The sequence below is a fragment of the Pseudorca crassidens genome, chromosome 9 (genome assembly GCF_039906515.1).
Source record: "Pseudorca crassidens isolate mPseCra1 chromosome 9, mPseCra1.hap1, whole genome shotgun sequence".
NCBI classification, from domain to species: Eukaryota; Metazoa; Chordata; class Mammalia; order Artiodactyla; family Delphinidae; genus Pseudorca; species Pseudorca crassidens.
The window spans coordinates 104,917,995-105,163,466 of record NC_090304.1 but is presented as its reverse complement, the minus strand read 5'-3'; the positions used below and the strand labels follow the sequence as shown (position 1 = coordinate 105,163,466).

The window sequence follows — 245,472 nt, the reverse complement described above, 5'->3', positions numbered from 1 at the left end:
CCCCCCTTTAAAGATAAGGAAAACTGAAGCTCAGAGACGTTAAGTTACTTTCCCAAGTTCACAGGGCTAATGGAGATTTGATCTCAGTTGTATGACTCCAAAATTCATGCTTTTTTCACTGTAAGGTGCTGCCTTATGTTCACACCTCAGGACGATGGGCAGCACATACTATGGAAATAATTGCTGCCCCATTTTCCTTGATTCCCATTGTTCCAGTAAGCAAACTATGTTGTATTTTCACTTTCTTTTTAGATTTCACCAGTACATGCCCAATAGGCCCAATACTGCCTCATTTAAGCCAGCAAATTCAAAGTACCTGCAGAAAACTGAGTTGGCAAGTCAGCATGCTGCCGAGTGCTCAGCAGGTGGCGCTGTTTCCATGCTATTGCGATGACGTGCACACCCATCCTGCCACCAGGGGGTGCTGTGCTACACGGAGAAGCGTCACTGCTCAAAGCGCGGTCCATTCTTCCTCCCTGCAACTGGGACCAGAGCCCTGGAGCGATCTCAGTGTATTCTCTTCTCCAGCGTGGGACCCCACAGTCCCATCTCCCCGTGTCTCCAGCCAGCCAGAGCTCTTATGTTAATAGGCTTCTTGACCAAGTTTAACCCACGAGACAGGCTTATGTTCAACTCTCCTAGAAAAGTATGAAACCGTGCAGAACTCCCTGCGCCAGCCACTGGGTCCATCTCCTCTTTTCTTATCCTGTTATCTTCCAAGATATAGTTTTCTTTAAATCAATTTTTAATTGAGGTATAGTTGATTTCAGCAAAGTGACTCAGTTATACATATACATACCTTCTTTTTTTTAAATATTCTTTTCCATTATGGTTTATCATAGGATTTTGAATATAATTCTCTCTGCTATACAGTAGGACCTTGTTGTTTATCCATTCCATATATAATAGTTTACATCTGCTGATCCCACCCTCCCACTCCATCCCTCCCCCAACTCCCTCCCCCTCGGCAACCAGTCTGTTCTCTATGTCTGTGATTCTGTTTCTGTTTCATAGCTAGGTTCATTCATGTCATATTTTAGATTCCACATATACATGACATCGTATGGCGTTTGTCTTTCTCTATCTGACTTACTTCACTTAGTGTGGTAATCTCTAGTTGCCAAGATATAGTTTTGATCCTACACATCCCAGGTCCAAGACAGTTTCACAACAGGATTCTATCCTGGCTTCTTAGGCTTGTATCACTGTGAAAGGTGAGAGGCATGAATGGGTGTTCTGAACAAGCAGACACAGTGATGGATAGAGGTGTCCCAGCTCCGCCTTGGCGTTTGTCCGTCAGCAGAAGCCTGCCGTTGAGACACAAACCTGGATTCTGTTAACACACTGTCACTTAAGGCAAATAGAAATTTCTGTGGCAAGTCTTTGTTTTCCAGGGTGAAAGGAGCACATCTCCTTGTCCTGTTCTTGCCATGTTAGCACCTGGAGTTTCATCAGAGCGAGTGGGAACATGAGACCGGGGAGGCTGCGTGACCTCAGTCAGAGGTGAATGCTGCAAGCCTGCCTCATCCTCCCCAAAGCCTCTTCTCCACTGGCCCTGGGCAGAGGGCAGAAGACTGCAGGCTTTGAGGCCTCTAGCGTCCTCAAGTTATCCCAGCTGTGCTGTGCAGTCAGCAATTTCCTGGGGTCCAGAAGCCTTTCATTTACCTGCACATGAGTTGACTTCTAGGAGGTTCCTCTCTCTCAGGCAGGGGCAGGAGGGACGAGGGAAAATCCAATACGGGAAATGGAAGGGTGTGAATCTGGTAGGAATTGGGCCAGTCAGAATGTTAGAGGAGGGACTTCCCTGGTGGCCCAGTGGTTAAGACTCGGCGCTTCCACTGCAGGGGGTGCGGGTTCGATCCCTGGTTGGGGAACTAAGATCCTGCAGGCCAACAGTGGTGTCTTTCCTAGACCTTTGCTCTGTTTCCAGGAGTGAGGTAAGAAGGCCAAGAAGGGGAAGAATGCAATATTCACTGAACTCATGTCTTAGACCCTTGGCTAAAAGCTTGTGGGCCCTGTGTGAGCCCCACGGCCAGCCCAGGGTGTAGGTAATGGAGAGGACAGAGCCCAGGCCAAGCAGACCTGAGTTTGAATCCCTGACCTGCCTCTTACGGGACTTTGACTACAGACCGAGCTGGCTTTCTTGGTGTGTAGAATATGGGTAGAATGTATTATATAAATTATATATTATATGTGAATATATATAAGTTATACATAGATATAAAGTATAATTTATATATAGTATAAATATTATATAGATATAAATATAATATATATTATATAATATATATCTCAATGTATAATATATATATATAAATGTACAGGGCCTGGCAGGTGGCTGACAGCAAATAGTGGTGACCAGTGTATTTCTCTGCCCTCAGTCAGTACTTTTGCTCAACCATATAGAACTAATACAGAGAAAACATGGCCTACTGTCCACAAGCGATCACATAAAAAAAAAACCACAAAACTTTTGGCCAGTTAATATTTATGGTGTGAAAAGTATTGGAAATCCTCGAACTTTAGGCAAAATCAAGTGTGTGAAGCAGTCAGAACTGCAAGGCACGCCTACTTCCCCGGGCATAGTGAGGGCACCAGCCCCTGGATCCTTCATGCCACACCCTGGCCAGTCCCCTGGGGCCCGTCCACCGTGGACAGGCCTCCCTCTGTGAGAGTGGAAGGTTGTTCCCTCCCTTGAAGATGTCCAGGGACTTCCCTGGCGGTCCAGAGGTTAAGACTCTGTGCTTTCATTGCAGGGGGTGCAGGGGGCACGGGTTCGATCCCCAGTGGGGGAACGAAGGTCCCGCATGCCCCGCAGCACAGCCAAAAAGAAAAAAAAAAAAGTCCAGATAATTTACAGAGAAGGACTTCGAATCAGGTCCCTGGCTACTTCAGATGGACGTGCTTACAGGAACTGAATTAATGGAATTAATCCTGTAAGTCCGTGACCTGCCTCCCGCCCACCTCTCCAGTCCCCGTGCTCCCCCGTCTTTACCCCTGCTGCCCGCCTTGCAGTCCCCTGACCTGTGCCAGGTGGGTGCCTGCATCTCCTGCAATTTCCAGCAGCACCTTCTCCATAGCACCCCTCCCGAGCCCCTTTGCAGCTCTAACTGTCCCCGCCTTGAGGCCTTCAGGATCAGGTCCCTTTGTAGACATCCACCCCAGAAACCCGAGCCTTCACTTCTCCATTCATGTCTTCTGGGCTGTCAGCTCCTTGAGGGCGTAGCCCGTCCCCAGCTGCGTCAGACAGCCTGGGAAGAGCCCAGCCTGCTAGACGCCAGTAGGGGTTTGCTGAGTGAATGAATGAAGGAATAAAAGCACACTTCACTTTGTATTTAGAAAGAATTTACACACAGAGATTTCCATAAAAACCAAACCAAGCCAGTGTCTCTTTGAACTGTACTGATATATTGTGCCTTGGACAGTTGGTCTGATGCTTTGTCCATTGTTGATAAATCTATTCAGGAAGATGTTTAAATTGCTACCAGAGCCAGAAGTTCACTTTTACTTCATATATTCATATATTAAATCCTTCATATATTAAATCCTTCAAATAGTCACTACCTTCAAAGCAAAGGCTTCCCCACCTCAGTCTCTTCTCTGGCTCCACGCGGCAAGGTCCTTTCTCGGGAGGCGGTAGATGCCACCTTGTCCCCTGGTGGGGAGTGGCCCTGGTGGGTTGGGACGTGGCCAGCTGAGGTGGGCGGTAGGGGTGGGATGCAGGGGTATCCCACTACTCAGCGTTAGAGGGTTTGAAAGAAAGTCTGTGGCAAGAGGTGGGTGAGGGATTGTTTTAAATTGGGGCTGCTTTTCTAGGGCGCTGAGGGGTCTCCTGGTGCAGCCCGGTTGGGGATTGTCCCCACCAGGTGACTCCAAGGCGCCAGCTGGGGCTCTGACCTGGAGCCACTCTCCACTGACAGATGCCACCCTCTCCCCTGACCACCCCCCATCCATGCAGAGGCAGGAGGACCTCTGGGAGGTGGGGAGTGTGGGAGGCTGCCACCCATGGGCAGAGGGAAGAGCCGCCCTCTGGGTAGACTTGTCAGGAGCTGGAGGCAGAGCTGAGTCACTGGAAAAAGGCTCGTTGCCGTTTTGCTGCTGGTTGTTACAGGTTGAGTTGGGGTCAAGGTGCTGGGGTCTGGTTTCTTTTTTCTAGAAAGCGTGTACCTTCTCCATTTCTCTGACCTCATCTATTGTGCTTCTCACGAGTCCGTAGGGGTTCACTCTCCTTCTGCATTATTGGGGTGTGTATGAGAGCGTGGGCTCTGGAACTAGGCTTCCTGCCTTCAAATCCTGGCCTTTCTTCTTAGTAGCTGTGTGCCCTTGGGCCATTCACTTAACTTCTCTGTAATGATGATGCTTTATCATCTCGTCTGTAATGTGGGGTTCACCTCAAAAGGGTGTTGTGAAAATTAAGTAGATTAATATGTGTTAAGTCCATACAGCAGTGCGGGCACATCAGTAAATGATGGGTACTCAGTAAACACTGGCTGTCACTGTTATTTCCCCTTTGCTGTGGTCTCTCTATTCAGCAGGGACTCTGACACTGTCTCAGGCAGAGGGAGGTGCTGAGGTCAGATGTGGTCTCTGCGCTCAGGCCTTACCACGTGGAGAGGTGGAGACAAAAGCAAATACTGAACATGATGAATTAGTTTGTGCTAAAATGTGTGCTGCTGATACACACATGTGAGGAGTTCAGGAGAGAGTGGTGTGAGCTGAAGGCTTCGTGGAAGAAGCAGAACTGGATTTGGGTCTAAAGAAGGGCAGAATATGGAGAATTGGTTTTATGACTTTACACGCTGCCACTCACAGCTCTCTGAATGGTCCTTGCTTCCGAGTCAGCACTGCAAAACTGCTTCACTCAGGGAAATTCCCATGATGCCACTTTACCAGGTAGCTTAGTCATGGCCTTAGGCCACTGCTGTCTTTCTTTTTTTCTTTTTGGCTGCTTTGGGTCTTCGTTGCTGCGCGCAGGCTTTCTCCAGTTGCAGCGAGCGGGGGCTACTCTTTGTTGCGGTGCGTGGGCTTCTCATCGTGGTGGCTTCTCTTGTTGCGGAGCACGGGCTCTAGGCGCGCGGGCTTCAGTAGTTGTGGCACACGGGCTTAGCTGCTCCACGACATGTGGGATCTTCCCAGACCAGAGATCAAACCCGTGTCCCCTGCATTGGCAGGCGGATTCTTAACCACTGCCCCACCAGGGAAGCCCACTGCTGTCTTTTTAACTGTGGGGAAAATGCAAAGGTTCAGGACCTCTGCCATCCCACTGAGTCACAGCTGCAGGTGACTGACCTCCTGGAGGGTAAATCCCAGGCCTCTGAGCTGCCCTGGGTCCCTGCAGAAGCCTGCAGGGCATTATACACTATATTTAAAGGAAAATGCCTGCCACTGTGTGTCCAGAGTGGAGAAAGAGTGTTGTCACCTCAGAGGACACTCAGCTCTTGTTCCCCTGGAGCCACAGACACCCGGGCCTGAGGTTTTCATCTCCTCCTGGCTCTATCTTTAGCTGTCGGGTGGGCTCAGGTGACGCTGAGTGCTTTTGGTGAGAGTTCTGGCGAGAGCCCTGTGGTAGATCCCAAACTCAAGGGTGCGTGAGCAGTGTGTGAAGAGCTGGTGGACGTTGCACAGGATGGGACGTCATGCCCAGTGGTTCTGAGTCAGTAGGCCTGGGGTGATGGCCAGGAATCTGCATCTTTAACAAGCAAACCAGTAATTCTGAGGAGGGTAGGTCATGCACCATCCTCCAGCTGCAGCCAATGGGGACGCTGTCAATGGAAACAAAGGAAGTAAAGTAGCCAAAGGTGAACCCTGTAGCAAAGGAGTGATTCTGAACAGAGTGAAGAGCATATTTATTAAGGAAAACTGTCAGCTCACAGGCTCAAGAGTGCCAAGTACAGGGGTTTCCAGCTGTATTTGAAGGAGACCCCCAGTCCTCTGGACTCACCAATGTGGGGATGGTGAGGTTGGGGATGGTGAGGGATGGTGGTCTGGGATCAACCCTACTTCACCCAGAGCACCTTCACTCTGATCTACTTTTATATATGTGGCTTCCATGTCAGACTTCGTTTAGTGGGCACTGCTAAAAGAAATGAAAAAATCTCTAACCTGGAGACAAAGTTTCAGTCCTTGGAAACAACACAATCTCCTCAGGTAACTTTTGGAGCAGGATGCCATCAGGTCTAGCTTGTTCTATCTGCAAAAGCAAGACAACTTTGGACAGGATGCTTCCGTCTTCCCTTGTTTCCTTTCTCCCCGTAAGCCACTTGTTCTGTAATTTTTGTGTCTTCCAGATCCATTTGGGAATCATAGGAAAGCTTTGGATCTTTTCTTAGAAAAATGTGCACCTGTGCACACACCTGTAAACTCTGGCATTCAATTTTAGTGGGGTTCTTGGGCTCCATGAAGGCCATCCATGAGTTCGGCGATCACTCCCCCCTCTAAACTTTCCTTTTATTTTATATTTTTTCCAGAAGTTCTAGTGTTTTTTTTTTTCAAGTCTTCTCAACTAGACCATAAGTCTGTTGAATGTAGGAACTGTATGTCCTCTACAATGGTGGTCTCTAAAGTGGAAAAACAGGAAGATCCATTGTAGTATAAGAAGAACATATTAGAACTTCTACTTATTTTTAATCTTTACCCCTTTCAAGTTTCTACTTCTCTGTATGTTCCGTAATGCTCATTTTATCATGAGAATAGGTCGTATTCTTTAAATAAACACATCTATATTGGGGATTCCTGTTAAAAACGTACTGATAAGGGCACATGATTTCAAAAGTTTGGAACATCCTGCCTAATAGAACTTTTACGTTTTGTTGATGCTTGCACTGGCATTCTGCTAGCATTGGAGACACACCGAAAATCTGTGTGATTCCTACTCTCCGGGAGCTTATGGTTCACAGTTGTACACAGTAGGTGGAGCTGAGATTGTGTCTGGTTTATTTGACTCCAAGTCAGTAACGTCATTTTTTTAAAGCAGGGTCTCTCGGTGAGTATTTAGAAAGTGCCTCTCCATACCCTGGGCTCACATCGCTGAGATGCCTGGTTTCTAGGGAAGGGATCCCGTAGGGAAGCCTGAGTTGGTATGAGATGCGAAGGAGGGTGTCTGAGTTTATAATCATCTTAGGTAGAGAGGCACTATTGGTAGTAATTCTAGAATTTTTTTTTTAAAGATTTTTTGATGTGGACCATTTTTAAAGTCTTCTTATTGAATTTGTTACAATACTGCTTCTGTTTTATGTTTTGGTTTTTTGGCCCTGAGGCATGTGGGATTTTAGCTCCCCAACCAGGGATCAAACCCACACCCCCTGAATTGGAAGGTGAAGTCTTAACCACTGGACTGCCAGGGAAGTCTCTATAATTCTGGAATTTTTATAGACAAAGTGCTGAGGAGTAGCAATCCTTTTGGAAGGGCGAAGCTTGGGGGCTCATACAGCGATTCCATTCCCATTACTTAGATTTTGTTAGACTGTGGCTCAGGGAGGTGATGGAGATTATGGGGTGGAGATGTGTACAGCTATCCCAAGCCACTTCTCAGTGCTGCCTCGGGATGTCCTGAGTAACCGAAATAAAGACCGGGCAGAGGGGTGGAGATGAGAACTCAGCTGAGGAGCCAGCATACCAGCAGCAAGGACCCTGCAGCAGCCTGGAGGATCCAACCCAAAAAGAGAATGTTTCTTCTCATAGCAACCGCCAGACTGGACCCATCTCCCAACAGCTGTCAACCATTTATTAGTGGGTATCTACTGAAGCCAAGGGAAGGCGGAGGGAGAGCAGACAAATGGAGAAAATAAAATTGTGTTAATTACCAGTCCATTTCCATGATGGAAAGGTGACCCGGTCTGTCATCTCCCTCCCCGGGGCTGGGGTTTTGTTGGGTCTGACATTTGCGGCCAGCACTCCCAGCCGGGCATCTGTTGCCCCCATTGCCATGGAGACAGCAGCTGCAGCAGCGCCTCCTTTGAGAATGTGCCGCCTGAGATTTCAGGGACCATTCTGGAAGCAGTTGTCCCGACAGTGCCAGCTAATCCTTCTTTTCGTTTGTAATTATTTTATCGCCTGGATTCTCTGCTTTGGCATCGTTCCCAAAGCGAACTCTGCTCCCCGACACTGGGGTCCGTGGGGAGGTGTCAGCGCCCCAGCCCCGTCTGGGTGGAGATGAAAGGCCCGTGGAAGCAGAGGCTACGGGGACCACTGCCGTCTTCAAACAGGCCCTGTCTCCTGTCCGCAGCCCTGGGAGGGCCCCAGGCTGATTGAAGTGGCCCGAATTATGAAGCCCAAAGCCTTTGAGGCAAGCCGCCCCGTCGAGGCCAAGAATAATTGAACCAATAGTTTATCTGGCTGACCAACAGCTGTAGAGCCCGGGCGATTTGGACAGGATTAGGGGCGAGCCGCGAGAGGATACTCCCACAGGGCCCTTCAAATCCTCATCCTGAATCCTGCCAGCGAAGAACACACGTCGAGACCCTGGAATGGCTTTTAAGTCCGTTTCTCTCCCTTTCCAAGTGACGCTGTTCAGTGCTTCCAAGAATTTTAAGTGACTGAGGCAGCTAACTTTGGGGTCCCTGCTATTGGGTTCCTTCAATCCCCCCAAACCTTGTTTGATCCCAGACAGCTTGGATTCATGTGGAAATTCTGATCCCTCTGGGAGGGGCCTGAGGGCGGCCGCCTTGCCCTGAAGTCTGCATCGCTGGCAGCTGCTGTAATGTCTAAAGGTGGTGCCAGGGCCAAGTTCAGGTGAGGATAGAAGAGGAGTCTAGGGGGGGCTGCATGGAGAGAGAGGACACAAGCAATCCTCTTCCCTGTGCGCACGAGAAGTTGGAAAAAAAAAAACTTCAAGCAGACCAAAGATTTAAATATTTTTCTAAAAAAAAAATCCTAGTAAGTACAAACAAGAACCTGGGAGAATTTCTGGGTTAAAACCTTTATAACCTTGAGGTGAGTAATATGTTTCTGACTCTGACTCAAAATCCAGAAATCACAAGATCATAGAAATCATAGAAGATTGATGAATTTAACAATATAAAAAATTCTACCTGGCAAAACATCACTTTTTAAAGTATGATAAACTAGGAAAAAGATTTGCAACTCATATCTCAGAAAAAGGCTAGTCTTCCTAATGGATAAAGAATTCATAGCTACCAATCAGCAAAAGACCAGAAACCCCAAAGGAAACTGGGTGAAGGATATGAACAGATAGTTCATAGGGTGGAAAACAGAAATGACCCCTAAGTATATGAAAATGATGTTCAACCTCACTCATAACATGAGCAATGCAAATTAAAACTACACAAAGAGGACACAAGGAATCCTCTTCCTTGTGCAAGAAGAAGTTGAAAAAAAAAAAAAGAAAAAGAAAGCTCCAAATGGACCAAAGATTTAAATGTTAAAAAAAAAAAAGAAACTCGTGTAAGTACAAATGAGAACTTGGGAGAAGTTCTGTGTTAAAACCTTTATAACCTAGCAGATTGGAAAAAATCCAAAAATTTGACAATGTGCTGTGTTGGTGTATCTGAGAGGAAATAGAACTTTCTTACATTAATGCTGGCAAGTAAAATGGAGAGTACTTTGGCAATATCTATCAAAATTACAAATGCATGTAACCTCTGACCCAACAATAACACTCTTGGGGATTTACCTAATAGATTATCGCATGGTGACGTGCAAAATGTATTAATTGCCACTGGTTTTCAACAGCAAAAAATTGGAAGGGAATTTGGTTAAAAATAAATTCCTCAAGAGGGGAGCGTTTAAGTAACTTATGGTACCTCCCTACAATGGAATGCTATGCGGCTGTAAAAAAGAATGAGGGAGCGATCCAGGAGCTGATTTCTAAGGAATGTTAAGTGAAAAAGATCCAAATGCAGTGGGGTACATACAATAGCTACCTTTCCTATAAATAAGAGTGAAAATCAGAAAAACATCTGTATTTGTATTACCTTAAAGAGAAGCAGGGAAGGACACACAAGATACTAGTGAAATGGTTTAGGCTGTGGACAGGGAGGGGGTGATAACTGGGGTGGGCGTGAGACTTCACTGTGCACCTTTTTGTATGAATTGATTTGGGACCAGTGGAATACCTGTGCTGAAGCAAAATAAGACCCCTTCATATAAAAGACAGAGACAGAACATAATGAAAACAGGACCCCAAACCCAGCCATGCGGCTGTCGTTCTGCTTCCTGAGTTGGGCTGGGGGGCAGCAAGAACACTCCCCGCCGCCCTTCCTCTTCACAGGTGCCGGCCCTCCTGCTGGGTGCTGGGGTGACCGGTGCCCCAGCACAGTGTGGCCGCCGCACCGCCTCCCATCCCAGTGGCCCGGGAAGGGGGCCGGAACCGGTGAACTCAAGCTCCTCATGGAAGGTGGCCTCTAGTCTGCTTGTGCGGCTTCTTCAGAGCACCCCCAATCTCCTTTTCTTCACAGGAATCTCACAAGTCCTTACAAACAGGGCTCAGCCCACAGAGAGTCCCGTACCCTAAGGCATTTGAGAACTTGGGTCCGGATTGGAAAGCTCTTGTTCATTTCCATTGCGTGAGAACCTCTGAAAGGGGAGCAGTCACCTGGCTGAGCTGATCAGCCTCTGCCTAGCGCCGGGCTCCCCAAGCCACAGACCTGGAGGCCAGGACCCCAGGTCTGAGCGGCCCGCGCGGGGTGGGCTGTGGGGCTCAGGGATCTACTTAAAAAACCTTTACCTGGCTCTTAGCATGTGAAACATGGCTCTATAGGTGCTTTACAAATGTAAACTCATTTATTCCTTATAATAACTCTGTAAGCAAAGTGTTTTGGGTACCCCCAATTTAAGATGAGGAAACCGAGGCACAGAGAGCTTAAGCAACTTGCCTGAAGTCACACAGCTGGCATATGGCAGCGTCAGGATTCCAACCCAGGCCGTCAGTTCTTAACCAACACACTGTGCTGACTTTTATATTTTAAATTGAGGTAAAATTCACATAATATAAAACTAACCACTTAAAATGTACAGTTCAGTGGCAGTAAGCACATTCCCAATGCTGTACAACCACACATCTATCTAGTTCCAAAATATTTCATCTCCCCAAAAGGAAACCTTGTACCCTAGCAGTCACTCCCCATTCTCCCCCCTCCCCTGCCCCTGGCAACCTCTAATTACTTCCTGACTCTTGGGTTTGCCTATTCCAGATATTTTATATACATGGAATCATAGAGTATGTGACTTCTGTGTCTGACTGTTTTACTTAGCAAAAGGTTTTCGAGGTTCATCACATTTGGAGCCTGTATATTTCATTCCTGCTTATGGCTGAAGAATACTCCACTGTGTGGATACGCCACATTTTGTTTACGGTTCATCAATGGTAACATTTGGGTTGTTTGCACCTTTTGGTGAGATTGAATAGTGTAGCGGAGATTTCTTGAGCGCTTCTTTTCAGTTCTTTGGGGTATTAACGCTGCCTTTTTTTTTTTTTTTTGCGGTATGCCGGCCTCCCACCGCTGTGGCCTCTCCCGTTGCGGAGCACAGGCTCCGGACGCGCAGGCTCAGCGGCCGTGGCTCACGGGCCCAGCCGCTCCGCGGCATGTGGGATCTTCCCAGACCGGGGCACGAACCTGTGTCCCCTGCATAGGCAGGCGGACCCTCAACCACTGCGCCACCAGGGAAGCCCCATATGCTGCCTTTTTGATGGAAGTAAGGAGCAAATGCTCCTACCTTCCCGAGCCTTTGCTCTTGGGGCTCTCACCTCCGCAGGACTACTCATCCTCTCTCCTGGAGAAAAACAAGACAAGGATGACTGAGTAGGGAAAAGCCTGCTCTGGGGGAGGAGAGTAGGAAGGAAGAGGTGATGGTGGAGACCCACACTCACCCCAAAGCCAAGGCGTTTCTCAGCTGCCATTCATGCGCCTATTGCCACGGGGCCGAGGGGCGGAGGAATGAAGAGCTTGCTGAGGCTAAATTCTGTCGCCAGGGGCCTCCTGGGGCCACACTGGGCCCCCTCTTGCCCTGGAGATTCGGAGGTGAAGCTGTGTTGGAAGACTGATAGCGGAGAGCTAGCCTCCAGGCCCCTCCTGCCCCTAACCCCACTCACAGTCTTGGGAGTCAGGACATCCATTCCTTCCATGTTCTGCAAAGTTCCACGGGTGTTCTTTCTGCACTTCCAGCGTTGTGAAGTTTGTCATGAAATTATCTTTCAGTGTTTTTCTCCGCTGTCGCTCTGGGGCTGACCCAGTCCAGGCCCTGGCTGGTCCACGTGGGCCTCATCTTCTAACCTCAAGTCCTTTGCGTCCCTTTATCACCAGGCAGCCCCGAGAAGACCTGGTTGGAGTTTGATTGGATGGAGATTAAGTCAGGGGCGCTCACAGCGTTCCAGAGCCCAGGACCTCTCTGCACGCTTAACATTTAGTTTTTCTCCCTTTTTTTTCTTTGCCCCCTCCCCCCACCACGGTTTTCGTCCTCTTTCTTTTTTCTTTGAACTTCTAGAACAAAAGTCACCAACTGGTGACTTTCAGGTTGAATCTGACCTACAGACCTGTTTTTAAACATGTTTTAAAAAGTGCTCTTGGGACTTCCTTGGTGGTACAGTGGTTAAGAATCCGCCTGCCAATGCAGGGGACACAGGTTCGAGCCCTGGTCCGGGAAGATCCCACATGCCGTGGAGCAGCTAAGCCTGTGCGCCACAACTACTGAAGCCCGCGTGCTGCAAATACTGAAGCCCATGTGCCGCAACTACTGAAGCACACATGCCTGGAGTCCGTGCTCTGCACCAAGAGAAGCCACCACAATGAGAAGCCTGCGCGCCGCAATGAAGACTAGCCCCCACTCGCGGCAACTAGAGAAAGCCCGCACTCAGCAAACCCAACACAGACAAAAAAAAAAAAAAAGTGCTCTTAAAGAATATGAGCTGCCTGTAGCACAGGAAACTACATTCAATAAACTGTGATAAACCATAATGGAAAAGAATCTGAAAAAGAATGTATATATAATATATGAGTCACTGCTGTACGGCAGTAATTAACACTACATTGTGATTCAACTACAATAAAAAATAAATTTAAAAAAAGAATATGAGCTGCCATTGAAAAATTGGTGAATTTTGCGTAAAAATCAGGTTATCTAGCTTCTCCTAAAAATGTGGCAGGTCTGGCCACGCAGGGCCTGTATTCCACCGTGGAGCAGTCCACTGCCCCGGCATGGTCCCCAGTTCACCAGAGACTTCTACTCACACAACGTGAGCTCGAGGCCCTGACCTGGTCCAGGGACCTTCATTTATGTCACCTTCCTGACCCCTCATCTACAGTTATATGCAGAACAGAATCACGTTATGTTAAAGGTTTTGGGTAAAGAACTGCAATTTATTTTGGACAAATGCCCTTGCGTTTTGGCGACTTCCTAAACCCGGCCACGGCTACAATGATCACTTGCCTCAGAGGCTTGTAGTAAGGGCTTCTCCGATGCAAGGACAGTGAACCCCAAGGAAACCCTGTGATTTCAGTCACTTCTGCTTTAGTTTTGTATCTTTTGTTAACTTTGCAAGATATTCAGGAACAAGTTGCATTGGTATGTAAAATTCTTTATAAAATCAAGCCAATTATGATTGTTTTGGGAGGGAAGACATCTTTTCTGCAGACACTGGAATGCTCACAGAAGAGAAGGGAGCATGAAATTGTGAGTTTATTCTACCTTGAATTTGACACCTGAAACACCCAAGGAATTTAAAAAGAAGGAGCAGAAAGGATGGGAATGACAACATTTCAGGAAAGGATGAGGGGAGAATTTTAAAAGGAAAAATGTTTACGAATATGTGTACACGTTTGTGTTTGTGTATGTGCCTGGATATGTATGGGAAAGTGATTGTATGCTCATGTGTCATAGTGAAGTCATTTCTCTTGACTTCCCCTTTTAAGAAGTTTACAGAGGCTGAGCAATTTATGAGGCACTTCTGTAATGGAGCAGGACCGTATGGGGCCCCCATGTCCTCCGCCTGCCCTTATCTGTAGAAAAACTTTAGTCAAAGAATAAATTTAGGCACTTCCCTTGTGGTCCAGTGGCTAAGACTCCAAGCTCCCAATAATGCAGGGGGCCTGGGTTCGATCCCTGGTCAGGGAACTAGATCCCACATGCCGCAACTAAGAGTTCAAGTGCTGCAACTAAGAGTTCAAGTGCTGCAAATAAAGATCCCGCATGCTGCAAGGAAGATCCCGCATGCGACAAAGAAGATCCCGTGTGCCGCAACTAAGATCTGGTACAGGGATTTCCCTGGTGGTCCATGGTTAAGAATCCGAGCTCCCAATGCAGGGGGCCCGGGTTCGATCCCTGGTTGGGGAACTAAGATCCCACACACTGCAACTGAGCCCGCATGCCACAACTAGAGAAGACCGCGTGCTGCAACGAAGAGCCCGCACGCCGCAATGAAGACCCAGCACAGCCAAAATAAATTAATAAAAAAAGAATGAATTTAATCAGAGTAGTGAGAAAATGCAGAAACAAAGGAAAATAGTCAAGCAAGACAAGATAATAATAGTTTAGTTATTAAGCAAAGTCAAGGATCTTTAGTTCCTCCTCAAGGGCTATAGATAAAATTCTGAGCCGTGTCCTTTGAGCTGTTTTACAGATACTAAAACCTCCACCAGGTGGAGGAAGTTAACTGCATGACGACCAGACTGTAGCCATGACATAAGCTGCCACAATTTCAAGAATTGGCCTCACAGAAATGGGAACAAAGCGACACTGGAACTGAAGATTAACTGTACTTAAAACAATCAAGATAACGCTGATCAGACTACTGCATGACCAATTTCAAGATGACTGTCAGAGCTGACTGTGCTGTTTCTGCATGTAGCCCCCTCCCTCTACCAGTGCACCCCTGAAATTCCCCATTAAGAGCTTGTGCTCCTGATCAGCGGTGAGGAATTTGTTCTTTGGGGCATGAGTCCACCTTCTTCCCAGGACTGCTGGCTTCCTCAGTAAAGCCATCTTTCCTTTTACTCAATACTCATCTCTCAGTATTGGATTCTTTTTTAAAAAAGTATTTATTTATTTATTTGGTTGCATCAGGTTTTAGTTGTGGCAGGAGGGCTCCTTAGCTGCAGCTTGTGGGCTCCTTAGTTGCGGCATGAGAACTCTTAGTTGCGGCATGCATGTGGGATCTAGTTCCCACAGGCGCCCTGCATTGGGAATGTGGAGTCTTTACCACTGCACAACCAGGGAAGTCCCAGTATGGGATTCTTGAGCGATGAGCAGCCAGACCTGAGTTCGGTAACACCTCCATCACTGTTGTCAACTGACTTTTGATTCTTGGCTGATGTGTCCATCCAGAGACCTCTCACTCAGTCCTTCTTCATTCTTCCTCCCTTTTCCATGGTCTCTGCAGCACAGGAAAGAGTTATTAATTCAAAGCATTTATTTTGATCCTATGACATGCCTGGAATTGTTCCACATACTGGAGCTATAGGGATAAAAAAGGCAGACAAGGCCACTGCTCTCGTGGAGCATTTATTCTGGTGCAGGAAGACAGACAACAAACACCAACACTAAAAACACAAATAAGTGAGATGACTTCAAGGAGTACAAGTGCCACGCATAGATGCTGCTTTGGATGGAGGTTAGCGGAGGGTCCTGAGATAGTGGTGGTGGCCTGCACGGTGACCAGGCCACCATGCAAGGGTCTTGATGAGTAAGTGCAAAGACCTGCAGTGAGAGCAGCTTGATGTGGTCTGGAATAGGGAGCCAGGGGCTGTGCTGGAGCTCAGGCTGGGAGCCCCAGATGATGGCAGAGGCTGGCCCTGGGCCTTGCTTAGTGCATTGTTGGCTGCAGAGAATGGTTTGGATTTTATTCTAATTGCAATGGAATTAATTAAAGGATTTTTAAGTAGGGGAGTGATATAGCTTGATTTATTTACAGCTACTGGGGAGATAAGCATGAGAGAGAGAGAGAGTTTACAAAAGATGCAAACTGAGAAGTTTAAAAAAGTGTTAATTAAAAACAACATCGATAAACCCATCAAATGTTACCACACAATTTTTATTAAAAATATTTTCAAAGCAAGAAATTTTAATGAGAAGAGTGGCATTGTTTTACACGTTTATAACTCTAATGTCTGGTTTAAAAGAAGACAGTTGAACTCTCATGTTCGCTTCTGAAGAAAATGTGTTGTGATGTGTTGTTTCCATTGAAATATATTGAGAAAATCTGGCTTCACACAGATACCTAGTTGAAAAGAAAAGTACTTAATAGAAAATCAGGGATATTTTTCTACTCCCCAAATTGACAAGTGATTGTTTCTGAAAGGTTAGTTGCAATGTGGAATCTGAAACCACATGGGTGAATTTCATACTCTGTTAGATTAAAATCCACTGGTGAGTCACGCACTTGAGTGGATCTTCCCCCCCGCACCCCCGCCGTGAGATTTAGTGACATCATGCACCGGTCATCTGGAAAACAGTGACTCACTGAGTTATGCAGATCTTCCAAATGTTGACAACTTTCATTAAACAGGATAAACACCATCACATTTGTCAATGACACCACAGACTTCACTGGAAAAGTCTTTCAGGGTTGGGAAGCGGTCTACTTTACAGTGGCAGATACAAGTTTTCCAAAATTGTATTTTTGCTTGAAAAGTCAAGTTTTATCATTGGCAACAAATGTTGTCAACTGCTTTCATTGAAGTGACAGGTTTATTTTATTTATTTTTGAGAAGATGTCTCAATATCCATGTCTGAATAAGCACAGTTTGTCAGTCACTCTTTCAAGTAGCAATAGTGTTCCATGAAAAAGGCGACCAGTGTAGCTGGCAATTCAAATGACCCACGACTGCTTATTCTTGAGACAGGGTCATGCTTCAGTACAGAACAGAAGTGCTCAGAGTACCATGTTGAAAAAGCGTGTGCTCAAGGACTGAGACTTCATAAAATTCCTATTTTTTACTGTTTCATATAGGACATTTTTTTTTAATTGAAGTATAGTTGATTTACAATATTGTGTTAGTTTCAGGTATGCAGTACAGTGATTCAGTTATACACACATATATGTATATGTATGTAATTTTTTTCAGATTACTTTCCATTATAGGTTATTACAAGATATTGAATATTGTTCTCTGTGTTATATGGTAGACCCTTGTTGCTTATCTATTTTATATATAGTAGTGTAAATCTATTAATCCTATACTCCTTTATCCCATAAGCTTGTTTTCTCTGTCTGTGAGTCTATTTCGTTTTGTAAATAGATTCATTTGTATTATTTTTTAGATTCCACATGAGTGATATCATATAATATTTGTCTTTCTTTGTCTGAGTTACCTCTCTTAGTGTGATCATCTCTAGGTCCATCCATGTTGCTGCAAATGGCATTATTTCATTCTTTTTTATGGCTGAGTAATATTCCATTGTATATGTATATATCATGTCTTCTTCATCCATTCATCTGTCGATGGACATTTAGGTTGTTTCCATGTCTTAGCTTATTGTAAATCGTGCTGCTATGAACATTGGGATGCATGTATCTTTTCGAATTAGAGTTTTTGTCTTTTCCAGATATTTGTCCAGGAGTGGGATTGCAGGATCATATGGTAACTCTAGTTTTAGTTTTTCAAGGAACCTCCATACTGTTCTCCACAGTGGCTGTATCAACTTACATTCCCACCAGCAGTGCAGAAGGGTTCCTTTTCTCCCACACCCTCTCCAGCATTTGTTATTTGTAGACTTTGTGATGATGGCTGTTCTGACTGGTGTGAGGTGACACCTCGTTTTAGTTTTGATTTGCATTTCTCTAATAATTAGCGATGTTGAGCATCTTTTCATGTGCCTATTGGCTATCTATATGTCTTCTTTGGAGAAAGGTCTATTCAGATCTTCTGCCCATTTTTTGAATTGGGTTTTTTTTTTTTGATATTGAGTTATATGAGCTATTTGTATGTTTTGGAAATTAACCCCTTGTCGGCTGCATTGTTTGCATATATTTTCTCCCATTCCATAGGTTGATTTTTCATTTTGTTGATGGTTTCCTTTGCTATGCAAAGTTTTTAAGTTTGATTAGGTCCCATTTGTTTATTTTTGGTTTCAATTCTTTTACCTTGGGAGACTGATCTAAGAAAATGTTAATACAATTTATGGCACAGAATGTTTTGCCTAAGTTCTCTTCTAGGAGTTTTATGGTGTCATGTCGCATATTTATCTTTAAACCATTTAGAGTTTATTTTTGTATATGGTGTGAGGGAGTGTTCTAACTTCATTGATTTACATGAGGCTGTCGAGTTTTCCCAACAACACTTTCTGAAGAGACTGTCTTTTCTCCATTGTGTAGTCTTGCCTTCTTTGTCTTGGATTAATTGACCGTAGGTGTGTGAGTTTATTTCTGGACTCTCTATTCTGTTCCATTGATCTCTACGTCTGTTTTTATGCCAACACCATGCTGTTTTGATTACTGTAGCTTTATAGTATTGTCTGAAGTCTGGGAGGGTAATGCCTCAAGTTTTGTTCTTTTTATCATCAAGGACATTCTCAAGTGAAACTGACATTTTTTTTTTTTTTTCCTGTGAGTGCATGGCAAGGAATGCAGTGTCTACTGGTGAAGTTTGGTATCACCACCTTGATTCGTCCTAAGGCACCAGCAGTTTTACCCACCAGTGCAACTGTGATCACAGTGAAAAAGTCAAATAACATCTTAATATTATCTTGAAAATAGTCTTGACCTCGCAGACCCCCAGAACTGTTTGGGAGACCTCTTAGGGGTCTGTAGATCACACTTTGAGAAACACTGATATAGGTTACCGAGTGTTCAAAATATATAAGCATTTAATGTCTTGACTCACGGTTGCATTGTGATAGAAAAAGCAATCTGATAAATTTGGCATGTACCACATATGATAAAAAGAAAGTCTTTTTTTGTGTGTGGAAGTCTCTTGCCCATGAATACCATGCCTTCTCTTCTCCTTGTACAGTTACCTTTTTGCTACATATATATATAAAATACACAGCTCCCTCATTACCTTTCCCTAATATCCTCCCTGAGTACTGACACTGAAATAGGTTCCTCTCATTTCAGACTCAGCAGACATGGGGTAGAGCTGCACCTGACTTAAGAAAAAAAAAAATCTGAAAATATCACTCCTTTTATCATGTAGATCCCATAAAAAGTCTATAAGTAAATATTTCTCGTTTCATATGATTACTGAATTTGACCAGAGTGCTCCAGGTGTTTTATTACATGCGTGATGGAGGTCTGTTAGGCATGAAGTTTTGCAATGTGATCCCATCTTGCATAATTCTGGGAAAGGGATTCAGGGATTGAGTTCCTGGATGTTCCCCCACAAAAAGGACCTCGGCTCTTGCTTGGTACCTTAGACTCTGTTTCCTTGGCTGTAAAACAACTGTCAGTAAGGACCATAACAGTTCTTCACCCCTGTGAGAGAGCGAAGGAAAGCAGACTTGTGTCCATCCCAGGGGGATGTTTGTCTCGGCTGGTTCTTTGAATTTATAGTGGGTGGGTTTAAAATGCCAGGGGGGCTGGGAGGGACAAGGAGGGACATCATCTTTCCTCTTCAGGATCTCATGGGCCAAGTTTTTCATCTGTAAATGTGGACAGCTGGGCTAGAGGACACCTATCAGTCCTTCCAGATTTACACTTAGCGATTCTGGAATTGCGGACGGATCCAGAAGGAGGCCCAGGTGACGTTACAAAAGTTCTCACTGTCACCTCTAGGGGGCGCGCCAGCCCTCCCTACAGTCTTGAAAAGTTAAGTAGGCAGTTGTTCAGCATTTCTCAAAGTTTCTGGGAATTTCTGAGGTCTTTGGTGGGATGGGATTTCCTGACTAGGGGAGGAATATGAAGCTGGGCCAGTGACGGGGTAAGGAAAAGTGACGACAACAGTTACATTGCAAGGAAGTAGAACAGGTAAACTGGTCTCGAGTGATTGAACAAAAGGAGGATCCCAGCTCTGAATTGAACCTAGAACTAAAGGCTACCACCATTGGGCAGAGTTTTGGGAGGTAGCAGAGAGGTGAAGATTCATAGCTTTTCTGAAATGAACACACCTATTGATGCAGGACCGTGCTGGGCATTGCTAAAGCGATAAGTAGCAAACAAGCCAGACCAGGGCTGGTCCTCAGTCACTCGAAGCCTGACGACTAGGTTCAGACAGATGATAATACAGCAGGGGAGGTAACTGGTCTGGGGATCGGAAGATCTCCTGCAGGCAGCAGACTGGAGGGATGAGCAGACTTAGTAGGTGAAGAGGTGGGTGGTAAGCAGTGGGGAGGGAGGGAGGAAGATGAGTGCCGGGGGGTGCTGCCGTGAGGGACGTAGTGTTCTAGACAACCTGGAAGGGATGATGTTGATATGGCTCTTTCGTTGAGTAAGAGGTGGACAAGGGGGTTAGAAAAGAGGCTGGAGTAGTTGGGAGGGGTCAGGTTATGTTAAGGAGACTGAACTCAACCCTGAAGACAATGGAAACCATTGGAAGGCTTTAGGGAAGGGATTCAGGGGAGATCTTTCCAGCTGGAGAGGTGAACGGATGGGAAGGGGGCAAGATTTCAGGGACGCCAGCTCGGGCGGCTATGGTCACGCAGATGAGAGGAGGTGTGGATGGGAGTGGGATGGAGAGAAATGGAGGGAAGTGACACACGTTAGGAGGTAGTCACACTGGGTTTTAGCTGAAGAACTTAGGGGGATTGTTTTCCAACTTACAGCTTCCTTGACAAACAAGCACAATTACTAATGTTCTGTTCCCCTGAAGCAATACAGGTAATGTGCAGACATGCTTGCTTCCAGGGGACCTCCTCCCCGCAGAATCAAACCGCCGCCTCTGTGTGGACAGGTAACTGTAGAGACCTGCCACTCTTCCTAAGGGGTCCTCTTTGCCTCACCACTAAAATATTCTTGCACTTTCAGCCTCATTCAAGAAAGAGATGAAACTGGATTAATGCGACAGTGTCTGTGACCAGGGAATGGTTGCACACGGCCCTCAAGTCCGTTTAAGAAGCATTTTCTCCTTCTGTGATCTGTCAGTATTTTGCAGCCCAGCTCTCTCCATCAGAGAGTAGTGGCAGAGCACGTGTGCCCCGGAGCCCTGACTTGGGAGGAGAAGAGCTCGCTTCTCTCCCAATGGGAGACGCTGTCTTTGTTGCTTCTAGCCAGAAGGGCTGAGGGGCACGCGGAGGGCTGGGGACCGGGAATTGTGCTGTGTGTGAGGGGCAGTGGTTGGGATTCTAACAAAGGGTTTTCCGTCAGGCGCTGAACACGCTGCTCGCTGCATTTCTGCAGTGCAAGATTAGCCGGTCAGTGTTAGGAACGGCCAAGGCCTGGGCCAGAGCAAAGTTGAGTTTGCTAGAGATGTGGTCCCAGGACCCCCAGGGGAGGTGTGAGTGCATGTCCTGTAAGTCCCAGCTCCTCACAGGCACTGGCAAGTCCACAGGGTCCCCAAGCAACCGCACAGGTTAGGATTGTACAAAGGCTGCTGTGGTCTCCCCTGTCCTTTCCTTCTTCCCACAGATCTCACTGCAATAGGTAGACAGTGGTGCCGAGGGAGAACAAGTACCGTTGTGATCAGGTGCTGTTTCACCCTTAGAATCCTACAGAACTTGTACAATATACTCCTGAAGGGTTCTTACCATAATTTTCTTCGCTGTGTTATTCAACAAAGTATTTATTGAGTGTCTACTATGTGCCAGGCACCGTTCTAGGTTCATGGACCACATCTGTCCATAAACCAAAGCTCTCCTGCGGCCCTTTCTCTGTAGTGGGAAATAACAGGTAACAAACAGTAGATGCAATCTGTTCAGGAGGATGTGGGGTTCTCTCCTGACTCAGGAGTGGCGAGGGGTCCAGTGTCACCATGTTCTCAGTGCTGGTTTTGAACCTGACCTCCTGGTAGACATGCTATGTGGTTGCAGGGTGAGGAAGGTCAATTCTGATCATGACCTGGGGAGAGAGAGAGCAGGGCCAGTGGGTAGATAAGTGATTTATGTAGTATGTGAGCAAGTGGGTGGGCTGGGAAAAGAGAAAAGAATGGAACTGATTTAACACAAGTTAGATATAGTTCCCATTTCCAATCATCTATAAAATTGTATCCAGAAGCCCTTCACATTTAGTCCAGATGAAGGTGGGTGGATGGCAGAGAGTTGGGGTAGCGGCCCCAGAGCAAGGAGGTGCTGCTTGGAAGGTGGGGAATGCATCAGCTGAAGCATGGCCTGGTTATTACAGGATTGACAGCCCTTATTTCTGCTTTCCCCATCAAAATGTAAGGAGAGGGCTTCCCTGGTGGCGCAGTGGTTGAGAGTCCGCCTGCCGATGCAGGGGACATGGGTTCGTGCCCCGGTCCGGGAAGATCCCACATGCCGCGGAGCGGCTGGGCCCGTGAGCCATGGCTGCTGAGCCTGCGCGTCCGGAGCCTGTGCTCCGCAACGGGAGAGGCCACGGCAGTGAGAGGCCCGCGTACCGCAAAAAAAAAAAAAAAAAAAAAAAAAAAATGTAAGGAGACGCCTGTGGTTCTTCTACCGAAGGACAAATGTGCTTTAAAAATTCTCAAATGGATAAAATAATCAGGCAAAGGGGGCTGGGCTGCCGCCTCGAATGTTTCTGCCACGTGGGCTCCACTGTTTCCTTCTGACCTTAAGATGTGGGGGTTTCAGGGGTTATTTCATCGTCAGTGAAGTGGGGATCAGGTGCACTTACTAAACCTCTTCTGTGTTTGCTAATAATTATCACCCAGTTCATTATGGGCCCTGCAGTGCTCTCACTTCCTTTAATTAATTTGTCCTGTATTAATTATTGGAGTGTTTTATTTTATAAGGGTGATGACTAACCCAGCCGGCAGGTTCAGAACTGCCCTGTTGGCGTTTGACTGACAAGGGCTTGGTCTCCCAGTTCAGCCCAATCTGTTCGGGAGGAGGGCATCATTCTCTCCTGACATCAGGCGTGGCGAGGGGGCCAATGCCTGCCAGGGAACGGGGCCTCCTGGGGCAGAGATCTTGTCGGAGCTGCTGACTTGGGAAGCTCAGTTCTGTTCCTGACCACGGAGAGCCTGCCAAGCCAGCCAGAGAAACACGCCCCATGGGCTGGGGTCCTACGGAGGAGTGGCTTCAAGGCCACGTAGTAGATGACCTTCAGACTGGAGGCGCCTCCACCAGAGGCTCCTTGAAACTCAGACACTTGAGGAGCCTGGAGCGTTCTTTTGAAATTCAGCCCCGAGCTCTTCGCGGAATGCAAGGGTTGTTTCTGCCCAGCTTCTTGAATTCTTTAAGTTCCTTCCCAGAGCTGCTCTGAATCTGTCTTGCAGTAACTGCATTGCCTTTCTGGAGTTTCTGCCTTTTTATTGCAATCTTATGCTCAACTCCTACTTCACATCCACAAAGTTTAAGATCATTGGATTCACAGTTGTGATGGGCGAGGAGGACGTTGATCTCCAGTATGCAGTAGATTCCAACACACAGCCCTCTCCACCCAGACTGCGGCAGGAGTCTCCTAATGCCCCCGCCTTCTCCGTACACACTGCTCTCCCCCTCTGCAGGCCAGCCTTCCCAGGCAGATTTTTTTCCGGATCTCAAGCCGAGTGTGTCCCTCCTCTCCTTAAAGTTCCCCAGTGGATTCCTGTCGCCCCCATAACAAACCTGTACGTCTTCATCTTGAAGCTCAGGGCTCTCTGTGACCTTGGAGCTCTGGGCTCTCCGTGACCTTGGAGCTCAGGGCTCTCCGTGACCTTGACCCCACCCCTCCCCATCCCTGACTCAGCTCCTGTCACTCTCCCATGGTTATTCAGTCTTAGAGGTGAATTTTTGGAACACGTGATGATGGTTCAGCCTCCACACTTCTGTGCGTCGTTTTTGCCCCCAGGACTATCCGGTCCCAAACTCATCCTCTGCTTGAGCTCCCTGTGAACTTGATCAAGCGTTCCTGCATCCGTGAAAGCATCCCAACTCAAGCCAGGTCCAATGCTTCCCCTGGCATCTTCCCACAGCGCCCTGCATCCCAGAACCCGCCCGAGCAGTAGTTAGTCGCTCTCATGACTGCTCCACGTGTTTTGTGACGCCCTCCTCAGGGCCAGGGTCTGGATCTTATTTGGCTTGATAATTCCAGGCCTAGCTGAGTGCTTTGCCCGCAGTAGGAAATGAGTTTCTGTTTCTTGTAGGAATGAACGAATGAAGGAATGAATAAAGCAGGAATCTCAATCCATCCTTTGTTCCAATAAAGATGTGTCTCTTTTGAGAAACATAGCAGTCTTCTCGTGTCCATATTTATGAGGGAGGGATTGCAGGGAAGGAGGGAGAAGTGAGCTCTGAAAGCAAAGTTAATTAAGAGAGTTAAGGTAGTGTGATCTGGAATCAAAGCGGTTGCACAGGAACAGCTGGTGGAAGAAGGAGATGGGGGTGGAGGAGATGAGTGTGGAGTCCTGAGGAGGTAACAGGAGACGGTGGGAGTCAGCCAGCCTCCTACAATGGGGGGCCTTGTTAGAGGCAGCTAAGGTTGCCGCGTCTGAAGCAGACCCCGGGCTCTGGGACTTTGGGAGAAGAGGTAGCGATGAGTGGATATGGGCAAATGGGTGATGCCACCTGGCAGGAGTACCTCCTTGGACCCAGGAAGTTCTGCATCAGGCTGGGTTTAAAGGTGCGATTCCATCTCTTCCAGAATGGATCTCAGATCCTGTGCCAGAGCATTTCTAGAAAACCCTTTGGCCTGGGTCAGACATTTTGGGTCTTGTCCTCTGTCCATCCCTCCATCCCACACCTGCTGGCCTCTGAGGAGCCTTAGTCTCTAGACAATCCTGTACCCCCTTCTCCCCACTGTTCCCATCTGCCTGACTTTCTCCAGGAGGCTGCCCTGAGAGAATTGATTAGGGCTCAAAACAAAGTGGGAGCAGCCAGAGCCCCTGGGTCTGGTCACTAGGGCTGCCTTACCAACCCGCTGAGTTCCACTGAGTCTTGATTTTCCCCTTCTGTAATGTGGGCAGCATGCCGCTTCACCTCCCTTGAACTGCCCAGTTAATGATCACCCTGAGCTCCCAGGGAGTGCAGTGCCCTGCAGCTCCCCAGGATGCAAATTTGTAATTATTATTTTTTGCCAAGCCTCTCACATCATCCCCAGTTTCATAACCTCCGTCACCCTGCCCCATCCCCTCCCTTCCTGCACGTACAGAGCCCTCCCCTCTCGCCCAGATGCGCACCTGCAGGAAAAACTGGCAAGGACTCTTTTCTGTCTGTCACAGCTTCAGATAGCTTGAGTGTGCTGATGACAGGTAAAGTAACTGCAGAGCATATGAATGACAATATTTGATGTGTTAAAATAATTTTTTAATGCCAAGCATTTGTATAATTTATAGCTGGAATCCAAAGTTTTCTTCTGCTTCCCATTTCTCACCTGGTCACTCCACATTGGAGTGGCAGGCACATTGGCCCCATGGCTCTTGTTTTTGTATCGTGTGTTACAGGGAGAAGGCAGGATGGGCTGCAGCAACTCTGTACAGTTCTTACTGACTTCTGAATCCCTGGGCCTCGCTCAGATCTTAGCATGTTGAGGTGCTTACAGATATTTGATAAATGCATTTTTTTTTTTTTTTTTGCGGTACGCGGGCCTCTCACTGTTGTGGCCTCTCCCGTTGCAGAGCACAGGCTCCGGACGCGCAGGCTTAGTGGCCATGGCTCACGGGCCCAGCCGCTCCGCGACATGTGGGATCCTCCCGGACCGGGGTACGAACCCGTGTCCCCTGCATCGGCAGGCAGACTCTCAATCACTGCGCCACCAGGGAAGCCCTGCATTATTTTTTTTTAAAGAAATTTATTTATTTATTTATGGCTGTGTTGGGTCTTTGTTGCTGTGCGCGGGCTTCTCATTGCAGTGGCTTCTCTTGTTGTGGAGCATGGGCTCTAGGCGCGCAGGCTTCAGTAATTGTGGCACACGGGCTCAGTAGTTGTGGTGCACGGGCTTAGTTGCTCCGTGGCACGTGGGATCTTCCCGGACCAGGGCTTGAACCCATGGCCCCTGCACTGGCAGGTGGATTCTTAACCACTGTGCCACCAGGGAAGTCCCGATAAACGCATTATCAAATAGAAGTTGGGGAGTCATTTAACAACTATTCACTCAGTGCTTCTATGTGCCAAATACCAGTCTAAGAATTAGAACACAACAGTGACAAGACAGACGAGGTCCCTGCCTCCGAGGAGTTTCGAGTTTGGTGGGGAGTCATAGCATCAACGCATGCTGAGTCTACTGTGGAGGAAAGAGGGGATCCTGGTAACTTAGGTATCAAGGTATCAAGGGAAGTGAGTTAACTGGAAGACCTAGTGAGAGGTTTAGGGCGGTCAAGGAGGGAGGCAGAAGAGAGTCCCAGGTAGAAAAAAGAGCCTGCGGGAAAGTAGGGAGCTGAGACAGAGAATGGTTAGTTTGAGCAGCTGGAAGACATTCATTAGGACTAGAATTCAGGTCAGAAGAGAGAAGTGAGGCTGTAGTGGTGGGCGGGGGAGAGACCATGAGTGACCTTATCAACTGTGTTAAAGCAACAGGGTGGGATGGAAGCATTTTAAGGGAAGTGACATAGTTAGACTTTTCTACGAGAAAGATTCCTATGCTGAGACCATCAGAGAAGGGTGGTCTGGAAATGAAGCTGCTGTAGGAGGTGGAGGCGTCCATCAGTTCAGCTCTGAGAGCTCCGTCTGGCTCAGATTTGGGCTTGGGAGGTTAGGAAATACGATAAAAGACATCAACCACTCTCTTTAAAAAGGGCTTTCGAACAACAGAGGACATTCTCAGCGAGCACACTCTGGCCCTTCCACTCCTGACTTCTGTTATTTAAATGCCTCATCACCTACGGGTGTGTGTGAGATTCTGCTCATATAGTGAAGAAGGACAGATGAGAAACGTTATGTGTTCTGCTAGGTGCTAATTCCTCCTCTCTGCGGTGTCCCATTGGCTTCCCTGGTCCGAGGTCCTCCAAGGCTGGGCTGGAGCCAACTTGAGAGAGCCGGCAGTGGGGTATGTGCCTCTCTTCCCGCTCCACCATCAGTGACATCACATTTGAGTTTGAAATTGGCGAGGGGGGTCGTATTTACAGCATGGAAAGCAAGCAGATGCGGCTATAATTCAGGGTTTCTCTTTTTCCTAGAGAGTTGGTTGTCAGACGTTTACGAGCACACCACTGACTACCACTCACGTGTGAATCTGCAGGGCAGCAGCCTAACGCCCGGCCGGTGAGGGCTTCTGTTGTAGCACCGAGGTAGCTAATTCCTTTCTTACTGAGGTATGTGATTTCTCATCATCTCAGCCTGGCTGGTTTTGAACTTGTCTCTGAGTTTGAACTGGTTGCCCTTTCCCTACCCACCTCAGCTTGCTGATTCTAAAGGTGACACAGGCGAGGGCGCTGGAACGGGGGGAGGATGTGTCTGTTCAGGCTGCCTCCCTTCTGATCACCATCCCATTGTGAGCTGGCCTCCTGCACTTCCACTGGTGTGAATCCTACTCTGTGGGCCATTCTTCAGCCTGTTCACTGATTTCCCTGTCTTTCCTCTGAATTCTTCTCCATTGCCCATTGGAGATGCTCACTTATTGGACCAGAGAAATGGGGAAAGTAAACCAAATTAGTTTTGCTATGCAAAGTGCCCACCAACAGATGAAAATATGTCAACCGCACCCATCATCAAAGAATGCAAAATAAAATGGGATACCGAGAGTTCCTGGAAATGAACCTATGGAAAAGCAGAAGTACAAAAAGATGTGTGCACAAAGATTCTGTTGCAGTTTGGTTGGTAGAGGCGAATAATTGGAAACGACATAACTGTACATCAATAGGGGAATGATTAAACATATTGTGGAACATCTCTGTGTTGAATGCTGTGGCAGCTACTAGAGCAACGAGTTGGCTTTAAATGTCCTGCTGAGGAAAGTGTCCTTGCAACATTCAGAAAAGCAAAGTGCGGAACAGTTTGTATAAAATGTTCCTGTTTGTGTGAAAGAATTCTCTGTGGGGTGTGTGTGTGTAAAAGGGTGAAAGGATACATACCAAACTGTTAAGAGTGGACACTTCTGGGGATTGAGATTAAGGAGGAATAGTGTGGTGGGAGCTATTAATTTTTTAATTGACATACAATATTATATTAGTCTCAGGCGTACGAGATAATGATTCAATATTCATGTATATTATGAAAGGATCACCCCAGTAAGTCTAGGTAACATCCACCACCACACACAGTCACAGAATCTTTTTTCTTGTGATGCGAACTTCTAAGATCTACTCTCTTAGTGACTTTCAAATATACGATACAGTGTTGTTAACGACAGTCACCAAGCTGTACTTTATGTCCCCAGGACGGTTATAACTGGAAGTTTGTACTTCTTGACCCCCTTTACTCATTTCGGAGCTACTATTTTTTACTTTGTATACATTTTATTGTTTGCAGTTTTGTAATAAAAGCTAAAAAAGATATTTATCAAACAGGATCTATCACTCCACCTTCATCCTGCTCTGTTAGGGCTGGGAAGCCCAGCCCCTAACACGGTCAGCAGGGGCCGGCGTGGTACGATGCAGGTTGGGACCTAGTTCTGCTGGGAGGTGGGGGGGTGGGGACAGTGGGGTGAGGACAGTGTGCAGGTCCCGCAGTCCGGGGAGCTCCTGTCTGGCCGGGGGGCGTTGCGTGATGTCAGGCGTGTGGCCTCCACGGCGGTCGTGTGTGGGTGCCCTGCTATGGGACTCGCGAGTATGTCAGCAGGGCGCTGTTATTCCCTGGAAGACGGGCAGCACTGAAAGCTTGTGAAGATGTCACAAGCCTTGGACGCCAGCCATGAAGCTGACACCTGAACGAATGGGAGGGCAGTCTGGAAGCAGCAAGACCAGAGAAATCAAGATCCGTAGAGGGGCCAGCAGGAGCGAGGCGGCAGGTCCCTGGCGGGTGTCGGTGGTGCCTGGTGCCAGGGCAGTTGAGTACTTACTCCCAGAGCGTTGGGCTAACTCTGGGGACAGGGGCCCGGCCTGTGAGTGAGAGTCAGGTGGTCCGGCTGCGGGGAAGCAGGGCTGCGAGCCTTGGAAGGAGGCCCCACGTGGCTGGGGCCTGGGATGGAAGCTGCCCGCTACCTCCCGCCTCGGAGACTGGAGCTCTGGCCCAGAGGGGCCCCTTCCCCCTGGGCCGCGTGCATGGGGTCTGTTTGCAGACAGGCTGCTGCGCGGGGCTGACCTCCGGGCCCCGCCACCACTCCAGGAGACCCCAGGGGTCGGAGAAGGCGCGGCCTCGGGGGCTGTCCACGCTGCCTCTTTGCTGTCTTCTCTGTTCATTGTCTCCTAATCGCAGGCCTGGAGGAGTCGGCCAGGTGGAAAGTCAATAAAACAAGCTGGCGGTTCTCCCTGGCGCCCTGACAGCCTCTGTACCGTGGGAACCCTGGCCAGGAGGCTCTAGGACCTGGCCTCCCGGCCAGCCGGCGCTCAGGGCCAGGCTGCCTGCATGTCCTGCTCCGCAAGTTCTGGGCTCACCGGGCAGGCAGGGAGGTGTCAAAGCTGCGGTGACAGCAGCTGTTCTGCCCCTCCCACTAGAGAGAACATTTCACGAAGAGAAAGCTTTCGGCATAATTTGTTCCCTGTGCTTAGAACAGAGCTCGGCATATAGGACTTGCTCAAAACTGTTTGCTGAATGAATGGGTGGATGGGTGGGCGTCTCATTTGGTCCCCATACCGACACCCTGAAGGGAGTATGATTAGAATCTCCATCATACAAATAGGAAACCTGAGACGCAGGTTAGAAAACTGTCTTTGTAAAGTCACGGACAAGTACGTGGTGGGGCTCTGGTTTAACTCCAGAGCCTGGGCGATGATTCGGTTCTCTAAAGGAAATGAGGCACACGAAAGCGCTGGGGAAACTGTAAAGCGCTGTAGAAGCGGAAGGTGTTATAACGCGTCACTTTCCATTTACTTGATGATCTAAAACTAAACGGCACCTTTGTACTGTGTCTCCCACCTCCCCCCTCAGCCCTTACACCCCCTTGTTTGAGGTCGCACGGTGGGTTCTGACCTTCCGCTGGTCTTTATTTTGTAAATTATCCGTAGCCAATCCTTAATCCGACGCCGATTTCCCAGACCACCCAGCGCATTCTCTGCCACCTCCCGCCCTGTCAGCTGTTGGGGAGCGCCCCGGAGGTCACACTGCCTTGTGTCACCAGCCAGAACCCAACCTGGTTAGGCAGTCGGGTCCGATAAGAGACAAGCTTCGTTCCAGAGCCCAGTGGATCTTCGAGGTGTGTTTGGCTAAGACGTGTTCCCAGGTCTCATCTCCCTTGTTCCCGAGGACAGCTTGTCGGTCTTTCCAGCGACCTTAGGAACCTCAGGCACTTATGGGCACCGTCTCCTCTGTTACGCCCTCCACTGTGTCTTGCCCTCCGGGGTCTCGCAGCTTTGCGCGGACACCTTCCCCCTGAGTTTGCCCTGATGCTCCCCGCTCCCTGCCTCTCGCTTCCTTTCCGAGTCACCCACCAGCACTTGCTTTTCTCCAGCCGTCAGGATGTCCTGGATGGGAGTCACCTCAGGGGGGGCTGAAGGCTGAGGGACGTGGAAGAACAAACGCAGGAAGGAGGCGAGTCAGAGAGTGAGCCTCGTCCTGCCCCGAGTTCTCTGTGCGGCCTCTTTCCGGATGCTCCTTGTAGAGGCCTTTGGGAGACTGCGGCCGTTCCTTGGTGGTCCCGGAACCAGGCTTCCCCTGGGGAGGGGGTGATGTGGAAGCAGCTCCTTCGCCCTCCTGGCGGGGTGAGGGGGCTTGCCCACGTCCTCCTGGGAGCAGGTGGTCATCTGGGCCAGCCCCAGGGGGTCCCAAGCCTTGAGGACCAAGGAGCAGGTGGTGGAAGGAAAACACGGGCTTTGGAGTCAGCCTGGCTTTGAATTCAGGCGCCGCCCTCACCCAGGGGTGACGGGTGCTCACTTCGCACCTCCCAGCCTCCGCTTCCCCGTCTGTAAAGCCACACTTCTCAGGGTTGTCACGAGGGTGGCATGAGATGGCCTGTGAGGGGCCCGCGACAAAGCACACTGGTGAGTGTGTATAGTAAGTTACTGTAACTGTAATGAGAGGGAGGGAGCTTTATTCACCAGCGTCTCCCTTAGAAGGACAAAGTCGGATTGTTGGCGAAATATTTTGATCTGTGCTTTGTTACAGAAGCAGGAATTTAGGGGGACCTGGGACCGGTGGAGCGTGGGGTTGTGCATCCTACTAGGTAGGTTTGGGAGAGGTGAAGGCTGCAAGGTGACTGAAGTGACCCCACTCCATGGCCGCTTCCCCCGTATTCACTTTCTCTCATTTCACAAATTGCTTGTACATAAGTGCATTTTTCGTGGCAGTCGGGCTGGGCTGACATCGGGGTTGATGTGATGTGGGGCAGAGTGCAGCTAACACGCACAAATGAGGTACCAGGGGCAGGGGAAACATGAGGAGGTGAGCCCAGGAATTCACGGAAACCGTGGGGAGGATTTTGGACTTCTACAGGCCGAGGAATTGGGGTTTGGACCAGGTTTAAGACGACTTTTGTGGGCCAGGGAGTTACAGTGGATGTCCTGTAACTTCCCGGCCCAAACATCATCATCCTTATTTAGGAGAGAGAGAGAAACGGGTTCAAATTAAGTACTTTCTCAGTCAAGGTCACATAGCACCAAAGGTGACAAAACTGGTTTTAAATTCCCTGCCGCCTGCTTCCAGCCTGTGGCTGTAGCCTCTGAGCCAGACCACCTGTCCAACATGAAAGGCTGCGGTCTCAGGTAACAGACGAGGAAATTAACGTCAAGGGCTTGCCCAATCCGCCCAAGGTCAGACCTGGGCTTAATGCAGGGCTCTTACAACTGGCGGGAGAAGCCAGCAGGGATCAGGCCCCTGGCAGGGCCTCCAGGGCCATGGGGAGCTGTTTTCCTTTTGGGCAAATTACTTCATTTATCTGGGATGATCACCCCTCCTAATCCTGTCTGCTAATTGTACTAAAGTTTCCCCTCCATGCAAGTGGATTAGGGTTCATGTAACGGGACTGGGCACAGAACCCAGCAGCCCTGCTGGCACACCCTTGCTTTGACTTCACGGCTGCACCTGTTTCATTCTTGTGGAGTCCGCTTCCCTGTGGTCACACTTCAAAGCATCATCTCACATATAAAGCCTAAATTTAGCTTTAATCAAATAATTGCTGGACACTAAATCATCAAATGGTCATCACCAGCCCCGATTATTGGTGACTAAGAAAGAAAGCTCTAGGAAGAGAGGAGTTGGTTACATAATTGAATCCTCAGGGAGGTTAAAAACAGAATCCTGGGTGTGTACGATTGTCTTATTTCACAAAGCTTAACGTCCACAGCAGGTGCCCTCTGAGAGGCCGTGGAAACCCCACTGGCTATGGAGAGCAAGAGAGTGACCCCAGGAAGGTACTGAGGTGCTGAGTGGGGTGGGGGTCAAAATAAGAGAAGAGAGAGAAGGTTTGGGGGCAGGGATTTGGTCTTGTGGGAATAAACCATTTTAGATGACTTGGGGGATACGTTTCTAGAGATTGGAAAGTCTACTGTAGCAAGCATTGAAGAGAACGGCTTACTGATTGACGAATACCCACTTGCCACCATTAGCATCTTGGTCGTTCAGACAGAAATTAGCCTAGTTAAGCTTGGGCTCTGTAGACGCAGCTGCTTACGTGATTTCCCCACTCTGATCACCAGGACAGCAACTGTTAATGATCAGGCAGTGGCCGCCAGCCTAAGAAGATGACAGCAGGATTTGTCCAGAATGGCTAAGCCCACTCTCTGTGCTGAGTGTGTGTGTAGGCAGTGGTGCTGAAGACAGCACACACCCTGGCCCATCTCCTTCCGGCTCTGCGTTCAGTGACGTCACTTGGTGGCTTAAATTGGCCAGGCTGGGAGTATTTACACCGTGAAATTTGACAAGCAGTTTGGGGCTTTCCCTTACACTGGAGAGCTGGTTTACAAAAAGTCTACCAGCGAAACACCTGTGAGAATGGCTAAAAATCAAAAACACGGAGGGAATTCCCTGGCTGTCCAGTGGTTAGGGCTCTGTGCTTTCACTGCCGGGGTCCGGGTTCAATCCCTGTTCCAAGAACTCGGATCCTGCCATCTGTGTGGTGTGGCAAACAAAACAACACAAAACAGAACAGAACACTGACAACACCAAATGCTGGCGAGGATGTGGAGCAACAGGAACTCTCACTCATTGCTGGTGGGAACGCAAAACGGTGCAGCCACTTCGGAAGACAGTGTGGCGGTTTTTCACAAAGCTAGACACGGTCGTACCCTGTGATCCAGAAACTGAGTTCCTGGTTATTTACCCAAATGAGCTGAAAACTTCTGTCCACGTGAAAACTGCATGTAAATGTTTATAGCAGCTTTATTCATAACTGTCAAAACTTGCAAACAACTAGGATATCTTTCAGTGGGTGAAGGGGTAACAAACTGTGGAATACAATAAGCTTCTTTGCCATTAATATGGTTGCCACATTTCACAGTTTCACTGCGTAAGTAATTGGCCATAAGCAATTTTGCCATAAAAGATAAAATCACTGGTTGAGGGCTTCCCTGGTGGCGCAGTGGTTGAGAGTCCGCCTGCCGATGCAGGGGGACACGGGTTCGTGCCCCAGTCTGGGAAGATCCCACATGCTGTAGAGCGGCTGGGCCCGTGAGCCGTGGCCGCTGAGCCTGTGCGTCCGGATCCTGTGCTCCGCAACGGGAGAGACCACAACAGTGAGAGACCCGCGTACCGCAAAAAAAAAAAAAAAAATCACTGGTTGACAGTTTCTAGTTTGACAGTTTGGTTACAAATGGTTGCAATGAGTTATCGACCTTATTGATGACTTCATTGAGCTGACAGATGACGGTGATTTGCCCCAAGAGTTGGTTTCTTTGTTTGAAACACACTGCACCAGAGGAGAAAGAGGCTGAGGCCTCGGAGGCCCGGACTTGGACCCACATTTCCCATAGAACTTTGGAACGTCTACCAGTGGACATGCCAAGAGCGCACAGCAGATACAGATACAAACATGCGTCCTACCGTCAGGAAACTGATACCTCTCTTACTGAGGAAGAAATTTTAGTGAAAAAAATAACCAGTGCAATGCCAACGGAGGAGATGAATTAACAGCAAAAAAAAAAAAAAAGGTATAAAATACTGTGAATGAAAGCCTTGGAAGATAAGTACTTAGTGCTTAGACAAACACAGCCCACAAAATAAAATCAGTTATTTGCGAAGTATTGCCATGAATCTACACACATTTAAAATGTATTCAAATATTTTGTATTTAGCAATAAAAATTTTTAAATTCTGTTCTTCATGTCTCATGTTTCATTACATTCTGTTTAACGTCCCTCTTTTATTTTTTGTTATTTTATCTTTTACGGGAAAATCACCTTAAGGCCAATCAGCTATGTAGCGAAAATGTTTGTGGCAAAAATCCTGCAATCATGTTTATGGCAAAGACGTTTACAGCACAAAAACCTGGAACTGTGGAATACAAAATTTGGAAGACATACAATGGAATATTATTCAGGGATAAAAAAGAAACGAGCTATCAAGCCATGAAAGGACACGGAGGAACTGTAAATGCACATTACTGAGTCAGAGAAGCCGGTCTGAAAAGGCTATGTACTGTACGAATGCCACATGGCATTCTGGCAAAGGCACAACTATGGAGACAGTATAAACATCAGCTTCTTGGGGCTGGGGGGAGGTGGAGAGGGATGCATAGTTGGAGCACAGGGATCTTTAGGTCAGTGAAACTGTTCTGTATGATACAGTAATGGTGTCGAAGCATCATTAGATACTCGTCAAAACCCACAGAACTGTGCAACACAAAGAATGAACCCTCATGTAAACTCTGGATTTCGGTTAATGATAACATATCAGTGTTGGTTCATCAGTCTCACACTACTGTAAGCTCATCCCACGGGGCAACGGTGGGTGGTGGGATGGGGAGAGGGCTGATGTGGGAACTCTTTGTGCTTTCTGCTCAATTTTTCTGTAAACCTAAAACTGCTTTGAAAAAGTCTATTAATTTAAAAAATTCACCAGCATATCCCTGTGTCTGTGTGATGACTTATTGAACAAACCGTGCTGGGTGCCAGCAGAAAGCAACTTTATTGTGTCACACGACTGCTTTTGTCTGAACCTCTTCTTCTTCTCCCTGCTGATGTCATCGGTAGATGCCAACACTTTCCTGGTCCCTCTCAACTATTAAGAAATCTTGTTTCTGAGGTATTACAGTGTCAGATCCACTGACTTATTCCAGCTTCAGTCTCTGGCTTGCTCCGAGCTTGTCCCCTCCCCAGGGTGGGTCTGACTCAGGCTGGGAGACCAGAGGTGAGGAATGGGGCAGGCGGGGGTTTCCTCGATATTTATTTCCGTCCCTTCCTCTCTTCCTTCTCAACTCACAGGTTGCTTTTGCTCCTCTGCAGACAGAGGAGGGGAAGCAGGTCTTGGTGGCCTTGGGCGGACAGAGCTCCTGGGATTTCCTGGAGGCCTCTGTGCTGGGCTCCTGGGTCCAGGGTAGCCCACCTGCATCTGGTCCCTTTGACGCCCCTCAGCGTGCATCTCCACAGCAGAGTGTCTGTCAGGCCCCTTTGCCCTGAAGGTGGTTCTGCTCCAGGCTGGTCCCTTTCCTCGGGGTCACACTGGCTCTTCCCTATCTACCTGCTCCCCCTTCTCTGCAGCCAGGAAGCTGGGCCGCCTCTCCCTTTACGGGTGTCTGAGGTTCCCACCTTGGGACCCTGTCACGGTTTGTGGCTGAAGGTGAGGGAGAAGCACCTCCTCCTCCATGAGTGATGCTCTCTCTGAGCAAATCCTGACTCTGACCTGTGCCCATCCATCCTCCAGCTGCAGTGAGGGTTAAGGGTCGCTGGACTGGTCTTTGCATCATGCTTAGCAAGGTTTGTACCAAAGCTCTGCTGTTTGCATCATGCGTAGCAAGGCCTGCACTGAAGGCCTACTTTTTGGGTATTAAAGTGATACATACACTGGCTGTTATGTGACGCCTCCAAGAGTTCTGGAGAAGCATCATTTCTGCAGTGAAATATAAGCTTGTACACACTAAACGAGATAGATATAGACTCCGTAAAGACTAATAATTATAGACTATAGAGGCTTGTGGCTGTTTAGGTTAGGTTTTTGCTGCTAAACAAATTTGCACTAACTTTATGAAAAACTTTCATTTTGAAAGCTTTTTTTGATTTCTGAACTAAAGATAAGGCCTGATGGGCTTATGCAGATATACATATAGACATATAGACATATATATATATATGTCTATATATATATATATATATGTATGTATTTGGATAAAAGTTGGAAAATACAGAAAATCACCAAAAAAATATTCACAATCTTAACATTCAGAAGTAATAACCATCCATTGTGACTTTCTGTCACAATGGATTAAGAGTGTGTATATTTGTGCATCCTCTCCACTGAGAGGTCCTGGGAACAACTATCAACATTTTGCTATTTACATATATAAAAAATACACACTTATATTAAAAGCACACAGATATGCATATGTGTTTATTACCCCCGCCAGAGAAATGGGATTATATTTGTACTGTTTTTTTCACTTAAAACATATAATGAACACTTCTTCATGACATTAAATATTCTACAATAGTCTAATGTCTATTTCAAGTTTTATTGTATTGTTATACCATAATTTAGAGTAATTACAATTTTTCATATTATAAATAACATTGTAATGAGCATACGTATCCATATGTCTTTGGGTGTGTCTGTGATTTCACTCCCAGGATAAATTATTAGATGTGGAATTATTGGATCAAAGGGTGTATAAGATGTTTTAAAGAGTGTATTTGAAATATATTATTTTGGTCACAAAATTTACAAAAGAAATTACTAAATGTTTTTCCTGCATGCAAATGACTTTGCATAAAGTTATTATTAATTTTACTTGTTATCATTGTTTTAGAGAATTCACTTAGAATTAAAATTTGGATTCTGAATACATTCCCATTTTTAAACATTATAAAAAATTCCCGGGACTTTCCTGGTGGTGCAGTGGTTAAGAATCCGCCTGCCAATGCAGGGGACATGGGTTTGATCCCTGGCGTGTGTGTGCATCTTCTTCACTGAGAGGTCCTGGGAACAGTGACACCCCGATAGCAGGAAGCAGACTTAGTGCTCAGATCTCAGTTTCTACATATCATTCGCCACTAAACAGAGCCAGGGCTCCTTGGAGAAATGGCTGATTCCATGAAGGGTGGCGGGAAAAGGACATCACAATCCTGGAATATTTTGTTGTGCTGGGAACTAAGGAAGTGCTCAGAGAATGGTGGAAGCAGGTCTCAAGGACATAGAAGCCAGCCTGCAGGAGCTCCTGTGACCAAATCTGGTGTAATTTGAACATGACAATGATGTTAGTAACCATTTATATCCCATTGGATAAAATAGACTCCATGAGGCTGTACTGATATAAATATATAAGTGAATAAATAAATGGAGAGAAGAGACAGCTTTTCCTTGCAGTGGAATGCCAACTAATATACTGAGAAGGAATAATGAAATTAGAATATCACCATTTGGCAACCATCATAACAGTTAATTCAGCCAAGAAACACCAATGAGTTTTAGAACTAGTGGGTGAAAATTTGGTAGGATTGGTGTGTTTTCTTAGTCTCAAATAGTCTCATACCTACAAGGAGAAAAGGAGCAAGTTTATAGGGGAGAAACCCAGAAGATACTGCTTGAATGGATGACCAAAGTTAACATCTGCTGTAATCAGGCAAACCGTGATCACTCAAGGGGTTACAGCATCACTTCTGTGGCATTCCTGCCCCAAACACATCACCTGAATCAAAACGAAGAAACTTTAGACAAATCCAAATGGAGGGGCATTCTGCAAAATAATTGTCAAAGGTGCCCCAGCCACAAAAGTCAAGGACAGACTGAGGAACTATTCCAGATTAGAGAGAACTAAAAAAGACAAGACAACTAAAGCCATGTGGGATCTTGGGCATAATTGGGACAGTTAGCAACACTGGAACGGGTGTGGGATTTCATGATCGGAATAAGCACGTGAGTTAATTGCCTGGCTCTTAGATTGCATTGTTATTATGTAAGAACATGTCCTTGTTTGTAGAAAATGCACACTAAAATATCTGTGCTATCGTCGGAACTGAATTGAACATTGTTTGACTCAGTTGTCTCCTGGTTCTAGTGTTGCAGGATCTCCAGCCCCATTGAGGAGGCCTGATCCTTCCCTTCTGTATGAAAGCTTCTCTGAGGGTCCCTGGGAGCGAGCCCGGTTCTCAAGGCCTAGGTGCCAAGGACTATTTGAAGGATCGTATGAAAGTGGGAAGTAAAGCAATTGAACTTTGTTCTGTGCCTGGGACTTTCCCTACTCCTGCTGGAGAGTTGAAACCAGGAAGTTTCTTCATGGCATCTATATCATATCAACATAGCATTAATATTAATATCTTCTGCAAAGGCTGGATTGAGTTAATGCTGGGAATTCCCCATTGCCATAGACACGATCCCCAGAAGGACTTGGCCATGAGCTAGGAGGTTATTAAAGCTATAGGCTGCACAGGTATTTACCTGTGCAGCCATCAGATCCTTGCTTCTCAAAGCTGTACAAAATCTAGCTATATCTGTTTTGTATTTATAAATTTCTTCATATTGTTTTATAAAAATTAACCCAGCATCAAACTCCAGAAGCTGGAATTTGTTGAAACCCAGCAATCTTCACGTGGGTAAGGCACGGGACAGACAATTCTCCGCCCCTGCGCTGCTCCCGCGCTTGGGCTACCCTCTGCGCACATGGTGCCCTCAGAACCCTTTCTACTAGTGATCCCTCCTGTCACAGGTGAGTAGGCAGTGACCTCATTCTTCACAATCCACCCTGTCCCTTGATTTTCTTATTTGTTAACTGCAGGCCATTTGAACTGGTCCCTAACCTGGGTGGGCAGTCCCTGGACCTTATCTCTCAAACCATCTGCAGAAAATGACTATTTCCTGTCCTCTGCACCAGCCCCTCCCCGGACTACACCCACCCCTGCTTCACACTACCCTTCTGTCACATTCCTTTCCCCTCTCTAGGACCAGTCATGAAATTCCCGCTCCAAAAAACATTTTGGGTTCCGTCATGCTTATTTGTACTCTTTTCAGCCCAATCAGTGGCAAGACCCTGTCCTGTCAGAGGAACTTGTGTTTTTTTTTTTTTAATATTTATTTATTTGGTTGCACCGGATCTTAGTTGCGGCAGGCTGGCTCTGCAGTTGCAGCTCGTGGGCTCCTTAGTTGTGGCACGCGAACTCTTAGTTGTGGCATGTACGTGGAATCTAGTTCCCTGACCAGGGATCGAACCAGGTCCCCCTGCATTGGGAGCATGGAGTCCTATCCACTGCACCGCCAGGGAAGTCCCCAGAGGAATTTTTTAATTAGATGGAACTTGGGAGATAATTTTGGTGTGACATCCAGATCCTGGAAGTGAGTTGTTATTTCATGACAGCTGGAACCAGAGCTCCCAGACTAGTGTTCATTCCATGACATCACACCATCCTGTCCTGCTCGTTCACCCTTTCCTGGGGTGTCCAGCCTCTGGTTTATCCGATAGAGAGACACGATCGTTTTTATGCCCAACGTTAGAGGGCTTGCTCTATTCAAGGCTTTGTGAAATATGACAAAAGCAAATGCCAGCTTAGTAAATCTCATGTCCAAAGTCCCTCTAAATAAGTAAAAAAGGAAGGCAGAGGGACAGACAAGGGGAGAGCACAGTGTCTCGGGGCTGGGGAATAACTGTATTAACGGGAGAGGATCCAGAGCCAGAAGGGATGAATGGGGAGATTGTGCTTCTTCCCGGCTATGAAACACTCTCAAACCCACCTCCTCAGCCCATCTCCCCATAAAACGTGATTTGGGGTAAGTGCCGGAAAACGGCCTGTGTGTACTTGGGGAAGAAACTATTCATGACATAATGATTTTGGATACAATCCCATTAAGCTGTGCCCTGTGGCTGTTTTTTCCATTAAGCCATTTAAGCCATTTCACAATCCGTGATCTCCTCTTTGGGAGAAAGAGAGAAACTTGGTCATGGGGGCCTGAGTGGGGAGATGGGCAAGAACTGACTTGGTTCTGTTTCAGCATGAAGGTACCTCGAGGTTCTCCGGTAATGTGGGCTTTCCTTGAGCAAACACTAGGTGGTCCTTGGCTTGGCCCTGTGGGGTTAGCAGTCTTGGGCTCTGCACAAGTCAGTTCTGGATGGAATACAAGAAAAATGTCTTATGGAAAATAGAAACTTACTAGGCTGGATAAACAATAGCACAATGGTAGCCGTGGCACCAACCACTAACGAAAGAATGACAAAACCCCAATTCACCAAGAAGGACTTTATTCCTATCATAGTTTGGTTGGCTCTGTGGTTTTGGGCAAGAGGAAAATACTTCGGATATGATGACGGTGTTTCCCGAGTAATGTGTGGTGACCTAAGGGGTATGGGATTCAAGTGTTTGGGGCTGGGGGCCCCCCCGTGTGAGTCACAGATGCCTCTTCATGGTTGGCTCAGATAGACGAGGCCGTGAGCAGACATCACAGTGCAGAGAGACCGTCCCTGACTCACAGAGGGTCCCGTGGAGAGCAGGAGAGGTGGTTGGCCTGCAGAGGACAAGACATAGGAAGCAGAGGAGGGCCGTGTCTAACAGTAGCGCAGTGTGTGTCTCTAGTGCTTGACAGCTGACAAAGCACCGTGTGCATTGTCTCATCTACAGAAACCTGTGAGGTCAGCAGGACTGATACTCTATCTCCAGTTACAGACGGGGAAGGCGAGGTTCACAGAAGTGAAGGAGTCTGTCCACAAGCACACAGCAAACAGGAGGCAGAGCCAGGGCTGGAACTCAGAGCTCTTGACCTGAAAGCAAGTAGAATACGCTGGCACTTGAGGGGCGTTAATGAGCTTACCTTGTAATCTTTGCCTCTACTCCCCTGCTCTAGAGCCCAGTATTCCCTCCCTGGACTCGTCCTTTTCGGTTAAGGCGTGGTCTCCAGCAAAGTCCCAGTTAGAGGCAGAGTACAGGCATGAGAGGTCACACATTTCACAAGTCTTTTGCCCTGGTGATACTTTAAAGGATGTGTCTGCCGTGCCGAGCTGGCAGGGTCTCCCGGAGGCACAGACGTGTCTGTGGCCCCCAGCCCCTTGATTCCGCACTGTGCTCTCTCAAATCTGCACGGGAAGGTCTCGTGCGCTGCCCTGTAATTCGGCCCCTTCGGACTCCTTCTTTGTTACTTCGCGGGTACATCTTCCCGTCCTCGGCTTCGTGCCTTTGCTCAAGTACTTCTGTTTGCCTTCCTTGCAGGGTCCTCTCTATGTGGATTAGGATGAGAGCGCTCTGTAAGCCATGAAAGGCCGTCTCAAAATCCCGTCTTTGAATATTCTGAGTTCTTGGTGCGGTTCCCGATCAATGGTGGATGCCCAACAGGTGACTGTGGATGGAAGTTTGGGGGGCACTTGTCGGAGGCCATTTCGTGCTCTGTGCTGCAGCCAGTTAGACTTCGGTAGCCAGAGGTTGTTGGTGACTGTCTTAGGGATGGGCAAATGTTCTAGGCGACAGATAGATTTGAATTCTGCTACTGGCATGGAATGATTGTATCAGGCCTGCAAAGACCATGCAAGATTTTTGAATTGTTCACTCCACTTTTCCCACAGCTGAAAAAAGTGATTCTGTGGCCTGGGGTCAGCTTGCTGTTTGGGGGAACGCCCAACTCACAGTGAGATGGTTGATGGAAAAGGAATTTAGACAGAGGGAGTAGCTATAAGAAGATAGTATATAGAGGCAGCAGAGTGTGGTAAATGAGGTGCACAGACATTGGAATTGCTTAGAATCTGGCTTTGACGCTTTCACTTGGTGACCTTTAGTGCTTTAGTTATCTTGTCTGTACAGTGAGGATAATAATTATACCAACTCCACAGAGTTGCATGAGGATCGAATTAGAGAATTCTCGTAAGGTGCTTAGCAGAGAGCCTGGCACAAGGTGAGTACTCAGAAGAGATGCTCTTCCCAAGGAATCCCCTGTCGAGCAGCATGGAGCCGCAGCCGTGGAGTCCGGACAGGGCTGCACTGAGCAATGGGCAAGCCCACTTCAGGTGCATCAGCCCTTTGGACCTCAGTTTTCCTGCCTGTGAAATGACCTGAGGGGATTGTTCTAGCTCTGACATCATAGCATCCTATCACCAAACTACCTTAAGAAACCGAGGGTGGGATGGTACCAGCATGTTGGATTTCAGGTTGCTTCTAAGGTGGGCGCAGGATGGTGTCTCTGAACACAGTTCTAGGACAGGATATTGGAGTGAGAGGACCACACATGTGATGGTAAGAAGGAATCCTCCTACTTACTTAGTGCTCCATGGTTTGCAAACACTGTCCACGTTCGTCATCTCGTGTAATCCCTACAACAGCCTTATGAGGGAGGCATTTTTTCAGGTGAGTTGCTGGGGCTGGGAGAGGTGGAGTGACCTCACTCATAAGCAGCAGGGGCAGCAGGGCTGGGACTCGGAGTGAGCCCCTGGCGGTGCTTGTCCCTGGGACCCACATGCCAGCTGCGTGGCTTTTCCAAGAGGGACAATTCCAAGTGCTGACTCATGGTCAGCTTTTATTGACCTTCTTCTCGGCCACTCCAGCTGACTCCAGCTGACACCCCAGCTCTTCCGTAAGACTCTTTGTAGCCACACAAGTGCTTGATATATCTGATACAGAGCAAACAGGACTATTGCCCTACCAGGGCTTAAATCCTAATATGAGAAAACAAAAAAAACAAACTAGCCATCAATAGACTTTGTCATTAAGATAATCACCAAAGGGCACTGAGGGGGAAGGGCGAGTCAGGCATTGGATGGGGGTAGTCCAACTGGTTTAATCTAGGAGAACTTCCTAGAGGAGGTGGCACAGTTGATTTATGATTTAAAAGAGGGGAAAATGTAGTAGTTGAGACTGGGGGAACCAAGCCATCTAAGGAGTCTTCCCTTCCTTCTTCACCCCGCCATCTTGCCACCTATAGAGCTGACAGTACTGCTCAGTGGCAAAAGCCAGAAAGAGGTCCCAGGACATTTGATGTCCCTTGTCTGAGGCCTGGAGAGAGACTGTGCTGCTTCCCCACCCCATCGTTAATCTTGCTCAACCTCTTCTGCAAAACGGGACACTCAGCTCTTAGGGAGGAGGTGTGAGAAAGAGTGCCTGCAAACTCCCCAAGCTTTCTGGACGACAGAGGCAGTGTTCATGGAGGCTCAAGCACTCCCATCCATGCCCTGAACCTGGGGGCTGGGCACCACGCCGATGTCACTGCCACACACCAGAGAGCCTCAGGAGGAGCAAGTTTCAGAGGTGGCGGACGGGGGCCAAATACCTTTAGGTTACAGTGCAACAGATGATGGAAGACCAATTAATTTCTTTACAACAGAGAAATAGCTGAAAGGTTACCAAGCAGTAATTATTTATTGAACTGCTGCCTATGCAAAAATAGGGGGAAAATTGCTCTGTAGGGGGAAATTAATCTCTCCCATAACCTCAGCTTTTGGTTGCTCTCTGCCTGTGCTTGGAGGTCATGTAACGATCTCCAGGTCATTCAGGAAGCACGGAGTCACTGTAACAGGCTCTTTCAGGGTTGTCAGAAAAACTGTTTAGAAATCTAGGGGTTTTCACCTTTCTATCTTTCAATCTTTCCAGCCCCTGCACAGAAAGAGCAAGCTCTAGAACCCGACCTCCATCCCACATAGGCAGTTCTGACCCCCAAAAGAGGCAAGTTGAGACAAACACCTGCACATCACAGGTGCAACTGGGTAAACAGCAAGCCCAGGGCATGTGGGCTCAGAGCAGGGGCAGGGAGGAACTAAGGACAAACCTGTTGGTCAGAGGCTGTCTTAGGATAACCTGTGAAGAATTTGTTCATTCACTAGTTCATTCATTCATTCATTCATTCATTCAGTATATTTGGAGAGCCTCTGTTGTGCTCTCTATAATATTGCTACCAACGAGATGAGACGGTCTATAGCTTACACTAGGATTTCTGCACTATCCCTTTGTCAGAGGAGATCGCACACTGTCACTATGCTGTCTTGAAGTACAGAAGCCCCAACGTAGTCAAGCCAGAACGGCCTCCCAAGGGAGCGACATTAAGGTGACTTGGTGTCCTTTAAGGTCATGGGTTCAATTCCCCTATGGGGAGGAACTTCCTTCAGTTCTTGAACCCACCCATCCTGCAGATAACCCTCTGACCGCCAGGGGGCCTGGTTGAGACGCCTGGCGCAAGCGCAGCCCTCCCAGAAAAACCTTGCCCTTCTGTTGGCGCTTGCAGGTGTCAACATCTTCCTCCAGAGGTCAAGGCCACCTTTGAGGGTACACGGTGCCTGGTCCCTCCACACAGGGAGGCTGGGCGGGGAGTTCTTCCAGTTGGGCCAGTCCTGATGTCCTAGAGCTCTTAGTGGGTGATCCTGCCTGCCCTGGGACTTCTGCCTTTAACCCCATGGGTCACCGAGAAGCCCCTTTCACACAGTTTTCCCAGCATTTAGGCTGGGTCTGAAGGTGCGGAGTGAGATAGAGAATCCATAGCTGGAATAACTGATGCTGTTTGGGGCTCCGCTTCCAGCTTGCACCGCTGTGATAAAGTCCACCTTCCTCTCAGGCAGCTGCAGGCACCTCCTTCTCGCACCCGAGGAGGAAGACATCTGAGTCCACCTTAGGTCAGGAAGGGCCACTTGTCCGAGCCTCCTGGCTGGCCACTCCCAGGACCCGTGGCAGGTGGGAAAGAATGGAACAGGTTCCTTCCAAACCCATCTTTACGCCTTGGTGAGATGAGTGAACGTGTGATCTGGGAAACACCGAAGAGCTTCAACAGAACCAAAATCTCTTCCTCACCAAGATTCGATCACACCAAAAATGCCATAGCTGGAAATTAATTGATTCAGGCCAGGTGGTGCCTTCGCTTTAAGGCATCCTTTAAAAATCACTAATAATTGAGATTTCCCTGGCAGTCCAGTGGTTAGGACTCCGCGCTTCCAGTGCAGGGGGCACAGGTTCCATCCCTGATCGGGGCACTAAGATTCACACAATGTGGCACAGCCCGAAAAAACCCCACTACTAATAGCTAACCTTTCTTTGCTGTTCTTTAGTATGTAAAGTGCCCCAGCGCCCCACCAGTCCCAGATGCCCCAGCTCTCTCTTCTGCCTATAGAGAGTAACAAGAGCTATTTTCTTCATTTTTTAAAAAAATTGAGGTATAATTGGCATATAGCATTATATTAGTACCAGGTGTACAGCATAATGATTCTATATTTGTATATATTGTGAAATGATCACCACAGTAAGTCTTGTTAACATTTGTCACCACATGGAGCTGCAAAGAAATTTTTTTCTTGTGATGAGGACTTTTAAGATCTACTCTCTTAGCAACTTTCAACTATGCAATACAGTATAGTTGTCTATAGTCACCACGGTGTACATTACATTCTGATGAATACATTATTTTATAACTGGAAGTTTGTATCTTTTGACTCCCTTCATGCATTTCTCCTGCCCCACTCCACCCTCCACCTCTGGCAACCACCAATCTGTTTTCTGTGTCTATGAGCCTTAGGGTTTTGTTTTGTTTGTTTGTTTAGACTCCACATATAAGAAAGATCATATACTATTTGTCTTTCTCTGTCTGACTTATTTCACTTAATATAATGCCCTCAAGATCTCTCCATGTTGCTGCAAATGGCAAGATTTCATTATTTTTTATGGCTGAGTAATATTCCATTGTGTATATGTACCACATCTTCTTTTTCCATTCATCTGTCAATGGACACTTAGGTTGTTTTCATAACTTGGCTATTGTGAATAATGCTGCAATGAACATGGGGGTGCATGTATCTTTTTGAATTAGTGTTTTAGTTTTCTTCAGATAAATACTCAGAAGTGGAATTGCTGGATCATATGGTAGCTCTATTTTTAATTTTTTGAGGAACCTCCATACTGTTTTCTGTAGTGGCTGCATCAATTTACATTTCTACCAACAGTGTAGAAGGGCTCCCTTTTGTCCACATCCTCATCAACACATTACTTCTTGTCTTTTTTGATGATGGTCATTCTGACATGTATGAGGTGATATGTTATTGTGATTTTGACTTGCATTTTCCTGATGATTAGTGATGTTGAGTATCTTTTCATGTACCTTTTGGCCATTTGGATATCTTCTTTAGAAAAACATCTATTCAGATCCTCTGCCCATTTAAAAAAATCAGATTTTTTTTTTTTTTTTTTTTGGCTGTTAAGTTGTCTGGGTTCTTTATACATATTGGATATTAACATCTCACCAAATATATGATTTACAAATATTTTCTCCCATTTGGTAGTTTGCCTTTTCATTCTGTTGATGGTTTCCTTTTCTGTGTAGAAACTTTTTAATTTCATGTAGTCCCACTTGTTTATTTTTGCTTTTGTTGCCTTTGCTTTTGGAGTCAGATCCAAAAAGTCTTTACCAAGACCAATGTCAAGAAGCTTACAGCCTATGTATAGTTCCAGGAGTTTTATGGTTTTAGGTCTTACATTCAAGCCTTTAATCCATTTTAAGTTAATTTCTGTGTATGGTGTAAGATAGTGGTTTAGTTTCATTCTTTTCCTGTGGCTGTCCAGTTTTCCCAACACCATTTATTGAAGAGACTGTCCTTTCCCCATTGTATATTCTTGGCTCTTTTGCCATCAATTAATTGACCATATAAGTGTGGGTATATTTCTGGGCTCTCTATTTTTTTCCATTGATCTATGTGTCTGTTTTTATGCCGCTGACAAACTGTTTTGATTATTATAGCTTTGTAATATAGTTTGAAATCAGGGGGCACGAGGCCTCCACCTTTGTTCTTCTTTCTCAAGATTGCTTTGGCTGTTGGGGGTCTTTTTTAGTTTCAGACAATTTAGGATCGTTTCTTCTATTTCTTTGAAAAAATGCTATTGGAATTTTGACAGGGATTGCATTGAATCTCTAGATCACTTTGGGTGATATGGACATTTTGACAATATTAATTCTTCCTATCCATAAGCATGGCCTATCTTTCCATTTATTTGTGTCTCTTCAATTTCTTTCATCAATGTCTTATAGTTTTCAGTGTACAGGTCTCTCACCACCAGGTTTCTTTTCTCTTGGCACCCCTCTGAGCTGTGGCGCCAGCTCCTGGCAGGGACTGGTTCCCCACTGGGTTGTAAGGTGTTCCCACCACCTCCTAAGCAGGGAGTTGGGAATAGACATTGCCCTCAGCTCCCACCTGGACACTGGAGGGACAAGGCTCAGGGACAAGGACACAAGCCACCTGGCGGAGGCCATTTGGCACCAGTGCTCCACAGTATGGGCAGCTGAGCGGGGTGCTGTAAAATTCTGTACATAGTGCTAGGCCCTACCCTCCAGGAGTTTATATGTCAAAATGTCTTAGATATATTACTGTCCCTCCCTGGGCTCCTCTCCCTCTGAGTGTGGCTGCTACTTACTGTTACAATGGGATGCGATTCTCTTTATTTAGGAAAGGTAAGAACACTGGACTTTGGGGATCATAAGACTTGAACAGAGTTCCAGATCTGCCACTAAATTGGCCCTGTGGTCTTGAGCAAGTTATCTGGGCTGGCTGAGCCTCAGTTTTCTCATCTGTGAAATAAGAAAGATAATACCACCCCACAAGATTGTTCTGAGGCTGTAATGAGAAAACGCACTGAAAACATATGAGAGCCACAAAAGGCAGTGGGTGGGTGAGATGAGATGCTGCTATTCTTAGAGAAGAGGCAAGCAGAAGAGCCTAGTGGACAGATCGGCTATACCACACCTCCCCACTTTCCTTCCCCACCTGGTCCTGGTCAGCATCTCCTACCAGTTCCCTTGACATGTGCCCTCGACATGTCCCAAACAGTCCTGTTCTCGATGCTCTGGCCTTTCCTTTACCCCTCCTCTCTCTTCAAAGCTACCTAATCTCTGCTTCAGTCCTTTAGATTCTTGTGCCTTCAATTATTTATTCTTGTAATAAATGTTTATTGAGTGCCCTGTAGAAGAAAGCCTGGTGTATTAGATTAGAAAGAACAAGAATTGGCATCTTTTGCCTTCTCCCCAACTAGCCACGACTCTAGGCAAGTCCCTTGCCTTCTCTGAGCTTCAGCTTCCTAAAATAGAAGATGGAGATGACACCTACATTACAGGGTTGTTAGGAGGGTGACGGGTGATAAAGTGTGTGGAAACCAAGGCCAGGTGCTCAGTAAACGTTAACTCCCTCTGCAGCCTGCTTACCGTCAATCAGATAAACTTACCAAGTATCAAGCAGCAGTGGAATGACCGAGGACCTACTAGGCTGATCCTTTAGAAATCAAAGCAAAACAAAAGCCCGTGCATTTTAACGGGATCCCGGGACCCATCGCAAATTCTGGCCTGACAACAGCTGCTTGAATGTATGACTGCGCCCCCAGTGTCACCTCCAAAAGAAGTAAGTGTGGGAAGCATTCCAAGTCCCGTGGCAAGGCCACGGGAGCTCAGCTGCATGGGCACCTTGTTGCCCAATGAGGTGTTTCGTCCCGTGCCCACCAACACCACGGCTCTACAGTGCCAGCCCTTTCGAACTCAAAAATACAGCACCTCTTCATCCAACTGAGGTCCCGGATGGGTGGGGAATGTCTGGGCTTCAATCGTAGACAACCCTTTTGGGGGACTAAATTTAAAAAGCAGGTATATCATTTGGTAAGTTTGATATTAAGCCTCTGGGGGGGATTTAGAAAGACGAGTAAATATCTAGCACAGGGCACTTTAAACGGCTCATTTAATCATTCATTCAGCAAATACTGGCTGAGTTAGGCACCTCTGTAGATGCTGGGGTTCAGACCGGCTGGGACCTGGGACTTTTGCTGCAGGGCTGCAGTGCTTGCACCTGAACACATCTCTTCTCCAGCAACTAAATCTGAAGAAACTCTATGGGACTGAAAATAACTGCGTGCATGCACAGCTGGGGGCAAATTCTGGACAAAAGATACAAAGAGACCAAAAAACCCAACTGCCACTTTTGAAGAGCCTGGAGCAAAAACAGGCTGTTGGGAGCAAATGTGGGGTACTGCGCATGGCCCCTGCACACACCACCACCAGAGGGGTGGGCAAAACACCCAAGCCACCCCTCCGGCCCGACCCCTGGACACGCCCCTACCCTCACCCCACGTAAGGAACCAGCTCCCCTCCCCCACCCAGGGGGCGAGCAAGCGTGGGAACCTGTTGTATGATCTCGCTTCCCCCCCTGCTGCGGCAGCGGCCCCAGTAAAGCCTTGCTTGAATTTCTTGCCTGCCGTCTGATCAATTTTTATTGATTGGGGAAGGCCAAGAACCCTGGTCCGTATCAGCGTCACAGCAGTGAACAAAACAGACGGCCCCCTGCCTGTGGAGCTGGCACGCTGGTGCCAGAGGCAGACGGGAACGGGAAACATCATAAATAAGGACAGTGAAGGGTGTGTTAGGAGTGGGAAGTATTGAGAAAGAAGAAAAAGTAGAGCTGGGTGAGGGGATCAGAGCGCCAGAGGGGCGAGGGGATGGGCTGAACTGTGAAACGGGGTGGGGGTGTCGGGAGAAGGCTCACTGAAAAGGTGAGATTCAGCCAAGACCCGAAGGACGTGGAGGCAGGTGATGCCGATGTCGGGGGTGCAGCGTGGAGCTCGTCCGCCGTGCTCAGGACCGCTAGGGCAGAGGGCGGCGCGGTGCGGGGAGCAAGAGGATGGAGGCGGCAGAGGGGGCCGTGGAGACCACCTTAAGGACTGCAGCTTTTACTCTGGGAGAAAAGGGAGCCGCCAGCGTTTTGACGTGAGACAGGATCCACCAGGAGCATTCATTCCAGTCCTGGCTCTGCCAGGCACCCGCCATGACACTTTGAGCAAATCAGGTCACCCGCCACGGGCTGCACTTGCCACAGGAGTAAGATGCCACGGATGAGACGGTTGGCTTGGGTTATTTCCAAGCTCCCTTCTAAACCCAGTGGTGTCGGTTGCGGACCAAGTCACGCAAACTCTTCCACAGTGTCTCTGCTTACCACGGAAGGGCCGTGCTGCCTGCCACTCGCTCGTTTTCCTTCCTGTTCTTTCCCAGTCTGCCCCTGAGGCATCCCCGGGTCCCCAGGCACATCTGGAAGGGAGAGCCAGTGGTGCTGGGAGGGTCGGCTGCGTTTCCTGCCACGCCCACCTGGAGCTGAGTACAACTCTTCCAAGGCAGTTACCTTTCCTGGCTGGGACCAGCGAGAGGGCAGTTTCCCATGGTGAGGTAAGCCCGTGGCCTGCTCCCAGCAACCCCTGCTGGGCTGGCGGGATTAGGAGAGGAGAGGAAACAAGTGACAGGGCTGGACAGCCCCCCCGCCCCCGGCAGGGGAACAGGCAGTGACCGTTCCTGGGCAGTGTGGCAGGATTTGGGCGCTGCGTCAGTGATGGGCCTGCCACCATAAGTGCATCTGTTTCACTCCGAGGGTATCAGAGACACAAGCACCTCAGCCAGGAGGGACCGTGCTTCTTCGCCCGATTGAGGGGAAAAGCTGACAAAGACTCTTTTGACGCAGGATTGTCAGAAAGGAGGACTTTCCCCTTTTTTAGCAGAGGGACTATGAAAGGAAGAATGAGGAGTTCAGGGCCCCTTCTCCTCCTCTGTCACCCTGCCCTGCTCTGTCTTTGGGTCCATGGCCTCCAGCCTCCAACCAACCATCACCTCCCGGTCTCCTCCATCACCAGCCAGCAGGTTCTCATTCACCAAGTTTCCAGAGCTGGAAACTTCCCCAAACTAGAGACTTGCTGGGAATTTTAAAATGCCATCTAGGGCTTCCCTGGTGGCGCACTGGTTGAGAGTCCGCCTGCCGATGCAGGGGACACGGGTTCGTGCCCCGGTCCGGGAGGATCCCACATGCCGCGGAGCGGCTGGGCCCGTGAGCCATGGCCGCTGAGCCTGCGCGTCCGGAGCCTGTGCTCCGCAACGGGTGAGGCCACAACAGTGAGAGGCCCGCGTACTGCAAAAAAAAAAAAAAAAAAAAAAAGTGCCATCCAGCGAAGAGCTTTCAAACGCACAGCCATCAGTGGGCGTGGCTGCTGGGCTGCGTGAGAAGAGAATCAAATTACAAGAACAGGTTAACCGCTGAGACTGGACTAGTGCATTCGTGGCTTTCCACCAGCATAGGCCAGCATCTCTGCAAGGAGTATTTTAAAAATCAGGTTATTGAAGTGTAATTTACATAGAGCAAAACGAATGTTTTTTGGTGTACGGTTCAATGAGTTTTGACAAATGCAGATAGTCGTGCAACCCCTACCGTAAACAAAATGTAGAACATTTTCATCACTCCCCCCAAAACTCCCTCATGCCCCTTTGTATTCAATCCCTCCCCACCTGCAGCCTTTGCCAGGAGTATTCTTCCCGAATCATACTGAATCATATTCTCTCTTTTCTCTAGATGTCTTGATACCTGTCTCCTTTCAGTTAACATTATGTTTTTGAGATTCATTCAAGTTGTTTTGTGTATCAGTAATTCCTTCTTTTTTATTGCAGTGGAGGACGATCACTTTGGTTTTTTATTTTAATTTTTATTGTGGTAATATAACAAAATTTTCCTTTCAAACAATTTTTAAGGGTACAATTCAGTGGCATTAACTATATTCACGTGTGCAAACATCACCACTATCTATTTCTAAATATTTCTAAAACTCTTTTTATCATCGCAAACAGAAAGTCTGTATCCATTAAGCAATAACTCGCCCTTCCCCCTTCATAGCCCCTGGTCACCTATAATGTACTTTCTGTCTTTGTCAGTTTCCCTGTTCTTCATACTCATGTAAGTGAAATCATGTAATATTTGTCCTTTTGTGTCTCACTTATTTGGCTTAGCATAATGTCTTCGGGATTTATCCAAGTTGCAACATGTATCAGAATTTCATGCCTTTTTGTGGCTGAGTAATACTCTATTGTATGGGTATAGCACATTTTGCTCATCAGTTCATTAGTCAATGGACACTTTGATCATTTTCACCTTTTAGCTATTGTGAATAATCCTGCTATGAACATTGGCATACAAGTATCTGAGTCCCTCTTTTCCTTCATTTTTTTTTTTCAGTATATACCTAGGAGTGGAATTGCCAGGTCATATGGTAATTCTATGTTTTAACTTTTTGAGTAACCACCAAATTTTTTCCACAGTGGCTGCACCATTTAACATTCCCACCGGCAATGCACGATAGTTCTAATTTCTCTACATCCTTGCCAGCCCTTTTTATTTTCTGTTTTTTTAAAAAGTACGGCCATCCTAGTAGATGCAAAGTGGTATCTCATTGTGGTTTTGATTGCATCCTAATGACTATAATGTTGTGCATCTTTTCATGTGTTTATTTGAAATTTGCTTATCTTCTTTGGAGAAATGTTTACATCTTTTGTCCTTTTTTTTTTTTTTTGCGGTACGTGGACCTCTCACTGCTGTGGCCTCTCCCATTGCGGAGCACAGGCTCTGGACGCGCAGGCTCAGCGGCCATGGCTCACGGGCCCAGCCGCTCCGCGGCATGTGGGATCTTCCCGGACCGGGGCACGAACCCGCGTCCCCTGCATCGGCAGGTGGACTCTCAACCACTGCGCCACCAGGGAAGCCCTTTTGTCCATTTTTTAATTGAGTATGTCATTTTATTGTTCAGCTGTAGGAATTCTTTATATATTCTCGATAGGAAACTCTTATCAGATATATGATTTACAAATATTCTCTCCCTTTCCGCGGGTTGTCTTTTCATGCTCTTGATAGTATCCTTTGATGCACAAAATTGTTTTAAATTTTAATGAAGTCCAAATTGTGTTGTTCATGGTGAATTATCTTTTTAATATGCTGCTGAATTTGGTTTGATAGTATTTTGTGAAAAATGTTTGCATCTATGTTGTTAAGGAATATTGGTCTGCAGTGTTCTTTTCTTGTGATACCTTTATCTGCCTTGGTAATGCTGACCTCACAGAATGAGTTAGGAAGTGTCACTTCTTTTCAGTTTTGGGGGGAAGAATTTGAGAAGGATTGGTGTTAGTTCTTCTTTAAATATTTGATAGATTTCACCAGTGAAGCCATCTGGTCTAGGGCTTTTCTTTGTTTGGAGGTTTTTGATTACTGATTCAATCTTTGTACTAGTTATAGGTCTATTTAAATTTTCTTTCTCTTCATGACTCAGTCCTGGTAGTGTTTCTAAAACTTTGTCCATTTAATCTAGATTTTCCAATTTGTTGGTGTACAGCTGTTCTTAGTACTCTCTTGTAATCCTTTCTGAATAAAAATATACATACATACATACAAACAGGAGAGTTTAAAACAGTGTGTGTGTGAGTGTGTGTGTATGGGTGTGTGTTTGTAATAGCCTGACTGAAAGTTTAAGGAAAGAGAGAGGACGGTTTTACATTATAGCAATTTAAATAATTTCAAATGGAACGTTTGATATCCCTGTGTTCAAATCCTCATTTTGCTGACTAGCCACCAGAATTTATTTCATCCAAATAAATTCCCATCTTATAAGCACGTCACCAATGCTTTCATCTTCTTGTATTGGAATGAATGATGACCCCCAAAAGATATGTCTCAACCTCTGCAGAACCTGTGAATTTGACCTTACTTGGAAAAAAATCATGTTTAAGATGTAATTACGTTGCAGATGTAATTACGTTAAGGATCTTGGAACGAGGTCATTCTGGGCTTAAGGTGGGCCCCGATCCAATGACAAGTGTCCCTATAGGAGACACACAGAAGGGAGACCCATAGGAAGAAGGAAGAGAAGGTCACGTGAAGACAGAGGCAGGTATCAGAGTTGTGTGGTCACAAGATGAGGGACGCCTGGAGCCACCGGAAGTCGGAAGAGGCCAGGAAGGAATCTTCCTTAGAGACCTGGGAGGGGAGGTGATTCTACCAAGCCCTTGATTTTGGACTTCTGGCCTCCAGAACCGTAGGAGCACAAATTTCTGTTGTTCTAGCCAAGAAGTTTGTGGTAATTCGTTATGACTGTCCTAGGAGACTAATGCAACCATTCTTCTTTTCCTTTGTGTCTTCTCTTCTCTTTCTTAGGAGGAACAAAAATAGTTTCCTCTTACTGTCCCAAGCACGATGGTTTTCCATTTGCTGTGATCACAGAATCTCGTCCTCTTCTACCTGTGTTTCCCAAAGTGAGTGATGTAGGTGATATAAGGGCATAGCATTCAATTAAAGGGAATCACACGATGAGACGTGACACTCTGTTTATTACGAAGGCTCAATAGTCAGAGAGAAAGTCTCCGTATGGTGGGAATAGGCACGTAACATTTAACACCAATCTCCCTTTTTATCAAAGAGAAAGCAGGCTTCAGCTCAGCTCTTTGAAAGCTGGCAAGAGTATCTGGCTAGATATTAATAACATTGTTTTGGTTTCAGTGCATTTATTTTTATGCTTGGCTATCTTCTATTTATTGTAAGCGATGCCAATTTTTCTTTTAGGCTTATGATAGCAAGTTTCTTTTTTAAACAAATAAATCTAAATTAAAGCCTGAGTTATTTTAAAGAAACATATTAAGTAAAAAACAGGGATGTTATACAGATATGGAAAAGTCTGTGAAGGTGGGAAGTACTATACTACCCCCATAATCTTATCGAAGTATTTTTTTTCTAGGGAAAATTCCCTCTATAAGAAGAATTCTGATGCCAGAAATGGTCCATTTCTGAACTCTTTGGATTCATCTCTTGGTTGAGTGTGTTTCCTTTTTATTTACAAGAAGTGTTTATGGATATTGTGTTCCCTGAGTTTTTATATGCTTGACATTGTCTGTTGCCTCTGTGTTAACAATAACTTGTTTGGTGGAAAATTCTTGGGTCCCACTTTCTTTTCTTCAGAGCCTTAGGGACATTGTTTTACCATCTTCTTGCATTAAATGCTGCCTGATTCTCAGCGTCCCCGCCAACCCACCCCAGCCACGCGCACTGTAAGTGAATCACTTTTGTAAGACCTTTTTCTTTTATTCTGAAGTGCGGCAAATTCATTGAAATACACCTCAGGGTTAAGCACTTGGTATCACTTTTTCCCAGAACCCAAGGTGCCCTTTCAATTTCCTGATACAGTCCTTTCTTCCTTTTCTTTCATATTAGTAAATTTTTTTTCTGTTTCATGTGTTGTAGTATCTCCTTCGGGGACACGAGGACCCATATGTCAGATCATTTTCTATCTTCCGTATCTTTATCTTCCTTCTCATCATTTCAACTTTGTATTTTCCCTATGCGTTTTCTGTGAATTACCTCAAGTTTTCCTGAATATGATGAATTTAGTATTTAGGTATGTTAATTTTGTTTCTTGCTGTTTCAAAATTATTTAACTCTGGAATTGTTATTTTGCTCCTCAATTTTTTTTTTCTTAGCTCTTTAATGACCATTTTTCATCTCATTTTATTGTCTCACCTGATGACTTATATTCATTTCATTGAATTCGTGTTTTTCTTATTTTTTTCCCCTAAATCCAAAACACTTGGATTTTTTCCTGTTTCTTGGCGTTGTGTTATCTTCCAGAATGGATCCTTCGCTGGTGAATTCACACTATGTTTCTTCCTTTTTATTTTTGCTTTAACATCTTTGCATAGTCACCATGAATTTCATTCTTGAAAAAATGTAACATAAGCAGCTTTTTTTTTTTTAGCACATTCCATTTGCCTGCATATAGTATGAGTCAGTTTTACTGGGTCTTCATCTCAATATGTCTGAGTCCTGCTGTCTTCCCTTCAATATTGTTTGTTTCTAGTCTTACAATTTTTCTTGCCCTTAGCAAGTTACTTCAACTTTCTGTCTCAGTTTCATCAGTCTGCAGTATGAATAATAATAGTACTTAATGTACAGGTTGAGCATTAAATGAGCCATAAAGTTCCAAGTGCTTGTAACGGTGCCTGGCATACACTATGAGGCTAATATCCCAAGGGAGCGAGGCTCTCATCTCCCCAGCTTCTAAGTGTTGGGTGCCCAGGACTCGGTCCTTAGACCTCTTCTCTATCACCACTCACTCCCTTGGTGATCTCACCCACTACTGGGTGTTAATATCATTCATAAGCTGATGACTTTCAAATTTCTGTTTTCACCTTGGACTTCTTTCTACGGACTTGTCTTTCTACCTCCCTGCATAATATTTCCACGTAAGCCTCTGTTAGCCATCTCAGACTTAATATGCTCAGAATCAACCAACCTTCTGATCTCCAGTACCCTCCTGCCTGGAACCTGCTCCTCTTGCGGTCTTCATCATCATAGTGAGTGCTAACACCACCCCTTCATTTGCTCAGGACAGAAATGTGGGGATCATCTTTTTTTTAAATTAACCATTTTATGTATTTATTTTAAAAATATTTATTTATTTAATTATTTGGCTGCACCGGATCTTAGTTGAGGAACTCGGGGTCTTCGCTGCCACGTGCAGGATCTTCGTTGCCTCATGCGGGATCTTCAGTTGCGGCATGCGAACTCTTAGTTGCGGCACGCATTTGGGATCTAGTTCCCTGACCAGGGATTGAACCCAGGCCCCCTTCATTGGGAGCGCAGAGTCTCTTACCCACTGGACCACCAGGGTCATCTCTGACTCATCCCTTTATCCCTCACGTTCAACTCAGTCCTTCCAAAAAAAATCCAGAATCCGAATGCTTCTCATCACCCTCTCTACCACTGTCCTTGTCCAGACCACTGCCATCTATCACATACTGCAAATGCCCCACCCCCGCGCCCAATGGTGTCTCTGCTTCTGTCCCCAGCCCCTTCATCATGTCTGTTCTCAGTACAGCAGTAAGTGTGATCTGGTTAACACTTAAGTTGAAACAATGTTGCTCCTCTCCTCAGATCCCCCCAGTGGCATTTCATGTCACTGAGAGACAGACAATGCCAGAGACTTTACAAGATCCTATGTGACCTTCCCCTGCCCCCTCTCTGATCTTATCCTTGCCTACCCTCTCCCGCATTCTTTCCATACCAGCCCCACTGACTTTGCTGTTCCTTCAACACATCGGATAGACTCTCACCCATCAGAAATAGATGTTGGATTTCATCAAATTCTTCTCCTGCATATATTGAGATGATCATATGGTTGTTAAATATATCCATCAATATAGCAAATTACATTGATTGTTTGTTTTTAATTTTTGAATTTTATTTATTTTTTATACAGCAGGTTCTTATTAGTTGTCTGTTTTATACATATCAGTGTATACATGTCAATCCCAATCTCCCAATTCATCCCACCACCACCACCACCAGCCCCTGCCACTTTCCTCCCTTGGTGTCCATACGTTTGTTCTCTATGTCTGTGTCTCTATTCTGAAGTAAGTCAGAAAGAGAAAAACAAATGTCGTATATTAACGCATATATGTGGAACCTAGAAAAATGGTACAGATGAACCGGTTTGCAGGGCAGACATTGACTGATTTATGAATGTTAACCTAACTTTGCATCCCTGGGTTAAACTCCACCTAATCGTTATTTATTTTATATATTGTTGGATTCTATTTGCTAAATGTTGTTGAGAATTTTTGTTCTGTAGTCTTCTATTCTTTTAATATCTTAGGTTTTGTTATCTATCAGGGTTACTTTTATCTCCAGGAAGGAGTGAAGAAGTACTCCCTCTTCTTCAGATTTCTGGAAGAGTTTGTCTAGAATTTGTATTATTTCTTTTTAAAGAGTTTGATAGAATTCAACCAGTGAAGCCACCTGAGCCTGTAGTTTTCTTTGAGGTAAAGTTTTCAATTAAAAATTCAGTTTCTCGGGCTTCCCTGGTGGCGCAGTGGTTGAGAGTCTGCCTGCCGATGCAGGGGACACGGGTTTGTGCCCCGGTCCGGGAAGATCCCACATGCCGTGGAGCGGCTGGGCCCGTGAGTCATGGCCGCTGAGCCTGCGCATCCAGAGCCTGTGCTCCACAACGGGAGAGGCCACAACGGTGAGAGGCCCGCGTACCGAAAACAAACAAACAAACAAACAAAATTCAGTTTCTCCAGTAGATATATATGATTATTTAGGTAATCTATTTCTCCTTGAGTGAGTTTTGTTTCTTTCAAGGAATTTGCCCATTTCATTTAAATTGCAAGTGTATTGGCAAAAAGTTATTCATAATATTCTCTTACTATCTTTTTGAAATCTAAAGATTCTGTGGTGAAGTAACTGCTTTTAATCTGGATATTGGTAATTTGTGACTTTTTAGTTTTTTTCCGACCAGTCTAGCTAGTGGTTTATCAATTTTATTGATCTTCTCAAAGAACCAACTTTTGATCTCATTGATTTTTTCGATTGTTTTCTTTTTTTATTTTATTAATTTCTGCTCTGATACTATTTTTTCTTCTTCTGCTTACTTTGGATTTCATTTGCTTTTCTTTTTCGAGTTTTGTAAGGTAGCAGGTGAGATAATCGATTAGAAACTTTTCTCTTTTCTAATATAGGCATTTAGTATTATATATTTCCTTCTAAGTATTGCTTTAGCTCTATACCACTCTTTAGATACATTTTTTTTTTTACTTTCACTCCTTTTTGCTTTATTTTACCCCATAGGTTATGCAGGATTCCATTAGTTAGTTTCCAAATATTGGGGGATTTTCCAGAGAACTTTCTGTTACTGATTTCTAATTTAATTCCATTGTGGTCATACAACATACTTTTCACGATTTGAACACTTCTGAATTTATTGATGGCTCAGAATATGGTATAACATGGTCTATGTTGTTGAGAAGAGTGTGTGTCTTGCTGTTGTCGGATGGTGTGCTCTACAAATGTCACTTAGGTCTTAGCTACCTGAGAGTGTTGTTCAAATCTTCTATATTCTTACTGATTTTCTGTCTACTTGTTCTATCAATTATTGAGAGAGGGGTATTGAAATCTCCAAGAATAATTGTAGCTGTGTTTATTTCTCTTGCAATTGATCAGTTTTTTCTTCCTGTTTGAAGTTTTGTTATTAGGGGAATAAACATTTAGGATTTTATGTCGTCTTTATGAATTAACCCCTTTACTATTGTGAAATGACCCTCATTATCCCTGGTAATATTCTGTCCTCTAAAACCTATTTTGTCTGATATTAATATAGCCACTTCAACTTTATTTTGGTTAGTATTAGTATCTTTTGTTATAAATTTCCTTTTGACTTACTTGCGCTTTTATATTTAAAGTAAGTTTTTTGGGGCAGCATATAATCAGTGGTTCCCTTTTCATCCAATGTGACAATCTCTAATTGTTATAATTGACAATCTTCCAGTTGGGCTGTTTAGACTACTGACACTTAATATAGTTATTGATTTGGTTGGGTTTAAATCTGTCACATTGCTATTTGTCTTTTACTTACCCATCTGTTTCTTATTTCCTTCGCCCTTTACTTTCTGTCTTCTTATGGATCATTTTTTATGATCCCATGGTGTTTTCTTTGTTGGTTTATCAGCTATACTTTATTGTATAATTTAATTTCCAAATTCTCAGCAATTATATATTAAAAATTCTACCTCTTTTTCATTGTTTACTCTCTCCTTTGGGGGGTCCAGCAATCAACTGGTGGATGGCAAAGAGCCCACACCTGCTTTGTCTTGGACGTTTGTGATCCGGGTGTGAACAGCATCTCATGGGGGCATAGAGGAGGAGATGGAGCCAGCTAACTGTGCACTATTGTCATTCCCTGCTACTGGGAATCAGACATCTCCCCAGAGGGTTTATGTTCACCCAAGGCAGTGCTCCTGGGCGTAATGAAAGCCGGCCAACACTTCTCATTCTGAGAATTCTTTCTGGAAACAGAAGTCATGCTAGCCACAAACACTTCTTTATCAGAAAATTAGAAACTGCTTCCTACTCTCATCCTCTAGAGCCCTCCCCTTCACCTCCTAATTTTCCACACATTCAAGCTTCAAAACACTTCAAGACAAATCTAGATTGTAACTCCTTTCCTGCTATTTCTGAAGCAGCTGCTGTGAGAGAAACAAGTGTCTGGTTCACAGATTTGTAAGACACAGAAAGTGAAAGAGAAACAATACCAATGATTTCTAAAAATTCTATGAGAGAGAGGGGTGAAGAAAACTCGGTATAGTCACTGAAGTTACACAATGAGTAATGAGCGTCCAATTACAGATGTTCCCCTTTATAAATAGATTTATTATTCTCACCAAAAGGTATTAAATTTGATACTCTAGAGAGCAATACTGTCTAACAGAAATACAAAGTGAGCCATATTAATAAATTAAAATTTTCTAGTAGCCTCGTTAAAAAAGTAAAAAGAAACAGGAGAAGTTAATTTAAAATTTTTTTTTAAATTTAAGTATAGTTGATTTATAATGCTGAGTTAGTTTCAGGTGTAAAGTGATTCAGTTATACATATGTTCTTTTTCAGATTCTTTTCCATTATAGGTTATTATAAGATATTGAATATAGTTCCCTGTGCTATACAATAGGTCCTTGTTGTTTATCTATTTTATATATAGTAGTATGTATCTGTTAATCCCAAATTCCTAATTTATCTGTCCCCCACTTCCCCTTTGGTAACTATAAGATTGTTTATCATGTCTGTGAGTTTGTTTCTGTTTTGTAGATATGTTCATTTATATCATTGTTTTAGATTCCATAACTAAATGACATCATATGTTATTTGTCTTTCTCTGTCTGACTTATTTCACTTAGTATGACAATCTCTAGCTCTATCCATGTTGCTGAAAATTTCATTCTTTTTTATGGCTGAGTAATATTCCATTGTGTGTGTGTGCCCACGCGTGTGCGTGTGTGTATGTACTACATATTCTTTATCCATTCATCTGCCGATGGACACTTAGGTTGCTTCCATGTCTTGGCTATTGAAAATAGTGCTGCTGTTGACATTGGGGTGCATGTATCTTTTCTAATTAGAGTTTTCGTCTTTTCTGAATACATGCCCAGGAGTGGGATTGCTGGATCATACGGTAGCTCTATTTTTAGTTTTTAAAGGAACTTCAATACTGTTTTCCATAGTGGCTGCACCAATTTATATGCCAACCAACAGTGAGGAGAAATTAATTTTAATGTTAAATTTTAACCCAATATATAAAAGTATTATCACTTCAAGGTACTATTAATATAAAAATTATTAACAAGGTATTTTATATATTTTTTCATGCTAAGTCTTATATACTTAGTGCGTATTACATGCTTGTATTACACTTCAGTTAGGACTAGCCAGAATTCAGAGGCTCAGTAGACATATGACTAGTGGCTACCTTGTTAGAGAGGGCAGCTCGAAATCTCCTTGCGTATTTTGACTTCTCCAAGGGGTCTTAACTCAGGGCCTAAGGAACCTGCACTTGCTTTCCTAGGGCTTTTTTTTTCAACAAATGCATGCACAGTTCCAGTGGGGCAAGGGCAGGGAGAGTGAGAAGAAAAAAGGAGGAAGGAGATACTGAGCCCAGTCCATCCAATATCCAATGATGTACTGGTGTCAACCTCAAACTACCTTGGTGAGGACCTGTTGTCACAGATGTTATTGAGCCAAAATCAGTAGGAAAATGAAGCCTGTGTTGCATTGGGGCAGATGAGACCCAGCTCATCCTCCCACTCTGGTGGCCCGTAGCACTTTTTTATCTGGTTCTCAGAACATGTCTAGTTCATGTTCCCTGCTATCTACCTATAACGATCCTTCAGAAAAATCAATAGCCCCTAGAAGATTAGAGTTGGGAGGGACAGTAGAGGTCCTTTGGTGCAAACTCCCCATTTTACAGTCAAGGACAGTGAGCCCTGGAATGTCAGAAACCTGCAAAGGGTTTCATAGTTGGTTAGAAGCAGAACCTCTCTTAGTTTTGGGAAACCCAGGCCGATGTCTCATCCTCTGCACCATATAGATTCAAGAATGTGCCCAGCTGGAACAACCCACAGCTGTTGCCAGAGTACCCAGGAAAAAAACACATATTGTCATTACTGCAGGTTGGATGAATGCACCTGGACATAATAGCTGTTGAGAAACTCTCAGGATAAAAAGCAAGTGCCAGAAACGTTGACATACAGACCAGGAAAGAGGAGCAAGTGCAAAGGATAAAGAGCCTCTAACGCCTGCCCCTCCCAGTCACCCCACTGACCAAATAAAAGACAAGTTCTACAAAGGAAATGTACTCAAATATAAAGAAAAAAGTTTACTGAAATCAAGACCTTGAAGCAGTATCTGCACCCCCATATTCATTGCATTTATTTACAATAGCCAAGACATGGAAGCAACCTAAAAGTCCATCAGTGAAGCAGTGGATAAAGAAAATGAGGATATACATACAATGGGATATTGTTCAGCCTAGACTGGAAAAGAAGACAGAAGACAAAAATTGCCAATATTGGGAAAGATAGAAAGTCACTACAGAACTTAGAGACAGAAGGATAATAAGGATAATAAAAATAGTATGAATAATTTTATCAAAATAAATTTTATAACCTAAATAAAATGTACAAATTCCTTGAGACATAAATTACCAAAATTGACACAAAAAGAAATAGAAAATCTGAATTGCCCTATTATACGGTACCTATTATACTACAGTGACTATCCTATAAGTTGAATTTATAATTTAAAGTCTTCCCATAAAGAAAACTACAGGCCCAGATAGTTTTACATATAACTTCTAACCAAGGAGGAAAAAATAATATGAATTCAACAAAATTTTTCAGAAAATAGAGAAAGAAGAAACACTTTCCAACTCAATTTATGGGACCAGAATCACCCTTATACTGAAACTAGACAAAAACATTACAAGAAGAGAACACTAGAGCAATACTCCTCATGAATATAGACTCAGAAATCCTTAACAAAATATTAGCAAATGAAATCCAGAAACATATGGAAAGGAGCCTTGGTTTTTTGTTTTTTAACCTGTTAACTAAAAAGGTTGAACTAGAACTAGATAATTTCTGAAGTCCTATTCAGGTCTTAAACTTTATGGTTTTTTCATCTTGGCCTCTAGTCCAGACTCACCTCTTTTAAAGGGGTTTAGAGTTGTTAAAATTCCAGCTTCTGTTAGACCTAACTTGAAAAAAAGACAAGCTTAAATGGCATATAACAAGGTTTTAATAAAAATTACAAGGTGATTCCTCCTCCCTCGCCCACTGGCTTAAGTAGCAGGAATTTTAGGCCAGAAGAAGGGAAGGAAATGACATTGGGCAGAAGAGATCTGTTGGGGATGGGCCCTCACATCACACAGCGTAAGTAATTCCCTGCCCCATCTGGGGTTCCCTTGTGCTGCTTCAGTGCACATAGTAGTCAGAATGGCCAGTGACTCCTTCAGGGCACGCTACGCAACCTCAGGTGGGGCTCGAACTGAAAGTCAAGTTTATCCTGACAAAAACAAAGGACCCCCATAGAACCTCTTCTACCATCACTTAGAAAATCAGGGAAGGGAGAAGCCATTCCTGGGGTAACAACAGATGCTAAACTTCCTGTGTTCCAGCATTGCATGTAAGTGCACGTTTCCAAAAATAGGATAGCAAGAACTGGAACTATAAAAATATAACAGTTCTCTCTGTGTTTATTTAAATTGAGGACTTAAAAAGTTGCAGGTAGAAAAATGATAGTTGTTTGCAATTTTTCAACAACCTACTATATAAAAGGGCCAAGTCCAGTGTAGACTTGTGGAATAGCATCCTAGGACACAGAACAGGATTGGCAGGAAGAGCCAGGAGGAAGAAAGAAGAGCATCTTGACAAAGCTGAGAAAAACCAGGCAGAGTTTCACCAACTCCTTAATCGAGGAGGAATTGGAATTAATCATAAACCCACCTTGTATGTTGCTTCAAGTTTACTGTAGAAATAACTTTAACCATTTAAAGCATAGTATATATAATTCATTCAGTTGTGTGGATTCAGTCTTTTTCATCTAACCCTTTCTGTCATGTTTATATAGCCTCACATAAAAGAACCCCTTCAGGTATTTTGAATCTTGGTCAAGTGGAACCCCAATCATTTATTGCAGTCGAGATTTTAGTGCTCTGAAAGGGTGGCACAATAGAAACGCTTACAGATGGCACTGAGCAGGGCTTACTCCTGCCTGAGTGTGCCACATGCCACACTGGTGCACTTGATGAAAGACCGAAGGCTAAGGAGCACTGATGACTTCGGAATCAAGGGCATGAGCCTTTTTAATTTCATAATATCAGAATTGCTCCTAGCCTCCAGGGAAAGCTATACTTTGGAGGGTCTGAACAAACCACATACCTTTCTATGCCTCTGTTCATGCCATGACCTATGCACAAGATTCTTCCTCCCTCCTTCCACCTCCCCAAATCCTAGACATCTTTCCACGCTCAGCTCAAAATATATGCTCTCTGTTATGTTCTTTCTATTGGCAACTCTCTCCCTCAGTCATGGGAGTAATTGATCATTTAATTCTTTGGGCTCTTATAACTATTATGTTACTTTGTTGTCCTACTTGTCTTTTGGAGGGAAGAGTGTGTTATCTTTTCTTTGAGGATTTTTCTCTTCATCTTTGATGTCCTTTAGAATCACTCCTAAATGTCTAGGTTTGCACTGGTTTTTATTTACCCTGCTTGGAACTTGGTGTATTTCTTCAACCCAGGGTCTTATGTTTTTATTCAATTCTGGAAAATTCTCAGCCATAATCTCCTCGAATATTTCCTCTCTCCCTTTATTCTCTATTTTATGCTCTGGAATGCCTAATAGATGTATGATGCACCTACATACATCATTCTAGTCTCCATACGTCAACTGCCTTTTTGGTATTTCCACCTTTTTATTTCGCTCTTTATCCCCATTTCGCCTCTTTATCTCTATGTGTAATTTCAATGATCCTTCTTTAGTTGTGTCTAATTGACTACAGATTTTAGAAATCTCTGGTACAGAGAATTAGATTGATGTTAGTCCTGTAGGTTCATTATACTATCATCATTTGTTAATGCATAGTCCTTTTTTGTTTGTCTAGATATGTATCTCTTCATTAATAATATAAAAAATGAAGGGACTAGAATGTTAGCAATAACTTATAACTACCCATGTGCTTCCTCCCATCTTGTCCCAATCCTTCCTCTCATCTAAGGTAACCACTACCCTGATGCTTGTTCTTATTGTTGCTTTACTTTAAAAATTAACCTAATGAAACTTAAAAGCTTTTGCACAGCAAAGGAAACCATAAAAAAGACGAAAAGACAACCCTCAGAATGGGAGAAAATATTTGCAAATGAAGCAACGGACAAAGGATTAATCTCCAAAATATACAAGCAGCTCATGCAGCTCACTATCAAAAAAACAGACAACCCAATGCAAAAATGGGCAGAAGACCTGAATAGACATTTCTCCAAAGAAGATATACAGATTGCCAACAGACATATGAAAAGATGCTCAATGTCACTAATCATTAGAGAAATGCAAATCAAAACTACAATGAGGTATCACCTCACACCAGTCAGAATGGCCATCATCAAAAAATCTACAAACAATAAATGCTGGGGAGGGTGTGGAGAAAAGGGAACCCTCTTGCACTGTTGGTGGGAATGTAAATTGATACAGCCACTGTGGAGAACAGTATGGAGGTTCCTTAAAAAACTAAAAATAGAACTACCTTATGACCCAGCAATCCCACTACTGGGCATATACCTTGAGAAAACCATAATTCAAAAAGAGTTATGTACCACAATGTTCATTGCAGCTCTATTTATAATACCCAGGACATGGAAGCAACCTAAGTGTCCATTGACAGATGAATGGATAAAGAAGATGTGGCACATATATATAATGGAATATTACTCGCCATAAAAAGAAATGAAATTGAGTTATTTGTAGTGAGGTGGATGGACTGAGAGACTGTCATACAGAGTGAAGTAAGTCAGAAAGAGAAAAACAAATACTATGTGGTAACACATATATATGGAATCTAAAAAAAAAAAATGGCTCTGATGAACCTAGGGGCAGGACAGGAATAAAGACAGACATAGAGAATGGACTTGAGGACATGGGGAGGGGGAAGGGTAAACTGGGACGAAGTGAGAGAGTGGCATTGACATATACCCATTACCAAATGTAAAATAGATAGCTAATGGGAAGCAGCTGCATGGCCCAAGGATATCAGCTCGGTGCTTTGCGACCACCTAGAGGGGTGGGATAAGGAGGTTGGGAGGGAGATGCAAGGTGGAGGGGATATGGGGATATACGTATGTATATAGCTGATTCACTTTGTTATACAGCAGAAACTAACACAACACTGTAAAGCAATTATACTCCAATAAAGATTTTTTTAAAAAAATGTTTTGAGAATATATTTGTTCCTAAAAAGCACATTATTCAGTTTTTGGCTTTTAACTTAAAAAAAAAACTTTGTGACTTTATAAAAATGATTCTGCACTGAAATCATCTTCTAGGACATTATTATTTATTTTTATATAAATTTATTTATTTTAGGCTGCGTTGGGTCTCCGTTGCTGCGCATGGGCTTTCCCTAGTTGTGGTGAGCAGGCTTCTCATTGTGGTGGCTTCTCCTGTGGCAGAGCATGGGCTCTAGGTGCACAGGCTTCAGTAGTTATGGCATGCGGGCTCAGTAGTTGTGGCGCACGGGCTTAGTTGCTCCGTGGCATGTGGGATCTTCCCGGACCAGTGCTCAAACCCGAGTTCCCTGTGTTGGCAGGTGGATTCTTAACCACTGCGCCACCAGGGAAGCCATGGACTTATTTTTTCATTCCCAGTTATGTTGTTAAGATTCCTGCATATTGCAGCACGTAGCTGCAATTCATTTGTTTTGACTGCACTGTAATGTTCCATTGTGTCTTCATGTGACTATATCACAGTTTATTTATCCACTCTTGGTGTCAACAAGCATTTGGGTTGTTTCCAGGTCTTTGCTACTATGAGCCGCACTACTATAAACTTTGTTATTTACGGCTCTTGGGTTTCTCTTGGTTGTGTTCCAGGAAATGGAATTGCTGAGATACAGAGTATGTGATTGCTCAACTTTCAGAATAATGGTGCACTCTTCTCCTAGGTGACTGTACCAAACAAATCTGCTATTTATTACCTCTCTATTGTGTTTTGCATTTTCGGCGACCATATTTTTCACTTGTAAAAGTGTTATGTAGTTCTTCATCAAATTGGCTTTTACGTTTCTAAACTGTCTTCCACTGTCATTGTGGCTTCCATTCCTTCATTTATCTGTCTAATCAGCTTAAACATCCATATATTATAATCTTTTTCAAGTTGTGTCATCGTCTCCAGTTACTGATGTGCTGAGTCTGCTTGTTGCATCTGCTTTACATCTATGTACACTTCCCCACCCCATGGTTGTTTGTTTCTTTATATGGTTTATAAATTCTGGTTTTGAGCTTATCTTCAGCACAACATTTTCCCTCTGGGAAGATCCTATCTGTTCTGATGTAAGTGCCTCTACAAAGTTAGTTTCCAATTGCTTCTACTAAAGCCACGTGGATTTCAATGGGTTAAGATGTGTCTTTCTGTTGCGTTGATGCTTTGCTTTGGAGTTCCTGTCTGTATGTACAGGATGTATATATGTCTGTATATACATCTAGAACCCACACCCTCACAGGGCACAGGTCTGGAGTTTTACCTTCTCATAAATGACTTTTTAAAAAAACTCCATCAAAGCCTCAAATGGATGTCAAAATTCCTTGCCACTTCCACAGGTTGATGGATAAAGTTTTCCTAATTCCCTTTCCAGGGACTGGGAAACCCTTCAAGTCACTGGGCTTTATGAAGGGGATTCATTTACAGTTCCCAAATGTATGCATGCCCGAGAACAGTTACACCATGCCAGTGTAAACATGAAAATCAGTCTGCAGTCCCTGGGACCCATGCGCAGGCCTAATAACTGTTTGGCCATTATGATATTAGCTCCCACTTCCCATTCTCCCTAGGTTTGAGTTCTTTCCTTCGTTTTTTTTGTTTAGCTAGCGTATCTATGTGTAGATGAAATAAGGAAGAAAGCCCAAGTCAGTGCAGGCAGGCTTGCTGCTAGAAATTCTACTGAGATATATACATATCATATATAGAGAGATAGATAAATATATATCATATACATTTTTATATATAAATTTAATTTTTATTTTATTTTGGAATATAGTTGATTTACAATGTTGTGTTCTACTGATATATTTTTGTTAGAGCACTTATGTCATTCTTCCTTGAGTTTTTGTTAGTTGATTAACTCAGGTCTCTCATGCTGAGGGCAGGCTCCTTGAGGGCAAGCCCGTTTTATTCATCTTCATCTCCTGACCACATGACTTTTGCAGCAACACATTAACATGCAATACATATTCAAATATAATTGTGAAATGCCGACATAATGAATGAACACACGAGTGAATGACGTCACAAGCCAAATTCACTTTCCAATAAAACGCCATTTCTACATTTTATTCAAAGAACTCCCAAGGTATAAAAAGCCAGAGACTTGTTCAAGTTCGTAGATGGTCAGTCAAGGAGCAGGGCAGAGAATTTAGGAGTCCTGAGCCCTGGATAGCTGACAACCGGCCATCTCTACTCTCCAGGGAGAGCGAGAGGCCAGGACGGCTGCCGCATGGAGGCCTGAGCTGTGCGTTTTCTTGGATTTGTACACTCCCTTTTTTGTTTCAGACTGACTGAGCCAGGGCTTCTGAAATTTCAGGAGTGAGAGCACCTCTAAGAAAGAGGCAGAACACAGTCAGCACTGCTCCACCTGAAATACGCCCGCCGGTCCTGTTGTGACCGGGGACCTGTGATGACACAGAGCGTGTGTTCTGAGTGAGGATGCGTGTGCGCGTGCTCGGGCGATGTGCGTGTCACCGCCGGTTCCCACTCCACGCAGGAGCCTGCCTCAGCACTTCCCAAGCACATTGGAGCTCTTTACGTGCCCAGCTCTCCTACTAAACTGTGAGTTTCTCGAAGGTGGGTACTATGTCGTCGTCATCTTTGCACGCTCAGTGCCAACAGAGTAGATCAGATTATGAAAGATGAAGCCTGGGACAGGACCCGCCCAGATGGCCCAGCTGCTTTTCCGGGCCAGGGTCTGTGTCTCCCGGGCTAGCCCAAGTCTCTGAAGAGGCAGTGTCCCCCTTGCTCCTTGCTCAACAAGAAGGGCAGAGGTCAGACCAACCGCCTCCCTTCTTGCTTAGCTTAACTCTCTATCAGCTTCGTACTGGATCTTAAGCAGACCTATTCCCACCTGCTTATTTGAGAGCGAGAACCAGTTTGCGGCTTCTTCATGAGGTGTGTAGCAATGGTGTCCCCAGATAGCTTGGGGTGATGAAAGAAATCGGCTTGGGAGACACGCCTCCCTGTTTGTCTTCTCAGCCTTGGGAGTGGAGTGGGCCCCAGTGCAGCTCTGTCCCAACCCTGGCTTCCCTGTGCCCAGGGCTACAAGGGACTCAGAGGTGCTGCTTCTGAGTGTGTGAAAAAGAGCAAAGGGAATGTGAGTCAGAGAAATAATTCCCGGACCAACCTCACCCTAGAATTGTTTCATTAAAATGGGGAGCTGGAGGGGGAGAAAGTCTTTTGCCAAAGTCTCCACTCTGTTCCAACTTGCCTTTGACGTGAGGACTCAGCAGATCCAGGGCTGACGAACCGAGAAGGGCTTGATTTACAGAGCCCTCCTCCGTCCCGGGAGGGCATCAGCGCTGTAAGTGGAGGCTCTAAAGTGTTCGTGAACAGTGTAAGCCGGTCCTGCGCCTCCCTCTGCCCAGCACCCCAGAGTAAATTTCCAAAAGGTGGTAGGACAGAGAAAAAGTTCCTTCTGTTCGGATGCCATTGCGTCTGTTGGATGAAGAGCCGGACCAGTCGCTGGGTTCTTCAAGGCAGGCGTCTCGAGTTTCCTGCAGCTCTGCTCTCTGCCACCCAGCTTCAGGGGTCTTCCATCAGTCCCACGGGGGCGTGCTGTTTAATGATAGGAACGTTGAGAGACAGCTCCAGCTGTCACAGCATGGCCCTAACGGCACAAACATCTGAGTTCCTACAGCCTTTTTTCAGACAGTCTGCCCAGTGATACAAGCCCAGCTCGCTTCCCTGGACCACTGCAGTGTTCCACATGCTTCCCTTACAGTGGCGCCTCCAGAATTTCTATAGAAGAGGGTCTTACAGGCCCCAGTACTGCAAATGGAGGCCAGGGCATTTGTCTTAAAGCTGCGCTTTCATGAACCATCAGAAAGGAAACAAACCTAAAAGCATGATTGATGAAAAAATATATACTTTGTTTATATCAGTGAGATACTTCCTTGGGTTTTATGGACATGAAATTCGGGATTTATTTTTTCTTTCTTATAGTCAGTCAGTTATTCCAGTTGTATTTTATAGCATTTGCTTTTGCTTAGTTGCTTCCTTCTAGATTATTCTGTGACCTCATTGGCCTGAGAATTTAAAATACATACCTTGTGATTATTTAGCTGAAATTCACTTATTTATTTGCTGAATTAATTGGTTGGGACTTCAGGTAAAGGTAGGTAGTATTGGCCCTGCAAGTGTTCCTTGGCTCCCTGGGGTCCTGGAATGAATGCAGTTGTTTAGAATTAGCCCGACTTCATCTCTAGTAGAAGCACAAAGGATCAGATTGTATCCAAAAAAGGGAGGTTTTTCAGTAGTATAAGGGGGCAAGTCACCATTCCTCTCCAGATTTCAATTTTCTATAAAATGAAGAGGTTGGCTTAGATGACTAAGGTCTCTTTCTGCTAGCTCTATCTAGCTATCCACCCTTCCATCCTCAGCAGATTAGGTGATGGGGCCTATTACTCAGGTTATTTTCATCTCTCCCATCTATTGACTATAATCCTAGAGTGAGTTCTTTTGTGTCTCCCCAGCCTCATGTCCCCCAATTGCAAAGTAGGGACATTTACCTTGGTCTCTTTTCTACCCACAAGCATTGGCAGGGAACCTCAGCATCTCAGGCAGGAAAGGTGATTGGCCCATCCTTCCTGAAGAACCTCCAGAGCATAGCCAAATAGGGAGGAAGACCCACACCAGCACAGGTGGACATTTCCTTTCTGGGGAGAAGGAAAACAACAGAGAAGGAGAGTAGCTCAAAAAGGGGGCCACCCTCAACCACCCAGACCACAGCTCTGGCAGCAGGGCTCCACCCACCCGTCCCCATGGGGTCTTGGTCACTCTCAAGTTTACAGTATTGGAGCAGGAAGGTCTGCCAAGATCACCTCAATAACTATAATTGTGGAAGATGATATAAGCTGTGTTCAATCTTCATTAAGTTTGAGGCCATCTTTTTCCTTCAGTGGTTAATCCAAAGATTATCTGTTAAACGCACAGAGCCAAACCAGATGAAATAAACAGATGTGGCGCCTTCCCTCTAAGGGTTTATAATCTAAATTAAAGAGCATCCACTCACAAAGGGGAAATAAATCCTGGACAGCCTTAAAGAGCATTGAGTCCAAATTGATACTGATTATCTGGTTTTTGACGTACTCGGGATGGGGTGAGGACGGTGGGTTTCAATCCGGGGCAGTGCTCTCAGCACTTTTTGTGTGTTGGACCCAAGGATGTGACTCCCTTATCCACTTAGCAGTCATAAAAAGTACACAGACAACTCAGCTTCAGACGTAACACTCACTGTACGGGCCATGTTGAACGTGCATTGCCAGGTAGTTGTGATTTTTACAGGAACTTGGGCACTGGTGCCCCTTGAACAAGGAGGATATCTATCGAGCTCAATATCATCCATGTCATTAACGTAAGTGTTTTCAGTGGTCATAGGACAGATGTGCTGAACTGTGGGTTGTCAACTGGACATCACTGACATCCCCCTCTGAGGTCTTCCTGCCTGGAGAAGACAAGCTGATAGCTGCATTTCCCGGAACCTCTTCTCTGCCTGGTTCCAGGAGGACTCATCCAATGCAAAGCACTTACAGGAGGAAGCGGGAGGAGGAGGGATCATTATTCTCCCCGGGCAGATGGAGGCAGGTACAGAGAAATGCAGGGTTCAAACCGCTTTCAGATAGATTTTCAGAGAATCACCCGTGTTATGCTACAGGCTGAGATAGCTGGTGGAAGCATCTCAGAGATTCATAAGTTTTGTAGTTTCCCAGGGCAGCTCTTGGGGATCACATGCTTCATTGCTGCAGGCTGAGAGCATTTACAATGACTTTTTTGATCTTTGCTTCCCCAGTGGCTGCATAAACCTTACTTCCCCATCTTAAAACTCTTAATACGTGCAACATACACAGTGGCTTCTATTTTTCTGATAAAACCCTGACTAATAGAAAAAGTAATTATTTAAAAATTTAATGTAAAATTAGGAAAAACAGAATGCAGAATGGATGAGAGAAGTGTATTGTGTTATAGGAACACCCATAAAGGGAATCTAATCCAGAATTGGGGGATGGAGGAGAGAGACTTCCTGAGAAAGTGGCCTCCAAGCTGAGACCTGAAGGATAAAAATGGGTTAGCTAGTCAAAGTGCATGGGGTGGAGGAGATGGAGGTTGTCTTCAAATTGTGCAAAGACCCTGAGGCCCGAGGGGGCCCAGAGATAGACGCCCCATTTGTCGGGGTGATGGTAGGCGGTGATCGCTAAGAGCACAGGAGAGATATTACAGGGTTTTTAAATGTAGAGTTTATGTCTTCAAATGATCACTCTGGTTGTGGGACCGAGAATGGATTTCAAGAGAGCAAGATTAAATGTGGGGAGAGCAACAGCCAGCTGTCGTAAAGGTCCATACACGAGACGTCCATAGCTTGGACTTGGGTACTGGCAGTGTGGATAGAGAGACGATGACAGATGCAAGAAATGCTTAGTAGGTGCACGGGTTAGAGAATGGGAGAAGTCAAGGAGGACTCATTTTGCCTCTATGGAAACTGAAGCTTAGAGGGATTACACAGCTCACCTCAGGTCACATAGCTCGGAAGCAGTGGAATCAGGATTCAAACCTTAATTTGTGTAACTCTGCAGGCTTTGCTTAACTGAAAGCTCTATAGCATACACAGTCACAGATAGTCAATTTTTAAAAAAGTAATTAGAATGAGGTCCTCACGGCACTCGAGATTACCATTTTACATTAAGATAACACATGGGATAATGGTCTCTTCATCTCTTATTCTATTCTACATTACTTCCTAGTTGATTTAACTCATTTTCATAAGTTTTTCCTCTATATTTTAAAATGTTGTAATTAAAGGAAAAGGAAGAGGGAAAGAAGATTTCTTCTCACTAATATTTTGGTTTCAACTAAAGGAAAAGCAAAAGGCATTTGTTTCATCGTTTTGACGTACATAAACCTGTAACTTCAGAAGTTCTGAGAGGCTAAAAACCATAACCAGCTGTCGTATTTTGTTTGCCAAAATGACTAAGGTAGTGTGTAAGGTTGGGAAAGCAGTAAAATAATTATCCCATACTGCTCCCAAACACCCACCTCTTCTGCTTTATGGTAGATGGACTAAACATGTCTGAAATAGCTGGAAGCAAATGCTGACTTGCCCACGATTCTGACTCCTATCTATTTGCTACTGAGTCTTGAGCCTCCATCTCTAGAACAAACCTCTTTGCTGAGGACACTCTCCGGCGCATGACTCAGGCTCCTTCAGCTTTCTGTGTTCCAGCAATCTCACTGCCCCACACTGCTTTCCTTCCTGAAATCTTCATCATCCACACCTGCAAAACCAGACATTTAAAAAGTTATTCTAGAGTCATTTCTCCCCTATTTCTCACATCAAATCAGCCACTAAATCTGATGGTTTACCTCTTAAATACCTCTTTATTTTTTCCTTTCCTCTCTACTTTCACTATGGCTGCCTTAATACAGGCTACTGTTTCCAAATTCCTGACGGATAATAATTTCCGTGAGGCAGAAACAAGAAGTTGGAATTCCCAGGAATTCCCCAAATCACAATTTATTCTGTATTTTTTCCATAACACTTCACTTACGTGTTTTTAAATAATAAAGATTGGCCACAGTAATAGACAATGAATAGTTTTTCTGTGATAGGGTTATACTAAAAGTTTGAAAGGTTTTCTGTGGGGAAAAAAACGTGTAAGAATAAACGCTTGGCTATTACTATTGTGAACCAAAATATTGTGACAAAACCACATGTTTCCGTAACATGTAAAAATGACATCTACCTGATATAGGCATTTGATAGTAATTAGAAGGTACAATTAGAAGGAAACATTAACACAGAATAAATGCCAAGTAAAAATCGTTTTAAAAATCCAAAGATAATATCACACATATTTAATATTTAAACCTTACTCTTAAAATAAAATTGTAAATCTCACAAGCATGAATTTTACTATCCAGTAGTGAAATCTTAGTTTCAGGACAAGCATTCCAGATGTAGAAAAATGTCTTTCATCTCGTGTTAAGGTTCGCGGAGTTGGTTGGTTGAGGATGTGTTCAAAAGCATCTTCAAGTTGGGCGATTAGTGAACATGTTGCTTCAGATCAGGTCATTTCCTTTTTTAGTAACAAAAATATGTTGTCTGTTTGGCCTGGTTTTTGTTTTGCCATTGAAATAGACGTTGCTGGGCCTCCCTGGTGGCGCAGTGGTTGGGAGTCCGCCTGCCGATGCAGGGGACGCGGGTTCGTGTCCCGGTCCGGGAAGATCCCACGTGCCGCGGAGCGGCTGGGCCCGTAAGCCATGGCCGCTGAGCCTGTGCGTCCGGAGCCTGTGCTCCGCAACGGGAGAGGCCACAGCAGTGAGAGGCCCGCGTACCGCAAAAAAAAAAAAAAAAACCAACGTTTATTTCTTTTTCTTTTTTTTTTTTGCGGTACGCGGGCCTCTCATTGTTGCGGCCCCTACCGTTGCAGTAAAAAAAAATTCCTATTTTTACTGTGGTGATGGTTTCATGGGGTTATACACAGGTTAAAAGTCATCAAATCATACACTTTAAATATGTGTAATTTGTGCTATGGAAAGTTATATCTTAATAAAGTTGAAAGGAGAGAAGACAGAGTGAGAGTTTGAGAGAGAGAAAGATGGGGATGGGGGAAGAAAAATGTTTTCTTTACGGAAGGATGCCAGCTGATATATAAATATATTTTATATATATACATATATATATAGGATGCCAGCTGATATATAAATATATTTTATATATATATACATATATATATAGGATGCCAGCTGATATATAAATATATTTTATATATATATACATATATATAGGATGCCAGCTGATATATAAATATATTTTATATATATACATATATATATATAGGATGCCAGCTGATATATAAATATATTTTATATATATATACATATATATATAGGATGCCAGCTGATATATAAATATATTTTATATATATATACATATATATAGGATGCCAGCTGATATATAAATATATTTTTGATATATATACATATATATATAGGATGCCAGCTGATATATAAATATATTTTATATATATACATATATATATAGGATGCCAGCTGATATATAATTATATTTTATATATATATACATATATATAGGATGCCAGATGATATATAAATATATTTTATATATATACACATTTATATAATGATGGAATTACAACATAACTATTTTGTAACTCCTCAATGTAACCACTTATGCAAGGGAGGATTATCAATGAATGCTAAAACAATCAAGTGAAAGATATTTACTTGGTCTTAAGGAATCCCTCCATAGATAACTTTTTAGTTAGAAAGGAGAAAATGTGCCTTTACAATGGAGAAATCTGGCAATTACTAACTTAACCAAGGAGATGAGCTTGGCGTTACCCACAGTATACACCCATCTCCTACATGGTGTTCTTACCAGGAACGTTTAAGAGGAATCTAATGATGGAAAAACAGTCAGAGAAATCCAGAGTGTGGAGCTTATTGCAGGCAACAGGCCTGGGCTCTACAAAGGATTTAGTCAAATGGAGAACAGAAGGCAAGGGGAGGGAATATCTAGGTTGATGGAAATTATGGAGATATAGTGACCAGATGCCATATATATATATATATATATATATATATATATACACACACACACATATATATGTATATATATATATATATAGTTTTTATTGAAATATAGTTGATTTACAATGTTGTGTTAGTTTCAGGTGTACAGCAAAGTAATTCAGTTATACATATATATACATAATCTTTTTTAGATTCTTTTCCATTATAGGTTATTACAAGATACTGAGTATAGTTCCCTGTGTCATACAGTAGGTCCTTGTTGGTTATCTATTTTGTATACAGTACTGTGTATATTTTAATCCCAAACTCTTAATTTATCCCCCCTTCCCCTTTGGTAACCTAAGTTTGTTTTCTATGTCTGCTAGTCTATTTCTGTTTTGTAAATAAGTTCATTTGTATCATTTTTTTAGGTTCCACATATAAGCGATATCATATGATATTTGTCTTTCTCTATCTGACTTCACTTAGTATGATAACCTCTAGGTCCATCCATGTTGCTGCAAATGGCATTATTTCATTCTTTTTATGGCTGAGTAATATTCCATTGTATATATGTACCATATCTTCTTTATCCATTCATCAGTCGATGGACACTTATGTTGCTTCCATGTCCTGGCTATTGTAAATAGTGCTGCTATGAGCATTGGGGGTGCATGTATCTTTTCAAATTAGAGTTTTCTCCAGATATATGCCCAGGAGTGGGATTGCTGGATCATACAGTAACTCTATTTTTTGTTTTTAAAGGAACTTCCATACTGTTCTCCATAATGACTACACCAATTTACATTCCCACCAACAATGTAAGAGGGTTCCTTTTTCTCCACACCCTCTCCAGCATTTATTTGTAGACATTTTGATGATGGCCATTCTGACTGGTGTGAGGTGACACCTCATTGTAGTTTGACTTGCATTTCTCTAATAATTAGTGATGCTGAGCATCTTTTCATGTGCCTGTTGGCCATCTGTATGTCTTCTTTGGAGAAATATCTATTTAGATCTTCTGCTCATTTTTGGATGGGGTTGTTTGTTTCTTTGATATTGAGCTGTATGAGCTGTTGCAATATATATATTTTGAATAGTTCCTAAATCACAGGGGAAAACAGCTAGAAAACATATACTTGGCACAACTGGGAAAATTTGAGTATTACAAGATATTATTGAATTAATGTTGATTTTCTTAGGTGTGGTAATGGTGATGTAGTTGTATAAAAAATGTTATTGTTCTTTGGGAATGTGTTGAAATATTTGGGAGTGAAGTGTCCTGATATGTGTAGCCAATTTTCAGATATTTGTAAAAAAAATTATATATATATATATGTATATGTGGGTGGGGGAGAGAGGTGGGAGGAACAAACTTGGCAGGAATTTGACAGTTGGTGAATCTTAGTATAGGCTTAAACATTTTCAAAAGAAAAAGAAACAGGACTTCCCTGGCAGTCCAGTGGTTAAGACTCTGTGCTTCGATTACAGGGGGTGTGGGTTTGATCCCTGGTTGGGGAACTAAGATCCCATATGCTGCGTGGTGTAGCCAAAAAAGAAACAAACAAACAAACAGAATTAAAAAGTTCTAAAAAATAGAAGTAAATTTACTGAATAATCCCTACCGCCACCACCAAAATTTCAGCTGCACGCTATTTGCAAAGGACAGAACTAAAATGCAATGACACAGGTTAGAAGTAAAGGGCTGAATAAAGATAAACCAGCCATAAACGAATTTTTAAAAGTTGCTGTGTAGCTTCTTTAATGTCACACAAAATAGATTTTTAAAATCAAAAAGTAGTATTAGTCATAAAGTTAATACAGGATAAAAGGAAAAATAATTCGCCAGGAAGATGAAACAATTTAAAACTTGTAATGTGTAACTTGTAACGTTAAAGGGAGCGCCTTTTTGCCCCTGGCTTCCGTGAGGAGAGCTGTTCCTGAAGCGTGTTCTGAACCTCACTGTGTCTCCTGACTTGCTCGCCCTTGGGAGCAACGTGTCTGGCTGGTACACAGACGCCGATAAACCCATGTGGAGTCCAGCTTGGCCCGCACCTTCTCCCTCTTGGATGCAGCTGCCCTCAGGGAGCGTGGGTTCCGCTTTTCCTCAGGGGCTCTGCTCTTCTTGGGGGAGCATTGCCCTGATCTAGAGCTGCCTGCATCTGGGGCTGGGGCTGCCTGCCTTTTTGGGGTTCATCCACAAGCCCATCTTGTTCTCATACTAAGACGTCTTCCATCTTAGCCTCTATCAGCAACAAAGGTGATATTTCGACCTACATCTTCACTTTTTATTTCTCAGTGTATCCAGACCCAGAGACCCCAATAGCATGCAATCACATAGTGTTAAATATATGCAGAGAGAGCAAAAACTTACAGAACTATGAGGAAAAATTCAGAAATCCATAATCATGTTGGAAAATTTAGAACAGTACAGGTGATAAGTTTCATCTAAATGATAGAATAGAGAACTTTACTTCCAACAATTAGAGAATGCACATTTTTTCAAACATTCTGGAATATTTATAAAATTTTATCATGTCCTAGGTCACAAAGCAAGTTTCAATGAAAAAAAAAACTTATATAATTAGACCAGATTTTCCAAGCACAACATAATTAAATATGAAATTAATAACTAAAACATAGACAGACCTCACCATTCTCTTACATTTGGATAATTGAAGCACACTTCTAACTAATCCATAGTTCAAACAAGAAGTCCTAATGGGTGTTAGAAAGTATTTATAACAGCAAAAATGAAAACAATAACAGTTAAACCTGTCAGCCACAGATAAGGCAATAGCTAAAGGGAGATGTATAATAAGAAGGAAGATTTAAAAATTAAAGAGTTAACTGGCCAGTTCAAGAAGTTAGAAAAGTGAAATAGAAGAAACCCCTCCTCCCTTCAAATGAGGAATTTTGATGGAATTTCTAAGGTGAACCTATTTATATGGAAGGGAAAAGGGCCAAGGATAGCTTTGATAATTTTAAAGAAGAGCAAGGAGGGGAAATTGACTCTTCCAAACAGAGAGGTAAAAGATAAAGCTACACATAAGTGTACAGTGCCATATTGGTGCAAAAATAGATAAATAGACTAGGGGTTACCACTGGCCTGTGTGCCAAATCCAGCCCACCGCCTGTTTTGTAAATAAAGTTTTGTTGAGCACAGCCATACTCCTTAGTAGCTTTTGAGCTGAATAATTGTCACAGAGACTCTATGGCCCACAAACTATAAAATATTTACTATCTGTCCCTTTACAGAAAATTTTACTGATCCTTGAAAAAGACCAGTGGACCAATAGCAAATGGCATTTCAAATCAATTGGGAAAGAATGAAATATTCAATTAGTGGGTTTGGACTAATTGTTTATGCATATGGGAATAGATAAAAGTAGATCTCTGGGCTTCCCTGGTGGCGCAGTGGTTGGGAATCTGCCTGCCGATGCAGGGAACACGGGGTCGTGCCCCGGTCCGGGAGGATCTCACGGCTGGGCCCGTGAGCCACAACTACTGAGCCTGCGTGCCTGGAGCCTGTGCTCCGCAACGGGAGAGGCTGTGACAGTGAGAAGCCCGCGCACCGAGATGAAGAGTGGCCCCCGCTCGCCGCAACTGGAGAAAGCCCTCGCACAGAAACGAAAACCCAACACAGCAAAAAAAAATTAATTAATTAATTAATTAAAAGAAAAAGAAGTAGATCTCTTCTTTACACCTTACCAAAAAAAAAAATTCTGGAAGGATTAAAGACCTAAATGTGAAAAGTTTTAGACAAAAATACATGCAATATCATATGAACTTGGGATGGGGAAGAATCTTATAATGTATAAAAAGCTTAAACTATAAAGACTGATACATTTGATTATATTAAAAATTGAAACTTCTGTACAATAGAAGACTCCATAGATGGACTTAAAAGACCAGTTACTCACAGGGAGGTAAGATTTGCAACGCACATAGCAGAAAAAAAGGTGAGTATCCAGGATATATAAAGAATTTCAAATCAGTAAGAAAAAGACAAACAACCCAACAGAAGAACAGACAAAGGATATTTCTGAACAGGCAGTTCACAGAAGAGGAAACCTGGGTAGGTTATAGAAAGATTTTTTACTTCATTAGTAATGAGGAAAATGAAAATAACAATGAGATATAATTTCACAGGCATCAATTTAAAAAATTTAGTCTGATTACGTTAAGTGTTGATAAGAATGTGGGGAAATCAGAAGGTTTTATTTGTTGCTGGTGGTGGCATATATTGGTTGAACCAGTTTGCAGAACAACTTAGTAATACTTGGTAAAGGTGAAGAGGCCCAAACCCTGTGACCCAGTAATGCCCCTTCCAGGGATCTGCTCTTGAGAGCTGCTTGCCCAGGTGCCCAAGGAGACACATACAGCATGTAAAGTGGCTTTGTTAGGAAGAGAAAAAAATTGGAAACAATCCATTTGCCTAACATTAGGGAACTGTCCACGATTTTACCCAGGGTAAGGCCTGGAGGTTAAATTGGAGAACCAGCACTGAGGTGTTATGGGATCCCCGGTAGAAGTCCTTATGGGACACAAATCAGGGAGTGATCGAGTGTTCCTGCTGGAGCAGGGGGTTGGTCTCATTAAAGGAGATGACAAGAGTGTGTTTTGAAGTATGAATAGGTGTTTGAAAGTCAGAAGGAAGACAAGACAAAGCAGAATAAGAAAAGCGTGGTCCAGGGGTTCCCTGGTGGCACAGTGGTTAAGAATCCGCCTGCCAATGCAGGGGACACGGGTTTGAGCCCTGGTCCAGGAAGATCCCACATGCTGCGGAGCAACTAAGCCAGTGCGTCACAACTACTGAACCTGTGCTCTAGAGCCTGCGAGCCACAACTGTTGAAGCCCGTGCACCTAGAGCCTGTGCTCCACGACAAGAGAAGCCACCGCGATGAGAAGCCCGCACACCGCAACGAAGAGTAGCCCCTGCTCGCTGCAACTAGAGAAAGCCTGCATGCAGCAACAAAGACTCAATGCAGCCAAAAAATTAAAAAAAAAAAAAACCCACAAAACTTCATGACACTGATTTAGCAATGATTTCATGAATGTGACACCAAAGCATGGGCAATAAAGGGAAAATAATTGCTTAATTGAACTATATCAAAATCAAAATTTTTTTTTATAAGTAAGGCACATCATTTATTTTAAGGATGAACATTTCTCAGTTTTGGAGATTTAACTTTTCTGGTTGTAATCATTTCCCAAACTATTACTTATCAGCCATCAATATTTTAACCTTGAACATTAGGAGTCAAAGTAGTCTGTAGAATTAAAATAATCCTGAAAAATAAAATACCTAGAAAAAAATTGGGACCTTAATCCTGCAGATCAAATTCTCAAACTTTTTGGCTTTAACACTCCTTTACACGTTTAGAAATTATTGAGGATTCAAAGGGTTTTGTGTTTATGTGAATTACACATATTGATATTTATTATAGTCAAAATTGAAACTGAGGCTATTTAATATTTCATTAATCATTTAAAAAATAACAAATAACATATTTGTATTGTCTAAGACAAAAATTTGTAAGAAATGTCTGCTTTAATAAAAAGATAGCTGGATTTTCATATCTGCATCGAATTTTTTGCAATATATTGTTTCAGTTGAAATATGTGAAGAAAATCTTGCTTCACACAGATATGTAGTTAGAAAAAAAGAAGTATTTTAATAGCCCTTTTAGATAATTATGAATATTCTTTGATATGACCCTAAAATTTGATAAGTGGCAGTTTCTTAAAGGTGAGTTGCAATGTGGAATCTGAAGCCATATTAATGAACATTTCAAAATGTTACATTATTTGCACTTGAATAGATCTGTTTTTACTTATGCATGATTTTGTAACATCAACCATTGGCCATTTGGAAAACACTGATTCACTGAGTCATGTAATTCTTCTGAATGTTGACACATCTCACTCTACAAGAACCAAGACAAACCCCACATATTTATTAACATCACCATCAGTCTCATCAGAAAAGTCATTAAGTATTGGGAAGCTGTCACGCTCATAGTGGCAGATGTATGCTTTCCAAAATTCTGATTTTTGCTTGAAAGATCCAATTTTTTTTCACTTGGCAACAAACATTGTCAGATATTTTCCTTAAAGTGACAAGCTCACTTCTTTAATTTTAAAGAACATGCCTGCCAAATACCCAAGTCTGAATAACCACAGTTTGTTTGTCAGTCATGCTTTCAAATAAAAATGGTGTTAGTGTGTGTGTGGGAAAGGCTAGTTTAGCTTGCAACTCAACTTATCACACCAATGCTTTTCTCTGAGACAACCACCATACTTTGGTACATAGCAGAATTGCTTTATGTGTACTTTGCATGTTGACACAGAATATTAAAAAGATGCTCATTCCAGGGCTGAGATTAATAAAATTAATATTTTTATTGCTTCATCAGGAACATTAAATAAACTGGCTTTTCTCCTTTCTGGGAGTGCATAGTGTTAAGAATACAACTAATAGTACATAGTACCATTTAGCGCCGTGGCCTTAATCTGTGCTAAGCCACCTGCTGTTTTACTCACCATCACTTTTGCCCCATCAGTGCAAACGTCAACACAGTGAAAAGGGTAAATAATGTCTTACTATTAGGATGAAAATAGTTCTGACCTTGTGGACTTCCTGAAAGTGTCTTGGGGGTCTCATACTGAGAACTGCTGGTAGAGGGGATGGAGAATATTGGGGAGGAACATGGTCAGATCTGCAACTTGGGGAGATGGCTCTGCCGGAAGCGTGGAAGATGCGCTGGATGAGATAAGTGTGGAGGCAAGGAGACTATGGCAGTTTCCAGGAGAGATGATGAGGGTCCTGACCGAGGACAGAGGCTGTTGGCATATAGGGAGCACAGGAATAAGAAAAGTCACAGGTCCAGGGTGACTCTCAGCATCATGATTGCACAGCAGGATTCGCTGAGCTGGAAAACACAGGAGAAGTTGAGAGTGGGGACGCAGCAACTAGAGTCCAGCTTTGGTTAAGTGGACACTGAAGTGGTGTCCACAGAGAGTCGTCTGCAGGGAGCTGATTATACAGATATTGAGGTACATGTCTGACAACTAAAATCAGAGGAGAGGATAAAATCGTGGAGGATGAGTCTAGTGCCTAGAACACAACCTACCTAAAGTCAGGCTTTAATGAATAGGTAGAGAAGGAATAATACAAAAGATAGAAGAATCACAGGAGGTTGGTGTATGGAAAGCAAGAGAGTGTTTCCAGAAGGCAAAGCTCAGTGACCGCCAACGCTACAGAAACCTAAGAACTAGAAGGAGTCCGCCGAAACGTAAACTCTGTGAAAGCCTTTAGACCACTGTATCTGTGGGCCTGGAACAGTGCCTGGTTCAGAGTAGATACAAAACAAAGATTTGTTGACTGAATGAATGGCTGACTCCATTGGATGTGGCCGCTGAAGGCCAGTGATCACCTTTATCATAGTGGTTCTATGGGTGTAGAGACACAAGCCTGGCAGCTGTGGATGGAGAGTGAGTGGAAGGAGAGGGTAGTGTGCATTTTTTTGAGGAACTTGGTTATCAAAGGAAGTGAAGAGTTTAAGGGAGAGCTTGCACCTATCACAGGGTGAGGGAAGGCTTGTATTGAGTTAGGTCAATTTTTTTTTTTTTTAAGGATGAAAGAGACTTTTGAGTATGTTTTATCAGCTCTGGGGAAGGAGCCTTTAGGAAGGTATAAAGTCGGTGATCATGATGAATTCTGATCCTTTATTCACAACTCCCTGTCTTCTGCAACCTCCTTAGTCCCCAGAGCCACAAGTGGCTTGAAGAAATAGATGTTCTCCTTGATTCAAAGCAGATTTTGGGCTGCGCCCATCACCCACAAGGAAGGCACTGCTGAGAAATCATGCCATCTCCTACTATCTTCTTTTGTCCTAGCACCAGACTGTAACTGACCTCCATCCTTTGCAGTCTGGGCGTCTCGTGCGTCCCACCGAAGACGCAGACCAACGTCTAGTCTGAGTCCAGCCCTGGGGACTGCTTTCAGCCCTTGCCGAGTGCCTTCCTCTCTCCTACCCCCAGGCTCCTCCTCCCTCGCAGCTGCCTAAGTGCTACTGACTCTCCAGCTCTCCGTGTGGTAGCCTTCCCTCCCTGCACCTCTATCGTAAAGCCCATCACAGTAGATGGTGAATTCCTACTCACAACCCTGCTTCCCCCACTAGGCTAGGAGCTTTGTGAAGGTAAGTACCACATCTTGCTCCCTTGGGGTCCTCCACGCCTAACACGGAGTAAGTCTCACCAAATGTGTGCTGTGTGAGTGAATGAACAAACGGGTCTGTTCCTTATCCTTCTTCATCCTGACTGTCTTCACAGAGGAAGAAGACCCAGGCAAAGCAGCAGACTTAGAAACGGGACCCAAAGGGTTGCCTTAGGTTATATGCAGTTTCCCTCAAAAGTCTAACCTTCTCTAGCTGCAGTTTTAGGCTGTGAGCAGCCTGCAGATTTGGAGGCAGTAAAGACAACATCATAATAACCATCTATTAAACGTCAAAGGGAGCAAAAGTTAAAACACGAATGGATATAATTGCTGGCTGCCATAGATTGGTTCCTGGGCATTATAACTGGTTTAATTGTTGGTCTAGATACCCTTGTGATAGGCGCCATATATAAATACAGACACAGCGATGCAGAGATAACTGACAGAGGCTGTGACCTAGTGATGCCACAGCTCTGTAGCCTGAAGGGAAGAATTTTATCTGTTTGGTGTGTTTGGCATAATTATCTGTCACAAAGTAGCCAAAAATGACTCTCTTGTTTAACAATTACATTACCTAAAGCCCAGAGTCGAGAGAATTAGTATCCTGGGCTGTGTGTCAGGATGCCTGGGGGTCATACCAGGCTCTGGAGCAGCCAGCTGTGTGCCCCCAGGCCAGTCACCTGTCTCTATTAATCAGTACACTTGTCATAGTACTTGCGCTCATGCATTCACTTATTCCTTAATTCAATACATATTTATTAAGCACTTACCGTATTCCTGGCACAGTGCTAGGTACTGGGAGTACCGAGAGGGAATAAGACGAAGTTGCCGACCTTATTACAGTCCACCGTGAGGGTGATGCAGAGAAACTGAAGCCCCGGGCATGACAATGCTGTTGAGGTATGTCCCGGTGCTGTAGGGGGACAGGGAGAGGGGTAAGTGGGACTGCTGGAGAAGACGGTGAAATCTTGAGAGGGGGAGGTCTTTGAACTGGGCTTTAAATGATTAGCAGGAGTTTGCCAGGCAGAGAAAAAAAGAAATGCCATTCAAAATAACAGGAACATGGTATCAAAAATAAAAATGTTTCGGGAATGGTGAGTGTTAGGTGGGTGTAGTTAGACTATAAGGAACTGATCGGTGTCAGTTAGTCTTGGGCAGGTGTCTGGGTATTTTCTAGTAGGCTATAAGGCAGCAGTTCTCAAACGTGAGCGTGCACCAGCATGACCTGGAGGGCTTGTTAACACAGATTGCTGGCCCCTCCGCCAGACTGAGCAGGTCTGGGGTGGGGCCTGAGGACCGGCATCTCTAATAAGCTCTCAGGTATGGTAGATGACCTGGGAGGGAAGATGGGTTCAAATCAGGCTGTATCTTACCCTGATGGCGTGGTATTACCCAAGTCAGTTTACCTCCCTGAGTCTCAGTCTCAGTTACCTCCTTGGTGAAACGACACCTGCCGGGCAGCCTTTCTTCTGCCGACTGCATTAAGTGAGAGAATGTGTGTGTGAGCTCTTCAGATACATCAGGTGCTATCAGAAGTGCTAAAAAATGTGTATATGTACACACACACAGATACAGACATAGCTTTTAGTACCTCTTTTAGCACATCGAAAACTCCAAGAGACTTAATGAATCCAAGAGGTTTGTCAAGACTGTTGGATGGGGACTTCCCTGGTGGTACAGTGGTTAAGAATCTGCCTGCCAATGCAGGGGACACGGGTTCAAGCCCTGGTCTGGGAAGCTCCCACATGCCGCAGAGCAACTAAGCCTGGGCATCACAACTAGTGAGCCTGTGCTCTAGACCCCGCGAGCCACAACTACTGAGCCCATGTGCCACAACTACTGAAGCCGCACACCTAGAGCCCATGCTCCACCACAAGAGAAGCCACCGCAATAAGAAGCCTGCGCACCGCAATGAAGAGTAGCCCCTGCTCGCTGCAACTAGAGAATGCCTGCGTGCAGCAACGAAGACCCAAACACAGCCAAAAATAAATAAAATTAATTAATTAAAAAAAAAGACTGTTGGATGGTTGCTCTATGTGTGTGTGTGTGTGTGCGTGTGTGAGAGAGAGAGACAGAGAGAGAGACAGAGAGAGAGAGAGAGGGAGAAAAGGGGAATGAGATAGAATATGTCAGAGTGGAAAAAGGAGGCTGATGTTAATTCCATTTTTACCTTCGAGTTCTGGTCTCATTTCCAATAACATCTTAGAAGATTTCTTAATTAAAACAGATCAGCATTTAGAAATCTTCAGCTAGGAATTTCTCCTTGCTGTCAAATAAAAATCCTTTCTGGGTCCCTTAGGGACCTCGGGGGTTCTCTGGAATATTTGCACTGTTCTCCACAAGCCTGGAAACAGGCAGTACTGATCAGGCTCAGACTGAATGCACCCAGGCTCTTTAAACAAATGAACATCTAGCCAGTTCTAGAAAACCTTTGCTTAACCTTGGTGTAATTCTCCACCTCCACGGTATTGACAGGCCAGGTTTCAAGAGCTCCTTTAACTAAATACGACTGAAGTTTCCCTTTCATCAGGAAGAGCCACTCGGAGGCTGTAACATGTTATTCTGGAGTGCGTTGGCAGGCACACTCTGGAACGGCAGGCTATCAGTTTACCCACAAGTGAACAATTAGCCGGGTGGTGTGGTTAATCGCAGCAGCTTCACCATGGAAAAAGAAAAATAATACCCTTCCCATCTCATCCCAAGGAAAAGAAAGGAGACATCTACCAATTTGTAAGAGGATAATTTCCTAATTACCCCATGAAGGTTGTTATTTCTGGTGGGTCCTTAAATCAGGTTGAGAAGGGTGAAATCTGATCCTTTAGTGATGAAAAATGTTATTGTAGGATTAAGTTTTCACACAGTGTCTCCTACGGCTTAAGGAAGAAGTTGCTAATTTCCCCCAGTAGCTGTGGAGGCAGCCGGTGTGGGCAGAGGAAGGTCCACAAGTGGAGAGGCCTGAGCTGGGGCACTTCAGGTTGGCCCCAAGGTGATTGTTTAATTACTTGGGAAAGCTTCCTCCTGAGCCTGAGGAAGCCCCAGCACATTACATGACTCATAGCATATTAACTTCTAAATGTTTTAGAAATGAGGCTTGCCTTAGTTTTCAGCTACCATTAAATTCCCCTCGAGGCATCTTGTGCAAAAAGGAGGGGTGTTCTGGCACTGATTACCAAACCATAACCAATCGCGAGCCACACACGGGGCACTTCCAGAATGTTGCCTACTCCTCAGGAAGGAAACTAACATTTCTGGAGGCCCCACCAGGTGTTCTAGAATTTTTTCTTCCACTATCTATCTCCTTGACTCTTCTCAGCAACGCTGTGAGACAATGTAAAGGCTATTTTAAAGTGGGGAAAGTGAAGCTCAGAGGCTAATACCCCAGTGGAGGAGCTGACCATTTGCTTCCAGAAGGGGTAGGCCCCCGGGGCAGTGTTCTACCGGCAGAGCTCAGCTCCTTTGCTTTCCTGTCTGCCCCGTCTCTGACAGCGGTGGGCTAACAGGCCAGAGACTGGGAAACGGAGAGGTCAAGGGGAGAAGGTGGCAGAGTGGGAGCAGGGAAGTAAACCCGGCACCCCCTGGATGTGGAGAAGGTCTGGGCTGGAGGGAGAGCCAGGGCTGGTACTAGAAAAAATAGCCAAGCAGGTGAAATGCGGCTTTGTTCTCACTCTCTGCAGTTCCAGAAGGCCCTCCCTCCACCCCCAGGATCCAGCCATTAACTCAACAACTATTTATTAAGCGCCTCCTAACTACGGGGTACCGTAATGGGCACTAGGGATACGGTAGTGAACAAACGCAAATCCCCCCTCAAGGAGCCTACGTTCTAGGGGTTTCTCTCCAGTGGCTTCAAGCCGTCTTGGGCTGCTTAGAATTCCCTAGTAGGGTGTTCCCTTTCGGTTCCTCTTCACACGTACGCGCGCGCACACGCACACACGCGCGTGTCCGTGCCTCGCAACCCTCGCTCGTGCTCACGTGCACGCACGGCCACGCACATGCACCGACACACACGGGCCCACACGTGCGCGCTCGCGCAGACACGCACAGAAACGCGGACGCACACGGCCTGTCGTGCCGCCCCCTCCCACGCCGAGGGCGCAGCGCGGAGTTGCGGGCAGTGGACGCGCGCGTGCGCAGGAGCTGCGCGTCCCGCGGCCGCCCTGGAGGGTCCTAAGCAGTGCGGGCGTCGCCGCCGCCGCGCGCTCTCCGGCGCGGGAGGAAGGAGGCCGGCGCGGAGCCCTGGGAGCCCGAGTCCCGGCGGTCCCCTCCGGCCGCACAGCCGGGCTCCGCGCTGCGGGCAGACGGGCAGCGTCCCCGGACACCGCGGCCACGCGGTTCCCTCAGCGATTCCGTCTGGGCGGCCGGATGGGAGGAGAGAGCAGGTGCGCTGAGCCGCGAATCTGCGCGAGGCACGGTGGGGAAACAGCTGTCGAGCGTTTGGGGAACAGCCTCGGCCCTGAGTCTGTGGCGGAAACTTGGACTCAGGGCCCTGAAAGCTGGCCGAGGGCACTGTCAGGAGATGCGGGACTGGTCCGTCAGCTACTGCTTTCTTCCAGCGCGTCTCAGTCGGTGGTTTGTTTCCCACCCGAGCAGCCCCCGCGACCCTGCGCACAAACACACTCGTTTCTTCCTCGGGCGCCTCTCTGAGCTGCGCTCCGATGCCGCCGGGCGACTCCTGACCCCACCACCTTTGTTTCCTCGGGCCAGTCAGCACTTCTGAGAAGTTGTCCTTAGGCCATTCCCACTTCCCTGTGCTCTCGAGGAGGAGAGAGAAGAGAGTGGCAAGGTAGGAGAAGGATTCCCTTCCCTGGCCGGGACCCCCTGGCTCGGTTCAGAAAGCGCCGGCTCTGAAGGGCGCTGTGAAGTTGGAGGGTATCTGTTCTGTCCCCACGCAGTCAGGGGCGAGCGTACTTTCTGGGGTTGGGCCTGAGGCAGGCTTCTCCTGCACCCCTTGTGGATCAAGGTCAACAGCAGGAAACTGACACAGAGCCGGGTTCTGCGTCCTTGCGTGAGCGGGGAGACACCGCCTGAGAGCTGGGGGGAGAACTGCCCTCATTACCTGTCTGTTAGCACTTGCCCCTGGGAGTCACCACGTTTTACTTATCACACTTACTGATAGACGTGTATTACCATCCCTATTTTACAGGGGAGGAGAGCGACTCTCCCAGGGGTTAAGTGACTTGCTAAAGTTCACCTGTAGCTAATGTGGGGGGCAAAGTAGGACAAACTGGAACACCTTCAACTAGTTTTATTACCAGTAGGAATTCATTTTCCTGTTTCTTGCAAAGCAGTGATAGCTTTGGCAGTTAGGCGGCACTCCTGCTCCAGACATGCCTGGTTCATCTCTGTCCTATAAACAGCCCTTCTACCTCCTAGATTTCTCATACAGTTTTCCCAACTTGGAATGCCGCTCTCCCTTACACCAGTGCGACTCCTACACATCCATCAGGGCCCAGCTGACAGACCTCTTCCTGCACGAGTCTTTCCCCTCCCTCACTAGCCTTCACCCATCTCCCTTTACTCCACGGCCCAGTGTTCATATTCTGGGCCATAAAGTCTAACCCTTCATTATGTCACTGCCTTTTATGATTCTCTCATTGTTTCATTTTCTTCCGTCTTATTCCATCAGTCAGGTGATCTTCATAAGGGCAGGGCCCGTGGCATAGGCACTTCCTTTACGTACCCCGTGGTTTCTATCACGGTGCTGGGCACAAAGTCGCACTCAGTGACTGTTGTTTGGCTAATTGACCAGACACACTCTAAACCTGGCCAAAGGTGGGCCCAGGAGCTTTTGCTATGAGCCCTTGAGGGGTGGTATTAGTGGGCTTTCAGCCATTAATCCTCCAGCAGCAACTCCCCCTCACTGGGTGGCTTGCCTGCCTGGATTACCTGAGAGGGAGAGACAGAGCTTAACTGTATAGAGAATACACACTAAGACATCCAAGGACTGCTTAGACCAGGCGCTGCTTCTTTAACGTTGCCCATGGTATGCGGTGATGGAGGATACCTAAATGAAATGCAAACAGTTAGACACATAACATGGAAGATCTGGTCTAAATTGAAATAGAACAAACAAACAAAAACCAGAAGGTGAATGACTGCTTTTTTGGAGGAGTGGTTTGGTGTTTCATGTTGAGGGTTTTGAAACTGATCAAATACATGTCTGAGGCCAGGTCTTTCCCCCTCTCACCCTCTCAGTGTGTACGAGTGCTCATCGTTGCAGGTTATAACGTGTTTTCACATACGTCATCTCAGGTATTCCTCACAAAACTTTGAGAGAATAACAGTAACAACATTTATAAAATACCTGTAATTATTTAATAACTACTGTGTACTAGGCACCATTCTAAGGACTTAACGTATATTAAGTCATCTGTCCCTTGCTGTTTTACAGATGCAGAAACTGAGGCACTGAGAGTGCCAGCAGTGGTTGGTGGTGGGAATGTCCCCAAGGCAGAGGTGAATCAAGATTCTTTCATAATGAGAGCTCCGTTGAAAGAAAGAAGATGCACTGAGTAAGGAAAGCAACATTGAACACCTGCTCTGCCAGGTAAGACTGCTAGGAGCTTTGTGGGCACGTTCTCGCCGAATCTTCACAGTTACCTGTAAGGTTATTGTGTTTGCGTTGTGACCTTCCCCCACATTTGAAGAACCTTGGCTTCCCAAGGTCAGCTGGCTAGCGTGTGAGCCAGGCCTGTGGACTCACATGCCTGTGTTTCCAGCACCGTGCTGGGTGCCCGGGGTGGCTCAGCCTTCTCTGGCTCTTTGTTTCTGCTTGAGGAAGGGGGGGCAATGTTTATTTCACTGGCTGAGCTGGTGAGATCCTTATCACCCTTAAAAAGCATGTATTAAATCTCTAATTGTACATGGCACTGAACTATTTTGTACACAAAAATAATTGAGTAAAGTACACAGACAGAGGCTCTGCCCTCTGGGAACAAAGGATCCCCAGCGCGTGAAGGTGGCAGGATGGCCCAAAGAACCACGGTCCTAGAGTGCACCCTCCTTGGCAAAGGCGTGTCCTGGCTGAGAGGGGGAAGTGGCACAGGGGCGTGGGAGAGTCTTCCAAATCCATCCCCACTGGGGATGGCCTCTGAGAGGTTAGGACTTTGGGGGCAGATCTGGGAAGGGCCTCTGAGAGGTTAGGACTTTGGGGGCAGATAGAGGTGGGTTTGAAGCCTTCTTAGTAACAGTGTAAGCTTGGACCGGTTCCGAACCCTCTCCAAGCTTCATTTCCAACCTATGGAATTGGACTGAACAGGTATCATTGTGTTAAATGAGATGGTATACTTCATGCACTTAGCACAGTGCCCGATATACAGTACGTACTTAAATCGTCGGTAGCTGTTGTCATGGCTGTTGGGTAGGTAGCTCGTTCCCAGAGTGGATTTGAAGGATGAAGGAAAGGCTCGTGGTTAGGAAAGGGGGACTTCTGACTGCGCAGCAGTGTCCCTTCGCTGCCCCGGGGCTCGGTGGCTGTCACAGGCAGCACGGCCCTGTGTTTCCTACCCCCTCCTTCTCCTGAGACGGCCGGGGGCTTGGCCTTTCTGGAGTGGCCCCTCAAATGTCTGTCTCATATTAAATGGTTGGTCTTGAGTTGTTATTCTGGAGAGATGCGAGGCTTTCGGGGGGGCAAAAGACACGAAGGAGAAGGGAGCTGCACCTGGTGAGCGGTACACAGTAGGAATTCAACAAATGCTGACCGCTTCTGATAATCTGGGGCCCCAGTCTCCCCAGACCCACAGAGGGGCTGCTGCCCTGGCAGTACTTGCTGAGGAGTTTAGGGACAGAGCCGTAAACCACATCTGGGTGCCCAGGGGTTGCCATGGCAGATGGGCCACTCCGTGATGTTCTTTGCAGCCTTCGAGAGTCCCCAGAATGCACACCCTTTGCTCACCCGGAGGTGGGCAGGGAGTGACCAGGGGCACACGCCGCAGAAAATCCCTTTTGTTTCTTCTTAGCAGAGCCCTGTACAGCACTGGCTTCCTGCTTAATGGCCTGTTCTGGGTGGGGAGGCGGGGGAAATGCGCAGAACTAAGGGAGAAAAAGATTAAACTCACAGTAAAACCAAACCCAAGCATCACGGCTCTCCGTCCCCTCCTCTGCAGCCCTGACCCTACTCTGGGAGCTGTCTCCCAGCCAGTTCCGCTCCGAGGCAAATAACAATTATTCCAGGAGGCCCTGGCGCACCGGGCCTGCAGAAGACAATGCTTGATTGTTCTTCCTTCCCCCTGCGGCAAAAGATGGGCTGGCGGAGAGCACCGCGGAAAGGGAAAGGAGCAGCCTCCCTGCTCTCCCGCGGGGCGGCTCGGGAGCTGTCAAAACAGGCCTAGATCAGGGCGGGGGAGCGGCGGGGGAGGGGGGATTACTGCCGCTGCTCCCGACCTGCTCGCAAAGTTGCACTCTTTTCCCCCCGCGTTCCTGGCAGCTGTGGCCACTTAAACGGCTTTTGCTGCCATTAAACAGGAGAGTCATTAAGTCACGGAGCTTAATGAGGCTTTCAAGGGTCCAGTAGTCACCCCTCCGCTCGGTGAAAAGTGCCAATTCATCGCTTGGGAGTTAACAAACCTGGAGGTTGTGACTAAGAGGTGAGCAGCTCCAGCGCCCAGATTGACGGCTCACCCCAGCGTGACCCCGCGCTGAAAACCAGGCTTGTGTGCAGTCAGAAGGTGGGAGGTGGGCGACCACTGGGAACGAGTTGGATTGCTGGTTTCTCCAGCTTCTCAGCTGGTGTTTGGGCCTGAAAGATCCAGAAAGCTCTCCCATCATTACTGGTATTTATCAGTCATGGGCTTGTGGAAGGCTGAGACGGTGTGTTGTCCCAAAGTGCATCTCTCCTGAATCAGGCCGTTGGCATCGGGGACGTTAGTTCTGCTGCCCGCCCCCTTGACGTTAGGGATTTTGTCTATTGCGCCTTTGAACAGTGCCTGGTACTACGCTCGTAGAATATGTGTAGAAGGAGGGAGGGCAAATGGGAACCCCAGGGCCCACCTCGTTTACCCTCCATTGGGTGGGAGCCCACTTGTCACTCAGCAGTGTCTGGAAGTGACTGCCCACAGGAACAAGGTGAGGATGGATCTGGTGTGGGAGTGGAGTCCTCCCCGGCATGTTCAAGCTTTCCTTTACTCAAACTCACTAAATTCTCATAATTAGGTGTGGTGGGGAGGGGAGGTGTTCCTGTCCCCATTTTGCAGATGAGGAAACTTAGGTTCAGAAAGGTAAGTGCCATCTAAGCAAGTGACCCCAGGACAATCTGACCCCAGGACCCGGCCAGACTGACCCTCTCACTTGGAGGCCAGGCACTGGATGGGAATCAGAAGAAAGAGGAAGATGGCCCAAGAGCTGCCTCCTGGCCTGTTTTCCTGAGGTTAGAAGTCTGTCAGGAGAGGGTGGAGAGGTCTGGGGCCGAGGCCGTTCTCAGCAAGGGGGCGTTTTCCTTCCTTCAGCCCTCTTGTCCGCGTTTCACTGTCTGCTCTCGCGGGGGCTGAATGGGAGGATGGGCAGCACCTGCGCAGAGCCACGAGCACGCAGACTGGGGGAACTGCAGGGGACGTTTGCCACCGTGGGCGGGGGGCGGGGGTCTAAAGGACGAGTGTCGGCTCCCAGGATTACCTGGCTCCCTGTGACTCCATGGGGGGGATGTGCCGCCTCGCCGCTGCCCCCAGGATGGCCAGCCTTCTAGAAACACTGCTCCTTACAGGAATTGGGCCTGGCTCTGTGATCCGGGACTAGGGAGGTTAGATCTTATCTGGGAAAGCTGGATGACTGACAGTCTGGCTTATCCCGTTGGGATTACTCAGCCTGTAAAAGTCCTGTTTATTTGTTAAGGGAGGGGCAGATCCATAACCCACCTGTTGACACCTGGATGGCACAGGAGAGAGAGCTGCACCTCTTTGCCCGCCCAGCACCCCATGGTGGCTCTCCCTGCCAAGCTGCTGTGGTTGCGGGGAAGAACACCTGGTGGGGGAGTGATGGGAGAGCCTCCCGCTGGCAGCTGCCACCTCTGCCCAGAGCCATGATCGTGGAAGGCCCAGGCAGGAAGCCTGAGAACACTTCCAGACACGTCTCCCTTAGAGCCCTGCCCCGGAGTGGGCCTGACCACATTGGTGAGAGCAGGTTCACCAGCTCCCAGAAGCTGGCTGTCCAAGAACCTCTCTGAGATTTCCCAGCCTTTTTTTCCATGACTGTGCTAATTTTGCCTCCAAGACCAAATGAGTGGAAGTTTCAGGGGGGTTTGAGTCTTAGGTTACAGGTCCGAGCAGGGCACACCACCCCTCACACTCTTGGTTTCTCCACACCATTTCTGTTCCGATGGCAGGAAAGCAGAGGGGAGAAGCTGGCTGACCTTGTTTCAAGCTGCCATCAGAGAACAGGTGCTCATTGTAAGAGTGTCTGGCATTGGAAAGAGCACGAGGTCAGTGCTTAAGATCCACAGGCCCCCGTCCTCGCTCTGGCCTGAGTCAGCTGTGTGACCTTGGGCAGCGAGTTAGTCTTTCTGAATCTATCTCCTCACCAGCCAACAAAAGAATCGGATTGACGTCTCCCAGGGCCCCTTCCAGCGCCAGCATTTTATGCTGCTACAGCTACTAACCTCACTACTGATGTCGTTCATTTACAACGGACACCCCCTGTGGGGGACATGCGCTCTGGGTTGTTCCTCCTGCTCTGCTGATGGATCTGCAGCACCCCACACCTGCCTGCCTGTCTCCTTTGTCTGCCTCAGTTCCCACGCAGGAAGGCTGGCACCGTGGCCTCTGCTGTCCTCTGAGTCTCTGGGAGTGCGCCATCCAATAGCCATGCTAGCCTGGGAGGTCTGGGTCTCAGTTCCTCGGAAACTGACCTGCAGTTTGGCTTCTCTGAACCTCATCCACCTAATGGGACAAAGAACCCTCCCTGGGAAAGCACTTCGGGATGCTTCAGTGGGAGAAGCAAGAGAAGCATGAAGCTGCCTCGTTGTGGAGGCTGAGGATCTAAATCCCAGAGCCTTTGGGAGCCAGTGGACCTCTACCAGTGGGCTGCACATTCAGTGGGACTTAGCTTCCCAGTTTGCACGGAACTAAGGCCTCCTGGCAGGTGCTGCGTGGCTTGCCCGCATGCACTGTGAACTGGGATCAAGACGCCCTCTTTTTGTATTAGTTCTGGGCCTGGTTTTGAAGCATCTTGCCGGGACCGTGAATGGTTTTGCGGTGCATTTCAGTGAGCTCTTTACAGCCTCGCTCATCGGGCCTTGTGGACCTCTGCTTCCTTCAGCCGACTCAGTGTGGCTGCCATGCTGAGGCTGCCGAGTCACACGGGCAAGGCCCGTTACCTGCCAGACGTGGCTTTCCTGGACCCACCTTTCCAGGGTAATGAACTCCCAGGATTAATCTGAGAGCTCCTCTCTCCTCTTCTACCTTCGCCTCCTACCTGTCCCGCCACCCCCAGCTTCTGGTCCTCAGGTGGGACGTGTTAAGCCAGGGAGCAATTAGCCAACTCAGGCTTCAGGACTCTCCCTAGAACAAGTGGAGCAATGGCTTGATGACCCTGGGATGAAGGGGTGCCGCTTTGCAAGAGATCCTTGAAAGGACATGAATATTCATGGCGAGGGTCCTTCAGAGTCATTTAGAACTACTTGTAAGTTACTGAATCTGCCGAGTTCTCTCAGGCCTCGAGTGGTGTCCAGTTGCCACTTCCTCTGCTCAGAATCCTCTTCCATTCTCACCTGCCTGGTTAATTCTTACCTGCTCCTCAAGATTCACTCCCTCCAGGGACTTCCCTGGTGGTGCAGTGGTTAAGAGTCTGCCTGCCAGTGCAGGGGACACGGGTTCGAGCCCTGGTCCAGGAAGTTCTCACATGCCGTGGAGCAACTAAGCCTGTGCGCCACAACTACTGAGCCTGCGTGCCACAACTACTGAAGCCCGTGCACCTAGAGCCCGTGCTCCACAACAAGAGAAGCAACCAGAATAAGGAGGCTGCGCACTGCAATGAAGAGTGGCCCCCGCTTGCCGCAACTAGAGAAAGCCCGTGCGCAGCAACGAAAACCCAACATAGCCAAAAATAAATAAATTAAATAAATAAATTTAAAATAAAAAATAGTCATGGCTTCAACTGGGGCAACAGCTGTGAGATGCAGAGGGGTGCTTAGAATCAGGAAACATGTTTATGGTAGAGCCAATGGGATTTCCTAAGACATGTAGGAGAAATGGAAGAGTCGAGGATGACACTAAGGTATTTGGCTAGAACAATCAGGAGAATGGAGTTGCATCCGCTGAGTTAAGATGATTATGAGTGAAGCAGATTTGGGGGGTAGGGAGAATAAGAAGTTCAGTTTGGGACAAGTAAGGTTTGAAATGCCTATTCGATATCCAAATGGAGATGTAGAGTGGGCAGAAGGTGAGTCAGTCGGCATTCAGGGAGTGGTCAGACTTGTAGATATGAATGTGGGGCTGTTGATACTTAGACTGTATTTGAACAGGAAGGACTGGGTAAGATCGCCTAGAGAACAAAAGCATTCCAAGGACTGAAACTTGGGGGTCTCCAGCTTCTAGGGGTTGAAGGAATTAGGAAGATGCTGAGGAGACTGAAAAAAAGTAGTGAGACTGATATTCTGGAAGTGAAGTGTTTCTTGGAGGAGAGGGTGATTGACTATCAAGTATAACTGGGAGGTCAAGGACAGGGTTGACCATTGCATCTGACAGCTCAGAGGTCACTGGTGATCATGTTCAGAGCAGTTTCAGTGGTTTGAGAGAGAACTGGAGAAGAGAAAGTTCATATGAACAACTCTTGAAGAATTTTGCTGGAAAGGTGATCTGAGAGATAGGTCACTAGATGGAGGAAAATGTGGGTCAAAGTGGTTTTTTAAAAAGTGCATTAATTTATGAATTAGTTAAGGAACTATGGGTCCATTGACATGGATTTTTGAGAGCTTAGCCTAGAGCCAGGAGAGGAGATTGAGAAAAGGTTGTTTTCATCTTTTCCCCATTAGCCCCTGTCATCCCAGTTCTGCCTTCTCTCTTTCGCTAAATGGTGAGGGATGTATTCATTTTTGTATCAACATCTTGTGCAGATTTCTAGTCTCTCTGATATTTAGCAGACCAATGGATGCCTATCTACTATGCCATGTCATCCCTTTTCTAGAAGACTTGACATTTGGCTCTATAAATCATTGGATGCATTGATAATGCCTGATTCATGTATTGTAATGTAATTTGGTAATTATATGGTGAAATAATATGTCATTTCCAGGGGTGGCATAATATGGTTCATAATCTTTCACAATAATCAGTTAATAAGTATGTTGCATCAAGGAACTATTTACATAGTCTTTAAGTGTCAGATTCTTGACCTTTCTACACAGTGACTAACATTCTTCTGAGCATGATAGAGCATGCACCAGAAGACATGACTCCTCTATGCCTGACAGTGTATGTAAATTAGTGAGAACCCATACAAATGTCTGATCATGTATTACAAGCTTGAGATGAATTCTAGAAGAATATAATAGTAAACCACAGCATCAATACCATAAATAATAACATTAACATGGAAATGATTGACTCATGTTGGAGTTGACTGGGGATGATTCTTTTTTTTCTCATGGCAAGGCACGTGGTTTCCCTGTTTTTCTCTTTCTTAACATCTTTATTGGCGTATAATTGCTTTACAATGGTGTGTTAGTTTCTGCTGTATAACAAAGTGAATCAGCTATACATATACATATATCCCCATATCTCCTCCCTCTTGTGTCTTATCTCCTCCCTCTTGCATCTATCCCTTTTTAATAACAACACACAAATAGGCATCACTTTCCCCCTTACTTCTTGGTAGTGTAGTAAAAAAATAATGAGCTTTGGGGTCAGTCAGATCTACATTAAAATCCTTAGTTTGCTGTTTATTAACCGTGAGACTGTGAACAAGTTACTTCGATGAGCTTTAGTTTCCTTATCTATAAAATGGAAATGGTGATACCTACCTCACAGGGTTATTGTGAAGTTCAGCTTAAATGTGAGTGTCAGTGTAAATTGCCTGGCATGATATCTGATGTAGAACAGACAATGATAGCAATTAGTGTACTTAGCAGTACTTGCAGTGGCTGTAGGGGTGGCTTGGTGCTGGTAGTGATGGGTGCAGACGCCTCCCTTGCGTGGAAGGCTTCTCTCCATGCTCTAAATCCTATCAGCAGATGGAAACGGGTTTATCCATCATCCGCGGCATTAGTCCCTATCAGCTTTCATGCATTCATGTAATAATTTTTTATTGAGAACCTTGTAAGTTCCACACAACAAAATCCGTGCCCTCTTGGGGCTTATGTATCAATACTAGTGAGTTTTGGGAAAAAAACTCTGGGTCACCCCATATTTAATACAGCTCTTTCATAGTCTCCATCTTTATTGCTTTAAATTACCACCCAGCCTCTGGCCAAACCTGCTCCAGGTAAGAGTAAACTGAGGCAACTTGAGCCCTTCATATACACACACCAGCCACTAGTGACTTTCCTCTTATTGTCAGGAACTAGCCAGCTTAGAGTTTGATTCCTTCCAAGACTATTTTATTTTTTCTCTGCGTGGGAGGAATGTTCCCCTGCTGAAGTCAGGTATGAGGTCAGGTCTCTCACCTGCAGCTGGGATTTGGGACAGACTGATAATCACCGTGCCGTGCTGGGCTGAAAGTATCACGTGACTCGGTGCCCCACTGTCCGCTTGTACAGGGAAAAAGAAAAAGGAATCCTGGGCGCTCAGCAAAGAGGAAAAAGCTAGAAGCCTCTGTGGTAGATAGTGGGAAGGAGGCCAGGCCCGGGGACAGACACAGAAAGGTAGACCCTTAGAGCCTGGGCTCCTTTTGAAGTCCCCGCGCTCCTGGAAACAGATCATGAAACTATTTAATAAAAAGTTAACCGTATAGTTGCAGGTAATCACGGCCAGGTGTTTCTTTCTTCAGGTCTCAGACCTGAGTGCGTGTCCCCTGGCTGTCAGTGTGCACGGTGACGAGATGGTGGGAACTGGTTTGACACCAACATGAACCCTTCACCGAAAACTCAACTCAACCCCAGGGATTTCTGAGCTGTCGAAGAAAGTTTGATGACTTTCCTTGCTTAACCAGGCCCTGTTAAGCTCCCTTGAGGCTAAGTAAGGAAGAAAGGGCCATTAATTTTTTTTTAAACATCTTTATTGGAGGATAATTGCTTTACAATGTTGTGTTAGTTTCTGCTGTATAACAAAGTGAATCAGCTATATGTATACATATATCCCCATATCCCCTCCCTCTTGCGTCTCCCTCCCACCTTCCCTATCCCACCCCTCTAGGTGGTCACAAAGCACCGAGCTGATCTCCCTGTGCTATGCGGCTGCTTCCCACTAGCTAGCTATTTTACATGTGGTACTGTGTATATGTCAAAGCCACTCTCTCACTTCGTCCCAGCTTACCCTTCCCTCTCCCTGTGTCCTCAGGTCCATTCTCTACGTCTGCGTCTCTATTCCTGTCCTGCCCCTAGGTTCATCAGAACCGATTTTTTTTTAAAGGAGGAAACTAACTTTTTTTAAAATTAATTTTATTTTATTTATTTTATTTTTGGCTGCGTTGGGTCTTTGTTGCTGCGCGCAGGTTTTTCTCTAGTTGCGGTGAGCAGGGGCTACTCTTCGTTGTGGTGCGCAGGCTTCTCATTGCAGTGTCTTCTCTTATTGCAGAGCACGGTGCTAGGCACGCGGGCTTCAGTAGTTGTGTCACGCAGGCTAAGTAGTTGTGGCGCGTGGGCTTAGTTGCTCCCCGGCATGTGGGATCTTTCCGGACCAGGGCTCAAACCCGAGTCCCCTGCATTGGCAGGCAGATTCTTAGCCACTGCGCCACCAAGGAAGCCCCCATTTTTTTTTTAGATTCCATATATTTGTGTTAGCATATGGTATTTGTTTTTCTCTTTCTGACTTCACTCTGTATGACAGACTCTAGGTCCATCCACCTCACTACAGATAACTCAATTTCATTTCTTTTTATGGCTGAATAATATTTCATTGTATATATGTGCCACATCTTCTTTATCCATTCATATGTCGATGGATACTTAGGTTGCTTCCATGTCTTGGCTATTGTAAATAGTGCTGCAGTGAACACTGTGGTGCATGACTCTTTTCGAATTATGGTTTTCTCAGGCTATATGCCAGCTTTTGCACAGCAAAGTAAACCATAAACAAGATGAAAAGACAGCCCTCAGAATGGGAGAAAATATTCGCAAACGAAGCAACTGACAAAGGATTAATCTCCAAAATTTACAAGCAGCTCATGCAGCTCAATAACAAAAAAACAAACAACCCAATCCAAAAAGGGGCAGAAGACCTAAATAGACATTTCTCCAAAGAAGATATACAGATTGCCAACAAACACATGAAAGGATGCTCAGCACCACTAATCATGAGAGAAATGCAAATCAAAACTACAATGAGGTATCACCTCACACTGGTCAGAATGGCCATTATCAAAAAATCTACAAACAATAAATGCTGGAGAGGGTGTGGAGAAAAGGGAACCCTCTTGCACTGTTGGTGGGAATGTAAGTTGATACAGCCACTATGGAGAACAGTATGGAGGTTCCTTAAAAAACTAAAAAAAGGGGCCATGAATTTTGTGTCTTTCTGTGGGAAGGTAAATTTCCAAAAGCAACAGCCCTTCCTCCAAATAAATATGTAATCAAAGTAAACACGGTGTTATCTGCCTTGTAAAACTAGTGTCAAAATGCCCTCCTGACTGCCTTCTTCCAACTAAAACACTGACCCTCCTTTATAGAAATTCTGGAATCTCCATGGCCTAGCAGAGTAACAATATTCACAGTAGTTTAAATATATGTATTAAGTCAAATTAGGTTTCACTGGTTCCCCCCTCCTCATTTCCTTGTTATCTGTCATTTACTTCCAATATGCAGTGGTTGCTGCTGGACATTAGAGAAAATCTGTCCCAATGCCCATAAAATACCACCTCCTGTTTCTCTGACTTGGTACCCACAGGGACATCAGAACAGGAAGGTTCATCCTTAACACCAGTAATTAGGGACTTAGCGAGCGCTCTCTTTTGCCAGCCCTTCAGTCAGCAGTCTCCTACTCATTCATTGGCATGCGTTCTCCTGAGGGATAATCTTCACTCTTCCCACAGGTAAGTTTTTCTAGGAAAAAGTTCGATACTGGATATCACTGTAGTCAGATAAACAATACCTCAAGCCCTTAACCCTATTCCATCGCAGTGGAAACTGCAAGTTAGCTTCACCAGAACAGAAAAAGTCATTGTATTATAATGAAGCTAATTACACTCCCTTCCACCCCCAAAAGAATGGCGTTTCATCATCTATAGAGGCATTATCAGGTAGTGCTTAAGATCCTGGACTCCAGAGACAGACAGGGGTGTGGATCCCTGCTTTGAACCAGTAACTACTCCTGTGACCAAGCAGCTTGGCTTCTGTACACCTGCCTCACAGGGTGTTGTTAGACTTGTGTGAATAAGGCAACATATCGCAGTGTTTTGATGCTAGATAGTGCTCAGCTGTTTAAAAGAAAACTATGTTGATGGTTCTGATTACAGCTGATATTAATACGAGCAGCCAGCAGGGATTCACGCAGCTCCACTGTAAGAATTTGTGGGAAAGAGAAAAAAAATTGGTTCCCATCACAGAAGACCGCATAGTATATGATTGCCTTTACCTGTATGTGAAATGTTCAGAACAGACAGATCCGTAGAGACAGAAAGTAGATTAGTGGTTGCCTAGGGCTGGGTAGTGGGGTTGGGGGGACATGGGGGGATCACTGCTAATGGGTACAGGGTTTCTTTCTGGAGTGGTGAAAAGGTTCTTAGATTGATTGTGGTGATGGTTACACCACTCTGAATACACTAAAATTTAACCACTGAATTGTAGACTTCAAATGGGTGAATTGTATGGGCTGTGAGTTATGTCTCAATAACGCTATTATAAAAAATATATTAGCTCCCATTTATGACTCAGTTAATCTTTATAATAGCTCACGGTTTTATACAACAGTCAAGAAGGCTGAGATTAAGATGTATTAAAGCAACTTAATCTGGCCCCTGTGAGTAGCGTGTAATGTACCCAGGATTTCCTATTGATTGATTGGATCTTAGTTTCACAGAATTGGATTAATCATAATCTTTGGTTCGTGACACATTAGCCCCTTTGGTCCACTGAAGTCCATCTTTTATTTTGCTTTATTTTATGCATGTATGCCTGCTGAATAATATAATAAATACGTCTGACCGCCCCCTGCCCAAAGCAAGGCTGGAATATCACCAATAATGTACAGTTGCCTTTGTGTTTTCTTCTCTCCCATCCCTGTCTCCTCCCAGAGATAAGCACTACCATGAATGCTGTGTTTACCATTCCCCTGCCTCTTTTTAAAAAAAAATTTTTTTTTAATTTATTTTATTTTTGGCTGCATTGGGTCTTTGTTGCTGCACGCGGGCTTTTCTTTAGTTGCGGCGAGCAGGGGCTGCTCTTCGTTGCAGTGCGCCGGCTATTCGTTGCGGTGGCTTCTCGTTGCAGAGCATGGGCTCTAAAGCGTGCGGGTTTCAGTAGTTGTGGCACACAGGCTCAGTAGTTGTGGTGCGTGGGCTTAGTTGCTCTGCAGCATGTGGTATCTTCCCGGACCAGCGCTCGAACCTGTTTCCCTTGCATTGGCAGGTGGATTCTTAACCACTACACCACCAGGGAAGCCCTCCTCTGCCTCTTTTAGAAAGTGTTTTTTTTTTTTTTAGTGGCAGTAAGTGCGTAAATGGCATATTATTTAGCTTAGCTTAGGTTTTAATTTTGCATAGTTTTTGAACTTTATAAAAAGTCTATCATAGATTCATCCATGTGGAAGAATGTGTCTGTGGCTCTTTTGTTTTCATGCCATAGAATATCACATTTTATGAATATACTATGATTTATTTATGCATTCTTCTTTCAGTGGGTATTGAGATTGTTTCCAGTGTTTTGCTATCTTGATAAGTTCAACCGTGATTATTTTTTGTATATGTGTCTCCTTATACACGTGCTGAATTTTCTCTTGGGTATATCCTTACAGAAATTAGGTGAATACCTGGTAGATTTGCTGGGTGTGCAGGCATTCAACCTTACAAGATAATGTTACGTGATTTTCCAGTTTCCACCACAATGTGTATGAGACCCTGTCAATATCCAACACTTGGTATCGTCAGACTTCTTAGATTTGTCAACCAAATGGATGTAAACCAGCATTTCATGGGGACAAAATGTTATCTGCCTCTTCCTGATTATTGGTGATGTGAACATGTCTTTATAGGTTTATTGATCATGTGTGTTTATTTTTTAAAAAAATAAATATGAAATGCAACTTTTATCTAAAACTTGAAGCCAACCCAAAATGTTGCTTCATTTTATTTCACTAACTCCTCCATGTCCACAGGCTAAATTGACTGGTTCCATGTGTGTTTCTTGTTCTATGAAATGCTTCTTTATGGTTTTTGCCCATTTTTATGCTAAGTTGAGGTTTTTCTTATTTGTAGGAGTCCTTTATATATTTCTGAAACTAATCTTTTATTGGCTATATATATTTCCAATATTTTCTTCAAGTTTGTATCTTGTATTTTTACTTTCATTGGAGACTCTTTTGACAAACGAATTTTGGGTTACAATATTTATGTATCTTTTCTTGTATAATTAGCAAGGTTTGTGTCTTGACTAAGAAATCTTATCCTATTCCAAGATCATTAAGGTATTCGCCATGTAGTTCTTCTGAAAGTTTTGAAATTTGGCCTTGACCTTTGTTTTCTTAATCTATTTGGTATTGATTTTTGATGGTGTGAGGTAGAGTTCCTTTTCAATTATTTCCACGTAAAAAGCCACCTTTTTTCAATGAAGGGGGTTACACCTATCCAACTCAAAAGCTCCTGCTCTTAATCATTCTGCTGTTCCGAGGAGATAATGGTGTGGTATTAGACTGTTTGGTAAACAAGGGCTAGGCACTTGGGAGAAAAGTGAAATAAGGCACAGTTTCTACCCTCAGTCTGTTGCTCAGTATCAGGGGCTGAGGGCTAGATTTGGTCCTTCTTTTCAAAGGATTTCTTCCCACTCTAAGTTTCATGATAACATATTCCAGGTCATCTTTTGGCACTGGCAGTTCCACAGAGGGGTTCCTATGGGAAGCTCTGGGTTCCACTTTTTAAAAACTAAATTTAGTGTTTTTTTAATTGAAGTATAGTTGGTATACGCTATCATATAAGTTACAGGTGTACAACATAGTGATTCACATTTTTTAAAGGTTATACTCCGTTTACAGTTATTACAAAACACCAGTTATATTCTCCATGTTGCACAGTATATCCTTGTAGCTTATTTTATACCTAATAGTTTGTACCTCTTAATTCCCTACCCCCAGATTGCCTCCCCTTTCCTCTCTCCATTGGTAACCACTAGTTTGTTCTCTATACTTGTGAGTTTGCTCCTTTTTTGTTATATTCACTAGCTTGTTGTATTTTTTAGATTCCACATATAAGTGGTATCATACAGTATTTGTCTTTCTCTGACTTACTTCACTTAGCATAATGCCCTCAAGTCCATCCATGTTGTTGCAGATGCCAAAATTTCATTCTTTTTTTTTATGGCTGAGTAGTATTCCCATTGTGTGTGTGTGTGTGTGTGTGTGTGTGTGTGTGTGTGTGTGTGGACTCAATGCAATACCTATCAAAATACCAATGGCATTTTTCACAGAACTAGAACAAATAATTTTAAAATTTGTATGGAAACACAAAAGACCCTGAATAGCCAAAATAAACAATCTTGAGAAAGAAGAACAGAGCTGCAGGAGTCATGCTTCCTGACCTCAGACTATACTACAGAGCTATAGGAATCAAAACAGTATGGCATTGGCACAAAAGAGACACATAGATCAATGGAACAGAATAGAGAGTCCAGAAATAAACCCATGCACTTATGGTCAGTTAATCTATAACAAAGGAGGAAAAAATTTATAATGGAGAAAAGATAGTCTCTTCAATAAGTGGTGTTGGGAAACTGGACAGCTGCATGTAAATTAGAATATTCTCTAACACCATCTACAAAAATAAACTCAAAATAGATTAAAGACCTAAATGTAAAATGTATCATAAAACTCCTAGAGGAAAACATAGGCAAAACCACTCTTTGACGTAAATCGTAGCAATATTTTGGGGGATCCTTGTCCTAAAGCAAAGGAAATTAAAGCAAAAATAAACAAATGGGACCTAATTAAACTTAAAAGCTTTTGATAGCAAAGGAAACAATCGACAAAATGAAACGACAACCTACTGAATGGGAGAAAATATTTATTTGCAAATGATATGACCGATAAGGGGTTAATATCCAACATATATAAACAGTTCATACAACTCAACGTCAAAAAAACAAACGACTTGATTAAAAAATGGGCAGAAGAACCGAATAGACATTTTTCCAAAGAGGAAATGCAGATGGCCAACAGGTATACGAGAAGATGCTCAACATCGCTAATCATCAGAGAAATGCAAATCAAAACCACAATGAGATAGCACCTCACACCAGTCAGAATGGCCATCATCAAAAAATCTACAAACAAATGCCGGAGAGGGTGTGGAGAAGAGGAAACCCTCGTACACTGTTGGTGGGAATGTAAATTGGTGCAGCCACTGTGAAGAACAGTATGGAGGTTTCTCAAAAAACTAAAAATAGAACTACCATATGACACAGCAATCCCACTCCTGGGTATATATCCAAAAAACAAAAACGCTGATTCGAAAAGATACATGCACCACAATGTTCACAGCAGCACTCTTTACAATTGCCAAGATATGGGAGCAACCTAACTGTCCATCAGCAGATGAATGGATAGAGAAGATGGATTCTACTTCTTCATCCTTGTTTCCTCCATTTCCTGGAGGTTAAAGTGACACCGTGGGGAAGAGCATATGCTTAGGGCCAGACAGACCTGGTTTCAAGGTTCAGTTCTCCCACACGGTAACCCGGGGGAAGTTAAACCCTCTTGAACCTCGGTGTCTTTGCTGGGTGTCCCCATGCAGAATGCACATCCTCTGCTGAAAGGCTTGGCTCCCTCATTCAGTCCTCGGCTAGGGGTGGGGACACAGGAACTTGTGACAGTCAGCCCCTCGGGGACCATCTGCACTGCGGAAGGGTGACAGCCCACAGAGCTGACACAAATGACAGATGTCCCCTACAACCCCTCTTATCTTTCTTCCCTCTACTTGGTTGGAAGATCTGGTCGCTTCAGCTGGCCTGTGAGCTCCTGGTGGGCAGCCCTCAGACCTCAGCTTCTTCCACGGTCTCGCACGCAGTGACATGTACACAACAATTGAGTGACTGAGTTAGGAGGGACAGAGACCCCGCTCTCAGGGTGTGGGACTGAAGGGCAAGCCTTTTGGTTTCCCAGTAGAAACAAAAACAAAAGCCAGCCATCAAAACAGAGAGGAGAGAAAGGCCTTTCTTCATAAGCCTCCCCAGGTGGTAAGAGCTGGCTTTGAGAAGCTTGGGTGTGACAGGTGGCCTCCCACTCTGTCCCTCGTTGGTCTCCACCACCTGGCTGGAGTGTTTATTGCTGGCGCCTCTCACCCCTTGGCCAGGAGGGTTCTCTGGTTCAGCCCAAGCAGCAGGAGAGAGGGAACGACCCCATGGCACACACAGCTCCACCCCAGACTCCACAGTGCATGTTGCTCTGTGTGTAGCCTGGTCATTCATCAACGAGCAGTGAGATACGGGAACATCGCTGCGTCCTGTCGCTGCCCAGGGCACTTTGCATTGTCATTGCGTACATTTTTCATCTGAGCTAAATAGAGTGCTGGGTAGGGTGCTGTTTCTTGCACTATTTACAGGCCCCTGGGATTTTTCCTTCTCTGTGAAGGGAACAGGCTGACTTCAGCGATTTCTGTGGTGAGGTCATATGGCCCTAGGAGGGTTACCTGAGCCCGGGAGACTCAGGTAACCAAGGCCACTGGTAGGGATGGGTTTAAGAGAGAAAGAGAGGCAGGAAGGGGAAATTTGATTCAACTACATCTAAAACTCATTTGAAGTGTTTTTGGTAAGGTTCTAATTATGCTTCTCAATAGAGCAAATTTTTGTAATGTTCCAAATGTAAATGTTGGAAAGAGGCTGCAAATGAAAACAACCAGATGACATCTAAAGCCAAAAATAAGCCCAAAGCGATCTTAATTATTGCACTGCCTCAGGCTAAGTGGAGTTCGAATGATTGGCCTGCTAGAATCTACATCAGCCTTCCTCTCACTCACACAGAAGACTCTAGAACTTGACATTAAGGAAACTGGGCTTGCGACCCCGATGCGTCACCTGCTAGTTCCTTGGTCTTAGGCTGGCAGCTTAGCCTGTCAGTGCCTGACTGCGGGCATCTGTGAAGTGGGGACCGTCCAGCCCCGCTCCCTGAAAGGTTTGTGGAGAGATTCAAAATGAGCTAATGTGAACGGGAGCTCCCTGGGTGTCTGTGCCTCACGGCGGGTCCCAGTGGCTCCAGTGTACACCGGTGACCATATCTTTTCTAAGTCCTTTGTCTTTACTCCTTCGTCAGAAGCCCTGCTCTTCATCCCTCTCTCCAGGTACTTCTTTTGGAGATTCCTCTTCTCCCATTCAGCCCTTGATTAGGATTTCCAAAAAATATTTCATGGATCGCTAGTCCCCAAATGGCCCACCACTAGAGGGGGTTCCGAGGACAAATCAGTCTGGAAACAGCGAGCCCTGTAGCGCCTTCCGAAAGTCCCGGGGCCTGAGAAGTCTTGTAGGAGGACCTCCTCTACCTTCGCCCCTTCATCACTGGGCACCTCCCTCATGAATCTGACCCCAGAACCCATTTTTCACACATTGCCCATTAATCCCTCTCCCCCATATACAGCCTGGGACCCGTGCTAGATGGTGACTGAATAGTGACGGCACCCGCTGAATACTTAGGACGCGTCAGGGACGGTGGTGTCTTTATCAACCTTTACCTCCCAAACAGCCCCGCGAGACGGGTGCATTCCACGTAGGTGTGACTAAAACACGGGTCTGGCTGTCTCTGTTTTACAAATAAGGAAAGTGAGACTCATGGAAGGCTAGGAATTTGCCCAGAGTCACAGAACGAGTACGTGGTGGAGTGGGGCGTGACCCAGGCCTTGCCCCCAGGTCTGTCCAGCTCTAAAGGCCCTGCCTGTCACTGCGCATGCCGGCCAGTCGCTGGTGGGCTTGATTTAGCGTGGGCGGGGCCTTTGGATTGGAGCTTGCTGGCCTCTGAGTCCACGTGATAGAAGATGGAGCTGGGTGGGTGGGCAGCCAGCCCGGTTAAGTGCAGCCGGCACGCCTGGGGCCCGTGAAATGGGACGGCTGCACCCTCTCAGTGCGCAGACCGGAAACCGAGGCTCAGGAGATGGAATGGTGTGGCCAGGTGGCAGCCATGCTGGAGCCCGGAGTGCTCTACCATCTGTCCTTTCCCCGGATCCAGCCCCACCCTCTGCGCTCGGAGCTGCCCTCCGGCATCTGCATCCACGATGCTCAGAGCTGCTTAAGTTGCGGGGCTGTTCTCACTAATTGGAACCTCAGGGCGCTGTTGTGGTCCCTGCTGCTGTAAACACTTTGCCAATCTGCGTGCGTATGTGACGCTATAAAAGTTCCCGAAAGATCTTATCCATCCTGCTGGCACCCAGCTGAAGGAAAAGTCAGGTAGAAAGACAATGTGTGTGTTATGAAAAAAAAAAAAAAAAAGGTGTGGGGAAGTTTCTTGTTTTTGTTCTCCGTGCAGGTGAACAGGGTGAGAAGTGGAAAACATCCAGTGCTGAGGCAGCTCCCAGAGCTTGCTTTGTTTTGTTTTGAAATTGCTTAAGAGAGATTTTCCTTGTACCTCCTAAGCTGCCTGTCACATTTGAAAAGCCGGAATGGGACTGTTAAGATTCTGTAAACGAATTCGTTTCGGAACATGGGGTTCTTTGCCCGGTGGGAACGAACTTCGGTGATCGCTGGGTCTGGCGTGTCATTTACAGGTGTGCAGACTGAGGCCCATGACCTGGACCAGCCAGCCGTGGGCCAGCTTGACCTCCGCCCCAGGGCTCCCTCACACTACCCCAGGCCCAGCTGAACAGCGCACACTCGTTTTCAGCAGAATGAAACTCAATTTGGTAGATCAAGACATGACTGAATGCTTAAAGCTGCAGAGCAGAGTCCTGGCGAGTCCTCCCCAGCCCTCCCTGGCCTCTCCGCTCAGCCCTAGCCAGTCCCGAGCGCCAGCCCCGGGCCAGGAGGGTACCTGATCTACAGTCTTTACCCCCCGGAGCTGCTTTTCAGTGTGGAAATCAAGGCCGAGAGAGATGAGTGTGTCTCGGGTCCACAGCTGGGAAGTGAGATTGACCACAACCCAGGACTGGACTGGCTGACTGGGTGCTTCAGCGTCGTTGGCTTCCTTGGTTGTGGGAAGGAGTAAGAAAACGTAAACACAGAGCACTAGCGCGGTGCCTTGCACCCAGTGGGTGCTTCCGGAATGCTCGGTCCCGTCCCCTGATGTCTTCTCTGAGTTCTTCACCGTCATTTAAATCCAATAGAAACAGCGTCTACAGCACACTGATTTATTAACTCCTGGTTTACCTTAATGACCTTTTCTTCAGAGGGACTTGCTAACCCAGTGAATGCACTTCCATAGCCCCCCAAACACTGATTCCTGATGTGCTGAAACTTGCCAACACTTGAGGGGATAGAAGATGGTGGTTTACAACCAAGAAGCCGAGAAGCTGTTAAACACTTAAAATTTACAAGGAGAAATGCTCATCCTATCCCATCTCTTAGCCAGGAAAGAAGATATGCATCTTCTCTCTCCATCACGGGAAGCCTAGTTTGAGCAAACGTCTTGATATAATTGTTTGACCCTTTCCAACCAGTCTCCCTAGACATTTTTGGAGGCCTCCTATGGAACAATTAAGCAGCACAACTCAGCATGTAAGACGGTTTGAGGGAAGAGGGTGGGGAGGGAATAAGGAACTCAAGAAACCCAGGAAGCCAAGGGCTTGGGCCGGGGAGAGGTGAGTCCGTGGAGGGTTGGGGAAGTTTAGCTTGTGTCTTGCCGCTGGTCCACTGTGGGCCTTTCTGCACCTCACCCCAAGCCAGGGAGCAGATTTGTCCTGCCACCCATGCTGCTAACATCACCAGAGCCAAGTGAGGATGGTGCCCGTCTATCAGGAAAGCCTGACTCCTCCCCCACTGCCACCATGCCTCCCCTCCAGTTACTTCCAGGGCCGGACATCACAGCCAGGAACAGTGTCCAGAGGTGGGGGGAGGACACGGGAGGCGAGGGGAGGAGTTGCAGCCGTACGACCCTAGAAAGTGGTGTCAAGGCTCCTGGAAGGAAGGAGGAGGGAGGGAACCCACGTTTACTGAGCACGTACTATGTGCCAGGAACTTGACACATAATCGTATTTAATCCCTGCAGAAATCTTGTGAGAGGTATTGTTATCCTCTTTGTACCAGTGAGGGTGCAGAGGATCAGCGCGGTTAGGTAACTTGCCTGAGGTCACATGACAACCGAGGTGGAGCCAGAGTTTGAATGCATGGCCTGTGATTCCAAATCCTCTGTTCTTTGCACCAGCACCCTGTGAGATCAGTTCCAAAGTGCTGACTGTGTCATTTGTCCTTTGTTACCTCGTGAACTTGAGCGAGCTGCTTAACTTTGCAGCCTCCTGGTCCGCAACATGGGCATCCGCGTAGCGCCTACCTCAGAGGTGTTGTGAGGATCCAGTGAGAGGTGCATCTAAAGGGCTTAGAGTGATGCTCCACCCGTAAGGGTTCTCTGAACATCAGCCACTGCCTTTGCTTTTACTACAGTTGCCACTGTTCCAGTACCTGGGGGGGGGGGGGCACACACCCTCTCTGTGCCTCGGTTTTCTCATCTGTGAAATGAGTGGGTTGGACTGGAGGATGCCTAATCTTTCCAATAAAAGTAAAAGAAAATTTTATTTCCAGCCACAAAATCTGATTACTCTGCTTAGGTTCCCCTACCGGCTAGTCCGAGTTTTCCGGCCCAACCTGAACACGCTCCTGGGATCCCTTAGTTCTTACCACCTGCCCTAAGCCTGGCGCCCAGCTGGTTTTGACGCCACCTAATTCCTTCAAGCCTCCACTCCTACTCGTCACCCTTCCCTGATTCTCCTCACTTTCCTCTGCCAATCTGAATTCTATACTTCCTTCAAGGCCCAGGTTAAAACTCAACTCTTCCATGAAACCGTCACTGGCAAACCCCACCCTGAGATGACTTCCCCTTCGTTTAAAATTCCCTCAGCTATTGTGCCCACAGTCTGACTCACACTGATTCCAAGTGGTTTATATTGTCTCATCTAAGTCTGTTTGATTTACGCAGTTCCCTAAAGGTGAACTCCCCAAGGGCAAGGCCCTTGTTTTCTGCTTTGGTGTAGCCTCATTAACCCTGGCACTGTTCGGGTACCTGCTTGGTGAATTAGCGGCCCGTGCGTCGGTCATTCCCTCCTCCACTCGTGGCTGAGTGGGGGTATGACAGACACCCCCACCTGGGGAGGGCGCACCTAATAGCGGGAGGTGACAGAGGGCTGCTTCTGAAATGGGTTTTCAAATCTTCGGCCCCTGGAGATACGGGCAGAGGTACTGAGTCAATTGGGGGTTTGGGGGAACTTTCTGCAGGATACTCAGGGCTATGAGGGTCGTGGACGGATTACCTCTGCCCTCAAGGAGTTTGCAGGGGAAGAGGCAGCCGTCTCAGCGTAACTGGGTACAATGCATTATGATTAATTGTATTGCAAAGGTGCAGCGGAGGGACAGCCCTCTGCCTGCAGAGGGAGGGGAGGCTTCTGAAGAAGAGGAGCTCGAGAATGAGTAAGAGCCGCCGGGAGAGGACGGGGAGGGCGTTTCCAAGGGATAGAAAACAGGAGGATGTGCGCCCTGGGTTGTTAAGATGGATTAAAGGGTATATTTTAGGGGAGGGAAGCAGATCAGGGACAGCTGTAGGGACTGAAGTTGGAAATGTAGTTTTCAGTTATCCAAAGGCATATCTAGAGACTCCCGGGGGGGGGGGGATGTCTTTATCCCCTGGGTCCAAATGAGGACCGTGTCCAAATGAGAAAATTAAGAGCTATGTCAAGAGCTTTATTTATTTATTTGGCATGAAAGTGCCCTTCTTTAAAAAAAAAAAAAAAGAAATCGTGGTGATGCGAGTTGTTTGTTTTTCACTTCATTTCGTTTTGTTTTGGCATCTTGACAAAATAAAGGTCTGGCAGTTCTGTGCCAGAAGGGAAGTTTCCAGGTCCAGATTCCTGGAGCTGCTGCTAGAGCGTCACTGAGATCTCTGGAAATAAGGAGCAAGTACAAGGTCGATTAAACTCTTAGGAGGACGGGCAAAGCTCTAGGACTTGTGCGTAATTTCTGCTGATGAGGATCGCAGATGTGGTGATGCTCCCGGTGGAGGCTGTAGGGGAGCCGAGGGCAGAGGCAGTCTGATCTGTTTTGATGGCTTTAATCCCTGCTCTCCCTTGTGAGAGGTGTGAGCTATACGGGATGCCTCTCCGTCCTCCTCTGCTTTGGGCTCCTGCCCCCTCCCTGGGAGGGAGTAGAACGTGTCCAAGCTCTGCGTGCAGCTCAGACTTTATCGCCCATCTTCCTGCCTTTCAAAGCGAGGGCTGACAACTGTGATTTCTCATCTCCAGGTGCAAAGGAAATTGCCCCTTGTAAGTGTCTGCGCGTCTCAGCTCCCCCCCTCTCCCCAGGGCTGTTTCAGTGTCTGTCAGTTGAATTTGCGCTAATGAGATTATAAAGTCGGTGTGTTGAAACGTTCACAAAGTTTTGCCCAGATCAGTTCAAAATTCCGAAGGTAAGAACTTGACTGAATCAATATAGTAGTAATTTCAAATCTTGAGCTGTCCCTGTTAGGGCATTTCAGTCATTTCTTGGAAACAAGAGAGCCGTTGCCCCCCCCACCCCGAAACAAAGGTACGTGAAGAGGGGTTTGGGGCGGGTGGGCTGCTCAGGTGGGAAGGGGGTTTCAAGCCCTCTGTGGCGACGTTCAGTTTGCTCAATAATTTCCTACTCTAGTTGGGATTTTACTCTACAGATGGTTTGCCCAAGGCCTCGCAGCAGTTTTGGTGGAAAAAGTAAGCAATCATGACAAAAGGAACTGGGCGGGGGGGCATCCCAGAGGGCAACAGGGAAGATGCAACCTGGGGAGGGTGCACCTAATAGCGGGAGATGACAGAGGGCTGCTTCTGAAACGGGTTTTCGAAGCTTCGGCCCCTAGAGATACGGGCAGAGGTACTGAGTCAGTTGGAAGGCCTGGAGGCTGGCAAGGAGGGGGCAAATGAGAATTCGTTGTTGCTGAGGCAACCACGGCTTAGAAGAAGCAGCTGAGGCTTATGGGAACAGCGGAGACCTGAATTCTTGTCTTAGGTCCGCTGTGTGACTTTGGGCAAGTGGCACCACCCTCCTGGGCCTCAGTTTCCCCAGAATAAAATGAGGACAGGGCACCGCTGAGGTCCCTTCCAGCTCTATCCTATTCTGAGACTCTAAGCAAAAGAGTCCTGCTTCCCCCTTTTGTTCCCTCCTGAGATGCCAGCTCCCTGGATCTGGGGCTGAAACTGTCCTGGGCTGAGCTTTGGATTCCTAGGGAGCAGGGCCCTGGGGGGAGGGAAGGGGGAGGGCTTGAGCCAAGTGGAGGCAGCAGGGGACCCAGCTGCACACACACCAACAACAGCTCACCCGAAGACCAAGAGCAGCCCGGTGAGGGACGGCATTCTGCACTCCAGCGCTCTAGAACAAATGGTGCCCAGAGGCAGCCCTGGTTGCTCCATGTATGAGCAGGTGAAATTTGGGAAGCTAAGCTAGTTGTAGAAGAATCTCCCCTCTCGTGTACACACACACACACACACACACACACACACACACACACCAGCTTCAGGCCCACCTCTGGGTCTTTGGTCCTGTTCTCCTATTTATGGGCTCCTCCCATTTGCCCCTCAACCTTTTCCAATTTTACTCACAGACAAAGGCCCTAACCCCTCATCCAGGGTCCTTTTCTTGTGTTGATGGCTCTCGTGGACAAAGCAGAGACAAGTTGTAGGCCTCCCTCTGTCGTCTCCCCACTATACAGAATGACCTTGTCTAGATAACGAGCTATTCATCGTCTCCCAGAGTACCAAGATGCTGGGTAAAAATCAGAAGGAAATCCTGACACACGTTACAACGTGGATGAACCTTGAAGACGTTACCCTAAGTGAAATAAGCCAGTTATACAAGGAAAAATATTGCTGATTCTACTTATGTGAGGTCCCCAGAATAGTCAAATTCATAAAGACAAGAAAGTATAGGCACTTCCCTGGTGGCACAGTGGTTAAGAATCCACCTGCCAATGCTGGGGACATGGGTTCGAGCCCTAGAGCGGGAAGATACCACATGCCGCAGAGCAGCTAAGCCCATGCGTCACAACTACTGAGCCTGCGCTCTAGAGCCCGTGAGCCACAACTACTGAAGCCCGCGTGCCACAACTACTGAAGCCCGCGTGCCTAGAGCCCGTGCTCCACAACGAGAGAAGCCACCGCAATGAGGAGCCCGCGCACCACAACGAAGAGTAGCCCCTGCTCGCCACAACTAGAGAAAAGCCTGCGCACAGCAACGAAGACGCAACACAGCCAAAAATTAAAAAAATAAAAATAAATTTAAAGAAGAGGTGGATTTGGAGGGTGAAGTAAGAGGACAGAAATAATTGGGGTTGATAGGAATGTGCAGCTGTGCTCTGATAGCTAAGGAAGGAACAGAGAACTGTGGGGAAAAAAGACAGTAAATGGGAGTTAAGGATGCCTATGTCGGTGGTGAGCACACCTCGTTGGAAGAAGCCAGTTCAAAATGTGAATGGCTCATGCTTGCCATGCACAGCGCTGGAAGTCCATGAGAACCAAGGTTCGTTGAGACCTTGGGAAGATGAAACTCTTACCTCTTTTACTCTCTGTCTCTGATTCCTGTTGATCTATGTCACTTCCCGTCATGCTTTTCCATTGGCCCCGGAAGCTTGCCAGGGACACCCTGCTAATTAATTGCTCCTGGCCTGTAAGCACAAGTGTGCTTTTGTCAAGATTTCTAGGTCTGGGGAAAAACCAGTTTTGGGCTCTTGTGGCATCCCTGCTGCTCCTGGTTCCAGAAGCCTTTCTGCCTAGGACTTTCCTGGGACATCAGATTACTGTGCCATTATTTCATTTAGCATTTATTGGACACCTACCTCAGGGCGGAAAGTGACCTTGGAAGTCATCTAATCCAGTGCTCCTGAAATGTCCGTGTGCATGTGAACCACCAGGGGATCTTGTTAAAATACAGCTCTGATGCAGTAGGTCTCGGGCGAGGCGGGGCCTGAGGTTTTGTGGCTCTGACACTTGCAGGTGTGGCTCTGACACTTGCAGGTGAGGTCGACGCTGCTGATCCCTGAACCACACTCTAAGCAGCGAGAACCTTGTCCAGCGATGCTCAGCCCCGACTACACACTAGTATCATCTGCTGAGCTTTTGAAAAATACGGCAGCCTGAGCTTCACTCCCAGATATTATCATTTAATTGGTCTGATACAGCCAGTCTTTGTTTAAATTGCTCCCCAGTTGATGCTGGTGAGTAACAAGTGTTGAAAACTGCAGCTCTGATCGAATACCTTGATTTTACATCTTTCTTATTGAAACTATCAGAAAAAATCCCACCTTCTCTGCCCCACCTGTCCCTCCAGTTGACCTGGAATTTAATTTCCTGTTTTATGAAAATTAGCTGTTGTAATATCATATAATAATAAAACATAACATTTATTGAGTATAATAATAAAATGTAACATTTATTGAGTAATATATAATAATAAAACATAACATTTATTGAGTATAACAATAATAAAACATAACATTTATTGAGTATTGAGTATTACTATAAAACATAACATTTATTGAGTATAACATTTATTGAGTATTACTATATGATAGGCATCATTCTAAGTACCTTACATTTAAATCTCATAATACTCCATGAGGTACATATTATTATAATTATCCTCATCTTTTAAGTTTTATTTTATATTGGAGTATAGTTGATTTACAGTGTTGTGTTAGTTTCAGGTATACAGCTAAGTGATTCCGTTACACATATACATATATCCATTGTTTTTCAGATTCTTTTCCACTATAGGTTATTACAGAATATTAATTAACATTCCCTGGGCTATACAGTAGGTCTCTGTTGAATATCTGTTTTATGTATAGTAGTGTATATATGTTAATCCCATACTCCTAATTTATCCCTCCCCTCCACATTTCCCCTTTGGTAACCATAAGTTTGTTTTCAAAGTCTGTGAGTCTGTTTCTGTTGTGTAAATAAGTTCATTTGTACCATTCTTTTAGATTCCACGTATAAGTGATATCATATGATATTTGTCGTTGTCTATTTCACTTAGTGTGGTAGTCTCATCCATGTTGCTGCAGATGGCATGATTTCCTTCTTTTTGACGGCTGAGTAATATTCCACTGTGTGTATGTACCGCATCTGCTTTACCTCATCTTTTTTATATTGATAGATGTGAAAACTAAGGCACAGAGAAGTAGAGTAACTTCCGTAGGTTACACAGCCTGTACATGATAGAACCAGAGCTGAAACTCAGGAAGTCTGCTTCCTGAGCAAACTCTCTTATCCATTACATCATTTAGTCTCCCTGTGCAATGCCAAAGATAGCAGCAGTGCTGACAAGGATTAAGGAAATGTGTGCTTTTCAATTAAAACCTGTTTTTTTAATTGCTATGCTATTTTTTTCAGTCTGAGTTTTCATTGTTTTTATGGATCAAGTTCATTTCAGTTTCAAAAATCAGTAGTGATACAAAGCTGTGTGTGTGTGCATGCACACGTGTGCGTGTACCCTTTCTGTTTTCTGTTCCATCTGTCTCTTCAGCAGCCCTTTGCACTGGAGAGCTGTGCAGCAGGAATACTTACAGTTCATGAATGGAGATGGACCCAGGTCCAGGACCATGTTCTGAGATGAATTTCAGGCTGTATCTCCCCCTTCCACAGGGTTTGAAGAATCCCACAGGTTCCAGTCTGGCAAGACTTATTTCTAGGGTAGCCTCCAGTATAATCGGCCCATCTGTCCCTTTGACCCCTAAGCATATACCTCTCTTAAACAGAGATGTTCCCCTTTGCTCATAATTCATCACAGCCCAGATCTGTTGCAGACTCTGAGCCAGACAGTTTGGGCGCCAGCAGTGCCGGAAGCTCTTACCATTGACAGGTAGTCTCTCTCTTGTAATATCTTACACAGTGTGGTAGCCAGTGGAGGGAGAAGAATCTTCAAACTACTAGCCTAAATAAAGCATCACGAAATGCCCCCGAACCGAGCATATATGAGATAAAATCCACTGGTTGGCAATTGCGATCAGTTTGGATGTTATGTATTTTTATGGTTCTCCTTTGTGCTTGGACTGTTCTCAAGTGAAAGGAGTCTTACTGGCCAGAGAGGGGAATAGTGGCAGTTTCATACGGTTCATCCAAAATCGATTCAGAGAATTTCAGAGTCGGGAGTTTTTTGAGACTCTCAGGCCCTCTTTCAAACACCTGAATGCCCTTTATGTCGCCCTATCAATGATTGCTCAGCTTCTGTCCAAACACCTCTAGTGTCAGGGAATCCGGTACCTTACAGGGAAGTCGGTTCTGGTTTCAGATCATTCATATCGTTAAAGTTCTTACTTAGAATGAGTTCAAACCATGACAGTGTAATTTCTACAGAATTTCTACAGTGTGACTTCGAGAACAGTGGTTCTGTTCCCTAGATTCACACGCACTGGTTCCTCTTCCATTTTACAGTTTTGCTTTAAGCGATTTCAAACAGTTATTACCTCTTCCTGTGCCTTCTTTTTCTCCAAATGAGGTATCATTTTTAAGATCCCATGAGGTAACAAGCCATTCGCCCTCCTGGTCTCTCTCCTCTGAGTGCCCACCATGTTACTGAGGACCAGTTAAAAGCCCAGTTCCCTCCATGTGGAGTTCGATGGGTTGCTGCCTCACTTTCCTTGGACACCCACTTTCTATTAATGATACATTCCGAGGAGCATGCCAACCAAGAACACAGAGCTTGTGGTTGACCTTGGCAACCCAAGTCCAGCTTCCCTCGGGGCCTCACGACATCCTGAGGCAGAGGCGGGAACAGCCAGATGTTCATCTTGTACCTCCTCCCACAGCTGGTTTTGGCTGGGATGCAGCACTGACCGATGATATCTGAGGGGCTTCAAGACGGGCACTTTCTCTGAGTTGCCACATCGTGGGGCTCTGAGAAAGGAGCTGCACCTCTTTATTAGCAGAGCCCCCAGGAGGCCCACCAAACACCCAGGTATTCAGATTCCTCCCTGCTGTGTCCCCTGACACTCAGGAGGCACTGTCAGCCCTCTGCACCCCCCTTCCTCTTTTTCCGACAAAGCCCATATCGGACAGATGGATCTCCCCTGCCAGGATCTCCCAGGATGCCGCCTTTCTGTCACTTGTTTGTCTTCATCAGGTTTCGAGGATCTGGTGTTTCTATGTGTTACCTATTTTAGACGGAAGGAAATAGGCAGATTCCCTTGGAAGCAGTTCAGCAAATAGCTGGGCTCAGAAGGAGCTGCTTCCTATTTCAGAACCTTTCTACCCACTACGCTGGGACTACCGGCTGCCCCCGGGGCTGCAGCGAGCTGTTCTGGGCAAACCATACCACGCCACGCCACGCCACACATCACTCCATACCATACCATACGATACCATACCATACCTCCCATAACTGACCAGAGGGGTGACGGGCACTGCTCATCGTGCTTGGACGCCCATCGCTCAAGCCAGATGTGACCGATCAGCCCCCTGAGTTGCCCACAGCTCTTCATTGCTTTACAGCCCTTGAAGCAAGGGAGGGGAGAACCAATAAACACGTGAAAAGATGCTGAACATCATTAGCCAATAGGGAAATGTAAATCAAAACCACAGTGAGATGCCAGTTCACACCCACCAGGATGGCTAAAATAGATGATAACCAATGTTAGTTAAGATGTGGTGAAATCGAAATTTATACATTGTTGAGAATGGACATGGTGTAAAATAGTGTAAAATAGTGCAGACGCTTTAGAAGACAATCAGTCAGTTCCTCAACATGTTAAACAGAGAGTTACTATATGACCCAGCATTTTCATCCTGTGTATATACCCGGAAGACATGAAAACATAATCCCCACAAAAACATGTACACGAACATTCATAGCAATATTATTCATAATAGCAAAAGGTAGAAAATAACCCACATGTCCAAATGGATAAATTAAAATGTACTGTGTTCAAGCAGTTCAGCAATAAAAAGGAATGAAGTATGGAAAGATATCCCATCTTCATAGATTGGAAGACAATACTGTTAAAATGGCAATAATCCCCTAAGTAATATGTAAATCCAACACAGTCTCTATCAAAATCCCAGCTGGAATTTTTGAAGAAATTGGCAGTCTGGTTCTAAAATTCGTATAGAAATGCAAGAAACCCAGGAAGGTAAAAACAATCTTAAACAAGAATAAAGTTGGAGGACTCTCACATCCTGATTTCAAACTTACTACAAAACTATAGTAATCAAGACAGTGTGGTCCAGGAATAAGACGTATAGGATAAAGGAATAGAACTGAGAGTCCAGAATAAACCTTTACATTTATGGTCAGTTGGATTTTAAAAAGGGTGTCAAGACAAATAGGAGAAAAAAAATATTTTTCAACAAATTGTGTTAGATATTCACTTGCAAAAAAATGAAGTCGGACCTTTACCTCTTTGTGAGCTTGGACTATTCAGTGGTTTCTTAGATATGACACCGAAAAGCACAAGAAACAAAAACTAGATAAATTGGACTTCACCAAAATTTAAAACTTTTGTGCTTCAAAGAACACCAATATGTATGTATTCTTATACATAGAATACATAAGGAATTCACACAGATCAATAACAAAAAGACAAATAACCAAGTTTAAACAATGAACAAAGGATCTGAATAGACATTTCTCCAAGACACATACACAAGTAAGCACATGAAAATATGTTCCACATCCTTAGTCACTAAGGAAATTGCAAATCAAAGTTACAGTGAGATACCACTTCACACCAACTAGGCTGGCTAAAGTTAAAAAGACAAACAAGAGCCAGTGTTTGAGAAGATGTGGAGAAACTGAACCCTTATACACAGCTGGTGGGAACGTAAAGGAGTGTGGCCACCTCGGAAAGCAGGGTGGGAGCCCCGCAAAATGTTAAGCATCGAGCTACCACATGACCCAGCAGGTCCACTCCTGGGTATATGCCCAAGGAAATGAAAACATCCGTCTGCACCAAAACGTGGACACGAATGGTTACAGCAACATTATTCACAATAGCCAAAAGGTGGAGACAACCCAAATGTCCATCAGCTTGTGAGTGGATCAATGAAGTATAGTATAACTATACGATGGAATATCATCTGGGCATAAAAAGGAATGGAGTACTGATTCATGCCTCAACATGTGTGAACCTTGAAATCATTATGCTAAGTGAAAGAATCTAGTCACAAGACAACAGACTATATAATTGCATTAATATGATGTGTCCAGAGTAGGGGACTTTATAGACTCAGAAAGTAGATTTGCATATAATAGTATTATATATAGTCCATTTATATAGACAGAAAGTGGTTGCCTAGGGCTAGAGGGTATGGGAAATGATAGCTAAAGGATGTGGAGTTTCTTTTTGAGGTGATTGATGTGCAAATCTGTGAATATACTAAAAGCCATTGAATGTCATCCTTCAGATGGGCGAATTGTATGGTTTGTTGCTTAACTCTCGATAAAGCTGCTAAAAACAAAGTGTAGAAAATCATTCTGACTGAAAATGAGTAAATCATCATTAATGTACTTGTTGGCTCTGCTGGCTACTGGCTGTGTGACATTGGGCTGGGTGACTTCTCTACTTGGCCTCCTTTTTTATGAAATGGGAGGAGCCATGTCTAACTCACGGTCCCCTTTTGCCTCTTGCCTGCCCTCATCTCTCTGCCTCTAGGTTTTCCTCCCAGTCATTCTAAGTTGCACACATCTTCACTGAAGTTTTCTTACCGCACAGGTCAGATCGCACCTCTCCATGCTTCAGACCTTCAGTGGCTCCCTGCTACTGAATAAAGGACAAACACCGTCCCCTACCAGTGTTTGGGGATCACACATGCCATGTTCGATCACACATGCCTTCCCTCCGCCGGGCTTCTCCACCTTCCTAGCTCCTTGGGCACTTGGCACAGAGGCCAAAGCAGGCTCTTCTCCTTTCTCCAAACTGAAGGACTGCTTCCTGCCTCCACAAATTGACTGACATTGATCCTTGTGGCTGTCACAGTCTACCCAACCTGCACAGTCCTGCTCAGTGCCAGCCCGGCTCTGACTCCTGTCTTGCTGGGATCTCGGGCCCAGCACTCACCTTCTCTGGTCCTGCTTTCCTTTCCTATAAAATGATGGAATTGGACTACCTGGATATTCTGAGGAATAAGAATTCCAGGTTCATAAAAAGGTGCTCAGCATCACTAATCACCAGGGAAATGCAAATCAAATGACAGACACCTAAGTGTCTGTCAATGGATGAACAGATAAAGAAAATGTGGTGTATTCACCTAATGGAATATTATTCAGCCATAAATAAGAAGGAACTCTTGACATTTGTGACAAAATGATTGGGCCTTGAGGACATTATGCTGAGTGAAATAAGTCAGAGGAAGACAAATACCGTATGATCTCACTTATGTGGAATCTAAAAAACAAATCCCAAAATGAGCTCACAGATACAAAGAACTGATGGCTGGTTGCCAGAGGCTGGGGTCAGAGGGGTGAGCAAAATGAGTGAAGGGGGTCCAAAGGTACAATCTTCCAGTTATAAATAAATCAATCCTGAGGATATGATGTACAGCATGTGACTATAGTTAACAACACTGTATCGTATATTTAAAAGTTGCTAAGAGAGTAGATCTTAAAAGTTCTCATCACAAGAAAACAAATTCTAACTATGTGTGGTGACGGATGTTACCTAGACTTACTGTGGTGATTCACATTTGAAAATACCAGATCAGTATGTTGTACACCTGAAACTCGTATAATGTTATATGTCAATTATATCTTAATTTTAAAAATTAGGGGGAATTCCCTGGCTGTCCAGTGGTTAAGACTTCGCCTTCCAATGCAGGAGGTGCAGGTTCGATCCCTGGTCGGGGAGCTAAGATCCCACCTGCCTTGCGGCCAAAAAACCAAAACATAAAAAACAGAAGCAGTATTGTAACAAGTTCAATAAAGACTTTAAAAAATGGTTCACATTAAAAATTAGGAAAATAAAAGAATTCCTTGGGATGTTCATAGGTTTTTTTCAGAAGAGGGTGGCATGGTCAAGTAAGTTTGGGAAATCCTAACTGCAGACCTTCTCAGAGCCTTTAATTTGCTAATGGGCATTGTGAGCTACCCAGAAGGGGACATGAGTTGCAAACTTGCCCAGGATTTAAAACTACACACGTGCTTGAACACACACACACACACACGCACACACACACTCTTTAAAGGAATATCTTGCCCTACAGAATACACACAGGAAATGCTGGACTAGTTAACAGTAAGGATCCTTCTGAATCGAAAAGATAAAAACAAAAATTAATATCTAAAAATTGCTGCCTTTCTGAGACCTTCCCCACCCTTGAAGCTATCTGACCCCTCTGACTCTTATGATAACTTATGTGTCTCTTGTGGAGCACTTATATCATTCTGCTTTATAAAGTGAAAAAGATTCTTTTTGATTTGTGTCCAGCATAGTTTAGTGAAAAAACAAACAAACAAAAAAACAGACCTTGGAGTTAAATAGAGTAGCTGGGTTCAGATCCTGGCTCTGTAACTAGCCTGCTCTAACTTTGGGAAAATTAAAATCTCAGAGCCTCAGTTTCCTCATCCTAAAAATGGGAACACTCGAACCTCATCTAGAGGTTGTGAGGGGGAGACTAATAGACACCAGGCCCTGGGCATCGTCCGCTCACTGGAAACTATCATTATTATCATTATCTCTGAATGGATTCCCTCCCTGACGCACTGTAAGCTCCTTGAGGGCCTCACCACATCCCAGCCTCCTGTGTACCGTCCCAGGGCCTATGTGCTTCCGAGCACAAAGTATAATTGTCATAAACATTGAATGAAGTTAATTCTGTTAAAGTTAATTAATTGTGGGCTTTTCATGAAGAAAGTCGGCATTTCCACTTTCTGCTCAGGCCGTTGGGTTCGGGGTCCTGGCACTTTTCTGTTGAGAGACCTTCATGCAGGTTTGTGTAAGATCCACATTTTATTTTTACTGGGGGTTAGGATTCCTTCTAGGCCAATGCCAGGGCAGCTCAGAGAGAGGAAACTAAGCAAGAAGCAAGGCCAAGGAACTGGGGCAGCAAATCCTATGCAATTTGTATATATTTTCTTCCTTGTGAAGCCCCAGGAGTGTCCTAAGTCCCCTTGGGTGCCGTGGGTGGAACATGGGACAGCATGTGACCCTACAGGCACCACTCACATTAGCTGCATTCGAACTCGCCGGTGTTTTCTGATGATTTCTCACGAAGGACATTAGGGCTAAATCACGTCTGGCTCTTGGTCTTGAAGCATATGCAGTTTATAGGGAAGACTAGACTTCCAGGCACAAAGAGTAAGAAAACTCAGAAGCTGGCAGGCTTCCCTTGAATCCTTTGATTCAGCTCACTTCCTTTGTTCTCTGCACCAAGCAGCCCTTACCTCCGCTGTGTTAACACTCTACTTGCCATTCTTTGTTTAATCTGTCTTCCGTGCTAGGGTGTAAGCCCCACGAGGCAGGGGCTGTGTCTTCCTTCCCGCCCCGTCACCAGTACCTGCCGTAGCTCTGATCAGGTGCTCACGCAATCCTGCACGCATTCAACAGTGGGATTGAAACTAGAGCGTGAAGTTCAGCCTCTGTTAGACTCTGTGCCAGAGGTGAATTGTTAGAGAATTCAGAGAAGGGAGAGTTCCACAGAGGGGCTGAGACTCCAGAGGGTCCTGTGCGATTTGGGGTGGTGCTGGGGAAGGCGGAAGGCGGGTTTGTGGCAGCGAGCGTGGATGCTGTCTGTGTGGCACAGCCGCTGCCCAGCTCAGGGCCTTGTAACGCATGCTTTCTGAGCTCAGCTTGCAGGCATTTCCTCGATGTTACTAGGAAGAGAAGGAGGAAGGAGCAGAGAAACAGCAGATGGGGTGGTGGGGGCCCTCCGTTCAGCCTCCGCTCTTTCTGTCACACGCCATGCCCTCAGCCCAAGGCTCCACGCTGGGATTCCAGCTCGGCGTGTGGCTCTCGCTAACAGGACTGTAACCTGTGACTGGTCTGGAACAGCAGGGGAAACCGCAGGACACCGTCTGGCAGGCTGGGCACCTTCATCTGCTGGCAAAGGGAGGATTGATAGAGTAATTTGTCTTGTTACAGGAGAGCCCCATGGCAAGAAAATGGGAAAGCCATCAGCTTAGCTAGTGGGGGATCAGGTCCCACAGAGAAGGCTCCCATTTCTATCGCCTTCCTCCATCTGTGACTTGGCACCCCTGCCTACAGCTAAGAAGCCTGCTCACCTGTGCTTTGTGCAGAATAGCCATGGCTGTCTTGCTCCACCTAAAGCAGCCAACGGATGCAGCGTCACCCTGGCAAAAGCACCCGTTCTCCTTGGCGCCAGCCACCGCTGGCCAGGTGTGTGAACTTGGGCAAATCACAGCCTTTAGTCCTGTGCCTGGAAGAGAGTAAGCACTCAATAAATGCGGCTATTACACTTAATAAAAATATCATTGCAGACAACTCTAGAAAGATAGCAGAGGTTTAGGGCAGGTGACTTTTGTTAAGTTTTTGTATCTGTGTTTATTTCCCTACCCTGACACAAGCTCTCTGGGTCAGAGAAGGGACCTAGATAAATGATGCCTCCCAATGCAGCTCTCTTGAAACAGTTTCTCAAACTTACAGAAAAGCTTCATGAACACTATGAAGAGCTTTTCTTCCTAAACCACCTGAGAACACAGACCTTAGGCCCATCACCCCCAGTTCTTGAGACTTTTCTGTAAGCAAGGGTTTTCCTCTACACAACCACCAGAGTCAGCAAATCAACATTGCTGCATTACAACAGAGGCCATCTGATCCTTGGGCACCATCCCAGTTTCAACAGTTGTCCCAGTAATGACCTTTATAGAGAAATGATTCAGTCTAGGATCTCACGTCGCGTCACGTCGCGCCAAATCTTTTCATTCTTCTTTAATCTGGAAGAGTTCCGTGGTTTTTCCTTGTCTTTTATGACCTTGACATTTTTGAAGATTACAAGCCAGTCCTTTTTAGAAAACCCCTCAGTTTGGGTTTGTCTGATGTCTCCCTTCTTGACTGGGTTCATGCATCTTTGACAGGAATATCACAGCAGGATGCTGGGTTTTCTTATTATATCCTAGCCAGTGATGCACAGTATTTAAATATGACCCGTTACTGATGGTGTGCCTTTTGATCATTTGAGTAAGGTGCTATCTGCCAGCCTTCTCCACTGTAAAATCATTCTTTTGCTCATTGTAGACAATAAGTAATTGGGGAGGAGGGGACGATTTTGAGACTGCAAATATCCCGTTCCTCGTCAAACTTCACATTTATTTATCTATTTATATCAGTTTGGATACAGGGTTTTCTGTTTTTTCCCACTGAATATATTTATTTATTTGGTCAATCCCTCTGTATGTAAGCAATCTCCAATTGCTGCCTCTTCTTCACTTTCTTATGAGGAGTTTTTTTTTTAAAAAAATTTTATTGTGCTAGTTGTGTTATGTTCTGTTAGTTTCGGGTGTACAGCAAAGTAAATCAGTTATACATATACATATATCCAGTCTGTTTTAGATTCTTTTCCCCTATAGGTCATTACAGAGCATTGGGTAGGGTTCCCTGTGCCGTACAGTAGGTCCTTATTAGTTATCTATTTTATATGCAGTAGTGTGTGTGTGTCAGTCCCAGTGCAGAGTTCTTCCCACACAGACTCTGGCATCCTGTGCTGGGTCACCCCTTCCCCACGTGGACTCCTTCTTATCCTGCTCAGGCTCTGACTCTGCTCTGGGCTCCCTCATCCCGCCCCACACCACTGCATGGATGTCTACCCTGCTCAGCCCTTCTTGATGGCTTTCGTACCGAATTGTTAAAAAAAAAAAAGAAAAAAGAGGGCTTCCCTGGTGGCGCAGTGGTTGGGAATCTGCCTGCCGATGCAGGGGACACGGGTTCGAGCCCTGGTCTGGGAGGATCCCACATGCCACGGAGCAACTGGGCCCGTGAGCCACAACTACTGAGCCTGCGCATCTGGAGCCTGTGCTCCGCAACAGGAGAAGCCGCGACAGTGAGAGGCCCGCGCACCTCGGTGAAGAGGGGCCCCCGCTCGCCGCAACTAGAGAAGGCCCTCGCACAGAAACGAAGACCCAAAACAGCAAAAATAAATAAATAAATAAAATTTTTTAAAAAAAGAAAAGAAGAGCCCTAAGTCAAGAGTGAGACACACACACACACCCTGCCCCAGGTTTTCCACGGATCTGGTACAGAAAGCAAGCTGGTGAGGGGAATAAAAACAGCTACTTACCAACAGGCAAAGCTGGTTAATGGTGGTAAAAGTCCAGATACGTTTACGGCAAGAAGAAGATTCTGAAATGACCCAAGGTGGGATTCTGGGGTGCTAGTAATGTCCTATAAGGTAACTGCCATTGGCAGGTAAGTTATTGATGACATTGGATTGTCAGTGTTCTCTCTCTGAGAGAATGATGTTACAAATAATGAGGAATGATGTGTGAGTATACATTGTGGCAGGAAAGACTCAGGCTTTCCCACTTAGTACACACGTGAACTTTGTGATAAAATCATGGATCAGATCTGGGACCTGCAGAGCCACTTTACAAATGAGGAAACTGAGGCCAGTGAAAGGTGATGATGATTCAACATCACACAGATGAGAGTTCAAACTTTCTGACTGCTAAATAGGACTCCTTCCACTGCACTTTCAAAACCAGTACATTTTTTTCTTACACTTTTCTTAAATTTATTCTCATCATACTCTTGTCCCAGGTCTTCCTTTCCCAGTCCAACCTCATTTGTAAATGAACTTTTTATTTATGCACTGTATACATAGAGAAAAATAAACAGATCGTAAGTTTCAGCTCAACAGTGTTTTCACAAGGTGGACACATCAGTGTAACCAATTAAGAAATAGATCAAGAAATAGACCATTACTAGAACCCAGAAGCTCCCTCCCTCCCAAGTCCCTCCTATCACTATCCACCTCTTCCTTAAAGAAAAATTTTCAGACATTTGCAGATTTTCCACTTTTTTCTGTTGCAGCTTTTTAACTTACTCCTACTCCGGGCAGACTATTCACTGAATATTTCAATCCTTTGACATTTACTGACAATTCTTTATGGCTCAGAATAGGGTCTGTTTGGTAAATGTTCCATTTCCTTTGAAAAGAATGTATGTCTTGAAGTTAATGGGTTTAGAGTTCTATATATGTCAATTATATTGAGTTTATTAATCACATTCAAATATTCTCAAACCTTATTGATTATCGTGTCTGCTTGTTCTATTGATTATAGAACGAGATGTGTTAAAGTCTCCCACTTTAAACTTTGTGTCCTGGTATTTGAGGTGTGTCTCTTGTAAACAGCATATGACTTGTTCTGTTTGGAATACAGCCTAACGATCTTTACCTTCTATTGATATTTGAGCGTTTAGACCATCACATTTATTATAAACAATGACTATTTCAGCTTCTATGTATTATCTTACTATTCATTTTCCATTTGTACCACCTGTTCTATGTTCCTTTTTCTCTCCTTTTTTGCCTTATTTTAGATTATTCAACTTTTGTTATATTTTGTTATATTATATGTTGTCTCATAACTTGTTAGCTATATATTCTTTCACTATTCTTTTAGTGTTTCGCCTTGAGATTACAAGATGCATTTTGGATTTATTAGAACGTAACATAAAATAGGATTTTCACCTTCCCAAACAATGCCATAATCTTAAAATTTTTCACCTTCCCATACAATGCCATAATCTTAAAATCCCTTGATTCAGTTTACCCTCCTCTTAGCTTTTTAAAATTATAGTCATGCATTTAAATGCTGTATCTATTTTACACTTAATGAGAAATTATTGTTATTACTTTATCATCTATATTCATTTAAATGTGCTCACATATTTATGGTTTACATTGTTCTTAATTCCTTCCTTCATTTTTCCGTTTCTGCCTGGGAGCATTTTTCCTTCTGCCTTAAGGACTGTTTTTAGAATTTCTTTCAGCCAAACTCCTCCAGCTACAATTTTTCTCAGTTTTTGCTTGTAAATGTTATTTTGCCTTCCTTTTTGAAGATTATTTTAACTGTGTAAATAACTTCTGGTTGACAGGTTTTTGTGTTTTCTGTTTTCTTTTGGTGCTTTAAAGGTGACCTCTGGATTTTCTTTCTCCTCAGTAACTCTGTTTTGTTTTTTTTTCCTTTCATTGCTTTAAAGATGTCTTCAGCAGGCTGCCATTGTAGGAGCCGAGTCAGCTGTCAGTCTTAGTTTTGCTCTTTTCTTGAAGGGGATGTGTTTTTATTTTCCTCTGGGTGTTTTTAATCTTTTCTCTTTATCTTTGGTTTTTAATAATTTTACTTTGATGTGCCTAAATGTGGTTTTCTTTGTATTTATCCCTCTACTGGTTTCTTTTTCTTATTTAGTCTATCTTATATGTTTTGATGTTTTTAAAAAAATTCTTGGTCATTATCTCAAAATATTTTTCTGTGCATTCTGTCTTTTCTCCCCCTCAGAGACTCCAGTTGTTTATATTTAAATTTGTCATCATGTTTCGTACGTCTGTTATGTTGTTTTCTGTACTTTTCCCTCTTTTAAAATATCTGTGCATACGTCTCCTGTCTGTCTCTAGCTGTGTCTGTCTTCAAGCACACGAATCCTCTCTTCAGCTGTGTCCAATCTGCTCCTTGAACCATCTACGGATATTGTAGAGGCTCTGAATGACCATCTCTCACTCTAGAGAAGAGTTACTCTATCCTGTCCCAGGCAACCGAGGACCAGATCTCCTCACTCCAACATGAGTTAGGTTGACTTGAGGCACATTTGCGGTCTTTGTAAGACTCTATTTACAGCTGTTTCGCTGTCACTCTTAGGATGTAGCTCTTCAGACCTTCCACGTCTCCCTGTTTCTTCCCATTTCCAGAGTCGTGCCATCAGTACTGCCGAGTGGTAGCATCTCCTCACGGGGATAATCATGGCCCCTCTGCCTACCCAGTGGTACACCTTGAACACCAACTCTCACCTCAAACTCCAGGCACAGACACTGCTACCTTCCCTCCTCTCTGCTTACACATTTGTAGACAAGAAGACAGCTTCCACTGCCCTATTACTGTCACTCCGAGCTTTAAGACTCTTTTCTGGGAATTCCTGAGTCACTCAAACCCCACTCCTGTTCTCCTTCCTAGTCTCCCCCACAGGTGACCCACCTATCGTTGCTAATCCTTCATTCGACTTTCCACTTTATACTCACCTTCTCCCTTGTAACACGCTGTCCTAGAAAAGTATGGTTTGGGGAGTCACACTAGACTTTGAATCCTAGCTCTGTCCTTTACTTGGGAAGCTCACCCGGTGTTTCTGAGTTCACCATCCTAGACGATAAAATGAAGATGGCAGCTTTCGCCTCACATTCTTGTTACAGGGAATAAATGACATAATCTGTCTGAAGCACCTAGCCAGAACCGGATGATTTCCTTCCCCTACATGTGCTGAAACCCTGTTCACTTTGCCAGTGCCCCCCTCCCTCCCCCACTTCCTCCTGCCCTTCTTCCTTCCTTCCTTCCTTCCTTCCCGCTGCCCCATTCAAATGTATCGGGAAGAACTGTGAGGTTCTAGCCTCGTTTTGCTGCGCACCTGGTAGCAGGACCTTGAGCAAATCCCCTGCTGTCTCTGAGCTGCCGTTTCTTCATCTATAAAAGGAGGCGCTGTGGTACATGACCTCTAAGGTCCTGATCCTCTGAAACCTGCTGTGACGGACAGTGTTTCTCAAATCCCATTTCCTTCACGGAGACTTTTCGACTGTTGAAAATAGTGGCAATTCTTTCTCCTTTACCCACATTCCACCGCCTTGTTTGAACATGTCCCCTCTGTTTCATTTTTGCTCTTTACACTAAAAATGTTTATCCATGAGGATTTATGTCAGAATGGCTGGGGGCACGGTGGTGAAGTCATTTCTGCATGCTGATAGGGAGAGTCTTAGCACTGCAAGAACAAAAATGTTGCCCTCAGGGGGAAAGCTGTCCTTCTTGGAGGTTGTGTCCTCTATTCCCACCCTCACAAGAGCCTGAAGACAGTGCTTAGCTGAGTTCATGACACAGTGAAGTATGATCACTCTTCCTCCCTCCCTCCCTCCTCAGTGGAGGCTCACAGAAATACACAAAAGTATTTTGTACCAAAATTCATTTCGATCTATAGATTCAGTTCAAACTCTTTGTATGTTCATGCATTCTTTCTTTGATATAAGACGTTGTTATTGAACACGTATTCTGTGTGAGATACTGTGCCAAGCTTTAAGATTGTAAACACGAATAAGACATAGTTCTTGGGACTCCCCTAGTGGCGCAGTGGTTAAGAATCCGCCTGCCAATGCAGGGGACACGGGTTCGAGCCCTGGTCCGGGAAGATCCCACATGCTGTGGAGCAACTAAGCCCATGTGCCACAACTACTGAGCCTGTGCTCTAGAACCCACGAGCCACAACTACTGAGCCTGTGTGCCACAGCTACTGAAGCCCATGTGCCTAGAGCCTGTGCTCCGCAACAAGAGAAGCCACCGCAATGGGAAGCAGGCGCACCGCAACGAAGAGTAGCCCCCACTCGCTGTAACTAGAGAAAGGCAATGCACAGCAGCAAAGACCCAATGCAGCCAAAATAATAATAATAATAAATTAAAATTAAAAAAAAGACATAGTTCTTTCCTCCCAGGAACTCACTGTCTACTTAATTTATTCACTTAACAAATACCTTATTATAGCGTGTCATGCTGGGTTCTCTGGAAGCAGTCAGGGAGCCCAAGTTTAGAGTGTGAGGTGTTTATTAGGGATCAAAACCTGTTGGAGGAGGAAGGAAGAAAGCAGATTAAGCAGAAGAAAAAGTCAAACATGGTTTAGGCCTGACAGAACCTCAGGGACCCAGCGGTGAACTCTGGAGCCGGAACTAGTGACAGTCATGCCGCAGTGGCCCAGATGCAGCCCTTTATGCCCCCTGTGTGTTGATTTCCTAGGGATGCTGTAACCAATGGCAACAACAGAAATTCCTTCCCTCGCAGTTCTGGAGGCCAGAAGTCCAGCATCAGGGTGTCAGCAGGGCCGTGCTCCCTCCTAAGCTTGCGAGAGCATCCTTCTTGGCCTCTTCCAGCTTCTGGTGGCTCCAAGTGTCCCACTGACTTGTGGCAGCATCCCTCCGGTCTCTGCCTCTGTCTTCACGTGACTTCTCCTCTGTGTGTCTCAGTCTCAAATCTACTTTTGCCTTTTTCTCATAAGGACATCTGTCACTGGATTTAGGGCCCATTCTAAACCCCAAATGACCTCATTTCGAGATCCTTAACTTAGTTACATCTGCAGAGACCCTTTCTCCAGATAAGGTCTCATTCACAAGTTCTGGGGATTAGGACATCTTTGGGGGACCACCAGTCAATCCACTACCCCCTGCTTCACTCAGTCACCAAACATGGACTGCCCACTCCCCAAAGGTATGGCCTTCAGAGGTACCGCTCTCTGCAGCTGAGCCAGACCCTGAAGTTGCTGACAGCGGGAGGGCTGTCTGCTGGCTGTGTTCCCCACAGATGGGCAGCAAGGTCTTCCTCTCAGGGGGTCTGGGTGGCGCATCTTTGCTACTACAGCCAAATTCCAAACCAGGAAGCAAAGACAAAGTGGTGATACAGTCAGAGGGCATCGCTGCCCTGACCAGGCTTGCAGTCTAGCAAGGGAAGCAGGTGTCAATCATGTAGCCCCAAGACTCCAGGTAAAGTCACCTCGGTGGTCAGGGCTGCCAAGAAGAGGTGCGTGTTGCTGTGAGAATATGTAGATGGGAGACCCGAGGGTGCTTGATTCGAGAGGGGAGGGAAATTACTAGAAGGCATTGGTTCATGATGTCTTTTATTTTCTTCTTCCTTTATATGGATTCTCACTTCTGGAAAAATAAAAAAGCTCCAGTGGTAGCAGCACGTTATCTTACTGGGAGCCGACAATTTCTCTCCCACTCTAAGCCAGTTTGATTTGGGCCCTCTTACATTTTTTGAACTGCATTGGCGGGGGGAGGGTGTTGATGGAAAACCGAGACGGGCATTTGATCGGAGTGAACCAGCCCCTGTGACCTGTATCGTAACACCTTGTCTTCTGGTCTTTCTCTTCCCCAATGTGCTGCACTCTCCGGCTTGCATGTAGGTTCTTCTTGGACCAGCACAGAACTAAGTGTAAAAAGACTCAAGTTCTAGTTCAAGTTCTGTCACTGACAAGCTATGTGATCTTAGGTAGTTCACTTAACATTCTTGTTTTTAGTTCCTGATACAAAAAAATGAGAAATTTGGTTTCCACTGAAAAACCTTCCCTGCTAGAAACAGCTTATGATTTTGCTATCAAATGTCTTGCCTGTCAGACCACCGTCAGCCTCCATCACCCGCTCATCGCATGCTTTCTTTCTCCAGTTTGTTTTCTTACCTTCTGGCCGTCGTCGTTTCTGGTTACCTCTCTCTGTCCCATCCCCACCTTCGCCAGTGGCTTAGCCCCAATTGCAACAGGTAAACTACTCAAGGGTGGAGTAATATTTGTATAGAATCTGCAGGTTAATAAATTATTATCATTGTTATAGTAATAATTACACCTTTGTTTTCACCCTGATCTTTGAGCTGAGATTAATCCCGCCCTACCCTCCTAAGTTGACAAGTAATTGCTTGGACTCTCCTCATCAAGGGATTTATATTTTCCAAGTGCCTCACACTCCCTGTGACACCTCGTCAGCCTCCTCCCTAGTTTGTCAAGGAGGTGACGGGCACAGACGAGGGAAGGGGCCTTTTCAGAGCCTTGTAGGGATTCAGTACCTCCCCCTCCACTTTCTCTCTGATTGTGTAGGAGGCCATGAATGGCCTGGAAGGAGTATTGCACTGGGTTTTGGTGGTTCTAGGATTCGTTTTGCTGGAATATCTTGGTGTCCTTGGGCAAGTCACTTCATGTCTCAAAGCCTCTTTGTCTTCATCTGTTAGAAGAAGGGATTAGACCAGATGATTGGTAAGCATGGACCTTAGAGCCACAGAGATTGCAGTTCAAATCTGGGCTCTGCCACTGTCGCAGCTGTGTAACTTTGGGGGCATTAACCTCTCTCTGGCACATTTTTTCCATTGCTTAACTTTTCAGAGTAAGTTAGATCTCAGGCTAAATATTTCTGCCTAAATCCACTCTACGTCATCTCTGTCCCAACTAACTCAGTTCTCTCCCATCCTCACCATTCTTCCTTTTCACCTCCTCCCACCCCGACATTTACTGCCCCCCACCTATTCTCCTACCCCTTGGAATCACATAGATTCAGGCTTGCAGCTCACCAGGGCAGCCGTCTTTCTTCATATGCCCTACATCAGCACCAAGGAAGCATATATCCGATGAGTAGTACCCCATCCTCCCCAACCTGGCTTTTGCCTACAACCCTCCAGTGGTAAGGAGCACATACCTGCTGACCCAGCCTTTGCCGTTTTCAGGTCACGTCTCTCTCCATCTTGTCTGTTCCTTTCAGTGGACTAGCTTTTGTCATGTGCTGAAAAATAGGGCCCTTGAGTTTTTCATCTTACAGCTTCACCTGCAAGAAAGGACGTGGCTTTAATTATCTGGACCTCAAACTCAATAATCTTGGAGAAGAAGATATTTGTTGTCCTCTCTTGGGTCAGGTGAGACCATGACAGCTCCTGTAATAGCCATATAAATGGGGTGAGGATGTAGTTGCCAGGAGAAAGGGGGGCAAGCTTGGCTAGTAGAGCGGAGTTGTATTTCACAGGGGTGTTCGTTCTAAAAATCACACAGAAAGCAAAAATTAAATCTAGCATCGATCATCTTGAAAATCCCTTAGGGATGCACTGTGTTAGAGAATGAAACCCAGTGTCTCAATAAGTCCAGAGTCACCAGCACCTCCTCCAGTGCTGGACCATATTGCTGCTTCCTCACTAGATGGTGCCTGTGGATTACGTTTAGCGGCCGTGCGATGTGAAACAAAACAAAAGCAAACAGAACCTTCAAGCTGAGATTCGCGTTCATCTCACTAAGACACCATGTGGGGACACCTGTAGGTTGACTGATGCCCAGTGGAAATCACTCAGGATTGCTCATACCGTTGAAATAACATCCTCTCACTCTCTCTCTCCCTCCCTCTTTTTTAATATGGACACACCGTTGAATTCATGCAAATTAAAGACATGGAGAAGGCCTTTCCACCCTACTTGTACAAGCTTGCAGCCTAGTCTAGGAGACAGACATGGCAATGGGGAGAGTTGCCACTACAGGTTGAAGGTCGTGGGAATCCACTGAAGAGAAAAGGTACCTAATCCAGGGTAGCAGGGGTTCGGGGAAGCGACCCAGAAGAAGGGACAACCAACCTGAGGCCTGAAGGACAGACGAGAGTTAGCCAGAGTGGGGAAAGGGATGATCCAGGAAGAGTGTACCAGGTTCAGGAGGCAGCTTGGAGCACATCATACTAGTTCAGGGTAGCCTTTGAATACTGGGGGGTACATGGCAGCAGAAGCATCAGCCTGATGATCATGGGGGGAGTCTCTTATTATGTAACTGCTACACTTCCACTTTTTTTTTTTTGCCAGTGTTGGGTCTTCGTTTCTGTGCGAGGACTTTCTCCAGTTGCGGCAAGCGGGGGCCACTCTTCATTGCGGTGCGCGGGCCTCTCACTGTCGTGGCCTCTCCCGTTCCGGAGCACAGGCTCCAGACACACAGGCTCAGTAGTTGTGGCTCACGGGCTCTAGAGCGCAGGCTCAGTAGTTGTGGCGCAGGGGCTTAGTTGCTCTGCAGCATGTGGGATCCTCCCAGACCAGGGCTCGAACCCATGTTCCCTGCATCGGCAGGCAGATTCTTAACCACTGCACCACCAGGGAAGCCCCCGTGGGGAGTCTTGAATTCTATACTTAGTAGTTTGGAAATTATTCTGACAGAAAGGGGGAACCATCAAAGAGAAGAAACATGATCCAGTTGTGTAGTAGAAAGAAAATTCTGGTTGTTAGATTGAAGGACAGTGACACGTTAGACAGGAGATCAGTCGAGACCATTCCAATAACCCAGGCAAGAGGTCACAAGGGCTTGGATCCCTCACGGTGGATGCAGAGGGCATGAGGGAAGGGCCCAGTGATGCTTGCCCAAGGGTCTGGCTTGAACAACCGAGTGAACGGTGGTCCCTTTACTTAGGTAAAGAATGGGAGTAGCTTCCCAATTTCCAGTTGCTTCCAAATGACTTTTTGTATTTCCTGTCATCCCTTTTCTGCCACCTTCTCCCCACTTCCAAATGATGGAGACCAGGAGAGCGAAGGCTTTCCTATCTTGATAGCGTAGAAGCCTAGACAAAAAGACCTCAGAAAGAACCTTCTAATTCCAAGGCCTCTGATTTCTTAGTCCCTAACATGGTACCTGGATAGAGGCAGAGAGAAAGTGGAGTGTAATTGGATATAGAGAAAAATCTATTGATGGAATAAAGACTTATTTGGAAAGCACTTGAGAAACGATTACGGTCCCTCCTTTTCCCTTAGTAACTCAAGTCCTGCCGTGCCAATTTCCCTGCGGTTCCCAGTCTCTCCGCATCAAAGCTTTCGTGGTGATGGCCATCCTTGGCCATGATTGTCCCATCTTAGTCAGAGCCTAGAGGCCTATTTCACTTCACAGGAGGTCGCCACACAGAGAGCCACTGAGACAAGTAAATGTAATAGGTGAGACCTTGAACGTGACAGATTCCTCCTGCCCTTCCCTTTTTGTTATAGACCAAGGGGCACGCCTGAATCCCAGTTCTTAGGATTAAGAGATTACCTTCAGAAAGAGAAAGAAAAATAGATAGTGTTAATTAATTTTTATCTGAGGCCTTGGCCCTTTTTCTGGTCTCTATTCCTCTTTTGTCTAGTCCCAGGGAAAACCTGTGGGAGAGGCCCAGCCTGTCAGCGGAGTTGGCTCGCCTGCAGACGGGGACTGACTGCAGCCACTGTGAGCCGCCCTGACCCGGCCACTCCCCTGCCCCCTCCAGCTCTTACACAACTGCCAGGCAGGCAGACGGAGAGTTCAGCTCGTGCTTTTCTTTCTGGGTTCCCAGGCTTCTCAGAGAATCCCTTTGTTGGTTAACATAAACCTCTCCCCAAAGGCCTGAAGTGGAAGCCAAGGAGGCCGAGCCCAGACGAAGTGGAGGCTTCCGTGAGGGGTGCCGGGTGGATGGGGACTTGCTGGTGGCCTCTGGGGTAACCTTGGTGTCTCCAGGGTGAGCGTGGTCTAGCATGTTCAGAGTCCTTAGTAAGCCCTCCCGATTACTCCCAGTCCTTCTCTGATTGTGTCTGCACTGGGCCTTCTCTCAGGCTGGCATGCACGTAAAACCCTTCTTTTTTTTGTTGTTTTAATTTAATTTATTTATTTTGGCTGCATCGGGTCTTCTTTGCTGCATGCGGGCTTTCTCTAGTTGCAGCGAGTGGGTCTACTCTTCTTTGCAGTGCGCGGGCTTCTTATTGCTGTGGCTTCTCTTGTGGAGCGCAGGCTCTAGGCAAGCGGGCTTTGGTAGTTGTGGCGAGGGCTCAGTAGTTGTGGCACGTGGGCTCAGTAGTTGTGGCTCGTGGGCTCTAGAGCCCAGGCTCAGTAATTGTGGCGCACCAGCTTAGTTGCTCCGCGGCATGTGGGATGTTCCCGGACCAGGGCTCGACCCGTGTACCCTGCGCTGGAAGGTGGATTCTTAACCACTGTGCCACCAGGGAAGTCCCGTAAAACCACTCTTGACGCACTTGAAACCATTGAAAGGGAAACTTGAGACCACTGAAAGGGGAAAAAAGCCACATGCTTGGGACAGAGACAAATTCAAAGCCAAGATTTCAACCAAATCCCGTGCTCTTTCTGCTACACACCAAGCTCTCTGGTCCACCCAATACTCTGGAATCAATGACCTTAGTTTCAGATGCCCCAAGGAGAGGTCAAGTCCACGTGCAGGCCTTGCAGTGCCCGGGGCTCCCTCATGGCCTGAAGTCACTCAGACACCATGGATTCTGTCTTTCTGGAAGCTTGGGGTATTTTGGAATATTTGAATGGAGACCCTCACTGCTCTAGGCCGTAGCACACTCTGCTTTTCCAAGCAGACTCTGTCAAGGACCTCTGACATGGTGACATTCAGGTTAGGGTACAGGACAGCCAGCCCCAGGAAAGGCAACAGGAAAGGATGCTTACACCCCTATGTTGTGTTCACCATCACTCATGAGCTCTCACCGTCAGGGGTGACAGAGAGGGGCAGCTGGGGTAGAAGAGGCTGCACAGAGGAGCGCGTCAGAGCATGAGCTCTGAAGTCAGGTCGCATACACAAGGCTTGCCTTTTCTCCACATTCTCACCAACGCTTTTCTCGTGTCTTTTTGAGGACAGCCATTCCAACAGGCGTGAGGTGATATCTCATTGTGGTTTTGATTTGCACTTCCCTGATGATTAGAGATGCTGAGCACCTTGCCATGTACCTGTTGGCCGTTTGTATGCGTTCTTTGGGAGAATATCTATTCAGATTCTCTACCCACATTTTAACAGACTGTTTGTTTTTTGTTGTTGAGTTGTTTGAATTCTTTGTGTATTTTGGATATTAACCACTTATCAGGTATATAATTTGCAAATATTTTCATTCTGTAGGTTGTCTTTTCATTTTGTTCATGGTTCCCTTTGTTCAGCGGAAGATTTTTAGTTTGATACAGTCCCACTTGTTTATGTTTGCTTTTTGTTGTTGTTGTCTTTGCTTTTGGTGTCAAATTAAAAGAAATCTTTGCCAAGACTGAAGTGTAGGAACTTACCCCCTATGTTTTCTTCTAGGCATCTTATGGTTTCAGGTCTTACATTAAAGTTTTTAATCCATTTTGAGTTTATTTTTGTGTATAGTGTAAGACAGGGGTCCAGTTTTATTCTTTTGTATGTGGTTGTCCAGTTTTCCAACACCATTTATTGAAGACTGTCATTTCCCCATTGTATATTCTAGGCTACTTTTTCATAAATTAATTGACCATATATCCATATATGCATGGGTTTATTTCTGAGCTCTCTATTCTGTTCCATTGATCTGTGCGTCTGCAATCAGGAATTGTGCAGCCTCCAGCTTTGTTCTTCTTTCTCAAGATTGCTTTAGCTATTTGGGGGATCTTTTGTGGCTCCATATGAATTTTAGGATTGTTTTATTTCTGTGAAAAGATACCATTGTTTTCATAGGGAGTGCATTGAATCTGTAGATTGCTTTGGGTATTACGGACTTTTTTTTTTTTAAAGATTCTTTTTTTTTTTAAATTTATTTTTGGCTGTGTTGGGTCTTTGTTGCTGCGCGCGGGCTTTCTCTAGTTGTGGCGAGTGGGGGCTACTCTTCGTTGCGGTATGCGGGCCTCTCATTGTGGTGGCTTCTCTTGTTGCAGAGCACGGGCTCTAGGCACCTGGGCTTCAGTAGTTGTGGCCCGCGGGCTCAGTAGTTGTGGCGCATGGGCTTAGTTGCTCTGTGGTAAAGATTCTTTTTTTTTAATTTTAAAAATTTTTATTTATTTATTTATTTTTGGCTGCATTTGGGTCTTCGTTGCTGCACACGGGCTTCCTCTAGTTGCAGTGAGCGGGGACTACTCTTCGTTGCGGTGTGCGGGCTTCTCGTTGTGGTGGCTTTTCTTGTTGCAGAGCATGGGCTCTAGGCACACAGGCTTCAGTAATTGTGGCTCATGGGCTCTAGAGTGCAGGCTCAGTAGTTGTGGCACATGGGCTTAGTCGCTCTGCGGCATGTGGGATCTTCCCAGACCAAGGATTGAACCCATGTCCCCTGCATTGGCAGGTAGATTCTTAACCCCTGCGCCACCGGGGAAGTCCCAGTACGGACATTTTAACAATATTAATTCTTCCTATCCATAAACATGGGATATATTTCCATTAATTTGTGTCTTCATTTTCTTTCTTCAGTGTGTTATAGTTTTCCTTGTACAGGTCTTTCATTTCCTGGGTTAAAGTTATTCCTAGTTATTTTAATCTTTGTGATGCAATTGTGAGTGAGATTGTTTCCTTACCTTCTCTTTCTGATAGTTCATTGTTAGCATATAGAAATGCAACTGGTTTTTGTATATTGGCATTTATTCTGCAACTTTACTGAATTTATCAGTTCCAACAGTTGTTTTGGTAGAGTCCTCAGGGTTTTCGTCATATAATATCATTTTATCTGCAAATAGAGACAACTCTGCCTCTCTTGAATTCATGCCCTTTCAACATGTGTTTGTATCCTCAATGCCTGGCATATAGCAGGTCCCTAATAGATGTTTGCTAAATCACATCCACCATCACTGGTATCATCTTTATAGATGCAAGGCAAAGTATATCACTTTTATCAAGTGAATATATATTGAAGATAATGCATATTAAAAAGTCTTGGTAAACCTCAGTTACTAAGGGATTAGATCAAACAACATAGAGTAATCAAATTACTGAAATGCGTAAATAAATTTGCAATTTGATTATATGGATTTCTGCGGAAGATTAAACCCAAACAAATGTTTCAAAAGTTATTGTTGCTATTGCTTCTGAACTATGTAAAACTACCTTGTTCGAGAAGAAGATGCAGCTTAGGATGGGGATGTGTTGAGAGAGAGACCTAGAAAAAGAATCCAGAGTGTCAGAGAAAGCAACAAGAGCAGAAAACATTGTTCTCACTTATCTAAACGTGGTTCGTATTCTAGGATAAATCAAATACCTACCCGGTCTCTTTGGGAAAGAGGTTTTTTAAAAAAATTAATTTGAGGGAGGAAAAATCAATTAAGCACATAAAAAATCTTGAGATTGAAAGTTATGCTGTTAGAACTTTTACCTTTTTCATCTATTATACCTATCTATGTGAATCAGGCATTTCCTTATACCATGTGACAACAGCAAAGTACAAAAGCAAGTGTAGGCTTCTGCTCCGAGAAGATGAAGTAGGTGTACTTTTCCCTATTACTCCTGCTAAGCCCAGCTAAAACCCCTGGACAGTATGTTAAGACAATCACAAGAAGACTCTAATTAAAAGGTAGAGAAGAGAAGACAAACCGGTGGAAACCTTGGGAACGGAGGAAGGAACGGGCTCCCGATTGTTTTGTTTTGCCTCATATGTTCCAGACTTGGAGCTAAAGAAGCCAGCAACCTGGAGATGCCAAAAGATACAGATTAAAAAAAAAAAAAAAAGCCTCAGCAGAAGCCTATTCTCTCAGGCCGAAGGACCAGGAAAGGGGTAGCCTGTCAAGACAGAAACTTTTAGCCCATAACCGCTATACTCCGGTCAAACCCCCCCCCCCCCACAAAACTCCATTGGTACCACCTCACACTGACTCCAGCAAAGAGTAACACTTAGAAGAATGGAAATGTGTTTACACCAGAACCCACACTTGAATGTTTATTGCAGCTCTGCTTATAATTGCCAACAAAATGGAGACAATCCAAATGTTCTGCAGTGAGTGAATGGACAAACTGCAGTAGAGCCATAAGATACAATAATACCCAACAAACAAAGGGAATGATATCGATGCGTGCAACAGTTTGGTTGAATCTCAAAGGTATTTTACTGAGTGAAAGAAGCCAGTCTCAAAAGTTTACATACTATATGATTGCATGTATATGACGTTTTTGAAAAGACAAAGCTATAATGACAAAGATAGCGGAGAAGGAGGGAGTGGGTGCAGCTCCTGAGTGTGGTGTATTCTGAGTGTGGTGATGGTTACCTAAATTTATATGGGTGTTAAAATTAATAGAACTGTACCTTTCAAAGAAGTTGCTCTTTACTACATGTTAACTTGAAAAACCAAAACTTAAAAAGAGGAACGAAGCTGAAAGACAGACTTTCTGACTTAAGGCTTATTGTGGAGCTATGATAATCTGGACTGTGGGCTACAGTCATAATGATAAACAAATAGATCAATAAAACAATGTAGAGAGCCCTGATATAGACCCACATTTACATGGTAATTTGATTTTCAAAAAGATGCCGAAACCAACCCAACAGGAAAGAAAAGTCTTTTCAATGAATAATGCTGGAACAACTGTATATCTACATGGAAAATAATTACACCCTCCCACATGTCATACATAATGATTGATTCAAAATGGATCATAGACTTAAATATAAAAAGTTAAAACTATAACACTTGTAGAATAAAACTTAAGAGAATATCTTTGTGACCAAAAGACACGTAAAGATTTCTTCAAGAAGACTCAGAAAGCAATAACCATAAAGGAAATATTTGATAAGCTAGACTTCATCAAAATTAAAAACTTCTATTCCACAAGAGATACAGTTAGAAAATGAATAAGCAAGGCACAGGCTAGGAAAAAATGTTTCGCGAGATATGTGTATCTGACAAAAGAATTATATCCAGAATCTCTCTCTGATGGTGGATGACCTTGCAGAGCCTCAGTGAATGTCTGTTGTCACTGGAAGCCCAGTTTATGGAGATGGCCTGAAAATCTGTGTGAAGTATCTACTGAATCCAGAACATACTGGAGGAATGTGATTCTTTTCCAGGCAATGAAAAGCTCCGTATTGCCAACCCTACAGTGCATTTGTTTTCTGAGGATCTTCCCTTCCTTCCTTCCTTCCTTCCTTCCTTCCTTCCTTCCTTCCTTCCTCCCTCCCTCCCTCCCTCCCTTCCTTCCTTCCTTCCTTCCTTCCCTTTCTTTCTTTCCTTTCTTTCCTTTCTTTCTTTCCCTCTCTCTCTCTCTCTTTCTCCCCCCCACCACCTTTCTTTTCCTTTTTTTTCTTCCTTACTGTGGAAGCCATAAAGCTGGTTCCACTGAGAGGCCTGTTTAAAATGTATACCCGAGGGTTCCTTGTATCAGTCAGGGTTTGTGTTTGCAAACAATAGGATCCACCCTGGCCACCTGATACAGAAAAGGAATGTGTGGAGTTGTTAAAGGGTATTAGGGAGCTCACCAAATTTCCAGGAGAGCCAGAAAGACAGAATCTGGGCCAGATGCTGCTTGGCACCCGTAATGCCTGGAACCAAACGCCACAAAGGCTACCACTGTGACCTGTGAAGAATCAGCTCCCTTCCCCAAGCATGCATTTCAGATAAGCCTTCCCCCACATTGTAGCCACCTCCTTATGTGACTCACTTCTGAATTCAAGTCCCAGCAGAGTGGATGGGTTGATAGAATCTAGATCACATTCCTCCAGGCACTTCAGTTGGTTTCTTCCTTAGAATTGTAGGTCTTAAAATAAAGGAAATTAGCAAAATAGTGGAAGACGTTTTAAAGTGCTGGCTGCTAAAACAGTCTCTCCTCTAAACAAAGCAAACAGTTAAGTGGGGACATAATAGGAATCACTACACCTACATTTTTAGTCTTTAAAGTGACACAAATCTCTGTGATGCCCTTGGGGATGTAGAATTGCTTGTGTTTCAAGCTGTGAGAACTGGGAATTTGGTAAGATCCCCTGACACTCTATTGTAATTGCTAAAGACACACGTCTTTTCATCAGACCTAGGACTTGTTTTCTCTTCAGGAGGTCAAATAGAACATCAATGGACTGACTGCTTATTTCAGCCCTTGAGAACCTATGATCAATTAGTCACTGCTAATCATCATTCTAGGTACTCCTTTAGCCCTGATAAGTCATGCTACTTATTATGGTGGCTATACATTTCACCTCCTTCTTGTACAACAGAGGCTGAAAAGCTAAAAAAAAAAACAAACCAAAAAACAACCTTTCTCAGACACCTTTGCAGATATGGAGTGTGTTCTGGGCGCCTTCAAGGGTATAGGTTAGGGTTTGCGAGTGGGTCAGATATGATAAATCCACTCCAACATTCCTTTCCTTCCTGAAGTCTTGGAATTTCTTTCTCTCTACATTTCCCTTGACAATGTCGAGCATCCCAACTTCCATTTGCTGTAGATCCCTGCTGAGACTAAATTTCAACCAACCAAATGAACGAGTAAAATTACTCCCAACTATTTCAGCTAGCAAATTCAACCCAGAATGTCCACTCAGTGAACCCATATTAGTGAATTTGGCCCAATCTAAAATTCATTTCTACCCCCATCTTCATCCAGCCCCTTATTATCCATTTTTATGTGTATTTCCCAGTTTTTAACCATGTAAATTAGCAAAATCTTGTCATTATTTTTGTCATGGAAGATTTCACTTCTCCAGATTGACTTTGTAATCCCTGGCATATCCTGGGATCTGACTTTAGTTACAAGTCTAAAGGCAGTAAGGGGTGGTTAGCATAGTACATGAGGACAAAATGTTACCTCTAAGGCAATATCCTTCACCAAGGCCATTACAGGTATTTAATCAAGGCAGGAACAGCCTCAATGAAGAAGGGAGAAAAGGCCTCTCCTCTCCTGCTGAGATTTTGGGAATTGAGGTATTCTCAGATGTCCCATACCAATTCTCCACGTCTCACTCTTTCTCAATCGATGTCCTAATTTCCACATCAGAATCCTCTTAAAACTGTTAATTCAACCAATTCCATAATTCAGCATCCCAGTGTGAGTTTGATTTTCAGCTACACCAGCCTCGTGGCTTCAAGAGATAGCATAAAAGCCAGGTAATTGTAGGATAGTTTCAGGAGCTAAAAATTCTAACTTTTGACTTCACGTTTTCTTTCTTTAAAATGTCCAACAGAGTCAGAAGCAGCAAGCTCAGCCCATGGTACTTGCATTCCCCGAGCCCTCCATCATGTAGGCCACCAGAGCCTCCATCATGTAGGCCACCAGAGCCTTGAGCAGGCAGGTCAGGTGATAATTTAAATAATTGTTTCATGACTGTCCATCATGGACTACCAGAACCCATCCTCTAAAGCTAACTCAATAATCATTGCCTTGCCTTCAGATCCAACCACTTCACATAACCAACCATGATGCCCCCATTTCCTTGACAGTCTGTTGTTGGTAACCATTCCAAGTACCAATCAGTGCATCCGTCAGGGTCTTCTAGATGCCAACAGCAGAAGCTGTTCTGGCACTTTAAGCTAAAAATATGGTTTAAGAATTTTAGGTAACTCATCTAATCTTCTGGAGGCCAAGAGAACCAGACACAGAACAAGGTCCAACCAGTTGTTCTCATAACAGTTTACAGCCAGAAACCAGCACTGCCACTGCAAAAGATCTGGTATCTTCTGCTACCGCACCTTCTTTGTACACGGGCCTCTCACTGTTGTGGCCTCTCCCGTTGCGGAACACAGGCTCCGGATGCGCAGGCTCAGTGGCCATGGCTCACGGGCCCAGCTGCTCCGCGGCATGTGGGATCTTCCCAGACCAGGGCACGAACCCGTGTCCCCTGCATCGGCAGGCGGACTCTCAACCACTCCGCCACCAGGGAAGCCCTACTGCACCTTCTTGAAGAATGGTTGCTCATGTGTGGCTGTCTCCTCGTATTTGTTACTTCTGAATACAGATCTCATGAGGATGTGTCTGATTGCCGGAACATCGATCATATGACTGTACTGTAGTTGGGTGAGGTATGCAGTTGTGAATTTTCTGGCTTCTACCTTGGGAAGAGAGGATTCATAAAATAGTAAGTTACCAGAATCTAAGGAGGAATTGAAAGTTGTAGGATGACCACTATACTATGTGATCATTCATATTATATATCCATTTGTAAACACCATTACCATAGCTCACACTTATGAGTTAATAGACACAGACACACAATTTCAGTTGCCTGGAGGTCTCTGAGCTTTGGGGATCAGTAAAGACCTCAATTTAAGATTTTGTATCCAGGGCTTCCCTGGTGGCACAGTGGTTAAGAATGCCTGCCAGTGCGGGGGACACGGGTTCGAGCCCTGGTCCGGGAAGATCCCACATGCCGCAGAGAAACTAAGCCCACACGCCACAACTACCGAGCCTGCGCTCTAGAGCCCGCGAGCCACAGCTACTGAGCCCACGTGCCACAACTGCTGAAGCCCACGTGCCTAGAGCCCGTGCTCCGCAACAAGAGAAGCCACTGCAATGAGAAGCCCACGCACTGCAATGAAGAGTAGCCCCCGCTTGCCAACTAGAGAAAGCCCGCATGCAGCAACGAAGACTGAATGCAGCCAAAAATTTAAATAAAAAATAAAATAAAAAGATTTTATATGCAAATACTACTTTCCTCCAGTAAAATGGAAATGCAGGTGAGATAAAGAAGCCAAATTAGCCCACAGTGCAATCTTGCCTGAGACAGGAAGGCTAGATGTGTTGTCAAGAATGTCCCTCCTCCTGGAAATTCCGTCGCTCTGTCACCATGCAGCATGCCTCAGTGACCCTTTGTCGCCGCAGTCTTGCATACTGGTTCCTCTATTTATAAAGCAGAATTTCTGGGTAGAGGAGCCTTGGCGAATATTGGGCTGCCTCTATGCCAAACTAGGATTAGGATTCTCTACATCTTGATCACACCAATTGCTCCCAGAATAGATAGAGGCAGGCTGTGGCTTAAATTACAGTGTCCAGCCCCGCCTGACCCCCAGTAGCCAGTCCGTCGTGCCCACTTCTGGAACAGCTAATGTTCCCTGCCCCTTCTGGGGATTAGGTAGCTGGGGACTGCAGCCAGGGCTGTTCCGCATGGTGATGGGGACTCCAGGGTTTGCAGCGGAAGCAGTATCACCTGGGATTAAGGGATTGCCGCTTCTTTAAATCTGATCTCTCTGAGTCATTAGTAAGGCTGTTCTTTGGCCCATTTTCTCCTACCATCATTCATTCAGGACTATAATTTGATCCAGAGAGATAGATCTCTGGGTTCAGGAGGATCTTTTCAAGCCAGGAGGGTTGTGTGGGAAGATCATCATTAGCAAGATAAATCAGATACCATATTACCAGGTGGTCTGCCAGGACTCTGCACAAAGAGAAGCATGAGGCACACCCCCTGCCTCGGGGGCATATGGCTCGGTGCAGACATGAGGGCTTGGACAGGTCTGTAAAGGACAGACACGTGATGGAGAAGAACAGGGAGCAGTTGACTCATAGCCAGACCACAAAATATGGTGCTGACATCGAACCCACTGCTGTTCACCTCCTGCAGGTCCTCATTACCTCATCCTGGAGCTATTTGAGTGGCCTCCTCACTGGTGTCTCCACCTTCAACAGTTTCCTTCCTTAGTTCACCCTGAGCGTCCATCACTCTTCTGCTCAAACCCCCCCAGGACTGCCTTTTCATATTGTTAATTGTTTCTGCTATGCAGAAGCTTTTAAGTTTGATGTCCCATTTGTTGTTTTTTGCTTTTCTTTGTGCTTTTGGTGTCATATCCAAAAAATCATTGCCAAGACCAATGTCAAGGAGCTTTTTCCCTATGTTTTCTTCCAGGAGTTTTATGGTATCAGGTCTTATGTTTAAGTCTTTGATCTATTCTGAGTTACTTTTGTGAGTGGTGTAAGATAGGGGTGCAATTTCAACGTTCTGCATGTGGTTAATCAGTTTTCCCAACACCATTCATTGAAGAGACTATCCTTTCCCCACTGGGTGTTCTTGGTTCCCTTGTTGAATATTAGCTGACCGTATATGCCGAAGTTTAACTCTGGGCTCTGTATTCTGTCCTGTTGGTTTCTGTGTCTATTTTTATGCCAGTACCTTAGTGTTTTTATTACTGTAGCTTTGTAGTATAGTTTGAAATCAAGAAGTATGATGCCTCCAGTTTTGTTCTTTTTCCTCAAGGTTGCTTTGGCTATTCAAAGACATGTCTGCACCCCCCATGTTCATAGAAGCATTATTTATAGTTGCCAAGATATGGAAACAACCTAAGTGCTCATCAACAGATGTTGGATAAAGTCGATATGGAAGTGTGTGCGTGTGTGTGTGTGTATAAAACAGAATACTACTCAGCCTGAGAAAGAAGGACACGATGCAATTTGCAACAACATAGATGGACCTTGAGCACATTATGCTAAGTGAGATAAGTTAGACAGAGAAAGACAAGTACTGTATGATATCACTTATATGTGGAATCTAAAAAAGCCAGAGTTGTAAAGCAGAGAGTCAAATGGTTACCAGGAGATGGGGGGTGAGAGGAAAGGACAGATGCTGTTTAAGGGTACAAATTTGCAACAAGTACTAAATCAGTCCTGCACATTATAATCATCAAACTTGCTAAGAGACTAGAACTTAATTATTCCAACCATCAAAAAAAAGGATAATGATGTAACACAATAGAGGGGCTAATTATTGCTACAATGGCAATCATATTACAATGTAAAAATGTATCAAGTTAACATGTTGCACACATATTTATATGTAAAATATATTTCAACAAAACAATTCATAAAAGAATGGTACCACCCAAACAGGTGAACACATCTCCAGGGGCTCCCCCTGAGTCCACAGGCCCTTCTTAATCTTTTGGTTAAAAGAATTCATAGCCTCCCACATTATGGAAATTGTACTGTATGATCTGCTAAAAATAACCAAACGCTACTTAAAATTCAGGAAATCTTTCATGTATATTATGTTTTGTTAATCCAAACAGTATCCGTTTGAAGTAGTACACAGAACGTTACTTTATTCTGCCCAAAGACAGCGATTGTTGCGTATAAGGATTTCAGTCATTTTCCTTTTCTTGCCCTGTTCTCCCTTGGAGGTTCTACCATTCTCGGTAAAGGCTCAATTTGTCACAGTTTGACCACCACCTACCTTTCGGCCAGCATGCCCTCTGCTCCCTTTCATGGGCCATCTAATCCGTGTGCTCCACCAGCCACTCAAAAAGCTTGCTCTCCATTTCTCCACCTTTGCTCACACGTTTGCTCTGAAGGCCTCTTCCTGCCAATACCTCCCTCCAACATCATCTGTCCAAACTCTCCCAATTGTTTGAGGCATAATTTAAATGCCACCCACTATCAAAATAATCTGCATCTTTTTTTTTTTTAAAAGCACAGCTTCCCTGGACTCTCATTTTCTAGTTCCTTAGTTCTGGGACAAGGTCCAGGAATCTATTTTTTATTGTCCTAAATGATTCTTAAGTCCCGCAGACTCAGGACCCACCCACTAGGGCTACAGATCCAAGACTTTTGGATTTCACATAAAACCAGCAAATTTACATATGCATGTACGTGTACACACACACACACACACACACACAGACACACACACACACACACAATCAAGGGACTCCATGTAGGTGCCATATATTTTGCTCAATAAGGATATTATAAAACATCAGGAGAAAAGCACATTGCCATTTATGTCTCCTGGATAAAACTATGACCCCATCAGCACTACTTGGTGGAGCCCCTGAGTGTGGGCTCAGCCCTGGCCCAGGTCCTGGTGGGAGGTGGGGGACACTGCAAGACGATCCCTGCCTGAGGGGCCTACAGCCTGGGAAAGGTGGGGCACGGGGTAAGAGTCACTGACTAAAGAACAGTTCACATCTGTTTCAGTGACAGGGAAGGTCGGAGCAGAAGGTGGCTCTACCAGGCCAGAACCACAGGGCAGGACTTCACAGCTGAGCCTTTCACAGCTGAATGGGAACCTAGGAGGGGAGAGGAAGGGGTGATGTGAGGGTGAGGAGGCGGCCTGGATGAGCATCACCAGCCCAAAGAGCCTTGTGTCCTCAAGAGAGAACTTAACTAGCCTCGTCCCCCAAAAGAACTTAAATAACCCAATGGGAAGGGAACTAAAGGCAGATACCAGCTGAGCACTAAAACTGGGCTCTGTAACTCTGCTGTGTATCTATAATTTAGCACCTGTGTATACTTCGTATAAGTATAGTAGAGCATAAAGCGCTGTGGGCCTGGATTCAACGCCCAGCTCTGCTTGGACAGGTCACACGACTTCACTGAGTCTGCTTCCTTCTCCAAACGATGGAAATAATATCCGCCTCCCAGGGATGTTGTCAGAATTAGATGAGTGACTCAGTTCAACCATGACCCTTTCTGTGAAACTTCTCTGTTCTCAGCCTCCTGATCCCCTAGTTGGAAATAATCATTCACACTTTGTGCTCTATTGTACTTCGTAGAGATTTCTAACACATTTTGTAACATGTTTGTATCTCTCTACTAGACTAAGAGCTCCTTGAGGAAAGAATTTTATCTTACTCATGTAATCCCCAGTGCCTAATGCACTGTCTGTTACAACTAAAAACTCAATAAATATCTGTTGAAAGACAGAAAGAATGAATATGCTTTATAATACATACATATTTATAATGCATATGGATATTATTATATAATATATTATAATATGTATAGTATAAAACATTATAAAAATGGTAGAAACTACTTCCATTCCATGTATGAACTTGCCCTTTTTGCAGTATTTCTGTGCTTCTAATGACCAAGTGGTATAATGACTAAGTTTTCACATGACAAAGGAAGTTTGCTAAAAGAGAATTCAGGGTAAGGACTATAACTTTAAAGCTCCCCCCACCCCATAGGGAAGAGCAGCCCCTTGAATCTTTGGGGTGGTGAGAGATAATCTTTTTGTGAGCCCCCCCCCGACATTTTGTAATTAAGGGTTAGTACAAAGACTGCTGTATTAAGGCAGCTATGAGTCAGGGTGTGTTGTTAATGCCATGGCTAAGGATTCAACAAACACTAGTAATTAGTAAGTGTGTTCATTGTACTTTAGTTTATAATTTCATCACCAGAGGCAACTATTCACTTAAGTAAATATTTTGGCCTGATTATAGGTAATAATACACAAAAGTATACTCACATTTCCTCAAGTATGCCTGAAATTCAGAAATCTATCCGGGTTCACCAAACATTTGTCATCACCTCTAATCACAGTGCAAGCCTTACATAAACAGCTAATTGGCCTTAAGAATAGAAGGGCAAATGGAACCACTATTTGCTAACACGTTAATTATCTTTTATGGCTATGGCTATTAGTTGACCTTTAGTTTTCTCTGAGGCTACCAATATGTAACCACCTCTGCTCCATCAGATGGACCCCAAGAACTTCCAGTGACAGTGTGCTCTCCTTTTCAGATAGGTATGGTCATCGTGAAAATCATCTTTGTTTTGGCAAAGACTGGCTAAATGTCAGCAAACCTATTTCCTCTTCTCCCTGGAAACACAGCTAGACTGTATTTCCTGGGTCCCCTTCAATTAGATACAGCATGTGACTAAGTTCTAGCCGCTCTAGGTACAGGAACGTATCCCGTTTGTAGGCTGGAACTTCCACTGTGTTCTCTGCCCCTCATTTGCCAGCTGGATGCAGAGTAGTCAGAGAGACATTAAGAGATGACAGAGCCCCTGGAATGAGGTCCCTGAGGCTCAGCTTGGAGGCTACATCAGTAGATGTAATCTACTTAGGCTAGGTGGGGAATTCATGAATACTTATCATGTTTTATAATTTACGTAAACGTTACATTTTATTTTTTGCACATACCTTGGTTAATAATGATAGTTAAGTACACACTTTCATCATTGGTTCATACAATTCATTTCTCAAAAAAGAAAAAGAAGTCAGGTGCCAGGGTACTTGCTGGCTTGAAAAAGGAGAGATATTGGAAGCAAGATAACCACTAGAAGGGTGATTAAAACAGTCCAAGTGAGAGAGGATAGGGGCCAGAACCAGAGCAATGCCCTGGTTGGGTCTTTTTGGGAAATTGTTGGGAGAAAATTGTTGGGTCTGAGGGTCATTGAAGTCAGGACCCAGAAAACATGGAGAAAATGTCCACATTTGGTAATTAGACTCACAGTAGCAAATTCTGAGGCCTATGTTGTAGTTAATGAATAGCTAAAGAAATGTAATCAAAGCTAATTCTATACTTCTACTACTTAGAAAACTGTTTTTAAACATTAATGGTCCAACTTATTGAGTTAGTTGATATTAATGACAGACCAGAACACCACATCTACTTCCTAACTACCCTCCAAAACACTTCTATAGTACATGGAACAGCAATTTCTATTTCACATGCAATAACGTTAAGCTTATTTCAAAAATAAATATCAAAATGAATAATATCTAAAATATAATTATAGAAACTCTCATATTTAAATATTTATGCTCAAAATTTAAAACTGACTTAGGGCACAATCACAGACCACATCTTTAGAATTACAAGTCCACAAAAATAACCAGCTTTGTTCTATCGTATGAAAAATTCAACATATTCTCACATTACGCTAATTGTGTTTTGTTGAATAATTTCAACCTGAAGTTCTAGCATCAAATAAGAAATAAAGCATATTCTTCCCTGGGAAACTTCTTAAATTAGTTTGAGGACCTAAGAAATATTGATGTTAAAGAAAGACAACTGAATAATGTTTTTAAAAATTATTTATATATATGAATATATATTCTTTATAAGAACACACCAGAATCATAAGGACACAAAAAGTGAAATTAACACTTACTGGAAAATCTATATTAGACAAATACTTTCGTATTAATTACACATACAGTATTTCTAAAAACTGACTACTCCTATACTGCAGAGCAAATCTTAACAAATATCGAAAGAATTGATATCACAAATTATATTCTCTGACCATAGTAAAAGTATTTTTTAATATTTAAAACATACTCCTGTGTGCATCGCATGTCAAAGAAAAAACAAAGATTGAAATTATAAAATAATTAAAACTAAATCAGAAGAAAAACAAGATAGGAACTTATAGGATGCTGTTAAAGCAGTAATGACAGGAAAATTCATAGCCTAACACGTATGTATTATAGTGAAAGATATTCTAAACATTAATAAGATAAATAGACAAAGAGTTAGAAATAATGCAAAGGACTAAACACACACACATAGGCATACAGAGGGGGAAAAGAAGAAAGTATAATAAAGGAAAGAGCAAAACTTGAAAAAATGTTTAAATACAATAAGGAATAACAGGAATTTTAAAAGTGAAAATAAATACAAATAAAATAAAATTTCTTTCTAAATTTAGGAGAATGCTGTGAAAACAATAGGCCAGGGACTTCCCTGGTGGTACAGTGGTTAAGAATCTGCCTGCCGATGCAGGGGACATGGGTTTGAGACCTGTTCTGGGATGATTCCACGTGCTGCAGAGCAACTAAGCCCGTGCATCACAACTACTGAGCCTGTGCTCTAGAGCCCGCGAGCCACAACTACTGAGCTCACGTGCCACAACTACTGAAGCCCGTGCACCTAGAGCCCGTGCTCCGCAACAAGAGAAGCCACCACAATGAGAAACCCGTGTACCACAACAAAGAGTAGCCCCTGCTCACCGCAACTGGAGAAAGCCCACACGCAGCAACGAAGACCAAATGCAACCAAAAATAAATAAATAAAAATTAAAAAACCCAAAAAACAATAGGTCAATCAGTTTTTAAAAAGGCTTAGCCATTCTTGACATTGGTCTTGGTGATGACCTTTTAGATCTGATACCAATAGTAAAGGCAACAAAGAGAAGCATAAAGAAATGAAACTACATCAAACTAAAAAGCTGCTACACTGCAAAGGAAACCACCAACAAAATGAAAAGGCAACCTACTGAATGGGAGAAAATATTTGCAAGTCATCTATCTGGTAAGGGATTAATATACAAAGTATATAAAGAACTCATACAGTAGGAAGAAAGAAAGGAGATTGGAAAGGCTAAAACGAAACTGCCATTGTTTCCAGAGGATATAATTGTCTACTGAGAATACTTGAGAATGTCTACAATCCCAATATTAGTACTAATGAAAGAATTTTAGCAAAGTTGTATATAAAATCAATATATAAAAATCAATGTTCTTATAGGCTAACAATAATCAAATGGAAAATATAATTTTGAAAAGAAATAACATTTGTAACATCAACAAAAACTATAACGTACCTAGGAATAATTCTAACAATGATGCATAAGACATTTGTGGAGACAGTTATTTTAAAAATTATTAAAAGAAACTTAACTTCAAAGAACGTAAAAACAACTTTAAATAGACTATATGTCTTCCAAATTAATGTACAAATTCAGTGCAAAAAATAAAATTACCAGTAGGGTTTTTTTCACATGATTTGGTCATCTAATTCTAAATTTAATATTTAAAAATATCCAAAACAATTGTGTAGGTGAAGAGACTGTGGAGAAGAATTAATCTTCTCTTACCAAATAAACTCACTAGAAAGTAAAGTAATTAAATGAGCATGGTATTGTAACATGGATAGACAAAAGACAAATGGGGAGAACAGAGAAACACAGGTCTAAGTATATACGCATATAACCTTGGTGTCATTGTAAGCCAGTGGAAAATGGCTAGTTAAGGAATGATGCCTATCCATATGGGAGGAAAACTGTGTCCCTGCCCTACATGATGCACAAAAAAGGCATAATACAGAGGTATTAATGGTTTAAAAAGAAACATTCAAACCTTATAGGAGAAACTATAGAAAACATTAAAAACACAGTGGAAAGAAAAGCTACAAAATGGGAAACTATTTTTGCAACACATTATAATTTTAAAAGGATTAATATCTATAATATAAACAACTACTGAAATTAGAAAGAAAAATTAACAAAGGATATTTACAAACAATTCACAGAGAAATATATCTGAACAATAAATACGTGAAAATATGCCCCGCCTCACTAATAAATAGAAAAATGCAAATTAAAATGATAATTAAATACTATTTCATACCAATTAGATTGCAAAACATTAAGTCTGATAACACTCCCGTTCACTGCTGTCACTTGGTACACCTAGGAGAGTGATTTGGTTGGTGATGTACAGCCTAGCAGACACTAGAAGGTCTAGGTGTCTGTTCTTAAGATACTGGCAAACATGCTCCAGGAGACATACACAATCATCTTTTCCCAATTCTTGGTGTTCCAAACTTTCATGACAGTTGCTTTGATGTGGGTCTTTTTTCATTCATGTGCTAATAAGCACATGGTAGACTTTTTTTTCCCTTAATTTATTTATTTATTTTTGGCTGCGTTGGGTCTTCAGTTGCTGTGCGCAGGCTTTCTCTAGTTGCGGTGAGTCGGGGCTACTCTTTGTTGCAGAGCATGGGCTCTAGGTGCACGGGCTTTAGTAGTTGTGGCACATGGGCTCAGTAGTTGTGGCACATGGGCTCAGTAGTTGTGGCACATGGGCTTAGTTGATCCGAGGCATGTGAGATCTTCCTGGACCAACGATCGAACCCGTGTCCCCTGCATTGGCAGGTGGATTCTTAACCACTACGCCACCAAGGAAGTCCCAGTAGACTTTCTTCATCTAGAAATTAACATACTTAAATTCTTGGAAATGTTAGCACATTTATTTCTTTGATAAATTCCTTCATTCCAAACAGCTTACAAACGTAGTTTCCCCCCAGAAGAGGCCAGGTCCATGCCTGCAAACCCTACAATAAATAAAGCCCACCAGTTGATAACTCTGCCTGCAGTTTCCCTCAACTACCTCGTGCATCATGTATATAGTTAGGCAAGGATTATGGGTGAGGCAAGTCTCCAACATGAAAGACAGAGACAAAGCAAACAAAGAAAAGAGACAATGCAGGGCAGGGAAGCAAGCTCTTCCCTTGCAGCCTATGAATTAGGAGCTGTACACGGGACTTGGGGTCAGTGTTACTCAAGAATCTCCAGAGAAACAGAACCAATGGGAGATATAGATAATCTATAGATAGAGATGATAGAAATAAAGATAGAGATACGATCTGGCTCATGCAACTGTGGACTGGCAAGTCCTAAATCTTCGAGGCATACTCGGGCTGGAAATTCCAGCAAGAGTTGATTTCAGTGGAGTCTGAAGGAAGCCCCGAGGCAGAATTTCTTCCTTTTGGGGGGGCTCAGTGTTTTTACTTACGGCCGCCAACTGATTGGGTGAAGCCCACCCATATTATGGAGGATAATCTGCTTTACTCAAAGTCTGCTGCTGATGGTAAATTTTTTTTTTAGTTTGCCTATTTTTAAATTCAGATAGAGTTGACATATAACATTGCTTCAGGTGTACAGCATAATGATTTGATATTTGTGTATATTGCAGAATGATCACTCAAGTAAGTCTTATTAACATCCATTGCCATATATAGTCACAAGGTGTTTTTTGTTGTGGTGAGAGCTTTTTTGATCTGCTCTTTTAGAGACTTTGAAATATGCAATACAGTATTATTAACTGTAGTCACCATGCTGTACCTTACATCCCCAGGACTTATTTATTTTATAACTGGGCATTTGTATCTTTTGGCCACATTCACCCATTTTGCCCACTCCCACCCTCCCACCTCTGGCAACCATCAATCTGTTCTTCGTATCCTTGAGTTCAGTTTTTTGGTTTTTTGGGTGTGTGTGTGTATGTGTGGGGTTTTTCTTTTTTTTTTTTAGATTCCGGATATAAGTGAGGGCATATGATATTTCTTTTTCTGTCTGACTTATTTCACTTAGCACAGTGCCCTCAAGGTCCATCCATGTTGTCACAGATGGCAAGATTTCATTCTTTTTTATGGCTGAATAATATTTCATTGTGTATATATAATACGTATACCACATTTTCTTTATTCATCCATCCATCAATGGACACTTAGGTTGCTTCCATATCTTGGTTAGCATAAATAACACTGCAATGAATATGGGGGTGCAGATATCTTTTTCTGAATTAGTGTTTCGGTTTCTTCAGATAAATACCCAGAAGTGGAATTGCTGGGTCCTATGGTAGTTTTATTTTTTTGAGGAGACTTCATACAGTTTTCCAGTGATTGTAAATGTTATTCATATCTAACTATCTTCACAGCAGCATGTAAACTGGTTTTTGACCAAACAGCTGGGCACTGTAGCTTAGCTAAGTTGACACATAAAATTAATCATTACAGGGTCTCACTGTTGTTCATGTCCCACATATCAAACATTTATGTAGCACTTACTTTGGGGTTTTTTGTTGTGCTTTTTAATTTTTAAAAGAATTTTATTGAAGTATAGTTGATTTACAATGTTGTATTAATTTCTGCTGTACAGCAAAGTGACTCAGTTATACATATATATTCTTTTCCACAGTCTTTTCCATTATGGTTTATCACAGAATTTTTTGTCATAATTTTGGACATTGCATATTTCCAGAAAAATTTATTGCTCCTTTTATTTTTAAAAAAAAATTTATTTTATATTGGAGTAGAGTTGATTAACAGTGTTGTGTTAGTGTCAGGTGTACAGCACAGTGACTCAGTTCTACATATACATGTATCTGTTCTTTTTCAAATTCTTTTCCCAGTCAGGTTATTACAGAGTATTGAGCAGAGTTCCCTGTGCTATACAGGAGGTCCTTGTTGGTTATCTATTTTAAATATAGCAGTGTGTACATGTCACTCCCAAACTCCCAGCACTTACTTTGCATTAGGCACTTTTCTAAGCACTTTACAAATCTTCATAAAAATCACTGAAGTATTTACTATCATTATCCCACTTTTCAGGTGAAGAAAGAGTGCCCAGAGTGTTCAGGTTGTACAGCTAGGTATGCCAAAGATCCCCCACCCCTTCCTCTTTCTTCTTCAACGCCTTGAAAAAATAAAGCCATTCTTAGCTTGCAGTCTGTAAACCGATGTCCAGGCTTCCCCCTCCAAAGATTTTAATCTATAGGTGTGGGTACCCGACTGTGACATGTGCTTTAACTTGCCCCTTGGTGACCCAGGAGCATCCCAAAAGTTGCAGGGCAGCAAGAAGTCATTCCTTCCTTCCTTCAGTCGTTCAACATGTATCTATTGAGCTTCTGTTTGGGACACACAGAGTGAGCAAGGCAGACATGATTTCTGATAGGCAGAGCTTACAGCCTAGCTAGAGACACAGACGAACCAGTGCCTTAAGTTCAGAGAAACCTGGAGGGCCTTATTTAGTGAATAGACCTGGAGCTTCTCGAGAACAGTCATGGGAGAGGAAGGCTTTGTCCAAGCAGTTGCATTTCTAAGGTGTGCAGATCATCTCCAGGCCAAAGGGATTCCCTGTCTTCCTGTTCTCTGCATATGGACCCTTCTGGCTTTCTGCTGCTCTGCCATTGGCTTCATAATGATTTGAATCTACTATTTTAATACAGTTTTTCCTTTCAACTTTTCTCTTCGACTTAATCTCAATTTCAATTCCTGCCGTAAGCTTGAAAGTATCATGGTATAATTTGAAAAGAATTCACTAGGAAGGAAAAATAGTGAAATGGCTATCCCAGTGAAGTCATAGAAATTGTAGAATTTAGAATTGGAAGTGCCGCATTTCTCGTCCTGCAACTGTGTTCACTTCTGTGCCTTTGAAAGTCCTTATATTCTCATTCCTTTTCTTTTGGTTTTGAACAAACCGGGTAAAAAGACACACCCCAAAGCTCTGGGAGGGCCTCGTAAACTGGTATCTAGGCAGAGTAAAGCAGTTCTGCTTTCCGGGTATCTGGTTATGAGTTTCTAAAGCTCTTGCTTCACGCAGTCTACTCTGATGCTCAGGTCTCTAGAGGCAAGCTTTGAAAATGACCTGCTCCTTTTATAGTACGTGGCCCATTTTTAATCAGGTTGCTTGTTTTCTTATTACTGAGTTTTAAGAGTTTGTTGTTTATGTCGGATAGCAATTCCTTATCAGGTATGTGTTTTGCAAATATTTTCTCACAGCCTGTGACTTGTATTCTCATTTTCTTGGCCACGTCTTTTGTAGAGCAGAAGTTTAAAATCTTAATGAAGTCCAGCTTATCAAGTATTTCTTTCATGGATCATGTCATTGGTGGTGTATCTAAAAAGTCCTCGTCAAACCCAAGGTTATCCAGATTTTCTCCTATGTTTGGAATACTTCTCAGCAATAAAAAAGAATAAAATATTTATGCCGAACATGGAGGAACCTCAAAACAATTACCCGAGTGGAAGACAGGCAAAAGCAGAGTACATCTTTTTTTTTTTTTTTAACATCTTTATGGGAGTATAATTGCTTTACAGTGATGTGTTAGTTTCTGCTTATAACAGTGAATCAGCTATACAGTACATCTTGTATGATACCAGCTATATAAATCTTTAGAAAACACAAACTAATCTACAGTGATCGAAGACAGATTGTGGTTGCCTGGGGAAGAGAGTTGGGGGGGGAAGGGACTGGAGGAGAGGATTAGAAAGGGGGTGAGGAGACCTTTTGCGGGGTTGGATGTGTTCACTCTCTTGATTGTGGTGATGGTGTTACATGTATGTACATATGTCAACACTTGTCAAATTATGTAGTTTAAATAGGTGATGTTTATTGCGTGTCAATTATACCTCAATAAAGTTATTAAAATAATACTTATGTGATAGATGCAGAGTTTAAAGAAGAGGGAATGAGAAGGTCTGATCTATATGGTAAATTTTTCTAAAAGTTGGAGGTGGGGCATCTAAAACACAGGTCAAAGCAGTTTTTTATACAGGTAGGGACACCCCTTTGGTCACAGGAGGGAGAAAAGAGAGGCTGGGGAGAGATGCCATTTCCCGCATCGTGAATCTCTTCAGCTCCTCAGTTACTTCTTCTTCCTCTTGTCTCTCTTCGTCCTTTCTCTGGGCCTCCAATTCCATCAGGTCTTCATTAGTAAGCCCCTCATGTTACACAGCAAGGAGTTCAATGAAGTCATCCTCTTGCAGACCTAGCTTGAAATAAAGATACTGTACTTCTGTACTCTACACAGTACTGCACAGTGAAGTGCACAAAAGCACAACCGCTTGTAGAGGATGCACGCATGTGACAAGGTACTCCAGACACGTGAACTAACTTACGTGATTGGACATGCGAACACACGTTCGCATCTTTGAAAGTTCGCAACTTGAAGGTTCATATGTAGGGGGCTTACTGTAGTTGAATTAAGGATGGGAGGAATTGAAAGCAGTGATCAGAGAGCAGAGAGTAAACGCTTGAACTAGTTACGTTCAAGGTAGATAAGCTTTGGATGGTAACTAAGTTCATGGTGTGATTGTTGAGCTGGACGCTGGGGGCCTTGGAGTGGGAACTTAAGAAAGTCTATGTGGATGTACTATTGGGAAGGTTGTCTGGATTTTGCTGATTGCCATCACTGGAGCATCATTTAACATGTTCTCTCTTCCTTTATTTTCTGTAAATTGATATTTTGATGTAGAAACTTAATCATGTTCAGGTTTGTTTGTTTGTTTGCTTTTGTTTCTTCGTCTTTTCTTTTTTGCAAGGCTCCTTCACAGGTAGTGGTGTGTACTTTTATCAGGACATATGTGGTGTCTGGCCGTGTCTCTTTCTGTGATACTAGCATACGTTGGTGATCTTCACCGAGATTTGCTTATTTTGAATGGTGACGTTCTAAATCAGTCATTCCTTGTTCACTTACTATCTTCCATAAAGAGAAAACTCCCCTCATCAATTATTTAGTTACCTGAAGATTCAGTTCATAAGGGGTAAATGCTTGATGTTTTCCCTTTATTTACTAATTTTCATGAGTTGAACTCATCATGAGTTGCCTTCCTGGCATCCCTCCAAAGGTGATGAATTAGTTTTATTTTTAAAATCCTGAAGACGTGGATTTACACATATTTGACGTGCTTCAACCCATTGTAGTTTTTATTCTTACCAACACTTGCTTGTCCCGCTTCCGGTCAGTGGAAGCCTCTTCAAGTTAGCTCCTGTGTCCCTTACATCCTTGTCACATGACCTAGTGGCGTTTAATAGTTCCACTGCCTTCTGCAACAAGCAGACATTCCAAGACAGACTTATGTAGTTCCCGCCTCACACCTGGAATGAGCCGTTTCCAAGGAGTCCTGATTCCTTTCAGTGGGAAATAAAATATAGAGACCATCATCTAGGTGTCTGGAGTTTCCATTGCCACTGGGTTAGCCACTGTTTCTTGGTCTTTTCCGAAGGCAGAGCTAGGAAACACTTTTTTTTTTTTTAAAGATCAAATACATCATGAATTCATACTGATGTCAGTCACTTTAACATTCATGGAAACAAAGCATCCAATTTACAAATAAATAGCAAGTTTGAAAAAAGAGATGGAAGGGAAACCTATAGATAACAAAAAGACTTAAGGGATATGCCAGCTATGAGAATGTCACCCCAAATAACTTTAAATTAGTGCTTTTTGTTTCAGCATATGTAAAATAATATGTAAAAATGTAAAAGATACACGGAGCATTTTTTGTAAATCTTGAAAGAAGTAAAAAATGCGGTAAATTGAACATTGGAAACTCATCTGAATTGAGCACATACACATTCTCTTATGCTATTTTTGTGAATACTTTTTTTCACCTTTATGAATGAAGCTAGCTTTGAAGCAAACTCTGTGTCAATCAGTGTTTTAAACAGTTAGAACCTGACACTGGGTCTAAAACTGGCTTGATTCTGGAAAGTAAGTCTTGTACAGCTACCTCTGTGTGAAGAAGCTTTTTTTTTTTTTTGCGGTATGCGGGCCTCTCACCGCTGTGGCCTCTCCTGTTGCGGAGCACAGGCTCCGGACGCGCAGGCTCAGCGGCCATGGCTCACGGGCCCAGGCGCTCTGCGCCATGTGGGATCCTCCCGGACCGGGGCACAAACCCGTGTCCCCTGCATCGGCAGGCGGACTCTCAACCACTGCGCCACCAGGGAAGCCCGTGAAGAAGCTTTTTAAAGAAATACGCACTCATTGAATTCTTTGATTGCCATGACGATACACTGGTGTTCCAAGGTCCAGACAGGCACATAGCCTTGATAGTGAAAGCAAATATTTGCCAATCCTTAGAAAGCAATACAAAACAACCAGCTCCAGCGCATCTCAGGCGTTCGTGTGTGTGCATGAATACTCCTCCTTGCATGTTGAACGTCTGCTTTGATTGTCCTTGTATCTCTGTAGCTATGCTTTGATTCACAGTGACTTTCTCAAATAATGGAATTTATTTGCATTGAACACATACTGCAAATAAAAAGGAATAAATGGCTGAAGGAGAAGCCAAGGAAGAGGATAGGGGGGAACAGGAAAAGGAAGACTAGCTCTGGGACCTCTGAGGGCCGAAGCATGATGATCTGGGTCCAGAACCGGAGCTCCAAGGATGGCCCAGACCTCAGGGTTCACCCAAGACTGCCAAGAAAGAGCAGCGCCCATGTCCGGAGCTCAGCACTGCAGGCAGCTCCTACCGAGGGTCTCCCAGCTTCTCTGTACCACTCCCACTTCTCTGCTTGCCACTCCATAGCGAGGACCGGTGCTGTCACTGTGCCTCAGATGTGACTCCTCCCACCGAGCTTCCTCCAACTGCTAGAACCCCTTTCCAAGGTCACTGCTAATGACAACAGACCCCCAAATCCCTACTATTCCCAAGCTTCTGGAAACACAGTAGAAGAGGTGGGAGGAGGACTGGCTCTTTCCCAGAACAGGTGAGTGGATGGAGGGCTTGATCGTTCACACTCGAGGGGCAGACTGAGCTCTGTTCTCTGCACCCCATGCTGCGAGGGCGTGCTGAGACAGGTACCGCAGTGACAGCTGTGGGAGGCGGGGCAAGGGCACCAGCAGGGGAGGCTGAGGACACGGGGGTCTGCCCACCTCAGATCAGGTTCAGTCACCTCGGCCCTCTTAGCAGCAAGCCCAGCTTGGTGGGGGGAGAAGGACCCACAGCTGTGTTAGGGAGACCTCACCACGTTGGCCCAGCTTCCCTGTCTCTGAGCAGAGATGCTAACAGTGCCAGCTTCACGGGCTGCTGAGGTGTTAGGTGTGATGATGTAAGTGGTCCTCACTGCGGGGCCCGGCGTCTGGTCAGAGTGCATAGAGAGACTCGGACCAGGGTCTGCTACTCTCAGCAGACCTACCTGTGTGTTCAAGGAGCTGGGTGCTTGGGAAGGGATGCCGCCCGGAGGAGGGGAGCCCCGGCAGCACCGGCACGTCGACCGAGGATCCCCGAGGGGCAAGGACTCGCCCGACAGGCCTTGGGGTTCTTGGAACCACTTGGGGCAGGTGCACTAAGCTGAGACAAGGGGGTGAACGCCAGACCCCGCAGTCCTGCCGGCCAGACGACAACCGTCTTGACGGACAGGGTGAACGTGAGGCAGCTCGCAGGCCCTGGCTGCATTCTTGAGCTGCAGGAGAGGCCGCCTTTGGGTTTCGGGTCGTTCACTGACCCGAGGCCCTACTTCCTCGTCCTCTCCTCCCGCAGTCCCTCCCCACCTTCTTGTTAAAACTGTTTCAAGGGTTCTGTCAGTGAATGATCTTATTCATAAAGCAGGGGTGATGACAGTTTGCAGAGCTAAATGGGCACTTAACTGTGTGTCTAATAAATCTGCAACCAAAGTAAACAGAGGGAAGAGGGTTTGGGAAGGAAAGGAGGTCAGGTATGAAAAGAGCCTGTCACAGTGATTTACCAGCCCTCGCAGCAGGCAGCGTCCACCCTGCACCCTCCTGGCCACCGCGGGCCCGGAGCAGCAAGGGACGGATGGTGCACGCGGCTGGACAGGCACACACAGATGGACGGGCACACACGGCTGGACGGGCACACGCGGCTGGACGGGGGAGGAGGTGGGGAGGGCCGCGCATCCACCACCCACTGGAGAGGCAAGTGCAGAAGGAGACTGGGAGGCTGAAACATGCTGGCGCCGAACCCCATCCTTTTCAGGATCCGCACCCGGATTACAGCTGTTGTTACCAGGACCTTTCTGCCGCCCCAAACCACCCTCCACCCAGGATTTGGGTGACAGTCTGGGATTAGAGGCATAATTCAGGTGACTTACCAAACACCTGCTGTTCCAGCGCTAATCACCCTCCCAGGTGCACAAGGGGCCAGCTTAACCCTCTCTTAGCAGCCCAGCCTGGGGAGGACATCGTGCGGATGCATCTTCCATGAGTCACCTTCCTTGCCCAGAAAGAACACCAGCTCACAGGGTAGGGGCAGGGGCAAACACCACAGAAATCTACCTGGAGCCCCTGCCTTCGCTCTGAAACTCACTGAAGTATAAGTGTCTCCAGCAAGACGTTTGTTTATTTGAGGGCAGAGACATATTCCTTGGCCCCCTCCTGCCTCCCCTGCCCTGGGCAGGCACAGGGGAGACACTGAGGAAGCACCTGCTGACGCTGGTGGTGGCCCTAGAAGGCCGGGCAGCCGGCTTTCTGAGGGCAGAGGATGCCCCTGGCTTCCCACCTGGCTGCTGGAGCCTCTCTCAAAGGGCTGCCATCTCCCCCAGCCTCCCCCAGCCCCTGCCTACTAGTAGGAAGGGTGTGTCAGGCTGCTGCCCACCCGAGGCTTTAGAAGGAGGCGCCATGCTTGGAGCTGAGCCCCGGGTGCAGCTGTCACCTTCTGCCCTTGACCCGCCCCAGCCCTGCCCCATCCGCCAGGACCAACTCAGCCCCCTTCAGCCATCTCTGCACAGCACCTTGTGCGCCAGGTGAAGCCGCCTCTCACCCACCCACCACCAGCTACAAATATGATTTTGGTCTAAATAGGATTTAATTAACTTGTTTATTTCACATTATTTTTTACTGTGTATAAAATATTTATGTTACAACTAACTGCTGAACAATTATCGACAAGAAGACACTGGAACTCACCAAAAAAGATACCCCACATCCAAAGACAAAGGAGAAGCCACAGTGAGACAGGATGAGGGGTGCAATCACAATAAAATCAAATCCCATAACCACTGGGTAGTTGAGTCACAAACTGGAGAACACTTATACCACCGAAGTCCATCCACTGGAGTGAAGGTTCTGAGCCCCACGTCAGGCTTCCCAACCTGGGGGTCTGGCAATTGGAGGAGGAATTCCCAGAGAATCAGACTTTGAAGGCTAGCGGGATTTGATTGCAGGACTTTGACAGGACTGGGGGAAACAGAGACTCCATTCTTGGAGGGCACACACAAAGTAGTGTGTGCATCGGGACCCAAGGGGAAGGATCAGTGACCCCACAGGAGACTGAACCAGACCTACCTGCTAGTGTTGGAGGGTCTCCTGCAGGGACGGGGTGACTCACTGCGGGGACAAGGACACTGGCAGCAGAGGTTCTGGAAAGTACTCTTTGGCATGAGCCCTCCCGGAGTCAGCCATTAGCCCCACCAAAGAGCTTGCAGGCTCCAGTGCTGGGTTGCCTCAGGCCAAACAACCAACAGGGAGGGAACTCAGCCCCAGCCATCAGCAGACAAGCAGATTAAAGTTTTACTGAGCTCTGCCCACCAGAGCAACACCCAGCTCTACCCACCCCCAGTCCCTCCCATCAGGAAGCTTGCACAAGCCTCTTAGATAGCCTCATCCACCAGAGGGCAGACAGCAGAAGCAAGAAGAATTATAATCCTGCAGCCTGTAGGACGAAAACCACATTCACAGAAAGATAAACAAAATGAAAAGGCAGAGGACTATGTACCAGATGAAGGAAAAGATAAAACCCCAGAAAAACAACTAAATGAAGTGGAGACAGGCAACCTTCCAGAAAAAGAATTCAGAATAATGATAGTGAAGATGATCCAGGACCTCAAAAAAGAATGGAGGCAAAGATCGAGAAGATGCAAGAAATGTTTAACAAAGACCTAGGAGTATTAAAGAACAAGCACCTAGAAGAATTAAAGAACAAACAAACAGAGATGGACAATACAATAAGTAAAATGAAAAATACTCTAGAAGGAATCAATAGCAGAATAACTGGGGCAGAAGAATGGATGTGACCTGGAAGACAGAATGGTGGAATTCACTGCCACAGAACAGATAAAGAAAAAAGAATGAAAAGAAATGAAGACAGCCTAAGAGACCTCTGGGACAACGTTAAACGCACCAACATTTGCATTATCGGGGTCCCAGAAGGACAAGAGAGAGAGAAAGGACCTGAGAAAATATTTGAAGAGGTTATAGTCAAAAACTTCCCTAACATGGGAAAGGAATTAGCCATCCATGTCCAGGAAGTGAATAGAGTCCCAGGCAGGATAAACCCAAGGAGAAACATGCCAAGACACATAGTAATCAAACTGACAAAAATTAAAGGCAAAGAAAGATTATTAAAAGCAACAAGAGAAAAATGACAAATAACACACAAGGGAAATCCCGTAAAGTTAACAGCTGATTTCTCAGCAGAAACTCTACAGGCCAGAAGGGGGTGGCATGACATATTTAAAGTGATGAAAGGGAAGAACGTACAACCAAGATTACTCTACCAGGCAAGGATCTCATTCAGATTCAATGGAGACAAGCAAGAGCTAAGAGAATTCAGCACCACCAAACCAGCTCTACAACAAATGCAAAGGAACATCTCTAAGTGGGAAACACAAGAGAAGAAAAGGACATACAAAAACAAACCCAAAACAATTAAGAAAGTGGTAATAGGAACATACATATCGATAATTACCTTAATGTTAATGGATTAAATGCTCCAAAAAAAGACATAGGCTCGCTGAATGGATACAAAAACAAGACCCATATATATGTGGTCTACAAGAGACCCACTTCAGACCTAGGGACACATACAGACTGAGAGTGAGGGGATGGAAAAAGATATTCCATGCAAACGGAAATCAGAAGAAAGCTGGAGTAGCAATACTCATATCAGATAAAATAGACTTTAAGGGCTTCCCTGGTGGCGCAGTGGTTGAGAATCTGCCTGCCGAAGCAGGGGACATGGACTCGTGCCCCAGTCTGGGAAGATCCCACATGCCACGGAGCGGCTGGGCCCGTGAGCCATGGCTGCTGAGCCTGCGCGTCTGGAGCCTGTGCTCCGCAACGGGAGAGGCCACAGCAGTGAGAGGCCTGCGTACCACACACAAAAAAAAGGAAAATAGACTTTAAAGTAAAGAATGTTACAAGTGACAAGGAAGGACACTACATAATGAACAAGGGATCAATCCAAGAAGAAGATATAACAATTATAAATATATATGCACCCAACATAGGAGCACCTCAATACATAGCTATAAAAGAGGAAATCGACAGTAACACAATAATACTGGGAGACTTTTACACCTCACACCAATGGACAGATCATCCAGACAAAAAATTAATAAGAAAATACAAGCTTTAAATGACACAATAGACCAGATACATTTAATTGATATTTATTGGAGATTCCATTCAAAAACAGCAGATTACACTTTCTTCTCAAGTGCACATGGCACATTCTCCAGGATAGATCACATCTTGGGTCACAAATCAAGCTCAGTAAATTTAAGAAAATCGAAATCATATCAAGCGTTGTTTCTGACCACAGCACTATCAGATTAGAAATAAATTACAGGGAAAAAATGTAAAAACACAGACAAATGGAGGCTAAACAATACATTACTAAATAACCAAGAGATTGCTGAAAAAATCAAAGAGGAAATCAAAAACTACCTAAAGACAAATGACAAAAAAAATGACGATCCAAAACCTATGGGATGCAGCAAAAGCAGTTCTAAGAGGGAATTTTATAGCAATACAATCCTACCTCAAGAAACAAGAAAAATCTCAAATAAACAATCTAACCTTACACCTAAAGGAACTAGAGAAAGAAAAACGAACAAAACCCAAAGTTAGCAGAAGGAAAGAAATCATAAAGGTCAGAGCAGAAGTAAATGAAATAGAAACAAAGAAAGCAATAGCAAAGATCAATAAAACTAAAGCTGGTTCTTTGAGAAGATAAGCAAAATTGATAAACCTTTAGCCAGACTCATCAAGAAAAAGAGGGAGAGAACCCAAATCAATAAAATTATAAATGAAAAAGGAGAAGTTACAATGGACACCGCAGAAATACAAAGCATCATAAGAGACTACTACAAGCAATTCTATGCCAATAAAGTGGACAACCTGGAAGAAATGGACAAATTCTTAGAAAGGTATAACCTTCCAAGACTGAGCCAGGAAGAAATAGAAAGTATGAACAGACCAATCACAGTAATGAAATTGAAACTGTGATTAAAAATCTTCCAACAAACAAAAGTCCAGGACCAGATGGCTTCACAGGTGAATTCTATCAAACATTTAGAGAAGAGCTAACACCCATCCTTCTCAAACTCTTCCAAAAAATTGCAGAGGAAGGAACACTCCCAAACTCATTCTACGAGGCCACCAATCACCCTGATACCAAAACCAGACAAAGATACTACAAAAAAAGAAAATTACAGACCAATATCACTGATGAATATAGATGCAAAAATCCTCAACAAAATACTAGCAAACGGAATCCAACAACACATTAAAAGGATCATACACCAGGATCAAGTGGGATTTATCCCAGGGATGCAAGGATTCTTCAATATATGCAAATCAATCAATGTGATGCACCATATTAACAAATTGAAGAATAAAACCATATGATCATCTCAATAGATGCAGAAAAAACTTCTGACAAAATTCAACACCCATTTTTTGGTAAAACCTCTTCCAGAAAGTGGGCATGGAGGGAACCTACCTCAACATAATAAAGGCCATATATGACAAACCCACAGCAAACATCATTCTCAATGGTGAAAAACTGAAAGCATTTCCTCTAAGATCCGGGAACAAGACAAGGATGTCTACTCTTGCCACTATTATTCAACATAGTTTTGGAAGTCCTAGCCATGGAAATCAGAGAAGAAAAAGAAATAAAAGGAATACAAATTGGAAAAGAAGAAGTAAAACTGTCACTGTTTGCCGATGACATGATACTATACATAGAGAATCCTAAAGATGCCACCAGAAAACTACTAGAGCTCATCAATGAATTTGGTAAAGTTGCAGGATACAAAATTAATGCACAGAAATCTCTTGCATTCCTATACACTAACAACAAAAGATCAGAAAGAGAAATCCAGGAAACAATCCCATTCACCATCGCAACAAAAAGAATAAAATACCTAGGAATAAACCTACCTAAGGAGGTAAAGGACCTGTACTCAGAAAACTATAAGACACTGATGAAAAATAAAAAATGACACAAACAGATGGAGAGATATACCATGTTCTTGGATTGGAAGAATTAATATTTTGAAAATGACTCTACTACCCAAAGCAATCTACAGATTCAATGCAGTCCCTATCAAATTACCAATGGCATTTTTTACAGAACTAGAAGAAATCTTCTTAAAGTTTGTATGGAGACACAAAAGACCCCAAATAGCCAAAGCAATCTTGAGGGGAAAAAAACAGAGCTGGAGGAATCAGACTCCCTGACTTAGACTATACTACAAAGCTACAGTAATCAAGACAATATGGTACTGGCACAGAAACAGAAACATAGATCAATGGAACAGGATAGAAAGCCCAGAGATAAACCCACACACCTATGGTCATCTAATCTATGACAGAGGAGGCAAGGGTATACAATAGAGAAAAGACAGTCTCTTCAGTAAGTGGTGCTGGGAAAACTGGACAGCTACATGTAAAAGAATGAAATTAGAGCACCCCCTAACACCGTACACAAAAATCAACTCAAAATGGATTAAAGACCTAAAGGTAAGACCAGACACTATAAAACTCTTAGAGGAAAACATAGGAAGAGTACTCTTTGACATAAACCACAGCAAGATCTTTTTTGACCTACCTCCTAGATTAATGGAAATAAAAACAAAAATAAACAAATGGGACCCAATGAAACTTAAAAGCTTTTGCACAGCAAAGGAAACTATAAACAAGATGAAAAGACAACCCTCAGAATGGGGGAAAATATTTTCAAACAAATCAACGGACAAAGGATTAATCTCCAAAATATATAAACAGCACATGTAGCTTAGTATTATAAAAAACAAACAACCCAATCAAAAAATGGGCAGAAGACCTAAATAGACATTTCTCCAAAGAAGACATACAGATGGCCAAGAAGCACATGAAAATATGCTCAACATCACTAATTATTAGAGAAATGCACATCAAAACTGCAATGAGTTATCACCTCACACCGGTTAGAGTGGTCATTATCAGAAAATCTAAAAAATGCTGGAGAGGGTGTGGAGAAAAGGGAACCCCCTTGCACTGTTTGTGGGAATGTAAATTGGTGCAGCCACTATGGAGAACAGTATGGATGTTCCTTGAAAAATTAAAAATAGAACTGCCATATGACCCAGCAATCCCACTACTGGGCATATACCCAGAGAAAACCATAATTCAAAAAGACGCACCCCGGGCTTCCCTGGTGGCGCAGTGGTTGAGAGTCCGCCTGCCGATGCAGGGGACGCGGGTTCGTGCCCTGGTCCGGGAGGATCCCACATGCCGCGGAGCGGCTGGGCCCGTGAGCCATGGCCGCTGAGCCTGCGTGTCCAGAGCCTGTGCTCCGCAACGGGAGAGGCCACAACAGTGAGAGGCCCGCGTACCGCAAAAAAAAAAAAAAAAAAGACGCACCCCAATGTTCATTGCAGCACTATTTACAATAGCCAGGTCATGGAAGCAACCTAAATGCTCATCGACAGACGAATGGATAAAGAAGATGTGGTACATATATACAATGGAATATTACTCAGCCATAAAAAGGAACGAAATGGGGTCATTTGTAGAGATGTGGATGGACCTAGAGACTGTCATACAGAGTGAAATAAGTCAGAAAGAGAAAAACAAATATATATTAATGCATATACGTGGAATCTAGAAAAATGGTACAGATGAACCAGTTTGCAAGGCAGAAATAGAGACACAGATGTAGAGAGCAAAAGTATGGACACAAAGGATGGAAAGCAGGGGTGGTGGTGGGATGAATTGGGAGATTGGAATTGACATGTATACACTAATATGTATAAAATAGATAACTAATAAGAACCTGCTGTATAAAAAATAATTTAAAAAAGTAAAATATGTTGCATAAAACATTTATTTACTTTTGGCCACATGGCTTTATTTTTATTTGCCATGGCTTGTGAGATTTTCATTCCCCGACCAGGGATTGAACCTGCACCCTCAGCAGTGAAAGAGCAGAGTCCTAACCACTGAACCACCATGGAATTCCCTAAATAGGATGTTAATTCTCTTTTAGACAAACGCTTCTGTATGCGTCTTTTTCCCAGGCTGCTGGCTGCAACCCCGTCTGCGATCTCCTTGAAGGGGAATCTTCCAAGGGCATCTTCTTCAGAGCCCCATCAACACCTTCTCCCCCAAAGAGTTAACAAGATGGGGGTGAACTGACCCTTGGCCTTGTGGGCCACCAAGTTGGGGCTCCCCGTCACCCCCTCCACCCTCTGTCCCTGGGGAAGCGGCCTGACACTGCTTCCCTTGGCAGATGGGACTGTTTCTGCAGACCACAGAGGTGTTTTGCTCGCCTTCTCTCTTGTCTCTGAAAAATGCTGGCACCCCCCAGCCCTGCAGCCAGCGAGCGAGGCCCTAACAGGGGTCAGTGCCCGGGAGAGCTGCTTCATGGCCAAGAGCTGGACCTTCCCTCCTGCTGAGAACTCAGAAGCTCTGGGCCAGGAACGGTGTCAGCAGGACACCAGGAACATCTAGATCCTCCAAGTGCCTTGGGAGTCTCCGTGCAGAAAAAGAAACTCTGAAAAACAGCCTCGAGGAATTTACGTTCTAACAGGGAAACAAAACAAATCCGTGTGCTCTTTGGAAGTATGGCAGGACCACCGTGATGATGACAAACGATGCAGTTAGAGGAAGCAGCGAGAGAGGAAGGAACAGGTTAGACTGGGATAGAGGTGAGGTTATTGAAGGGACAGAAGAGGTGGCTTCAAACTCATGCTGAGGAGGGTAAGGGAGCAGAAGCAGGGCGGGCAGGGAGAGGGCATTGTCTCCTGGGCACAGAGCAGCTGGGACGCAGCCTCACAGAGCAGGGCTGAAGGATCAGAAGAGGAGGGAGAAGCCTCTGGAGAAGCCTGGAAGGTGCAGCCTCGGTGAGGGTGGTGGAGAGGAGAGAATCGCAGGGGAGGTTTGTGTACACACAGCAGCAGCCCCCGGTGCTCTAGGCAAACAGGTAATTCAGTGCATAGAAATCCTGAGAAGCAGGTGTTCTGTGTGTGTGTGTGCAAAGCACATTTCAGCTTTCTAATCCCAATACTTCCTGCTCTTCAAATAGGATGGGGGTAAGGTTTAGGCAGCACCTACAGAAAATTACCAGTGGATCAGGCAAATGCCTAGAGGCTGACCAGGGCTGCTGGGGAAGCCACGGGGACAGTCTTTAACCCGGTCCTGCGAAGTCCCAGCTCATTTTCTGCTGAGACAACAACACGCGACCAGGCTGACAGAGCACAGCTTCTTGAGGAAAGAGCTTTGTGCCCTGCAGTCCAGCTCCAGCCCAGGCGTGGCCCAGGGCATGGGGCAAGGCTGGGTGGAACGAAGTTGAAGGGTGGTGAGAAGGGCAGGGGAATCTATAAACAACTCTGAGGGGAGGTCACTGAGGTCTCCAGGCCCCCTCTCTAAGACGGTTCTAGAACCGACCAGTCTCTGAGACAAACCTGAAACCAGCCCAGTTAAGGTTGGTTTCTGATAGATCTGTCCGGTCCAGTTTGAGGGCCAGAAGCTCACAGCGTGAGACCCACTGGGGGCGATGTCTGAGTCAAGCTCGGTGAGTGTTGTCTCAGCAGACCTTTGTAGACTGTAGAGAAGGGGCGTGTAGGCCAGTCGGGGGCGCCGTGACCCAGAACAGGAGCGCAGTGCTCGGCAAGCACCCCTGGGCACTCTGGGAGGCTGGGACCTGCCCCAGGAACCCAGGCGGTGGAGCAGAGGCAGGGAGGCCTCCTCCAAACCCCTGCTTTAGGACGAAGCTAAGTGCAGGGAGCCTGTTGCCGTGGAAGTTTTTCCAACCCCTGAAAAGGCACAGGCGGTTTCCAGTGGGGGAGAGAGGGCACGCTAACCGTGAAAACCCTCTGCAGGGACTCAGGCCCCCTGGCTTGGTTTTCAGCATGGTCCCCGACCAGCTACACGACCCAGGGTTAGACGCTGAACCTCGCTCTGATGAATGGGGCTTCCTGTAAAACTGGAAGCAGCGGCCCATCTTGCAGCCTTAGGGGCAACACCAGCTAAAAGCGCGTGTAAAGAGCCTGTCGCGTCCTCACAGGGAGGCTGGGATGCCGCGTGGTCAGCTTCCCTCGGTGGTCAGTTTGCCTCGGCCCTCTCCCTTCCTCTGGAAAACAAAAGGCAGCAGGTGACCGGACTCTAAAGTAAGACCCTGAACCCTCAGGGGTCACCATCCTGGATGCCGGAGAAGGGAGAGAATGCTGTTGTTCAGCACGGTCCTCAAAGGTAGATGACTGTAGGGGAACAGATGTCCAGAGGCCTCTGAGAAAGAAGGTGAAAAAGAGAGGAAATGGTCCCCCGTAGGAACCTGTGGAGCTGGTTTCCGGGTGCCGGTCACAGGGCTCGGGAACTGGAGGGAAAAGGGAAGGATGGGTGTGGAGAAGGACCAGGGCGTGGCCCCAAATCAGTGCCCACCTGCGCCGGAAGGGCCTCGCTCAGACCCATCTTTGATCCACGGGGCTGCGCTCTGCCTAGCTGTGGCTGGAGGATAAGCCCAGGGCTTGTCAGTGGAGGTGACCTTGGGCTCGGGGCTTCCAAAACAGGAGGAAAGATAATCCAGGCTCTTCAACTCCCCACTCATCCCATGAACCCTTAGGGCCAAGAAACAATACCAAAGATGACGGGCCAGGAACTCAGGGCTGGAAGTCAGAAACAGGGCCCAGAACTAGGCTGGGGAAAACCGAGTGTGTGTACGTACATCTGTACCTGTGCAATGGCAGTCACCGTCAGACACCTGAGAGAAGGACTGTGAGAGTCCAGACCCAGAGAGCAAAAACCAGCCTAAGAAAACAGTGTCCAAATGATGGCCTTTCTGGGGTGGGAGGGCAGGACGGAACAGTTCCTCAGGAGGGAGAATAAGCTGGCACAGACTCACCTGCTTGCTTTGGCCACGGTGACACCACCTGGTGGGCAGATCACAAAGCCGTGTGTGGGGTGGGCCGCAGGTGAGGGAGCTTCCCGCAGGCACGGAGCAAGAAGCCCTGCCGGCAGCTGGGGCGGGCTACACAGACTGGTTCTCGGACGCCAGACCCTTACCTCCTTGGTGTATTCACAGAGTAAGAAAGAGACTGCTTTCTCTTTGTTGATCTCAACATCCAGGGGAAGGAAGGTGCGGCCTTAAGCAAAGTCGAAATGGTAGTCACTAGGCGGCTTGAATCCATTCCTGTCCAAAGGAGTTGTATGTTATAAGCTCTCAGGCTTATGAGTTTTCGATATTTAAATTTTAAACAAAAGCCACCCTGAATAGTCACCACAGTACCTGAAATTTTTAGCACTAATAAAAGATATAAAAACATGTCAAAAAGAAAAGCAATTGAAGTCACTGTCCATGTAAATGGAGGGAAGCAGGAAGCCAGATTACTAAAAACAAGCAGATACTCCCGTTTAACTTTTTAGAAAGAAGTATATGATTTGTTTTACAGAACTAGTGACAGGCTTTACTTCCTAGTTGAGGCAATTATTAAAGTCAGTTTATATTTCCCCAGCCCACAATCGGGAATTACTGAGTAATTAATAATTATGGGGTCCATAAAAGGGGCCCTGTGCCCTGTAGGACATCACACGTGAACATGTCAGGGGAACAGCCCCCGTGAGATCAGGCCTCAGGCCCGTTTGCAGGATAGTCGGGCAAGAAGCAGAGTCAGAGTTTTCTCTTTCGGAAGCCTGGAACCCACCTCTTTCCTGGTCTTATTAAAAGTAGGACGTGATTTTTTTTTTATATATAAATTCGTTTTATTTATTTATTTGACCGCGTTGGGTCTTTGTTTCTGTGCGAGGGCTTTCTCTGATTGTGGCGAGCAGGGGCCACTCTTCATCGCGGTGCGCGGGCCTCTCACTGTCGCGGCCTCTCCTGTTGCGGAGCACAGGCTCCAGATGCGCAGGCTCAGTAGTTGTGGCTCATGGGCCCAGTTGCTCCGCGGCATGTGGGATCTTCCCAGACCAGGGCTTGAACCCGTGTCCCCTGCATTGGCAGGCAGATTCTCAACCACTGCGCCACCAGGGAAGCCCTAGGACGTGATTTTAAGTTTAAAACCACAGAGCACATCTAGCCAAGTAGTTCTCAGTTTTTCTTTTGTTAAAAGTTGTAGAGCCTATCATTCAAATGGCTACTTACTATAGAAAAATACACAAGAACCAGTAAAAACGGTTCCCTGTAGCAGGTGGGGGCATTGGGTGGAGAGGGCGGGAGGGAAGTAAGACTTCTTTTCATATAGCTTGACTTTTGAAACCTATGAATTTATTGTCTCTTTGAAAAAGTAAAACACTTTTTGAAAGCTGGAAGTTCATCGTGTAAAGTGGCTACAGCAGAGCCCCCTGGGCAGGAGACGGTGGGAGGTGAGGGGGGCAGAGGCCCTGCTCCCGTTTCTCTCGTGCTGTTTCCATTTGCTCTGCACTTGGACACCAGTGGGCCTGGCCTAATCTTACATGTTCCTTCTGGGGAAATTAAAGCCCAGGGAGCCAGGCCATCTCTCCGTCTCTCTTTCCATAGGACATATTCAAGAAGGGCTAAGTAGTACTCCATTGTATATAGGTACCACATCTTCTTTATCCATTCATCTGATTCAATATCCTGTGATAAACCATAATGGAAAAGAATATGAAAAAGAATGTATATATATGTATAACTGAGTTGCTTTGCTATATATAGCAGAAATTAACACAACACTGTAAATCAACTATACTTCAATTAAAAAATAGATTAAGAAAAAAAGAAGGGCTAAATACACTCCCCAGAAGAAAGAGTACACCCAATCCTTTTTTGAAAGATTTATTTTGAATTAAAAAATAAAAGTTATCTTAACATATCTGCATTGCAGCTTCAGGGATGGAAACTTAATGAAGCCAGAAAAACAAGGTTTATCAGTTCTTGGGTCACCTGACCACCTTACAATGGATACAAAGGCACACGTGTCTTCAAACAAACTTTATTCTATTAACTCAGAACTCCCTTCCCCCAACTCTTATTTGCCCACCCTCACCAACCCCGCCCTGCCAAAAAAAAAAAAAAAAAACCAAAAACATTAAATTCTCTTTTAAAACTACAGAAATAAGTGCTGAGTCAGCAAGGAACCTGGGCATGCTGCCCACTCCTGCATCCCGCTCTGCTTTGACGGCTGGCTGTCCAGAGGCTGGCTGGAGCATCCTCTACCACACCGGGGGGCTTGGACCCGGACAGCCCCACGGCATCACCCCAGCTGGGGTCGGCAGTTCCAAGGCACTGTGTCCCTTAGTCAAGGGCATCCGTGGCTAAAGCAGCCTTTCAGGAAGAGCAGGCCAAAGGCAGCAAGTCTTCCTCAAAGTCTCGAGGTGAGACCTGTGGGCAGGAGGGAGGGAGCCGGCGGTGGTCTTCTCCCCCCAAGTTACCAGCTGTCGGAAGCTTTCCTCTCCCTGGTCTCCCTGCATTCTCTCTTTCCCTTCTTCCCAGTCTCCCCCTTCCCGCTCCTTGCAAGAGTTTTATTTTAGCTTGATGGTGGGGGCTCCGAAGAAGCTACTGGTAACTCCTGGGGCTGGTCTAGGGGCTCAGCCACCTCTGCGGGGACACCGTGCACTTTTGGTTTCTGCGTGTCACAGAGCCCCTCCTGGCCCTGGGAGGGCTCCCAGAGCTCCTTACTCTGGGCCTGGCTGTTCAACTTCTCTTCAGCTTCAATCTCTTCTGATGTGGGGATGGAGTTCTTCTTGGGACGACCTTTGGGTTTTGTGGGCGCTTCCTGTCCACCTTTAAGAACCTACGTGGGAGAAAAACAGTCATCAGACCTGAGAAATAACTCCTTCCCTCCACTTTCCCACTCCCAAGGCCTCTAAACCATTCCTTCCCAGCAGTGAAGTCGCAAGTTATGGCAAAAAGTATTCTCCATGGGTCACCTGCAGTCTACAAAGACAGCTGCATCCATGAAAGACGCAGTGCACTTTTAGTCAATATCACTTCTATTGGTATTAAATACGATGATCATAAGCACATGAAAAAATCCAACTTCAATGACGGGGAAGGAAATGAAAATTAAAATATGAATGTGATAAGTTGACAAGTTATAAGGAAAAGACAATACTTGTAGCAAACAGGAAAATTAACACGCATATGCTAGTGTAAAAGTGTAATTGGTGCAGCTTTTTCAAAAGACAATCTGAGACTGCAAATCAAAAGTCTGAAAATGTTCATACCCTTTGACACAGAAATTCCATTTCTAACAATTTAGCCTAAGGAAGTCATCAAAGACTGGGACAATGACTGATGTGCAAAAATGTTCATCACAAAATTGGTTATAATCGCAAAAATCAGTTCTAACAGCAAAAAAACATACTCTAAGGCTTCCACCGTATGATTGAATACATAATTATAGTATATGGCAAAGAGAGAACACTTGAAAACCATTACAGCCATTATATAGGAGAATGTATAACAACATGGGAAATATTATTAATATATTTTTGTGAAAAACGGGTTCTAAACCAGCATAATTTAATTTGGTGGCTAGACAACTGCACACCACCCTGTTTGTAGTCTCAGGATCATGGATAATTTAAAATTTTTTCATTGTTTTTTTTTTCTGTACTTTCTAATTTTTCAACAATGCTCATGTATAAGTATTTCTGAAATCAGAAAAAAAAGACGTCATGAAACATGGTTTTGTAGTGTTCAAAGAGGCAGTAGTGCACAGAAGAGAGTGTTCTAGCTTTGAAAGTGGAATAACTAGATTAAATTCTAACTGTTCTCCTTATCCACTTTCTCTCTGGGACAGTCCTTTAAAGACTCTGAGCCTCAGTCTCCTAATCTGTAAAATGGGGATAAGCATACTTTCCTGCACAGGGCGATGGTGAGGGGAACCAACAGGTAATGTAGGGTAAGGGCCAGAAGTGTTCCTGAGTGTTCCAGAATCTGCCTCCCACCCTCCTTGCCTGGGTGACTCCACTGAGACAGTGCCTCTCCTGGGAGCCTGACTGGACCTCCCAAGTCCAAGTTAAATGCCCTGTGAGCATCCTATCAGAGCACTTTTCGGATACGCCTGTCACTGCATGTTTACTTGCCTGTCCCTCCCCCCCAGTCCCTGCACACAGCAGGCGTTCAACGGCTGTCATCGAATGAACTAACCTTTCTCAACAGGCCTTTCCATAGAATTGAAGAAAGATATAATGTAAGCAAAATAATGATAACCCAATGGCCTTCACTGATTGCAAATGACTTGCACATTTATTATCCCAATTCGTGACTTACATGAGAGTCCGATGAGGTAGGCAGGGATAATTTTTAAAATATTTTTATTACTTTGGGTTATAACAGGCACTCCTTCTTCCACTGGCTCTGAGCTCTGGCTGGTGCAGCTGTTGACCTGGGCAGCTCGTGAGAAGGGCTTCAGGAGGACCTGGATTAGCAGATAATCAGAAGCGGGATGTACTTTCGCTGCTTCTACGCCTTTTGTGATCTCAGCTTCCTCATTTGAACAGAAGCTCTTTGAAGGTAACTCCTGCATCTGTCCCTTGCTTTGTGCTCCAAGCATCTAACTTGCACCTAACTTTCTATGCAGTTGTTAAATATTTACTGACTATATTTCTTTCCTCTAAGAGCAGCAGACCTCCGGGTGCTGAATTGTAAGAATGAATGTAGTAACTTGATAAACCATAAATTCTTTTTTTAGAAAAAGCTTTATTGAGATAGAATTCACATACCACACATTCCATTCATTTATAGTGCACAACTTAGTGATTTTTTGTATAGTCACAGAATTGTGCAGCTCTCATCAGAATCCGATTTTAGAACGTTTTCATCACCCCCAGAAAGAAAGCCCGTACCCATTAGCAGCCTCTCCCCACTTCTCCCCTGCCCCCCAACCCTAGGCAACCATGACTCTGCTTTCTGTTTTTCCAGATTTGCCTGTCCTGGACATTTCACATGAAGGGAAACATACAACGTGTTGTCCTGTGTGACTGGCTTCTTTGACTTACGTTTCCAAGGTTCATCCATGTTGTGGCATGTGTCAGTACTTCATCCCTTTTTTTGGCCAAATAATATCCATGGTATGGATATACCACAATCTGCTTATCCATTCATCAGCTGACGGCCACTTGGATTGCTTCTGCCTTCTGAATACTGTGAGTAACGCTGCTGTGAACGCGGGTGTACGGATACCTGTTTCCGTGCCTGCTTTCACTTCTTTTGGGTATATGACCAGAAGTGGAATTGCTGGGTCAAATGGTAACTCCGTGTTTAACCTTTGGAGGGATTTCCAGGCTGTTTTCCAAAGCAGCTGCCCCCTGTTCCATTCCAATCAGCAGAATATGAGGGTTCCAGTTCTGCTTATCCTCGCCAGCACTTGTTATTATGTCTTTTTGATTCTAGCCATCCTAGCGGGTGTGACGTTGTACTGCATTTTATTTTATTTTTTTAATTTTTAAATTTTTTTGCAGTACTCGGGCCTCTCACTGCTGTGGCCTCTCCTGTTGCGGGGCACAGGGTCCGGACGCGCAGGCTCAGCGGCCATAGCTCACGGGCCCAGCTGCTCCGCGGCATGTGGGATCCTCCCGGACCGGGGCACGAACCCATGTCCCCTGCATCGGCAGGCGGACTCTCAACCACTGCGCCACCAGGGAAGCCCTGAATTTTAATTTTTAATGGATGGGTTGGTGTCTTATGGTTGCATCTCCATTGCCTGGTGAAAGTAAGTGCTCACGAGATGAAATGAAATGGAGTCTTGTTTCCCAAAGGGGCCTGAATCCGATTGGCCTGTGGAATGCTCTCTGAAGTTAAATGTGTGAAGTTACTTCCATTTTGTTTCATACGACATTAATAACCATCGACACCCCGCCCACGGCTGTGCCAGCAGCGCAGTGGCTGGTGGAAAACAGGTGACGTCAGAGGCAGAGGCACACGTGTCCCCCATGGGCACCGGGCGATGCTGGCACAGATGGCAGGCTGTCAGTTCGTTCACCGTCTGACGCATGAAAAGATCGTTGCTAACCAACTTAAACAATGCCTCTGCCACTCAGGAGACACTGATTTCGATGATAATGATGGACAGGGAAGGAGGTGGGTGGTGGAACTTGCACAGAAAGCAGTGAAGGGACTTGCCCAAAACCAGCCAGGGAGGGGCACGCCTGGGAACACGGCCCAGTGTTGCCAGCTCCCAAATCTGGTTCCCTTAGAGATCAATCCCCCAAAAGGTTTCATGGGTGTCTTAGTCTAGAAGTTGGGGAGCAACAGTATATTTAATTGAATCTTACTTATCCTTCAATTGCACCTTCTCCCTGAACCTGTCCCAATACCTCTCCTCTGGACTCTTATGGGGTTCTAAATCTATAAATAAACAACCAGCACTTAATTACAATGTGCTCCTTTGCTGCTTCCTGGACCTTGCTTCTTCAACTGGATCATAAATTCCCGAAGACAGGGCTCTATTTTGTTCCATGACTTCCTATGGTGCCTAGGACGAGGCGTGGTTCACAAGAGACACTGAATACGTATCTGTTGATGCATGCAATATATGTGTGTTTGTACATGTGTCTGGCATTGCCACGTCACTGGGAGAGCATTCATGGGCCAGGCCGCCACCATCTGAAAATCCTTCCACCTCGGGGGGCAAGTCCCCCCAGAGGAAATGATGAAATTTGCCCAGGAATTTTTTTCTAGGGATATAATAAATGCTGCCTTGGTGGCTTTCTTCCCATTTCCATTAATATTCATTTGCAATTTATTTATTTAGTCTTCTCTTTCTTAGCAGGCAATAGCAAGAACTAAAGTTTTCAAAAAAAAAATATTGGACAGAAACAAAATTGAGAAAACTCAAAATCTATTACCTATTATCAAAAAACACTGATAAACTTTTTTTTTTTTTTCTGAAAACTAGGTGGTAGGGGGACCTTAGTTATTTGGTAATTGTGAAAAAAAATTCATATTCCATCCCTTGAGACACCAGGAAACATGGCTTGTGAGCAGATGCCTTAGCGAATTGTAACATCATGCAGGCAGGCCTGAGCTCCTGAGAGGAGAGGGGGCCAGTGGCATCCAGCGAGGATGTGCAGAGGCCACGGTGCACATGGTCTCTAAAGAATCGGAGCAAGGCTTCTTCCCACCCTCATCCCAACCCTCCTCTCTTCTCTGGCCTTTGACCTTGACCCTTGGGGTTTACGAAACTGGAAGTGAAACCCAACTACTTTGGATTTAACTGTGCTTTTTCAAAAAAAGAGGGGTGGTAAACCATTATGAAATAGAGTTCCTCAAAATGTAGAGATGTTTATTCTTTTTTTAAAGAGATGTTTATACTAATAAGTTCATTTAAAAACCAAATATGGAAGAGCTCATCAGCTAGGCACAAGAGCAGCACTAGGGAAACCAGTCGCTATACCATGCGTATCAGAGGAAACTGGGTGCTGGTTAACACCCCCTGTCCTGGGAACAGGACAGGGAAGCAGAATCCTGGAGGGGCCTCGAGTTCTGCATTTGTACCTGCCACCCAGGTTACTCTGACCCCGCCCACTAGAGCTGAGAATCACTGCATTAGGGGGACACACAGCTACAAGAGCAGATGTGCCCTGTATATCCTCTAAACAAGGAGAACTGGCTTCTAATTCTTAGCTGTTGGTGGGAGGGGGAAGGAAGTTCTTTGAAAAGTCTAGCCGGTGGGGTTAAAACCCACAACTGAGAAGCTTGGGGGCTTTCTTTTTATTTTATTTCTAATGAAACTGTGAAAAAGAATATCCTTCTGGTCAGGAAATCCAGGTCAGAAAGAAGGGCTTATCCTATTAATTCAAACAGCCTCCCTCCTAGCCAGCATCTTAAAAGGCCTTCCAATCTCTGGAGCTCAAACCACCAAATGGTCCTTCCTGCCTCCTTACCAGCCCTGTAAGAAGAATTTCTCGTGTCACGATGGGCCCGTGGTAAGACCTACTCTCTTTCTTACCATTTTCTTCCATTTCATCCTGCGGTTCTGGTACCAAGTCTTCACCTGCAGTTGAGTGAGTCCCAGAGACTGGGCCAAGTCCAACCTACAAGGCACGAGAGACAGAGGAAGGATGAGGAAGAGGGGAAAGGGCAGCAAAGGTGGGGTCCTGTTGGCTACCTCTAGGCACTGCTACCAACGCATGGACCTCCCCATTAAACCAATTCCTCCCCAAAGAGCTTTGCTTTCCTTCCAAGAATCCTATGGAGGAAACTCTGGGAAGCTAACAAACAGATGCCCAGGCCCAAGGACTGTCTACACTGGAACTGAAAAGCATTTCTGAGCCTTCACTGCAAAGCCCTCTTCCTGACCCGATAGGCTCCTTACTCTGATCCTGTACAAAAGGAAGGCTCTGCTCCAAAATCCAAACTGGGGAGAAAAGGTAACGCCGTATTTTCCTTATCAGAATCCCGCTCACCACTCAGTCCGGCTCAAGCCCCACCTCCCGGGGGCGAGCCTGCTGCTGCCCCTCCCACCAAGCAGGTTGCCTCCTCTACCCAGGTTACCCGTCACCCAGGTGGCTCTGAGTTCTCGCCGGTCTCTGATTGCTTCACATGAGTTATTTCTGCCTCCCTAACTGAACTGCAAGAGTTGACTTCCTAACTAACTCAACTGCTGCTTTTACGGTCGCGAAAGTGCCGACCGCACTCTGAATCCAGAACGAGGGCTCACAAATACCTTTCGATGGATTGACTCATCCACCACGGCTGCCCTCAAATGTTATGATGCCAGCTTCCAAAATAAACATTACACCCGTAGCGCCGCCTCCTTCCCATTTCACGGCTGAGCGTGGTCCTGCATTTCTCTGTAGCCTCCTGCAAAGCCCTGAATGTCAAAGCCGTTCCCGGGAAAGTATGCAGTTGGAGCTAATTCTAACAACACGGCACCTGTTTCCAGAGCACCACCACGTCCCAGGCTGTGTGCAGAGCCCGACATGTACCACCTCGTTTCTTCTTTTTTTTTTTTTTTTTAACATCTTTACTGGAGTATAGTTGCTTTACAATGGTGTGTTAGTTTCTGCTTTATAACAAAGTGAATCAGCTACATATATACATATGTCCCCATATCTCCTCCCTCTGCGTCTCCCTCCCACCCTCCCTGTCCCACCCCTCTAGGTGGTCACAAAGCACCGAGCTGATCTCCCTGTGCTATGTGGCTGCTTCCCACTAGCTAGTTGTTTTACATTTGGTAGTGTATCTATGTCCATGCCACCCTCTCACTTCGTCCCAGCTTACCCTTCCCCCTCCCCATGTCCTCAAGTCCATTCTCTACGTCTGCGTCTTTATGCCTTTCGTTTATTCTTTTCACGTCTGTTCCTTCCTGCTGTGAAGCAGGTATGATTATTCCCATCTTACAGATGAGAGATCTGAGGCTGAGAGAGACTAGAATCTCTCAGCGACCACGGCGAAGTCCTGTCCACCACCTGTTTTTTGTAAATAAAGTTTTATCGGAACACAGACACATTCATTCGTTTACATATTGTCTGTGGCTGCTTTCGTGCTACAACCTCAGAGCTGAGTAGTTGTGACACAGACCGCATGGCCCACAAAGCCTAAAATACCTACTCTCTGGCCCTGCACGGAAAAACTGTGCTGACCCCTGCTAGGTGGTCCTAGAGAAAGAAGTGGAGGTAGGGCTCAAGTCTGCTGACATCTGTGTGCCTCCCCCTGTACAGGGGCTCCCTCCACTCATTGGCCTTTTGTACGAGATAGGTCTGTCGGAGGGAGGCTCTCGCTCAGGCCTTCGGGGACGCTGCATCTGAAGGAGCCGCAGACAACCCGAGCGGAGCATATGAAACGGGAAAGGGAGCCAGGCTGAGGTTGTCCACCTCAGGCCCTGAGACTGTTGGAAGTGTTGACCTGTGTTTACTGATGACAACCCCAGGTCCACCTGAGCACCCGCTGGAAGGACCACCTCTGGCTGGAAGGAGCCCACACGAGCTGCGCCCCCCCCACCCCCCGCCAAGGTCCCAACCCTGGTCCCTGGAGCAGCGTGGACTTGTCACGCAGCACCCCTGACACAGCTTGAGCAGGGCCTCCCACTTTGGGAGGCCCCGGGGTATCTGAGGGTTGAGCTGTGGATGTAACGTCCACCATCTCACAGCAGCCTGCACAGCCGCCAGCCTGGGCTGCGGGGAATCTCGGGTGCGAGTCCTCAGCTGCAACTTTCTCTAAGCTGAGGAGTAACGAGCGACATCTCACCATCAGGGAGACCAGCAGGTACAGGAGTGAAGGTTCCAGGTACAGCTCCTGGCACTCCAGGTGCAGCGGCCCAGCCCCCCTGCTGTGACCAGAGAGCCCAATTTCAATCTCCGATAATAAAAACCGTGTTCCTTCCAGGAACTTCAGCTCCTGGCTTCAGTCAGCATTCACACATATCTGTTTGTCCCAGTAAAAGGGCCACTGGAAGGTGACAGTTTTACTGAAAGTGATTAACAGACTGAAGCTAGTAAATTCCCAGTGCCAGCAGCCCTTACTCTCCCCACTAACGAAGCCCTGCTTCCCAAGGAGCTGTTCACTAAAGCATCAAGAGCCCAGGGGGCCACCCCACAGGTTTCCCAGGTCTCCCCCGGCTCCCCCTGTGCCTTCCCGTCCGGTTCACCTGAGGCCGTCAGGTGCATTAGTGAACGGAAGGTTCAAGTTCACAGCTCTGCCACCGCATGAGCAAACGAGGTGAGCTCACTTGGGAAAAATGCGCCCCTGACTCACTCTGGCTCCAGAAACATGCTTCACTGTCATCGGCCTTCTCTCATTACCTGCCACCCTTACAAATTCTCACTACCCTGCATATTCGCTTAGACGGGGTCACCCAGGAAACCGGAGAAACAAACAAAGGGGAAGAGGGAGTGCACTGTGGGAGGAGGGCGTGCTCATGGCCCCGGTCACGTATGAGGTGGGGAACAGCTGGCAGGGCGGCTCAGGCTGCAGCCTCCACGCCCACCAGAGGGTTCTCCTCCCCCAGCAAGTGGATGAAGCCCGCGTAGCTCACCTGAGAGGTGCCTGGGCAGGTATCAGGAAGCCCCAGGAGGTTTAATTAGAACAAACGTTTCTGCGAAAACAATTTGCTGACTTCCAAAGCAGGCCTAAAACGTCACCTGAGCACGTTGATTCCTAAATCGGGGTGCCCACCCTTCCTGGGTGACAAGTACATGAGGCTCCCCATTACACGCTCGGGGCATCGGAGCAGCCATTCGATACCTAGAGATCCCGTTTATTAATCCCCAATTCACAGCCCTGTCTCCACTGTCTGCCCGAAGGTGCCCCAAACTGCTCACGTCCGAAACAGAACACGCTCCCCTCCAAACCCACTCTGTCCTCAGTCTTCCAGCTTCAGATAATGTTTGTCCCCCTTACCTGGTGGCCCATCCAGGAACCACAGAATTCTCAGCGCTCTTCCTCATGCCAACATCTGTCTGTTCCAGCCTCAGAACTGTTCTCCGATCTAGTCTCTCCTCTCTGCTCCCACTGTCACCACCTTATTTCAGGTGGTGACATTCAGTGACCCTCCCTGGACTCTGTCCACCTGCTTTCCCTGCTCCATCTCTTCCCTAACAGCCACCTGTGGTGCTACCAGTGTGGGGATTTGAAAAGTAAACCTGGCCATGTTGCTTCCAGCTCTTCATGGCTGCTGACGCACAGCCTACACGACAAAGTCCCTAATCTTTGGCCAGATGTACAGGGTCCTTCCCGCCTCTGCAGCCTCATCTCCCACCATGCCCCCCTCCACACCTGAAGCTGGAGACGCCCGACCACCTGCAGGGCCCTCAGCACGCCCGTCGAGCCCATCTGTGCCTTTTATGTGTCGCTCCCTCTGTGGAGGGCTCTCTCCCTCCTGGGATGAAAGCTCTTTTGAAGAGGTTGCCTCCTCCGAGAAGGCTTCTCAGCCCCCGCCAACATGCCTGAGCAACACCTCTGTGCTCCTGCAGCCCACGGGAACGTGCCGGCACCCACACCCGGCGTCGTGATGTCATTACCGCAGCCTCGTCCTTCCCCGTGACCTCCTCTAGAGCAGGTCTCTTGTCTGCTACTTTCTGGACCCATAATCCCTGCCACAGTGCCTGGCACACAGCCAGTGGGTGCTCAACTAACTGAATCGGTAAACAAGTTCCCTTCCAGTCAGGGATCTGCAGCCTCCTCTCTCACTTAAGTTTTGATCGAACAGCTAATAAAATAGCTTAAGAGATGCATTTGAGTTTCCTTCCCTTCTCTTTAATAGGAGTAGGGTCAAGCCTGATACGGACAAGGCAGTGAGCAAAAGAAGGGAAAAAGTACCTGCAAAATCCTCCCAATAAACAGGATCACACATTAGCTCGGCCATTCCAGAGTGAGTGTGAAGGACAAGGTAAGACACACACTCTCGCAGCGTAGTTTTTTGTTAAGATGCTGAACTAAAGAAAGCGGAGAGGTATTGAAGCCTATGAGTAAAGCAGGGGTCGCAGCTGCCCTCACTGGGATCTCAGAAGGGTTTAAAGAAGGGCCCCTCTTCCAGGTCCTCTTAGATCTCAGCCAAATGCTTCTGACTTGCTATCTGTCAGATCTAGCGAGACACCTGACAGCTCCACAGTCCTGTCAACCCAGCGCGTCCAGGCAGGAGCCGGGCCGACCCACTGAGCCAGTTGGGGGTTGGAGGCTGGGGAGGGGCCTGAGGAGATCACGGACCCCAGTTGTGGGTCCAGTCCCACTGCATCTGACCCTAAGTGCAAGTGGCTTTAAACACCAAACCTGTTTCCCAACAGAGAGCCTGGGTAAGCACTGGCTAAGCTTTGCTTTGCTGGTTGTACTGGAGAAGCTAATACACAGGGATATAGTGAGACGTACAAATTCAGCAGCAGGTAGGGTCCCAGGCTGAGATGAATGCACGTGGGCTGGCTTCTGTTAAACCCAGGCTGAGGCGGCATGAGCCGAGGGATGGACAGATTCCTGCCATACTGTCCTGCACAAACTCTAGAACAGTCCTGTGGCTCTCCGTCCCACGCCGAGAACCAAAGGAGTCCCCCTGCTCAAGGGCCTTCCCGGCAGACAGTCCCCTCCCCGTGTCCTCACCTGTCTGGGGTGGACAAGTACTTCTGCTTCTGGAACTTCTTCTCCAGGCCCATGAGCTGCAGCTCGGTGAAGATGGTGCGGCTCCGGCGGGGCTTCTTCTGCCGGGGCGTGGGCTGCTCCGTCTCCGACTCGCTGCTGCCGTGGTTCTCGCCCGCAGCCTCGGCAGAGGTGGCCTCGGCGGCCGGGTGGCGGGACAGAGCCTGGGCGACTCCCGGGGTGGCGGGGACCAGGTGGGGGATGACTGTGGGCTGTCGGGTGATCACCGAGAGGAGAGGATATGCCCGAAGGGAAGCGGGGCCTGGAAGACAAGCAGGGAGGCAGGTCGCACAGGAGCCGTGGGGGAAGGGGGCCAGAGGCCTTCAGAGGACCCCGGGCCGAGACCCATCTGTCTGGCAGGGCCTCCTGTTCACAGGGACGTATAAATGGGGGAAGGCTGGGTGGGCAGGGCACACGCAGATTTGCTCAGCCTGGTCTAGTTTGAAGTGAACCTTTCCCCATCTCTCCCGTTTGAACCCCTAAATGCTGGTTTCAGAAATACGGGTCAATGGCACTGAGCAGATGGGAAGAAGTATTCAGATATAGCTAGAAACACATACTTAAGGAAGCCGGAAAGGATCTGTAATATACAGTGCACCTGAGAAGCACCTCGGGTCTTTGTAAAAATACGTGGCTGTAACTATAAATTCTCCCTGAGAAGTCTACATACCTTGAATCATAACATTTTTCAGAGCTGGAAGGATGCTTAAGGGTTATTTAATTCAACTCCCTCATTTCAGAGACAAGAAAACAGCCCCAGAAAGCCTGAGGGACTTGATGGTGTCACAGAGCTAGGAACAAGCAGACTCAGGAGTCAAACCAGGTCTGGCTTGAAGTCCAGGGCTGTTACCACATCATGAATCACACGGATGCATCATTTAGAAGAGGAGGCCAAAAAGATTTTAATTCACGTGAAAATTCAGATCCATTACACTGGCTGCCTCTGGCACTGTGTTAAGGAGGATTCTCAGGCTGGGTCGGAGCCTGGCTGAAGAATTCGAGCTGAGGTTGATTAGCAATGTCTGTCACGGGTGTGCAGGGGTAGGGGGTGTGGTGGCCTCCACCCTAGTTTTGTGCCTCTTCTGCTTTAGGAATTTCAAGGCAAGAGGACTTTTCTGTCCAAGAATCTGTTCTTTTGTCGACTGAAAAAAAATTGCACAACCTAAAAGTTGAGAATTATGTTTTATATTTTTGGACTTTCTGAGGACTTCAAGCCAGGGAGGCAGCCTCTCAGATAGCTCTGGGGGACTGCTCTGAAGAGGTGAGGGGGCACTAGGATATACAGGAGTTTTTGCAACAAAGACCAGGTGGTCAGAACATCAAAAGATTAATTCTGTTAATTAAACAGAACCATGGATAGACCTAGAGACTGTCATACAGCGTGAAGTAAGTCAGAAAGAGAAAAACAAATATTGTATAATATCACTTATATGTGGAATCTAGAAAAATGGTAGAGATGAACTTATTTACAAAGCAGAAATAGAGACACAGATGTAGAGAACAAATGTATGGATACCGAGGGGGGGAGGGAGGCGGTGGGATGAATTGGGAGATTGGGATTGACATATATACACCACTTTGTATAAAACAGATAACTAATGAGAACCTACTGTACAGCACAGGGAACTCTACTCAATGCTCAGTGGTGACCTAAATGGGAAGGAAATCCAAAAAAGAGGGGATATATGTATACATATAGCTGATTCACTGTGCTGTACAGCAGAAACTGACACAACATTGTAAAGCAACTATACTCCAATAAAAATGAAAAAAGAAAAAGAAAACAGGACGTCTCAAGTCAATGAATTTAGCGCTTTTCTATGTATGGGAAGAAAGAGTCTGGGCTCACTGAAATCATTCCTTTGATGTGCACCTCAGCTCTCTGGGGCCAGTGTCCTGTTCCTTCCCATCCTGAGTCCCCTCAGGGGGCACCGTTGGTGGGGGGGGGGGGGGCGGCTGCAGTGGCCGAGGGCTTGGCAGCAGGCAGCCGGGCAGCCCATTTGTCTCCACCCTGAGTTCCCTCAAGGCTCACCACCGGGGTGGAGATAGATAGTGGCTGATGGTTGATGGCTGCAACATCCTTTGTTTGCTGATACTTTAAAGTTCAAGTGAAAAAGCTCTTCCTTTTCATTGTTCCATAGTATTGGGTTTAAAATGTCACCATCATTACCTATGGAAACAGTTTTATCCCTCTGGGGCTCAGTTTTGTCATTTGTACAAGTGTGTAAAAGTAGGTAACTTCGAAGAATTTTTCAAACTCTAATATACCGATGTCACAAAAGCACATCATCCCAAGCCCATCTTGATATCTGATGAAAACAGAGAAGATTCTGTGGCTGCCCTTTGGGACTCAGCCCAGACCTGACAGCTCACTACAAGGGCAAGGTGAGCGTCGGAGCCAAACATCACTCACACTCGTCCCGGGTTAAAACCAACCAAGGTCACAGAAGCACCCAGGTGCTACGTTCAAGCTCTCTCTCCTCTGGGTTGGCATTTCTCTTCTTACTCATTTCCATGCTTCTGTTTTGGACCCCAGTCATAGTTATTAAAAGAGATAACTTCTCTTGTTCTTTGACTACATGTCTAGTAAGGCCCAGTAGAAACCACAAAGCTATTAAACAATAAATCACGACTTCCATTGACTCTCCAGCCAAGGCTAACACTTGAGGGTTTTTGTCATGGATTCTTTTAATGAAAAAAAAATGATATTTTATAATGAGAAAATCAGGATACCTGGGACAGTAGTTTTGGGTCTGTATACATTATGAAATGCTACTTCTCCAAAAAAGTATCTAGGTCTTCCCTGGTGGCGCAGTGGTTGGGAATCCGCCTGCCAATGCAGGGGACACAGGTTCAAGCCCTGGTCCAGGAAAATCCCACATGCCACGGAGCAGCTAAGGCCATGCGCCACAACTACTGAGCCTGTGCTCTAGAGCGTGCAAACCACAACTACTGAGCCTGCGTGCACAACTACTGAAGCCCACGCGCCTAGAGCCCATGCTCCGCAACACGAGAAGCCACCGCAATGAGAAACCTGTGCACCCCAACGAAGAGTAGCCCCTGCTCACCACAACTAGAGAAAGCCCGCGCACAGCAATGAAGACCCAATGCAGCCAAAAATAATAAATAAATCAATTAATTTTAAAAAGAATAAAGTTATGGGGCTTCCCTGGTGGCACAGTGGTTGACAGTCCGCCTGCCGATGCAGGGGACGCGGGTGCGTGCCCCGGTCCAGGAAGACCCCACATGCCATGGAGCAGCTGGGCCCGTGAGCCATGGCCGCTGAGCCTGCGCGTCCAGAGCCTGTGCTCCGCAACGGGAGAGGCCACAACAGTGAGAGGCGCAAAGAAAAAAAAAAAAAAAAAAAAGAATAAAGTTATAATATATTTTAAAAAGTATCTAAAAGCTTCTTATACTGCTATTTTGTTTTCATTACCAAAGTCGCACAATTTCTTATAAAAATTTTAAAACAATTCAGAAAAATATGAAATAGAAGTCTCCCCTCCCAGGTTTCAATCCCAAATCTTAGAGGTAGACTTCCATAATTGTTCCTGTGTATATACAGACATATATATGTTCCAAATCTAGTAATAATGTATTCTAATCTACTCAAACACATAGTTACAAAGTGTTTATTTTGTAAAATACAAACATGTCACTTTATTTTTTCTAAATGGATAGCCAACAACCCCCAGACCCTTTATTGACTAGCCCATGACTTAAAATGCCGGCCTTAAGGTACATTAAGTTCCCAATGAAATGAAGTTGGGAATTTTTGTTTATCAGAATTCTGAGAGTCTACTGGGGAATTTTAGTCACCAGGAGTCTGAGAATCTCCTGCTTTCTAGACAAGCAGCCAAACTGGGCCAAGAACCACCCTTCCCAAGGGCTGCCCTCTGTCGGGATGGTTATAAATAGGTGAGGTGCCTCTACGTGAGGGCAGTGGGTGTGCGGAATGAGGAGGGGTCGGGGAGAGAAGAGTTAGGAAATCAGGTGGATCGGAGAGGGGGGCAGATTTTTTTTGAGGCCGCCATGAGTCTGCAACTCTGGGGAGAGTGAAGGCTACTTTGAGAGGATTTCTGAAAAACATTTTAGGGGTGTACTGGGTAAAATCCTTGAATATATTCCTTTAAGTAAAAGTAAAGATCTTCCCATTCAAGGCTTCTGTAATCAGATTTCTGTTGTCTTTGAGTATAATTCTATAGATACTGGGCCATATGGGGCCCTAGAAATAGCTGGGTTACGTCATGAATGCATGTGTCTGTTTCTGGACTCTATTCTACTGAACTAATGTATGTCCTATGATAGGACCATTCCACTTTTATTATTGTAGGGTTTAGGGAGTTTTATTATCTGGCAGAACATATTTCCCCTTTTTATCTTTTCTACAGAGTTTTCTTGGCTATTATCATTAATTAATTTTTCCAGTTGAATTTTAGAATCAACTTGTTAGTCTCTTAAAAAGCAAATCCCACTGAAAATTTATTAGACTTCCATTGACCTTATAGGTTACTATCTGGAAAGATGATTCTTTTGATGATCCTTGTCTCTGGTAGGTTGAAAGAAATTGCTAGTAATTAAAAATAGCTTTTGGAAATTTATGCCATTTGGTTCCATAAAGCTTAAACCCAATGAAAACCTTCATTAAAAACCAAAAACAAAACAAAAAACTTCAGAAGAATGGTAGTGATTTAAGGCAACATTCTAATCACCAAAGTCTGTAGTTTCAGGAATCCTGACCCAATGTTCTGATGCAGATTCAGTGACAAAATTGCACCTCTCCCCAGGGGCAGAGAGCACCTTCTGATGTTGGAGATGCACCCACAAGGCCACTGGGATGCTGATAAATATTGGGGGATTCAGGAGGACCATCGTTGTAGTAAATAAATACAATTGCCGTGAAGCACTGTGTTGAGGTTTTCGTATTTGACATGTGTCCCTAAGGAAGGAACAAGCGTGGCTGGACCAGGACACAGGGTGGGTAATGCGTGTGCAGCAAAGCACTGCGTCTCCTGAGAGGCAAACCAATGGGACCAGAAAAGTGGGACCAAACGTATTCTCGCCAGCTGCTCTATGTCTTTCTTGTTTTAAAACACGACCCGATTTCCAACAAAATAGGATCGGCCCAGAGCTCTCATTTCACAGAGCACTTACACACCCGCATCTGATATTCTCACAAAAGCACTGTGAGATACTCCAGCCATCTATTTATATTTTGGCTAAAAATCAAATTTAGATTTTAAAAGTAGGGGGGAATTATAACTTAGCTCATACATTGTGGGGTGGGGGACTTGGGTTACTGAGAAGCCAAATAATGTATAACACTATGTATTAAGTATGTCTTTCTCTTTTCCTGAGAATTATCACTATGTGAAAATGTTGACTAAAGACAGCTGTCCCGCCACCCTGGCTCATACATACACTTGTGAAATTCAAGCACATTATCTGCTACTGAGAGGGAGTCATGACTGTCATGAACCAAAGACTTCGTTTAAACGTTTTTAGTTGACAAAAGGAGTGTAAACATGACCACAGTGAATGCATTTTCTAATAGCTGCTTTCCTTCAACCCATCCCCCGAACCAATGTTTGGCTGTGGGATGGATATCACATAACTGCGTGTAGCCTATACCTAGAATAGCTGCCCGCCAAATGTTTGGCTGTCTTGAGAATCTGTTTTTGGATTAGAAAACCTGAGCACATTCGTGGTAGGCTGATGCCCAGGGACATCCCAGGGAGCCTGGGGAGATGCGGACCATTTGGGAGGCTAAACAGAATTTTCCGTCACGTGGATTCTGCAAACTGAGTGTAGATCACGCATACGAACGCACCTGGGCCAAGCATGGGCACAGTCCAGGGTGGCAGATTCCAGGCACATCTCCCCAACATAAGTCCTCCTTCCCCACGGAGGCCAGTCGCCCCAGTTACAGCTGGACGTGAACCCCAGAGCAGAGTCCCCAAAGCACAGTGTTGGCTTCCACACACCTCCTGGGGGCTCCTCTTCCATTGCTCCAACACGCCAGTCCCCAAAATGGCTCTCCACGCCCACTATTCCGGTTGACACAAGCGAGGTCCAAATGTCTGAGTGGATAAGGATCTCTAAGCTGCCTGCTCTACTGATTTACGTCCCGGGAATGTGTGACCTGTATACCCGCAGAAAGCTTCCAAGGGACAAGCAACACACACAGAGCCACAGGTAGAGATGGTATCCCTGACGGTTAACCTGAAACAAAGACTCAGTGGAACAACTGGGTAGCTCTGGCTGAGTTTCCTGGGAAAAATCATTAAACCACCCACACCGAAGTATTCCCATCGGCTCACATCCCTGCAGACTGGCCGGTAATTTGGGGCAGTGGAAAGAACAGGACCTCACTGACTTGTGGAGTGAACTTGAGCAGGTTATCAAAACTTTCCTAGTTTCAATTTCCTCTTCTGTAAAGTAGGGCTAATAACAGTTCCCCCTGGTATCTTACTGGGAAGATTAAATGCATTAGGGTATGTGAAGTACCTGGTGGGCATTTCATCACTGTTAGTTCCCTTTCTTTTCCTCTTTTCACTTTAGTGGTTTGATGCTCTGTGAATGAGCCAAAAGAAAACAGATGGATTTTCTTATCAAGAAAGCAGACCTGCTTGTGAACTATGCAGGTGCATCTTCTTATCCTCCGTGCATTCGTATGCAAAGTAAGATGAAACAGCACTAGGATCTGCTAGCTTCCCTTTGCCAAATGAGGGTCTTCAAATGCCCTGACAGCAACAAGAGAGCTAAAGGATATCAGTGGGAGGGCTAACCGGGCCAGACATCCCCCTAAAATCATCAAGACTCTAGAAATAACTACTGTGGTTTTGCAGACCTGTAGAAACGATTCACAGCCCTTCCCAAGATGAGTCGTAGGCAAAGAAGGATGAAGTCAGTGGGACACAGGACTGTACCCAAAGTCAATTTCTGAACACTGCAGAGAAAACAGAGATGGGGTGGTTAAAATGGACTTGCCTGGTCGTATGCTGAAGGTGGATTAAGGAAAGGCTGAGCTGAGGGTAAGTAGCAACCAGACGTGAAAGTTCGGTGCTTGTTTGTCTATATGCTAATCTGTAAGAATGTCAAGGAAGGGAGGAAATATAACGAGGCTGAGTGGCCTTTTAACTTTGTGATACACTAAGTTTCTAGCGCAGTAAGAGTTAATGGAATACGTGCCCCCTTTACAGGTTATGGCTTTGTATGACTAAAGAAAAGAGAAAATGTTTTAAGAGGCCAACTCAAAGGCTGACAAAACATCTTAGCCATTAATTACCTCATTAAAAAAGAGCGGGTGGGCATGTTGATGAGTTAAGTGTAAATGAATTAGAAACATGTGAAGTAAAGTTATTCCAAAATCCACACGCGACTGCCATAATGTAGACTCTGGAATAAGGATCTAGTTAAATCAAAAACTGAAGAAGGTTCACAAAGGTTGATGAATAAAGGGGTGAAAACATTTCTGGGGATTTGGAAAAATGAAGATTTGGGAAATAAAGAGGAGACCAGAGCAATGATAGTAGGCTTGACTGCATCACGCCATCTTTTCAGAGTCTTGATTTTGCAAAGAGACAAGCTCGGTCTTACCACGTTCAACCTGCAATGTCATCAAAATTATAGACACCCACAAAAACGCTGGGCTGCACTGGGATCTCCGTGAAATCAATTAAGCTAGCCTGGCAGATAGGTTTATGGTCCTTCCCACGCTGCCTAAAATGCCCTACTGCCCAAACGTGGTCATCATCCACCCTCCAGCCATCACCACTCCACATCTCCCTCCGCCAAAGAACACACTGGAAATGGCACTGTCTTTCTCCTCCTGGCCATTCTGTTGTCTCCACACACCCACACCTGCTTTCAGCCATACCTCATGACCACTCACGGACAGAAGGCTTCCAGAACAGCTGTTGTTCAGTACAGAGACCGAATTACTCACTCCCACCTTCATGCACCCCCAGCTTTGTGTTTGTGTCCTTATTCACCCTTACTTAATTCAAACCTTGGAGCAAGGGTTAATGTGTTTACCCATTTATTTCTCACTAGACTGCAAACTTCTTTAGGACAGAGTTAAAAAGGGCATCTTCCTAGTGAAAACTCCATGCCTGACTCGAACTGATTTTACCTGGAATCAGAAGACTGGGGCTGGAGATGTGGTTCTGACACCTTTGACAACTTTGGGCTCCGTGGCCTTGCTTAAACCATACTTCCAAACTTCTGCTTTCTCTTCTAAAAAAATGACACTAATAATACTTCTCCCAAGCTTGTTGAAGGATCACATTGGATAATGAGTATAAAAAAATTTTTAAACAATGAAGAACTATACCCAAAAAGGCAGTAATTTTTTCCAGCAATCAAAAAGCACTAACTTTCCAAATTTTAGAGATGTCTTTATTCACTAAGAAACCATACCCCTGCTTCCTGTGCTAACGTAAACCATCCCTTTGTCTCGTCCCTTATCCTTCATAATTTCTAGTTAAGGTCCTATTGTCACAGGGACAGAGGCTACACAAAGCTGACCAGGAGAAATCTTCTAGCTCACTGTCACCATCATCTGTGAACTCTACCAAGTAGCTACTCAGCTCTGTGCTAACTGCTAGAGACGGGAAGAGAAGCGATTCCTCATCTCTGTCCTCAGAAGCTAGTTATCGCACTGGAGACATGAGACACTACAATAAAAGGTAAATAAGAGAACAAAGAAATTTTTGTGTGGCAAATGCTGAGTGGCAGAAGACCTACAGGAATTCAGGATGGATTGCTGCACTCCAGAGCGTACAGTGCCTCGTTGTGAAAAGAGGAGCCGGGGTTCTTCGGGGAAAGGAAGAACCCACAGGACCTGGAGAAACACTAGAGTGCAGTGGGAGAGGCGGGCAGACACACAGAAGGTGCCAGAGGACTCAAGACTCCAGCAGTGTAAGCTGGGACGAAGTGAGAGAGAGGCATGGACATATATACACTACCAAATGTAAAACCGATAGCTAGTGGGAAGCAGCTGCATAGCACAGGGAGATCAGCTCGGTGCTTTGTGACCTCCTAGAGGGGTGGGATAGGGAGGGTGCGAGGGAGGGAGATGCAAGAGGGAGGAAGATGCGGGGATATAGGTATATGTATAGCTGATTCACTTTGTTATAAAGCAGAAACTAACACACCATTGTAAAGCAATTATACTCCAATAAAGATGTTAAAAAAAAAAAAAAGACTTCAGCAGTTAAGTGCTGGGATCGGAGCACCTCTTCCTCTGCCCAGTGACACGTTTGGGTAGAAAAGATAAGGCTCGCAAAGACTTATTTAGTTTGCAGTGAAATCAGACAGTGAAGTGATGATTCCTGGCAGGCCTGGACGGTCACAAACTAGGGTTCCCCGAAGGACTCTGAGATGGGTCTGTGGATTTTACACAGAACAAGAGTTGAAGGGTTGAAAGCAGAATTTGTCTCCCAAGAAGAAAAACTTAAGACCAACAGAGGATGAAAGACTGGGTCTTGGGGTACATCTTCATCAATGGAGCTGGAAAAGGAAATAAGACCAATAAACCAGGCAGACATTGTAGCCTAAGAAGCAAGTAGCAGAAGTAAGTGCACAGGGTCAGTGAAAATGGCCAGAGAATTTCAAGAAGGATACGCTTTCAACAAGGTTACTCACTAGGAAATCTCTTGACGTAAGTTTTGAAAATCTCCCCCCTTCTCTGATACTTCCAGACCTGTCTTCACGGTATAGGAATCTCCACAAAGCAGGCTGGGAAAATGGGCGTTGTGCCAGGGCCCAGGGTGGTTTCGAGGAAAAGCCACAGGACATTACTTTCTGCAAGTGGCCCTGTGGGTCCCAGGCAAGCTCTTGATTACCCAGGAGGAGAAGCATCCACTAAACTCAGAACATCTCCTGCCAAAATGTAATTTTCTAAATTCAAGTTAATTTCCCTTGTCTCCCTATGCATCCTAATTCTGGCTTAAATATATTCTCTGTAGCTTGCCTTTGGTTGCAAAGAATTAGAAACAAAGTGGCATAAAAGAGAGTAAAATTCAATTAAGTTTAACAAATTATGGAACACTTAGTGTAGACACTATGCCAGGAACTGGGGATAAAAGAGTACACAAGACAGACCAGGTCCTTGCCCAGCCCAGCGGATGGACAGCGGACAGTTAAGGAAGAAGTACTTCAGCAAGAGGATTTAACCAAGTATAGGTGGTGAGGATCCACCTGAAAGAGTGTCATTTAAACCGAAGGATGACGTTAGCTGAGATTCTAATCAGAGAATAAAAAGAAACAGGTAAAAGTCTACAAATTTGCCAAATACTAACTGTGAAAAGAAATTTGTTTTTTATGTATGTATTTATTTATTTATCTATCTATCTACCTATCTTGGTTGCACTGGATCTCTGTTGCTGCGCGTGGTCTTTCTCTAGTCGCGGCGAGCAGGGGCTATTCCTTGTTACAGTGCACAGGCTTCTCATCGCGGTGGCTTCTCTTGTTGTGGAGCACAGGCTCTAGGTGTGCGGGCTTCAGTAGTTGTGGCACACGGGCTCAGTAGTTGTGGTTCGCGGGCTCTAGAGCACAGGCTCAGTAGCTGTGGCACACGGGCTTAGTTGCTCCGCAGCGTGTGGGATCCTCCCGAACCAGGTCTCGAACCTGTGTCCCCTGCATTGGCAGGCGGATTCTGAACCACTGCGCCACCAGGGAATTCCCGAAAAGAAATATTTTTAAGCAAAACAAAAAACACAGGATGAAAAGGCATTTGGGCCTTACTGGAGAATATCTACAGAACTTCTGATGTTGAAATTGGCTCAGCTGAGTGTGGACAAGTGGGAAAATTCTCTGCTGGAACGTGAAGGCAGAACAGTAAACTGGAGGCCTCTCAAACAAACCAGTGTCTGGTAAGGCCCCCAAGTACTGTCAATGACCAGAATATCCCCCTCTGCTGTGATGACCAGCATAATGCAGGCAGTTTCCATCAGGATGCCTCCATGTCATGCAGACGGTCATGTGATTTCGATGGTTAAATCTCTTCTTCCTGGTACCCCACTATTTTCTTTTTTAAAAAATTTATTTATTTAGTTAGTTTTGGCTTCACTGGGTCTTCGTTGCTGCGCGCGGGTTTTCTCTAGTTGCGGCGAGGGGGGAGCTACTCTTCGTTGTGGTGCGCGGGCTTCTCACTGTGGTGGCTTCTCTTGTTGTGGAGCACGGGCTCTAGGCGCGTGGGCTTCAGTAGCTGTGGCTCACGGGCTCTAGAGTGCAGCCTCAGTAGTAGTGGCGCACGGGCTTAGCTGCTCCGTGGCATGTGGGATCTTCCCGGACCAGGGCTCAAACCCGCTTCCCCTGCGTTGGCAGGCGGATTCTTAACCACTGTGCCACCAGGGAAGTCCCCCCATTATTTTCTGATAAAAGTGTGCCCTTAAAACTTATGCAGATAACTCAGCCCAGGGGACAGAACTATGTTGCAAAATGGACTCAAACTCTGGAGGAACGTACTTATTGAAGATAGGAGGGTGGAGCACTGTACTTGGGGGAAGGCTCTTGTTGGAGAGAATGGAAGAATTCCTCTCCTTTCTCTTTTACTCAAGGTGTTAAGATTGAATGGCAACGAGTGTACCTCCAGACAGTAGCGGGAAAATTATACCACAGACATCAATATTTATTTGTTTGAGTCTTGCTCTTGTAGGTAATAAGGGAAAACAGTAATCAGGAGTATTATAGGAATAACAGTGACAAGACTCTGCAACACAGTGACTGTGAAGCATGTGGACCATGGTACCCAACTGGCCAACCAGGACCAAAGACAGTTGCTCCCTGCAGCAAGATGCCCCCTGCACTGAGCCACGTCCTGTCTATTTAAGATCCAACTCTACCCTCAACAACGCCATTCAGCTTGCTTTAGCTTCAGTCCACAATGAGGTCTCTCTTTCTCTGAATTTTCCTCATCAGTAGATGGGGGGAGTTGGCTGGGTTTTAAGGTCCCTTTTGGTACCAAGATGCAATGACTTTATCAGCAATATCACACTCAGACACAGTTGAGTCTCTCTTACATATCTCAACTCGATTGTAAAGTCTTTGTCTTATATTTCAGTTTCCCACAATGTAATTCCCATACTTTGCAAATGGTATCAACTAAACAAATATTAGCTGAATTTAACGAGTGAGCTAAGAGAAAGAGTATTAATGCCTTCCTGCACGTAAACCTCCTCAGTACTACTAAATCTTGTCAGTTCACAAGGGAGTAGAGTGATGAACTAATTACTCATCTGATATCCTCTTAGGTGATCCAGATCTAATTACAAAGGCAAAAGACTATCTTTGCATAAGTCTCACTAGGCACAATTAAGACTTTGAGGCTATGTGATTTACAGCGAATGACACATTGAATAACAAAACAGAGAGATTATTTTTTTCTAACCCAGGCTTTGCTGGGATAAGGTGTTAAAGTCACACAGAAGGTCCACGTCTGAACTAGGAGCAGAGCGATTCACGTCGTTACGCAGCAGAAACTAACACACCACTGTAAAGCAATTATACTCCAATAAAGATGTTAAAAAAAAAAAAAAACCTCCAGAGGAAAGGACAAATGTGCTGTTCACGTCACTGTACTGCGTTTCTAGGCAAGGGCCACCAAAATGCTGAGTACTGTTTGGCCTCAGATAACTTGTTTTTCCTCATTCATGTGGTCTATTTATTTCTTTTAATGGTTAACTCTTTCAGTCTGCAACCCAGTGTGAAAAGCACTATGATTTAAATAATCTGAGAAGACATGGTAAATATTAACCTTGGAAGTTTCTGGGCTTTTGCAATTTCTCTCCTTTTCTTTCCAGCTTTACTGAGGCCTGATTGATAAATAAAAACTGTATATAATGAAGGTATACAGCGTGAGATTTGATGCATATATATACATACACTATGCAATGATGACTGCAGTCCAGCTAATTCACACATCCATCACCTCACATAGTTACCTTCTGGGTGTGTGCTAAGAGCCCTTAACATCTACTCTCGTAACAAATTTCAAGTATACAATACAGCACTGTTGACTGGCGTCAGCATACGGCACATTAGGTCTCCAGAACATAGTCATCTTATAACTGAAAGTTTGTACCCTTGGATCAACATCTCCCCATCCACCCCCACTACCAGCTCCCCACAGCCACGCTTCTGTTTCTGTGAGTCCTACAATTTTAGACTGCACCTATAGCAGGAGGTCATGCAGTCTTGGCCTAACTTATTTCACTTTGCATGATGTCCTCCAGGCTCATCCATGCTGTCACAATGGCAGGATTTCCTTCCTTTTCTTTTCGTTTTTCTTTTCTTTTTTTATTGGGGTATAGTTGTTTTACAATGTTGTGTTAGTTTCTACTGTACAGCATAGTGGAGTTCCCTGTGCTATACAGCAGGTTCTCATCAGTTGTCTATTTCATACATATTAGTGTATATATGTCAATCCCAATCTCCCAATTCATTCCACTCCCCCTTTCCCCCCTTGGTGTCCATACATTTGTTCTCTACGTCTGTGTCTCTATTTCTGCCTTGCAGACAGGTTCAACTGTACCATTTTTCTAGATTCCACATATAGACGTTAATATGATATTTGTTTTTCTCTTTCTGACTTACTTCACTCCGTATGACAGTCTCTAGGTCCATCCATGTCTCTACGAGTGATCCCATTTCATTCCTTTACATGGCTGAGTAATCTCCCATTGTATATATGTGCCACATCTTCTTTATCCATTCGTCTGTTGATGGACACTTAGGTTGCTTCCATGTCCTGGCTATTATAAATAGTGCTGCAATGAACATTGGGGTACATGACTCTTTTTGAATTATGGTTTTCTCAGGGTATATGCCCAGTAGTGGGATTGCTGGGTCATATGGCAGTTCTATTGTTAGTTTCTTAAGGAACCTCCATACTGTTCTCCGTAGTGGCTGTATCAATTTACATTCCCACCAACAGTACAAGAGGGTTCCCTTTTCTCCACACCCTCTCCAGCATTTATTGTTTGTATATTTTTTGATGATGGCCATTCTGACCAGTGTGAGGTAATACCTCATTGTAGTTTTGATTTGTATTTCTCTAATAATTAGTGATGTTGAGCATCTTTTCATGTGCCTCTTGGCCATCTGTATTTCTTCTTTGGAGAAATGTCTATTTAGGTCTTTTGCCCCTTTTTTGATTGCGTTGTTTGTTTTTTTAATATTGAGCTGCATGAGCTGTTAGTATACTTTGGAGATTAATCCTTTGTCCGTTGATTCATTTGCAAATATTTTCTCCCATTCTGAGGGTTGTCTTTTTGTCCTGTTTATAGGATTTCCTTCTTGTTCAAGGCTGAATAATATTCCACTGTGTACAGAATAGTTATTTATTTATTTCACATTTCTTTTTCTATTTATCTGTCAACAAACACTTAGGTTGTTTCCATGTCTTGGCTGTCACGAATAATGTTGCATTGAACATAAGGGTGCATTTTTCTGTTCAAGAGAGAGATTTTATTTCCTTTGGATATATACCCAGAAGAGGGGCTGTCAGATCATATGATAATTCTATTTTTAACTTTTTTAGGAACTTCCATACTTGTTTTCCATCATGGCTGTAATCATGTGGTCCATTTTCTAGGAAGCTTGAGCATGTTACAGATTAACAGCTGATAATCTGATATTTTAACAGCCAGTCTGAAAGACTTCTGCTTGGAAATTTTTCCTAAATTGAACTAGTAGATGTTTAAGAGGGAAGGAGGAAGTAAGGGTAGACCTCTGACTATATTACAGTTCAATGGCCCACAACATTGGCATTGATTTGTTCCTAAAAAAATAATAAGTCACCCTATGGTAAGGTCTGAGAAAGGGTCAATCTCTCCAAAAGAAGAGAGGCTCAACAAGCTGCTAAGTCAATCTCATGTCCCTTAAATTCCACCCATAATCTCAAGGCGATGGACTGACGGAAGGGACAAAGGAAGGAAAGCTTATTGCACACCACCATGGGCTAGGCTTTGCACACACCATATCTCTTTTACTCCTCACAAAAATTATCCAATGACGAGGGCACATATCTGGAATCTGAATAGAAATCTGTTTGATTCATGGCCATGCTCATAATTATATCATGCTACCTTTCAAAATCCTAAAATACACCTTCCCAGGGACTTTCCTTTCTGACATTCTAGTGTTCCAGACAGCTGATGTACATTCATGCACCATTCAAACACACCGCCTCTTCCTGGGTGTGCTTGTGACTCAGGTCCTGGCATTGGCTCACATGGCATAAAAATAGTAAGACCTCATAATTTTCATGACTCAGCACCCTATTCCCCCTCCCCAGAAAAGACAGGCAAAGGATATAGTATTTTTGTTTCTTCTTAAATCACAGTAATTTTTTCCCAATAGAAAGCAACATGTTTCAACATAGAAAATTTAAATCTACAGAAATATAGACGCCAAAAAAGGTTGCGTACACTCCCATGTACAGAAAAACCAGTGAAGCGCACAGATTTCTGAAAGATGTAGGAGGTCCTATTTGGAGAGGCTCTGCTTTGCCCGGAAGAAAGATGGCATCATGGTCTTAGTCCAGCAAGAAAAAGAGGACAAACAGTTGTGTTTCCTGGGGAACAGCTTGGGTTGAAACAAAGTATGAGTATGACATTCTGAAAGCCATCTAACACAGAAATAATGGGCCTATTACCAAGACCAAAGAACTGAGCCAAGCCACACACATGGGCAGAGAACTTGAATTTGTAGCCAGATGCCCAGGTATTTTCTAATTTTCCATGAGCCATTTCCCCACTGACCATGTGAGAAGTAGAGAGGCATTTTTATAGAACTTGCAACTACTCCTAGAGATATATATCAATACTGCTTCTCCCAATTAGTCAAATTTACTTCCCCAGCTGGTAGCAAGTTAACAAATGCTGTGGACAAGTTGTACAAACACAAATAAATACTGCCTCTCCTCACTAGATTCTGAGCTCAGGATAATCGGTTCAAAAATTGTCATTCTATTAACAGAAAAAAAAAAAATAAGGTCAATAAATAGCAGTGCAGAATTTTACCAAGATTACTTCAAAGCACAGATATTTTTTAAACTGAAGTAAATTTACAAAAACACAGATTTTTTAAATAAGCATATGTAATTCAACATCCTGAGATAAACCGTAATGGGAAAGAATATAAAAAAGAATATGTATATATGTATAACTGAATCACTTTGCTGTACAGCAGAAATTAACACAACGTTGTAAATCCACTATACTTCAATACAATAAGTAAATCAATAAGGATGGATATTTTTTTAAATTAGGATCTTTTCTGCCTATTTAATAAGATGAACATTAGAACGAGATTTTGAAATTGAATCGGAAAATGGAAAATTATACAAATGTCAATGTAATAATTTATATATTTCACTTTAAATACATACTATTATAAACTGAAAAGGGCAATACACCTGTAGGCTGATAGCATCATCTGGCCAGGACCCCTGGGAAAGCACAGTCCTTCCCAGAACATCTCCCTTCCTGCTGTCAACACTACAGAACCCAAGCAAAGCATAACTAACCACCAGCGCAGACTCAGTGCAGCTCTGCAGTAGGTCCACATCCCTCCAACAATCGGAAAGTATTCACCTCTGCTGTTCGGATTCAGCAGCACAGAAAAGACGATTTTTGACCAAAGCAACTTCTAGGCCCCAATGAGAAGAGCTTAACACACATGTTGTCCTGCAGGCATGAGCTCTCTTCAGGCCCAACCCCGAAGGCCCTGTACCCAGCACCCCTAGGTCCTTTTTGGAGGCCAGATCCTGCCTCCCCTCTCTCATCACGCATCTGACAGCTGAGGTAAGGACTGCCCCAGGGAAGCATCTTCCCCATCCAGGAAGCAGAGCTGAGCGTGAGTCAGAGCACAGCGGGGTCCGTCTCTGGTCCGCTGTGTCCACATCATTATCCCACTGCTCAGCAGAGGACCGGCAGAAGGCAGGAGCGTGGCAATGCTGTTCAAAGTACAAATAAAGACATTGGATGGGTGTACTCCTAGGACACTGCAAAAGCCCCCAAAAAGCCTCACACAGCAGCCAATCTACACCCCACCAGTATCTCAGTGGCAAAAGCATCCATTCACAGAGGAGAGGAAGAACCGCAGTTGGTCTTTTATATTTTGAGGTCTATAGCGAAATTATTAGCGTCAGGTTCGAGCCGTCACTCTTCTAAGGTAGCAATTAAATACAAACAAGCGGTGACGCTTGTTAACGCGCTCACTTACTGATTAGGGCACCTGGCCGGTCAGAGTTCAGAGGGGAAATAATCAGCCCCAACACGCCAACTCCAAGTACTGCTGACGGGCGCTACATTTCTTCTTCTTCTGAACTAGCAAGGATCTAGAGGATCCTTAGTTTCAAAAATCTCTGGGCATTCTATCCAAAGAGAATCCTTCAGAAACACTGAGGCAGCTCGTTTCTCCTGAGGAATTTCTGAGAACGTTCGTGTAGGAAGGGCCTGTCCTGACAAACTTCTCCATCCCCAGCGCTGTTCTTTCTCCTGTCCACACACTAACGTTTGCTGCTGTTTCTTAACCAGCTTTCCTACCTCCGCCCCTAGCCACACCCAACTGTCCCTACACCAGCATTACCTCCTGTCAAGGCTGGCAAGCAATGTAGGACCCAGACACGGTATGACTCCCAAGCGCTGAGAGACACGAGGCCCAGCTCAGAGTCACACGTGAGGATTTAAAAAGCACCTCCAGCCTTACCCTCTGTGCCAGCCCTGGCTCTGAACCCACCTGCAGACCAAATGGAGTATCCACGTGGAGGTCAGCCAGCCCAACTACTCCAATCCTTCCCGCAGACAAAGATGAAACGAGACAGGAGATGTGCAAAAAACCCACATCTCTGAAACTGGAAACTGGGTGTGGATTCAGCCTAAGAAGGGAGGGAAGAGCCCCAGGGAGGTCGGACCCCGGAGCAAAGAGTTTCCAGAAACAGCATCCTTGGACGATTCAGGGAAATTAGTGGGTCTGCAGCCACACTTTTACTTCAAAACCATCAGCTAAGGCTTCAGAGAAGACCTAAAATGGCCTGTTGGCCTCTTTCCTGCAGGAGAGGAGAACAAAGAAAAGTTGGGGTGAGGGGAGAAGAGTTTATTAAAACAAGTCTTGATAAATGCCTTGTCCAAACGTATCTTGTGCAATAAAGGACATGGTCCTCCTTAGTTTACAACTCTTTGAACAATTTAGTTACAAAAAGGAGACAAAAGATTCCAGGACTCAGTGCTGTGCGATCTGGGAAACGGTTTGCAAGCATCTGGTCTTTCTTGAGGAGAAGGGAGAGAGGCCGAAGGTGATGGGAGATGCACTTAATATACAAGTTATGAGAAATGGGCTCAGCAGAGCAACAAACATTGCTCATCTGAAATCTCTGGACAGCTGGAGAAAGGGAAGCTTGCTGCCCGGAATGGTTCTGCGGGGCACTTCCCATGACATCCTGGAGGTTTGCCTAAAAAAGTCAGGTGAAAGGTGTTTCCTGATGCTCCTGGATCTCAAAGGGGAAAACGGCTCCGAGGAGAACAACTGGCCGGCCGGCCAGCCCGACAACATGAAGTCACAGAAACATCAAAGGGTCGGTCTTACTGGGCGATGCTAGCCCGCTGATAACTCATCATCATCTCCAACACCATCAAAACGCCTATTAGGACCCTAACGATGGGGCCTGTCACAGGGAAGGAACTGAAAAACTCACAAAGCACCAAAATCATTCTTGCTTGTAATGTTTACCATGGGGTGGGTGTGGGGGATGGAATCATCTAACTTTCTAAAGAAAACAAAAGACTTGATATTAAATTAAAAGTAAAAGAAATGAAAAGTAAAACAACTATTAAATAAAGGTATAAATGAGCAATATTGTACTCGTCATCATGACTTAAAATGAGAGGCTTAATGCGTCAGAGCCAAAAAGAACAGCGAGCCCATTCATTAACTGCTATCTCATCATTCGGGAGATTTGTTGACAGCTCTATTGCTCACTCTAATTATTTTTGGCCCGAACACTTTAGCCCTTAGGAAAATCATTAGTAATAATACACTGGAATTTCTCACACCTAGCTGAGGTCGTATTTTCACACACCCAGGATCCTTGTAGTCAGGCACAGGGTCTTTCTTAAGCTAGCACAGGACAGCAACTGCAGAGAGCTGCAAGCAGGCTCTATCTGTCCCCTGCTTTCCCCTGCTGTCACCCCATGCAATGCAAACACAGGACTTGAAGATACGCGTATCGACAGAGCATTATGGAAGTCTAAGAAAGGAACTGGAGACGTTTCCCATCCAAGGCATGGAGAAGAGCTCATTCGGTAAAGTCTTGGGTTGTTAAAGAAAGATCTGTACCCAACCTAAAGAGCTGTAATTAACACTAAAGAAAAGAAAACAGAGGAAATGAGAACTAAGGCTTATTAGCTCCCTGAGAAACATTACCGGTCCTACAACAGAATGAAATATGGAACTTACGTAATTCCTTTATCTCAGAAGCTTTAAGATAAAGCCATATAAAGTAGCTGAGTCACAGGGCCTAACTTAAATAATACCCAGAACTGAACTGAATCAAAGGTCATATAACCCTTACAAGCCTAGAGCTAATGTACATAAAAGTCAAACAATTTAAGAAAAATTGTCATTTGCCTTTTTCTTTCTTTTTTTTTTTTTTTCGGTACGCAGGCCTCTCACGGTTGCGGCCTCTCCCGTTGCGGAGCACAGGCTCCGGACGCGCAGGCTCAGCGGCCATGGCTCACAGGCCCAGCTGCTCCGCGGCATGTGGGATCCTCCCAGACCGGGGCACGAACCCGTGTCCCCTGCATCGGCAGGCGGACTCTCAACCACTGCGCCACCAGGGAAGCCCATCATTTGCCTTTTTCTTAAAAGAAGGATACACATTCTCAACTCCAAAACCTCCCTACCTTAGTGAAATATAAGGAAATTCAAATTCAAATCAAACCAAAATGACCCCCGAGGTATTTATTGTCCAGTCCCACATGCCCTGCTATCTTTGGACATGAAGAACGGTCATTCTTTTCCAAAGTGCCCCACACCTTTCCCATCCTTCCCCATCCCTCTGTCACTGACCTTGTTCAGGACCTTAGGCCTTCATGCCTTGAGCACTGAGACATCATTTTTTTTCCTCTTTTATTTTATTAGAGTATAGTTGATTTACAATGTTGTATTAATTTCTGCTATATAGCAAAGTGATTCAGTTACATATATATATACATCTATATATATATATTCTTTTTCATACTCTTTTCCATTATGGTTTATTGTAGGATATTGAACATAGTTCCCTGTGCTATATAGTAGGACCTTGTTGTTTATCCATTCTATATATAACAGTTTGCATCTGCTAATCCCAAATTCCCAATCCAACTCTCCCCTGCCCAACCCTCCCCTGCCTCCTCCTCCTGGGCAACCACAGCCTGTTCTCCATGTCTGTGAGTCTGTTTCTGTTTTGTAAATAAGTTCATTTGTATCATATTTTAGATTCTACATATAAGTGATAGCATATGGTATTTGAATTTCTCTTTCTGACTTACTTCATTTAGTATGATAATCTTTAGGTACAACCATGTTGCTACAAATGGCATTATTTCATTCTTTTTCATGGCTGAGTAGTATTCCATTGTGTATATGTACTGCATCTTTTTGATCCATTCATCTGCTAAGAGATCTTTTTAACTGGTCTCCATATCTTCAGGCTTTAAGGTCTTCCTAAAAAATGCTTTTTATCATGGAACTTCCTGCCTCAAAAACCTTCACGGACTCCCCAGTATCCAGATATAAAGTTAAATTCCATGTAATGGCAATCAAAACCCCTGATAAATTAAACTGGGCCCCAACTCACCTTTCCAATCAAAGGTCTACTCAACCTCACCTGCTACTTACTCAATGTGCAAGAAATATACTTTGCCTACCCTGGCCTCCCTTCTCTGCTCACACTGGCCCTATAGATGGTGGTTATAAGCCCAGCCCAAGGGCCATACAGCCCTGGTTTTGAGTTTAACTCCACCACTCAGTACCTTGTGTGGCCTCTGACAAATGTCTTTAACCTTGATAAGCCTTGGTTTTGCCACCTGCACAAGAGAGATAATAATAACACATAGCTCAGAACTATACTGTGAGACTGAATGTGAGAGTTCCCGTGAAGTGCTTAACACGGTTCCTGGGAAGAAGTATGTCCTCACTGTTTGCCCTTCAAATTGTAAAATTAAATTAATTATTTGCAGTTCTCTGAGGCAAAATTCAAATTCCACCTGCAACTAGAAACTTTTTCCAAAGATATCTAATGATATATCTTCAATATCTTTTTTTTTTGCGGGGCCGGGGGGCATGCCGCACACCTTGCAGGATCATAGTTTCCCAATCAGGGATTGAACCCGGGCCCACCGTAGTGAAAGAGCTGAATCCTAACCACTGGACCGCCAAGAAATTCCTCTTCAATATCTTAAATTCTCAACCATAATTTAGCAGCAGCAAATAGCCTTCTGGTTATTTTTGTTTTCCTCTATTTGAAACAGAAGTCTCTTGTGTGTTATTCTCATCTGTATCTCCTTCAGAGCTTATCCCATGGCTGGGTACATACTTGGCATTCAATTAATTGTCCCCAACTATCCCAAGTGCAAAAATATGTCGCTATTCCAACCTCGTCCACATGTGTTGCAAACTACTTATGTGGCATACCTTGTATTATTACTTAAGTTTTTCCTGTTAAATTCCAAGATCCAGTCAAGCACATTAAGGACAGGGGTCCCACTGTATATCTGATTATCTTCCAAAGAGACTCCACGCCTGTGAGTCTCAATCCCAGTTGCAAATTAAAATGATCTTGGGAGCTTTTAAAAATATTAATTCCCAGGCCCCACTCCCAGAGGTTCTGATTTAATTGACCTGAAGTGAGGCCTGGGGAGTCTGTTGTTACAGCCAGGGTTGAGAAGTAACTTATCACCAAGTACAAACCGTAAGTCAACAAATTCTTATTGATTTACTGATTGACATGCTTATAAACTATAATGAAGCCTCCCAGTCTTCCTGTCTCTAAGCTAATAAACCTCTTTTCTCTGAACTTTGCCTTACAGGAGCCTCAGGACAATTCCACTCCTCCCCTGATTTCACACAGCCCATCACCCCAAGATTCCATTACAAAATCCCCATATAAGCACAGCTCCCCAATGATTTAAAGGGCTACTTACTGAGCGTAACTCCATCATGTCCATATCATTCTCATTTATATCTACTCTCTGCCTTTCTTTATAGACTCAGCTCTACAGGGAGGGTCACCATAGCACAACCAGAGAGACTGTGACATCTTCTGAATCACAGACCTATTTCAAGCCTGTCCAGGAATGTACTTGGAAAGAATCTTGCTATAATTCAGCCTTATCTATAATATGGCCATCACTCTGGATTCTGGATAATAATTAGACTCCTCCTTGCTTAGCCTGAAGTCAACAAAGGTCATTGTCCATATCTTAGGGCTCATGTTCAATCATATTTAATGGGTGTTCATGTAGAAACCTCCACATTTAATAGCACCTAAATAGGGAGTTACCTGGTGGTCCAGTGGTTAAGACTCCACGCTCCCACTGCAGGGGACACGGGTTCGACCCCTGATCGGGGAACTAAGATCCCACATGGCCAAAAAATAAATTTTAAAAAAACAGGGGCTTCCCTGGTGGCGCAGTGCTTGATTGTCCACCTGCCGATGCAGGGGACGCGGGTCCGTGCCCTGGTCTGGGAGGATCCCACATGCCGCGAAGCGGCTGGGCCCGTGAGCCATGGCCGCTGAGCCTGCGCGTCCGGAGCCTGTGCTCCGCAACGGGAGAGGCCGCAACAGTGAGAGGCCCGCGTACCACAAAAAAAAAAAAAAAAAAACACAGCACCTAAATATTTCCTGAGCACTTGTGGTAGACAGAAGAGACATGGCCTCTCCTCTCAGAAAGCTTACAGTCTAGAGAGACAGCACATGGATGAACAAATAATACAATAAATGAATATATAATCATACTTACAATAAGTACTATGAAAGAAGTATTCAGGTTGAGTGGTGGAGAATATCTAGGTGAGGTTTGGGGGTAATGAGGGCTGAGATACAGTCTCTGAAGAGGAGACCTTTTAGAAGAAATCTGAAGGGTGAGACGAACCAGCCATAGAAAGAACGAGTGTTTCCGGATGTGGAATGACAGAGGCGAAGGACCAGAGCAGGGAAAAGCTTATTAGCACATTCCAGGAACAGCAAAGAGGATGTGCATGAAGCAGAGCGGGGCTCTGGGGAGGCGGGAAAAGCCAGGTCGGGCGGGTGCAGCAGGCTCTGCAAGGCCTGCACGCTGCTTGCCGACCGCCCGTGTTCGGCGCTGTTCAACGGCTACCTTCACGTTAGGGGCCTCCGTCCTTGTTTTATTATTCCTTTTCCAACATTTTAATCCACAATTTGTCTGGAAACAGAAAAGGTATTCTTATCAAACCCTCTCATGTCACAACAAAGTAATAATTGCATGACATCATCAGAATTTGTAAAGCTTGGCATGGGCTAAAATCAACAGATATAAATATACAGTTCAATGGCTTTTCAGGACAAAATCCAATCTCTCTAGCACAGCGTGCAAAGCCCTGCCCACCTCTGCAGCTTCCTCACTCATCATGGAACCTGTTCTGGTCAGTCCTCCAAACACCCCCGGCCTTCTCACACCCCAGCTCTTACGAAGGTTGTTCTGTCTGCCTGGTTCTCCTCCTTCGCCCGGTTAACTTTTTTTAATGCTCCAAGCTTTCACGGAGGTACCAGATCCTCCAGGAATCCTTCTCTGCCCTCCCCCCAACCCTCTTCCATTCCAAGAGGTTGGTTAAATGCGCCTCCTTCGTGTAACATCTTGCAAACATGTCTATCACAGCACTGTCGCACTCTATTGGTAATTTCTGTTTATCTATGTCTTTCCTACTAAACGGAGCTCAATTTCAGAACTGCATCTTAGTCCCGAACTGTATCTTAGAGACAGCACCTGGTAGAGTACTGAATATTTAGTGGATACTCAAAGTTTACTGAATGAATCAATGAATTAAATACATGTAACATGGAAAACATCTGATTTATCAGCTGTTTGCGGAGTGTGGATGGGTGAAAGGGGGGTGTGTGAGTTGATCACATTTCAAAGAGAGCCAAGCCAAGGCTTCCTTAATACAAGTGCTAAACACAGACCACTGCAGAGCGTTGGGCCCAACTGTTGAAAGCAGTTTTTAAAGTCTCCTTTAAAGGAGACTTCACTCTCCAGGAGAGGGTGATGGGAACAGGGTAATTAGAAACAATGTTGTAGCAAGACTTGCTAATTGAATCAGGCTATGAGCTCTTGGAGGGGAAAAAGCCACGTCTCAATAAAGTTGGAAAAAGAAATGATGGGCAGGCACAAGGGCACAAAATGATGGGCACGAAAATAATATTATTTTTTAATTGTATTTTAAATTAATTTTTATTGGAGTACAGTTGATTTACAATGTTGTGTTAGTTTCAGGTGTACAGCAAAGTGACTCAGTTATACATCCACATATATCCACTCTTTTTTAGATTCTTTTCCCATATAGGCCATTACAGAATATTGAGGAGAGTTCCCTGTGCTATACAGTAGATCCTTATTAGTTATTTGTTTTATATATAGTAGCGTGTATATGTCAATCCCAATCTTCCAATTTATCCCTACCTGCCCCACACACAAGGGATATTAGATGAATGTGTGGTCATCATGGTTGGTACCGTCCCTCTGTTTTTAAAGTATTTATTTAGGAGTTACCTTATGCAGGGCACCATGCTATACTCTGTAGGTAACAAATACGTTTAAGGGAAAAAAACTTCCATCAACAGATGACTAGTTTAAGAAGATGTGGTACATAGATACAATGGGGTATTACTCAGCCAAAGAAAGAATGAAATAATGCCATTTATGGCAACAAGCATGGACCTAGAAATCATCATATTAAGTGAAATAAGTCAGGCAAGACAAATATTATACGATATCACTTATATGTGTAATCTAAAAAATAATACCAATGAACCTATATACAAAACAGAAACGGACTTACAGACATAGAAAACAAACTTATAACTGACACTGCAGAAATACAAAAGATCATGAGAGATTACTACAAGCAACTCTATGCCAATAAAATGGACAACCTGGAAGAAATGGACAAATTCTTAGAAAGGCACAACCTGCCAAGACTGAATCAGGAAGAAATAGAAAATATGAACAGACCAGTCACAAGCACTGAAATTGAAACTGTGATTAAAAATCTTCCAACAAGCAAAAGCCCAGGACCAGATGGCTTCACAGGCGAATTCTATCAAACATTTAGAGAAGAGCTATCACCTATCCTTCTCAGACTCTTCCAGAATATAGCAGAGGGAGGAACACTCCCCAACTCATTCTACGAGGCCACCATCACCCTGATACCAAAACCAGACAAGGATGTCACAAAGAAAGAAAACTACAGGCCAATATCACTGATGAACATAGATGCAAAGATCCTCAACAAAATACTAGCAAACAGAATCCAACAGCACATTAAACGGATCATACACCATGATCAAGTGGGGTTTATTCCAGGAATGCAAGGATTCTTCAATATACGCAAATCAATCAACGTGATACACCATATTAACAAACTGAAGGAGAAAAACCATATGATCATCTCAATAGATGCAGAGAAAGCTTTTGACAAAATTCAACACCCATTTATGATAAAAACCCTGCAGAAAGTAGGCATAGAGGGAACTTTCCTCAACATAATAAAGGCCATATATGACAAACCCACAGCCAACATCGTCCTCAATGGTGAAAAACTGAAAGCATTTCCACTAAGATCAGGAACAAGACAAGGTTGCCCACTCTCACCACTCTTATTCAACGTAGTTTTGGAAGTTTTAGCCACAGCAATCAGAGAAGAAAAGGAAATAAAAGGAATCCAAATCGGAAAAGAAGAAGTAAAGCTGTCACTGTTTGCAGATGACATGATACTATACATACAGAACCCTAAAGATGCTACCAGAAAACTACTAGAGCTAATCAATGAATTTGGTAAAGTAGCAGGATACAAAATTAATGCACAGAAATCTCTGGCATTCCTATACACTAAGGATGAAAAATCTGAAAGTGAAATCAAGAAAACACTCCCATTTACCATTGCAACAAAAAGAATAAAATATCTAGGAATAAACCTACCTAAGGAGACAAAAGACCTGTATGCAGAAAATTATAAGACACTGATGAAAGAAATTAAAGATGATACAAATAGATGGAGAGATATACCATGTTCTTGGATTGGAAGAATCAACATTGTGAAAATGACTCTACTACCCAAAGCAATCTACAGATTCAATGCAATCCCTATCAAACTACCACTGGCATTTTTCACAGAACTAGAACAAAAAATCTCACAATTTGTATGGAAACACAAAAGACCCCGAATAGCCAAAGCAATCTTGAGAACAAAAAATGGAGCTGGAGGAATCAGGCTTCCTGACTTCAGACTATACTACAAAGCTACAGTAATCAAGACAGTATGGTACTGGCACAAAAACAGAAATATAGATCAATGGAACAGGATAGAAAGCCCAGAGATAAACCCACGCACATATGGTCACCTTATCTTTGACAAAGGAGGCAGAAATGTACAGTGGAGAAAGGACAGCCTATTCAATAAGTGGTGCTGGGAAAACTGGACAGCTACATGTAAAAGTATGAGATTAGATCACTCCCTAACACCATACACAAAAATAAGCTCAAAATGGATTAAAGACCTAAATGTAAGGCCAGAAACTATCAAACTCTTAGAGGAAAACATAGGCAGAACACTCTATGACATAAATCACAGCAAGATCCTTTTTGACCCACCTCCTAGAGAAATGGAAATAAAAACAAAAGTAAACTAATGGGACCTAATGAAACTTAAAAGCTTTTGCGCAGCAAAGGAAACCATAAAGAAGACCAAAAGACAACCCTCAGAATGGGAGAAAATATTTGCAAATGAAGCAACTGACAAAGGATTAATCTCCAAAATTTATAAGCAGCTCATGCAGCTTAATAACAAAAGAACAAACAACCCAATCCAAAAATGGGCAGAAGACCTAAATAGACATTTCTCCAAAGAAGATATACAGAGTGCCAACAAACACATGAAAGAATGCTCAACATCACTAATCATTAGAGAAATGCAAATCAAAACTACAATGAGATATCATCTCACACCAGTCAGAATGGCCATCATCAAAAAATCTACAAACAATAAATGCTGGAGAGGGTGTGGAGAAAAGGGAACCCTCTTACACTGTTGGTGGGAATGTAAATTGATACAGCCACTGTGGAGAACAGTATGGAGGTTCCTTAAAAAGCTACAAATAGAACTACCATATGACCCAGCAATCCCACTACTGGGCATATACCCTGAGAAAACCATAATTCAAAAAGAGTCATGTACCAAAATGTTCATTGCAGCTCTATTTACAATAGCCCAGAGATGGAAACAACCTAAGTGTCCATCATCGGATGAATGGATAAAGAAGATGTGGCACATATATACGATGGAGTATTACTCAGCCATAAAAAGAGACGAAATTGAGCTATTTGTAATGAGGTGGATAGACCTAGAGTCTGTCATACAGAGTGAAGTAAGTCAGAAAGAGAGAGACAAATACCGTATGCTAACACATATATATGGAATTTAAGAAAAAAATAATGTCATGAAAAACCTAGGGGTGAAACAGGAATAAAGACACAGACTTACTAGAGAATGGACTTGAGGCTATGGGGAGGGGGAAGGGTAAACGGTGACAAAGCAATAAAGAGGCATGGACATGTATACACTACCAAACGTAAGGTAGATAGCTAGTGGGAAGCAGCCGCATAGCACAGGGAGATCAGCTCGGTGCTGTGTGACCGCCTGGAGGGGTGGGATAGGGAGGGTGGGAGGGAGGGAGACGGAAGCGGGAAGAGATATGGGAACATATGTATATATATAACTGATTCATTTTGTTGTGAAGCTGAAACTAACATACCATTGTAAAGCAATTATGCTCCAATAAAGATGTTTAAAAAAGAAAAAAAAAAAAATAACAAAAAAAAAAAAAAAAAGAAAACAAACTTATAGTTACCAAAGGGGAAAGGGAGGGAGAGGAGGGGTAAATTAGGAGTATGGGATTAACAGATACACACCACTATACATAAAACAGATAAGCAACAGGACTTACTGTACAGCACAGGGAACTATATTCAATAACTTATAGTAACCTATAATGGAAAATAATTTGAAAAATATACATATATAACCAAATCACTTTGCTACACACCTGAAACTAACACAATATTGCAAATCAACTATACTTCAATTAAAAGAAACACAATAAATAAAATAAAAACCCCTCTTGTCCAGGAATCCATAACTTAGTAGGGAGACAGGTAAGAAGTATACACAGGAACCTATAAAGCAAGGTATTCAATTAAACGTGGAATAAAGAATATACAAGTTCTAGGGCTTCCCTGGTGGCACAGTGGTTGAGAGTCTACCTGCCAACGCAGGGGACACGGGTTCGTGCCCTGGTCCGGGAAGATCCCACGTGCCGCGGAGCGGCTAGGCCCGTGAGCCATGGCCGCTGAGCCTGCGCGTCCAGAGCCTGTGCTCCGCAATGGGAGAGGCCACAACAGTGAGAGGCCTGCGTACTGCAAAAAAAAAAAAAAAAAAAAAATATATATATATATATATATACATACAAGTTCTAGAAATTCAGTAAAGGGAGTGAAGACTTCTGCCTGGAATGTTCTGGAAGGACATGGCCGTGAGCCACTCTGATTAACAGAGAGGATTTTGATGGGCAGAAGGAAGGAATGAATGCAAGTATTCTAGGCAGAGGGAGCATTGTGACACAGGTATAAAGACAAAAACTTGCAGGACAGGTCAGGGAGGAAAAGCCACAGAAAATAACCAGAGACCAATGTTAGACTGTGAAACAGTTCTTTTTTTGTTTTTTTTTTGGTATGCGGGCCTCTCACTGTTGTGGCCTCTCCCGTTGCGGAGCACAGGCTCCGGACGCGCAGGCTCAGCAGCCATGGCTCACGGGCCCAGCTGCTCCACGGCATGTGAGATCTTCCCGGACCGGGGCACAAACCCGAGTCCCCTGCATCGGCAGGCGGACTCTCAACCACTGCGCCAACGGGGAAGCCCTGTGAAACAGTTTCTAAACGTTTAACCTCTGCAATCTTTTGAAAGTCATTGTTTCTTCTCTATTCTCCCAAGCGTCTAAAGGGTGTGTGTGAGCTTTCTATCCTATCATATTATTATCCAAACAATTTTATGTATCACCTTTAAATGTTAAGTTATATTATCAGTTAGGAAACGGTTTCATTAGTCCTGGTCAGGTCCACGGCCTGAACTCACAGTGTCAAGGAAGAGACAGACTAAAGAGAAAATTTTCGGAGACCGCTCCGAGGTTGGGAACAAAGGAGACGAATCTAGGGCACTCCAGAGCTTTGTGCCTGTCAGCAGGCACATGGTGATCCCATTAAAGAAGTGACAGGTGTCAAAAGAAAGACCTCCTTGGGAGGGAGGGGCACAGAAAAGATGAATTTGCCTTCAGACTTGCAGACTCTATCATCTAAGTGGAAACTTAATCACCTCTACTGGACAATCAAGTTACCTACCCTCTAGAGTGTGAGTAGACTGCCTTTGGCACATTAAGGAGGGCTGTCTTATTATACTTGTAAACACTGCAGTTGGAATGTCTCAGAACTGCTGCATGTCCAGGGGAGAAAAATGCTTCTGCCCAAATGCTCTGAGGCCTTAAACCCGTCGAAGCATTAAGGGACTGGATTTTACTGTAACCGATGGAAATCTCTCTCAGATCAAGCAGTGGTCACAAGGATGCAAGCAGATCAAGAGGATATACGTACGAATGTATATATAACCCACATATTTTTTGCATACTTCCAAATTGCATTGTTTATACAGCTGTTCACAAACTCAGCTTCTCTGTTTATTTTTGTCCTTAGAGGAAACAGAGAAGAGGGTTCTGCCTATTAGGCAAAGGGAGATCAAAGAGTCCCCTTCCCAGCCTGAGAGGGGATTCCACTAAAGCCTCCCATCTGAGCTAAGATCAAAACAAGCCTGGTGCCCCCCGAATGGCTCCCCCACTGAAAGCTCCGGAGGGCACCTGGTGGCCTCCTCCTTCCACGGCTCACACCAAATGGACAGGCTCTGCGTGCTCCTGGGAAGGAACCGTGCAATAACAGCTAGGCTCTCCAAAGAGAAAAGCATTTCCCACCGGGTTCATTAAGACAACGTGACTCTCACTGAGCAGGTAGCATCTCGGTTGTTTTATGAACCAAGAGGGAGAGGAGCCCGGAAAGGTCAGCCGAGAAGCTGAAGGTATCCAGCAGTTCACAAGGGCACTTGGGAAGCAGGCAGATGGCAAATGCTTGCTCTCTCTCTTGGGCCAAGGGAAACAAATCGACACCCTCTGTGTTTTCCTTCCCCATCTCTGCTATGTGTCACCCTCTTAATTGGTTCTCATCACCTGAAGCAAGACAAGAAGAGTGACATCTATTCCCGGCACCATTTTGGTTGGCTCATGAGACAGGCCTGCCCTTGTAACCTGTGAATAGGGCATTGTTCCCCAGGTGAGCCTGCAGCCTCCTGCGATGACCCCTCCGATCTGGGTTTCCTTCAGGATGTGACAAGAGCAGTCAGAAATGCAACAAAAATGGCTGTGTCAGCAGGTGTGGCTGTGAGTCTCAACAGTTCTCCTTCAGAAAAATTGCAGGGTGAAATGGACACTAGATAATCTTTCATGGAAGCTTCGATCAAATCGTTGTTTAGGACAGCTTCCTGCAGACGTTTGGTTGCCGAGGGGGAGGGGAGGTGGGGGAGGGGAGGTGGGAGAGGGGAGGTGGGGGAGGGATGGAGTGGGATTGTGGGATCAGCAGATGCAAACTGGTATGTTTCGGATGGATAAACAACAAGGTCCTACTGCATAGCACAGGGAGCTATATTCAATAGCCTGGGATAAACCATAACGGAAAAGAACATGAAAAAGGATGTATATATGTGTATAACTGAGTCACTTTGCTGTATGGCAGAAATTAATACAACATTGTAAACCACCTATACTTCAATTTAAAAGAAAAAGAATGGGTTCCTGGTTCAGCATCCCATCCCTTGTTCTGATGCTGTCCTTACCCCTACTGACCTTTTGTTGCCTACAGAAAAGTACAAATTTCCATTTGATCCAAAATCCACTTGCAGTGGAAGCAATCATGAACGATCTCAGCAAGAAACAGGGATGGAGGCTAAGTTCCTGCTTTCACATCTGGCACCCACAGTTCCATATCAGTTCTACAAAAGGAAATGCCAGTCAGTTATACGGGAAACATAAGATGGACTCATCACCACCAGCTTGAGAAATACTCGTGCTGAGTGAGCACTGTGACCAAAGGTGGGGGGACAGGTTGGGAAATGGTGGTCCAAGAATGGAGGCTGCCACCTGGGAGGCTGAAGCTTGAGAAACCAGCAGCAGCCTGGTGGATGAACTGGGAATAACAGTTGCGAGGGAGATCCAAATTTCACACAGCCTTCAAGGATGGCCAAGACGACAAGGCAGCAATCACCCCTTTAACACGATAAACATGAAGTTTGCAACAATGTCCTGTTATAGCCACGCCTATTTCTCCCACCACCTATTCTGTAGGTAAGAAGTAGTGGAAAGGAAGAAATTTCAAAGGAATCGACCAACAGTGACCACCATTCCAAACCAGCTCATTGCTAACTACGAAACATAAAGAGGCTGAGGAAGCCACTGGGCTCAGAGCTCCGCAAAGCCATGGAGCTGCCAGGGAGGCCATCGCAGCTCAAGGGACGCAATTATTCCAAGGACACCACTGGTCTTAGCAGCTGCTAATTTCTCCAAACACCGTGCAGTTGCAAAAAGAAGTGATTTGCAAACGCCATCCTCCTCCTCTAAACAAGTTCTTTACTGTGAACCAGTGGAGCTCCTGACGTGGCCAGAATCACTTCCTTCCTGCAGTGTCCTGTCTTTTGTTAGACTTTAAGCTCCCCGTGGGTTCTCGCTGTTGTTTGTTTTGGATCTCCCTCAGTGTCTAGAATGTTCTCTTACATACGTTAGACATTTGATGAGCAACTGCTGACTGATTAATTGATTTCTCTTTTAAAGGATCTACCAGGAAACTGTTACAGAAGGAGGTAACCAGCCAGTTAATTCTCAGTACTGCGAAATGTTTCCTTTCACTTCTGAAACATCAAATGTCATAAAAGTGTTTCATAAATAGCTCCGTTTTCTCTTTATAAAATCCTGTAAATGAAAGGGCACTACTATTCGCCCTTTTCCACAGATGGGAAAATAGCAACATTCCAATATTAAACAGCCTGCCTGGTCATGTGCTGATTTTTACATCAACTCCCTTAGACATTCCTTCATATGGTTGTTGAGTGCTTATCCCATCTACGCTAGCATGAGACACCCAAGAGTTCTCATACACACTCTATTATTTAATCGCCGTGTTCACTCACCATAGTGCGTATTACTATGCCTTTTCTAGGAACGAAGAAACAAGCGTTAAGAATGTCTAAATAGGGCCTCCCTGGTGGCAGAGTGGTTGAGAGTCCGCCTGCCGATGCAGGGGATGCGGGTTCGTGCCCCGGTCCGGGAAGATCCCACATGCCACGGAGCAGCTGGGCCTGTGAGCCATGGCCGCTGAGCCTGCGCGTCTGGAGCCTGTGCTTGGCAACGGGAGAGGCCACAACAGTGAGGGGCCCGCGTACCGCAAAAAAAAAAAGTGTCTAAATAATTTGCCCACATTTACACACTTAATGGTGAGGGACTCAGAATTCAAACCAGGTCTGTGCCTTAAAAAGCTGTGGGCTAGACGTAGAAAATAGACTTGAGGACAAGGGGAGGGGGGAGGATAAGCTGGAACGAAGTGAGAGAGTGGCATGAACATATACACACTACCAAATGTAAAATAGATAGCTAGTGGGAAGCAGCCGCATAGCACAGGGAGATCAGCTCAGTGCTTTGTGACCACCTAGAGGGGTGGGATAGGGAGGGTGGGAGGGAGACGCAAGAGGGAGGAGATATGGGGATATATGTATATGTATAGCTGATTCACTTTGTTATACAGCAGAAACTAACACACAACTGTAAAGCAATTATACTCCAATAAAGATGTTAAAAAAAGAAAGCTGTGGGCTATTATTAATACACAATGTATTAAGAATACACAAGGTTTCTCAAAGAAACCTTGAAAAACAGAGCCAGATCTAAACTCCAAGCCTCACAACCCCAGGGCAGCAACCATTTCAGTCCATCCCACACTACAATAATTTACATTTATTCATATACTTCTATGGAAGGATATTTATGTCTTCTACATATTTGTTTGTTCTTTATCCACCTCCTTAACATAAACCTCAATCTTCCTACTTTCCTTTAAACCGAAAAACAGGTGCTCAAGTCTTGGCCAATGCTAAGAAATGTGTCTTCTTGACTTACATCCATCTCTAACAATTTTGCTTTCCTATCTTGTCCAAGTTTCTTGCAAGGCGATATTATCTCCACTTTCTCATTTTACATCAACTCCCAAATTGTCTGCAGTGTTGATTCTGTCCCAGCCATTCCAATGAAAATGATCTGTCCAGGTCATCGACAACCATCTCCACATTTAGACTGTGTCTCTGAAGTGTGGGTCATGAGTTTGCTTTCGTAACCAGCTCCCAGATACTGCTGGCACTGCCAGGTCACAGACCACCACTCTGGACACTTCTCAGCCTTTAATCAACTGGATCCCTCAGACTCGTTCCTTCTGAAATTCTCTTCTTGACACTCTTGGCTGATTCTTTCTTCTATCTCCCTGACCAGGGTTTTGCTTAGGCTCCTGATTTTCTCCTGCCCGTTAAACACTGGGATTCCCCAAGGCTCCTTCCTTGACCCAATCTCACCACTGTCCTAGCTCGTCATCTTTTCCCTGGATGATGGCAAGAGCCTCCTAACTGGTTCTCCTGCCTTCAGTCTTGTCCCTGTCAAAGTCATCCCCATAGTGATTCTCCTCAAACCCACATCCAATTGTTATTTCCTTGCTTGGACCCAGGCAGGGACTCTCCAGAGCCTACAGAACGAAACCCCTGCGGCGTGCGCCCCTTCCTTTCTGACCCCGCCTCTCAGCACTTGCTCTCTGCACTTCACATCCTGTTACTATTGAGATGCCTGCAGTTCCCAGATGCACACTATGCTGTATCAAGCCACCCCATCTTTTTTTTTTTTTTTTTTTTTTTTTTGCGGTACGCGGGCCTCTCACTGTTGTGGCCTCTCCCGTTGCGGAGCACAGGCTCCGGACGCGCAGGCTCAGCGGCCATGGCTCACGGGCCCAGCCGCTCCGCAGCATGTGGGATCCTCCCAGACCGGGGCACGAACCCGTGTCCCCAGCATCGGTAGGCGGACTCTCAACCACTGCGCCACCAGGGAAGCCCAAGCCACCTCATCTTTGATCATATTTCCCCTCTTCCCAGGATGCCCCCAGACTCACCCCGGGACTCTTATTCCCCTGGCTAATTCTTATTTTTTTTTTTAATTCCAAGATTTATTACCATAGGTGTATCTGATAGTTCAAGTTTGATGGAAGAATTCTCCATTCCATGATATGCTATGCATGGCAATTAAAATAAAATAGCACAGCAATTATTCCCAGGAACCTGAAATGTCATATTACAATGAAACATTTAAACCTTATAAGGTCAGAGCTATTTTATTTTAGGAGACCGGTGTCAGCATAATAAGGACTAGTTAAGTCTTTTGATAATAAGGTTAAATATCAGCTAAGGTTCAATTTGCTTCCTATGAAGTTTTTAAGTTAATAATGTGGAAAATGAAGCCACATTGTCAGAGTGAATCATTTAGAGATGCTACAGTGAAAATTAGGGGCCCTGGGGCTTCCCTGGTGGCGCATGGGTTGGGAGTCCGCCTGCCGATGCAAGGGACACGAGTTCGTGCCCTGGTCTGGGAGGATCCCACATGCCGCGGAGCGGCTGGGCCCGTGAGTCATGGCCGCTAAGCCTGCACGTCCGGAGCCTGTGCTCCGCAACGGGAGAGGCCACAACAGTGAGAGGCCTGCATACCGCAAAAAAAAAAAAAAAAAAAAAAATTAAAATTAGGGGCCCTGAGGACACACTGTGTGGAGATTAAGCCTAGATTCCCCATTTACTAGTTGTGCGACCTTGGGGAGAGCTACTTAACCTCAACCACAAATGGTTGTAGAGACCCCTGGCTCATTCTCATTCATCCTTTAAGGTTCAGCTCAGGTTTTCTCATCCATAAAGCCTCCCCCAGCCTTTCCTGCTGCTTCCTACATGGATGGGACTGAATCCCTGCCTCTGTGCTCCCACAGTGCCTCCGTGCTGACCTTTCACAGTGCTCTCCACAGAGTATTTACATGGACTTATAATACGCTTATAGCCCTTTACTACTCAGTAAGCTCTTTGAGGGGATAATTCATATTGTAGCTGCTCCCTCATCCTGGCAAAGAGCAGGCGCTCCATGAATGTTTCCTGAGCTGACGCACACCTGTTTCTCCTCCCCCACATAAAGGTGCTTGAGATGATCAGCATTAGCACGTCAGGTCTAAAGGTCTATGGTTCTAATCAAAGAGCCACAGACGCTCCAGATGCGGGAGACGCAGCAGCTGGCTTACAGTCTAATCTGTTCTCTTGGCTCTCCAGAACCACTGGTCTACCCGCTCTGCCCCTCCAGTCAATCTGGAAGTCTTCCCATAAGAACAGTAATCCAAACAATAAACTGTCTAATTAACTCCACTCCAGGAAAGCCTAGTGTGCTGAGGCATGTGTGTTACAAATGCAATACTGATGGGCTACTCTACCAGGTGGGTGTGAGCTGGTCCATGGACCGTCAAGTGGTCCATATGATGTTCCTTGAAGAGCTATTGAAGAAAGTGCTTATGCTTTTTCTCTTTCTGAAAATATCCCTAGAGTTGAACTGTAATCCCAAAAATGGTAGGCTAAGGAGGTAAAGTAGTCAGAAAGGATTTTCTCCAAACCACTGTATTACCAAGGAACAAAACACAGTTATCCCAAGCCTTCTGAGGACAAGAAAACTCAGAGCTGCACAGCCGTCTTCTCTCACAAACCCCATCATGGCCACTTGGCTCGCTTGAGGTTCCATAAGCCAAGTATTAGAACTCAAATCAAACTCATCTTTCACAAATGGTGCTGAGCTGTGTTCTGTACAAAGTGAGCTAATACATTTCCTGACTTCCCATGCAGGATCTGATGAACTGAGCTAACCAAATGATGAATGCACCAGAATCAAAAATACTCACACAGGCTTCCCTGGTGGCGCAGTGGTTGAGAGTCCGCCTGCCGATGCAGGGGACACGGGTTCGTGCCCTGGTCCGGGAAGATCCCACATGCCGCGGAGCCGCCGGGCCCGTGAGCCACGGCCGCTGAGCCTGCGCGTCCGGAGCCTGTGCTCCGCAGCGGGAGAGGCCACAACAGTGAGAGGCCCGCGTACCGCAAAAAAAAAAAAAAAAAAATACTCACACACCTGAAAGTCCAATGGGAACAGCAATGAGATATTGTTTTCACCTGCTGCAGCTAGGATTCCAATGCTTTACAATGAACTGTGAATTGTTAAATTCTCAAATTTACATAAGGACACATTTATTGAACATCTATTTGGAAGAGGAAAACAACTGTATGTACAGAATCATATTTTGCATTCTCCTAAGTTTCCTGTTTGATATTTAAGGACCTCCAAGCACTTGACTAACGAGCATACTGTCTCTGTTCAAAAGGAATAGAGTTCAAAAGAAGTGAAACAACTTACCCCTGTCACTCTAGGGGCTCATTACAAAATTAAAAGTAAACTCAGTACAGCAAATGAACCTCCATTCCTGGTAAAACACAAAGCCCTAACTTCATCAAGAGATATGAATAATATCCCAACCTTCCAAGGCAAAAATGATGAAAAGGAAAAAACAAACAAAATGGATTTATGAAGCAACAATAAGTCATGATTCAAAAACACACAATTCACCCTAATTGTTTGCATTGTTCTTCTACTACACAAATAGGATGTTGAGTTTCTGCTGGCTTATTTTTAAAACACAACTTCTGGGCTTCCCTGGTGGCGCAGTGGTTGAGAGTCCGCCTGCCGATGCAGGGGACGCGGGTTCGTGTCCCGGTCCGGGAGGATCCCACATGCCGCGGAGCGGCTGGGCCCGTGAGCCATGGCCGCTGAGCCTGCGCGTCCGGAGCCTGTGCTCCGCAATGGGAGAGGCCACAACAGTGAGAGGCCCGCATACCACAAAAAAAAAAAAAAAATTATCCTTGGGGTTAGCAGATGCATCCTATCCATAGACAGGATGGATAAACAACAAGGTCCTACTGCAAAGCACAGGAAACTATATTCAATATCCTGGGATAAACCATAATGGAAAAGAATATAAAAAAGAAATTATATATAAATATGACTGAATCACTTCGCTGTATAGCAGAAATTAACACAACATCGTAAATCAACTATACTTCAATTTAAAAAAATACTAAAAGGGATTCCCTGGTGGTGCAGTGGTTAAGAATCCGCCTGCCAGTGCAGGGGACATGGGTTCGATCCCTGGTCCGGGAAGATCCCACATGCCACGGGGCAACTAAGCCCATGCACCACGACTACTGAGCCTGCGCTCTAGAACCCGGGAGCACAGCTACTGAGCCCGCATGCCACAACTACTGAAGCCCGCATGCCTAGAGCCCCTGCTCCGCAACAAGAGAAGCCACCGCAATGAGAAGCCCATGCACCGCAACGAAGAGTAGCCCCTGCTCGCCGCAACTAGAGAAAGCCTGCGTGCAGCAACAAAGACCCAACGCCAGCCAAAAATAATTAATTTAAATAATAAAAATAATTTTTATTTCCAAATGGGTCTGCACTCTTAAATGATGCTTTCAACATTTTTCGGGCATTTTCCCATATCCACTAGCTTAGGCCAGATTCTTTCATGGAAAGATGTTTAATGCCAGTTATGTTCATTAGGTAACTTAACGTCTTTCAATTTCTTATCACTTTTCATCTCTGAAAGTTTTAAAAGGTTTTGCAGTTATCCTGATCATCAACTTTATGGTTCATGAAGGGGGCAAATCTGTATGTCTCTATCATAGGGAACTTTAAGGAAGACAGGAACAGGTGGTGTGTGATGACACAGCATAAAGGTCCATGAGCTGTACTGGAACCCTGCTGGTAATTCCAGCAGCCCTTCTTCTGGGGCTGAAGGTTCAGGAGCCCTGTCTTTGGAAGCGCAGTCATTGTCTGCAACTGTACGTGCACATCCCATGTCCTGTAGCACTCACCGTCCTCACCAAACTCCAACATATTCTACTATTCCGACTCCTTTTTCATGTTTAAGCCTTTGTGAGGAGGTGCTATGCACTGTTTAACAGCTGCCATTCAACTCCGGTCCCCCACCAAACAGGTTACACTTTAGTCTCACAGATTAACTTGAAATGAACTGTTATCCCTCATGGTAAAGCACAATCAAGAGGAACTGAGAGAATTAAAAACAACAACAAGAAAAAAAACAAAACAGCGGACACTTTAAAATAGGTAAATAAGGCCTTCCACTTAAGGATTCTCACGCTGGAGCAGGCCATTCCAGATAATGAAGTCTATTACCTAGACGTGGCAAGCTGCATGTTATAAATAATTAGACCAAAAAAAAAAAAAGTGGGTATGGAAAGGAGCAGCTACATTTGAAAACCACAGGTGTAGGATCGGGGTGGTCCCCAGAAGGGGAGAAAGGTCAGTGGTGTGGAGGAAGCAAGGGAAGATTGAGTGAGAGAGAAACCTATTAACTACAGTAAAAAAAAAAGTCCTGTAAAGAAACACCAGGCACAGACAAATCTCAACAGTTCAGTGACTTGTAAAACTACTCTGCTTTTAGCACCTCCCATATGACACTAATATGCTAGACGCTTGAGGCACAAAGAGGAATAAGGCACAATCTTTGCCCGATGGAAGCTCAGAGCCCCACAGGAGGGGCAGTCGGACACAAAGTCTCGACATACTGTCCCCACTGAGCCCGTACTGCTGGGGCACAGGGAGGGGGCGGCTGGTGTGTGACGGGGCTGGACAGACTGAATCCAGACACCACTCCCACTCTGGCCTCTGGCAGATGGGTTCCTGTCTTTGATGCAGAAACATAAGGAAACACGTAGGATTTTTTTTTCTTTTTCTTAGATGTAATTCAGAGGTGAAATCCTTTGTCCATATAAGATTCAGGGGATTCAGATCATTCAGATCATTCAATCTCTACAGCAAACCCAGGAGTATCGGTGTTATTATACCCACTTCACAATGGAAAAGGAGAGGCCCAGGAAAGGACCACGATTTTCCAGAGTCACCAAGAGAGGAGCAGAGGTGGAAAATCAGTCTCCATGGTGGGACTCCAGGTTCCTATCAGGTTCTTTTTGTGTGTGTGTGTGGTACGCGGGCCTCTCACTGCTGTGGCCTCTCCCGTTGCGGAGCACAGGCTCCGGACGCGCAGGCTCAGCAGCCATGGCTCACGGGTCCAGCCGCTCCATGGTATGTGGATCTTCCCGGACCGGGGCACGAACCCTCGTCCCCTGCATCGGCAGGCGGACTCTCAACCACTGCGCCACCAGAGACGCCCCCTATCAGGTTCTTAAAACAGATTTTAAGCTTTCAGGGATTCTCCCGAAAGGAGAAGAAAGTAAAAACCCGTCCCCTTGGCAAATGCAGGACTCATCAGCTCCTTAGGATTAGAGGAGCACATTTCTTCCGTGCTGAGCCATGGCTATTTCAGGATGGGGCAGCGGGCGAGGGCTGGAGGCGGCACGGGCGGAAGGGATGGGAGGGCTGGGGCGATTCCAGGAGCACAAAAAGCCTCACACCCCGCCCCAAATGCACGGTACTCACTGCCCACGACCGAGGCCTGATATATACACACTACCAAATGTAAAATAGCTAGCTAGTGGGAAGCAGCCGCATAGCACAGGGAGATCAGCTCGGTGCTTTGTGACCGCCTAGAGAGGTGGGATAGGGAGGGAGGGAGGGAGGGAGGGAGATGCAAGAGGGAAGAGATATGGAGATATATGTATATGCATAGTTGATTCACTTTGTTATAAAGCAGAAACTAACACACCATTGTAAAGCAATTATACTCCAATAAAGATGTTAAAAAAATAAAAAATAATAAAATAAAAAGATTGCTCCTGCAAAGCTGCTGCTTCCTTAAGAGGGAAAGCCCCAGGACCAGCTGCTGAGCCAGGCCTGGGCCATTACCTGTTGACATGACCCAGGATCCTTCGAGCTCTATGTCTGTCTTCCAACAGCTTCAGCGGCCAGGGTGCAAGACAGTGGGAATATTGTTCACTGCCAGAAACCGGGCTCTGGGAACCAAGTGGAAACCTCTCCAGGGTCAGCAGTGGACACGGTGCAGAAAAGCAATTTGAAAAATCAAACCTCAAATCGTCATGATAGATTGTGTTCATGGTTTTCTTTTTGGAAGGTTACTAAATAATTCAAGATACATTGAAGCAAATATACATATACATGTTTTTATGAAAAGAAGCTGGTGGCTTCTAATTTAGAGATGAAACTACAGATCACATCGCTGTTTTAGAGAAGTTGTATTCAAAAGGCTGACGGGCCTCGCTGTGATCATGGGTAAGTCATTTAATTACTCTGAGCTTTGGTCTTCTTTCCAGTCAAAAAAAGCAGACTGGACTCTAGTTCCTTACCAGCTTTAAATCTCTGTGCCTTTGCACAACTCTGTAAGTGATTTCAAAAGCTTTTTCAGGCCTATCTTTTTAAGTTGGAAAATGTTAAGAATTTCTTTTCTAGTCTCCAAGTAAACAGGAGTGGGCAAAGACCCTCTGAGCTACATAATGCAATAGTGTTTGTTTGTTGCTCTGGATGACAAAAGCTTATCTAATGCGTAATTTAGAGAAGAAAGTACTTCACGTTCTAATTTACACTAAGTATTTTCAAATTTGCTTATCAAAATATTTACAAAGCCTTTACTGTAAAATTGGGCAGAGTTTTTTGCCAGTGATTTTTACAATAAATCCTTCGATTTGTTTACAAAATAAAATACACAGATCATTGACAATTCTGGAAAATAATTAACCCAAACGGCAATTAAAAATAAACCCACCGGGGACTTCCCTGGCAGTCCAGTGGTTAAGTCTTTGCCTTCCAATGCAGGGGATGCGGGTTCGATCCCTGGTCAGGGAGCCAAGACCCCACATGCCTTGCGGTCAAAAAACCAAAACAAGAAACAGAAGCAATATTGTAACAAATTCAATAAAGACTTTAAAAATGGTCCACGTCAAAAAAAAATCCTAAAATAAATAAATAAACCCATTTAATATGTAGTATGTGCCCCCAAATGAAAACTACATTTATCTGTGCAAGGAATAGACATTATAATTTTCATTAAGCTCTAAGACTATGCTTTTTCATTGAAAAACTAATTAAATAAGTCCTCCTGGCCACTGGTTTTTAAAAAAGAATTTAACAAGAATGTTCAAGCAGCAATATCTATACTAAGAACTGGAAGCAACCCAAAAGTCCATCAATGGAGTGGGTAAATACATTGTGTAATATTTATACACTGGATTCTATATAGCAATGAATATGAATGAATTGCAGCTACACACAGCATAGGGGATTCTTGGAATCTATGTGATTCCAAATCTTGGATGCTACATGAAAAAGCAAGTCACAAAAATACATGCAGTATGATAACATTTATGTCACGTTCAAGAACGAGCAGAGCTAAACAACATGTGATTAAGAGATACAAACATACAGTAAAACGCCAAACAAAAGCAGGCTATGCACAGAGAACTGAGATGTGGGTTCCCTCTAATGGGCAAAGGGCTGGGGACAGTGCCAGGGAAGGGCACAGGCAGACTCAGACTAAATGCCCTTTTTCTTAAACCAAGTGGTGGGTACACAGGTGTTCGCTGTATTGTTATTCTTTGTGTTGTATTGAAGTATAGTTGATTTACAATGTTGTGTTAATTTCTGTTAATTTCTGATTCAGTTATACGTCTGTGTATATATACTTCTCATGTTCTTTTCCATTATGGTTTATCACAGGATATTGAATATAGTTCCCTGTGCCGTACAGCAGGACCTTGTCGTTTATCCATCCTATATATAATAGTTTGCATCTGTTAACCCCAAACTCCCAGTCCATCCCTCCCCCAACCCCTCTGTATTGTTATTCTTTTTATCCTACATATATTTTATAAATATTTTTATCTACCCAACATTTAGTTTTTTTAAATATTAACAATCAGGTGAAATTTATTTAAATCACACGCAGCCTGGAACAATGCCTAAGGCAGTGAAGCATAGTGGATAAAATAGTGAACCTCATCCACCACTAACTCACTTGGCAAATTTAGGCACCAAGACATTCCCTAGGGCTCCAGCTGTGTAAGAACTTTACTGCTCCTTAGGAAAAAACAAAACAAAACGAACATGTCCTCACCACTCTGGGGGCGTATAGCCTAGAAGTAAAGAACTAGGTAAGGAAAGTCAAATGAGTTGTAATATAAGAAAAAGTATTTTTAATATTGCTGAAGATCTACTCTGTACCCAATCCCATGCTTCTGAAAATAAGTAATTCTTCAGGCGTCTAAGCTCCAAATGAGGCAACACCGTTCCCTACGTGTGACAAGGTTTGACTTCTCCTCTGCTTTTCCTCCTGTATCTTTTGCGTAGGGTTTTTGTCTTTCCACGTTAGCATCATGGAGATCAGAGATTCTCCCTTCATGTAGTCAGTCTGTATATGACTTAGAATGTTACTGCCTGTCCTCTTCTTTTCTGTACTCTCCACCCAAGAAGAGGTCTATCTCCCTACTTCTTTCTGCTTTCTTCTCTATTAAATGAGAAGAATAATAGTACCTCATATGATTGGGGTAGGAATTAAATAAGTTAATTCATGTAAGGCATTCAGAGCTGTGCCTGGTACATAGGAAGTATTATGTAAGTGTCTGCTGTTATGTTCATTTGTTTTTATATTTATTTTATTATTGTTATTATTGTCGTCTTGTGACTTCAACTCTGAAAGAAAGTCAGATGTAGCGTGTCCCACACGTACTTCTCTTTGAGGTAGAATTTTACCTGCAACATCAATCACTTCTTCCTCTGAAGGTACTCTACCTTCCTCTTGTCCTTACCCCTCTCCACTCCATCCCAGTGGGAAGGGCTAAACCTAAAGGATTCTCAGCCTAGTGGCTGGAGAAACCCAACAACGAATAGGAAGTTATCGCCAAGTCAGATTAATTTCAATCTCCCACTTAACTAGCGCTTCATGACTCAGGGGCTGCCATAGAAAATATTGAAGGCTTACCCATTCCCAAGTGCCTAAACAAAAGTGAGAATGGGACAGAGGCACCAAGAGAATCATGCTGGGTCCTTCCCGAGAGGCCTGGCAGCCCTGACCCTCACGAGGTGACAGTTCTGACAGGCACATATAGATGTGCATTTCCACCGCAGAAAGCACCCCAGCAATAAGTGCTTTATCCAGTGATGCACACCCTTCCGGATGGGCCTGTGTGATTACACAACGTTCAAGGGCCAGGAAACAAATTAAAGTCAAAGAAGAAGCATATAAAAGTCACCCAAACCTCAAATGGAAAAAGGTCAGTAATTCTGATGCTCCCAATGTCTCATCAGTTGTCATCCTCAGATTTCCTCTGGGAAAACCAGGGAGGGTTAGAAATGCAGAGAAAAGTCCCCCAAATTCAGTGGAATCCCAGCCACCTTCCTGGAAATATTTTTCACCCCTCTCTCTGTGCAGAAAAATCTAGTGTTATTTCTAGAAAGGTTTGGGAATGTTTCCGTAGAGCTAAGAGCCTGATCTCAATTTCAGAGAGTCCTTGTAAAATTCCCCACCAAACTGACTTTCACGCCTCCACACATCACGGATGACAAGAGACCCCGATCTGTGACACAACAAAGGAGGTATCTGGGGGCTGAGAATGACATCACATGTTGTGGATTAGTAACAACCTCATTTCACAGCCGAGGAACCCTGTTTCCAACAGTCTCGTTCAAGGGTCTGTAAACTTCTCCCGAGAAGGGCCAGACAGTAAATATTTCAGGCCCTGTGGGCCACACTCTCTCCGTCAAAATGACTCCATATGTACACAAAGGAGAGTGGCTGTCGCCAGTAAAACTTCGTGGACACCAATATCTGGACTTCATATCATTTTCACATGTCACAGGAGATTGTTCTTCCGATTTCTTCTCTTCTGTGCACAGATGTAAATGCCATCCTTATCTCGTGGCAGCAGGAAGAGAGCTGGCCATCCAGGTTTGGCCTCCCTGGGGTCTAGTCGTCTAGAAAAGTACGAAATGACCCTGACACTTAACAGCTTCCCTCATGTGGAGTCTGTGCTTGTTCACCTCACCTTGATCTCCTCAAGGCATTACACTAATACTCCTTAATCAACCCCTCTTCCCCACACACAGGGGAGGAGGGTCTATTTTATCAATGGCAGAAACTGAGGCACTGAGCCAGCCCAGAACGAGCCCGTGCGGAGCCCTGGGGGTGGCTTTCTGACAGCTCTTCTACCTTGAACTCTGCGTCCCCATTGCCTGCTCACTTCAAGTGCACACACCTCCTGCACTGGGCTGCGTGAACACTATTACTGCATCTTAATAGGATAATAGTGATCTTCTGTGACCCGGGATGGTGCAACTCTTTATTGCATCATTAATATATATCATCATAATATATATGATGATGAGACAACTGTGTGGCTAGGCGGGCCCTGGCCCAACCCCAAGCCATCGGCTGGCTGTCAGTTCTGAGTTATGCCTCTGAGAAGAAGCACGTACTCACGGGGCAATTTCCCAAATGAAATGTTCCATCCTCATTTTCAGATTTGGACAACAAATGCTGAACAAGCATGTAAGGATCCCTGTGTCAGGAGGATAATCGTTTCGTTGCCCCCGACTCTCCTCTCCCCATCATTGCTTCTCACTCCTCACCCACTCCTGCCTACTCCCCTCCTACCAGAGTAGAAACACTTGGCTTCTCTGAATTCACAGACTGAACAGAATGGTCTCAACAAGTTGCCAAAGGTCCATATCTCCAGCTCAGTCCTATTTCCACAATGGTTCTGAGGCACTTAGGGGACCACGTCGGCGTTCTCTCCACGAATCAATACCACCCCACGGCACCAGAACGACACATCCACGTGTCTTAGCCCACCTGCTTCCAGCTGGCCCCCACCCACCCCTGAACCTGGATGATTTCACTAGAGGTTGCTTGAAGGAATCATCAGTATAAACGATTGGAAGGGGTTGCTGCCCTGGTCACCGGGGCTTCCTTCAACCCATGGAAGAATTCCATTCACCCTCATCAAAAGGATTTTTCTCGGGCTTCCCTGGTGGCACAGTGGTTGAGAGTTCGCCTGCCGATGCAGGGGACACGAGTTCGTGCCGCGGTCCGGGAAGATCCCACATGCCACGGAGCGGCTGGGCCCGTGAGCCACGGCCGCTGAGCCTGTGCGTCCAGAGCCTGTGCTCCGCAACAGGAGAGGCCACAGCAGTGAGAGGCCCGCGTACCGCAAAAAAACAAACAAACAAAAAAAACTCATAGCCTCTTCCAAAAGAAAAGACTATCCCTAACTCTACTCTTCAAAGGAAAAAAAAAAGTTAAACGTGCTGAGAAATTCTGCCACTTTTCTAAAAACGGTTCTTGAGAGGCACAGCTACATGATGAAACACTTCCTAGGGGTAATTAATCCTGAGCAACTCTTGTAAAAAAAAAAAAAAAAAAAAAAAAAAAAAGAGTAACAAAGCACATTCTGTGATGCTGTCGTGTTTGACCAGTTTTTGCCACTCATGTATGAATTTGCAAAATTCTGAATTCACACTATAAAACAGAAAGATGGGGGGAATGAAACATACCTATTCATGAAGCCTTGAACTTCAACAGCTCACGGACCCCACCCAGGCTGCAAGAGGAGGCCCTAGGAGGCAGCCAGTGTAATGACATAACCCACAAGAATGCCCTAGAGTGAAGTGGTTTTTAAAGGATATCTAATTTTTCTTGAGTTTCATCCACCACAAATAGTAATCTTTCTCTAAAGGGCTGTGCTTCGGCCAACCAAGATGAGGTTATTATTATAAGATAATCATTTGTAATAGAAGCTATCAATTACTGAGTACTTATTGCCAGAAACTACGCTAAGTGCTTTACACACACTATTTCATTTAACCTACATGACTAACCCTATTAGGTAGTTATTACTATCTTCCATTTATAGATGGGGAAGTTGAGGGTCAGAAAGGCTAAATGACTTGCCTAAGGTCACACAGACAAGAAAACACAAACCAACCCAGGACCATCTGACTCAAAACCTATCCAGTAAGATCACTCCACTAAACTGCTTCATAGATTTGAGTCATGGCTGTAAATTACCTCAAGCTCATCTTTAAGCCGTCATCTACACTACAGTGATTCTCAAACTTGACTTTTCATTATAATCTCTTTTTAAAAATACAGATTCCCCAGAACCCACACCAGCCTGACTGGATAGAATGTGGGCAGAAAAAATTCATTTCTTATTCTTTTGTTTTAAGCCATGCCAAACAAATGGCCAGACTTTTTTTTTTTTCCCACTGAACTTAATGAGTATTTCGTGAAAAATATTCCAAGTCTTAAGTCTCAAGGCGATTGGCTGGCATTCAGTTGTTAAGTACTTTCTCTCTGGTTCACAAGAATGAATAAATGAATGAACGCACGCGTGCCTGGGAATTCCACCCTCGACTCCCATAGAAAAGCTTTATCCAGAAGAAGCTTCCAAAGCTCGTGGAAGCACTGTGACCAAAGGAGACTTGGGAATGTTACACAGATACGGACACTGACGTCCAGCAGCAATGGGATGAGTTCAGGGTCGCCCAGCCGGACGGCAGCAGGCCCAAAATCTCCCAAACACCCACTTCCTCCAAAGACAGAACTGCTGCTTAGAATTCGTCTGGAATCATTCAGAAACACAAATAATCACAGGAAATGAAAGACAGACTGGCACATGTCAAATGGTTATAAATATGTGTAAAAGAGTCAACAGGTTCAAAATATACCCCTCGGCAGCCGGCACACTCACTGGACCTTTCTTTACATAAAGCATGGGGCCTCCTTGGAAGAAGACAGACGTGACTTCTAATTGACATAAGATTGTGTATATTGAAAGAGACAGACCTGAGTTCCAACCTCAACTCTGCCACTTCCTCATGTGGCCGTGTTGCCATTTACTCAACCTCCCCGAGTGTCGCTTTCCTCCCCCAAAAACCAGTGATGATAGTAACTACTTCCTAGAGGGTCTCCATGCAGTTTAAATTCCTTAGTGAAGAGAAGCACCCAGCGTCTGGCTCACAGTTACCATTTATAATTGTTGTTATTTTTACTTTCCAGTTCCCTGAAAAGTGAAACACGTTCTGTTTACGCAGCTAATTGTTCTAACTGTCAAGGCTCAATGTCCCAGTTTAAAAAAATCAGCCCTCCAATAGGACATTCCTTTATGCCACCCTCCAAACCGAGGACTGAAAGCATGCTTCCAAGACACACAGCTGTCTAACGTGCTAAGAGCAATAATGAATTGCAGAATATCCAGGGATAACAAAATTAACAACATCTTCCCCCAAAAATCTCCTCTGGGGTGATTTCAATCAAACGTTTCAACCAATTATTTCAGTCAAATGTTCAGTCATGAAAAACAGAGGATTTGGATTGGAACCTTATTAAAATATATCCCTCTCCCTCAGTGAAACTTGTTCAAAGTTAACCATAAATATCCCCAGTCCTCACCTGTACTTTCCCAAGTCGTTCCAAAGGGAAGATCCACGGTGGAGCTGTCAGATTTGCTGCCAGTGATGGACTGTCAGGGCAGCAGGGGCAGCACCTGCATGTCATCTCCCTCAGACGCACACAGCCCTTTGGAAGATCTCTCCTGATAACATTCACTCCTTTCATAGCCCCAAGCCTGGAGAGTCCATTTTACGAGGAATAAGGTTTCACTGGAGAGACGCAGGAGGGGGACAGAGTAAGGCACAAATGAAGGTTCAATCTGTTCCTTTCACTGCAGCCGTCCTGTGCATCCATCCAGGTAAGACAACATGCAGAAGGCCTCGTTCCTGCAGCCCTGAAAGTCTGTCCACTGACAGCAAATCTGATAGATCCACCGGCCTTTCGGTCGTGTCCAATTTGGCCACCCTCCTCTAGATGTGGTCATTAGATCCTGCTGACCACGGCTGCACTGCCAAGCACCAAAGACAGCACAGCGACCCTGGCTGTTGATAGCTGGCGTGGGACGTGGGCTCCGAGGGCTTTGATCTATTTGCTTCTCTGTTTACATATGGATTTAGGACAGAGAGGGGTGGTCTCAGAAGGAGAAATGCTTTGGCAAACTCTTGACTGTACAAACTGTTTCATTCACACCAAGGACTATTTTCCCTCTGAAGGGACACAGAAAGAGCTCCAAAGGACCAGGTTTTTGTCACAATATCTTAAAGCAATATTTCTACATTGGAACTATTTTGCAGAGAAAAGAAGAATGCCTTGGCTGTTAAGATAGGCTGAACAAAACACCTGTCACCAGAGTTGTCGCTGGGGAGTAATGTGGTCCAGGTTACCCTCTCCAAACCACAGGACCACCATTCATCATCCCTAACAGACAGCTCTCTGTGTGGTTACCATGGTAACAGTTCTCATCCCTTCCTAACCATCCCTGATACCACACACCAAAGTGTTAAAATCAAATCATGTTTACAGAATATAAAGAAAACTCAGCCAGCTTACATGCCAATACCAACATGATTCTTCCCTGCCAAGAAGCTACATTTTAATATATTTTTGATTCTTTGGTATTCACAGATGTCCCTAGACAATTTTTTAAGTTAAATTGTCAATAGCAGTGACCATTGGTCAAAAGCCAAGGGTGGGGCTTCCCTGGTGGCGTAGTGGTTGAGAGTCCGCCTGCCGATGCAGGGGACACGGGTTCGTGCCCCAGTCCGGGAGGATCCCACATGCCGCGAAGCGGCTGGGCCCGTGAGCCATGGCCGCTGAGCCTGTGCGTCCGGAGCCTGTACTCCGCAACGGGAGAGGCCACAGCAGTGAGAGGCCCGCATACCGCAAAAAAAAAAAAAAAAGTCCCCCAAGATCAAGAGTTTTATGGATATGTGGGGTCTCCCATACTATCATTTTTCAATGTTTATATTATAGAAAATTTCAAACATACAGAAAAGTACAAAGAATAATGTAAGGAACATCTTGTGCCCATGACCAAGCTTTGCCCAATCTTAATGCTTGGCTGTACTTACATTAGGCCTTTTCTTTTCCTTAATAAATTACTACACAGGAAAGTAAAAATCTGTATATAGCCCTCCCAATCCCATGCCCTTGCCTCCCTAAACAATATACAGTATTGGCCTGCATGTTTTCCAGCGTTATATAAATGGTATCAGACTGTAAGTACCAATCTACAACTTGTGTTTTTTTTCCTCAGCCTTGTATTTCTAAATATTGTCTGTATTAATACAAGTAGATCTGGGTCATTCATTTTCATCACTGCGTAGAATTTCACTGCTTGTATATAATACACAGAATTCTGTCCTTTTTCCTCTGAAGGGCAGTTAGACTGAGATTTTTCACTATCATAAACAACATAGAAATGAGCATTCCTCTACCAGTGTCCTATTGCACACATGCAGTGATTTCTCAGGGCACAAACAGAGGTGGAACTGCTGGGTTGAGGGCATGTGTGTATCTGCTTCCAGGTGTTGCCACGCTGCTTCCAAAGCAATTGTGCCAAATAACCCTCCCACCATCGGGGAGTGAGAACATCTATTGTTCCACAACCTTGTCATAGAGCGATACCATCAGAGTCTTTCATGTTTACCTGTCTGACTGGTATGAAATGGTACCTCGTTTTCATTTGTGTTTTCCTGATTACCAGGGACATCCTTTCATGCTCACTGGACACCTAGATCTTCACTTCTATGAGTTGCCAATTTTTCTACGTGCCTTTTTTCTTATTGCTTTGGAAGAGATCTTTATACCTTCAGTGACTTTATAAAGTTACTTAACTTCTCAGCTTCCATTAGTAAAGCAGAGCTACTATCTCTTAGGAATGATTGGAAGCTGAATGAAAATCACTGGGTCCAGTGCCTGTAACATGCTAAGCCTCAAAACAAGTCACTATTTCTATTACAGTAAGTCCCCTAAATACGAATGAGTTCCATTCCGAGAGCATGTTTGTAAGTCCAATTTGTCCATAAGTCCAACAAAGTTAGCCTAAGTACCCAACTAACACAATTGGCTAGAGAGTACTGTACATAATAGGTTTATAATGCTTTTCACACAAATAATACATTAAAAAAACACAAAAAAATAAAGAAAACATTTTTAATCTTACAGTACAGTACCCTGAAAAGTACAGTAGTACCAGCTACATCACCACTGCTTTTACGCTTGCTTCCGGACATCCTAGGCTTGAAATAAAGATACTGTACTACTGTGCTCTACACAGTACTGTAAAGTACACAAAAGCACACCCACTTGGAGAGGATGTGCGCACGTGACAGCGTCTGCCAGAGACGTGAATTAACACGTGATTGGACCTGTGAACGCACTTTCGCATCTTTGAAAGTTCACAACTTGAAGGTTCGTATGTAGGGGACTCACTGTGTCGTTATGAAGATGAATAATGAGGTTCAGGGTTGAGAGTATACGTTTCTAGCCTTTCTCCCCAATTTGTAGCCCCCTTTGGGATAAACACTGCAGAACTCGGGAAGATGACCCTGAGTACCTCTGGCTCCGATTTCCCCAGGACACAAAGACATAATATTAGGACTCTGTTGTTTATAAGTTACCATGAGGAAAGTGTGCAACGTTGACTCTCTCAGATAGTGCTTAAAAGAAACATCAGAGCTACACATCCTCCAATCTACAAGTGGCTGTGATCTTGTCTGTGAGACCATGATCCTGAATTTCAGCAATGGTTAAGTACCTGCATGAAAAGACCTCTGGGAAGAGGGAAGTGGGCAGTGGAGAATGGCAGGCAAATCAGTATTAGGGACCTGTCCGGTATTGCCGGGGTGGAAACACAGCCATGACTACATGCGATACCACCAGGCCCAAGACCTCACCATGTCCCCACACGTCATAAGTGATCCTCGCATAAGAAAAGTGAAAGGACAATCATCCTATCGCTTATCACATACAGAAGTGTGTTTTTCAATAATGACCAAAAGGACATTGACATCACTTTGGTGGCAGGCACACTGTGAAAATACTTCTCCAATATTTATCCAATATCCAGAAGCACGTGTTCCTAAGGACATGGTGGTGAGCTAGAGAGATGCAAAAAAAAGGAATCACATAAGCTTCTCTGCCTGGACCCTTAAGATATTTAGTTTTGTGCTGAGATCCTCCAGATCGGCTTCTACTCAGTTGCGTCCTGGCCTCTCCTTGGAGAAAGGCCATGTTCATTTTTATGAACTCTGCCAGTGGAGTCAGGGAGCGTATACAGCTGACCTCCAGGCCGATCAAGCAGTCCTGACACCAGCTTCAACCGGTGACTAGTGGAGTCCCTTTTTACACGTACTTGCAGCTCGTCTAACATTCAGAATGATCTTCCTCCATATTCAATTTCCACCGGCACTAAAGGAACCAGAGACTTTCCTTAGTGACCCTCTGCCTGTCTTTCGCATAGTAGTCATAGGTAAGAGTCAACTCCAGACCAAATATAATTAAGCCATCTTCTGACATCTATCTGGGTGTACTGCTTTCTTCCTTAAATGTGTGCCAAGTTTCCACTTCCAAGAAGTTAAACTGCCATGTAGAAATGCCGTGGTGATAAGTAATTAGACACTGTAATGGAAAATTAACTGTGTTTTTATTTAGAGCATTCATTTTAACAAGACATTTCTTTTTCCAACTGTTATTAAGCTGCAATAAAAATAAATTAAATCCTAAGGATCTGCAAAGGTTTTCTGGTTAAATAAAAACAAAAAAGAAGAAGAAGAAAAACCGCCTCTTCTCCTAGAGTCAGAGTATTTCTTATTTTGTTAACATCACTAAGTTGGTACACGGTCCTGGTCTGAACCCCATTCCCGGTAAATTCTAAGGCCAATTCTAACCCTGTCACCCGTGCTGTGGACAGAGGAACAACCCTTCCACCGTCATGGCAGCTGACCCGGAGGCAGTCATGCCAGGCGGGACGGAGGGCCTTCGCCACATGTGGGAAGTCTTCACCCAAATGTTCTCTCTCCTTCTCTCTCTTTTTTCCTCCCTGTTTTGCTGCTCCCAAGAGACTTGCAGCCAAGTGATTCGCAACAGCCTGGCAAGCACCTGTGGGCTTTGGCAAGTCCTGGGTTAGAAGGCGGCTAATCCAGCTCAGTGGGGTCCGTCTCTGATGCCCCAGTACAAACACCACCTCCTCGAGACAGGAATGGAAAACGGCATTCCCCAAGAGAGAATGCAAAATGCGGCCTCCACCTGTCCACCTCATCCAAAGCCTTGCAGCCCTCTAACCATGTTCCAGCTAAGGGTTCAGCAGCAGGTGTAGCCAAGGGACGCGAACTGACTTCACTGGGGGCGGAAGAGTGGCCGGCGTGGTCCGCAGGCTCCGCAACCCCCATAGAAGTTCCCAGGCTTTGTACTAAGGCGGGAGCCTCAGATCTGTGCCCCACCTAACTTCCGTCTCTGTTCCTCTTCCTCCCGACCTCAAAACAAAGTGCAAACAGCACCTAAAAATGCTTCTGGGTTAACCCTGATTCAGTCACGCTAAATGCTGGGCAGGGCACTCCCCACCCCCCACCCCCACCCCCGCCCAGGCTCTTCCCTGAAGGCGCCCCAGCAGGTGTCTAAGTCAAATCAACGTGGGCATTTACTCTCCAAGCAGGGACAGAAGAATTTCAGAAGCCACCTTCGTGTTGCCCCCAGGGTCATTCGGACGCTGAACTACATACCAGGCGGAATCAAGTGGCTTCAAGAACTTCAAAGAAACCCACCCTTTTTCTTTTTCCCTATTCCTTCCCTTTTTTTGTTTTCATCTCTCTTTACAATCTAAACAACAATTTACCGTCCTTACTGCTTTTCAAATAGATTCCTGGGATGTAAAAACCTAACAATCTTCGCATTTAGATTCCTGAGGTACATTAAAACCAGCAGCTATATACCAGCCAGGCTGGGATCACAAATTTTATTTTCAAGCCAGAGGTAACAACCAACACTGCAGGAAATTGGTTTCATAAAAGATCTACTGCATATACAATTTCAATTGAGTTGTATTTAAGGAGGTTAATATGACAATTTTGGTGTTGATAATACCCTTTAAGTGGAGTTCAAAGAGAAAATTCCAGACGGTAAGCAAACGGATTAAATTATCATAATGTTTCACAATTCCAAAGTGCCCACATAGACTCTAGAGGACCACAAAAAAGAGCTTGGCAGTGGCTCTACAGGTGTTTCAGAGAAAGATTTAAAATATCCCAACTGTTAGCCAAGACTTAGAATAAACTTAAAAATAATGGCAGTGGACTTCCCTGGTGGCTCAGTGGTTAAGAATCCGCCTGCCAATGCAGGGGACACGAGTTTAAGCCCTGGTCCGGGAAGATCCCACATGCCACGGAGCAACTAAGCCCGTGTGCCACAACTACTGAGCCTGCGCTCTAGAGCCTGTGAGCCACAACTACTGAGCCCATGTGCCACAACTACTGAAGCCTGCGTGCCTAGAGTCTGTGCTCTGCAACAAGAGAAGCCACTGCAATGAGAAGCCCGTGCACCACAACCAAAAGTAGCCTCTGCTCACCACAACTAGAGAAAGCCCGCGCAGCAATGAAGACCCAACGCAGCCAAAAATAAAAAATAATTTAAATAAATTAAATAAATTTAAAAAAGTAATAATGGCAGTGCCGTCAACAAGCAAGTGTAAATATTTGTTGAATTAAATTATTGAATTAAATGATACTGAAGATTATAGACCTTTGGAAAGGCATTTTAACTTGCTAATTTCTAATCATTTTCCCATTCGCTATTAGAAAAATAAGAACCGGCGAATAAATTGCTAATAAACTATTCACTCATTAAAACTGACCCCTGAGGAATCCCTCAGTGTCTCTATTTAACAAAGGTGTCATAAAATTTAAGGAGTAAGGAGACAACAGCTGAGGATCCCGAAAGAGCTCAGCTCCAAATATATCCTGACCTTGGATGAGTCCTCTATCCTGGGCTTCCCTCAATTTATTTACCCTTAGAATGGGAACAGGAGAGGCAGTGATGAGTGATTTGCTAATGAAAGCGTATTTGCCTCTGGTAGAAATACAAACGCTTGTTAATAAAGATCATTTTCCACACCCTCAGTTTGCATTTCTCTATCAACGTTCCAGTGCCCAGGATCCAGGTTCCCAAGATACTACAGGTTTTGGTCTCCAACTAAAAGACTGAGCTAGGATTGGGGGAATCACTGGAGCCAACTCATGAAGTGGCAGCAGACTCCCTGACCCCCATCGCACAGGTCCACACCTCATTTCATTTTTCACCAGGATGACACCCAATCTTTGTGATAAAAATGAGCCCAAGGACACCACCCCAAAGAACTTGTTTCTCTTGGACCCACCAAAGACTAAAATGTTCTCAAAGCCCGCTCCTAAGATAAACACCCTTCCCCACATGCCCCTTTCAAACGGCTGGTTGACTGTCCCTCGGGTGTGACCGCACAGCTTTATCCCGGGTGTGTAATGGAGCTGGAAGAATCTTCCTGATTTCTCAGTACCCTAATATGAAAGACGGCGGTGTACAGTGCGGGCTGAAACTATGTTTAAGCCCTGATGTGACCCTAGCACTTCGCAAAAAAAAAAAAGTATGTTCTGCTTAGGAAGGCTGGTCTGTGGTCACTGTGATTCCTCCCAGTCAGCTCTGTAAGACTGGCCACTGGAGGTCACGGGGAGAGCCTACAGAACCCTTCTGCCAGAGGAGACAAAAAGAATTAAACTATAGGTTTTAGTGAAATCACTAAAAGTCATGCAGGGGCCATGGGTTGTAAAATGTACAAATACCTATACTCACCTCCCCCCAAATGTGCGTGTACAAGTCCTAGGGTAATTCTAGGTTATAAGTATCGGTAATTATAATAAGTTATAAGTAATTATGCACAGTACTTAGGTTTCTCAGTATCATCTTATGAAAACTCTTAGGGTAAATTGTTACATCCTTGTTTTTGTGAAGCAAGTTACTCATTTTTTCCAAACACCCCTCAAATTTAGAGAGTCTGCCTATTTCTAAAGATCAAACTGAAAGAGAGATCCCTCAGAAGGAACCGTGCCGCTACCTCTGCAATCTATTCCGTCCTGAGAAGCCAGTTCAAGGGACTCTTCCACCAAGAAACATTAATCACAACCAGAAAAATAAAACAATGCACCTGAGAGTTAAACAATATTTATGATATCATAAACTGCAAGTCATTTTTGGCCTTCAATCACCGTCAACGTTCTAATGTTTATGAGAGATCATCACCGGCTTCTAAGGGGCAATACAGTTCCATTATGAGTGACGATTACTGTTACCAGATTTTAACGTAAGAACAACATGTCATAAACTAAGTTCATTCTAAACACCTTCCATACCTCCTCAACAGTCTGAATAACAAACTTTTTTTTTCAAATGGAGGATCTCTTTGGGCTTGGTTTTTAAATTTTATTTTAAATTTAATGACAAATGTTCCTTTAGTTTGGCTTTAAGAGGAGGATTCCTTTACTCAATATCTATTATGTGATGCAGGAGATCTATTGGGAAACTTAAATCAATCTGGAGATTGCTCCCTAAAACTAAAATTACTCTATTTTAATAAGGAAGGGCCTGTTCAAAGAAAGAATTGTTTTTGAAGATGAGTAGTCCGTCAAGGTTAGGGTGTCTAATAATAAATGACTGTCAAGTGATTACCTACCAGATGAGAAACGTTTCCATTTCTCAGTGTACTTGAATATACATGCTCTTCTGCCCGAGATCAGGGTCATAAACTGACATTAGGATTTTGCTAAATCTGAATGACATGGTTTGCCTAATTACGTAGCGGCTTTTTAAACGCTGTAGCTTTTTTTCCACCACAATTTCATGTATTTACTGTGCACGGTGGTCACTTTATTATCTTAGTTTTCATTATTTTAGCTGAGAAAGGTCACTTCTGTTAGTTATATAAATCTTAAAACAGCAAACCAAAGGATGAGATAGTTCAGTAACTTTAATTCCAATTTATGCCTTTCACTTGATTTGAACATTTTATGCATTGGTTCCACCAAAAGTGCTAAATATTTATCTCTATCCAGAAAAAAATATATATATATAGTTTCATTATGAATGCCAGCAACTTATTGCTGTTTTTTTAATTAATAAAAAAAAGATTAAGTTCATCCAATTTAAGATTTGTGATCCTGAACATAACTGTTAAAAGCAACAAAAATGCTTTGAAAGCATGGTATTCGCAAAACCTTTGAGAAGTTGCTAATGGTATTCCCATGATCTAATACATGTAAGGCTTTAACTGTAATCGTAAACCCACGGAAAGCTTATGATCTGAAAGGATGGACTATTGTAGCCAGTTTTTGTGGGTTTAATTCCACGGGCAAATCCCAGTTTCTATATTTTAAATCTCAACTAGAGCAAAATCACAACACATTTTCAAAAGAACAACCTAAAGAAATCAAGCATGGGAACAATAAGGCAAGAACGCCAGTGCCAACAACCACCCTCTCCCACAAACCATCAAAGAACTTCAAAAGCACGAGGCTGAGCACAACTTTTAGTTCGTGAAATATGTGCGATTCACTTTTAACACTCACAAAAGTACACATGAATCGCTGTATTTTCCTCCGATGTATGTCCCACACAAGGTTCAATAAAACACAAAACTTACTCAGCCTCAACGGATGACTGGGTCATTGTTTTTGGAGGCTGTTTATTACTCTTCCTCTGGCATGATTTCTATGATCCAGTTCTGTGACTGCTAAAGGCCAGGAAAAGCTGCCTTCAAGTCAATGCATGGCGCGAAGTCACTAAAAAGTTTGCCCGCATCAGGCTATGCCTAGGTGCTTAGGAGAAGCTGTTCTGCTTTGTCCTAGGGACCTCCAGGTACACAGTGTCTTTTCAGGGTGCGAGAGATTTACGATTAAAACGGATCCTCTCTTTTTCCTTTAAGGGATTTGAGTTCTCATGGCAAATGATTATTTATGCTCAAAACAAGAATCAGCCTAGTTCCCCGCTCCAAGATCTAAGCAGACAACTCATCCCAGGTGTAACGCATGGCAGACATACAAATGTAAAAACATCAACCATATCTATCTTGTTTTTCAATTTCTTCTTCTATCTTGTTTCGTATATTTCTTGGCTTTTAAAATGCAGTATTACAAGTCTTGTTCTGGGCTACCAGGCCTAATTCCACCTTACAGACAAAATGTGTTTTACAAAGGAGTAATTGAGTATAATACTCATTTTATTACCAAACACATGTAGGAACAAGTTGGTTGTCAAAGAACTTTACTGTATGTACTTACACACGTATTTACTGATTGTCCTAGAGAGCCTATCAATGGAATCAACAGAAAATGCAGTATTCCAAGCACAGTGTGCTAGCAGCTCTTGGCCTGAACGTTCCAAAAATATCTTTCAAAGCCACTGCTATCTTTTCACTTTACTTTTTCAAAGTAAGTACAATTAAATTCATTTATTTCATGCTACCCATGCAACAGATATACCCTCAAAGGTTCTTTCGGTTTGGAAATACTAAATTTTTACCTTCAGTTGAAAGCAGGGTCAATAACTTTTTTGATAAAAATTGCTTCAATTTTTTTTTTTTCGCTATACCCACGTCTGGAGAGCCTAAATCCTTATAATGCCAGGGCACTATGAAACTTGGAGCTTCTTTTAATGCAAGGTTTTTAGAAATAACTTTGGATTTATTTTCTACATAAACCTATGACTTTTAAAGTATATTTATTAAGTGTTCTTTATTTTTACTACGGGTCTCGTTCTTGTGGAGAAAGCAAACCAGATTTGAGGAGTGTTTTTATCGTGATCATTGTTTTTTAGTCACTTAAAACTCACAGGGTTGACCTCCTCAGCAGGCTCCACAACACGACACATTCCAGAACTACTTCCCCAGAGGGAGATCCTTTTAAGTAAAGTTCAGCGGATTTTGCGGGGAACCTCGGGATACTGACTTACTTGTAAAATTCCCAGTGGAGACTGGAGGAAGTTGGACGAGTTAACTCAAGGTGAGAAGCAACGCCACTTCCTGAGACAATGATTTAAGTGCTCAACCAGGTCAAGGGTTTGAACTTTCTTCCTGAAAACCACAGCAGCGCTGGGAAGGAGGAAGGCTCTCCTGCCAGCAGATCCCAGGCGCTGCGGGGCGGCCGGCTCTCGGGGGCGCGCTGCCTTGACTGCCTTTGTAACCTTGCCATTGACACCTTGCCGGGCCCCTTCCAGGTTGCAGAGGCCTCTGCAATGCTCGCCTCGGACAAGTCTAGTCCTCTTGCGGGGGCCCACAATTCCCGGGCCCCTTCCTCTCGCCCTTGGGTGGGAGGACAGAGGTGGTCAAGCGCCCGACCCCGGCACGAAAGCGGCCACACCCCACTGCGCTCCCGCGGGCCGTCTTACCGGTACAGGAATGCAGGGGCTTGGGTCGCACGACCAGCGACGGGCACATGGAGTAGAGGGAAAGTTTCTCAAAGTAGTCGCAGGTCTCCTTGGAGAGGATCTCGTCGATCATGAAAGTCTTGTAGCGCCTCCTGGCTGCTTTGAGCTGGCCGGGCGAGCTCAGCCTCAGCTCTGCGTGGCAGTGCATGGTGAGCCCGGGCGAGCGCCCGCCGCCCGAGGCCGCGGGGCTGGCGCGCCGGCGGGGGCCTCCGGCCGGCTCCTCGGCGACCGGGAGGCGGCGGGGCTCAGGAGGTGCGGAGGGGAGCCGGCACCGGGCGCGCGGGCTGCGCGTCTAGACCCACCCGCGGATCAGCATCTTCGCCGAGCCTTTTGGGGACAGTGCAGCTGTCAATCAGCGCGCGCTTCCCGCAGGGCCTGGTGCTGAGCCGCGCGGAGGGCCGGCCGCTCGGCGCCCACCCCGCCCAGCCCGCCTGTGCCACCCGCGGCGGACCTGCGCGCCTCGTGCCCGCCGCTCTTGATAGCCTTCTCCAGCCTCTCAGCGTCTCACGCTTGTCTGCGTGCCTATTTTAAGACACTCGCTCCGGCTCTCCTCCCCGCCCCCCTCCTGGGACGAGCTCCAGGTGTGTGTGTGTGTGTGCAGTGTGCGCGCCCGTGTGTGCGCGCGGTGCGGGGAGCGCGCGCCGCCCCCGCCAACGGGCTAGGCCTCCGGGGGCCGCTGCCCACGCGGAGCCCCGCGCGCCACCCTCGCGCCGGGCATGCCGCGCTCCCAGCCGTGCTCCCATCGCCGGCACCCGGCGGGCGGGCACGTCCTGGTCTGTTAGTAGAAATAAGTCAAGACTTCGCCGAGGCTCCCGAGACTGCGGGCCCCAGAACCGGCGCCCCCGAGGAGCTGAGTGCCTTCCT

The 245,472-nt window shown here is 45.0% G+C and overlaps 1 protein-coding gene and 2 long non-coding RNA genes across 4 annotated transcripts; 1 reads left to right on the top strand and 2 right to left on the bottom strand.

Moving 5' to 3' along the window:
• Positions 1 to 82,078: 82,078 nt before the first annotated feature.
• LOC137229768 (uncharacterized) lies at positions 82,079 to 86,286 on the bottom strand. The gene is made up of 3 exons (XR_010945835.1): positions 86,089 to 86,286; positions 84,689 to 84,831; positions 82,079 to 82,632 (listed from the first exon to the last, which is right to left on the bottom strand). It is a non-coding gene; the product is annotated as an uncharacterized lncRNA (long non-coding RNA).
• A 1,778-nt stretch (positions 86,287 to 88,064) lies between these two features.
• Positions 88,065 to 182,201, top strand: LOC137231047 (uncharacterized). 2 transcript variants are annotated; one of them, XR_010946363.1, is made up of 4 exons: positions 88,065 to 88,294; positions 90,307 to 90,462; positions 177,089 to 177,265; positions 177,674 to 182,201. It is a non-coding gene; the product is annotated as an uncharacterized lncRNA (long non-coding RNA). The 2 variants fall into 2 exon arrangements; XR_010946362.1 differs by having other exon boundaries at positions 88,066 to 88,698.
• Positions 174,565 to 245,190, bottom strand: BARX2 (BARX homeobox 2). The gene is made up of 4 exons (XM_067751566.1): positions 244,570 to 245,190; positions 185,783 to 186,080; positions 180,702 to 180,786; positions 174,565 to 175,538 (listed from the first exon to the last, which is right to left on the bottom strand). The coding sequence occupies exons 1-4, from the start codon at positions 244,754 to 244,756 to the stop codon at positions 175,272 to 175,274; spliced, it is 837 nt and encodes a 278-aa protein (XP_067607667.1). The 5' UTR covers positions 244,757 to 245,190; the 3' UTR covers positions 174,565 to 175,271.
• Positions 245,191 to 245,472: the final 282 nt, after the last annotated feature.

Coding starts and splice junctions, on each gene's coding strand:
- BARX2 (XM_067751566.1), bottom strand. CDS start 244,756: ATGCACTGCCACGCAGAGCTGAGGCTGAGCTCGCCCGGCCAGCTCAAA. Junction 180,787..185,782: donor TACTTGTCCACCCCAGACAG/GTGAGGACACGG, acceptor CGTGCCTTGTAG/GTTGGACTTGGCCCAGTCTC. Junction 175,539..180,701: donor GGATGAAATGGAAGAAAATG/GTAAGAAAGAGA, acceptor TCTCCCACGTAG/GTTCTTAAAGGTGGACAGGA.